Here is a 288,358-nt window from a genome sequence, read left to right on the forward strand (position 1 = left end):
TTTACATGCAAGCAAAAAAGTATGGAAAAACACAGAGCAAGATATTAACTACTTTTCTCTGGACGGTAGTTCAATGGATAACAATTCAATTTTGCCTCCTGATTTTTCTCTTTTTTCAACAGTAAGTACACATGTTCATTGTATAATTAAAGTTTTTTCTAAGTAAATAAAACGGACAAAATAGATTAATGATTACATTCTGTGAGTTCAAAAACTAGAAAACAAATATTTGCAAAAAAGTGTATGCACTTATTATTTAAGGAGTTGGGCGCTGTGGGTATTTTTGTGTCTCAAAGAACCATCAGATACACTTGAAACTAATGCAACATTGTAAATTAACTATTCACTTAGGTTTTTAAAAGGAGAGAAAAAGACTAAAGGATAATAAGTACCCAAAGAAAGATCATCAGACAAATTTTCAAGTCACTTAAAACTGATGACAATGTTTGATTCTATCAGTTACTGACTTTACCTTCCTTTTTTTTTTTTCCCTAAACCTAGCAGAATTGAATTTAATTTTTTCCTGACAAAAGAATGCAATTTCAACTGACCTTTCTTTTGCACCTTGGTGAGTAATGTCAAAATCCATTTCCTGTTTGAATTGAATTGTTCTAAAATATTTACTGGAAATAGGTTTTAAACATATCCACCCCTTTTTTCTATACTAACAGATATTCGCATGACTCTTCTGTTGTATAATTGTGTCAAGCAACCAGAAAGTTTCATTCAAACATGGCTAGTATCCACACATAGCTATTTCTGTCAGTCTTTAATGGAGTATTCACAGCAGCAGATAAATACAGACACTAAAAGAGCAAAATACTTTCAGATTCTTAATTTACAAATACAATGCATTTTAATTTTAAAAAATAGCTCTGCTTTGAATGTAGCACTTAACCCAGTGATGAAATCTCATAAAGAATTTATAGGCAAAATTCTCTCTTCTGAATAAGTAGCAGCTCTGAGCTAAAAGGCCAAATTCTCCATGACTGAGCAGTCTTTAATAAGCTGAAAATCATTACATTAGTCATAGAGAAGAGGTTTCCAACAATTACTCTCTTTGATCCCGAACTTTTTGTCTGTAACAGCCCTGCCTTGGGTGAGTAGCATCTAAATTGCTTAGAATCTTCAAAGATTCATGCTGAATTTCTTCATGGCAGCAGACTCGAAGAATCACTTTTAATTTTACAGTTCCCAAGTGAGTGAGTGATATTCGCTCAGTCTTGTCCGACTCTTTACAACCCCATGGACTGTAACCTGCCAGTCTCCTCTGTCCATGGAATTCTCCTGGCAAGAATACCCAAGTGGGTTGCCATTTCCTTCTGCATACAATTCCCATTCTCAGTTGGCTTGACTGGTCCTGATGGAAAGAACAGCTGTCGATGGTAAATGTTCATTTGTTCTCTGCAGAAAATTTTCTGCCTCAGAGATGAGCCACCAGCCAGTGGAAGAGGAGATTCACTGGTCTCAGAACTGGGAAGGTTAGGTCTGGCCTCAGAGAGGCCGAGAAGAGTTGGTTTCATCTACATCTTTTTTTATTGTTGTTCTGCTTTCTTTGTTGTTTGAAGGGGGTGGGGTTTTATTGGCCACTCCATGGGCATGCAAGATTCTTTTAGTCTCCTGACCAGGGATTGAACCCACACCTTGGTCAGGGGACAAGCACAGAGTCCCAGCCACTGGACCACCAGGGAAGTCCCCATCTCCACCTGCTTTGGTTGTTCTCTTAGGGATTAATCCATCATTCAAAACCAAAAGCAACCAATCATAGCATCTTCTCCCAGCCCCTCCACAGGGTAACTTACTCACATCTTGCCAAAGTTCTAAACCTCCCCATAGCATCTCAGAGAGGCCTCCTCAATCAGGAGACACTTCCTCTCCCCCAGCCTCTACTCAGCCTTCCTCCAGGGGATCTTCCCAACCCAGGGACTGAACTCTTGTCTCTTGCATCTCCTGCATTGGCAGGCAGATTCTTTACCACTGAGCCACCTGGGAAGCCCATAGTTCAACCACAGGCATTTATATAAATACCTATGCCTATTTAAACCCCTTGTCTTGCATTCTGGCACAGGAAGATAAAGAATCATAAAATTGGTCCCAGGTTTGGGGAACTGGTTACAAAGTACATATCTTAACCAATCTGCATCCTTTGCAGGTTTTCTCACTCATAGTAATGTATGTGAGTATGTAAATGAATGTGTATGTTTATAGCTTCTGAACTCTGAAGTGAATTCTAAAGTAGATGAAAACATTGCATGTGTTTAAGAAAATTGTAACAATGTGCAGTTACTGAGATCATGTAGTAATGGTTATATCTAAAAAAGGACCCTTGACTTTACAGAAAATTTACTATATATTTTCTTTAAATCACCAGCTTTCCAAAATTCATTTTTATTAAGATCCTGTACTCAAGTCGTATGTAATTTTTTAGCAATACATTGGTTTTCTGAAGACTGAAACACCATTATTCTCTGAATCATTTCCAACTTAATGCTCTTGTAATAACTTGGCAATTGAAAGCTTTAATCCAGGAAGGATATTTCTGAGTCTATCTATGTTCAGGCATGAAGCTTTAACTACTTAATGTTTCTAGCCTCTTTCTGCCAAGTATTTTGGATCAAAAGTTCATATTCGACTGTAGAATATTACACGAATAATAGTTCCCTTTCCCAAAGTCTTGGAATACTTTTTATTTCTGAAAAGTACATACCTGATTAAAACAAGTTTGGCCAAGTCAGGTTATAAAAACATGTTTAATCTCTAAGGTAACAATTCCAGTGAAATAATTCAGGAGGAAACTTGTCTAAAATAATAAATCCCTGGGAGGGAAATCTTAGCTAGTCCACACGTTGCACCAGCAGATATTTTATACCTGACCTTTTTGAAAAAGCCTCTGTCTGTTAAGTCCAAACTTCAAATTAGGTGTTTATCCTTGATGCCAATTCTAGGAAATAAAAGGAACTTTGGGTTTGGATTGTTGGGTGAATAAAAAGAAAAAATCCATGTTAACCAAGCTAGAATCATTTATTATACAATAAAATTTTAAAAGTATATGAGGGGAACTTATATCTCCAAGAGAAAGAAATGTCACGCTTTGTTGTAGTATAATAATCTTTACAAGGAGATGGAAGACGGAAAATTCCCAAAAGTGACGTTTGGTAACTGGTGGGGAAGGAGACATTATGGATCATATTCTTAGCTGTAGAACCATGATCTACATATGTTGAATGCCTGATAATAATCACAAAATCATCAGATGAACAGAATAGTTGTCGGAAATGTGTACACAAGAGAAAGAGTATTTTTCAATAGCCTGTATTTTTGGAGGGCAAGCTGAAGGAAAGTAATCCATTAAATGCAAAACAAGTCCATGAAGAAAACTCTTACTTTTACCATCAAAAAACCTGAGGAGAAAGCAAGCTTATTCCACAGTATGGTAATTATTTTTCCTTTTAGGTTCATCCCTCCCACCTCTGTCTGCTTAAAACAGGATTTGGCATAAATTCTCTTGTCTCAAAGGAATAATATATAGGAGCAGCTGGAACCCATCCTGTGTGTATTATTTTAGAGTGTGGGATTTACATGATTCACCATCCAGAGGCTGATGGGGATGATTTTTGAGGAGAGAATTGTTTGGTTTTTAAAAATTTTTTTGCATTGAGATAATTGCAGATTCTCATGCAGTTGTAAGAAATAATACAGAGAGATCCCATTTAACCCAGTTTCTACAAATGATAGCACTTTGAGTAACTACAGTACAATATATAGCCAAGAAATTGATCCTGAAATAGTCCATTAACCTTATTTAGAGTCCCCTAGTTTTACATGTTCCCTTTCGTGTGTGTGTGAGTGTGTGTCTGTATATTTAATTCTATGCAATTTTATCAAAAGCCTAGATTCATGAGCCTGTCACAACAGTTAAGATAGAGGATAGTTCTAGCACTTCAGGGATTCCCCCAGTTAGTTTAGTCATTCAGTCATGTCCGACTCTTTGCAATTCCATGGACTGCAGCATGCCTGGCTTCCCTGCCCATCACCAACTCCCGGAGCTCTCTCAAACTCAAGGATTCCCTAGTAATACCCTTTTATATCCTCATCCAGCTCCCTTCCTCCCTGCATCTATCACCCCTGGCCACCATGAATCTGTTACCCATCTCTATAATTTCATCATTAAAGAAATGGAAATATGCAGTACATACCTTTTGAGGTGGGCGTTATTTACTCATTGTAATTCCTTGGAGATTCATCCACAGTGTTGTATGTATCAGTGGTTCCTTCCTTTTTTACTGCCCAGTACTATCCCATGGTATGGACAGACTACACTTTACTTGGTGAGTGATAGTCTCTCAGTCATGTCCAGCTCTTTGCAACCCCATAGACTGTAGCCCACCAGGCTCCTCAGTCATGAAATTCTCCAGGCAAGAATACTGGAGTGGGTTACCATTTCCTTCTCCAGCAGATCTTCCTGACTCAGGAATTGAACATGGGTCTCCTGCATTGCAGGCAGATTCTTCACCATCTGAGCCACCAGGGAAGCCTTAACCATTTACCCATTGAAAGACATCTGGGTTCTTTCCAGTTTGGAGCTATTATAAAGATGCTGTACAGTTTTTTGTGTGAATATAAGTTTTAATTTTTCTGGGATGATTACCTAAGAGTGTAAGTGCTGGACTGTATGATAAGCACATGCTTAGCTTTATAAGAAACTACCATACTTTTCCCCAGAATGGCTGTTCCATTTTATATTCCTACCAGCAGTGTATAAGTATTCCAGTTTTTCCACACCCTCTCTAGCAGCTGGAGTTACCAGTTTTTTGTTTTTTGTTTTTAGCTATTCTGATGGGTATGTAATACTATTGTGATTTTGATTTGCATCTCCCTAGTGACTAATGATGGAGAAGGCAATGGCACCCCACTCCAGTACTCTTGCCTGGAAAATCCCCTGGACAGAGGAGCCTGGTAGGCTGCAGTCCATGGGGTCGCAAAGAATCAGACACGACTGAGCAACTTCACTTTCACTTTTCACTTTCATGCATTGGAGAAGGAAATGGCAACCCACTCCAGTGTTCTTGCCTGGAGAATCCCAGGGACAGCGGAGCCTGGTGGGCTGCCGTCTATGGGGTCACACAGAGTTGGACATGACTGAAGCAACTTAGCAGCAGCAGCAGCAGTGACTGATGATGCTGAACATCTTCTCAGGTGCTTAGTTCCCATCTATGTATTTCCTTCAGTGAAATGTCTATTCATGCTGCTTGCCATTTTCTAATTGGATTGGTTTTTTAATGTTGAGTTTTGAGAGCTCTTTATATATTCTCTGGAGAAGGAAATGGCAATCCACTCCAGTATTCTTGCTTGGAAAATCCCATGGACGGAGGAGCCTGACGGGCTTGGCGGGCTACAGTCCATGGGGTTGCAAAGAGTTGGATATGACTGAATGACTAACACTATATATTCTAGGTCAAGAGATTTGTCAGATATGTGATTGGTAATTATATTCTCCTTGCTTTTTTACCTCTTCATAAAGTTTTTAATTTTGATGAGGTTCCAGTTTACCAGTTTTCCTTTTATGAATCATGCTCTTATTGCCAATTCTAAAAATGCTTTGCCTTGCCCTAAATTGCTCAAATCTCCTATGTGTTTGCAGGAGTTTTATATTTTACTTTTTAAGTCCATGATCCATTTTTGTTAATATTTGTATACAGTGTGAGGTTTTTGTTATAGTTCATTTTTTTTGCCTCTGGATGTCCAACTGCTTCAACACTGCTTGTTGAAAGACTGTCCTTCATCCACCTTTGAACCTCAAAAATCAGTTGATCGTATTTGTGTAGATCTATTTCCAAGGTCTCTATTCGATTAATCTATGGGTCTGTCTCTCCACCAATATTACATTTTCTTGCTTACTGTGGATACATAGTAAACCTTAATATCAAGTAGAAATTTTTTTTAATTGTTTTAGCTCTTCTGGGTCCTGTGTCTTTCAATCCAGAGGCTGTTTTATTTCTGCAAAATTATCATGTCTTCAGTTTGAGTTGCAATCAAGAGAAAACTAGTTCTTAGATTTTAGTCTTAAGAAGCAAAAAACGAATTCTAACCATTCAATTGAATTTTTAAAAATACTGTCCTAAAAAAATAAATAAATAAAAATACTGTCCCGTTCAAATATGCTTTTAAAAGAAGTATGAAAGTGAAAGTTTCTCAGTCATGTCTGACTCTTTGCGACCCCTTGGACTCTACAGTTCATGGAATTCTCCAGGCCAGAATACTGGAGTAGGTAGCCTTTCCCTTCTCCAGGGGATCTTCCCAACCCAGGGATCGAACCCAGGTCTCCCACATTGCAGGTGGATTCTTTACCTGCTGAGCCACAAGGGAAGCCCAAAAAAGAAAATAAAAGAAGTGTAACTATTTCTATAAATAGTTATCAATAAAATAGAGGACTCACATTATAGCTTTAGTATAATGTATTTAGCTTTAGTGTGTGTTCAGTTTAGACCTTATTCCCAGTAAGATTTTTGCTTTCTTTTATTCAGTCCCAGCAGTAAACAAAATCGACTAATATGTTATGGGTTATAAGTGTGTAACTTTAACGTTAAAGAATAAAGCAGACCAGCTGTGCAGGCAGGAAATAGTGTGGGTTACCCACCCTGTATTCACATATAGAGATTTAAGTTATATTAACTCAGAATTTAACATTTTAAGACAAACAGAACTTTAAAAATCATCATCTTTAAACCAACATTTACAGATATTATCTCAGAGGTTTCTCATGAAAAGTAGAGAATTGTGACAGCTGAGATAGAGCTGCCCTTTAAGGCTCTTGTGACTGAACCCTTCATGATAGATCAGTTGCATGGCAGGTACCAAGGGCTAAGTGTACTATACAGTCTGGAATTCCATCTGTGCCATCTGTTATCCCAAAGAAACGTGATCTGCTCCATGGTGTGCCTGAATCCAGCACTCCAGGTTGTAAAGGGAGGTCAACTGAATTTACATATTTTAAGAGAAAGTTATTTCCCAAGGATTTCTTAATTTCTCCAGTTGATTTTCCTCCAGGTTGGAACAACAGATATAAGAGGCAGGATTAGGACTCTCCTCCCTCGTGTCTGTGTATTTGTCTTTGTTATTTGCCCTAAAATGACACACAGAGAATTTCCAGTGAATGGAGGTTGTTTAAGGTCAGGTTCCTAGAAGCAGAGCCTGAGACAAGGATCTATGTGCAAGTAATTTATTGAGGAAGTGCTCCGGAGAGGGAGAGAGTGAGAGCAGTGGAGCCAGAATGGGGTCCCAGCAGGAATCCAGCTTCAACCTTCCCTCCAGAAGAGACTTTGAGCATAAACTGCATCACAGAGTGGATCCCAGCCTGAGGCAATGGCTGAGAAACATGCATCCATAAGTCACTGGCTTCAGCTGATCCAGGTGGGGACATGAGCACAGATGGCATAACCTCCTCGGCTAAGAGATTTCCATCAGGCTGCAGGTGCCAACAGTATCCACCACCAGGGTCTTCATGATCACAGAACTAGTATTAAAAACAGGTGGACTGTTAACTCTCCCACTTAAGCAGTCACTTCTTTAAGCCTCTGCCACCCTTAGACTGCCTCATGTGTCCTGTTTCTATCATGTTTTCAAGGGTTGCTAAGTTATGTGGACGCTCAAGAAGAATGCAGCAGAGATGCCTGTCACCCCCCAACCGGCGATCTCCTGGTGGGTCACAGCGGGCAGCTCACAGCTTCTTCTACCTGTGGACTGGACAGAGCCCGGAAATACTGCATCCTCAGCTACCTCGAGGTGGGTTGGATCTTTGTTTACTTGTTGGGACATGATTTCCTCAGTGATGTAGATTTTTCCAAGTGCATCTAGGGCTGTCCAGACAACAGGAGAAAAAAGGAGACAGTCCACCTTCCCAAACATCAGAGACACAAGTGATTCAATTCACCATCTGGGAAACCTTCACTAATTGGGGAATAAGGAAGATGGGCTTCATCTATTTCTTGTTCCCTTTAGAATTAAACAAAAAAAGGGGGTTTTTTTGGTTCGGTCTTTGAAGGGACTGCTATATAATATATGTTCTAATTGACTCCAGTGGAGTGGACTTATTAGATAATTGATGAGCTGGATGAAGATGGAAGATCCCTCAGGGTTCAGGGCTATTATGCTGATCATGGGCTCTGACTGCCCTGCTTTCGGTGGAGATAGACAGAGTGTAGACTTGGAATTGATTGTCTGCCAGTGTCTCAATGCCACTTGGAAACTGTCTTGTTCAGAGACTATCAAGTCCCAGTGTGAACATCTTTTTGTACCTTTTATTCTTAAAGACCAGTTTTATAAAAGGATCAGTTGCTTTTTTTCTTCCCTGGGCTCTGAAACAAGCATCCAAAGTCATCTGAGTATCACACCTGCTCAAAAGCCTGAGGCAATTATGTCAACCCCTTAACTGAGAGGATGTGCAGGAAGGAAGCTGGATGTAAGCCTAATGTTAGTGACCAGGTTTTTCCATGTATTGTTTGTGTAAGGCAACTCCTGGAGGCCTCTGGGAAGGCTTTGTGTCCTCACTGGTTTTAGTAAAAGAGGATGATTATAATTAAGTGGAGATAATACCTGAGTGCTTAGCCCTGGTCTAAACTTAGGAAGTACTTGTATAAGAAAACAAATTCTCTACATGAGCAAGAAAGTGACACTGTAGAAGTTTTGCTCAATTTTAAGTCAGGTGGGATGGAAGGCCCTTCAGGTAGCTTTCCTAAGGCCAGGTCCCCTGGACAAAGCAGTGGTCCCCAACTCTAATATTAGAAACTTTGCAACACTGGCATCACCCATCTTGTCTTTCCACCATTGGCATCTGCTTACATTGTCATGAGCCTAATTATTTGAACTCGATGTTAAAATAATTAGAACTTGATATTCCTATATGGCAAAGTTACACCCAATAGAAGTAAAACAAACTCCAGAACTTCTTCAGTCTAGGGAATCAGAAATCTTAAAAATCTTAGAACTGGGGGAAAAAAATCCCAAAATATCTTCCAGCTGAAAAAGCATTACAGATGAAACTATAAGTATTAATTATATAAAATTCATGTGGCATGGGGGATAATTTTTTTTTTCATCCATCGACTAGCAAAGAGCTCTCAAGCAAAAGATTCTCTTCCAGAGTTGAAGTCAGCATTGACTCCGAGTGTTACCCAGGTTGGGTCTCTCATATCTATTTGTCACAACTAAGCATCCTCTGTAGCCAGTTCCATCAAAGACTGTACTTCTGAAATGTTTACAGAAAAAAATGAATGGCCTGAAGTTAAACATTTTCCCCAATATTTTCCATAGTATTGGAAATATTTTCAAGTCTTGGCAACTTTTGGTGGAATCACTGGACTCCTGTTGCTCTATTAGGACAGATCTGGGGCAAATCTCCCCATATGCAGAACTGATCTAACTTGTACTGGTCCTTAATTTCTAAAGGGCATTTTGGTTTTCTTCAAGTGTAAAGGCTTATGATGGCCAGTGATTATAAAAAGATTATAACACTCTCTTGAAAGTCTGGTTTACTTTGACAATCTGTAGCTGAAATAGTCATTAAAATCATCATGCATTTGTTTAATGAAAAAGGTGGAACTGGTCAGATTACCTAGGCCCTTGTAAGCCATGATCAAGCATAAAATCCAAAGTTTGCTGAATACCTACCAGCATATTTGCTGTTTTGGGCAATTTCCAATATGGAGAATTGTAAGAAATCACTCCTGCTTCCTGGAAGCTTTGTAAAAATGCTCCTCCAGAGTCCCACAAATATTAGCCAGAACAACTGCGCAGGCCATTGACAGGCCTTTGGAAATATTGGAGAGTTCCTCAGGAGTTATAAGTAAGTACATCTACAAGTGTATGCAAACTCAAAGGCCACTCTTGACTGTTAAAACCTTTGAAAATCCATCCCAAACAAAATTACAAAAACCAATTCACAAAAACCTTCTAGTCGGCAAGACAAGAGGTTGGGTCTCTCTGTAATGAGTTTAAAGAAATTCTTACAAAATCCACATGTGCATAGTAAAGGTTTTGGCTCTGGAAGCTTTTATGCCAAAAATAATATCTGAGAGAGAAAGGATGATGGTTGCAGATAAACTAATGGCCAACTGTTTCATTAATTTCTTACTAATTTTTTTTTAAACTAAAGGAAGTCATTCCAACTCAAGAGTATATCCTAGTTATTTTTCTTTTTTTTTCCCTAGTTATTTTTCTATAGTTTAAAACAAACTCTAAACACTCTGCTCCTAGTACAAGAAAAAAATTATTAGTTCTACAAATTTGCAATTTTGTCCCAAATGTTTACATTTATAAAATTTCTAAGTCAAGTCTTAATTTTGTTTGTTTTGGTAGTCAAGCACCTACTGATGGAAAAATTTATGTCTTGTAATTTCCTCTGCTTTTTATTTTTAGCTAGATTGAATGACAAATATAGCACATCCAGCTTGTTTTTAAATTCAGATCAACAATAAGTAATGACGACTATTTATTTTTAATTTTAATGATGTGTTTTCCAGGGGGAACAAAAATGCTTCATCTGTGATTCCAGATTTCCATATGATCCACACACCCAACCCAACAGCCACACCATCGAGAACGTAATCACAAGTTTTGAACCAGAGAGAGAAAAGAAGTGGTGGCAATCTGAAAATGGTATGACCACGTTTCTGTCCAATCTTTTATTTCTTCACATTTCTCTGTATGATTTCTGCACTGAGAATGTAAAACCCTGTATAAAAGCAAAATTCAGTTTTCATTTTAAGAAAGAATATCTTCCTCTTGAGAAACAGAAGTATTTTTTAAGCACATACCTGAGAATGTTTTAATTTTTTCATGTGGGGAACAGTTCTGTATGCCCTTGTTCTTTGAGAAAATGAAAAGGAGGATGGGAGTAGTTTATGAGGTATTGGTAAATTAAGCCTAATAAAAAACACACTGATGTAAACAGAAATAATAATGCTAGGGGGAGTCTGAAAGTTAATACCATGTGCCTTTTCCTTCTTCAACATATGAAGGCAGAAAGAGAAAGGATATTTCTTTCTGCAAATCAAAATTTTTAATGTAAAAATTTAATTGAAAGGGTAGTTGGCTGCTGCTGCTAAGTCACTTCAGTCCTGTCCAACTCTGTGCTACCCCATAGACGGCAGCCCACCAGGCTGCCCCATCCCTGGGATTCTCCAGGCAAGAACACTGGAGTGGGCTGCCATTTCCTTCTCCAATGCATGAAAGTGAAAAGTCAAAGTGAAGTCGCTCAGTATCCGACTCTCAGTGACCTCATGGGCTGCAGCCCACCAGGCTCCTCCGTCCATGGGATTTTCCGGGCAAGAGCACCGGAGTGGGGTGCTGACTTCAGTTCTTTCCTTTCTGGTTTTTGCCCTTCCCTGTCCATGACATTGTGATCCTGAACCTCACACTGGTCCTATTTCCTAGATGCCACTGTGAATTTGGACCTGAGCAAGGATTTCCTATTTCCCACCCCAGCTTTATGTGTTTAAGGGAGCTCATTCATTCATGATTGACCCTCTTCAACACTGGGCTGGAGCTCTTATCCCTCCAGAGAAGGATCCCATTTGCCACATCCCTGCATCTCTCACCTTGGACTACAATTCCTCCGTTCTGTTCGGACTCTAAACATATTTCCCTAAAGGGATCCCAGGCCATAAGAGGGGAGTGTGGGGAAAATCATAATAGGTAAGGTCATTCAGGGTGAGCATAGTATAAGGCTATTTTTCTATGTCATCCACTGGGCACAGATATGATTGGTATCTATTAAATGCTAGTTCAATTTGGATCCTAACGATTGGTCTCTTGTTGGACTCTCCTTAGTCAATGTTGGTGGTCTTTACCACACTGATGAATGGGACCACTTTTGCTTCACAGCTGCTTTGATCCACATGCCCAGCATTCATTCATGTCTCCTTGAGAGGAAATGCCCTGTCAAAGCTGACTGCACAGGAGATGCATTCTCAACTGAGTGAGTGGTTGAGAACAAGAGGGAACAGGTGATCTCCTTTCCAGAAAGAGCTGGGAGCCTTTGACACAGAGCCTGGAATGTGCCTGCCCTCTCAGCAACAAACCTTTCCCCAAGCCATTCACCCTAGCACACTAAGCTATATCCCAGTTCACCACAGTGAGGTCATTGTTCTCTGGAGCTAGACTTTCCAATATTGTGGCTCCACACATGGCTACTGAGCACATAAAACATGGCTAATCCACCTAACAGAAGCAGAAGATATTAAGAAGAGGTGGCAAGAATACACAGAACTATACAAAAAAGATTTTCATGATCCAGATAACCACGATGGTGTGATCACTCACCTAGAGTTAGACATCCTGGAATGTGAAGTCAAGTGGGCCTTAGAAAGCATCACTATGAACAGAGCTAGCAGAGGTAACGGAATTCCAGTTGAGCTACTTCAAATCCTAAAAGATGATGCTGTGAAAGTGCTGCATTCAATATGCCAGCAAAATTGGAAAATTCAGCAGTGGCCACAGGACTGGAAAAGGTCAGTTTTCATTCCAATCCCAAAGAAAGTCGGTGCCAAAGAATGCTCAAACTACTGCACGATTGCACTCATCTTACATGCTAGCAATGTAATGCTCAAAATTCTCCAAGCTTGGCTTCCACAGTACATGAACTTAGAACTTCCAGATGTTCAAGCTAGATTTAGGAAAGACAGAGGAACCAGAGATCAAATTGCCAACATGCGTTGGATCATCAAAAAAGCAAGAGAGTTCCAGAAAAACATCTGCTTTATTGACCATGCCAAAACCTTTGACTATGTGGATCAAAACAAACTGGAAAATTCTTCAAGAGATGAATACCAGACCACCTGACCTGCTTCCTGAGAAATCTATATGCAGGTCAAGAAGCAACAGCTAGAACCAGACATGGAACAACAGACTGGTTCCAAATAGGGAAAGGAGTACGTCAAGGCTGTATATTGTCACCCTGCTTATTTAACTTATATGCAGAGTGAAACTGAAAGTCACTCAGTCATGTCCAACTCTTTGCAACCCCGTGGACTATACAGTCCATGGAATTCTCCAGGCCAGAATACTGGAATGGGTAGCCTTTCCCTTCTCCAGCAGACCTTCCCAACACAGGTATTGAACTGGGGTCTCCGGCATTGCAGGAGGATTCTTTACCAACTGAGCTATGAGGGAAGCCCATATGCAGAGAACATCATGCTAAATGCCGGGCTGCATGAAGCACAGCTGGAATCAAGATTGCTGAGAGAAATAACAATAACCTCATATATGCAGATGACACCACCCTTATGGAAGAAAGCAAAGAAGAACTAAAGAGTCTCTTGATAAAGTGAAAGAGGAGAGAGAAAAGTTGGCTTAAAACTCAACATTCAGAATATTAAGATCATGGCATCTGGTCCCATCACTTCATGGAAAATAGATGGGGAAACAATGGAAACAGTGAGAGACTATTTTGGGGGGCTCCAAAATCACTGCAGATGGTGACTGCAGCCATGAAATTAAAAGATGCTTGCTTCTTGGAAGAAAAGCTATGTTTTTTTCAGTAGTCATGTATGGATGTGAGAGTTGGACTATAAAGAAAGCTAAACACCAAAGAACTGATGCTTTTGAACTGTAATGTTGGAGAAGACTCTTGAGAGTCCCTTGGACTGCAAGGAGATCCAACCAGTCCATCCTAAAGGAAATCAGCCCTGAATATTCATTGGAAGGACTGATGCTGAAGCTGAAGCTCCAACACTTTGGCCACCTGATGCAAAGAACTGACTCACTGGAAAAGACCCTGATGCTGGGAGGGATTGAAGGCAGGAGGAGAAGGGGACGACAGAGGATGAGATGGTTGGATGGCATCACCGACTCGATGGACATGAGTTTAAGTAAGCTCCGGGAGTTGGTGATGGACAGGGAAGGCTGGCATGCTGCAGTCCATGGGGTTGCAAAGAGTTGGACATGACTGAGCGACTAAACTGAACTGAATCCAAACCAAGATGTGCTATGTGTGTAAAAACATCCTAGGTTTCTAAGACTTAGTTTAGGGAAAGAAATATGTATAATAAAGCATTCCTAATTTTTAAAACATTGATTACATGTTGAAATGAGACTATTTTTGATATATTGGATTAGGCATAGTATATATTTATATATAATATAATATATTTAGGCAATGTATTATATCATACATATGACTTAAATACATAAATAAATTACAGATAATGTATTGTCTATCTAGGGTTTCCTAGGTGGTACAGTGTTAAAGAATCCACCTGTGAATGCAGGATATGCAAGAGATGTGGATTTGATCTTTGAGTTGAGAAGAGCCTCTGGAGGAGGAAATGGCAACCCAGTCCAGCATTTTTGCCTGGAGAATACCATGGGCAAGAGGAACCTAGCAGGCTATAGTCTGTGGGGTCGCAAAGAGTTTGGCATGACTGAGCACAGCACACAATCTATTATCTATCACTTCAGTTCAGTCGCTCAGTCGTGTCTGACTCTTTGTGACCCCATGAATCTCAGCACACCAGGCCTCCCTGTCCATCACCATCTCCCGGAGTTCACTCAGACTCACGTCCATTGAGTCGGTGATGCCATCCAGCCATCTCATTCTCTGTCGTCCCCTTCTTCTCCTGCCCCCAGTCCCTCCCAGCATCAGGGTCTTTTCCAATGAGTCAACTCTTTGCATGAGGTGGCCAAAGTATTGGAGTTTCAGCTTTAGCATCAGTCCTTCCAATGAACTCACCCAAGACTGATCTCATTTAGGATGGACTGGTTGGATCTCCTTGCAGTCCAAGGGACTCTCAAGAGTCTTCTCCAACACCACAGTTCAAAAGCATCAATTCTTCGGTGCTCAGCCTTCTTCACAGTCCAACTCTCACATCCATACATGACCACTGGAAAAACCATAGCCTTGACTAGATGGACCTTTGTCAGCAAAGTAATGTCTCTTCTTTTGAATTTGCTATCTAGGTTGGTCATAACTTTCCTTCCAAGGAGTAAGCATCTTTTAATTTCATGTCTGCAGTCACCATCTGCAATGATTTTGGAGCCCAAAAAGATAAAGTCTGACACTGTTTCCACTGTTTCCCCATCTATTTCCCATGAAGCGATGGGACCGGATGCCATGATCTTCGTTTTCTGAATGTTGAGCTTTAAGCCAACTTTTTCATTCTCCTCTTTCACTTTCATCAAGAGGCTCTTTAGTTCCTCTTCACATTCTGCCATAAGGGTGGTGTCATCTGCATATCTGAGGTTATTGATATTTCTCCCGGCAATCTTGATTCCAGCTTGTACTTCTTCCAGCCCAGAGTTTCTCATGATGTACTCTGCATATAAGTTAAATAAGCAGGGTGACAATATACAGCCTTGACATACTCCTTTTCCTATTTGGAACCAGTCTGTTGTTCCATGTCCAGTTCTAACTGTTGCTTCCTGACCTGCATATAGGTTTCTCAAGAGGCAGGTCAGGTGGTCTGGTATTCCCATCTCTTTCAGAATTTTCCAGTTTGTTGTGATCCACACAGTCAAAGGCTTTGGCATAGTCAATAAAGCAGAAATAGATGTTTTTCTGGAACTCTCTTTCTTTTTCGATGATCTAGCAGATGTTGGCAATTTGATCTCTGGTTCCTCTGCCTTTTCTAAAACCAGCTTGAACATCCAAAAGTCCACGGTTCACATATTATCTATAATATATATTTATTATCTGTATGTGTATTATTTATAATATGTCATATTATTTATAATATATAGATAAATATATTTTATAGATATATTGACTATACATATATAATAAATATAAATAATTTCTCTTTTTACTTTTTAAAATGTGCCTTCTAGAAAATTTTAAATGACCCATGGGACTCATACATCCATTGGACAGTTCCACTCTAGAGAGCAGCTTCCATCATGTCGGGATTGGAGGTGATAAGCACGGATGGCACCGAGCTGTCTCAGTGCAAAGTCCTGGCCAGGATGTTCGGGCTCTAGTCCCTCTGTTGCCTTTGGATACCTAAATGTATTTCCTGTAGGCATGAGAAGAGAGAAAGGAAATCATCATCATCAGTATATAAGATGATTTAGGGCAAGCATACTGTGAGGCTTTTTCAGTGTCGTCCATTGGACAGGAACATGATTGGTCACCACAGAGGCACCCACAGACCCTCAGTCCCAGGAGAAAAATCCAAGATGTGTTTTCTGCTGAGTGACAATACAACTAGGTCACGTGCTTCCTGGTAGCTGTTGGAAGGAGAGGGGGTGGGTGTTTGCCAGGTGCTGGCTACTAGCTTATATGAAGTCCAGATTTCAGGTGAACACAGCCCTTTCTTTTTACCTATAGGGACCATCCAGGAACTCCCCTGGTAGTATGCCATACTGCCACACTGTGGCTGTGCGTGTTGTCACTAAAATATAAATGTGGGCACAATCAGGGGAAAACTGATATTACCCTCACACAGACCTTATCCAAGAGTGTTAATCACCAGCCATAAGATTCCAAAGGGTTTCATTACAGACAAGTGAGGAATTAGCAAGGTAAATTGTTGTCTCTCAAAATCACTGATTTTCTTCTTTCTGGATTTTCCTTTAGGTCTTGTCATGTCAGCATTAGACTGGACCTAGAGGCCTTATTTCAGCTCAGTCACCTTATTCTGACCTTTAAGGTACAGATGTGTAGAGTGCTGCCCCCTTATCTACTTACCAAATGCTTGGCATACCTTAGATTTCACTTCCTTGCTCCCCTGCAGAGAACAAAAAGCTGTTCAAATCCAGACTGGAGCTTTGTTATCTGGGCTTTTTGCTCTTGAATGAAAAACAAAAAACACCAGTGCTCATTAAATAATAACTTACACGATTAACAAAAAAGAGAAGAGAGAGAATCTTGGAAGATACAGTAAAAAGAAAACCTCCAAGCTCTGAGGTGCTAGAGATGGTAAGAACTAGAAAGATAATTTGGAGGGTAAAAGGAGAAGCACTGGAAATTATTTAAGGAAAAAAAAATTGTGATCAAAAGAGGAAGAAAATTTGAAGGTTCCTTACTGAGTTAGATGCCAGAGAAAATCTGTGCTATCGTCATTCTTTAATGATTCATCAGAACTCTAATTTTGTCAGGCCTGGTGCTAGGTTTTAGTCATAAAAGATGAACATAAAAGTAGAAGTTTTAAAAATTTAAGAAGTAGTCTTTGATTTCAATGAACTCACAGTCTAGTCATAGGTACAAACAGATATATAGTTTTGAAATTACAATGCAGAGTGGCCAGTACAGAAATAGGTGTACAATTAGAATGCTGGGGGGTTATTTGACATGGCTAGGTCAGCTCTGGGGAAACAGGGGACGACACTTCATGGTGGACTTTGAAGGATGTATAAGAGTTTGCCAGAGGAAAAGTATTATTCTAAGCAAAGAAAACCACATGCAGATTGCTATAAAAATGTCGACTGCATTGGCTTTTTTTAAAAAAGTACATGCCATTTTTCTTCAATTAATTTATGCAGAAACAATTTAAAAATGAAATTTGATTCTGGGACAAAGCGTGTGCTCATAAATAGTTGCCCACTTAATAGAGATTTTGGTATGTTCATGATAGAATAGGTTTTATTTTTCTTTTCCTTTTCTTGGCCTTGCTGCATGGCATGTGAAGATCTTAGTGGCCTGACCAGGGATCCAACCCGTGCCCTCTGCAGTGGAACCACCAGAGAATTCCTTAGAACAGATTTGAAAAGATACAAATTCCATTAAAAATGGAATTCAAAAATATTGTCAATCTGGAATGGGTTATAAATTCTACTTTTGCGAAGCATGACAAGTTTAACTGATTTTTCTTCTAGACTTTTCGACCTGCTGCAATGTTAGTTGAACGCTCCACAGACTGGACACACCTGGAGAGTGTTCAAATATTTTGCCAAAGATTGTGCTACTTCCTTCCCTAACATCATATCTGGCTAGGCCCAGGGAGTGGGAGACCTTGTTTGTGACTCCGAATATTTGGATATTGAACCCGCCACTGGTGGTAAGGTAGAATTTCCTTTCTTCGATTTCTTTCCTGGAAATGAAATCTTTTTGTTGTTGTTACCGTGGTTAATCAAGATGAAAACAATTTAGGTAGTGACTGCAGCCATGAAATTAAAAGATGCTTACTCCTTGGAAGAAAAGTTATGACCAGCCTAGATAGCATATTCAAAAGCAGAGACATTACTTTGCCGACTAAGGTCCGTCTAGTCAAGGCTATGGTTTTTCTTGTGGTCATGTATGGATGTGAGAGTTGGACTATGAAGAAGGCTGAGCACCGAAGAATTGATGCTTTTGAACTGTGGTGTTAGAGAAGACTCTTGAGAGTCCCTTGGACTGCAAGGAGATCCAACCAGTCCATTCTGAAGATCAACCCTGGGATTTCTTTGGAGGGAATGATGCTGAAGCTGAAACTCCAGTACTTTGGCCACTTCATGCGAAGAGTTGACTCATTGGAAAAGACTCTGATGCTGGGAGGGATTGGGGGCAGTAGGAGAAAGGAACGACAGAGGACGAGATGGCTGGATGGCATCACTGACTCGATGGACATGAGTCTGAGTGAACTCCGGGAGATGGTGATGAACAGGGAGGCCTGGCGTGCTGCGATTCATGGGGTCGCAAAGAGTCGGACACGACTGAGCGACTGGACTGAACTGAACTGAACTGAAACAGAACATGAGCTGCTGCTTGTTTAGGAATGGCAGTGTCTAAATTGAAATGAGTCCTGAATTCAGCTCATATTCACATAAATTACAAATACCTTACAAGAAATGATCCTGTACAAGAGTGCCCCTGCTGAAGGTGAACAAGGGCTAAAATGCAAGGTGGACACTGTGGCCAGGATGCCAGAGGTAGGAATATCTTTTTCTAGTCCTTTCAAAGGAACCGTAAAGGCTAATGGCAGCCCTCCATGCTCTGCAAGCCCCCCACCTGGGTGGGATCTGCCCAGAACTTCCTGAGAGCAAAGCTGGTGATGGGCAGAAAGTCAGGGGATAGGAGTTGGCTTGGGAGGTATTACCTTATCAGGTAGAGTAGTAAGAATGGTGACAGAAGGCAGCTCCAGAATCCCCCAGGGCCAGATCCACTTTGATGAGGGCTTGCTGAATCATGAACCCATCACTCCACCCCAAGCAAGCGTGGGAGTCCTTTCCACCAGTAGTATCAGCACTTCTGTCTACATGGACCACTTGTGCATAAAGAGGCAGAATGACTGTTTAACAGCCTTCCTTCATTTTCATTCTTGGTGCTTTTATTCAAATGAGAACCCAAATGATAATCTACATTCTACACCAGGTGGGAAATAGTGGCTCAGCCTTCTTGTAAGGTCAGGATATCTTCTTTAAGAGTATATTGATTGGGAGAATGGCATTGAAACATGTATACTATCATGTAAGAAATGAATCGCCAGTCTATGTTCGATCCAGGATACAGGATGCTTGGGGCTGGTGCACGGGGATGATCCAGAGAGATGTTATGGGGAGGGAGGTGGGAGGGGGGTTCATGTTTGGGAACGCATGTAAGAATTAAAGATTTTAAAATTTAAAAAAAAAAAGAGTATATTGATTGGGAGAATGGCATTGAAACATGTATACTATCATGTAAGAAATGAATCGCCAGTCTATGTTCGATCCAGGATACAGGATGCTTGGGGCTGGTGCACGGGGATGATCCAGAGAGATGATATGGGGTGGGAGGTGGGAGGGGGGTTCATGTTTGGGAACTCGTGTACACCCGTGTCAGATTCATGTCAATGTATGGCAAAACCAATACAGTATTGTAAAGTAAAATAAAGTAAAAATAAAAATTTAAAACAACAACAACAAAATAAATAAATAAATAAAATTAAAATCATGCTTTAAAAAATAAAAAATAATGTAATCTTAATTTAAAAAAAAGAGTATATTGAACACTTACGTTTTGGGGGGTAAAGCACTCTAAATTTACCTACCTTTGTTTTACAGGTTGTTTTAAAGGTGTTGGATCCCAGCTTTGAAATAGAAAACCCTTACAGCCCTTATATCCAGGGTATGAATTGCTTTATATTTTTCACACCGACTTCTTTTGTAAAACTTCATGTGAGGGGGATTCCTTGTCATTGCATGTCTATAGGATGGTAAGGGAGTATCAGTCAAGGAGGGTGCTTTGAACCCATCCAACCTAATGCACTTTGATGTATTAATTTCATTATCTTCCTTTCTCTAGACCTTGTGACATTAACAAACCTGAGGATAAACTTTACCAGGCTCCATACTCTTGGGGATACTTTGCTTGGAAGAAGGCAAAATGATTCCCTTGATAAATACTACTATGCTCTGTATGAGATGGTGATTCGTGGAAGCTGTTTTTGCAATGGCCATGCTAGCGAATGTGTTTCAACACAGAAGACGCGCAGTGATGTTTTCAGCCCTCCAGGCATGGTGAGTTACAAACTCACCTGAGAGCAAGATCGACTTTCCTATCTTCCCTTCACTGTCTTAGTGCTAAATGTATGTCAGACTCTATGTGGGGATCAACAATCCAATGAAATCCAGATATCATTCAATCTGGCCCATCAGGCCATCTGGGGGCCTTTAGTCCTCTGGACAGAATTTCTTGTGAATTCTGCCACATGGGGCCATCATTGAGCTAATGGGCAGAATTTGTCATTTATGATTTCCAGATGGTCCATCTTATTCTCTCTTGTTTATTGGTTTTTTAGGGAATGGAGATTTGATGGGGAGGAACCATGTCACATACATTGTCTCATAAAAATGTATTGAAGGTCTGTTCATGTGAGAGCCTGGGCTCAGTGCCAAAGTGTTTGAGTGACATCTGATGCTGTCGAGAGCCGTCACCTCGAGTGACACTCTATGAATGACTCTGTCCTAAGCAGTGCAGATCTTCTCCACTCCTGGGTCTAATCTTAAAGGAATAATACAGTAGAAGCATCTAATTTTGTGCAGAGTCTTGGGAGTGTGTCTAACTAAAAATAGTTTTGAACGATTGGTTATAACGGACAAGGCCAGAGGCTATAGCTCTTTCCACTTAGACACCTCATATGTTTCACCAGAAATGGAACTTTTCCCTGGGAATGTGGGCACTGAGGGCATTTTGTGAAAAATCAAGGGAATCCCACACCTTTTTCCGGTTTTAGTTTTCTAATTCCCTGATGTTCCTAAATCATCCCCCACAGACACGCACTCACACACACACACACACATTCTCCATCCTGGCCCTCAGTTTGCCAAGGGCCTGTGTTCAGGCCATGTGTTCCCGGATACCAAAATTCAGAAAAACAATGAATTCCTTGTAAATGTTCACTTAAGCATCTTAAAATTTAAAAAGTTTTTAAAATTAAAAAGTTTAAAAGATAATTAAGCAAGTAATAGTAGACAGTCAGGGTTCATATTGTAACTAACACATGGAAAACTAAGACCCAGAGAGACCCCCTTGAGCTGGTATTTCATTTTCCATTTAAAGAACCCCAATGTCCTCACAGTTCAAAGGTGAGCCCCGTGTCCACACTGTTCATGTTCCTCACGCGTGCAGGTTCACGGTCGCTGCATCTGTCAGCACAACACAGATGGCCCACACCGTGAGAGGTGCAAGGACTTCTTCCAGGATGTTCCTCGGAGGCCAGCTATGGGCCTCCGGGACAGTGCTTGCTGAGGTGGGTGGACCTCAGTTCTTAGCATAGACTGAGTTTCCTTATATGAAACTCCTTACACAGTCTCTGCTTTCCCTTCTTTTGGAGAACATTTAGCTGGTTTCGGTTGGGCTTCTGGCACCGCAGGGGGTGAACTTGTGACTTCCAGCTCCAACTGTGTGATATTCCTCATGTCTCCTGCACAGAAGAATACCAGCTTCTCCAACCCTCACACCAAAACTTAACATTAATTTGAAGAACTAGATTATATGTTGTGTGGCCCTTTCCATAGGACAGGCACAGCCATGGGAGAGTATTATCAGTGGGGATGGTGTCACTCCAGCAATCTGGTGACCACTGGAATTTGTACAGAGAGCCCCACTGTTTTTCTGAATAAATATAGACTCAGTGAATGTGACCTTAAACCCATATGTCAGATAAGCTATGAGAAATGAGGCCCAGGATGGAGTTTGACAGGCTATTTTGTTTTTTAGTAAAATATTTAGACTTAAAAAGATAGGAGGAAGTTTACTCATGTGTTTTCTGCCTCTGAATTTTGATGCATTTCTAAAGCTGTTATTCAGTTTCTTTTCCCAAATGTGGGAAAAACAGGATTTGACAAAGAGATTATTAGATGAGCTTTTATGAAAAATCCCCATCCATGGGTGTCACAGTGCACACGACCCAGCAAAATGTGGCCCAAGCTTATGCTGTTTACAGGAAAAAACCCAACCAGGCAAGTAGCATAGATATTACCACAAAGATACACAGATCCCTTTAAACAGACTGCCTTTCCTTCTGATGATCTGGGCGAGTGCCTGTTGGGAGGAAAATGACATTTAGCCCGCTTCCAGCAGTTCTGCCCTAGAGAAGGAGAGGCTGGCTGGACCCAGCTCTAGCATCTAATCTGGAGAATCCAGTACTACCATACTACCAAACATGTGATGTAAAACCTTCAGATTTACCAGTCTGAGTCAGTAAACATATTCTTTGGGTCTAATATCTGATTCTTTGCCACCCCATGGACTGTAGCCCACCACTTTCCTCTGTGTTTGGGATTCTCCAGGCCAGAATACCAGAGGGGGTTGCCAATTCTTCCTCTAGGGGATCTTCCCGACCCAGACAAACCCACGTCTCGTGCGCTGGCAGGCAGATTCTTTACCTCTGTGCCACCTGGAAAGCCCTAGACATATTCTTTATTGAACAACAGCAACGGCAACAAAAAATATCGCATCCTATGGCTTTTAGATCACCCTAATGATTAGTATTTCTCTGCTTGATTAAAAATCTACATAGTGTACATTTTGAGAACACATTTTATAGAGAGTATATGAGCAGAACTGGAGTGCTAAGAAGATCCTTGAAAGCAACTATTTTAAGCTCCCTACTTGGTGTAGGGAGGAGGAAGAAAGTGCAGGAGGGGAAAATGGGTGATGGAGCAGGGAGCCACCATCCCTGGGATGCTCACCGTGGGGACCTTGGCAGTCTCTCATGACTTTGCTGGGTTTTCAGCTTGTCACTTTAACGGCCACTCTGACTGCTGTCACTTCGACATGACTGCATACCTGGCGCGCGGGGGCCGCAGTGGGGGCATGTGTGACGACTGCCAGCACAACACCCAGGGCCAGCACTGTGACCGCTGCAGACGTCTCTTCTACAGGGACCCCCGTAAGGCCATCTCAGATCCTGACACGTGCATTCGTGAGTCCCCAGCCTCTGACCCATCCTCGCCCCTCATCTGAGCAGGGGGCCTCAGCAGCGTCTCCAAACTGCTCTCAGTGGTGGGAATTGCAAAATCACTTCGGTTCTGAGCTTTTCTCTCTCTGAAAAGTTGGGCCAGATAATCTAGGTCCCTCCTTGTGGTCTCGCAGCCATGGCTGTGGTGGTTTAGCCGCTAAGTCGTGTCCTACTCTTGCAACCCCATGGACTGTAGTCTGCCAGGCTCCTCCGTCCATAGGATTTTCCAGGCAAGAATACTGAAGTGGGTTGCCATTTCCTTCCCGAGGGGATCTTCCTGACCCAGGGGTTGAACCTGGGTCTCCTACACTGCAGAGAGTTTCTTTACCCACTGAGCTACCAGGGCTGATACTGATGAATTAGGAAACTGGTCTGGATTCAACCAGAAGGGGGCAATAGTTTCAGAAGCTGCCACAGGCCCCTGCAGTGACAGCTCAGGGAAGTAATTAAGCACGGAGATTGGCGATATCATTTGGCTGTAGATGATTCAGTTTCGCTAAGCTAATTTACCTTGTTTCATTTTTCCTTTAAAAAAAAAAGTGTCTTTATGGCTACACCAGGTCTTTGTTGTGGTATGTGGGAACTTAAATCTTTGTTGTGGTGGCATGTGAGATCCTTAATTGCATCCTGTGAACTCTTAGCTGTGGCATGTGGGATCTAGTTCCTTGACCAGGGATTGAAACCCATCCCCATGAGTCTCGGCCCCTGGACCACCAGGGAAGTCTCTCATTTTTCTTTTTTTAATGTTTAAAAGTTTTTCGTTTTATTAATCTCAATTTTTTTAAAAGATAATATTTTAGGCATAGATAAAAATAATAGAAAATAACACTTTATATATATAATATAAATAATATACCCACCACTAGCTTTGTCAGAACATAGTATCTTGCCCTCTCACCTTCAGGACATTACTACAACACTGCAGCTCTGTGAATGGGATATTCTAGCTACCCACTTCTCCTCTTTGTCTACCCTCCTTCCTGTGGATAAACTCTCATATATTTAGCAGTTATCATTACCTTGCTTCTTTTCACACTTTCACACATTTTTTTATCAACAAATGATACCTGTTGACATGTTTTCAAACTGGAGATAAATGACATTAGGCTGTGTGCTTGCTCACTCATGTCTGACTCTGTGACCCTGTGGACTGCAGCCCGCCCTGCTCCCCTGTATGTGGGATTCTCTAGGGAAGATTACCGGAGTGGGTGGCCATTTCCTCCTCTAGGGGATCTTGTTGACCCAGGGATTGAACCCATGGCTCCTGCATTAGCAGGCAGATTCTTTACTGCGCCACCTGGGAAGTCTGAGGGATTTGCTATGAAACTCCAATTTCAGACTTAACATAATCATAATACATAAACTGAAGTCTTATGCAAAAGTAAATCAGCAGCCACCCCAATACATACAATGTCCTAGATTTTAAAGTTTAAATCATCATGATGTGGAATAAGCATAAATGAAATTTTTTTTGCTCAGATTACTCAGTAGGTAGCTGATTGTATTAAAGTTTACCTTGAAAAAAAGAAATTTACCTTACATGCCCTGTTTAATATAAAGAATTGGGTCCTCATAGAACATATTTCTTTAAATTGATGTGCTAAGTGCCCTACTTTTTTACCAGAATCCATAATCCACTTCTCTCTCCCTCCTTGTCCTTCTGCCCCCATCTTTCTCTCTCTCACACATACACACACACACATGCAAACACACACAACTTTTATTAATGTTTATAAAGCTCTATATTTGTAAATGAAGATGAAATTTCTTAGATGGAATCAGGAAAATACAGTGTTTAGAAACAGATAATCTGGGAATCTGAAAAGAGGTTGGAAATAACTAAACCAAATATTTCAAATAAAGTTCATCAACCAGAGTCTTGCTCTTTAAAGAGCACTTAGTATTAACTTAATGGTGCTTTTGGAGGAAAAGAAGGAAAGAAAATTAGTGCCCTTGATTTGAAATTTTAAAACCATTCTTTGTGAATAAGGAATTTCTCGAGGAAAGGCAAATGAGGAGCTTGTTAAAAAAAAGAAAACAATTTTGAGACTTCTTAGCTTCTCTAAGCACATGTTTATGTATTTGTAAGTGTGTGTACACAGATGATGTGTATTTGACCAGCATTCTCATATAAATTTTCTCTAAGCTGTCCTAGTTTGAGCCTAAATATTTACATGATCAGATTCCAGGCCTAAGAGTTGACCAGTTTTAAGTCTTCTATGATTTAAGACACAGTTGAATGTGATACAGAGGAAACAAATATTTGGTAGACTCCACCAATAATGTTTGCTGGAATTTAATTGTGTGACCTGAAAAGATTTTATTGGACTTCTACTCTAAAGGCCACAATGCAGGATTATTTCAAACTTACTGGCCATTTACCCATTTCCCTTTCCCAAAGGATATTTCTGTGTATAATTAAATTATACTCTGGAACTCGTTGCTGACCGTTTGGAGTGTCTCCCAAATAAAGATGAGTTTTTTTCCTTTTGGCTACTTCTAAAATGAACCTAGTTTGTCCCTTCCTTCCTTCCTAGAAGCAACTGGCTTTAATTAGAAGAAAATTGTGGGGTTTTTTTCCCCAAACTAAACAGAAGTCAATGCTAGTTTTCTATAGTAAGATTTTATCACCAGTCACAATCCAGTAATAAACAACTGAAAATCAAACAAAAGATTCTGTCAGACAACTGTTTGCTTCATTGATTCCAGACTGACTGAATTTTTTCCCCTCAATACACTAACCTAAATGGTGGTTAGGTAAACACTGCTTTAGACTTGAGGGTTTTGTTTTATTACTCCAAAGCAAACATGTATGAATCTTAACATAGTTGTTTCTTAGAATCCAGATATTCATTTTTTTAAATCTTTATTGCTTTCCATAAAAGTGGAATCCCTTGAAAACACAGGTCCACGAAGATTCAAGACGACCTTGTTGGTCATCTAATGTCTACTAATGAACGCACTTGTCCTGTATGCCAAAGTCACAACCAGACCTCCAGCAATAAGAAGGCTGCTGCTGTATTGGGCAGCCCTAACTCTTTGTTCTTATACTCGGTTAAGCGCTACATTTTCTAGCTTTTACCCACTGGAACTACTCATATTATCAGCATCCTTTTTCATATGCCATTTCTTCTTTTAATTGTTTGAATTTCTACTGGAAAAAAAAAGATGGAGGAGGTTGTTACTTTTGTTACATATGACTGTTTATCTCATTTTCCAGAATCTCTTCATGAAGCTTTTGCCCCACCAACAGATTTCCAAAATTGAAACAAAGATTTGAACATTTCTTATTCTCTTTTTTTTTTCCTTGAAGGTGCTCCTTTCCAAGAAGACCCAAAAAGAATGATAGCTCTTTCCTCTGTAACATATTTTTCTGTTATAGGAAGGACAGATTTACTTTCTTAACAACCGTATTTCAGAGATTTGGTAAACAATTGGTATATTTTGTATTGCAAAATTATCACTGCAATAAGTCTAGTTGTCATTCATTACCACACATAGTTACAATTTTTTCCTTGTGATGAGGACTTTTGAAATCTACTCTCTTAGCAACTATCAAATGCAGGCTACACTATTAACTATGTTCACCATGCTGTACATTACAGTAAAGATTTATTTATTCTATAACTGGAAATGTGTGCCTCTTGACTGCCTTCACCCATCTCTCACATCCCCACCTCTGGAAACCACCATTTTATTCTGTGTAACTATGAGTTTGCTTTGGGGATTTTTTTGAGATTCTATATGTAAGTGAGGTCATGTGGTATTTGTCTTTGTCTACCTTATTTCACTAAGCATAAAGCCCTCAAAATCCACCCATTTTGCCACAAATGGCAAGAATTCATTCTTTTGTGACTGTGTAATATTCCATTATGTAAACATACGCAACGTGGTATATTTCTTTATTCTATCTATTGATTGCTTAAGTTGCTTCCATGTCTTGCCTACTATAAAGAATGCTGCAGTGAACATAGAGTTCATGTATCTTTTTAAATTAGTGTTTTCATTTTCTTCAGATAAGTACCTAGCAATGGAATTTCTGGGTATTTCATATTTTTAATTTGGGGGGAACCTCGATATTGCTTTCCATAGTGGCTGCACCAATTTACATTTCCATCAACAGTACAAACTCATGCGAAGAGTTGACTCATTGGGAAAGACTCTGATGCTGGGAAGGATTGGGGGCAGGAGGAAAAGGGGACGACAGAGGATGACATGGCTGGATGGCGTCACTGACTTGATGGACCTGAGTCTGAGTGAACTCCGGGAGTTGGTGATGGACAGGGAGGCCTGGCGTGCTGAGATTCATGGGGTCACAAAGAGTCGGCCACAAGGAGCGACTGAACTGAACTGAACTGAACAACAGTACAAAAAAGTTCCCTTTTCTTCACATCCTTGAAAACACTTGGTATTTCTTGTGCTTGCCAGTAGATTGCCTCTTCATTTTGTGGGTGGTTTCCTTTGCTGTGCAGAAGGCTTTAAGTTTGATATGGTACCACTTGTTTATTTTTCCTTTTGTTTGCCTTTGATTTTGATTTCAAATGCAAACAATCATTGCCAGGACCGATATCAAAAAGGTTGCTGCCTGTGTTTTCTTCCAGGAGTTTTCTGGTTTAAGATCTTACATTCAAGTCTTCAGTCCATCTTGAATTAATTTTTGTGAATGGTGTAAGAGAGGGATCCAGTTTTTTCTCTTGCACATGGCTGTTCAATCTTCCCAATGTCTTTTATTGAAGAGACTGACATTTCCCTGGCATATAGTCTTGACTCCTTTGTCATAAATTAGTTGACCATATATGTGTGGGTCTGTCACTGGGTTCTCTGTTCTGTTCCACTGGGTTATGTGTTTATTTTTATGCCAATACCATGCTCTTTTGATTACTGTTGCTTTGTAATATAATTTGAAATCAGGAAACATGGTGGCTCCAGCTTCATTCTTTTCTTAAGATTGCTTTGGCTATTCAGGGTTATTTGTGATCCATATAAATTTTACAGTTTGTTGCTTTTTTTCATCAATCTAATCTTAACATCTGGCTTTCATAATAGACTTTCTCTGATCTTCTTCCTTTAGAATCACTTAAAATTCTTTTAAAAATATATTTATGTATTAGTCAATATTTTTCTAGTTCTGAGACATGGGAGACATATCCAAGCAGCCCTTGCTCATTGGTTTAATTATTTAAACATATTTATTGTATTTAAACAGCTAAAACAGTTATAGTGACGGTAAAGCAGTATGCTTCTATTTCAGGGTTCCCACAATTTGCAGCTAATTAAGATAATGCACATGTGTCCCCAGCTTGTGAGTGTGACCCTGATGGGACCATTTCAGGTGGGCTTTGTGTGAGCCACTCTGATCCTGACTTGGGGTCTATGACCGGCCGATGCCTGTGTAAGGAGAAAGTGGAAGGAGCAAAATGTGACAGATGCAAGCCAGACCACTATGGACTGGGCGCCCCGGACCCCCTCGGCCATCAGTGTGAGTCAGCAGCGGCTGGATCATCACCTTGAGTGCATTTTGAGGCTTGGAGCTGCCCCTGTCAATGCTAACATTTGGTCATTGTAAAGACTTAAATCCCCCCATTCTCTGAATTTTTTTTTTTTTTTTTTTTAGTGATACAAAACCTCTCACAAATTTTAGTGAATTAGTGAACTATTTTAGGTGGTTTGCTGAGTTTATCATCAAGAACCAGCACTGGGCGCTCACATTTTCACTGCTGGAGCAAACACAGGATAACTGCCAAGAAATTTAATGCCGTTATGAAACCTTTAAATTAAAAAAGAAAAATCCTCCACCAGGATTCCATTCTACAAGCTTGCTAAACTACATTATGCGTTTTTGCATAGATTGATGACTTCTTAGGCAATTTTCAATTGGGGGAAAAAAGAAGCAAGGAAGGAGTCGTGGGAAAATAGAAATAACTGCAGAGTTTTTGAGGGCCAAATGGGGAGCCCCTTGGCTCTAGGATCACAGAAATTTAAGGCTGCCTGGGGGTCTCAGAGAGCTGCTGATTCCTCAGAGAGTCTGGGTTAATTATTTCCCTTTGATCACAGTGTCATGCTCTGTGTTACACCCATATAAGGAACTGTGGGTTATTTGCATGTTTAGAAAGCTGCATGATGAATCATTCTATTTTTAAAATGCTCTTCTTTTTGGATTTGATGTAAAATTTAATTTCAGGGTAATTAATTATATAGCTAAGCCAGTTTCCCAGTATACCTCTCAGTACTCCAGGCACTTACCCTGGTTCACTGACTAACATTATGCCCTCCAAGAAATGGGCCAAACACTGGTTTTTGTTTTGATTTTTCTTTTGTCGAAGATTTAGTTACATTCACATCCCATACAATTCACTTTTTAAAGTATACAATTCAATGATTCGTAGTATATTCAGAGTGTGTAACCATCACTACAATCAATTTTAGAACATTTTCATTACCTTAAAGAAACTCCATATTCTTATTTCTGGTTATATTCCCTCAAAACTGAAAGCAGCATCTTAAAGATGATTTGCATGCCCATGTTAATAGAAGTACTATTCACAGCAATCAAAAGGTAGGAGCAACCCAGGCATCCATTGATGAATGAATGGATAAACAAAATGTGGTATGTATGCATGATGGAATATTATTCAGCCTTAAAAAGAAGGGAAATCCTGATCCATCCTACAATATGGATGAACCTTGAAAGCATTTTGTTAAGTGAAATCCATAGAAACAGAACATAGACTGGTGGTTGCCAAGGGCTTGGGGGAGGGAGGAGGAATAGGGAGATGGTATTTAATGATACAGAGTTTCGGTTTTGCAAGATGAAGAGTTCTGGAGACTGATTACACAACAGTGTTAGTGTAAGTAACAGTATTGAACTATATACTTTAAAATGGTGAAGATGGTAAAGTTTATGTTATACCTATTTTACTATAAAGGAGAAAAGAAGCACTCTAGCTACCACCTCCCATCCCACCAGCCCTAGTCAAGCACTAATCTACTTTATGTTTCTATGTTGTTTGGTCACTAAGCTGTGTCTGACTCTTTGTGACCCCATGGACTGTAGCATGTCAGTCTCCTCTGTCCTCCACTATTTCCCAGAGTTTGCTCAAATTTATATCCATTGAGTCAGTGATGCTTCTGTTTCTATAGATTTGCCTACTGTGGACATTTCATAAAGGGGAATCATATAATGTGTGGTGTTTTGTGTCTGGCTTTTCTTACCATGATGTTTTCCAGGTTTATCCATGTTGTAGCAACTTGATATCTTTTCATTGCTAAATAATATTCCATTGTTTGGATACACCACTATTTATCCACTCATCAGTTGAAGAACATTTGGGCTGTTTCCAAGCACATTAGCTTTTCCTGTAGTAGATTCAGCAGGGAAAACACCTATCTTTCTCTGGTTACACAATTTCTTAGCCTTCACAACATTAACAGATCTCAATAATATCTATGAGTGGAAGAAAAAAAGAGAATAAAAAAGAAAAAAAGTAAAGAGGCGCTAAAACAGAGGAGAGAAAGGATTGTAATAGATGGCATCTGCCAGAGAGGGAGCCATTTATAATAACCATGATGCTTAGAAACCCTTGCCCCTTGTCACTCGATCCAGCCAGCATCACTTAGAACTGTGCCCCACTCCCCAACATGCATGACCTCTTGTCTCCTCCTAATTGGCACCCAGTAGAACCACATGATGGAGAAGACAATGGCACCCACTCCAGTACTCTTGCCTGGAAAATCCCATGGACGGAGGAGCCTGGTAGGCTGCAGTCCATGGGGTCGCTAGGAGTAGGACACGACTGAGCGACTTCACTTTCACTTTTCACTTTCATGCATTGGAGAAGGAAATGGCAACCCACTCCAGTGTTCTTGCCTGGAGAATCCCAGGGACGGGGGAGCCTGGTGGGCTGCTGTCTATGGGGTCGCACAGAGTTGGACACGACTGAAGCCACTTACCAGCAGCAGCAGCAGCAGCAGAACCACACGAGGGCTCTGAGAATGTCTGGCATTGGCTTTCCTGGGGGAAGCTGAATGAAGTACAGTAGCGGTGTGGCCAGGCAGACAGTGGACTTGGTAGGGCAGGCTGCTCAGGGTTCTCGTGGCCATGTTTTGCTCAGTGTAAGCTAAGAAGGTTTACCAGTGTGAAGAAGTAAAGATGAGAATAACTATGTACGATGTGCTTTCAGCCTGCGACTGTCACCCCCTTGGGAGTCTGCTGCCCTTGACCTATGATGTGGATACAGGCCAATGCTTGTGTCAGCCATTTGCTACTGGACTACACTGTGAAGAATGCACTGTATGTATTTTACCTCTGATTCCCCTTTTCGGAGGGCTTCTCTGGTGGCTCAGACGGTAAAAGAATCTGCCTGCAATGTGGGAGGCCTGGGTTTGATCCCTGGGTTGGGAAGATCCCCTGGAGGAGTGCATGGCAATCCAGTCCAGTAATCTTTCCTGGAGAATCCCCAGAGACAGAGGAGCCTGTCGGGGTTACAAAGAGTCGGACACGACTGGGCACAAAATCCCCCGCTTTAGGGAGTGATGTGGTCTTCTACTGCCATTGCCTAGAAGAGACTTGGTCTTGCTGATCACTTTCCTTGCCCTGTTGTATTTCAGCACTCCTGTGGCCGAAGTATTTTTACACTGCAGAAGTCAGCACACACTGGAAATCAGCCCCTATCGTTCTTCAGAAAGCTAGTTGTTAAGCATTTACTAGCACAACATTTACCCAATGGATCTGAACCCACCCAGACAATAGTTTTATCTACTCTTCTCCTGAAAGTGCAAGCAATAGAGTGTAAGAGCATTTATTTGCTACCGCCCCACCCACCGACCCCATGTTAAGGCCACCAGATCATGGAGTCTTTTAATATACAGTCAGTTTCCCACCCCGACCACTCCTTGCCCCAAATTATTTTTGGATGAGCTCATAAAAAAAAAAATCAAGTTTAAATGTATTGTAGATTCCTGTGGGAAATAAACCCTTGGATTTTTCACAGACTCTACTACATACATGAGCATATATGTCTCAAATTAGCAAAATAAAACATGTTCCCGCCATAAGAAATGTGTCACGCATTTAGAGAGTTAAAAATCCAGCTGTTTCCTTTGTCCTCCAAACTTGGCAGCCCACTGTGACATTTTAGAAAGAAAAAACAAAAACTTAACCTAATAAAAGAACAGTGACCTTGATGTGTCTGAAGAAATGTAGCTGATAAATAAGAAACATATGTCTGTTACAACATAGTTTGTGCTAATATTGTAAGTCGCTTTACTGAAAACACATGGGGATGAGGCAGAGGAGGAGGGAAAAGGAAGCAAGGAGAAAATATGAAAAGGGAACTCTGCCACAGGACAGGTAATCTAGAAGTTTCTTGTTGGAAGGTGAGCTGTGCCGAGTTCCATGACCATGAATGGGCAACACAAAATAGGAGTGCAGAGCTAGTGAACAGGTCAACGGAGACACCACATCAGATCATTCCAGACAAACCTTAGACTCAGCTGACTTTTTTCTTAGCTAGTTAACTGCCATTGTTCTTACAAAAGGAAACTAACTGAGCGGGGGCCACTACTGGGGAATCTTCCCATCATGGCTGAGCCCAGGCCTCTGCTTGGTACCCCAGGCAGATCTATCGATGGTGCAGCAGGGGGCAAGCATTACAGGATAAGCTGCCTCGCGGGAGTTCTCACAACCCCAGCCTGAGTAAAGCAGCTCAGTTCACACTGCTTTTGCTGAAACTGAAGTTTGGTTTGGGGAAAAAAGATTTCAAAAGCCCTTAGCTGTGTTATGTAACAAATTATGTCAACTTTAAATGTCTAAAATAAATCTGTTTGAGTAAAACCGGGCATAAAATTGTACCAAGATAACAACAAAATATATGGATACTTAACAAACCCATTTCAAATGAGAATTCCATGCCAACCTAGGTCTTAATTTCACCTAAGCTTGTTAAATAGATATTTGAGCAGGGGAGTCTTTTTCTGAGTCTAAACGTCAGAACTGAGAGGTAGTTGTTTGTATCTCACCAGCTGTTTATATCGAATAAAGGTCAGGATGTTGCAATGATGAGAAAAATCTTGAAGAAAAGAGTTGGATCTCTCACATGGGGAGAGTTTGTTATGCCAAAATAATTATTTATAAGTAAGCGATTCTACTGAACGGTGATAATTCATACAAGATCTCACTATCAGCTGAATACTTTTTTTTTTTTTTTTTAACTCACAAACATTGCTCTAGTGTGGAAGTAAAAATCCCTAGGGGTTTTATAGTAAGGGACTCCATTGGTTTTATGCAAACAGTTGCAATTAGGCTAGTTGAAGAATTTCTCCTGACTGGCCTTAAACAACCTAGCTAGAAGCTAAAATTGGTGCTGTCAGAGGAACTGTGAGGTTTCTATTGCATTTCTTTTCTCTTTTTATTGGAGTATAGGTGATTTGCAATGTTGTATTTTAGGTATACAGCAAAGTGATTCAGTTATACCTGTATCTGTTCTTTTCCAGATTCTTTTCTCATTTAGGTTTTTACAGAATATTGAATAGACTTCCCTGTGCTATGTAGTAGGTCCTTGTTGATTATCCATTGCAATTCCATTTGAAGCAATACAGAGACAACCTACCTACTCTCTTCATTCGAGTCCTGGGAATAGGAGATGTTTACTTTTAGAAGATCATTATCAAGGATGTCGGAGAAGGCAATGGCACCTGACTCCAGTACTCTTGCCTGGAAAATCCCGTGGACGGAGGAGCCTGGTGGGCTGCAGTCCGTGGGGTCGCTAGGAGTCGGACACAACTGAGCGACTTCACTTTCACTTTTCACTTTCATGCATTGGAGAAGGAAATGGCAACCCACTCCAGTGTTCTTGCCTGGAGAATCCCAGGGATAGGGGAGCCTGGTGGGCTGCTGTCTATGGGGTCCCACAGAGTCGGACAGGGCTGAAGCAACTTAGCAGCAGCAGCAGCAGCATCAAGGATGTAGGCAAGCAAGCTGCTGTGTGATTGTTCAGGCCCTGTGGCTGTTTACTGTTGACAATTGACTTGTAGTGCTTTTAATATTAATGCCATACTTCAGAGAAGCAGGTATCTTCACAACTGGAATCAACTGAGCATTTTCTGTTTGTAGGCTGGATACTGGGGACTAGAAAATCACCTCCATGGATGTTCTCCCTGTGACTGTTATATTGGAGGCGCTTATTCCAACACGGAAGTCAGTAAAATGAGTGAGTCTTGTGGCAGTATTCCTCAATCCTATTTCCATAAAATGAGTAAAAGCGCTTATTAGGACATGCTGATAGTCAGAAGTGAAGTCATTCCATGGCAGGCAAAGGGCATTGAAAAGCAGCAATCTTGAGACATTAAAGAGAGCCCACTTGATTTCTTTCACTTCAGGTATTTCTGAGGCTGAGAAAACAGTTCTGTTACTTGGGAATCCCAAGGTAGTGGGAAATATCACTGCACATGTATGACTTGACCCACCTGAAACCCCAACTTTTTGCCAGCGTGTAAAGAGAGGTCCAGCATTCTCCTTTGTGCAGTTTTTAGAGGAGAGGCAGAGAGGCACTGAGGACAGAAGCGGTGGCCAGGGTTTCATGGATCTGGATTGGTTTGTCAAGATCAGACCTGTAGGGCTGAGAGAATGAGCTTATGGCTACCATAAGGGGAGAATGGCTAGGGGAGGGATAGATGGGAAGTTTGGGATTGACATGAACATACTGGTGTATTTAAAATGGATAACACGCAAGAATCTAGTGTATCGCACAGGGGGCTATATTCAATATTATGTAATAACCTAAATGGGAAAAGAATTTGAAATAGAACAGATGCATGTGTATGTATTGCTGAATCATTTTGCTGTACACTTGAAACTGGAACAACGTTGTTAATCAACTATACTCCAACATAAAACAAAAAGTTAATAAAAACACCAGACCTGTAGATCCCATTGCCTCGCCACATCTTCCCCAGGATGACTGATTGATGGATTCAAAGAATGGACTCAAATCCAGAGGGCCAGCACCCCAGGCCCTTATCTTATACTTGCCACCCCACCTCCACTCTTTTTTCCCACAGGTGCTCACCCAAGAATGGGCAGTGTGATTGTCACCCCCACATTATAGGTCGCAGCTGCACTGAGCCAGCGCCTGGCTATTTCTTTGCTTCTTTGAATTTCTACCTCTACGAGGCAGAGGAAGCCACACCACTTCAGAGACTGGCACCTTTGGTTCGTATTTCACTGACTCTCCTTACAGACTTCATCTGGTGGAGTGTAGGTAAATACATAAAGCACACCCTTGAGATTGTGGGTAAGGTACCCGGAAGAGAGTGGTTTTGCCCACAAACACGGAGCAGAGTTGATCCTATTACAGAATTGCAGATTCTATAAAGTCTTAAGGGCAGAGTTTGCATTCTATTTTATTTTTATATCCCCATTCCAACACAGAGGCTGGCACAGAAGTGTGAACTGGATTAAGTTGTGATGACACAGACTTGACTCTTGCTCTTTCGAGGTACCCGTCAGATAGGAAATGTTTATGGAGCGTTTCCTGGTCTGTCTCCCTGATGACACTATAAACCGTGAGAGGGAAGGGAGGGTGTGTGTTATCCCATCACCACTGTTGCTCTAGTGCAGAGCACTGTGCTTGATGCATAATAGAAAGCCATGAATCTCTGCTACTGAATGAATGAATCTGGTACCAAACCAAGTGTAAGGTGTGCTCACCAACCTCCTGAAGCTGATCTTGGATTGGCAGTCCTCAGTGCTGGTTGTAGGGGTGTGTGATTGAAAATGCCTCTTGGTCCCGTTCATTACAAGTCACAGTCCTGTGGGGCATGCTCCCTAAAAATATTTATCTCAAAGTCTTATGAGGGGGGCAAACACAAGCATCCAAACCCAAGAGAGAAAAGTTAAGTTAGACTCTGATAGCACTCGCATGCCTGTGACTGCAGCCACAGGAGGAGTCTGACACAGGAAAAGGCTATGTGAGGTGAATGACTTCAAGGGGAGAAGGCATTGAAAGTTGATTCTAGAGGCAGGATTTGGATGGAAAACTGGGAACTCATCCCAGGTTCCAGTGACTAAGTCGTTTCCTGAGATCTCTTCCTAATCTGGACATGACTGGTGGGAGGGATGAAGATACCCTGAAGAGGCTTGGAATTTGCTCTTTTACTGACTGAAATTGGGGCAGGAAGAGAAGGCTTGCACTGTCCTGACCTCTACTCAGCACTGCGGTGGGTAGAGTCAGGACAAAACAATCCTATGTCTGGATTCTTCTTCATGGTTTTTAGTGTTGCAGGTTTATGAGGATAACTTGGTGGGGGGGGGGGGGAACTTTGGGAAGGGGATATTGTTATTTAGGCTCCAACTTTCATGAAATAATAGAAAAAATATAGCTAATGATGTTGGTCCCTGGCTCCTGGCCCAGAGCTCCTAGAACCTTTGAGCTTTTCTAAGGGATAAGAGCTCTAGGAGCATCCTTTGTTCTAATGTTTGGTCTTTGACTCTGGCTGCTGACACAGAACTACTAAATCCTTTGGACTTTCCTGGGTGAGAGGAGTGTCGTTTGTCCTGATGAGGTAACTCTGGATGGCTTCAGGTCAGTGTTTGGTCACCAGAAAGTATTAGACACTTGAAACTTTTAGCCCCACACCCCATCCTCCAGGAAGGGAAGAAGTGAAGGAGATTGAGGTCATGATCCGTCGTGTCTGTGGGCTGAAGCCTCCATACAATTCCCACAAGTACTGGGTTCGGAGAACATCCAGGTTGGTGGCCACATCGGTGTGCTGGGGGTGGTGCAACCCAGCTCCAAGGGGACAGAAGCTCCTGTGTCTGAGTCTCTTCCAGTTCTCACCCTATGTACATGTTCATCTGACTATTCATCTATATCCTTTGGTCATAGCCTTTATTATACAAAAAAACCAGTAAGCATAAATAAGTGATTCTGTGAGCTCTGTGAGTAATTCTAGCAAATGGTCAAACCCAGGGAAAGTGTCATAAGAACCCCAGTTTATAGCCAGGCGCATAATGCTGAGACCGAGGCTGATTGGCATAGAACGGGATTAGTTAAGGTCTCCGCCCTCCAGAAGTTTTTAACCACAGCTAATACTTTTCATAAATAGCTCAAGATGGGGACAGTGTCGTAAAACAAGAAGAATCCGTAAGTGCTTCAGGATTTTAGAGCCATGACTGAACCTTTATGAATGGACTTAACACACAGGTAGAATCATCTGGACTGAGACTTGAAACTAATTAAGTGTTTCCATTGGTGGACTAGGGGAGAAGACGGTCCAGCCAGAAAAGTTCCAAGTAATAACTCAGAGGAGAAACAACGCAGGTGTGTTCACAGGTAGAACAGAAAGTTTACTCAGGGAAGTACTGGAAGATAGAACTAGATTTTCCTCCTGAAGAGGCGGGGCTTCCCTGCTGGCTCAGTAGTAAAGAGTCTGCCTTCAATGCAGAAGACTCGCGTTTGATCCCTGGGCCGGGATGATCCCCTGGAGAAGGAAGTGACCACCCTCTCCAGTATTCTTGACTGGAAAATCCCACCGACAGAGAAGCCTGGTGCACTACAGTCCATGGTGTTGCAAGAGTCGAGCACAGCTTAGCAGCTAAACCACCACCATTAAAGGGGCTACCCTTTGAATCTTTCTGAGCAAAGGAATGACGTGATGAAGACTGTCCCCATAGACACCAGCCAGCAGGAGTAGAGCCTGGTTTGGAGCAGCACCGTCTGCAGTAGTCCAGACAGGGATGGAGAAGGGGCCAGGTTCAGGGCAAAGAGAGAGGATGGAAAACGGAGACACACAGGGACATGAATCCAAAAGACATCTTACAAGTAATTGTTTTAATACTCAAATTGGAGAGCTAAGAAGAATGACGATTAACTTTCTTAATAGGCCTTCAAAAAGATATCTATATATCTACATCTATCCATCCATCCATATCTACCTACCTGTCTATCTAACCTTTCTTAGTCTGTGCAGGCTGCTAAAAATACCATAGACCGGATGGCTTATAAACAACATGAATTTATTTCTCACAGTTCTGAAGGCTGGGAAGTCCATGGTCAGAGCACCTACTGATTCAATGTCTGAGACCCTCTTCCTGGTTCTTAGATGGCTGTCTTTTCACTCAGACGTCTTTTGTAAGGGCACTAATCCCATTCACGTGGTCCACTGGAGAAGGGAATGGCAAGCCACTTCAGTATTCTTGCATGAGAATTCATACTGCATGAACAGTATGAAAAGGCAAAGTGATAGGATACCAAAAAAGGAACTCCCCAGGTCATTAGGTGACCAATATGCTACTGGAGATCAGTGGAGAAATAACTCCAGAAAGAATGAAGGGATGGAGCCAAAGCAAAAACAATGCCCAATTGTGGATGTGACTGGTGATAGAAGCAAGATCCGATGCTGTAAAGAGCAATATTGCATAGGAACCTGGAATGTCAGGTCCATGAATCAAGGCAAATTGGAAGTGGTCAAACAAGAGATGGCAAGAGTGAATGTCAACATTCTAGGAATCAGTGAACTAAAATGCACTGGAATGGGTGAATTTAACTCAGATGACCATTATATCTACTACTGTGGGCAGGAATCCCTCAGAAGAAATGGAGTAGCCATGATGGTCAACAAGAGAGTCCGAAATGCAGTACTTGGATGCAATCTCAAAAATGACAGAATGATCTCTGTTCGTCTCCAAGGCAAACCATTCAATATCACAGTTATCCAAGTCTATGCCCCAACCAATAACGCTGAGGAAGCTGAAGTTGAACGGTTTTATGAAGACCTACAAGACCTTTAAGAACTAACACCCAAAAAAGATGTCCTTTTCATTCTAGGGGACTGGAATGTAAAAGTAGGAAGTCAAGAAACACCTGGAGTAACAGGCAAATTTGGCCTTGGAATGAGGAATGAAGCAGGGCAAAGATTAACAGAGTTTTGCCAAGAAAATGCACTGGTCATAGCAAACACCCTCTTCCAACAACACAAGAGAAGACTCTACACATGGACATCACCAGATGGTCAACACCAAAATCAGATTGATTATATTCTGTGCAGCCAAAGATGGAGAAGCTCTATACAGTCAACAAAAACAAGACCAGGAGCCAACTGTGGCTCAGATCATGAACTCCTTATTGCCAAATTCAGACTCAAATTGAAGAAAGTAGGGAAAACCACTAGACCATTCAGGTATGACCTAAATCAAATCTCTTATGATTATACAATGGAAGTGAGAAATAGATTTAAGGGCCTAGATCTGATAGATAGAGTGCCTGATGAACTATGGACGGAGGTTTGTGACATTGTACAGGAGACAGGGATCAAGACCATCTGAATACAGAGTTCCAAAGAATAGCAAGAATAGATAAGAAAGGCTTCTTCAGCGATCAATGCAAAGAAATAGAGGAAAACAACAGAATGGGAAAGACTAGAAATCTCTTCAAGAAAATTAGAGATACCAAGGGAACATTTCATGCAAAGATGGGCTCGATAAAGGACAGAAATGGTATGGACCTAACAGAAGCAGAAGATATTAAGAAGAGGTGGCAAGAATACACGGAAGAACTGTACAAAAAAGATCTTCACGACCCAGATAGTCATGAGGATGTGATCACTCATCTCGAACCAGACAATTTGGAAAGTGAAGTCAAGTGGGCCTTAGAAAGCATCACTACGAACAAAGCTAGTGGAGGTGATGGAATTCCAACTGAGCTGTTTCAAATCCTGAAAGATGATGCTGTGAAAGTGCTGCACTCAATATGCCAGCCAATTTGGAAAACTCAGCAGTGGCCACAGGACTGGAAAAGGTCAGTTTTCATTCCAATTCCAAAGAAAGGCAATGCAAAAGAATGCTCAAACTACCACACAATTGCACTCATCTCACATGCTAGTAAAGTAGTGCTCAAAATTCTCCAAGCCAGGCTTCAGCAATACGTGAACCGTGAACTCCCTGATGTTCAAGCTGGTTTTAGAAAAGGCAGAGGAACCAGAGATCAAATTGCCAACATCCGCTGTATCATGGAAAAAGCAAGAGAGTTCCAGAAAAACATCTATTTCTGCTTTATTGACTATGCCAAAGCCTTTGACTGTGTGGATCACAATAAACTGTGGAAAATTCTGAGAGAGATGGGAATACCAGACCACCTAACCTGCCTCTTGAGAAATCTGTATGCAGGTCAGGAAGCAACAGTTAGAACTGGACATGGAACAACAGACTGGTTCCAAATAGGAAAAGGAGTTCGTCAAGGCTGTTTATTGTCACTCTGCATATTTAACTTCTATGCAGAGTACATCATGAGAAACGCTGGACTGGAAGAAACACAAGCTGGAATCAAGATTGCTGGGAGAAATATCAATAACTGCAGATATTCAGATGACACCACCCTTATGGCAGAAAGTGAAGAGGAGCTAAAAAGCCTCTTGATGAAAGTGAAAAAGGAGAGCGAAAAAGTTGGCTTAAAGCTCAACATTCAGAAAACAAAGATCATGGCATCCTGTCCCATCACTTCGTGGCAAATAGATGGGGAAACAGTGGAAACAGTGTCAGACTTTATTTTGGGGGGCTCCAAAATCACTGCAGATGGTGACTTCAGCCATGAAATTAAAAGATGCTTACTCCTTGGAAGAAAAGTTATGACCAACCTAGATAGTATATTCAAAAGCAGAGACATTGCTTTGCCGACTAAGGTCCGTCTAGTCAAGGCTCTGGTTTTTCCTGTGGTCATGTATGGATGTGAGAGTTGGACTGTGAAGAAGGCTGAGCGCCAAAGAATTGATGCTTTTGAACTGTGGTGTTGGAGAAGACTCTTGAGAGTCCCTTGGACTGCAAGGAGATCCAACCAATCCATTCTGAAGGAGATCAACCCTGGGATTTCTTTGGAAGGAACGATGCTAAAGCTGAAACTCCAGTACTTTGGCCACCTCATGCGAAGAGTTGACTCATTGGAAAAGACTCTGATGCTGGGAGGGATTGGGGGCAGGAGGAGAAGGGGACGACCAAGGATGAGATGGCTGGATGGTATCACGGATTCGATGGACGTGAGTCTGAACTCCGGGAGATGGTGATGAACAGGGAGGCCTGGCGTGCTGCGATTCATGGGGTCACAAAGAGTCGGACATGACTGAGCGACTGAAATGAACTGAACTGAACTGAACTGAATCCCATTCACGAGGACTCTGACTTAATGACCTAATCACCTCCCAGGACTCCACCTCCTGAGACCATCACGATGGGGATTCGATGTTAACATAGGAATTTAGCAGGGGGACCCAAGCATTCAATGTATGGCAACATCCTTGCTACTCAAAATATGATGGGCAGACCAACAATAGTGACATCATTTGTGGATTCATTAGACTTGCAGACTCTCAGCCCCCATCTAGACCTACTGAATCCAGTCTGCATGTTAGCAAGACCCCCAGGTGATTTGTACACAGTTTGGGAAGCACCTGACTTGTTTTCTTATAGAAATTAAACGTGGCCACAAAAGTTAATATTGATTGAATTTAACATAGTATAGCATTTAATATAGTATCCATGTTTTCTCTGTAAAATTAGTAAAATAGTTCATGATTTTATGTTGTAAGATGAACATAATTAGTGAAGGGAAAAAATGAAGAGGACAAATAAACATAATCCTGTGGGTCCTGTCCAAAGGAGCTGACTCAACAGCCTGGTCAAGAGTCTGCTTCCCACTCACAATCAACAACCAGAGCATCTGTGAAATTAAAAACTTTGTCGGTAAAACTAACAATGAAACATCAAGCAAACATATAGGGGCTTCCCTGGTGGCTCAGATAGTAAAGAATCTGCCTGCAATGCAGGAGACCCAGGTTCGATCCCTGTCTTGGGGAAAATCCCTTGGAGAAGTGAATGACTGCACACTCCAGTATTCTTGCCTGGAGAATTCCATGGACAGAGGAGCCTGGCAGGCTACAGTCCATGGAGTCAGAAAGAGTTGGACACAACTGAGTGATTAATACAGAGGGTACAGTGAAAAGGAGTACATCAAAGCTGTATATTGTCACCCTGCTTATTTAACTTATATGCAGAGTACATCATGAGAAATGCTGGGCTGAAAGAAGCACAAGCTGGAATCAAGATTGCCAGAAGAAATATCAATCACCTCAGATATGCAGATGACACCACCCTTATGACAGAAAGTGAAGAAGAACTAAAAAGTCTCTTGATGAAAGTGAAAGAGGAGAGTGAAAAAGTTGGTTTAAAGCTCAACATTCAGAAAACGAAGATCATGGCATCCAGTCCCATCACTTCATGGGAAATAGATGGGGAAACAGTGGAAACAGTGTCAGATTTTATTTTGGGGGCTCCAAAATCACTGCAGATGGTGACTGCAGACATGAAATGAAAAGACGCTTAGTCCTTGGAAGAAAAGTTATGACCAACCTAGATAGCATATTCAAAAGCAGAGACATTACTTTGCCGACTAAGGTCCGTCTAGTCAAGGCTCTGGTTTTTCCTGTGGTCATGTGTGGATGTGAGAGTTGGACTGTGAAGAAGCCTGAGCACCAAAGAATTGATGCTTTTGAACTGTGGTGTTGGAGAAGACTCTTGAGAGTCCCTTGGACTGCAAGGAGATCCAACCAGTCCATTCGGAAGGAGATCAGCCCTGGGTGTTCTTTGGAAGGAATGATGCTGAAGCTGAAACTCCAATACTTTGGCCACCTCATGCGAAGAGTTGACTCATTGGAAAAGACTCTGATGCTGGGAGGGATTGGGGGCAGGAGGAAAAGGGGACGACCCAGGATGAGATGGCTGGATGGCATCAATGACTCGATATACGTGAGTCTGAGTGAACTCCAGGAGTTGGTGATGGACAGGGAGGCCTGGCGTGCTGCAATCCATGGGGTCACAAAGAGTTGGACATGACTGAGTGACTGAACTGAACTGAACAGTGAAAACTTGAAAATGAACAATTGGAGATTCTAACTGTGTAGAGAACTGAATGACTAGGAGATAATATAAAAGTGAGTCCCACAAAACCCAGGATTTTAAGGAAACTGCAGTTGCATGGATACAATTCTGCTGTTTTAGTTTAGTTGGTGGAATTTTGCTGTCCTGATATAATCACTTATGGGAACATTTAAAGCCAAATTTTACAGACCATGAGAACTAAGAGAAATTGCTCTGGAGGTGCCAAAATTACAATATCTAATAAATCTTTGAATTGGTATATCATGCATATTGTTAATGTTCAAAACACCATAAAACCAATAGCAAAGAAGAAATGTTTTCCCAGTTTAGAATTACACAATTATTCAGTTACAATTATTACAGTATAATAGCCCTTGAAAAGAAAACTCAACACATAGCCTTCTAACCACCCAAAATTTCACATTTTCACAGAGAAACAAAAAATTTTAAGCTGCCTCCATGACCTCCTCCCGAGGCTATTAAGTGAGAATCATGATTCCCTTTTAGAATCTGAAACTCTTCAACTATGGTAAAATTGAAACTGTTGTTCATTACTTAAACTACCATTTCTTTTCTTTTTAAGGTATTAGCAACAGCTGCGATGTGTATTTCCAGCAACAAGGAGATGATTTCATAATTGACAAAGGAAATATAATACTGAGAAAAAATCAGCAAAGCATACGAGCAGATGAACAGAATGAGGTAAACCATTTCCTCAGGGTCATTGTCTATTCTGCTAGAAGCAAATAAGCTGGGTAAGGCACTCAGAACCATGGCTGCCTCGTGTCTGTGCTCAGTCACTCTAAGCTCTTATTATCCTCAGGAACAGAGAGAAGGAAAGAAAGAAGCAAACTCAAAGTAACTAGAGCCCCTGGGGCAAACTTCTTGAGCTTTATTTCTCTACAGAGGGAAAACTTTGGGAAAGTAAGATTCTGGAGATTTGAAGAGTCAGACCGTGCACTCATATTTTCTTGTCTTTTTAAAAAGGAGAGGTACAGTGCTGAGCAATGGCTGTCTTCCTAGTTGAAGACAAAGGACATGTTGGTGTCCCTGAGGATGCTGTGTGACTATGTTCTTGATTCTGAAATAGCTATAGTTGATTAGAGCTGGTATGAGCGACAGGGTAATGCTGCCTCCTCAGGGCCCTGCCTCCAATAGCTTCTGCAGGCTAGAAGAGACCAGAAAACCCTGTGGCCACTCAGCTGCTGTTTAATTGAGGGCAGGATAGCTTTAGGTCTGTCTGTTCATTCGTTATGCCGGGGTCTTTACCAAGCATTCCTGTATGTTTGCCTGAAGGGACAGATTGGAAGAGCAAAGGGAAGCAGATGTTGGCTGTCCTGTTCATACAACCAGCATTTGAAACGGTTCTTTATGCCTAAGAGACTTTCTTGATTGAAAGAATGAAAACAGAAATACCTAGACATAGAAAGCCTGCCCTTGAGATTGTTGTGGAAGAAATGAGGCATGTATACAGACAACGAATGCATTTCAGGGTGGGGTGCGTGAAGAGGTGCACAAAACATGTTTCGAATTCCCCTTAGGGAAAACCACCTCCAGCCGAGAGGGTCAGAGAAGGCTTCATGAGTGGTGGTCCTCCGTTCAGGCCCACGTGCACGGCAAAGCAGCTTTGCTCTTCTACATGTCTCTGTCCCCAGGCCACCTGTCCGTAAAGCCTTCTCTGACTCCAGGCATCTCAAGCTGAAGTCCACCTGAAAAAGAAGGGTTGGGAGTGCTCTTGTTCCCAGTGGCACAGCTCAGTGAAGTTCCCGATTTTACTGCACAGAAGTATCACCCAGGGAACTTGTTTAGAATGCAGATGCTAGGGCCTTCCACTTGAGATGCTGAATCGGGGAATCTGACTAGTGTCATGAAACCTGCATATTTTTTCAAGTAACTCCATAGCCACATTGGACTGCTATACTGGACAGTGCAGATAAGGAACATTTTCATTATTGCAGGAAGTTCAATTAGACAGTGTTGCTCTAGAGCGGTGAGGCTCAATTTGGAACCTGCAGAGAGTTTAGGAAAACATAGATACATTTTGTGATCTTCAATTGGATTTAGATATTTGAGATGTTTGGCATAATGATTTTTTTTAATAAATACTTTTTGGATCATTTGGGGGGAAAAAGAAATGTGCATGTTTGCCAAGCACCCTAATAATATGAGTGATCCCTGGAAGCACTTTGAGAAACACTGTTGTAAGCAGCCACAGACTCCTCTCCTGAATCTCATCCGAAACAACTACTTCTGTATTACTCACTTGGAAAACTTGTAGTCATCCCTTAAGACCTGATTCAGACTTATCTTTCCGTGACATTCGCTACCCTAACATCCGGACATAAGTAATTGTTTCCATCTCTAGGGTCCCATAGGTCAGTAATTTTCAAACTGCAGGTCATGCCTGTTGGTAAGTAGGTCATGCAATCAATTGACTGGATCAATTTAGTACAGTAAAAGACTATAAAGCAAGGGCATATTTTTTGGTGAAACTTTTACATGAGTGTGTGTGTGCATATATGTATACCCTAAATCACTGCCTTAGGTTGGGTTCCCTAGAAACAGAGACTGCAACAGAGATCTGAATGCATGTGCTTTACTGAAGGAGTGCTCATCAGGAGAAACCTGTCAGGAAGGAGGGCAGGAGGCTGGGGAGGGGGAAAGTGAGGCAAGGATGGCATCTAGAGTGGTCTAGCCTTGCCTGCTTCCCTGGGGAAACTCTGAAGCACACATGGCTCCACAGAGTTGTCCTCCACTGAGGCCTCGGGGCTGGCCTGTTGTATTCTCATGTCAGGCAGTCGTGGCTACAGACTGCCAGGGCAGACCCAGGGCACCTCCCAAGTGAGGCAGCTCCCTTCAGCCAAGGGCAGTTCTCGAAAGAAGGGAGCAGTGGTGAGACATAGCAGGGAACGGTCCCAGGAACCGCTGGCAAGATAGAGTGGTCCAATAAAGGGAACCAGGCAGCACACTAAGAGCATCAATTCCAGCTCACTCCTGGCAGGCTCAGACCCATGGGCAGGGAAAAATAGAAATTAAATGCAGAGCCCGCTAATTGAGAAATTAGGGGGACTCCCCTTGTGGGCCTGTAGCTAGGACTCCAGCCTTCTACTGCAGGGTGTATGGGTTTGATCCCCGACAGGGAAACTAAGATCCTGAATGATGCACAGCCAAACAGAAAATAGGGAAGGGGGGCCCCTTGAAGACAGTGAAATATAAATTTACTTTCTTCCATAGTCTCTCTCAACTTGTCAAAATACTTTATATGCTATTTAATGTTATTCTAAGTAAAGAAATAGTAAACATTTTAATTCTTAGCATGAATTGTACTGTTCATCTCCATAGCATGCAATGCCAATTTTAATTGCAAACATAAGAGCGCTTAATTCATACACATAATCATTGAAATTACATAATTTTTATTTTGGAGTCATATACATATATATGTATGTATGTGTATATATAGGAGAAGGAAATGGCAACCCACTCCAGTATTCTTGCCTGGAAAAATCCGATGGGCAGAGGAGCCTAGCAGGCTACAGTCCATGGAGTCGCAAAGAGTCAGACACACTTTAGTGACGATACCATCACCATGCATGTATATTTAATTCTTCCTAGAATAACGGGAATGCTGCACAAAACTAACTCGGCTGTTATTTCATGTCTTCGTATATGTTTGACCAACAGTACCTTCAGCTTATTGATGAGTAAGGAGGGACTGAAAGGAAAAGAAACTCTGAGTTGCCTATTGTCCTTTTTCCTTCTAGTTATCATTTTCAGTGTAAGTAGCTGGCTGACACAAGGAAGTAACATGAATAATGTGTTTCTTAGAATGTCATTCCCTTCTTTCTGCTTTCAAAGAAATTTCTGGTTGGAACAGAAAACGCAGCTTCTTGGAGCTGTTGGCACCCCTGCTTACTTAGTCATAGATGTAACACACTAACTTTGAGCTACCTCTGAGTCTCACTGAATGCTAAGCGTAGGAGATCCGTTTGAATCCCATGCTCATGGGCGTTGCGTGCCCTGCGTGCAAATGAGGCAGCAAGGAAGCAGACACACGCTGTGCATATACCTTCTGTCCTTGTGCATGCTCCATTGTCCCCAGGCATTTCACTTAAGAAACAACTTCGCAAATCTTAATTATTTCGAGATGATAAGATCAGAGCATTAAACCAAGCATGGGGTCCTTCTAAGCATGGGGTCCCATGCAGCTGCACAGGCTATATGCCCATGAAGCTGACTCTACCCGTTTGCTTCTTAAGCTCACTCTGTGCAGGAGTGTGACCATCCAGCAGCTTTAAAGTAGTGAAATTATTTGTCCCTACCCAAGAATTAAGACATCTAATCCCATAGAGCCTGAGGTTGCCAGCACAAGAAATTCATGGTCACTGAAAACGACAGCAAATTTGGATACTTCTAATTCATTCCCAAACCTGTGCTTTCTCCCTCCTGGGGCCATAGCATCACATAAAGACCATTGGTTTATGTACTCCTCAAACAGCCTCTAGAAGAACACTTCCCCATCTCATAGCATGTCATTTCCAAGCCAGTGGAGCTGATGGATCTTTTAGGGGTCCTGTCCCACTGCTATCTCAAGTTAGCATCTTCTGGATGCCATGGTTTGTGTAGGAACAGTGAATCCCAAAGTCGCATGACCGCTGATAGCTTTTACTGTAAAGTGGATCCTTTGGGCTGAGGAAGTTGTGTTTTCCCACACTGGTAAAATAGACATTCTGGGAGCCATCAGAGCGTAGGGGTGCTGACCGGGCCATAGGGTGATTCTCACCGATGTTATGGAAGACCACGTAACATTGCCATAGACCAAAGAACCCTCTTCACTGTCCTTCAAATAGGGGATCAGTATGATATTTTATGGAACATCTGGTTGGTCCAGATTCTTTTGGACTATGCTGTTACAGCAAGCAAGAGAATTAACAACTTTGGGGCAAGACTAAATATATACAATATACACTACTGCCCATCCCAAGCAAATACAAATTGTTTCTCTTCCTTTTCATTTCAGTAGCTGCATATCACATACCAGAGTGTACACTCTGGTGTTGATACACTCTGGTCATGATATTCCATCCATCATAATGTCTGCAAGTGGGGCTACAATTTGGTTATGCTTGTATTAAATTTGTAATGTGGATGTGATATGGGACCCACCAAGTCTTGAGAGTGGCGCTTTGAGGACACCTCTGATTTGCAATATTGGTTTTTATTTACTTTCTTGGCTTGGTGTGTGGGGTGGGCAATGGAGGAAGGGCATTTCTCAAGCTTTTACTCGACATTTCCTACCATAAGAGGACTAACCCTACAGATCAGAGAATCAGTGCCAACTGCTAAGCAGGTACATTCCAACAGTCCAGATTTCTGTCAATTCACACTTGATCACTTTTTTAAAAAGCTCTTCAATTGATTGTTTAACACTTCATTTATTTGTTTCTGGCTGCACCAGGCTTTCACTGCTGTGCACAGGCTTTCTCTAGTTGCAGCAAGCAGGGGCTACTTTCTGGTTGCAATGCACAAGATTCTCATTGCAGTGGCTTCTCTTGTTGCGGAGCACAGGCTTCTAGGTGCACGGGCTTCAGTTGCTGAGGCACATGAGCTTAGTTGCCCCATGGCATGTGGGATCTTCCCTGACCAGGGATTGAACCTGGGTCCCCTGCATTGGCAGGAAGATTTTTAACCACTGGACCACCAGGAAAGTCCCTTGATCACTGTCGATTATATATATTAAGCAATATTTTGTTGACTGCTCATCTGTCATGCTTCTAGGAACATCTACTAATCATCTTCATAGAAGGTTCCCATAGGTCAGGCCACCTTGTCTCCTATCCCAACTTTGCTACGCATTATATTTATACTCATCTTGCTTTTGAGAGTTAAATGTTCCCTGGCCTTTGATAATCTGTGATTGTGTCCTCTGCACTGCCACTAAGGAGCTCAGATTTGTGATGTTTTGTCTTACCACCCTACAGAAGGTGCACAGTCCTCAGCTTCTCAGTGATCCTGGTGGCCCCCTCACCAGTTCATTCCTCGCTCTCTTGACAAATGGAGCATAGTCAGTAGATGGGTTTTCCAGCCTTGGACTTTACATCCATTCTAGCACCCATAGTTCTTTGAGCCTTGTGGCCCATCCTCCCCAGGCTGCTACAGCAGTTCTGGCAGCTCTGCTTCATTACTCTGAACCACAGCTTTTGCCAAGCTTCTAAGAACTACTCCAGCAATATATTAGTTCATCTCGCAGGGCTCCAGGGCCCTTGCCAAGCGGCTAAATCCTGTATCACCAGTGACCCCAAACAAACAAGCTCTCCTTACCTGGTTTCATAGTCTGGCCCCTTGGTCTGACACCCGTCATGATCCATGCGCAGCCATCCTCTCCCAGTTGCTACTGGTTCATGTTAAGCAGGTCTCTCTAGGAGATCCAGCACACCATGATGAAATTTGACCCTGATTATTAGGCAAGTGCTCAGGGGGGCAGATGCTGAGGAATATACTTGTTTTCTTTTAAGGCACCTGCATCATTTGAGATTTGTGGATAGTCTTCAAATGAGGCAGGGATGGAGGCAGACTGGGGGAGGGCTCTTTCCTAATGAGGGTGAGCGGACTACATACATAGTCCAAAGTGCTCAGAAGAACCTCAGGGTTCATGGTTCTCATGTACATCACTCATGTCTTAAGACACCCCCTGATTCCCTGCGAAGGGAAGCTCTGACTTTGGCATAGGTGACTTACGCAGGCTGAGAAGTGAGCCCTCCCTGAAGTTCTAGAACTTTTCCAATAAAGTATCGTGCCTGGTCTTGGATTTTTCCTACCCTCTCACAAAAAGAGATGGGAGTCTCTTTATTTTATTTTTGGTTGTTCTGTGCAGCATGTGGTCCCTTAGTTCCTCAACCAGGGATCAAACCCACGCCTGCTGCATTGGAAGTGCAGGGTGTTAACCATGGTCCACCAGGGAAGTCCCAAGAGTCTCTTTAAATGCTGCCAAGAAGCCCTTCTGATTCTCACACTTGACTGTAAATTGCCCTGAGGCTTCCATCTTCATCAAATGCACCAATGACAACCAATAGTAGCCATCTGGGCCCACAGTCCTTATAACCCATATCTGTCGATGCCAGAAATATTGCTCATGTCAGAGCCTCCCCTTCCCTCTTTATCCTTTCCCAGTTTGCCCAAGATGACAGTTTTAGCAATGGCTCTGCTGCCCCACAAGGGTCATCAATACATGTTACCCACTGAGGTCCTCGTTGCCACCTGAAGAGTAAATTATTCTCCTCCAGGAATGCATCTTCGAGTCTACTTTTAGGTACACTGTCTGCTACCAACTATTTCAGGTCAGGGGCCCTAGAAACAGAGCCTGAAACTGGAGTCATGTGCAAGTGATTTACAAAGGCAATCTTCTTTGGGAAAACTCTTTAAGAGAATGAAGGAAATAAGATGGAGGAGGAGAAAGAGGCAGAGGTGGTCTCAGGCAAAGCAAACCTTGGATTGACCCATAGAAAAAGTCAGAAGCATAAACTGCAGATAAAGTTTTCCTACCTCTTGAGACCACAGGGCCAGCCTTTTATACCCTATCAGGCAGTCATTGGTGGCTTCCCCGGTGGCTCAGAGAGTAAAGAATCTGCCTGCAATGCAGGAGACCTGGGTTCGATTCCTTGGTTGGGAAGATCCCCTGGAGAAAGAAATGGCAACCCACTCCAGTATTGTTGCCTGGAAAATCCCATGGACAGAGGAGTCTGGCGGGCTACAGTCCATGGGATCACGAAGAATTGGACACAACTGAGCAACTAACACACAGGAAGTCATTGGCTGTGAGTTACCCTAGGCGTAGGGGTGGGAATGTGAGAGGGCAATTCTCCAGAGAAGGGGGCAAGGGTGAGCTGTTAGAATTCACACTTTTACAACAAATAGGGGATGGGTATACCAACTAAGTAAAGGGGATCCTATGGGGCACCTACACTGTCTGCTGCCATTTCTAAGATACTTTTAAATTTTTTATTATTTTACTATTTAAAAAATATTTTTATTTATTTGACTGCTCCAGGTCTTAGAACAGGTTCTTTAGTTGCAGCATGTAGGATCTAATTCCCCCACCCAGGGATCGAACCCAGGCCCCTCTACATTGGAAGCATGGAGTCTTAGCCAGTGAACCACCAGGGATGTCCCCAGAGTACTTTTTTAAAGTTTGAAAATGTTGCAGAATGAGTTTCCACACACCTCCATCTCATTTCTTATTTACCTTAAACTCCTCTGTGGCAGAGATTCTAGTCTATTCATCTTTGCATCTGATTCAGAGGCTGGGATTGAATTGTTCCTAAATAAACGTTTGTCAAGTGAGGAGCAGTTTGTGGTAGATCACAGAGCAACTTGAACTTCAGGCTAAGTAATTTGGGCGTGAGGTTGTTGGCAGTGAGAACGCGTTTGAAATGCTCATTGGCAGCAGTGTGTGGTATGTATTGGACTAGAGGGACCACAGAGAGAACAGCCAAGACACTGTTGCAGCAACACAGGCAAAAAGTAAGAAAGAGGCAGAATTCCAGTGGAGGCTGGAAGTGTTGAGAGGCAGATGCAGAAGTCATCAAGGAAGTATTATCTACAGGGTCCAGATGGTCCCAGGCTGACATCCAGCATCGAGACCAGCAGGGCTGCTAATCAGCCAAGCGTGTGAGCAGTTTTGTACTCAAGTGCCCCCAAGCAGATGGGAGAAGATCATTTCTCACATTTGCATGAAAGAAATATCTAGAAAAAACAAATCCATGTGGTTTTGTCATTGTCATGCACAATTAGGCAAAATCCATGAAGTAGGCATGGGAATATTTTCTTTCCCTTCATATTTTGGCCAGAACTCCATAGTCATATCTGAGAAAAGCCAAGGTCACCAGTGTGGAGTCACTCAGTTTATGACACCTGGGGTACTTCACGTGCTGGCCAGTGATCTTGCTTTCCAAGTGATCATTCTATACCGTAACATATGTGCCACAGCTGCAGAATCAGCACTTTATTCTCCGTGGTATTCTGGGATGTGTCCTGGTTGGAATAATTTATCCGGGACCCAGATGGATCATATACACATCAAGAAATACATGAGGTTTTTTTATTTTCTCTTCCAACCCTTCACTCTAGGCAAAGTTGTGTTCACTCCTCTCCTATTTTAGAGCTCGGTGACTTCTGACCAACTGCCTGCTGTTTCCATCTTTCTCCAAGAGCCAGTTCCTGGGATGCCCGTTACATGGACAGGACCTGGATTTGCCAGGGTTCTCCCTGGGGCTGGTTTGAGATTTGCTGTGGGGAACAGCCCTGTTCCCATGGATTTCACAGTTGCCATTCGCTATGAAACTCGGGCATTCTTCAACTCCCCTTCTGTGCTGGTGGTTCCAAGCTGAAAGAAATACATTCTCAAGCTAAGCGTTTCCATTCCAGTCTTGCCTAGGTTCATCATAACAGGATTTGCAGAAAGTTGAACATCTGGAGAGCACTGTAAACCAAAGTGTTTCCTGAAGATATTAAAGCAACACAGGGAGCCATATGTACACACACATTATTCCATGGAGAGAAAGTAAAGCCGGAGCTGCAGATTTAAGATACTAAGTCTAGGCAAGTGGTGGATGAAATGTTTGTATAAGAATAATAAATAACTCAAATAATGCAAATCCTGCCCTCCTAGGACATTTTTCCCCCAAAAGTGTAATAAGCAACATATGTGCAGAGATTTAGACTCATGGGGATGCAGAAGAGGCATTTATTTGCACTTGGATTTTACCAGGAGACAAAAGGAAAACTCAAACCAACCTGGTCCTCTTGCTTCCTCCCTTTCGAGCCCTTCCCCTGCCTTTTGAGAAATATCTGAGAAAGAAGAGAAACCAAATTAGAAAAACACTTGATCTGGAGTTTTCTTTGCATAATCTTTTCTTTGGTGGTCTGAAACTCCATAGACCATCTCCCCTGAAAAATATTTTATGTGGCTGGGGGTGGTCTCAGAGCCCCCAGGGTCCCTCTGGGGACCACATTCTGAAAGGGCTCATTGTCTGTTGTATGACCAGAGTGGATGATCTACTTGGAAACTCTTAATATGACATACTTCTTAATTTCTCACTTAACAAATTAAAAGCAAGGAACTTAAAGGCACTTTGACATGATGAGTATGACAAAAACGTCATTTTTTAAAAAGATACGTGTGTATAAACGTGTATGTATAAATATATATAAATTTTTGTATAGACGGAACATATCTCTGACAACTTTAAAAAACTTTTCCAGATTGTGATACTTCTAGAGTTTAGATAATTATCACATATGCACTCTCTCTATATATATATATATTTATACACATGTAAATATATCTGGTAATATGATATTAAAATTATTTAATAAGTAATTATATAAATAATAAATTTATAAAAGAATATTTATGCAATAGTATGAAAGAAATATATATATTTTAGTAAAAGATTCCTTTTTTTCCCTTAGTGCTATGATCCAAGAACATGATGAATTAATTGACTCTTTGGGAGACAGATGTTAAAGATTGGACCTTCAGGGGATGTTCAGGGAGTTTGAGATGGACATGTGCACACAGCTGTATTTAAAATGGAAGACCAACAGGGTCCTACTGTTGGGCATAAGGAACTCTGCTCAGTGTTATATGGCAGCCTGCATGGGAGGGGAGTTTGGGGGAGAATGGATACATGTATAGGTATGACTGAGTCCCTTCACTGCTCACCTGAAGCTATCACTACATTGTTTGTTAATTGGCTATATCCCAATACAAAATAAAAAGTTAAAAAAAAATTAAAAGATTAGACCTTCAAGAGTCCCAGGGGTTTTCTAGACCCAGGAATTACATCTATGGCCATAAACAATATTCTTTCTACCTAGATCATAATTCAAATACCAGAAAGTTAGGCCTGAGGGTGACTCTCTTCTCACAAATGCAAAACTCCATTTTCCAAGCAGACTTTGGGTTGCAAATTTATCCCGTGCACTATCCATTAGAAATATGTTGGTGCATGCATCCTCGCAGGAACATGTCCTTATGTGATGCCTGTCTAGTCTGCAGATGACTGGACCATCCAGATGGTGATTAACCCCATTGGAGCAAGCAAGCACTGCACACGCGAGACCCCGCAGCCAAAGCCTCAGGCTTTTCCAGCAGCTTCCAGGTATGCTCGGGGACCTGGCCTCAAATGCTGAAGATTTCTTAGAATGTTGTTTGTCTATCAGTATTTTGTAACCAGGAACTATGTGGGAGAAGAGGTGTATCAAAGGAGACTGTAATGTTTATTAAGTGTTTACTATATGCTACACTATGATTTACATTTAATATCATGTTGAATTTTCCTAACAACTCAGTGAGGTAGATATTGTTTTCACCAGATGAGGAGGAAACTGAGAACATTTCAATGACTTGCTCGAGTTTTATAGCTGATGTATAGCAGAACCAGGGCTCCAGCCCAGACAGCCTGACTCTGATCCTGAATGTTTGTTTTCTGTTCCCCCGGATGCCTGGAGATGTGAACAAACGAAATGCTACAAAAATAAGAGTACAACATTCAGTTTGAGTTAGCTCAGCAGCCAAAAGTCTAGTTTTCAGGCCAGTAATTTTGCATTGGAGATTTGTGGCTGAATAAAATAGAAATCTTATTAATATTAGCCTGATAGATGGGAGGAAGTACGCTTGCTCCATCCTTTCCCCAGAGCAGTCGTGACACCCCTTGGCCAGTTCCCAGGGTTTCTCTATGTGGCACAATCCTGTGGTAGAGCCAGAGAGTCTGAATGAACTGACCGCCCAACCCACCTGAGCTGGTCTAGATCTAAACCAAGCCTCCATCCGGCAGTGGAACCCGCTTCACAGCACACGTGGAACACACCAAATGCAATGGCTGCTTAGCTTATATAACTGTACTTTTGACACTGAATTTTTGCTTTATTTCTTTTAATACAGAATCATGCTATTTCCCACACCCATCTGTTTAGAACCAGATGTACAATATTCCCTTGATGTCTATTTTTCCCAGCCTTTGGAAGGGAGGTTCAAGGCTCATTCACACATCCTGGTTGATTCCGTAAGTACTACAAAGCCTTGTGGATGCTTCCTTCTGAACTGAGTTCCATTCTAATTGTACATGTAGGGTGGTACTTTGCAGTGTTTCATGAGAAATAGAAATCTATTTGTTTCATTATGAAAATCATCTCCTGTTTATGAAGGTCGTTGAATAACAATGGCAACTCTTCCAGAACGCACTTGTCAGCCCCAGTTTGAAGTATTTTCCATATTCTATTGTTGAGACTTCATGACAACTCTGTGAGGGAAGTCTGTGTTTATTCCCATTTTACAGACAGAATTGAAGGAAAGGGTCACAGAGTTACTGAGTGAGGAATGAGAATTCAGAGCCAAAAGGCCTGATTTCAGCATCTCTGCCTGGAGCCACAGCTGTGTACTTGCATTATGGAAAGTCTGGGGAGACAGTCCACCAATAATTAATTACTTATTGTCATCTTGTAACTTTCCAATTTCTACCTATTATGCTTTTCTATCATTGTAATCAGAGTGCTCAGACAAGATTTTTTTTTCATTTTTTTTTTTTGGTACTTTATATTACATCATAAGCATTTTCTTCTGGTGCTTTTGTAAGCTTACCATTTTTAGGAACCATGCATAGTGTTGCCTTGAGTAACTTCTTTCATTGTTTTCCCCTCCAAATTTGGGCCACAGGTATTCATTCCAAACCTTTCATTCGGTCCACGTCTTTAGGCTCAGTCCTGTCACTGGGCAGAGTTTAGACACTGAATAAATTTACTTGATCTACTTACCTATTCCCCTACTTGTGGTCTTTAAGTTGCTTCTTTTTTTTATAACTCTGCATAGTTGGTATATTTTTTTAATAGTTTAAAATGCAGTCCTACTTTACCAAAATTTCATGGCTCTTGAAATCTGTCAAATTAATTTTGTGGTAGGTGTTCATCAATTAATTTTCAGGATCATCAGTAATGCATGAAAGTGCCAGTCTCATCCCACCATTAGCAGAATTGTACAGAACTGTGTGAGATTTTTAAAAATTTTGTGGATAAAAATCAAATTGCTTTGTTAAATTTTGTTTTTAAATATCTGCGAGAATCTCCTAATATCGTGATTTAATTGGCATACTACAACCCTACCAATGTTTATTGGAACACAGACACACCTGTTTGTTTACGTATTATCTATGCTGTTTCAAGCTCCAAAGGTACCACTGAGTATTTGCAGCAGAGATCTTATGATCATAAAGCGAAAATATTAACTATCTGGCCTTCATGGATTAAAAAAAAAAATTTAATTGGCAGAAAATTGCTTTACAATGTTTTATTGGTTTCTGCTGTGCAACAACTCGAATCAGTCATTCATATATATACACATACATATGTATATATGAATATTAATATATATCCCCTCCATCTTGAGCCTTCCTTCTGTCCTCTACTATCTGATCTTTATAGGAAGTTTGCCAACCCCTGATTTAATTAGCTATATATAAGTATATACATATGTATATATCTCTCTCCATATTTTGTGTATTGTATCTCTAAACTTCAGTTTATAACTATTGAACACTTTTAATCTACAAGCTAGAACATCTTAATTTCATTATCTATTATAGAATTTAGTATGGGGCAGGTATATCTTGGATTTGTATTCAGCAAGTTCAGCTATTATAACATTTTTAAAAGGCCATTATTTAAGATTATTTCATCAAAGATGGGACTGCAAGATTTAGGAAAGAAAGGAAGGAAGGAAAGAGGGAGAGATGGAGGGAGGAAAGATACAGGGCACCCAGTTACATTTGCATATGACATAAATATGTGCCAAATATTGCCCTCAAATATTACTTGAGACATACTAAAAAATTATTCACTGTTTCTCTGAAATTCAGTATAATTGAAATGGAAAGTAGACACCAACTCCTGAATGGGAAATGTAAACTGTCATGATTTCTCTAACCCATATAATTCATATTCTGACGAGGAACTTTAAATAGAACTGGGCTCATGAACCAACATGTGAGTTACAAAGAAAGAGAATCAAATCCAACAGGTTTAATTAAGGGGAAAAAACCCTGACAGGTGGGAACCCAGGCAGAGAAAAGAAAGGGAAAGGAAGAAAATAAGGATTCCTAGTAACAAAGGGATGTTATTATTGTAATCGTAACAGTCATGAAACTTACATTTATGAGATCCAAGTTACTTCTCATTTTAAATCCATGTCCTAAATATCTCTAAAGTTTATAAATTCCAAAGTAATCACTGGATGCTGTGTTAAATGCATCCATCCAAATTGTCCATTAATCACCCGTTCTCTGAGGGTACAACCAGGCACTGTGCTGATTCCTGAGGGGGAAAAAATCTGGTTCTTGCCCTCAACACATCCTCAGCCTGATATAGAAGACAGCGTGTAAACAAAACCACCGCAATGATGTTTGATAGATGTAGAATATACATGGACAATTTGAAATTAACTAAAAATAGGTCCATTTGGTCAATTATCAAGTGATCATTCTCTTACATATAGTCATGAAAATCCTAAAACCAAAATAAAAATTAAGAGAGCCACCAGATCTTGGCAAACTGTCCAAAACCCCAGAAGAGGCCTTTAGTCCTCATTTTAGAGTGAGATTCCTTATAAGCAGAGATTCAGGTGCTCCTGATTTGAGGTGCTCATTGGGAAAGAGGAGTGAGGAGACAGCAGAAGGAACTCAGCCAGGATGGGCTCAGGGAGCTCTGGGGCATGAACTGCGCCATGGGTTGGTTCCACATGGAGGTGAGGGGTAGGGCTTTGTGTGCCCGGGTCATCATCAGCTACAGGCTCCCACCCCACCCCTTGCCCCCTGGGAGTACACCCACTCCTGGACACAGACTGAGTCCAATTCTCTGGAGAAGGGAACAGCTGTGAGCTTTCAGCATCCAGTGCCACAGCAGCTGGTGGGTGGGGAGATCTGAGCAGGGCACCTGCAGTGTCCCCGAGAGTCCCTGACCCAGGATGACAGTAGGAGAAAATCCTTGCGCATTATGATCACAGACTAAAGCAATTCTGCTGTTCTGGGAAATACTTGATTGCTTGGAACTTGACCCTCTCTAAGTTCATTCTCCTCTGTAGCCTGATTAACTGAGATGCATTACCAAGAAAACCAGAGGAAAGCTGTGTTCAACCCTTCCGCACAAATATCTTTTGTTTATGAGTCAGTTCATTTTTTTTTCAGTCGCCCTAATTACATGATAGGTGCGTCCATAAAAATGTGCTGAGACTCAAACGTAGATAACGCATTCTAGAATATAAAACTGGCATTCTTCTTTTAAACCCTGGGATGGACTGTAGTTGGTAATATAAAGTCCTTAGAAGTTTCTAGGAGAGGTGAGTCGGCATTATAAACCTCTGCAGCTAACAGGAACTCTTGTCATCTGTTCCATCGGCTTGGTGCCAAGAATGGCCAGCTCTTAAACCAACTCTGACCAAGAACTGTAAACTGCAGTCCTGGGTTGGCTGTCCTCAGTCCTAAGCCTAACCCATCTGGTTTCCTTCTGAGTGTCACCCTGCTTGGTTTGTGTTTGGAGAATGCAGAGTTGTCTTAGTATCAACTTAAAGATACAATAATACTAAGAATGCATGTATACTTCTTTACTGCAGAATTTTTAATAAGCATTTACTGAAAATTAGCCACTGGGGTAGGCATAGGTGTAAGTAAGACTAGAACCTTCCCTGCTGTCACCAGAGCTGACGCTCTAAGGAGGAGATGTAGGCAGTTATGCAGGAAGTGACAGCACAGTCATGCAGATACTGGGAGTTGTGACAGGTTCTTTGGTTTGGCTCAGGCAGTGGCTCTAAATGTCAGCTGACACAACCTTCCCTCCTTATTACAAATATTTTGTATCACTCTTTCCTATCCTGCAGTGAAATTCACAGGAACTATAGCCTACCTGAACACACAACTTCTAAATACTGTCAGTGTTACGTGCAAACACAAAGGAGAAATAAACGGGAAGTAACTTATGGAGCTATAGTTTGTCCTGCAATATGTACATGCATGGACATGAACACACTGGGAGACAGTGAAGTGTGGAGATGCTCATACGTGTAGAATCACTACATATGAGACAGCCATGCAAGCAGGTGTGTTGTAAAAAGGTTTAACATGTTTTAAAAACACAGGGTAAAGCTTTCAACTCATAACTATAAACAGAATCCTCCTTCATGGATCTTCGGTGAAACATTCAAAAGCTATCAGAGACATGAGATGATTTTCCTTTTTGTGAGACTGTCTAGCATTTGTGATCTCCACCCACTAAATGCCAGTCACACACCTCACCCAATTACCTTGACAACCAAAATTACCCCTTGGAATTTCTAAAATGCCCCATGTGGGTGGGTACCTCCCACATAGAGAACCAGTGAGCTGAGAGGTCAAGGAGCAGCAGAATGAAAAGAGATGTGACTTAGATATCCTAAGGCGATGGGAAGTCAACTGAAACTTTGAAGAAGGAGTTATCTGAATAGACTGCCTTTTAAAAGGTTGCTGTGGCAATAGGGTAGAAAATTGATGACGGAGGGGAGACAAAAATGGAAGACTTGAAAACCCCATGAACAGTATGAAAAGGCAATATGATAGGATACCAAAAGAGGAACCCCCCAGGTCATTAGGTGCGCAATATGCTACTGGAGATCAGAGGAGAAATAACTACAGAAAGAACGAAGGGATAGAGCCAAAGCAAAAACAATACCCAGTTGTGGATGTGACTGGTGATAGAAGCAAGGTCCGATGTTGTAAAGAGCAATATAGCATAGGAACCTGGAATGTCAGGTCCATGAATCAAGGCAAATTGGAAGTGGTCAAACAAGAGATGGCAAGAGTGAAGGTCGACATTCTAGGAATTAGCGAACTAAAATGGACTGGAATGGGTGAATTTAACTCAGATGACCATTATATCTACTACTGCAGGCAGGAATCCCTCAGAAGAAATGGAGTAGCCATCATGGTCAACAAAAGAGTCTGAAATGCAGTACTTGGATGCAATCTCAAAAACGACAGAATGATCTCTGTTCATCTCCAAGGCAAACCATTCAATATCACAGTTATCCAAGTCTATGCCCCAACCAGTAATGCTGAAGAAGCTGAAGTTGAACGGTTCTATGAAGACCTACAAGACCTTTTAGAACTAACACCCAAAAAAGATGTCCTTTTCATTATAGGGGACTGGAATGCAAAAGTAGGAAGTCAAGAAACACCTGGAGTAACAGGCAAATTTGGCCTTCGAATGTGGAATGAAGCAGGGCAAAGACTAATAGAGTTTTGCCAGGAAAATGCACTGGTCATAGCAAACACCCTTTTCCAACAACACAGGAGAAGACTCTACACATGGACATCACCAGATGGTCAACACCAAAATCAGACTGATTATATTCTATGCAGCCAAAGATGGAGAAGCTCTATACAGTCAACAAAATCAAGACCAGGAGCTGACTGTGGCTCAGACCATGAACTCCTTATTACCAAATTCAGACTTAAATTGAAGTAGGGAAAACCACTAGACCATTCATGTATGACCTAAATCAAATCCCTTATGATTATAAGTGGAAGTGAGAAATAGATTTAAGGGCCTAGATCTGATAGATAGAGTGCCTGATGAACTATGGAATGAGGTTCCTGACATTGTACAGGAGACAGGGATCAAGACCATCCCTATGGAAAAGAAATGCAAAAAAGCAAAATGGCTGTCTGGGGAGGCCTTACAAATAGCTGTGAAGAGAAGAGAGGCGAAAAGCAAAGGAGAAAAGGAAAGATATAAGCATCTGAACGCAGAGTTCCAAAGAATAGCAAGAAGAGATAAGAAAGCCTTCTTCAGCAATCAGTGCAAAGAAATAGAGGAAAACAACAGATTGGGAAAGACTAGAGATCTCTTCCAGAAAATTAGAGATACCAAGGGAACATTTCATGCAAAATGGGCTTGATAAAGGACAGAAATGGTATGGACCTAACAGAAGCAGAAGATATTAAGAAGAGGTGACAAGAATACACAGAAGAACTGTACAAAAAAGATCTTCACGAACCAGATAATCATGATGATGTGATCACTAATCTAGAACCAGACATCTTTGAATGTGAAGTCAAGTTGGCCTTAGAACGCATCACTACGAACAAAGCTAGTGGAGGTGATGGAATTCCAGTTGAGCTGTTTCAAATCCTGAAAGATGATGCTGTGAAAGTGCTGCACTCAATATGCCAGCCAATTTGGAAAACTCAGCAGTGGCCACAGGACTGGAAAAGGTCAGTTGTCATTCCAATTCCAAAGAAAGGCAATGCCAAAGAATGCTCAAACTACCGCACAATTGCACTCATCTCACATGCTAGTAAAGTAGTGCTCAAAATTCTCCAAGCCAGGCTTCAGCAATATGTGAACCGTGAATTCCCTGACGTTCAAGCTGGTTTTAGAAAAGGCAGAGGAACCAGAGATCAAATTGCCAACATCTGCTAGATCATCGAAAAAGAAAGAGAGTTCCAGAAAAACATCTATTTCTGCTTTCTTGACTATGCCAAAGCCTTTGACTGTGTGGATCACAATAAACTGTGGAAAATTCTGAAAGAGATGGGAATACCAGACTACCTGACCTGCCTCTTGAGAAATCTGTATGCAGGTCAGGAAGCAACAGTTAGAACTGGACATGGAACAACAGACTGGTTCCAAATAGGAAAAGGAGTACGTCAAGGCTGTATATTGTCACTCTGCTTATTTAACTTATATGCAGAGTACATCATGAGAAACGCTGGGCTGGAAGAAGTACAAGCTGGAATCTAGATTGCCGGGAGAAATATCAATAACCTCAGATATGCAGATGACACCACCCTTATGGCAGAAAGTGAAGAGGAACTGAAAAGCCTCTTGATGAAAGTGAAAGAGAAGAGTGAAAAATTTGGCCTAAAGCTCAACATTCAGAAAACGAAGATCATGGCATCCGGTCCCATCACTTCATGGGAAATAGATGGGGAAACAGTGGAAATGGTGTCAGACTTTATTTTTTTGGGCTCCAGAATCACTGCAGATGATGACTGCAGCCATGAAATTAAAAGACGCTTAGTCCTTGGAAGAAAATTTATGACCAATCTAGATAGTATATTCAAAAACAGAGACATTACTTTGCTGACTAAGGTCCATCTAGTCAAGGCTATGGTTTTTCCTGTGGTCATGTATGGATGTGAGAGTTGGACTGTGAAGAAGGCTGAGCGCTGAAGAATTGATGCTTTTGAACTGTGGTGTTGGAGAAGACTCTTGAGAGTCCCTTGGACTGCAAGGAGATCCAACCAGTCCATTCTGAAGGAGATCAGCCCTGGGATTTCTTTGGAAGGAATGATGCTAAAGCTGAAACTCCAGTAGTTTGGCCACCTCATGAGAAGAGTTGACTCATTGGAAAAAACTCTGATGCTGGAAGGGATTGGGGGCAGGAGGAGAAGGGGACGACCGAGGGTGAGATGGCTGGATGGCATCACGGACTTGATGGGCATGAGTCTGAGTGAATTCCGGGAGTTGGTGATGGACAGGGAGGCCTGGCGTGCTGTGATTCATGGGGTCGCAAAGAGTCAGACACGACTGAGCCACTGAACTGAACTGGGACATCTTTGGGGCTCTCACCATGGTCATCTGAGTGGCCTAGATTAGGGAAGTGATGGGAAATGAAGAGCGATAAACACATCTGAGACATGTCAGTTGGTCAGACTGACCAGGCTTGTGAAGAACTTGATGTTGGGGGTGGGAGCAAGTGGGATGGATTGGGCGTGTTGATTATGATGAGGCAGGTATCAAACATGGCCTTCAGTTTTCTGCACCAAGCAGCTTGGCAGATGGTGGCACTATTTCCTGGCAATAGGCGCTGAAAGGAAAGGAGACTGTGGGTGTGTTTGACTGGCAGTACCTGTGGGACAACCGTAGGCTTGTCTGTGCAGAGCTGGAACCAGGACTGAGATGTGACAGCAGACATAAATGCAGGTGAAAAGCAAAGACACAGCTTCATTACAGTCACTTAGGAAATGGATGTAGGGTAAGAAGAGAGCCTGTGAGAGAACCCCAAGGAGCCCCAACATTTAGGGGCGGGCTGTTGCGTTGGCATAAGGGTAAATGGGCGAGGAGGTAGTGAAGATGGCAAGGAAACAATTGTTAAAGAAATTTGACTTCCAAGGAATCAAGAGACAAGGCAGTAGCAGGAGACACATTTGAGATCAAGGAGGCGACTCTACAGATGGGAGAGATTTAAGCACATACAGATGTCGATTGAAAGGGAAAGACTGAAGAAGGAGGGCAGTGTTGTTCGGTCACTAAGTCGTGTCCAACTCTCTGAGACCCCATGGACTGGAGCACAGCAGGCTTCCCCGTCCGTATTCCACAGGAAAGTCCCCTCGGGCACAGAGCGTAGCTGCCGGGACATCTCTTCCCTGGGACACCTCTGCCTCACCAGCTTGCAGGGGTGAGCACGGGTGTCAGTCCCTGTGAGACAGGATCTGGGCAACAGGAAGTAGGGGACTGCAGTCCCTTTGCAGTTGCCTGTTTTCTCTACGAAATTTGAGGAGTGAGAGGCTGACCCGCTGGTAGGATGATGTTAGAAATCTGAGGAGTAGAAAAGCATGGATTACTGAAATCGTCATCCAGGTTTGAGATTGCACCCTGCGGTGCGGGTGTGTCAGAGGACAGGAAGGAAAACACTGAAGAGGCTTGAAGTAAAGCCCATGGAAACTAACGTCAGTGTAGACAAAGCAAAAAGATCAGGGGAGATTTATCTGCGCCATCGGGTTCACCTCCCAACTTGACCTGTTGAATTCAAACTTATTTCCAGTGCTGTTTTTTCCACCAATTGTTCAAAACGACAAACTTGGTGATCAGTTTGCTATACCATTCTTCACTATTTCAACCAAGTCATTAGGAAACGTTTTGAATAGTATTAGGTTATAATTTAGATAAAATCTCAAGAAACCTAAACAGTTATTCTTCATATAACTATTAAACTATAGATCATTTCTCCTTGAGAATAAGCTTGGAATGATGTCCTTGTCCCCATAATAGCTGTGTGGTTTTAGCCAGCAATTCCCAAAATGCATCTGTGGAACACTAAGCATACAGGATGTTAATAAATATTATTTGGATATAGGACCAAGCTGTAAAATAAGTGTGGAGATGCTGAGTTTTGAAAGTATTTTTCTATAAATGAACTTATTTACAAAACAGAAAACAAGCTTATAGTTATCAAAGGGGAAATATATGGGGAGGGATGAATTAGGAGATTGGGATTTGCAGGTATAAACTACATGAAATAGATAAACAACAAGGACCTGTTGTATAGCACAGGGAACTAAAGTCAATATTTTGTAATAACCTCTAAGGGAAATGAATCTGAAAAAGAATACATATGTATATGTATATTCTTCATATGTGTGTGTGCACTCAGTCATATCTGACTCTCTATGACCTCACGAACTGTTGCCTGCCAGGCTCCTCTGCCCATTGGATTTTCCAGGCAAGAATACTGGAGTGGGTTGCCATTTCCTACTCCAATATATATTCTTTTATATATATACAACTGAACTACTGTACTGTAACCTGAAACTAACAGAGCATTAAAAACCAACTATAATTCAATAAAAACAAAGGTAACTTTCTTGCAGTACTTCTCAGAGGTTTAATATGTTAATCTGTACTGCAAGTCACCTAAAAGGCAGATTGTTTGATGTAGAACAGCACTGTCCATGTGTAACTGAAAAAGACAAAAATTTCTTTTTTTTAATGTGTTTATTTTTAATTGAAAGATGATTGCTTTAGAGTATTGTGTTACTTTCTGCAAACATCAACATGAATCAGCCATAGAAAAAGACAAAACTTTCTGAAGGAGGGTTTTGTGGAATTAGAGTTCCACAGTAATACTACAGAGTGCACCATCTAAGTCCTAATTTTTTAATTATTTATTTTGCGGCATGCGGGCTCAGTACTCGCAGTTCTTATCTCCAGAGTGCAGGCTCAGTAGTTGTGGTACACTGGCTTAGTTGCTCTGTGACATGTGGGATTTTCCCGGAAAGAGGATCAAACCTGTGTCCCCTGCATTGGCAGGTGGATTCTTATCCGCGCTACCATCAGGAAACTCCCTAAGCTGTCATTTCTTAATCCATCACAAGTAGTCTAGTTAGCAGTCTTTCTAATCTAAGACAAATTGATTAGCAAGTAAAAAAATATAATAATAAAAAGATAAAGGCTTGTTTTCTTTGCCATAAGTCAACAAATGTAAATATTTAGTTGATTTCTTAAATAAACTGAAAATCTTAAAATCTTCAGTTGCATGCAATTAAAAGGATGAAATTGAGTCTCTTTTCAACCATGACTCTCATAGATCTAATTATTTTAATAACTGAAATCTTGAACAGGATCCTACTATGAACAGAAACCCTTTTTTTTCCCATTATTTTAAAAGCTTGGTTTTATTCCCCAAATCAACTCACTGAAGAATTTCTGCAGCAAGCAGGATTTAGATGAATATCAGCTACACAACTGTGTTGAAATTGCCTCAGCATTGGGACCTCAGGTGCTCCCTGGAGCATATGAAAGGCTTATAGCCAGTTTGTCTGCCAGGCTGCACAATGGGGCCGTGGGTATCTGTTCAATGGGCTCCGCTGAAGCACCGTTGTCTGTACAAAGGAACATGAGTGAAATGGTTTAATATGTTTTAGCTTAACAGCCAATGTAAATACCAATTGCTCAATGATTAGATACACAGTGCATTCTCTCCATGTGTTGAAATCATAACTTACAGTACAGAAAAAGTATGTAAAAGAAGGGCCTGGCAGTCACTTGGGGAATGCCAGATTTCTGGAACAACGGTCCTAAAATATTTCTTTGGAATCCTGGAATGTTAGGGCTAGAATGAACTATAAACAACCTCTTTCATCCCTCAACCTTCATTTAATAAATGAGACTGAGTCCAAAACATGAGGTGACTTGCCCATTTCACTAAACTGTAGAACAGGGTTTCAGCACTTTTGAAATCTAGGTCTGGGTAACACTTTTCTGGGAAGGGGGCACTATCCTGTGTGTTGTAAGATGTTTAGCAGCTACCCTACCCTCTGCCCACCTGATATCAGCAGCACCCTCCTGCTAGGTGTGACATCCAAAAATGCCCCCAGACTTTATCATATGTCCCCTGGGGAGCAAGATCTCCCCCTAGCTGAGAATCAGTGCTGTAGAGTGACAGCCACAAGGAGAGTCTGGGCTTCCTGAGTTCCAGTCAGATGCTTCTTCCATGCAGGACTCCGGCTTCAGGATGCCCACAATTTCATGAAAGATGGAATAAGGGAAATGAAAGGCATAATCCGGCATCAACATAGATCATCAGGAATTGAAGAAATAATAGCATCAATAAGAATAACATTGGAACAACTAATGATTGAAGTGATCTATTTCAAGCCTTTCAGTAACTTGTTAAGTAATGTTTACTGCTGAGTGATGTGTGTTAAGTAGTGTTTATTGAGTACTTACTTTGTGCCAAACACTGTGCTAAGTACTTCACAGGCATGATTGTCTTTAATCCTTATAATCTGAGGAGGTAGAGGTATCCAAAGAGAAAGACAGATCAAAACTAGAGCTACCAATGGGCCGAGGTGCTTTGCTGTCACTTCCTTTTCCTCTAACTTTCTTTGTTCCCTGCAGCTTGCAAGTGTCATCCACAGGGCTCGATGGGACCCAGCTGCAGCCGACTGGGAGGCCAGTGCCGATGTAAGCCTGGTGTGACTGGCCGCTGCTGTGACACGTGCTCAACAGGAAGCTATGGTTTGGGGCAACGTGGCTGTCACTGTACATAGCAAAACCCAGATGGGGAAAACACACGTGTTCTCAACCTTGGAGTTTTAAAGGCGGGAAAATCAATGTGGGGAGTTTAAAAGAGGTGGAATTGGGAATTTGTCTATATTTGTTCAGACTATCAATGTAGGTAAAACACTGAAAATTTTTCTGCTATACTTTATTCTTTCATGCAGTGGGCACTGACTGTGTGCAGAGCTCTCTTAGGTACCATGCGAGATGATAGGAACATAGTAGCCCAGGGAGGATGTGAGAACCCCACGGAGTTGTCTGTGTAACCCCAGCTTTATCACCTGGTGCATAAACCCAGTGGTTTGGAAAGGCTAAAACCATAAAATTGGGAAGTTGAAAACTGGGATGACCCTGTCACCGAAATTTTACCCTTTCTGCTGCTGGGGTCACAACTAACCTTGGAACTCATTTCATAAGCCACCCTTTAATAAAGGCTTAGGTGAGGCTTCATCTAGCATTGCTAATTCTTTACCAAGACTGTCATGTTCAGGGTAAATAGTTCTCTGTTCACAATGTAAACCATTAGTGAAAACACTGCTCCCCGCTGAGAAATCTTCCTTATGAACCATGAAAACACCCAGGTAGGTTAATTCTCCTTCCAAATCAGGGAACATATCTTTTCAGTTATGATTCAGAGAGATGGTACACCTTCCTGGTCATCACCTGGGCATGGTTGTCTACTCAGCAGACAGTGCTTTGGTCCATCATTTCTTTTTCTTTTCTTTAAAAAAATTATGAAACACTGACACACAAAGGAGAAAACATTTCTTCCATGTACCACCCTGTCAAACAAACAAGCATCACACTTTTGTGTAGGGAAGATTGGCTCAAAGAATTCTGCAATTTACCAGAAAAAGATTGAATTTCTATTATCTCACATAGGGAAAAGAAAAATCTAGCCATTTAAGTGTGATTCTTCTTATTTTTATAATTGGAAAGGTTGAATCCTAAGTTTCATGGAAGTTTGAATCACTAAAAACATTACTTACTCAGATGCTCTGTATAAAGGCATTTATGACACTTGATTGAAATGGACAGAGGATAGAATGTCTGAATAGGCATTTTTCTGAAGAAGATGCGCATATGGCCAATAGCTACATGAAAAGATGCTCAAGATCGCTGGTCATCAGAGAAATGCAAATCAAAACCACAATGAGATATCACCTCATGTCTATTAGAAATTCTATTGCCAAAAAAGACAAGAAATAATGAGTGTTGGCAAGGATGTGGAGAAAAGGGAACCCTGTACACTAGGAATGTGAATTGATGCAGCTACTATGAAAAACAGCATGGTGGTTCCTCAAAAACTTAAAAATAACTACTATATGATCCAGAAGTTCTGCTTCTGGGTACTTATGCAAAGAAAATGAAAATACTAACTTGGAAATATACTTGCACCCTCTTGTCCACTGCAGCATTATTTACAGTAGCCAAGGTATGGAAACAACCTGTTTCCACCAACAGACGAATAGATAAAATGTGATGTATATATAGATATGTATTTCCATGGTATAATATGATATATAAATCCGAAAAGATGATGCTGTGAAAGTGCTGCACTCTATATGCCAGAAAATTTGGAAAACTCAGCAGTGGCCACAGGACTGGAAAAGGTCAGTTTTCATTCCAATCCCAAAGGAAAGCAATGCCAAAGAATGCTCAAACTACCACACAATTGCACTCATCTCACATGCTAGTAAAGTAATGCTCAAAATTCTCCAACCCAGGCTTCAACAATACATGAACTGTGAACTTCCAGATACTCAAGGCAGAGGAACCAGAAATCAAATTGCCAACATCCACTGTATCATGGAAAAAGCAAGAGAGTTCCAGAAAAACATCTACTTCTGCTTTATTGACTATGCCAAAGCCTTTGACTGTGTGGATCACAACAAGCTGGAAAATTCTGAAAGAGATGGAAATACCAGACCACCTGACCTGCCTCTTAAGAAACCTATATGCAGGTCAGGAAGCAACAGTTAGAACTAGACATGGAACAACAGACTGGTTCCAAATAGGGAAAGGAGTACATCAAGGCTGTATATTGTCACCCTGCTTATTTAACTTATATGCAGAGTACATCATGAGAAACGCTGAACTGGATTAAGCATAAGCTGAATTCAAGATTGCCGGGAGAAATATCAATAACCTCAAATATGCAGATGACACCACCCTTATGGCAGAAAGTGAAGAAGAACTAAAGAGCCTCTTGACGAAAGTGAAAGAGGAGAGTGAAAAAGTTGGCTTAAGACTCAACATTCAGAAAACTAAGATCATGGCATCTAGTCCCATCACTTCATGGCAAATAGATGGGGAAACAGTGGAAACAGTGACAGACTTTATTTTGGGGGGCTCCAGAATCACTGCAGATGGTGACTGCAGCCATGAAATTAAAAGACGTTTGCTCCTTGGAAGAAAAACTATGACCAACCCAGACAGCATATTAAAAAGCAGAGGCATGGCTTTGCCAACAAAGGTCTGTTTAGTCAAAGCTGTGGTTTTCCTAGTAGTCATGTATGCATGTGAGAGTTGGACTATAAAGAAAGCTGAGTGCCAAAGATCTGATGCTTTTGAACTGTGGTGTTGGAGAAGATTCTTGAGAGTCCCTTGGACTGCAGGGAGATCCAACCAGTCCATCCTAAAGGAAATCAGTCCTGAATATTCATTGGAAGGACTGATGCTGAAGCTGAAACTCTAAAACTTTGGCCACCCTTTATGAAGAACTGACTCATTTGAAAAGATCCTGATGCTGGGAAAGATTGAAGGTAGGAGGAGAAGGGGACGACAGAGGATGAGATGGTTGGATGGCATCATTGGCTCAATAGATATGAGTTTGAGTAAGCTCCAGGAGCTGGTGATGGACACGGAGGACTTGTGTGCTACAGTCCATGGGGTTGCAAAGAGTCAGACATGACTGAGCGACTGAACTGAGCTGAACTGATACATATATCTATAATATAATAATGGAATATTATTCAGTCATTTTAAAAAAGGGAAGTCTTGACATTTGCAGCAGCTTGAATGGACCTAGAGGGTTCGTGCTGAGTGAAATAAGTCAGAAGACAACAAATTCTGTGTGATCACATTTTCTCTATTTTTATTTTTTTATTTTATATGAGAGGATAGTTGATTAACAATATTGTGTTAGGTTCAGGTGTACAACAAAGTGATTCAGTTATGTATGTACATGTATCATAGTAGTATGTACCTGTCAATTCCAAACTCCCAGTCTATCCCTCCTGTCTACCCTTTACCCTTGGTAACCATAAGTTCGCTCTCTAAGAGTATGATCTCATTTATATGTGAATCTAAAGCAAACAAACAAAAATCAAGTTCATGGGTATAGAGCACCAATAGATCAGTGGTTGCCAGAGGTGAGGTGGGCAAAATGAGTGAACAAAGTCAAAAGGTACAAACTCCCAGCTATATAATATGTAACCCGTGGGAATGTAATGTACTGCATGGTGACTTTAGTTAATAATACTGTATTCTATGTTTGAAAGTTATAAGAGAACAAGTTAAAATATCTCATCACAAGACAAATATTGTAACTGTGTGTCGTGACAGATATTAATTAGACTTAACGATGGTGATCATTTTGCAATATACAAATATGGAATCATCATGTAGTACACTTGAAACTAATATAATGTCATATGTCATTCCACAATTAAAAAAATAAAACACTGCAGTTGTCTACAACATACTGTTGATCAAATGAAATCAGTGAATTCTTATTAACAAATCATATGTAACTGGGTGCAGGAGACACAGAGACACAGGACTGATTCCTGTGTTGGGAAGATACCCTGGAGTAGGAAATGGCAACCCACTCCAGTATTCTTCCTGGAAAATTCCATGGACAGAGGAGCCTGGTGGGCTACGGTCCATGGGGTTGCACAGAGGCAGATATAACTTGCCAATTGAGCACATATACCTGGACCCAGTACATGCAAGGCTCTATTCTACGCACTGTATGGACTCAAATTTATTTACCTTGATCTGGTTGATACAGTAACTTAGAGATTATGATATCAGAACTGTGACTCTCACCAACCCACCACTAGCCCCTTGACCCTGACAGGTTTCTCTTTGTTTTGCTCAGCTTGTCACTGCCACCCTCAAAGGTCACAGAGCGCCATATGTGACCAAGTAGCGGGACAGTGACCCTGCCATGGAGAAGTGGCCGGCCGCCATTGTGACCGGTGCCTGGCAGGCTACTTCGGATTTCCCAACCGCTGCCCCGCCTTTGTAATGGGTTTGCTGAACTTTGTGATCCAGAAACTGGGTCATGTTTCAACTGTGGCGGATTTACAACTGGGAGAAACTGTGAAAGGTATGGCATTCATATGCACCTTTTTTTTCCCTTTTGTTCTGATTTCACAACATTCTCTAAAGGACCACTGAGTAGAGAATCAATTGTATTGAAGTGTAGAGTGATCGTGAAGGGCAGGAGAAGATAGAGCATCATTTCGTCATCCTTCAAAATCTTGTTATGAACTGGACTTTGTCTGATAAATCAGTAACTTGCATTTGCCTGGTACCTTGCTTTTTATATCCCTAAAATATGCATGTAAATTAGATGATATGACTAAGCTGTGGGACTTTCAATATGAAGCAGAAAACCTTTCTACAGAGCAAATGAGCATCTTCTAAAATGTTGCGTTTAAAGAGTTGCATTGTCCTCAGTTCAGTTCAGTTGTTCAGTTGTGTCCAACTCTTTGCAACCCCATGGACTGCAGGGCGCCAGACCTCCCTGTCCATCACCAACTCCTGGAGTTTACCCAAACTCATGTCCATTGACTCGGTGATGCCATCCAACCATCTCATCCTCTGTCGTCCCCTTCTCCTCCTGCCCTCAATCTTTCCCAGCATCAGGCTCTTTTCTAATGAGTCAGTTCTTCGCATCAGGTAGCCAAAGTATTGGAGTTTCAGCTTCAACATCAGTCCTTCCAATGAACACTCAGGACTGATCTCTTTTAGGATGGACTGGTTGGATCTCCTTGCAGTCCAAGGGACTCTCAAGAGTCTTCTCTAACACCACAGTTCAAAAGCATCAATTCTTCGGTGCCCAGCTTTTTTTATAGTCCAACTCTCACATCCATACATGACTACTGGAAAAACCGTAGCCTTGGCTAGATGGACCTTTGTTGGCAATGTAATGTTACTGTCCTCAGTTCAGTTCAGTCGCTCAGTCATGTCCAACTCTTTGCAACCCCATGATTTGCAGCACGCCAGGCCTCCCTGTCCATCACCAACTTCTGGAGTTCACTCAGACTCACGTCCATCGAGTTAGTGATGCCATCCAGCCATCTCATCCTCTATCGTCCCCTTCTCCTCCTGCCCCAAGTCCCTCCCAGCATCAGGGTCTTTTCCAATGAGTCAACTCCATGAGTGCTGCATGGAGAACATGGGCTGAGATTAGTTTTTTATCCAGAGGCATATTTGAGTGGTTTTGCTTATTTGAGGACCCAGGAATCCTGAACTCACAACTCTGTGGTTTTTTAAGGAAGACTAAAGTCTGTTCTTCACCAAGAACTTTCTATATCCAAATAACCTTTTTATTCTCTGAATAGATAGTAAATTAAAATGGTTTTAATTTAGAACACTTTCTCTTATTCATCCTAAATGTGTGACCTTTCATAATCCCCAGAGGAGCCCAATTATCCACATCACTCTCCACACACATGCGCGTGCGCGCGCGCGCACACACACACACACACACACACACACTTGTTATCTCATTCTCTTTTCTTCTCCCCTTCTTTCAGGTGTGCAGTGTGGAGAATGCTCTGCTGGTTTCTATGGAAATCCAAGAATTTCCAGAGCACCCTGCCGGCCATGTGCCTGTAACAACAATATTGATGTAACTGATCCAGGGTCCTGCAGCCCAGTCACAGGGGAGTGCCTTAAATGTCTGTACAACACTCAGGGCCCCAACTGCCAGCTCTGCAAACCAGGTTACTTTGGATCGGCCCTCAATCAGACCTGCACGAGTAAGTCTGCAAAGCTCTTGGCAGGAAACGTGGCAGCTTGAACTGTGGTAGCAACTCCTGTACTCATTTCAGTTAGGTCCGTAGTGCCAGCACCCACAGAGAATGGGCTGGTGTCCTGAACTCAGCAGCAGAAATGGGTGCAGTGCATGCACAGCTCAGTGTCATTACAGGAATACCTCACTGGTGTTGTAAGTTTGCCTTTTGTAACTGTACACTTCAGCACATGCCCCGCAGGATTTGAAGTCTTCTTTCTCAGAGTGTGTAACCCTGTGCCCTCTGCCAGAATCACCCAGGGATGGAGGTGGAGTATCATGCAGATTCCTGGGACTGTGCCTCAGACCTCAGAGAACTGGATCTCTGTGGGGTGGAGCCCAGGAATCTGCATTGTAACCAGCTCATCAACCAGACTTTAATGCATAAAGAGGAGAATCACTGAAGTAGAAGAGGACAAGGGTTTAATTCCATGAGAAAGAAAGACAGTTCAGTTCAGTTCAGTCGCTTAGTCGTGTCCGACTCTTTGCGACCCCATGAATCACAGCACGCCAGGCCTCCCTGTCCATCACCAGCTCCTGGAGTTCACTCATACTCACATCCATCGAGTCCGTGATGCCATCCAGCCATCTCATCCTCTGTCATCCCTTTCTCCTCCTGCCCTCAGTCCCTCCCAGCATCAGAGTCTTTTCCAATGAGTCAACTCTTTGCATGAGGTGGCCAAAGTACTGGAGCTTCAGCTTTAGCATCATTCCTTTCAAAGAAATCCCAGGGCTGATCTCCTTCAGAATGGACTGGTTGGATCTCCTGCAGTCCAAGGGACTCTCAAGAGTCTTCTCCAACACCACAGTTCAAAAGCATCAATTCTTCAGTGCTCAGCCTTCTTCACAGTCCAACTCTCACATCCATACATGACCACAGGAAAAACCATAGCCTTGACTAGACGGACATTTGTTGGCAAAGTAACGTCTCTTCTTTTGAATATGCTATCTAGGTTGGTCATAACTTTTCTTCCAAGGAGTAAGCGTCTTTTCATTTCATGGCTGCAGTCACCATCAGCAGTGATTTTGGAGCCCCCCAAAAAATAAAGTCTGACACTGTTCCTACTGTTTCCCCATCTATTTCCCATGAAGTGATGGGACCAGATGCCATGATCTTCCTTTTCTGAATGTTGAGCTTTAAGCCAACTTTTTCACTCTCAAGGAATATGCTATTCATTTTTAGGAAATATTTTAATTATATCAGTTCACCCAAGTCAATTTAGTAAACCATTTGTTTTCAGATCATTGATTTAAGTGGAACTTTGGTGACTGATGTGAGGAAACAGTGATACTTTCATTCATCCTAATTGTGAGCTCTTGGGACGTAGTTGGCTGAACCATAGGAAATTATTAGTTGGGGGAGATCAAAAACAGTTGAATTAATTCAGCCTACCTAGATTCTTTGATAAATTCTGTTCTTGTAAAATGTTTCTTCGTCGGGCCTTTTAAAGAAAGGATGCCTTCACTCTTAAAAGCTATCTGTGTGGGTTGTTGACTGCCAGTGTTATCGTGGATTCACCCCCAGTGATGGCTCTGTGCTTCTGGGGTGCTCTTGTCACCCCTCTGGCGTGGGTCCCACTGAGTGTCCCCCCAGTGGGGAACCTTGCCTCTGTGACCCTGACACTGGCATGTGCCCATGTCTGCCCAGCGTCACAGGCCGGACCTGTGACCACTGTGCTGATGGATACTGGAATCTGGTCCCTGGCAGAGGAGGTCAGCCATGCGATTGTGACCCCCGGACCTCGCTCAGCAGCCGCTGTGACCAGGCAAGAAACTTTCAACTTCCTATGGTGTCAGAATGAGACACAGTGGGGAGACATGCTTTCTAAACATGTAAAGAATGTTTTCTTTATGTATTGCTGTTAATCAGTGTTTTTAGATAGGATTGGCCTTTTATGGGCATAGAATCTGCATTTATCAAGGAATGAAAAGCACCAAAGAAGAGAGAATAAGGGTCTGAAAGTTAAGCTCTGACCCCTTCAGCTTTCTCCAGTCCTCAAAGGGACTGGGCAAGTCAAGATTCACACACAGCAGATCAGTCTTCTCTTTCATTGTTTCATAACATAGAAGCATAGGGAAGCCCCAAGAAATCCATCATTAATCAGAATTGATTACTAACTAGAATGAAAATTGAGTGCCTTCAGAATCCGTAATTCCATCTTTAAAAATCAAGCTGTCATTCCCATGGTTCACCAGTTACTTTACATATGGTTAAAAGAGATGTCCTCTTATTTTATTTATCTTCAAGCTACCAGACCAGCAGCAATTGTTTCTAGAGAATGCAGTCTAGGAGCAAACCTTTATTGTTTCATGTACAATTAACTCTACACTTAACTGCACATATGGTTTTCAGTCAGTGAAACAATGAGAATGAAAATTTTTTAAGAATATTAACATTTATGGAAAAAACAATCTCATGATAAGGTTTTTTGATTAGTAAATATATTCTTTGAAACACTTTTCACATTAATAGAGATGTGAAAAGAGGGGTAAAATAATGATGAGAAGTTTTAGAGTTGAATCCACAGTATAAGAATTAGGGCTTAATTAGAATCAAAATGCTCATTTCAGAAGCTGGAATCTTCCCAGTTAATAAGTATGTCTCACCTCCAATCTCAGCTCCACTGTTCAACTTATTAAAGGTCAAATTTTGTAGAAAGAAAGTTTTGAAGTAGTTCTTATATATAGAATGGGTTTTCCCTTCTCTTTTTCTTTATCTCCAACCTTCCGTCCTCCAACCCATATCCACACAAATGCACACCATGGCCTTTTTTTCCTTAATAACTTTTTATATTAAGATAGACTTGGGTTTACAGAAAAGTTATGAAGATAGAGAAGATGTACCCCATACCAAGTTTTCTCTATTATTAAACTTATTATATATTAGTATGGTGTATTTCTCATAATTAATGAATTAAGTGTTGTTACATTATCATTAACTAATGTTCATAATTTATTCATATGTGATTAGTTTTTTATCTGATGCCCTTTTTCTGTTCCAAGACTTCAGAACACCACATGACGTTCAGTCATCATATCCCCTTAGGTTGCTCTTGGTTGTGAGGGTTTCTTAGACTTTCCTTATTTTTGATACCGTAACAGTTTTGAGTATTTTGTGAAATGTCCTTCAGTTCACATTTATGCTGTATTTCTCTCCTGGTAAGACTTGGATTATGGATTTTGAGAAAAAGATGACTCGTGGAGGTAAAGTGCTGTTCTCATCACATCGCATCAAAGCCATACACTGTTTACATAATTTGCCACTGCTGCCCTGAACCTTGACCTCCTGGCTGAAGCAGTGTGCGTCACGTTTCTCTCCTGCAAAGTGATCCTTTTGCTCTTTTCCGTACTGTACTCCTTGGGAAGAAATCACTAAGCACAGTACCACACTTAAGGAGTAGGGAGTTATGCTCTGTCCCCTTGAAGGCAGAGTATCTCCATAAATTATTCTATTCTTCTGCACTGGAGTTTTGTCTGTTGTTTCCCATTTCTTCATTTGTTTAATCATTTTTTATATCAGTGATCTCAACAGTATTTGTACTATTCTTTGAGTTATAAATCAACACTACTTAATTTTGTTGTTCAAGTTGTTCCAGCTTTGGTCATGGGAAACTTTTTCAGTTGGTTTCTTTAGGCCTTTGACATACCTCAATATTGTTGGTGTGTTTTTGTTTTCAGTACCTCCCTACTTTTTGCACTGCAAGATGCTCTAAGCTCCTTTTGTATATTTCCTGCCTCTGCCCTAGAATCAGCCATTTCTTTAAGGAGCACTGGTTCCTTCTCTTGGAGAATGATGTTAGAAACCAAGATCTGGGCACGAGAGGACCATGACTATTTTATACGCTCCTCTCCACTCATCACACCTCCAGCCACCAACCACAGAACATGTTGACCAAATTAGCAGATTTCCACACACTGCTTGGCTCCTTAATTCATGAGGAAGTCCTCATGCTCATGACATCACTGTCTGGTATGCTGCTTACACTTTCTGGGAAGCATGTTTGTAGGAGCACTTGGAAGTGACCGCAGTTCTGCCATGGAGGCTGAGGGAAGCCTACAAAGCTGAAGATCAGATGGTGTCGGTTTAACTGAAGACCTGCTTATGACAGGGTATTTGGGGTAATCTGGTCCACAGGGGATTCCTAGGGGAAGTTTGCTCTTTACAATCAGGAAACACTTTCATTGGAGTATAGAAGAGCCACACGATCCTTGAGATTTCCAGCTGTTTAAACAACTACTGATAAATGTCTCTGTGTCAGCCCGTAGGTGGTCCCTAGTGCATTCTTAGAGAAGGAAATATGCTATGCAATATTTTCATCAACAGTTTTGATGGAGAAACACACATATCAAATTTGCAGATACTACAAAATTATGTTAACATGATCGAGACAGCACAAGAGACAAGATATTTTACAACTGTCTTGTTGACTGGAAACAATGATGACATGTCAGTGGAATAAAAATACAGTTTTGCAATTGAGTTTTTTAAATCCATTGCATAAATGCAGAGAGGGAGTAATAACTTGGCACCAGATTTTCATTGTGTGCTCCAAGTGAGCCAGTGGTGCGGCTTGGCTGCCAAAGAGGGGATGCCCATTCAGGCAGGAGTGGGAGTGCCGCGCCCAGCTCCAGGGCAGCCTCTCTGGCCCCATTTGTCTTCTGTACTGGTCAGATGGCTCCCAGGAACGTTGTTGCCATTTCTGAGTGCCACATTTTAAGCACTGAACTGACAAACTAGTGTCTGTAGATAGTGGAGAAGAACCATGCCATTTTGTGATGAAGCCTTAGGGGTGATTGATTTTAAATAATGAAGCATATACAAGTTGAGAATGGCCACCTCTAGTTGGGAGATGGACTGTACAAAAGAAGAGGAAAGCTACATGTTTTGTGCAATGTCCTTAAGACTGGGCTTAGAACAATGGGAATAAGTTGCAAGGAGCGGATTCTGCATCAACATACAGAAAGAATTGCCCAACAGTCAGAGACAACGTGGCACCATGACAACTCTTGGGACTACAGGCTCCTGCAGCTCCTTATATTTGAGCAAAAGCCAGTGGTTACTCCAGAGATGGGTAGAAGCTTCAGTAGTCCAGTCACTTTGAGAATTCAGCTGCTGCTAGAGTCCTCATTGGGTAAGCAGATTTGGTCAAGTATAATGCAGGACCACAACAATACGGATTTGCTTTGTGTTTTTTCTCATTAATTTTTAAATCTCCTCAGTGTTCAGAAAATCTGGTCAAGAATCCAGTTGGGAGGATACAGAGAAGTTCAGCCTTCTCTCCAAAATACAGTTAAATAATTGTCACTAAATGATTAAGCTTCATTTACTAAAAAAAAAAAAAGTCTGTGGAGGAAAAACACTAGCCTAATTGGGAAAGACTCCAACTTACATTTCATAATGGAAACATTTGCCAAACTTATTGATGGATGTTAAAACCAGGTCTTTGGTCTCTCTCTCTTAGGGGAGAACTCCCAGAACCCTAGAGGAGAAGAATGTGGCCCATTTCCTATTAAGTGTTTTGTTTTCATTTACATCTGTGGCTGTTTCCCAGTTTGAGGCCACCTGTCCCTGAACAGCTGGAAGCAGGCGGTATATTCAAGAGCCCTCAGCCAAAACACATTAACTCTTGATCTTTGGTGTTGTCGGGGGTTGTTGCTGGCCATGGGAATCCTCCTCCTGCCTCTGCACAGCTGTATGTCCTAAATCACTGGAGGGAAAAGTTGTTTTGTATTAATTTGCTTTTTTTTTTTTAGATCATAAAGCTTGTCAATTTCTTACCCATGACCATTCTCACAGCTTACAGGCCAGTGTGCGTGTAGATTAGCCTATGATGGGAAACGCTGCTCTGAGTGTGAGGAAAATCATTATGAGGATCCCTAGGCCGATGCATTCGTAAGTATTGGTTCTAAAAATGTGAGTACAGTCAACCTGGTCCTGCCACAGGCTTGCTGTGAACCAACTGAATTTTAAATTCCTTTATTTGGTAGAAAATTCACAAACTTTAAAAAACAAATTTTCTGTAAGATATTAATAAAATGAAAGCTGTATAAACCAGTTAGATTTCTCTTTTTTCTTTTCCATTATGGCTTTTCACAAGATATTAAATATAGCTCCCTGGGCTATATAGTGTGGGCTTCCCAGATGGCACTAGTGGTGAAGAACCCACCTGCCAATGCAGGAGACATCAAGAGATTCCGGTTCCATCCCTGGGTCAGGTCCCCTGGAGGAGGGCGTGGCAATCCACTCCAGTATTCTTGCCTGGAGAATCCCATGGACAGAGGAGCCTGGCAGCCCATAGGGTCACACACAGTCGGACACAAATGAAGTGACTTAGCACACACACACATGTGCTATATAGTAGGATCTTATTGTTTATCCATCCTATATATAATAGTTTGCATTTGCTAATCCCAAACTCCCAATCCATCCCCTCCCCCTTGGCAACCACAGTCTGTTCTTTGTGAGTCTATTTCTGTTTTGTAAAACAAATTCATTTGTGTCATGTTTTAGATTCCACATGTAAGCAACATCATATGGTATTTGTCTTCCTCTTTCTAACTTCCTTCACTTAGTAGGATAATCTCTAAGTCCATCCACATTGCTGCAAATAGCATTATTTCATTCTTTTTATGGCTATGCAGTGTTCCATTATATATACGTACCATGCCTTTTATCCATCCATTTAGGTACATTTAGGTTGTAGCCATGTCTTGGCTATTGTGACCAGTGCTGCTATGATTATAGGGGTGTACGTATCCAGCCATATGCCCAGGAGTGGAATTGCTAGACCATAGGACAACTCTATTTTTAATTTTTAGAGTAACCTCCATGTGGTTCTCTGTAGTGGCTGTAACCAATTTACATTCCCACCAACAGTGTAGGAGGGCTCCCTTTCCTCGACACTTCTCCAGCATTTGTTGTTTATAGATTTTTTTATATGTATTATTTTATTTATTATTTTTGGGTGTGCTGAGTCTTCCTTGCTGCTCACCCTTTCCCTAGTTGTGCAGAGTGGGAGTACTTTCTGGGTGCGGTGCTCAGCTTCCCATTGCAGTGCTTCTCTTGAGAAGCACAGGCTCTAGGCTGCGAGGGCTTCATTAGCTGCAGTGCTGGCTCAGTAGTTCCAGTTCCTGGGCTCTAGAGCACAGCTCGATAGTTGTGGCTTATTTGCTCTGTGGTGTGTGGGATCTTCCTGGACCAGGGATTGAATCCATGCCTCCTGCAGTGGCAGGCAGATTCCTTACCACTGAGGCACCAGGGAAGCCCTAGACATTTTTATGATGGTCATGTGACCAATATAAGGTGATTCCTCCTTGTAGTTTTGATTTGCATTTCTCTAATAATTAGCAGTGTTGAGCATCTTTTCACGTGCCTGTTGGCCATCTGTATGCTTCTTTAGAGAAATGTTTGTTTAGGTCTTCTGCCCTTTTCTCAATTGGGTTGTTTGGTTTTCTTGTTTTGTTTTGTTATTGAGTTGTATGAGCTGCTTGTATATTTTGGAAATTAAGCCCTTGTTGATCAGGTCATTTGCAAATATTCTCTCCCAGTCCAGAGACTGTCTTTTCATTTTGTTTATGGCTTCCTTTGCTGAGCAAAAGCTTATAAGTTTGATTAGGTCTCATTTGTTTATTTTCATTTTTATTTCCATTGCCTTGGGAGACTGACCTAAGAAAACATTAGTATGATTTATGTCAGAGAATGTTTTGCCTAAGTTCTCATCGAGGAATTTTATGGTATCATGCTTTATATTTGAAAATTCACAAACTTTAATCTTAGTTTTGAAAAAAAAAAAAGTATTTTTAGCCCTTAAAAGTTTTTTCTCTTATATTAAAACTTTGCACTATATTGAATGTTAGGTTATATGAAAATTCCTCAAAGTTGTTAATATGGAACAGATTTTTGAGATCATAACTTGTAGCCAATTTTCTGCTATCTGGAAGCATGCTGACAGAAACAGCTAATTTGGATCAAGGTAGAGGCTGGGAAGTGGATCATAAGAAGCCAGCAGAGCAGATGTTTCCTTAACATGGCTTTCATAACTTGGGGTTTATCACAGATTCACTTATTTATTTATTTAAAAATATTCATAGAGTGTCTACTGGGTACTCAGGGTAGTGAACAAAGAAGGCAAAGCCTCCAAACTTGAGGAGTTTGTGTTCCTAGTGCCTTTCATTCCATTAGCACTAGCTATAGGATTTAAAGCAGGGCTGTTTATTTCTATTTATTTATTCTTAATACTCAGCCAGTGCTCCTGGCATCTTTGAAAACTGAGATTGTCTTTTTATTTATTTTTTGGCTGCACCTCACAGTATGTGGGATCTCAGTTCCCAGACAAGGGATCGAACCCATGTCCCCACAGTGGAACAGTGGAGCCTTGACCTCTGGACTGCCAGAGAATTTCCAGGGCAAGGCTGTTTCCTACTACTTTCTGCAAACGTGGACCCATTTTACATCTGAACTATCCAGTGCAGGGACCACTAGTTGTATTGAGCACTTGCACTGTGGCTAGTGCAAGTGAGAAAAACAATTGTTTATTTCATTTAATCCATTTATATTTAAATAGCACATGTGGTTAGTAGCTACCATATTGGACAGTGCAAATGTAGAGTCTGGATTATTTCTAGGAGGAGGGATTTTTGAATCTCTCTTTGAAATCCACTTCCAAAAGAAGTCAAACTAAAGAAATATCAGATGTGATGGACTTGCCATTGCAGTCATTTCTATGCTGTGTAGCCACATATGGGAACTCGTTCTTCCTGTCCATTCCTTTATAAATGTGCTTTTGTGGTTTAAAAAAAAAAAAAAGCTTTGGTTTTTTGCCACATTCAAAGATGCAATTTTCCAAGTGGAATTGCTACTTTAAAAACCAGGAAGGAATGTTGGCTCTTAGAAAATCTTTCTTAGAGAGCCTATATTCCTGTGTCCCTCTAATATTTTAATAATCTTATTTTATAAAAATGCTTTCATAGAGGAAACTTTGCAAATAGTCAGCTCAGGCTACAGACCCCAGTAGTGCTCCTGGAGAAGAACAGATAATAAGGGGGAGCCTTGGCCTCCAGGTGGTGAAATGCACAGAGTCCCCCCAGGGGTTCCTGCAGAGACCTCTGGACCAAAACGAATGGGCCAGATAGATGATGTCTATTGGAGGAGCCTAGTGTGTTAATCAGTTTTTATTTGTAATTGGCATTATTCCCACTCAGGCTGCCAAATGGATTTTTAAATCACTTGTTCCTTACAGTTAAGCCTGTGGCATAGGCTAGTGATTCCCTGACCTTTCGGAAATTGCTTCAATAATAGTAATAATTGCTTCAAATAACTTCAGTAGCTCTCTTCATCCTCCATCCTTAGCTGTAATCAACAACCTACTCATCTGAAGTACATATAGTATCAGGTTTGGCGAGAGTATTTGTTTATTTTTTGGCTACACTGCATGGCTATGGATCTGCTCCTAGACCAGTGATTGAACCCAAGCCCTCGACAGTGAAAGCATGCAGCCCTAACCACTGGACCACCAGGGTGTCCTAACCATTGGACCACCACCTAAATCCGAGGTGTTTTTTTGTTTGTTTGTCCTTCTTTTAATTAAGATGGTAATTTTAATGTTCCCGTTTTTTTAAAAAGACTTTTTTTCAGAGCAGTTTTAAGTTCACAGGAAAATTGAGAGGAAGGCAGAGATTTCCCATATGTACTCCCAGACCCTACATACGCATACCTTCCCTCATTATCAACCTCCCACAAGAGTGGTACATTCGTTACAATTGATGAACCTATATTGATACATTGTAATCATCAAAGCTTATAGTTTATATTAGGGTTGACTTGGTATTGGGTTTAGATAGATGTCTAATGACATGTATCTATCAGCATAGTATCATACTGGGTATTTCCACTGCCTTAAAAATCCTCTGTGCTTTGCCTTCTATCCATCCTTACACACCCCTGGCAACAACTGATCAGTTTACTGTCTCTCTAGTTTTGCCTTTTCAGAATATCCTATAGCTGGAATCATATTACAGTATGTACCTTTTTCAAAGTGACTTCTTTCATTTAGTAGAAAACCCCTAAGATTCCTCCATGTTTTTTTTAATGGCTTAACACTCAATTCTTTATAATGCTGAATAACATTTAATTGTCTGGATGTATCACAGTTTCTTTATCCATTCACCTAGACATCTTGGTTACATCTAAGTTGGCAATTATGCATAACGTTGCTATAAACATCCATTTGTAGGTTTTTATGTGGACGTGTTTTGAATTCCTTTGGGTAAATACCAAAGGGAGATTCTACACACACATTTTTTTTGAGAACAGAACAGTCTTTCTTATGCAAGGAAGACACCACATCCAGGCTGGTTTCACTAAGAAAAAGTGTGATCATGGGCCTTCTTAGAGAGTCTGTGACATGCCTGAACCACCCTGTAGGAACAGTAGCAGCTGTCCACAAGTGTGTCATTAGATCGATATTCTTCACTCACATAGGTGAAGAACCCAGATGTGAACAACTCACACACTTGCAGTAGAAATGATATCTAATAATGCCCATGTAGGAACCAAGACCTGGGACTTCCCTGGCAGTGCAGTGGCTAGGACTGCACACTTGCACTGCAGAGGGCACAGTTTCGATCCCCGGTCAGAGAACTAATCCTGCAAGCCCAGTGGCCTGGCCAAAACAAACAAACAAAAAAAACAGAACAGAAACCCCAGGAGCTGACTTGTCTGGAGTGAAAAGAGGGACGCTGTGTTTTAATGGCCATTGCAAAGATCTCTCTAATTATCCTGCTTTAAATGTTCACCTTAGAAATGGGATTTAGGAAGTTTCTCAGGGAAGAGGAGGGGACTTTATTCTTGAGCTAGTAAGGAGCCAAAGGCCAGGTGACTGACATTCTCTGCTCCTTCTCCCATCTTTTTCAGCATGTGACTGCAACAAGGAAGGTTCCCAGAAGCCGGTCTGTGACCAGGACACAGGCACGTGTCGATGCCAGGAGGGCATTAGCGGCCCTCGATGTGATCGCTGTGCCCGGGGTCATGACCAGGAATTCCCCACTTGTCTTTGGTGTCACTTGTGCTTTGATCAATGGGACCACACTATTTCTTCCCTCTCCACAGTGGTGCAAGGGTTAATTAGGCTGGCTGCTAACATGGAAGATAAAAGAGAGACCCTGCCTGTCTGTGAGGCCGACTTCAAAGGCCTCAGAGAAAACATGTCTGAAATAGAAAGGATTTGGAGACATCCTGTTTTCTCATCTGAGGAATTCTCAAAAGTCAAGGATTATCATGACTCTGTTCGGTAAGGTTTGTGCACAAGTAATAGGTCGCCAAGTTCCTGATTTACCTTAACTCCCGAGAGCTTTAACAGCTTTCATCTTAGAAATGTACCTTTGTTAACATTAGGAGGATGATCATTGTTCAATTAGTAACCAGGCCGAGGATCATATCTGTCTGTCTCTTTCCTATCTAGTTAGGATTGCATATGATTTTTCAGGATATCATTGATTATAACAAAAAGGCAACCACAAGGTTAATTGGGAAGCCCAAACTCAGCAGAGCTGAAGGACACAAAATTGGAAGTAGCAAGGTTTCTAATACACATTTTTTGTTTCAACCATGTACTCAGGGAAATTATCTAAATGTCCCCAAATTCCTCAGTTGTTTACATGCCCATACATTACTGTGAAGTTGTATAATGAGTACAATAGTTCTTTCAAAATGCAGTATCATTTTTTTCATTCATCAAATAGTTCTAGAGATGATGTTGATTGGTGTGGGCCAGAAGTCAGCAAGACATAGTTCATGAGCAACATCCAACCCATCACATTTTTTGTAAATAAAGTTTTATTGGAACACAGCCATGACTACCATTTACATCCTCTGTGGCTGCTGTCCCTCTGCAATGACAGAGTTGAGCAGTTGTCACAGGGATGCTATGGCCCCCAAGGCCTGAAATATTTACTTTCTCACCCTTTACAGAAAAAGTTTGCTGACCTGATTTGGGCAAATGAGGATGAGTTGGGTATAGTTTCTACCCATCTAGGAGCACACAGGCTACAAAGAAACCAAGAAGATTATGGTTCTATAAAAAATATTCCTCCTCCCCAGAAAAGCTCATGGGTTAAAGAATAGTTGAAACTACAAAATTTCACGTTACATAAAACACAAGTGTGAATATAAGGCCATTCATTTTGTCAGTTTTGTCACCAGACAAAAATTCCTGAAGTACATAGTAATTGCTTAAAAGTTACACAGGGAGGATGATGCAACTCACTTGGTTAGTTCAGAGGAAGGGCCACTGGCATAGACACAGCTCTAGGGCCCAGGGTGGTAATATGTTCAGATTAAGCTGGCAGGTGAGAACAAGCACTTCTATACCCTTGTAAATACTGTGGGTTCCCAGAGCTCCCTGCTTTTTAAGTGATGTCATATATCCAGATTTCTATGGAAATGTCCCCACTTTAAAATATAGGCAGCTAATTCAATAGCACTTTTTAAAAGCACTGTATAGGCCAAAGAAATGTGTCTGAGAATGAGCTTGGCCCATGGACCACTAGTTTGTGGTTGTCAGGCCTAGCAGGTAAAATGGAACTGAGAAAGCAGAAGGAGCCAGTCCATAGTGGATGATCCAAACAAAGAGACTGCAAGAGCCCAGAGCAGAGCCAGAGAGAGGAAGCAAAAGGAGCAGGAGCCCCAGTGCCAGGCCTGAACTGGTAAGGGGCGCCTGCCCTTCCTTGTCCGCCTTTTGAACTCCTGTTCCTCTCTAACAACCACCCAAACACCGCCCCGTCTCTGAAGCCTTTCCTGACGACCTCAGAGAAAGGATGTGTTTCCTTCTCCATCTTTCCACGTCTTTGTAGTTCATTTGCCACTACCTCACTGAGGAGCTCCTGTGGGCAAAGCTGTTTTCTCTATGATTGTATTTGCCAGGCCTGGTTTAGTTAAATAATAAATGCTCACTGGGTAAATTACAAATCAAACTGGCAGTAGAGGAAGGACAGAGCACTCAGGATGTCCATAAGCATAGATTCAGAAGTCAGACTGCTGCAGGTGAAATCCATTCCAAGTATGACTGTGACTGCTACTGCTAAGTCACTTCAGTCGTGTCCGACTCTGTGTGACCCCATAGACAGCAGCCCACCAGGCTCCCCCATCCCTGGGATTCTCCAGGCAAGAACACTGGAGTGGGTTGCCATTTCCTTCTCCAATGCATGAAAGGGAAAAGTGAAAGTGAAGTCACTCAGTCGTGTCCGACTCTTGGAGACCCTATGGACTGCAGCCCACCAGGCTCCTCCGTCCATGGTATGAGGATACTTAATAATGAGAGCAATTTCTGTGTGTGTGTGTGTGTGTGTGTGTGTGTGTGTGTGTGTGTGTGTTTTCCACCAATCTGTCAAATGTAATACAAGCTTTGCTACATTTACTCTCATTTTCCCCTATAGTAAACAAATCATGCAACTAAGTGAGCAGCTGAAAACAGTGGATGAATTTGAAGACCTGAAAGAAACAATAGAATGAGGAGTGAAACAAACTTCTTACTTGAAGATCTTCAGGAAGGAAATGATTTGCACTCCAGTGCCTGGAATGCAAGCCTCATGGGTAAGAGAGAAAATGTACCTTAACTGTCTGTTTATGGATAGAAGTTGATAAAATCCATAGTGCATTCCATTAGTGAATCACCCTGTGCTTGTTGCCACAGCACCCAAGCACTTTAAAACATGAAAACATACCCATTAAAGGTATTATTTGTGCATGAATATTTCAACTTCTTAAAACATTGCAGAGACTGGATAGCATTTGCACAAAAAAATGCTAACAGTTATGCAATACTAAACATATACTAAAACCCAAAGTATTCAGATGCCAAGCCACACAAGGATCTTGTGTAACCATCAGCTTGGAAATTCTAATGTGGCCATAAGAAAATGAAAGAGATATGTTTTGATACCTTCCTGAATATAAGCCACTCCATTTCCAGCAATCAGAAACACAAAAGGATATGATCCAAAAAGAACTTACATATTTCTTGTAAGAACTTTGTAGGAATTTGGAGACATGTAATACACTAACAGGCTGTAGTACATATTGCATAGTTTTAAAAAATGAATGGGAGCCATGCCAAAGCCAAGACCAACTTGGAGGGGAAAGGGAACTCTGAAACAAAACTTGAATTAAGTCATATCCTCTTTTCCCATGAGATCCTTGTTATGTTTGGAAATGGACAGACATCTTGTTAACTACCAGGAGAGGCAGCACTGATCTTATTCACACAGAACCCATTTAGTTGAGAGATGAAACCTATCTCAAGACAAAAGCATCATCTACTTTTCCTTATCCTATGTCTATGCTCCTGTTTGTCATCTGATCTTGAGCTAAAAGAGAGAAAAAAAAAAAAAAAGATGGCCCTGGATTTAATGAAATCACTATTGATGATCCTTAATAAATACCATATAAAGAGTAAGGAATTTGCTCTGATTCCTAATCTAGAAGAAGGTACCCAGTGAAAGAATTGAAAATCCATCAGCAGTCACCCAAGGCAGGTAGAAGAAAGCAAAACTGACCCCTGCTGATCCTCTCAAACTTGCATTCCAACAGCAGTTACTGGGCTTTTTCTCAATGCCTGACACTGTACTGGGCATCAGAGACAGGCAGTAAACTCAGCCAGTCCTCACCCTGAAGTCATCCCAATCTCATGTGGGAAAGTCAGGCATATAAACAACCCCAAACAGTGAACAGACTCTGTTAGAGCATCTTCAAACTGTTTCAGGAACAAAGTAGAGAGAATGGTATTATTCCTGGGTATATTAGAAAAGGCTTCATAGAATAAAGATAAATTTGCCAGATAAATCAAGGCAGAAAATCATCACAAGCAATGGAAAGATGATTTTTGTTTGTTTAGGGAAGTGGTTCATGGTAAATAAAAATCATGATATATTAAGAGCAGTTCAGTCACTCAGCTGTGTCCAACTCTTTGCCACCCCATAGATTGCAGCAAACCAGGCCTCCCTGACCATCACCAACTCCCAGAGTTTCCTCATACTCCTGTCTATTGAGTCGGTGATGCCATCCGAGTATGTTAGTATAAAAACCAGGAATGTTTAGAAGATAAAGAATGGTTGTCACGCCTGGACTCTGGTTAGGTATGGAGTAAAGATCAGAATCATGGGCCTTTGGTTCCTAAAATAGTCTAAAACCCTAATATGCTATCATTTACATTAAAACATCACCTTATGCTTTGAGGAATTTGTATTTCTATCAAAATGTAGAGAAGTGTTTAAGAACACAGTCTCTAGAGTCAAACTACCTGGCTTCAAATCCTCGCTGCGTCTCTTACTATCAGCAAGAATTTACTGTCATCAGAGCCTCGTTTTTCCACTTGTAAAATGGTGGTTGGGCTAATTCTCACAGTGTTTTGTAAAATTAAGGATGAAAATTGATCAGAAGTACAGGTATATAGAAAGCACTTAGCACCGTTTGGTGGCTCAGGCAGTAAAGAATCTGTCTGCAATGCAGGAGACGTGGGTTCAATCCCTGGGTTGGGAAGATCCCCTGGAGAAGGCTACCCATTCTTGCCTGGAGAATTCCATGGACAGAGGAGCCCAGCAGGCTACAATCCATGGGGTGACCAAGCATCTGACACGACTGAGTGACTTTCACTTTAGCACAGTAGCTGTTGTCATCAGCTTCAACATCACAGGTCAGCAAACTACAGCCTGCCTGCAGATCCTACCCACAGCCTGTGATAGGTTGGTTTTTTTTTTTTTTTTTCCTTTTTTAAAAACAATTTATTTACTTTTAGTTGGAGGATAATTGCTTTACAATATCAGTATTGTAACTAGTTTCTGCCATACATCAATAGGAATCAACCATAGGTATACATATTTCCCCTCCCAGTCCATTTTTATAAATAAAGTTTCATTAGGAGACAATCTCACCTATTTATTTACATGGTAACTGTTACTCTACAGTGGCAGAGTTGAGTAGTTGTGACAGCAATGTAATGGTAGGTAAGCCTGAAACATTTATCCTCCAGCCTTTGTAGAATGAGTTTGTCAACTTCTGTGCTATATAGTGAGATAAACTTGGTTCATCATCTTAGAGTTCATATAGGTAGTTAAAATTGATACCTTACATATGTGGAACATTTCACAGAGTATTTTTATATTATTTCACTTAATCTTCACAAATTATTATCACTAATTTACAAGACACATAATCTAAGAGACTAATGGGTTTGCTCAAGGACATACCCCCACAGTAAAGGTTGAAGCCAGCATTCAAATCTATGTCTGCAGACTTACACCTCAGTGCTCTGTAGGCATTACATCTGTATCTATGACAGAACTTCTAACTTCTCCCCATGAAGTGCAAGCTCAAGGGAATGGATGTTGAATTTTTGTACTGATCATTGAGACCGAGACAGTCTAGTCAAGTTGGAGAATAATTACGTTGATAACCCATGTATAATTTCAGTTGTTTCCACAAAATTTATCTTACCTCAATTGGTGTTGATATAGATTTTTCAAAGAACATCAAGAAGTATTATCAGAGTTCTTTATCTACTGAAAAGAAAACTAATGAAACTACATCCATCATAAACAACTCCAAAAATACCAGGAATTACTTACTTAGCATCTTAGATACACTAACCTCAAAAGAAGACTTGTCATTGGAGAAATTAAAGCAGATCAAGATGCCAAATATTCAAATATTGCAAGAAAAGGTAAATATTCATGACAGCAGAGTAAAAGTATCTGTGGTTTTTACTTGATATGTGTGTGCTTGATCACTCAGTCGTGTCTGACTCTTAGGGACACCATGGACTATAGCCAGGCTTCTCTGTCCATGGAATTTTCCAGGCAAGAATACTGGAATGGGTTGCCATTTTCTTTTCCAGAGGATGTTCCCAACCCAGATATTGAGCCCACATCTCCTGCCTTGGCAGGTGGATTCTTTACCACTGTGCTACCTGGGAAGCCTGACTTGATGTACAAATCTTTTCTATTTCTCTGTCTAATGTTTTATTTCATTTTTAATTTTATATTCTATAAGTGTAGGAATAATATATAAATAATATAAATATATTTAATCTAAAAATAATATAATTTTTAAAAATTTCTTAAGTCCAAGTTTGAGAAAAATCAAAAAGTAAAGATTGTGGCTTGATTTTATTATTTTATACTATTTACTATTTCCCAAATGGTACAGACTGTGGACATTTACTCCTCCTGCTTCATAAATGAAAGGTAGTTTTTATTTTTAAAAAGATGAAATTGACATGGAAATGCTCGATATTTTTCAAAGAAACCATAAGTATGAGAGTGTTATTGATTGACACCGGTGCTAACAACAAATAAGTTAGATACGTACTCAGTTAACTAGGAAATATTTAATGGGTCATATCTACATATTAAGCTTGAACAGCTGTGAAGAAACACACATGAATAGAGTGGTGTCTTGCCTCAGTGAGCCCAGATGACATTAGGAAAATCCTCTGCCAACAAGTCACTTTTTCACACAGATCCTTTTTCCTCTCAGGTGTGTGGAGCAGGAGAGGACCCAGCCTGCGTGCTCTCGTCCTGCGGCGGCCCGAGCTGTTACGGCTCCCCAGCCCTCTCAACGAATGCCCTGCAGAAAGCTCAGGAAGCAGAGTCTGTGCTTCACAGTTTGAACAACCAAGTTCACAGGTGGAAGAAACAGGTAAATATCTTCTCATGCTTTATTTGCAAAGCTAAAGCAATTTTTAAAAAAGCAAAGTGCTTGAAATTTTTTAAATTTCCATTTATCTTCTAAGTGAAAGGATAGATACTTAATGTTAGGTGTTCTTTTGCCTGGAAATACAAAATAAAAATAAAGAAAAGTTATGAAAATGTTAGTTGCTCAGTCATGTCCGACTCTTTGTAAACCCGTGAACTGCAGCCCACCAGGCTCCTCTGTCCATGGAATTCTCCAGGCAAGTATACTGGAGTGGGTTGCCTTCTCCAGGGGACCTTCCAAACCCAGGGATCGAGCCTGGATCCTCCTGCATTACCCTCTGAGCTACCAAGGAAGCTCTAAAAATATAGACGTGACTATAAGTGGTGATTTAGAAGTAGATGAGAATATTAACAAATTTTTTCATATATATGATATATAAACATGTGTATGTATATGTGTATAACATTGTGTGTGTGTGTGTGTATGGAAAGAAAGAGAAGAGAAAAACAAAGTATATGTTCATAGGACATACATAGACATTTGATTATGATTCCTTTATAGCAAACACTGCATAGAAATGTGCAAATTCCTAGCCTTGAAGGTTTGAAAACTATAGAAATCTCCAAGTCAAGAATAATTTTTCATTAATTCAAGAAGGTGTTTGAAATTCTACTAAATAGACAAATTTTAATGTTAGAATTTAAGGTTAGAAAATGTTTTTAATAGGATTATACCCTTACTTCCTTAAACTCCTTCCTAGGTTGATAAGACAAAGTTGTTTCAATATTTAAGTACCTGATAACAGAATCTCAAATAATTTTAAACAATTTTAAAAATCATTTCTAAAAAATGAGTATAATTTTCAGTTACCTAGTTTTCTTCAGGCTTTTTGATGAATACGTTATATTCATCTTGAAAGGATAAATACAAATGTAAGAGTTTTGTGAGTACATTGTGTTCATCTTGAAAATAAGTTGGTATGCTCCCTAGTTTCCTGTTTTTGGGGCAATATACATAGAGCCTTTGAAGAAGAAAAGCTGCATTTTTTTAATCAATATAAGATAAATATTATATCAGTTAGCCCTCTTGTTTACAAGTGGCAGAAACCAACTCCTAAACAGAAAGGAAATGTACGTGCAGACATCTGGGCCTCAGAATTGAAAGAAGGATACAGAGCCAGACTTGAAAATGGGGTGAGAACCATAGCTAAGATACACACTCCTGCACATACACACTGCAGAGCAGCCATTTGTTCCATGAGCCTCGTCTCCATGGACCTGAGCCCCAGCTGGTCCAATATCCTTGCTCCACAGGCTTCAGAATCCAAGTTCTGGAGCAGGTCTCTGATTATAGTCAGGTTGAAGAACATCCTTACACATCCTAAATGTTGACATTTTTTGTTTACATAGTCATCCGTGGCGCTAGTGGTAAAGAACCTGCTTGCCACTGCAGGAGACATAAGAGGTTCAATCCCTGAGTCAGGAAGATCTCCTGGAGGAGGGCATGGCAACCACTCCAGTATTCTTACCTGGAGAGTCCTGTGGACAGAAGAGCCTGGCAGGCTAGAGTCCATAGTATCACAAAGAGTCAGACATGACTGAAGCGACTTAGCATTCAAATTTGTATTGCCACCTAGTTTTTTCACTTATATATTATCCTTCAATGCTTTAACAAATATTCTTTGAGTACCTATTGCATGCTGGGCATTTATCTACATGCTGGGAATTCAACAGTGAGCAAATACGAATCCTGGTCTTACATCCCTGTGCTTAAATCAACCCTTAATCATTCCATGTAATGTTAAACTACTATTGTGTCCCTCCTCAAAAACCAGAAATCTCACACCATTTAAATAAGTCCCATGTTAAGTGATTACTTTTAAAAGATAACCCGTGAAGTATATAATAGCAGAATCTTGCTTAATCAACATATAAATGGAGAACTAGAAAAGGATGAAGGTTGTCATGTTGATAAAATGGTGTGCTATTTTCCTCTTGATTAGAAGGGGGAAGCATGCCAGAAGAGATTACGAGAGAATTCTCAGGAGTCATGACAGAGGATGGATTGCAGAGAGATGTTTTAAGAGTGAAGTAATTTAGCAATCTTGTTCTTTCTGAATATGGCATCAACTAATCTACACTGAGATTTCATCTGTGTAACTTGGTGCTTCCTGACCAGAGTATTTATTTCTGAAATTCTCATCTTTCTTCTGTGTATTCTTACTCACAATATCTCCACTTTATTTTTTATTGAAATATAATTAACATAGGAAATTTGTATTAGTTTTAGGTGAACAACATAATGATTTGATATATGTATACATTGTGAAATGATTAGTACAATAAATTTAGTTAACATCCATCCATCACCACATGTAGTTACATTCTCTTTCCTGTGGTAAGAACTTTTAAAATCTCTCTTAGCAACTGGTATCCATTTTAAAGTGTAAAAAGTTCTAGAGAAATAAGGAAAAACTCCAAAAAATTACGGTACATATTTTTCATCATGTAAATGTTTCTGTTTTGTTTCATCATTTGCCAGTGACTACTGTTAAATCCTTTTCCACAGAATCTGTATGGCTTAAATTAAGCTGGCTTTTTTATGGGGAAATGAAGGGAGATTTTTTTCCCCTAACTATGTTTGATCCTAATTAGCCCTGCTTCTGTCACAATTAATTTATTCAGTGCAGCTCAACTTGTGGGTGATATTGTTCTATTGCTCTCCATTTTTTCTCTTTCTCTCATTTGTTGGAATCCTAAGAAAAAGTCCATGACCTTTTTCAAATCATACAGTTAAGAATTTGCACTTCTAAGTTGTAAGCGTTTTAGCCCTTATCGTTTCTCCACCAAGTATACACAGTATTTGTAATTTACTTTTGTAGCCTGCTCTGAGTTCAAACTCATTTATTAAAAGAAAGAATGCTTCCTTTATACGCTCAAAGAGCGTATATTATTTGAATTTGAAGAATGTTTAAGAGTAAAGATTTAAACTTATGTTAAACTTATTAAAGTTAGTATTTTAACTGATATTAAAGAAAATGTTCTCAGCTTCCTAAACATGATGATCACTGTAATTCTGTGAATTTTTTTGATACCCTAAAATACTAACATCTCCTAAAAAGAAAATTTGTATTTTCAATTTATATCAGGAAAAGTCACTGTTTTCAAATAGCACTTTTGATCACTAATAATGTTTTCAGAGAGAAGTTCACATTATTAAGAAAACAGGATGATGAAAACAACCAATATCACCTTTTAAAACAGTCCTTTTCATGAATTTATTGTTTAGTTGTCTAGACTTCTGTTTTAGTTTTAGTGAGTTCTATTTGGTCAGCTAAGTAACGGGATATCACAGAATACGCCTGATTGTTATGTTTGCCTCGTTTTTGTTTTTTCTATTCCAGAACAGAAATATAAGTAAACTGGCAGAAGTTTGCAAAAAGGGTGCATTACAGCTAAGAAAGAAACTGAGGAATATGAAAAACCAAAGTGAATCTGAAGAAGAAAAAATGAATCTTCTAGTAAAAAAACTGAAAATATTTTTGTTAGGTAATTTTTTTTAATATTAGGACTAATTTTTGTTCCTCCTTCTTACCTCCCCTCCCCCATCTCCTCTTCCTTTTTCTTCCTTTTCAATGTATACCGAAGCATCAACAAATTCCAAATTACATTAACTGGAAATCACATGCCTAAAACCAAAACAAGACGTACTCGTTGATCTTAAATTTCTTAATGAAAACAACTGCAAAATACTCACTCTGTATAAAAAAAATATGGTTCTCTATATAAGGTTAATTTAGTAATAAATCCTAGAATTTAGTTAAAATTCCAAACAAGTGAACTTAGCGTTTAAAATTATATTATTTTTTTAAAAAGAAAATCTAACATGAAGACTCTAGATCAAGGTATGCCAGTTGTTGGTTAGTATATCAGATACTGTAGTGAAGTGGCATCTAAAATGCTGATTATTTTGGATAACTGTAAGTGACTATTTTCCAAGACTCATGTTGGCTTTCTGTGACTGCCAGATGGAACTATTTGATTCATTATTATTATGATTATAAACTTGATATCCCTCATAGGGCCTTATTTTAGGAGAGGTTTGTTGTTTTCTTTGTTTTTGATCACCCCACGCATAGGGGATCTTAGCTTCCTGACCATGGGTTGAACCCATGCCCCCTGCGGTGAAAGTGCATAGCTTTAACCAATGGACTACCAGGGAAGTCCCTGGGAAAGCTTTGTTTTAAACTCCAGAGAATTAGCAGTTAAAGATAAAAATCAAATAGTACAGCTGGAAATTGACCTGAAACCTCACTTTCTGCAAATAATGTCATTTGAGTACCATATTGCATGGAATTGATCTGCGATAGCTTTCTCTCCCATAGCCATCATCCAAATTCAGTAATTTAATATCTCCACATGAATTAATCGACAGTCAGGGTGTCGGTTACAATCTTTGCAGTCACTTTATTAAATCTCTTTGCTATTGATTTTTATGAGACCCCTGTGGCCAAGTTCTATTTCATTGTTTCTAGAAATTGTATTAGCAGCTCTAATACTGATTTTCAAAATAAGAAAAAAATGAGTGAAAATAATTAATAAAAATGACCAAAATAATCAGTGAAAATGACTGAGTATGAAATCAGGGAGCTGGACATTTGTTTGTTCAAAAGCAAATTTTCAATGAGAAACCAGATGGATTGATATTTACTAGACACAGATCGTAGTAGATCTGTGATTTAATCTAGTAGATTTATACTCACAATCAATGCCAATTAATGTGAGGATCACATTAGCTATTTCTGCAGATACAAGTTAATTCAGACACCAAAACTAAATATCAGAACTACCACCACTGTTGTGTGAAAATCGTGAAATACAGTCCTGAGCTCAAGCAACAGATCGCAAAGCAGGTTCTACCTGTTTTCCTCCTAGTTCACTGGATCATAGAGCCTATTGCTATCCTGGTCCTGGTTCTCATTGCTACTAGAATGTCACTTGAAATAGAGTCACAATAAAAATGTCACTTTAAATAGCCTAAGGAATTGGAGAGGGGGGGGAACTGTGTTCAGATTATTACAACAAAAATTAGGCTGCTGCTGCTGCTGCTAAGCCGCTTCAGTTGTGTCCGACTCTGTGCGACCCCATAGACGGCAGCCCTCCAGGCTCCCCAGTCCCTGGGACTCTCCAGGCAAGAATACTGGAGTGGGTTGCCATTTCCTTCTCCAATGCACAAAAGTGAAAAGTCAAAGTGAAGTCACTCAGTTGTGTCCGACTCTTAGCGACCTAGGCATCGAGAAAAATCCTGTTCCATAAAAGGAACTTCCCTGGTCAGAGTCCCGAGATTCTTGGTCACCAGGAAGTGGTACCTTTCGCCCACCCAGTTTCTTCAATTTTCTTGGCTGTAAAGCCCAAATAAAAGTATTACATTTATGGTGGCCACACTATGCAGATCTTCTTTGACCATCTTATTATTTTCCTTGTGATCTGAATTCCTTATTAACAGAGTTTTGTGTCACTTTTCCTGAAAGTGAATTTACAATCATTTAAATTTAAATTTTAAATCTCGTAATCAATGGCAATAAATGTTTCATGACTGAATGTGGAATTACGTTCAATTCACGTTTTATTGGAACTTTTCTTTTTAACAAAACAGTTACCATTTCTATAAAGAGCCAGATCCACGGTTCTGTTTAAAATATGGCTTTAATTTATTCATGAAAAATTCTTGTTGCATTTTTTCAAAAGCATTATAGGAAGTGAAACATTAACTTTGGGAATTTGCTGGCAGTCCAGTGGTTAGGACTTGGCACATTCACTGCCAAGGGCCCAGATTCAATCCCTGGTTGGGGAACTAAAACCTCACAAGCCACGTGGCACAGCTAAAAAAAAAAAAAAAAACCTAAGTAAAATAGTTCTTTTATATTAAAACAAGCTGAGGCAAAATTACTGCAAAGAAGATATATATTTAGGTCATGTCACTCAAATACTGAAAGTTACCGATGGCTCCCATTGTCTCTTGAATGAAGTCCAGTTTCCTTAGCCCCACATTTAGGGGCTTGTGTGATCCACTCCCAGCCTTCTTGAACTTCACCTCTTTTTTTAAAACGTTTTAAGACACTTTTCAACTTTTTCACATACTTTTTACACACCCCCTCCACTGGCCAGCCAAACACACTATTTATCTGTTCCACCCTGAGCTTTTGCCTGAGCTGACAATGCCCTTACCCGTCCCTTCAACCCACATCTCCACAGATTTAATCTGTGTGGGCTTCTCAGGCCGGATTTGAATGTCTTCTTAAAGTTCTTCCTGAAATATTTTCTCTTCCCTCTGAACACCACATCATTTTGTCTTACATTTATCACTTCTCCTCTTATGAAATATCAGTAATCATCTGAAATGACTTATAATTTCCCGACTTGATGGTAAACCCCTTGGAGATCAGTTCAGTTCAGTTCAGTCGCTCAGTTGTGTCCAAGGCTTTGCGATCCCATGAATCGCAGCATGCCAGGCCTCCCTGTCCATCACCAACTTCCGGAGTTCACTCAGACTCACATCCATTGAGTCAGTGATGCCACCCAGCCATCTCATCCTCGGTCGTCCCCTTCTCCTCCTGCCCCCAATCCCTCCCAGCGTCAGAGTCTTTTCCAATGAGTCAACTCTTCGCATGAGGTGGCCAAAGTACTGGAGCTTCAGCTTTAGCATCATTCCTTCCAAAGAAATCCCAGGGCTGATAACCTTTAGGATGGACTGGTTGGATCTCCTTGTAGTCCAAGGGACTCTCAAGAGTCTTCTCCAACACCACAGTTCAAAAGCATCATTCTTTGACGCTCAGCCTTCTTCACAGTCCAACTCTCACATCCATACATGACCACAGGAAAAACCATAGCCTTGACTAGATGGACCTCAGTTGGCTAAGTAATGTCTCTGCTTTTGAATATGCTATCTAGGTTGGTCATAACTTTTCTTCCAAGGAGTGTCTTTTAATTTCATGGCTGCAGTCACCACCTGCAGTGATTTTGGAGCCCAAAAAAATAAAGTCTGACACTGTTTCCACTGTTTCCCCATCTATTTCCCATGAAGTGATGGGACCGGATGCCATGATCTTCGTTTTCTGAATATTGAGCTTTAGGCCAACTTTTTCACTCTCTTTCACTTTCATCAAGAGGCTTTTGAGTTCCTCTTCACTTTCTGCCATAACGGTGGTGTCATCTGCATATGTGAGGTGATTGATATTTCTCCCGGCAATCTTGATTCCTGTGCTTCTTCCAGCCCAGCATTTCTCATGATGTACTCTGCATGTAAGTTAAGTAAGCAGGGTGACAATATACAGCCTTGACGTACTCCTTTTCCTATTTGGAACCAGCCTGTTGTTCCATGTCCAGTTCTAACTGTTGCTTCCTGACCTGCATACAGATTTCTCAAGAGGCAGGTCAGGTAGTCTGGTATTCCCATCTCTTTCAGAATTTTCCACAGTTTATTGTGATCCACACAGTCAAAGGCTTTGGCATAGTCAATAAAGCAGAAATAGATGTTTTTCTGGAACTCTTTTTCTTTTTCCATGATCTAGCAGATGTTGGCAATTTGATCTCTGGTTCCTCTGCCTTTTCTAAAACCAGCTTGAACGTCAGAGAGTTCACGGTTCATGTATTGCTGAAGCCTGGCTTGGAGAATTTTGAGCATTACTTTACTAGCATGTGAAATGAGTGCAATTGTGTGGTAGTTTGAGCATTCTTTTGTATTTTCTTTCTTTGGAATTGGAATGAAAACTGACCTTTTCCAGTCCTGTGGCCACTGCTGAGTTTTCCAAATTGGCTGGCATATTGAGTGCAGCACTTACACAGCATCATCTTTCAGGATTTGAAATAGCTCAACTGGAATTCCATCACCTCCACTAGCTTTGTTCATAGTGATGCTTTCTAAGGCCCACTTGACTTCACATTCCAGGATGTCTGGCTCTAGATGAGTGATCACACCATTGTGATTATCTGGGTCATGAAGATCTTTTGTGTACAGTTCTTCTGTGTATTCTTGCCATCTCTCCTTAATATCTTCTGCTTCTGTTAGGTCCATACTATTTCTGTCCTTTATCGAGCCCATCTTTGCATGAAATGTTCCCTTGGTATCTCTGATTTTCTTGAAGAGTCTCTAGTCTTTCCCAATTTGTTGTTTTCCTCTATTTCTTTGCATTGATCGCTGAAGAAGGCTTTCTTATCTCTTCTTGCTATTCTTTGGAACTCTACATTCAGATGCTTATATCTTTCCTTTTCTCCTTTGCTTTTTGCTTCTCTTCTTTTCACAGCTATTTGTAAGGCCTCCCCAGGCAGCCATTTTGCTTTTTTGCATTTCTTTTCCATGGGGATGGTCTTGATCCCTGTCTCCTGTACAATGTCATGAACCTCATTCCATAGTTCATCAGGCACTCTATCTATCAGATCTAGGCCCTTATATCTATTTTTTACTTCCACTGTATAATCATAAGGGATTTGATCTAGGTCATACCTGAATGGTCTAGCGGTTTTCCCTACTTTCTTCAATTTAAGTCTGAATTTGATAATAAGGAGTTCATGATCTGAGTCACAGTCAGCTCCTGGTCTTGTTTTTGTTGACTCTATATCTTTGGCTGCAAAGAATATAATCAATCTGATTTCGGTGTTGACCATCTGGGGATGTCCATGTGTAGAGTCTTCTCTTGTGTTGTTGGAAAAGGGTGTTTGCTATGACCAGTGCATTTTCTTGGCAAAACTCTATTAGTCTTTGCCCTGCTTCATTCCTCATTCCAAGGCCAAATTTGCCTGTTACTCCAGGTGTTTCTTGACTTCCTACTTTTGCATTCCAGTCCCCTATAATGAAAAGGACATCTTTTTTGGGTGTTAGTTCTAAAAGGTCTTGTAGGTCTTCATAGAACCATTCAACTTCAGCTTCTTCAGTGTTACTGGTTGAGGCATAGACTTGGATTTCTGTGATATTGAATGGTTTGCCTTGGAGACGAACAGAGATCATTCTGTCGTTTTTGAGATTGCATCCAAGTACTGCATTTCGGACTCTTTTGTTGACCACGATGGCTACTCCATTTCTTCTGAGGGATTCCTGCCCGCAGTACTAGATATAATGGTCATCTGAGTTAAATTCACCCATTCCACTCCATTTTAGTTCGCTGATTCCTAGAATGTCGACGTTCACCCTTGCCATCTCTTGTTTGACCACTTCTGATTTGCCTTGATTCATGGACCTGACATTCCAGGTTCCTATGCAATATTGCTCTTTACAGCATCGGACCTTGCTTCTATCACCAGTCACATCCACAGCTGGGTACTGTTTTTGCTTTGGCTCCATCCCTTCATTCTTTCTGGAGTTATTTCTCCACTGATCTCCAGTAGCATATTGGGCACCTACTGACCTGGGGAGTTCATCTTTCAGTATCCTATCATTTTGCCTTCTCATACTGTTCATGGGGTTCTCAAGGCAAGAATACTGAAGTGGTTTGCCTTTCCCTTCTCCAGTGGACCACATTCTGTCAGATCTGTATCAGAGATCAGATCTGTATCTAATTCATCTCTAACTTCCCCCATGGGACTCGGGATCCGTGCCTCAGACAGGAGCCAGAAAGACACAAAGAGTTATTACCCCAAACACCAACAGTACATCTTCCACTTCAGTTCTCAAAAGAGGCCAATTCTGTTTTCTGAAAAGCAGGGCATAGTATTTAGAAGTTTCTTGATAATATGTTGCTCATACTGTATTTTGTCATATCCCTTTCTCAAAATAGGCCTTTAAGAAGCAGTATCACATATAAAATTACCATTATGCAGATAAGCAAAAATTGTTAGCCTTTTTATTATTGTAAATTAATTTATTTTAATTGGAGGATAACTACTTTACAGTATTGTGGTGGGTTTTGCCATACATCAGCATGAATCAGCCATGGGTGTACATGTGCCCCACCACCCAGAACCCTCCTTCTACCTCCCTTCCCACCCATCCCTCTGGGTTGTCCCAGAGCACCAGTTTTGAGTGCCCTGCTTCATGCATCAAACTTGTACTGGTCATCTGTTTTCCATATGGTAATATACATGTTTCAGTGCTATTCTCTCAAATCATCCCACCCTCGCCTTCTCCCACAGAGTCCAAAAGTCTGTTCTTTATGTCTGTCTCTTTTGCTGTCTCGCATATAGGGTCATCGTTACCATCTTTCTAAATTCCAATATATGTGTTAATATACAGTATTTGTGTTTCTCTTTCTGACTTAATTCACTTTGTATAATAGGCAGTTGGGAGCCTTTTTAACGTCATGGGAGATTAGAGTGGAGTTTTGTGGAGTCCAAACCCAGGGCTTCCCTGTTGTCTCATTCATGGTGTTTGAATCTTTTATTTTTTTTTAATTGAACTATAGCTGATGTATATTGTTATTAATATCTGCTACGTAGTAAAGTGACTCAGTTATACATATATTCACATTCTTCTTTACGTTCCTTTCCGTGATGGCTTATCACAGGATATTGAATATAGTTCCCTGTGCTCTACAGTAGGACCTTGTTGCTGATCCATTCTATGCTTGATAGTTGTCCATGGTTTTGAATCTTAATGACAGGCATCTGAACATTTTAATTGCTTTTGAATCTGTACTTACAATAAGCAATTATTGTGAAGACATTTTGTAGGTCACAAAATATCCCAAATCTGTTATTTTTCCAACAAACATTTGTTCAGTTGTGTTCATCATCACACAAACAGTGTTTCTTTCACAGAGAAGCGAAAATTGAGGATGCAGAAGAGTCTATGGAACACTTACAGTCTAGTTCCTATATTCTAGAGACACTAATCAAATACAAATAGATTTAGCTTAGAATTCCTTGTGATGCTATTGACAAGTTAGAATGATAAGGAGACACAGTTATCTAAAACGCATCTTCTTATTTAAGAGGAACGCGTGCCTCCAGAGGACGTAGAGAAGGTGGCAAATCGTGTACTTGACATCCACCTCCCAATAACATCGCAAAATCTAACCCATGAACTTGACAAAATACAGAAACTTATGCAACTCTGTGAGGACTACAGGACAGAAGAGGACAGGCTAAACAAAGCAGCAGATGGAGCCCAGGAGGTTTTGGTGAAGGCAAAAGCAGCTGAGTAAGTACAATTAATATTAATATTCTCCTCCTGCTCTAACAGGCAATCTGCTGAAAGGCCATCAGAAAAATATTTGCCCAAGGAGCTAGCATAAGGAGCTATAGCATTCAAATGAAATTACCCTCTGATAGTTCATTGCCCAAAATGAAGCTGTCTGTGGAGGTGCCCCGGGAAGCTGGGAAGCTGGGAGGCAGTGCATAAAGATGCTGGTTTCCCATTTTTCTTAGACTGAACGCCCTTCCTGTGGTCTGTTACCTCTTTATACCAATATACAACAGTAAATGCCGTATATTGCTGCTACTGCTGCTGCTGCTACGTCGCTTCAGTCGTGTCCGACTCTGTGCGACCCCATAGATAGACAGCAGCCCACCAGCCTCCCCTGTCCCTGGGATACTCCAGACAAGAACACTGGAGTGGGTTGCCATTTCCTTCTCCAACGCATGAAAGTGAAAAGTGACAGTGAAGTCGCTCAGTCGTGCCTGACTCATAGTGACCCCATGGACTGCAGCCTACCAGGCTCCTCATGTATTAATTATATGCCAATATCTTAACAAGTGGTGGGAATATCTGTATTTCCGCCTTCTTTTACACTGATTTTTGGTTCTTTCTATATTTATGGCAATAAGCAGTACTTTGAAAATCTAAACTTAAAATATATATATATCACGTTAAAAAGATATGATGGTAAGGAAGAGAAGAAAAGGACTCTAGTGCCCCAAGAGTAGTACCGGAGTAGAATGATATATACAGCACACAAAGCCAACCAATTCTTGGTTCCTTTTGCCCTTGTCGACTTCATTAACCAAAGATGAGAAGCCACCTTGATGTTTTTATGATCATGGGGTACTGTGAGTCAAGGTCATAGGGTCAGTGGATAATGGTACCATCCTCTACATCCACCATCATTTTTGGATGCCCTGAAGCAGAGCTGAGACCTGAACTATCTCACCATCCACTTATACAAATAAAGTCCCTCAGACTCCACTGAAAGCCCAGCCCCTCCCAGTTTTACTATTTACAACTAGGAATATTAAGTAACTACAGCACGATCATACTGCTATTAAAAATGATGCTGAAGTAACATGCAGAGATTTTTACAGTGTATAATGTTAATATGTTTAAAAAGAAGATAACACTTTATACACAGAAGAGGCTCTCAGTCATGAAAACAAAAATCTTATAAGGACAAAAATGTTAGAATATGCCAATATCATAAAAGGTGGTAGAATCATTGGTACATTTTTCTCTCTGATATTTTTTTTCTTCTTTCTTCTTTTTTGGGGAGTGCTCTCTAAATGTACTGTAGTGAGCAATACGTTGAAAATCTAAGGGAAAAAAGAATACAGTAAAAAGACACGGGGATGGGGGAGTTATGAGAAGGCAAGACTCCAGAACCCCCTTCTGTAACTGTAGAGAAAGAAGTGTAGAAAAGGAAAGCTACATACTGTATGATTCTTACTCTAAGACCTTCTGGAAATAGCACAACTATGGGGACAGTGGAAAAAAAAAAAAAAAGATCGGTGGTTGCAGGGATTGAGGAGAGGGATGAATAGGCAAACACAGAGGAATTTGGGGACAGTGAAAATACTCAGTTTGATACTATGGTGATAAATGCATGTCATTATACATTTGTCCAAACCCACAGAATGGACAACACCAAGAGCGAGCCCTAACGTAAACTGTGGACTTTGGGTGATTATGGTGTGTCAGTGCAGATTCATCAGTTGTAACAAATGGACCCTCTGGTGCGGGGTGTCAATAACTGGGGAGGTTATAAGTGTATGGGGACTCTCTGTACCTCCCTCTCAATTTTGCTGTGACCCTAAAACTGCTCTTAAAAAAATAGTATTTTTCTTTAAAAAGAAAAAAAAAATTACCACGGGGAGGAGAGAATGGGTTGATTGGAGAAGAGGATGTTTTGCCATTTAGCTATTTTTGCTCCTACACAAGCATTTCTACTATGCCTCTACTAAGGTCAGTCAGCTATCTCCCTGACTTCGTACATTCTTCCAAAGGTTCTTCTGAGCCCGTAGATCTAAGAATCTGGTGAATGTTGACTTGAGGTGAGCTCATTTCTGTAAAATAGACTATCACTTGGAATGCTTGTGATTTTAACCTCTGACTGGGCCCCTGGGCGGCTGGAATGTCAGTGAAGCTTAAATAAACCTGAATAAACACAGCCTGTAAATGCAAAGCCTTTCACTCTCTTTGCTCTCTGTGGAGCCTCTTGACTTGCCCACCCCCAGCCCCTCACCTCCAATAAGAATTTCAAGAGCATTGCTTAAGTTTGAGGAGTCAGGAAAGAACTGGCTGAAGATAGTTTTTTGTTGTTGTTCTTCCAAGCTTGGCATTTTTATTACCCAAACAGCTCTGCTTATGACAAGTTAAGAAATGATATCTATATCTTTGATTTCCATACCTGGCAAAATCTGTACCTATGTAGGCATATACAATATAAGTGTTTTATTGGCATTTAAATATACCTGTTTCTCAAAATGAAGACTTCAGTGCTTTGCCTTGCTTGAGAGTAATTTAAACAGACTTTATAAATAATTCAGGAAAGTTTTTGGTTGAGTTGAATGAACTCTCAAGGTGAAATAAATGAATAATTATATATTTATCTAATCTGATATGTTAATATCTTACCTCAGAAAAGCAGAAAATGTTCTATCAAATCTCAGCAAAATGTTGAATAAGTTGCAACAAGTTCAGATCACTCAAGGACGGGCAGATTCTACCATCACACAGCTGACTGCCGAGATAACAAAATTCAGAAAGGACGAACTTCAGGTATTTTTTTAATCTTCTTTGAAACTAACCTGAAATAAACTTCAACTGTGGAGACAGCACAGGTTTTATGTCTGCCAATGTCATGCTTGTCTTATCTGTTCAGTGGGATTATTATGATGATAAATTAGGCTATGATAGTATTGTATGTGTAATTAATGTACTACAGAGCTCTCCCAGCATTATCTCTTTTCACTGTTGGCCAAGCCTGGGGGACAAAGCAAGTGCTACCACCAACTTGTAAATGCAGAAACTAAGACCTGGGGAGACTAAGTCATGTGCCTAAGGTCACACAGCTAATTAGGGATAGATTTGAGGACACTTTGTCCCTTCTTTTTTTTTAATTTTTAAATTGGAGTATAGTTGATTTACAGTGTTATGCCAGTGTCTGCTGTTCAGCAAAGTAATTCAGTTTTACATATATATACATTCTTCTTAAAATATTCTTTTCCATTATGGTTTATCCCAGGAGATTGGATATAGCTCCCTGTCCTATAGAGTAGGACCTTGTTGTTTATCCATTCTAAATGTAATATTTAACATCCACCACCCCCAAATACCCAGTCCATCCCTCCCAGCCCTCCACCCCCACTCCCCATGCTGACAATCAGAAATCTGATCTCTGTGTCTGTGAGTCTGTTTCTGTTTGGTAGATAGGTTTATTTGTGTTGTATCTTAAATTCCACCTAGAAGTGATGTCATATTATCCCTTCTTATACCAGGGAAAGTCATAGAGCTTTGAAAGCTCACCAACCAAAGAAATTAAGTTAATTGTTGCCAGACTTTTATAATGAAGTTTACATAAAATCTCACCAGCATATCCTAAAACTGAAAGATAACCCAAAAGAAAGGGTTCCATCGAGAATTTGGCAGGAATAAAGCCATGCTTTAACCCACTTGATGGGTCTGGAAGAGGAAACCTGGCAGTTAAAGGACAAAACAGGTCCTAGTCTGAGAGTCCATGACATCTCTCCTCCAAGGCTCATCCCCTTCCCAGCAGACTGCAAGCTCCTCAGTCTCTGCTCTTCAGCTCAGTTTAGATATCTAAATACAGGCTTCCTGAAAAGAAAAGCAGAAAGCACCAGAACAGGATTAGGACACCAGGAAATTTAAAAAAGTTTAGATATGAAGATGTTGCACATATATAGGAGCAAAAAGTAAAGAAGGCCTCCAGGTTTTCTCCTTCTGTACATCTACTCTAGACTAGGGGTTGGCAAAATACAGCCCAGGGGCCACATGCACCCACCAACTGTTGTAGTGTCCAAAGTCACACAGTTCAATTGGAATTCAACCACGTATTGTCCATAGATCATTTGCGCAGCCACGGCACTGAGTTGAATAGTTACAATCAAGATTTTCTGGACCACAATGTATAAAATGTTTACTGTCAGGCCCTTTGCAGAAAAAGCTTGCAGATTCCTACCCTAGAAAAACTCCCACATATACCTGATGGCACAGGAAGGGGCTTCTCTGTTTCTAGCAGCGTGATGGACCAGTACACAAAGGAACCCGCCTGGCCAAAAAAAAAGAAAGAAACCTGAAAATGTTATTTTAAAACATTTTTAAATGCATTGCTGAATTGGTAAAAAAAAAAAAAAAAAAAATGGAGGACATCTTCAGAGGCCAAAAATGACGGGAAAGCATGATCCAAAGAGGTAATTGACCAGGAAGCCGGCAGAGGGCAGCTGCCAATCCCTGGGGTATCAGCACTGCTGGTTTTCATAGCTGCCATAAGTAATAGAAAAACCTATGCAAGGAGGTGATGAGGCCCCTGCAGAGAGTAGGGTCCTTAAAAGGCACAGCCTCAAGGAAATGTTAGACCATTACACAGAGAGAGGTAGTATAGACACTAGCCTCTGTGTAGAGGGAGATAATCTTCACTGAGAATTATTAACAAGCTGGCTCTCAGGTAAGATGGGGCTAGAATCCACACTACCTGTGTGACCCCCATAAACCAAGCTAAAAACGTCATTTAAAGTGACCCTGAGTTGCCAAGGCCCTCAGATGCCTGACAGAGGCCATGAGAAATCCTTTCCAAAGGACTGTACCTTAAAACCAAGTCTCAAAGGGTTCCCTTAAAACACATAATAAAGAAACAAATTGCCTTAAGGAAGAATCATCAGAAATAGCAAACAAGAGAATCAGAATGCAGAAGACTTTGAATATAACCATTACTGGATATCTGATACAAAATAAGAGTGTTCATTATGCTTAAGAAAAATCAAAGAAGGTATGAAACTTTGACCAAAGAACGAAAGAGATAACCAATGACAAACCAGACTTCTAGACATCATAAGCATAGTCACCAAAATAAGGAATAAGGGTAGTTCAGTTCAGTTCAGTCGCTCAGTCACGTCCGACTCTTTGCGACCCCATGAACTGCAGCACATCAGGCCTCCCTGTCCAAATAAGGGTAAAAGGTTTGTTATTATTTATAAGGGAGAAAAAAATTAGAAGCCACCCCTGCATCGCCAGAGAAGAGAAAAGTCAACTTTTGTACAGTCAAACTGTGAGACACTTTAAATTGGTAAAAGTGAATATACAAGAGCTATGCAAATTGTCTTAAATGACCTGTACAAGCAAAATTTTTAATTTAAAAATTCAAGCTACAGAAAAAAAACAGGATGCTATCTATATATAAAGTTTAAAAGTAGAAAATACTGTATTTTGTTGCTGCTGCTGCTAAGTCGCGTCAGTCGTGTCCGACTCTATGCTACCCAATGGACGGCAGCCAACCAGGCTCCCCCGTCCCTGGGATTCTCCAGGCAAGAACACTGGAGTGGGTTGCCATTTCCTTCTCCAATGCATGAAAGCGAAAAGTGAAAGTGAAGTCGCTCAGTCGTGTCCGACCCTCAGTGACCCCATGGACTGCAGCCCACCAGGCTCCTCCGTCCATGGGATTTTCCAGGCAAGAGTACTGGAGTGGAGTGCCATTGCCTTCTCCACTGTATTTTGTTAGAAATACCCAAAAAGACAGCTAATACACACACACACACACACACACACACACATATACACACAAACACACACACACACACAGAATGAAATGGAAGTATGTGGAATGAAAAGAGTTAGATTCGGGGTAGTGGTAACCTTTGAGGGGGTGGAGGGAGGTATGGAGAGGAGGGTGGTACACCCAAGGCCTTGGCTCATGGCATTACTTACTCTTAAGCCAGAGAGTGACTACATTGATATGTGCCGTGTTTTCTCTTATACCCTATTATCAGAAGCATCTTATTATAACACTGTTTTAATAGAACAGAAAAAGCAAAGGAACAGTTTTCTTTCCCTTTACACCTAGATTATTTGTGGAGGGATCATTACATCATTTATTTTCTTGTTTGTTTATTACCTAAGGAGACTTTTTCTTTTCTGGTGTTTCAATCAACAGCAGGCTGAAAATCAGGCCCAGGAGATGAAGAATAAGCTGGACGTAGCAAAGCACCAGTCAGCGTTGGAGGGTGGACTTGCCCAGCTGCAGACCACACTGCAGAGGAATCGAGGAGAGGCTGGCCATGCACGAGCTCAGGCTGAAGCAGCCCGGCACCAGGCTGGGGGTCTTGAGGAGGTCATTGATCCTACCTCTGCCACCAAGAGCAGACAAACAGTGCTTCTATGAAAGATAATCCCTTAACCCCAGATTTTTGTGTCATTTGTCAGCATTTCCTTTAGTGCTGGTCCATGTTCCATAGTGTGTGTGTAGGGAACCCGCTGGGCATGGAGATGCTTCTGTACATGGAGGGCTGTCTCCCAAGGAAGAGTTTTGTAACTAGATTATGTTAGACTGTTTACTCCCATCTAGTCAAATTTTTTCCTAAACTCCCAAATGTTCACAATTTATGTCATGGGTCTAACTGTACGTATTTGCCCTTTGCTCTAATTAAATCACATAGCAGATAAAGAATACAAGTCACCTGCCAAAGAGAATAGACTGAGTTACAAAAATCAGAATGAATTCATGAACCAGTTGTGGAAAATGGCCTATTCATTTCGGTTGCTGAAAGAGGCTGTCAACTCATTTTCTTGGCAGGAAATCTGGTTGGTCTCATTCATACAGCAGCTTAAGCAAAAGAAAGAGGTTGAAGTGTTTTTTATAACTGGTGTATTTTCTTGCTCTTAATTCCTAATGTGCTGGGTACATTTTTTGTTGACTTGGGAGGTGAGGGTGTTTTCTGTGAAACAGAGGCTGAGAAAGGTGCTTCCTGCCCACCTTCTCCCACTTCCGTAGTCCATTCCTGGGTCGGGCCTGTATTCATCTGTCTAACGTTCTAGGTTGTCAGCCACTCAGGCTGACCCTGAAGATTTCCCTTCTAATATTGAGGGAGCGCTTCATAACCTCCTGCCTCCCTTCCTACCACGTTCCTATCTCACCTTTGTACCAAGCAAATCCTGTGTCCTTGCTGCTTCTGAATGTTCACCACTCGCTCTGACCTTCACCTTGCACTTGTAAGTGCTCAACCCAACTGAACCAAGACCTTTGTCCAGGGCAGCCCTGAGTCAGTTCTGTCCTGTGTAGCTCTGACCTTATACTTCAGGACAAACTGGTACCTCATAAATAGTTGCCATCACATAAAACAATGTTTGTTATTTTACAACAGGAAATTTTCATTTTTAATTCACTAAAGCTGAGAATTTTTCCAGCCTGTAAACAAACAAGCAATACCAATGAAAGCCCTGCTGGACATCTCAGAGTGACTCAAGCATATTGAGTGGATGAGGGTTGCCTCTTAACTCCTTTTATGAACAGTATCAGGCAGACATCACATGTGCGCGTGCTTTACAAGTATCTTCTGATAATGAGAATGTTACTGTGTTGTAGGAGTTTGTTGAGCTACAGAATCAATATGCTGTTCTTCAGCATAAGATGAGCATATCAGGGCTGACGAAGGAAACATTAGGAAAAGTGAAACAGCCAGAAGGTGCGGCAGCAAAACCGGCTGGAGACACAGAGGACAAGATGGGAAGAAGAGAAGGTACCCATTCTTTATATGCTCCCAGCTTTTGCAGTGAAACTGGCTGGAGACACAGAGGACAAGAAGGGAAGAAGAGCAGGTACCCATTCTTTATATGCTCCCAGCTTTTTGGAGGTATAATCGACAAATAGAACTGTATGTATTTAAAGTGTACAATGTGATGGTTTGATGAATATGTGTGTTCTGAAATGACTACTACAATTAAGTTAACACATCCACCACCTCACATAACTACCTTTTTGTGCTGGTGGTTTAGTCACTAAGTTGTGTCCGATTCTTGTGACCGCATGAACTGTACCGGCCAGCCTTTCTGTCCATGGGATTTTCCAGGCAAGAACACTGGAGTGGGTTGCCATTTCCTTCTCCAGGGGACCTTCCCAACCCAGGGATTGAACCTGGGTCTCCTGCACTGCAGGCAGATTCTTTACTGACTGAGCTTCCAGGGATGCCTGTGAAGTTGCTCAGTCATGTCTGACTCTTTGTGATCCCATGGAATGAAGCCTACCAGGCACCTCCGTCCATGGAATTTTCCAGGCAGGAGTACTGGAGTGAGTTGTCATTTCCTTCTCCAGGGAATCTACCTGACCTGAGGATTGAACCTGGGTGGGCAGACTCTTTACCCTCTGAGCCACCAGGGAAGCCCAGCCTTTTTGTATATGTGGTAATAATGCTTCTGATCTACTGGTATGCACAATATAATCTGATTGATCCACAGAACCATTCATCTTTCAACTGGAAGTTTGTATTCTTTGACTAACATCTGCCCAATGTCCTCTACGCCCCTGCAACCCATGGCAGCACAATTCTCATTCTGTGTGTTTAGAGTCCACATATGAGTGAGATCATATAGTATTTGTCTTTCTCTGTCTGGTTTATTTTCACTTAGCATAATGTCCTCTAGGTTCGTCCATTGTTACATATGGGCAAGATTTCCTTGCTTTTTATAGTTGAACTATATTTATACGTATATATGTATATATCTGATACGTGAATATATGCCTCTCACAGTGTTTGTATCCAGTCGTCCATGGACAGACACAGATTGTTTCCATGTCTCGGCTGTTGTGAATAGTGTTGCAGTGAACACAGGGGAGCAGTATCTCTTTGAGATACAGATTTTGTTTCTTTCAGATGAATACACACGTTGAGGATTCCCGGATCATGTAATAATTCTATCTATCCTTCTATGCACTCCCCCAGTTTGACAATAACATCATATTAATAATATTCCACCTTCCTAGTAGGACAAATACTGGTTTCAATTTATGGTTGACACAGTTTAACCACTTATGAGTCCACTGAGTTGAGACAGAAGTAGGAGCTGGGTTTGTGACTGTAACAGAACATGCCTTGTGCCTGGTCTTACTTCAAAGAGTATTGATGAACTCTGACCTGTACTAATTGGAGCACACCGAAATCGCCTTTAGTCACCTTAAAATGCCCTTGTCCTAATTCGGTGCTTCTGTTATTTCTCTGGCTGTGCTGGGTCTTGTGCTGGGTCTTAGTTGTGGCATGCAGGATCTTCAGTTGTAGCCTGTGGACTCTAGTTCCCTGACAAGGATTGAACCCAGGCCCCCTGCATCGGGAGCACAGAGTCTTAGCCGCTAGACCACCAAGAAAGTTCCCTACTTTGGTGCTTCTTAATCAGGGGTGATTTTCTCCCCTCCCCTGGGGATAAAAATGTTTGAAGACATTCCTGTTTGTCACAACTAGTGGTTCAACTAACGTTCTAGTGGATGGAGGTTAGGGATGTTGCTAAACGTTCTATAATCCACAGAATGTCTTCCCGACAATGAACAGTTGTTCTGCCCAAAATATCACTAGTGCCAAGGTGGGGAACCCTGTCCTCACCTATGCTGCTCATTTTCTCTTCTCCTTCAAATTACTTTTTTGGAGTTAGTATGATCTGGACTCTAGAATGCTACGTCATTTCCCACGGGTCTGTAGGTAGCAACTCAGAAGGAAACACACTCTGAACAAAAAGGAAATTTTGATGCACAAGAAGTGTAGTAAATATTGGTACTATATGTAATACGGATAATTAATGAGACCCTACTGTATAGCTCAGGGAACTCTACTCAGAGCTCTGTGGTGAACTAAATGGGAGGGAAATCAAAACACACAGAAGGGATATATGTATATATATAGCTGATTCACTTTGGTGTACAGAAGAAACTAAGCCTACAGTGGAAACTAACCCAACATTGTAAAGCAACTATGTGCATGCACGCTCAGTCATGACTGATAGTTTGTGACCCTGTGGACTATAGCCTGCCAGGCTTCTCTGTCCATGGAATTTTCCAGGCAAGAACACTGGAGTGGGTTGCCATTTCCTATTCCAGAGGATCTTCCCAACCAGGGATCGAACTGGTGTCTCCTGCATTGCAGGCAGATTCTTTACCACTTGCACCACCTGGAAAACCCAAAGTAACTACATTCCAATAAAAATTAACTTAAATAGTAAAAGCCAAAGAACCATTAAAAACATAGACCAATTTGGCTAAAGAATTAGCTTCCATCAGACATCAGAGGTTAAGTAAATAAATAGTTATGTAACCACAGAACACATATAATTTAAAAGTTAATCGGTCTACTTTTCCCACAGCTGATACTTGTTATTGTTCTGGGCAGTCATGTCCTGAACCACCTCTAAATCATCAAGAAATATCAAATGATGAGTGGTCTAGTTTTACTTATTGTTGTGTTTATTGTTTCCCGAAGACCCTGATGCTGGGAAACATTGAGGGCAAGAAGAGAAGGGGATGACAGAGGAAGAGATGGTTGGATGGCATCAACTAATCAATGGACATGAGTTTAAGCAAGCTCCAGGAAATAGTGAAGGACAAGGAAGCCTGGAGTGCTGCAGTCCATGAGATCACAAAGAGTCAGACACCGCTTAGCAGCTGAACAACAAATGCTTTCAAGTTAACCAGATTCATTTGGAATATAAGTAACTCTCAAAATATTAAAATAACTGAAACTCCTCACTTATAAGGGCTTCTTTATTATAAAATGAATTGCAGGGAGAAATATCACTAACCTCAGATATGCAGATGCAAAGAAAGCAAAGAAGAACTAAAGAGCCTCTTGATGAAAGTGAAAGAAAAGAGTGAAAAAGTTGGCTTAAAACTCAACATTTAAAAAACTAAGATCATGGCAACTGGTCCCATCACTTTATGGCAAATAGATGGGGAAACAATAAAAACAGTGACAGACTTTATTTTGGGGGCTCCAAAATCACTGCAGATGGTGACTGCAGCCATGAAATTAAAAGACGTTTACTCCTTGGAAGAAAAGTTATGACCAACCTAGACAGCATATTAAAAAGCAGAGACATTACTTTGCTGACAAAGATCCATCCAGTCAAAGCTATGGTTTTTCCAGTGATCATGTATGGATGTGTGTGTGTGTGTGTATGTTAATCGATCAGTCGTGTCCAACTCTTTGTGACTCCGTGGATTGTAGCCCACCAGGTTCCTCTGTTTATTGGATTTTCTAGGCAAGGATACTGGAGTTGGACTGTAAAGAAAGCTGAGTGCTGAAGAACTGATGCTTTTGAACTGGGGTATTGGAGAAGACTTGAGAGTCCCTTGGACTGCAAGATCAAACCATTGAATTCTAAAGGAAATCAGTCCTGAATATTCACTGGAAGGACTGATGCTGAAACTGAAACTCCAGTACTTTGGCCACCTGATGCAAAGAACTGACTCATTGGAAAAGACCCTGATGCTGGGAAAGATTGAAGGCATGAGGAAAAAGGGATGACAGAGGATGAGATTGTTGGATGGAATCACTGACTCAATGTACATGAGATTGAGCAAGCTCCAGGAGTTGGTGAAGGACAGGGAAGCCTGGCATGCTGCAGTCCATGGGGTCACAGAGTCAGACACAACTGAGCGACTGAACTGAACTGATTATAAAATGAATCTTTGGCCCTATAACCATTTATATCACTGCTATGACATGAAAAAAAATGAAAATGCGACGTCACTGTGGGCCAAAGTCAGGGAAAATAACACCATACTCACTGTTGGATATCTCTGGGGAAGGGGTGCGTGAAGAGGAAAAATACTACTTTTTACATTTGTAGAATTGTTTTAAAAGTAGTGAGCTTCTTTTCATTTTCAGCATTTTCCTAATAATTTTAAAAATACTAAGATTCAAAAGGACAAATATTTTTTTACCTTGAATTCCAGGGGCAATACCATGAAGAATCAGTTTCTATTATTCCCAGACCTTGGTCCCTGTTATGGGAACAAAAACACAAGGAAAATCCTTTCTGTCTTATATTTTATGTCAGGGTCCACATTGTTTCCACTTTCCCACATAGACTAAAACTTTCACAGTTCTTGAAATTAAGTTGGAAGAGAAGTTTAAGTCAGGGGACATCTACTCAGAGAGACCGAAAATAATGCCTTCTACTTCTTTCTTTCTTCTCACTTTAAGGCTGTTTTCACAACTCAACAAGATAGGAAAATAAAACAGTGGTTTGGCCATCTTCCTAACTCTGCCACTTGGGAACAGGCTGAACCACAAGGGTTGTATTCTATCCCATCTGTTAGGAAGAGAGGCCCATGGGATTCCAGAAAGGAGCCCTGACTTAACTTGACCAGGTCAAAGTGAAGAGAGTAGAGAGTGGGCCCCAGTCTATAGCCAAGATCCCTCTGCAGAGCTTTGTGTCAGTCAGGATCCTAGCAAGAAATGAAAACACACTTGGATACAATTCTGGATCGTGTGTTTATAAGCAGAGTTGTCTCAGTTAGGTATTCAACACATCACAAACTGTTCCCCAAATTTAACGTCTTAGAACAACAAGCATGCACTGTTTTTCTGTGGGTCTCTCCTGGGGTGTTACTCAAGCAGCTGCGTTGGCTGATGGATCATCTGGTAGGTCTGCCAGGGCCCAGGACTGGCTGAGGTATTGCCTCTCTCCACCGGGTCTTTCAGCTCAGGTTGCTTGACAACCTGGTAGTTACAGGGTTCCATTAGAGTGAGTAGAAGGCCCAAGGTTCTTGAGGTCCAGCAACATCATTTCTTCTGCTTTCTGTTGGTCCAAACATCTGGCAAAGAAAGCTAGACCTGGTTTGAGGGGAGAAGGTAAATAGGCTGTATTTCTTGTCAGAAGGAATTAGAATAGAAGCACAGGAATTAAGAGCATCAGCCAAGGGCGTGGAGGTCCTGGGTGACCAGCAGAGAAGCCATTAGCATCCCTGAAGAAGCCACGAGAAGCAGGAGTGTGAGTGCTAGAAAGCAGCCCTGGGAACACCAGGGCAGAAGGGAGGAGGCCGCGTTGCAGGAGTTGGACTCAAAAGATGGCAGAACTGCCAGAACCCTGCTGCTCCCCAGGGATGCAATCTGCTCACTCCCCTCCCCCCGCCACCCATCACTTCTCAGAACCGCCTGGCTGCCAATTGTGAATGAAAGCCAGAGGTCAAGGGAGCCAGGTGATGTCATGCAGGGAGGCTGGCTTTCCAGGACAGGCAGGATGGGGAATGGATCTGGTGGGGCAAATGAAGAATATCCAGCATGCTCTTATTAAATTACTTGGTAGAAACACCAGGATCTATTAATATTTTTCTCTTCGTACAAATAGTCTTCTAATGCTAAAACCCCTCTTTAATCCCACATGGCCTGTATGCGAAAGTTTCTAGTGATTGATAGAATGCTCATCACCTACCATAGCAACTTCTTAGTCTTTGAACTGCTGTGACTACTAGAAAGTTGGTTTGTTTTTGTTTTTGTTTTTTGGTTGTGCCTTGCAACATGTTTGATCCTAACCAGGGATCAGACCCATGCTCCCTGTGTTGAGAGTATGGAGTCTTAACCACTGGACCACCAGGGAAAGTTCTTTATATTCAGACAGAATCTTCCTTCATGAAGCTTTCATGTGCTGGTTTTATACTATGTCCTCGGGATGACCAAATGTGTACATTCTGCTTTTCTGCCCACAAGTGCTTGAAAATAGCTATAGTACATATCCTGAATCTTCTTTCTCCATTTGAAGCATAACCAGTTAATTCAACTTTTGTTCACAAGACAGTTTCATATTTCTTCAGCAATCTAGCTTGTAATGCTACATGCTACATGCTAGTTTGACAGTAACCCCAAACCAACTGAGTATCCACATGTGATATAACCAAGTGAAGCGAAACACTTACTTCTTTCTTTTAGAAGTTCCACTAAAGAAGGTCAGTTTCTTTTCTAAAGGCCACCTCACACTGTTAACTGTAGCTCTCTCTACCTCTTTCATCCACTACACTATGAGCTCCTGGTTAGGCTTTACTATAATTCCCAAGCATTTGTTGGATAAAGAACAGATAAGTAAATGCTTGGATGGATGCATGCATGGATGAATTCATGGATGGGTGTGTGGATGGATTTATGCAATCATAGATAGGATGAAAGGATGGATAAGAGTGAAAGGCATTACTTTGCTTTTACTGTTCAGGGACTTCAGTATCCAAGAAGAATGAATAAATGTACATGTGTTTAAAAATGTCTTCAGGCTTTTTTACTGAAAAATTCAGAAGCCCTAAAGTGATGGAAACTTGTTTAAAAAGTGAAGTTAAAATAACAAGAATAAACCTTTGGAAATACAGTAAGTCACCATGTCCAACCAAAGCTCATCATCTCTCTTCATTTCTAATGAAATCTATTTCTCTTTAGACAAAAATACCAATTTATCTGCTGATTTGAGTGAAAACCTTGAGAAATCTGGTGAAAATAAGTGATTTATGCATTCAAACCACAAAATTAAATATGCCCTTAACTGACATATAAATCCCTGTATTTTGTATAATGGGGGTATCTAGGAGTAATCTATCAAATAGAAAGATATCATTTAATCCGTTTTCTTTTTTTTTATTTTCTTTTTTAATTAATTTTTATCGGAGTATAGTTGATTTACAATGTTGTGTCTCTGCAGTAGAGAAAAGTGAATCAGTTATGCATAAACATGTATCCGCTCTTTTGCAGATTCTTCCCCCAAATAGGTCATTACAGAGTATTATTGTAGTATTGTGCTATGTGGTAGGTTCTTATTAGCTTTCCATTTTATGTATGGTAGTGCATTTACATCAATCCCAGTCTTCCAGTTTTCCTTCCCCCGCTTTCATCCTTGGTAGCCATGTTTGTTTTCTACATCTGTGACTGTTTCTATTTTGTGATTCCACATATAAGTGATATCATGATATTTGTCTTTTTCTGACTTACTTCATTCATTATGACAATCTCTAGGTTCATCCATGTTGCTGCAAATGGCATTATTTCATTCTTTCTTATGGCTAAGTAACATTCCCTTGTGGGCTTCCCTGGTGGCTCAGTGATAAAGAATCTGCCTGCCAATGCAGGAGACAGAAGGGATGCAGGTCTGATCCCTGGTTTGGGAATAACTCCTGGAGGAGGGCATGGCAACCCACTCCCATATTCATGCCTGGAGAATCCCATGGACAGAGGAGCATGGCAGGCTACAGTCCATAGAGTTGCTCAGAGTCAGACACGCCTGAAGCGACTTAGCACACACATATGCCAGTGCAGGAGACGTGGTTTAGGTCCCTGGCTCAGGAACATCCCCTGGAGAAGGAAATGGCACCTACTCCAATATTCTTGCCTGGAACAAAATATGGAAAGAGGAGCTTGGGTGGGCTGAAGTCCATGGGGCCGCAAAAGTTGGACAACACTTAGTGACTAAACAACAACAACACCACTCCCTTGTATGTAGGTACCGCATCTTCTTTATCCATTCGTCCATTGATAGACTTTTAGGTTACTTTCATGTCCTGGCTATTGTAAATAGTGCTGCAATGAACACTGGGATGCATGCATTTTTTTCAAATTATGGTTTCTTCCAAATATATGCCCGAGTGGGATTGCTGAATCAAATGGTAGCTCTATATTTAATTTGAATGGAAGCACAAAAGACCCCAAATAGCCAAAGTAATCTTGAGAAAGAAAAATGGAGAAAATTGAGAAAGAAAAATGGAGGCATCCCGAGTTCAGACTATGCTACAAAGCTACAATAATCAAATAATCAAAGCAATGTGATACTGGCACAAAAACAGAATATAGACCAATGGAACTGGGTAGTAAGACCAGATAAATCCATGCACCTATGGCCACCTAATCTATGACAACAAGGAGGCAAGAACATACAGTGGAGAAAGAAACAATCTCTTCAATAAGTGGTGCTGGGAAAACTGGACAGCTACATGTGAAAGAATGAAATTAGAACATTCTCCAACACCATACACAAAAAGAAACTCAGAATGGGTTAAAGACCGAAACGTAAGACTGGATACTATAAAAATTCTTAGAAGAAAACATAGGTAGAACACTCTGTGACATAAATTGCAGCAAGATCTTTTATGATCCACCTTATAGAGTAATGGAAATAAAAGCAAAAATAAACAAATGGGACCTAATTAAACATTTCCTCCATTTTCTTCTTTAAGATTTGGAAAAGAAGATCTAAGCTTTGAAACTTAGTAAACAAGAAAAAGCTGATCAGCTGAAACAGTTGGAAGATCAAGTCATTGCCATTAAAAATGAAATTGTCGACCAAGAAAATAATTATGCTACCTGCTACAGTTAGGTGGAGTTAAAGTACAGAATCATGTGTGCCTTCATTTCTGGCTTCTGATGAGCAAACCTGAGGAGCTGTGCTGAAGCTGAGAAGCACAAATGACCAGCCTTTTCTGCCTCCTCCTCTGAGCCCTCTCCTTGCCCAGCATGGCTGGGGAGTGAAGTCTGACCAAGGAAATGCCACTTCATATGGAATAGAAATGGAGTAGTAAAAAGATCATCTCTAGTTTCAGAAAATTTTGCTTTTGCCTTCCTCTCCTTTCATAGCTTAAAAATAATGACTTGCATGTTACAAGTGTAAATCTATAAATAAGTATGTATTTATACTCATTTCAATCCAATGGCCTAAGTGTTAAATAAGTTGCTAGCACTTGGGGTTGGGGGAGTGGGGAGTTCTAATCAACAGGCAGGATGTTTCAGTTAAACAAGATGAGTACATTGTAAAGATCTACTGCATATTATACATATAGTCAGCGATAACATATTATACACTTAAAAAGCAATGAGTATAAATCTCATATTAAATGTTAACAATAAGATAAAAATGAATTTAAACAAATTAAACTAATATCTCTAATACTAGAATGGCATAAATATGGATGGCATATACTAGATTGGCCTATATTTTATTTGGATATGCTTTGTCTGTAAAACTCTTACTCTATTCTGAATAAAATGCATACAATTCAAAATATAACTCATTTTTACACCCACTTTCCTATGTATTCATTCTCTCAACCAAAGGATTCTGTTTTCCCCAAATGACACTAGAACAATATTCTAGTGTTGGAATATTGAGGAAGGAAGATAAATATTGAGCTACTTTTCATAAGTTGTCTGCAACCACATTTGCTGTAAAAATCTGCTTATTTTTAAAAGACTAGTCATCATGTTATTGTTTAGTATAAAAGATCAGATTGTTTCATTTCAAATCTGCTTATTTTTAAAAGACTAGTGATCATTTTATTGTTTAGTATAAAAGATAGGATTGTTTCATTTCAAAATGGATCTGTTATTTCATATTAACCTGTTTTGCATGTATGTTATAGAATAGAGCACATTGTGAAAGCTCTCCTTCAGAGGGATTATTTTAAGAGAATTTGGCTGCACATTTGTGAATAAGAAATAATATACATCAGTATGAAAGAGAAAAAGCAGCTGGAACCATTTCCATTAAGGGCTGACTCTTAACAGATGGATTTAAAAACTCAACAAAGGGGCTTTATGATTACATATAAATATGAAATTTCTCTAGATGTAGGTTACCAAGGAAAATCACAGTTTCCCTGGTGATTCTTAAGAATGGGATGAAACTTTTCTGCAGAAACAATCATCCCAGAAATCTCTCTTGAAATATATGATTATAATCCTTCACACATTTAGCGCTTGGACTTTTGGAAATTTCCACCAACAGCACACAGAGTGAGCCAGAGTCGAAGAACACAGCTATCACAAAATATCTCTATCCAATATAGACAGTGGAACATGCTCCAACTTTCCCACTGGGATACTGACTTTCAACTTGGTACAAACGATAGACTGAATTTTGCAAGCATGGTGATCTGTTTGCAATAACCATGTCAATTACCTTTTCACTGGGCAGACTGTACAAATAATAGGCAGCAGAGCAAAGAAAGGATTAAAGAGGGAAGAGTTTCTATCCTTGGACTGGGAAGGCTGTTGAGTTCTGGAGAGAGTGAAAATTCCCCAGTCATGACAAAAGCAGTATGATCTGGGGAGCCAAGTGTGAGTGCAAAGGCAAAGATAAATCCATGATCTCTGTGGGCCTCCAGGGATTACAGCCTGATGAGGTTAGGAATTATGTGATGGACTTTGGATAGATGGTGATTAAAAAGTGGTTATGCTTTCAAAACTTTGGTGTTGAAAATAATAAGCGTTGGTTATCTTTTTTAAAATGTACATTGGTGGAAAATCTCATTCCTCAGTAATGTCGGATAAATTATCTTCACTTCTATTACTTGCTGTTCAAGATGTGACCAAGGCAAAGATTCAGTGAGAACAGTATCTCTTATACATTGCAAAGTAATTTGACAATGCATAGCAAGATCTAACCTAAGACCAGTTAACCTTGTACATTAAGAAAAAAATCTTAAACGCAAGGGTGGGAGGGGGAGTTTTGTGGATAATCCACTGCTGCTGCTGCTAAGTCGCTTCAGTCGTGTCCGACTCCGTGTGACCCCTGGTGCAGCCTGCCAGGCTCCACCATCCCTGGGATTCTCCAGGCAAAAGTACTGGAGTGGGTTGCCATTGCCTTCTCCACTGCAGCACTACTTATGGTAAAATGAAAGAAATCCAATAATTAACAGCAAAAAAACCCAAATGCTATGATATTTTCCAGTCTGAGTTGCCTTGATTGCAAATGCTGAAAACCAACGATAGTTTATCAAGCAGGAAGGGAATTTCACAAAAAAGATATAGCACAGAAAATGAAGAAACAGTTGGAGAAAATGTACCCAAGGACAATTATGCATCTGGACTTATATTCAAGATCACACCTCAGGTGACACTCAAGTAAGGATGCTCAGGCTGGCCATGATAGACACTCACCATTATCCTGTTCATTTCCAACTGTCTCTGCACCCTGAGTCACTTTCTCATGACTCAGCATCCCTGATGGAAGTGTCCAATTGGCTGAGCCTTTTCCTGTGCCCTGGCTGCCAGGAAGTGAGAAGAGAAAAATGTCTGCCCCCTTGGGCTTTGGTAGTAGAAAAGGAGTTTGGCCTCCATCTATCTTTGAACTCTTCCAGAGTAAGGAGAGTTTTGCTGCCAGGCAACAAAGAATCACGTTTCCATTCTAGCTTACCTCTTTGGCTTTCTAATACCATAATACATTCTTCATCCCACCTTTCCTTCCAAAACACAAGCATTGCCACCAAACACAATGTCACATTCACTCAGCCATCTGCAAGTACATCCCATGTCTTCAGAGGAACCAACCCAAGGTCCCCCATCATGTATTCAGTGCCTCCAGCTTTCAAGTTGGGTCTTCAGCTGAACTCCATTTCTTTTCCACTTCTGTTATAAGTCTGTCTTGATGTACTGAACTCATAATCAAAATAACAAGTTTCACCACCAACATATGCTAAGTACAGAATAGCAGGGGTGGGGGAATAGATTAAAAAGTTAAATATATTTGTATTTTATAATACAAAATATAAGTATCTATAAAACATCACAGATTGAGAAACACAGATTGAGGTCACTGTCTTCATTTTTATAACTACTCAAGAAGTTGTAGTTGGGGGGTTCTGATTTTTCTTTATGTTCTGTCTTCAGCAAACATCTCTTTGCCAGGTAGAATCACCCAAACCTGCTTTCCTGAGGATTCTGAGTCTTGGAAGGTGGTGCATGAATAGGGGAGGATGCTCCTATGTTTTTCCCTGGGACAGGGCAGGACTAGACTGTCCAGATTCTAGCCACTGTGTCCCAACAGCTCTATTTCCCTTTAAAAATCAAGATCCAATTGAAATTATTATAGAATCCACCCCCACCCCTCTGCATTTTTTGCACCCTGTTTATCATTTAGCATGAGGAGCCTGAAAAACTGGAAATTGATATGCATTCCAATTCAGTAGAACAACTATTATGTCATTAAGTGAAAACATACTTCCTTAGAGACAAGAGCCTAATGTCATGGGTACAGAAAGTAAAATTTTGCCTTTGAGTCATTTAGGCATAATTGTGAGAAGCATCACATATATTTCCACTCTTGATTTTAGATCCATGGATTCTGCCTAAGCAATGCTTCATCAACTTTCCTGGTAAAAGGCATGGCTCAGCTTCCTGTCTAAGAAAGATAATTCGATGTAAGTAGCCAAAAAAGAATTAAGAATATGTAAAGCACCCATAGGTGATAGTCAACTGAAAATATGATTAGAAGAAGATACATTTTAATTCTTCCTATAAAATGCTTACAGGCATCAATATGTATCAATTTCCTTTGCCTCTATTATAATTTTTCTAATACTTTCCTAAATCATCCACCCAGCACTTGGAGGTCTGTTGATGTATGAGGGACCAACATAGAGAAAGCTAGGCTGAATTCTGACATCAAGAGGAAGGGTTGGGGGAAGGGCAGGAGCCAGGAGCCAAAGTTACTGGGAGTAGTGGCCAGATCAACAGAGACAGACTGGAAGATTCAACAGCAGGGGCGGGCAGATAGGATCTAAGATGCTGAATGTGGGAGGTAAGGCAAGGTGCTGAACCATGGGCTGGGTGGGTCACACAGGACTCGGGTGGGCCAGTAAGTGTGACGAAACCCTGTTACCAAAGACCAGCTAGAAACATTTACAGCTCATCTATGAGTTCATTATGAAGATCACGAAAGTCATTATGGCGATCAGGTGATAACTGGTGATGAGGTATCCGATATGGTCCGTTTAGGAAATAGTTCCGTGTCTTCTCCTAAATTAGAAACTACAACTCCAGGTAAAGCCTGGCTCGGGGCCTGTAGGTGAGTGCAACTAGCCAAACCACCAGGGGGCAAGATGAAGTGAAGGGAAACAGACAGTAGAGCCTGGCAAGAACAAAGGAGCCTGATACAGGGCACAGGCTAGAAAGTGCTGTTCATTACCCCACTTCTTTCTTTTGGTAATAGAACTCTCCATGGTTTAACCAGACCCAGGGCTGCCTACTTAGACTATATTTCTCAACCTCCCTTGGAGCTCAATGTGACCTTTGGACTAAATTCTGTCCAACAGGATGTTGGTCAGCTGAGTGTGATTTCAAGGATACAACCGTAAAAGGAAGCTGTTTAGAAATAAATTCACAGACATAGAAAAGAAATTTATGGTTACCAAAGGGGAAAGGGAGGGGAGGATAAGATAAATTGGGAGTTTGGATTAATAGATACAAACTACTATGTACAAAATTGATAAACAACAAGGACCTACTGTATCACACAGGGAACTATATTCAGTATCTAGTAATAACCTACAATGGAAAAGAATCTGAAAAAGAATAGATGTATACATACATGTATAACTGAATCACCCTGCTATATACCTGAAACTAACACAACATTGTAAATCAACTGTAATTCAATTTTTAAAAAAGGAAGCGCTTCGTCCATTGATAGGAAGAATAGGTTAGGTTAGTTAGTGAAGTCATTCAGTCGTGTCCGACTCTTTGGGACCCCATGGACTGTAGCCTACCAGGCTCCTCCATCCATGCGATTTTCTAGGCAAGAGTACTGGAGTGGGGTGCCATTTCTTTCTTCAGGGGATAGGCAGAATAATGACCCCCAAATGATGCCCACATCCTCATCTCTGTAACCTGTAATACATATATGGCAAAGAGAAATTAGGAGTACAGTTGGAATTGAAGTGCCAGTCTGCTAATCAGCTAATCTTGACACGGGGCAAGCAGCCTGGATTACTCAGGTGGACTCAATGAAATCATAAACACTCTTGAGCGAGACACCAGCCGGCGAAGGTCTTGGCTGACGCTTGGTGGTTTTGAAGCTGGAGGGAAGGTGCCCTAGAAGCTGGAAACCACCGGGAAGGGAGTTCTCCTCCACTGGTTGCAGAAAAGAACACAATCATGTGACACCTTGACTTTAGCCCAGGGAGACCTGTCTTGGACTTTGAACCCACAGAACTGCAAGGTAAAGCCATGTTGTTTTAAGCCCTATGTTTGTGGTGATTGGTTACTGCAACCATAGGAAATGAATACAGCTTCCGTTTACTTTTTCATCTGGGCCAGAACATGGTGAGTCAGAAGTAACCATGTAGATGAGGATAACACTGGTGAAACACGGTAGAAGCAGTGTGGGTTCCTGGAAGGTTGTGCTGGTCAAGGTCCCAGCAGGAGACAAGGGCATGAGCCAGACAGTTTAATAAGAAACTGCTGACAAAGATGTGGACAGGGAGGAGGAAAACCATAAAGGATAGCATCCCATGTCCAGCACCAGTCAGGGGGCTATTGCCAGCTTTGGACAGGGCTGAGGGACAGAGGGGGAAAACTATAGACTAGAATGGAGTGTGTAGAAGGGGCACTCAACATGACCTATAGGGACTTTCCCGGTGGTCCAGTGGTTAGGAATTAGCACTTTCACTGCCCTGGCCCAGGTTCAGACCCTGGCTGTGGAACTAAGATCCTGCGAGCTTGAAGGCATGCACCACCACCACCACCCCCCCCCCAAAAAAAGGACCTGTAATTTTTGATTAAAGGATGCAGCCAGCTGTGATGATCTGCAGAGGGTCTTGGGGCACAAACACACTGCAGTCATACTCCTCTCATCCCAAGTCTAATCTGTTGCTAGTGCTTCCCATTAGCTAAACGAAGGGACCAGGTTGATGTGTCCAGATGGCCCAGCCTCCTGGGGCACAGAGAGGGCCAATGACCTTGTGGATTACATCTGCCTGTACCTGACTCGCCTGGACTACCTGCCAGCTTGAACTTGTATGCAATAGAAAAGCAAACTCCTATTTATGGCACTGGGGTTTTGAACTCGGTTAAAGCAGCTGAACCAACATCCTTATTAGTATCTTAAGGGTCCTAAGTGAAAGTGAAAATCACTCAGTCGTGTCTGACTCTTGTGACCCCATGGACTGTATAGTCCATGAAATTCTCCAGGCCAGAGTACTGGAGTGGGTAGCCTTTCCCTTCTCCAGGGGATCTTCCCAACCCAGGGATCAAATCCAGGTCTCCCGCATTGCAGGCAGATTCTTTACCAGCTGAGCCACAGGGAAGCTGTAAATGTCCTAAGGGGGCTTTAAATTCTGTCCAAACTGCTACAACTGCCCCCTCTCTGCCCTGTATTATGGGGACAGGGGACCAAGGGTCAAATGATAGATGCAAATCCTGATATGTCCCCTACATGACCCTAGGCGATTCATAGTCTCTTGAATCTCAAGTCCTCATTTCTTTCATCTTTAAAAAGTCAATAAATAAACCTGGCCTACCCTCAGCCCCCCCCCCCACCCCGCCCCCAGGGTCACAGAGCCAGTTCACATGAAAGGGCTTTGAGAAGAGTGAAATGTGACTGAAATCCTCTAAGACTGCAGTCCCAAATCTTTTGGGCATCAGGGACAATTTTTCCATGGACCAGGGGTGGAGGATGGTTTCGGGATGACTCAAGTACATTACACTTATTGTGCACTTTGTTTCTATTATTATGACGTCAGCTCAGATCCTGAGGCATTAGATCCCAGAGGCTGGGGAGCCCTGCTCTAAGACAATCTCTGCCATGTTATATGTGTTACATTTCCTTTGCCCTTCCGTCATTGCTCCTGTAGTATTGCCCCCCTTGAAACCTCAATTGTTCTCTCTCCTCCAAACCTGACATTGCCTTAAGGGAAGCTCACTTTGCCCTGAAGTTCTCTTTGTCTCTAGTCTGGTTCAAAGCCTTTTTTCTGAAGCGTTCTCTTATTTTGCAGATTGGCTGATAAATTCTACCCGTCTAGCCAGATAGTAAATTCCATAAGAACACAGAGTATATCTTCAATCACTTCTATGTCCCTTTTAGAACTTGGCATAATGCACAACACACTAATTTGTCCATTTACATGGTGACTCCAAAGCATTGCAAGTCAGGCCTTCTGTAGACCACTGCTGAATTAGAAATTTTTCAACTGTAATATGAAACCAGCTCACCATATAGTTCAGCTCTCTAAACATATGTTGTGTTGGCCAAAACATTCGTTCAGTTTTTCCATGGTGTCTTACAGAGTATAATTCAAATCTTTGCTTCCATATTTGGAGGGGAAAATGTCACATGGGAATAGAATACATAAGACAAAAGAAACCTTTTCTGCATCTCTACCACTCATTAGGTAACCCAACTCCAGAGCAGCTATTGAAAACGCTCTCCGAGCTCCTCCCCCATGCCAAGCTCACACGCTCTCTTACGTCCCCTTCTCTTGCCTCTCAAAATTAGTCTCTTCACTTTGCAGTTGGTCACGCTTCTTTCCCTCCTACCATGTACGTGTGTTTACAAGACTGTTGCCATTTTCCAAGTCACAGGGCCTGAAATGAGGGTGAGCCACTCCCGAATGAAGGTCATGGCCTCGCAGACAGGCAGCAGCGCGCTTCCCAGGCAGAGCCCACTGAGCCAGGGAGAGGACAGCCTCCCCTTTTCACTTGTTCAGGCTTTGCCCAGAAAAATTGATTGCCTTAAGTGACTAAGCATAAAACACTAAAGGACACATTTGAAAACATAATTTTATAAATATCAAATACTTAAAGGTTGAAACATTTATATATGCTTAAGACATATGCAAAATCTATCTACTAATAAATACAACTAGAATTGGTAAGTTTCTGAGTAATCCAAGTCAAACGAGTTTAATCAAACTCTCCTGCATACAAACCCTTCCCCCTGCCCCCACTACTCTCTGACTCCTTATCCCCACTACTCCCTGACTCCCCACACCCCCCCACACACATACAAGCCCATGCATGCTGCTTTCACCCTTGCCACACTCCTCCCAAAACAGGCTCGAATAGAACTTTTTAAAAATTCACTGTGTTCCTAACAAAAAGTTCTTTCCCAGCCTTGATTCTGGTGCTTCAGAAAGTGAGCAGTTTTTAAACTTTGATCACATTTCTTGCAGGCGTTTTCCATTCTAAGCTTTAAGGTTTCTAGGAAGGAGCTGCCAGCTTACAGTTTATCAGAAAAAGGGCCCCTGTTTCTCCTTCCATGTTGCCTGCCCTCAGCCCTCTGCTGTCTTGTGAGAGACAAAGAAGGAGCTCTTTATTTTTTTCCTCTCCAACATAAAGCAGCCAAAGCAGAACTTCTCTTAATACCTGCTCATCTGCCAGCACCTAGCTTTTTCTTCTCCGGGGAATAACTTGAACCTATATATAATCTTTTTTAAAAAACTGAAGTATAGTTGATTTTACAGTATTTCAGGTATACAGCAAGTAAGTTACTATATATATATATATATATATTCTTTTTCAGATTCTTTTCCATTATAGATTATTACAAGATACTGAATATAGTTCCCTGTGCTATACAGTAGGTCCTTGTTGGTCATCTATCTTATTTATAATAGGAGTGTATATCTGTTAATCCCGCGTTCCAAATTTATCCCTCCTTCCTCCGCATTTCCCCTTTGGTAACCGTAAGTTTTTTTTCTCTATCTATCTGTGAGTCCATGTTTTGTAAGTTAGTTCATTCATGCCTACATATAATCTTTAACCTTACTCATCAAATCCTGTGAGGGCCATGCTAGAAGGTTTCTACCACTCTACCAACATGCTTCTGAGTCAGCCTGATAACTGAACAAACTGTTACATGAAGCCACTTTCCACAATCTCTATTAAACACATTAATCAGAAAGTATAGAAATGCAAAGTGTTTTCCTCATGGCCATCGAATTTGTGATTTTTTTTTTTTTTTTACAGCCAAGCTGATTTACAGTGATATCTCACTTAGTTCCATGCCCAGCCGTCATAGATGACAGCTGGTTGCATTCTATCTTATGTTTACTATGTAGTAATAGATTAAGGATAATGCATTTCAAAGCTCTCTCTATTCATCCCAACATGACACTAACAATTAATATCTACTCTCTTGGACTGGTACTTTCTTGCAATGAAGACTTTGAAATATTTAGCCCACAAAACATTCACAATAGTGTTAAAAAATGAACCAAACCAACAGTAGCAAAAAAAAAACAAACGCTCAAACAATAAGATCTACCAGTGGAAGAGATTACCTCTTATGGGGAAAGATGCAAAATGACTGTCAGGGGACTTCCCAGGTGGTCCAGTGGTTAAGGCTCCATGCTTCCTCTGCAGGGGGCATGGGTTCAATCTCTGGTCAGGGAATTAAGATCTTACGTGCAAAAAATGAAAAAAATTACTGTGATATATATTTTAAGAATTCATTTAATTATGTGGGAAAATAAAGTGAATCTAACTACTAAAATAATTACTTGTTTGGGAGCACTAGTTCTATGTGATATAAAATTTTCTAGAATCGTATAGTAACCAAACCATCCAGATTATTACCTCTGTCAAAGTGACTATCTAAATTAGTCCGTGTTTCTTTTTTTCTAAACTGATTAATAAGTGAAGTCGCTCAGTCGTGTCTGACTCTTTGCGACCCCATGGACTGTAGCCTACCATGCTCCTCCGTCCGTGGGATTCTCCAGGCAAGAATACTGGAGTGGGTTGCCATTTCCTTCTCCAGGAGATCTTCCCAACCTAGGGATTGAACCCGGCTCTCCCGCATTGCAGGCAGAAGCTTTACCATCTGAGCCACCAGGGAAGCTCATTTATAATGACGTGTTAATTATTGCTATACAGCAAAGTGATTCTGTTATATGTATATGTACATTTTTCTTTTTTATATTATTATCCATTATGATTTGTCATAGGATATTGGATATAGCTCTCTGTGCTAAACAGCAGGACCTTGTTTTGTCCGTTCTATATATAACAGCTTACATCTGCTAACCCCAACCTCTAACTCCATCCCTCCCCCAAACGCCCACCGCTTGCAACCACCAGTCGATTCTCCGTGTCTGCGATTCTGTTTCTGTCTCATAAATGGGTTCATCTGTGTCATAGTTTAGATTCCACATATAAGTGATGTCGTGGTATTTGTCTTTCTCTTTCTGACTTCACTTACTATGATCATCTCTAGTTGTATCCATGTTGCTGCAAATGGCATTATTTCATTCTTTTTGTGACTGAGTAGTATTCCACTGTATATATATGCCATATTTTTATCCACTCATCTGTCAGTGGACATTTAGGTCTTGGCTATTATGAATAGTGCTGCTGTGAATATAGGGGTGCATGTATCTTTGAGTTATAGTTTTGTCTGGATATATACGCAGGAGTGGGATTGCTGGATCATATGATAATTCTATTTTTAGTTTTCTGAGGAACTTCCATACTATTTTCCATAGTGGCTGTACCAACAGTGTAGGAGGGTACCTTTTTCTCCACATTGTCAGTATTTACATATAGACTTCTTAATGATGGCTATTATAACTGCTGTGAAATGGTACCTCATTGTAGTTTTGATTTGTATTTCTCTAACAATTAGAGATGTTGAGCAACTTTTCCTGTGCTTACTGGTTTTCTGTATGTCTTCTTTAGAGAAACATCTGTTTCGGTCTGCCAGTTTTTGGATCCAAAAGCATGGGATATCTTTCCATTTCTTCTTAGATTTTTATTTGTTCATCTTTGGCTGTGCGAGGTTTTTGTTGCTACATCTGGGCTTCGTCTTGTGGCAGAGAGTGAGGGCTCCTCTTTGTTGTGTGGCTTGGGTTTCTCATTGCAGTGGCTTCTCTTGATGCAGAGCGTGGGCTCTGGGCACACAGGCTTCAGTAGTCGCAGCACGTGGGTCCAGTAGTTGTGGGGCACAAGCTTAGTTGCCCCATGGCTTGTGTAATCTTCCCAGAGCAGAGATCAAACCTGTTTCCCCTGCATTGGCAGGCAGATTCTTAGCCACTGGACCACCAGGGTCCATATCTTTGAATCATCTTTAATTCTTTCACCTCCTTGGTCAAGTTTATTCCTAAGTATTTTATTGAGAGGGGTGTGATTTTTTTTTAATTTTTATTATTTTAGAATATTTATTTGGCTGCACCAGGTCTTAGTTGTGATATGAGAGATCTTCGCTGAGGCATGCAGGATCCAGTTCCCCAACCAGGGAGCAATCCCAAGGCCCTTGCATTGGAAGGTAGATTCTTAGCCACTGGCCCATCAAGGAAGTCCCAGGAGGGCAGGGTGCAATTTTTAAAACAGACTGTTTTTTGTATTCCCTTTCTGATACTTTATTGTTGGTATTAAAGATGCAACAGATTTCTATATATTAATCTTATATCCCGCTACCTTGCTAAATTCATTTATTAGTTTTAGTAGTTTTAGTGTGGTCTTTATGGTTTTCTATATATAATATATGTCATCTGCACATAATGACAATATTGCCTCTTTCCTTCCAATTTAGATACCTTTTCTGTCTTGTCTGATTGCTGTGGCTGACTTCCAGTGTTATGTTGAATATAAGAGATGAGAGTGGGCCTCCTGGTCTTGTTCCAGATTTTAGCAGGAAGGTTTTCAGCTTTTCTTTTTCTTCTTTTTAATATTTACTTATTTGGCTGAGTTGACTCTTAGTTGTGGCATGCAGGATCTTCATTGCATTACATGCGTGCTGAATTGCTTCAGCTGTGTCTGATTCTTTGTGTCCCTGTGGACTGTATCTCATCAGGCTCCTCTGTCCCTGGGATTCTCCCAGCAAGAATACTAGAGTGGGTTTCCATGCCCGCCTCCAGGGGATCTTCCTGACCCAGGGGTCGAACCCACATCTCTTATGTCCTTTGCATTGGCAGCAAGGTCCTTTACCACGAGTGCCACCTGGGAAGCCAGGCAGGATCTCTTGCGGGGGCACATGGACTCTCTAGCTGTGGCACACGGTCTCTGGAATTGTGGGCTCAGTAGTTGGCGGTGCATGGGCTTAGTTGCTCCGTGGCATATGGGACCTTAGTTCCCCAACCAGGGATTAGACCTGTGTCCCCTGCATTGCAAGGTGGATTCTTAACAGCTGGACCAACAGGGAAGTCCATTTTCAGCTTTCAACACTGAGTGTTATGTTGGCTGTGAAAGAAAGTGAAAGTTTAGTCGCTCAGTCATGTCCGACTCTTTGAGACCCCATGGACTGTAGCCTACCAGGCTCCTCCGTCCATGGAATTTTCCAGGCAAGAGTACTGGAGTGGGTTGCCATTTCCTTCTCCAGAGGATCTTCCTGACCCAGGGATCGAACCTAGGTCTCCCACATTGTAGGAAGACGCTTTACCGTCTGAGCCACCGGGGAAGTCTTATTAGCGGTGAGTTTGTCATAAATAGCTTTTATTATCTTGAGATATGTTCTCTTCTATACCTACTTTGAGAAGAGCTTTTATCATTAGTGAAGGTTGAATTTTATCCAATGCTTTTTCTGCATCTGCTGATGATCATATAGGTTTTGCCTTTTCTTTTGTTGATGTGGTATATACATTGATTTTGGCATATGTTGAACTGCCCTTGTGAACGTGGGGTGAATCTCGCTTTGTCGTTGTGTATAATCTTTTTTATGCATTGTTGGATTCAGTTTGTTAATATTTTGTTGAGAATTTTTGCATCTATTTTCATCAAAGATAATGGCCTATGATTTTCGTTTTTAGTTGTATCTTTGTCTGCTTTTGATATCAGCATGATAGTGGCTTCATCAGTCTTTGGGAGTGCTTCTTCCTCTTCAGGTTTTGGAAGAGTTTGAAAAGAACTGATATAAGTTCTTTGTATGTTTGGTAGTATTCACCTGTGAAGCTATCTGTTCCTGGACTTTTGTTCGTAGGCAGTTTTTTTAAAATTACAGATTCTATTTCGCTTTTAGTGATTGGTCTGTTCAAATTATCCATTTCTTCTTGATTCAGTTTTGGTGGGTATATGTTTCTAGAAACTTCTGTATTTCTTCTAGATTGTCAAATCTGTTGACATTTACTTGTTCCTAGTATTCCCTTATGAATTTTTTGTATTTCTGTGGTATCAATTATATCTTTTTTTGTGTCATTTCTTATTTTATTTATTTGGGTTCTCTCTCTTTCCTTCTCAGTGAGCCTAGACAGAGATTGTCCATTTTGTTTACCCTTGCAAAGAACCCACTGTTAATTCGATTTTTTTTTTTGAACCAGGGCTTTTGTGTATGCAGGTGCGTATGTGTTTATTTGCGGTTGCACTGGGCCTTCGTTGCTGTGCGCCGGCTCTCTCCGGTTGTGGCAAGCAAGGGCTGCTCTCCGTTGCAGTGCGCGGGCTTCTCGTTGGTGTGGCTTCTCCTGTTGCAGAGCATGGGCTCTTGGCACACAAGGCTGCAGTAGGTGCAGCACGCGGGCTCAGTACTTGTGGTGCATGGGCTTAGTTGCTCCGAAGCATGTGGGATCTTCCCAGATCAGGGATCAAACCTGTGTCTCCTGGGTTGGCAGGCAGATTCTTTACCACTAAGTCACTGGGGCCACCTCTATAGTGTCCTTCTTTATCTTTCTTTATGGCCTTTCTTTCGTCTATTTTGTCTGATACGAATATTATGACCCTTACTTTCTTATCTTTTCCATATTTGCATGAAATATCTTTTTCCATCCTTTCATTTTCAATCTATGTGTGTCCTTTGCGCTAAAGTGGATCTCTTGTGGGCAGCATATTGTAGGCTCTTGTTTTTCTATCCAATCTGCCACTCTGTGTCTTTTGATGGGAGCATTTAGTCCACTGACATTTAAGGTAATTACTGATAGATAGCTATTTATTGTCCATTTAAACCTCATTTTCCTATTGATTTTATATTCTTCTTTGTCCATTTCTTTTTCCTTCTGTGGTTTGATGATTTTCTTTTGTTTTATACTTATGTTCTCTGCTTTCAGGGTTTTTTCCCTCTGCCTTTTTATTTTTGTATCTCTATTGTAAGTTTCTGATTTGTGGTTACCCTGTCTTTCAAGTATGTTAACCCCTTCCTATCTCTAATTGCCTTCAACTGGTAGTTTTATAGGCTCCAATGGTAGTTTTATAATTTTTCACATTCTGGGGGAAAAAAGTCTGCATTTTCTTACTCTGTTCCCCCCCATTTTATGATTTTGATGTCCTCTTTTACATCGTCATATTCATCCGTTTACTGTTCAATGTTTTTTCTTGATCCTCAGTTCACTGAGTCTGTTAAAGTTATCACCATTCTGTGAAAATTCTAAAAAGAGTAGAATTGGAAGTTAAATGGAGCCTGAAAAATCTAGCAAGCAAACTTGTGTTTGAGAATTCCAGGGATTCGTACCATGGGAAGAAGCTCAGATCTTGGAGAAGCTGTATAAACATTGTATATCTAAAGATAAACACTTAGGATCTTATGACCTTCAGGTTTAGGTTTGTGTTGGCCATTACTACATTATGACTCATCTAGGGAAGGCAAAATATGAATGGGAAAAAGCAGATATTCAGGATTAAGGGAATAATTGCTTTCATTTGAAAAGATGACATATAACATTTTATATGAATAAATAAATGTAAAAAGCCAATCTATATTGATATGATTGATATGTTAAGTTACAAGTTTTTCTTTTTAAAAATCCCAGTTTGGGGAACTTCTCTGACAGTGCCAGTGGTTAAGACTCTGCACTCCCACTGCAGTGGGCCAGGTTCCATCTCTGGTGAGAAAATTAAGATCCTGTATGCTATACGGCGTGGCCAAAAAACATTAATTAAAAAATATGCCATGTTCTGTTCTTCAATCGGATAAAGAAAAATGTGTATCTAAATTTTCTCCTTATACTCATTTTCTTTAAACCTGCTTTGGGAGGCATATTTACTATACAGACAATTTTAAATATTTAAACTTTGATGTAAGCAAAGAAAAATCAGCTTATAACTGGGAACACAGTTTACCATACTTTGATTAGAACGGAGAAGCAAAGGAGTGGTTAAGAAAGTCATCCTGGCTGCTGTAACATTGCATTCAAACCCGGACAGACCATGAAACTTCCTATGGAACTCAAACTCAAGTTTCTATCAAGTACCTGCATATTTTAAGGGATATCCACAAGGTTGATTTGTTTTCCCTCATTCTAGGCTGGTCAGAAGACAGGCCCTTTTCTTCAATATGAGTCTTGTCCAGTATCTCCATCTAGGTTGGAAAGTCTTTTAACAAGAATTTATGTCTAAACATAGAGTCACTCTTTCTTCCAACCACAGGAATGCGACTACTGTAAACTATTTTAAAAACTTAATTTTTAGAATAAAGGCTATGCATATTAATAATGGAGAAGAAAGAGGAAGCTATCATCTAATATTTGAGGCTGTATACACAGATAATTCCTGAATGATAGCTCTTCTTAATCTCAAGAAATAAAGCATATGTATACTTTTTTCTTAATTGGAGCCTAGTTTTTCCTTCAGGTATAAAAATATGTCCCATCTTTTTAGGCAACTGAGTATTCCATTACAGGGGTCTATCATGATTATTTAACTAATCCCCTAGTGAGGACCATTAAAGATATTTCCAGTTTTTCTTTTGTTACAAATGGTATAAACATCTTTATATGCTTAATTTGAAATATTTTTCCAGAGTCAATTTGAAATATATATATAATTTTAATACACATTTCAAATATTTATTTTTTGGCCCCACTGGATCTTAGCTGCAGCATGCAAGAGCGATTTCCCTGACCAGGGATCAAACCCAGGGCCCCCTGCAGTGAAAGTTCAGAGTCTTAGCCCTCAGACTACCAGGGAAGTCCCTAATACATGTATACTAGCACTCCAGAAAGGCACAATTTTACCTTCGCAATAATCACTTATACTAGTGCCCTTATGAGCTTGACGATAGATAAGACTTGGGGACATTAACTCAACCATGTATATAATCACCAGCTTGCAGCTTCTTGTGAAAGTCACTCAGTCGTGTCCAGCTGTTTGCGACCCCATGGACTATACAGTACATGGAATTCTCCAGGCTAGAATACTGGAGTGGGTAGCCTTTCCCTTCTCCAGGGGATCTTCCAAACCCAGGGATCGAACCCAGGTCTATCCACATTGCAGGTGGATTCTTTACCAGTTAAGTCACGATGTAGCTTCTTACGTGCTTGTGAAAGCGCAGTCACTTCTTGGTCACCTTATGGAGATTTACACTCTCCACATAATGGTACAGAGCAAGTTAATATTGAGTTAATACTGTACATTGATTAATCCTTCATGTATCTAGATCACAAACCACTCACTTTTGTATATTTCCCATGGAAATGAAACATACTACATGCTCTTTTAAGTACACATGTGTATTGGATATGACTCATTTTGCTAAAGAACTACCTGTGAATGATTTGTTCCCCCTCCTCTCAAAACACCATGGACATAATGCCAGGTGTTTACTGAACAAATACATGCAGCAAACACCTGATGGGGTCTGTGCTCAGTGCTAGGAAAATTAAGATGCTCTGAGGGCACTTGGAATTCAGTCTACACAGAAACTATTCATGCACTAACCAGTTACTTCCTTAATACTCTTTATGCACCTACTGTGTGCTCTGCATGGTTCTGGTATTGGGGATACAGTAGTGAGTGGGAGAGAGGGTTGCATGACCTCAGGTGTGGCACACCTATTCTAAAAATCTGGAAAGACCTCCTCCATCCACTCAGCATATGTCTGAGTATCATACCTAGAGAATAGAATTGAGAAGCTTCCACAGGTGAGCTATCATCACGTAAACTTCGAGCATAAGTGAAGGCCGGCTTGGCAGAGAGGAGGGAGAGGCATTCCAGGCAAAAGGAATGGGATGAGTCATAAATTAGGGTCTGGGTTTGGGGAATGGTGTATCTATGGGGGCTTAGTGAGGGTGGGAGACTGATATGCTGAGAATGCAGAATTGAGATTGTATAGGAGCCAGATTACAAAGAGCCTGAATAGTGTGCTAAAGCATCTGGACTTTTTGTTTTTTTCAGTCTATTTGTTTGGCTGCACCAAGTCCTAGTTGCAGCATGGGGGACCTTTGATCTTCGTTGCAGGACACAAGATCTTTCCATTGTGACTTGTGGGATCTACTTCCCAGACCAGAGACTGAACCCAGGAGCATGGAGTCTTAGCTGCTGGACCACTAGGGAAGTCCTGGCACCCAGGCTGTTTCAAAGAATTTTTTAAACTGAAGTGTCTTTGATTTGCAATGTGTTAATTTCTGCTATGCAACAAAGTGATTCAATTATATATAGATTCTCCTTCATATTCTTTCCATTATGCCTTACTACAGGATATTGAATATAGTTCTTTTTCCCTGTGCTAAGCAGTCAGGCCTTGTTATTTACCTATTCTATATATACGAGTTTGCATCAGCTAACCCCAAACCCCATTAAGTACCTTAACTTTGTACTCCTTTTACAGATAAGGAAATTGAGGCACACAGAAATGTGGTTTATATGGGCCCAATTTAAGAGCCTTGTAATGTCTTTTGGTAAACCCATTTGTGAGACACAATTTTAATTCTATAGGTCTTTGATAAGAACTCTGACTTATTCAAAATTTATAGCATAATTTATTCAAAATAATAACACTTTGTATGTCAAAAAAGACTTTTGGTTAGGTCTGTTTTTTAATTATGCTATTAATAGTTGTAGACAAATAGTCTCCTTATTTTAAAAGAGTTAAAATATTACAGATAATGCAGAAATTCTCTTTAACTCCCAAACCAAGGACTTGCCATCAAATTACTCACTATTGTCTGTTTGCTCTGCCTCCATCAATAACTCCATCATTGTCTATTCATATGCATATATTTATAGAAATAGAGAACTATAATGTTCTTCCTTCATCTTAGACTTTATCCCTTGCTGATCTTTACCAATTAGTGTATGCAATTTAGACAACCCTGGCCTCAGAATGTAGAATATGTGCCATTAGTGCATAGCAGTGCTTGGCACATAGTAAATGCTCAAGAAATCTTAAAGAATAAGAGATATATGTTGCTGCCAAGGCTTAAGGTTCTAATTAGGCAGATGGGGGAGTTGCCAAAGTCAGAGGTCAGCCAATTAGTGGGGATTATCACCACCTGGATTAGAAAGTCCTATGAGTTGGTAACTCCATTGTCAGCTCCATATTCCACAGTTTCCAAATAGGATCACTGAGAAATCCATGCAGTCCTAGAGGTTAATAGCAGTATTTTATTAGCGCTCTTGAAAAGGGCAAATGCATGCTGCAACTTCTTTGTCTGGCAAAAAGCCCGATTTGTGAGACAGCACCTAATCCTAGAGTGAAACCTAGTGCTAACTTGTCTCTGATGTGATAAAAACGCAGCCACTGCTCTGGGTGGGCTGGCCTTCATAAATCTGATTAGCTGCTTTGACGGCAACAGCACAACAACCATGATGAGATAAATGCTTTCCAGAAGAGCAGGCTTATTCCATTAGAGGAACTACAGTCCCGTGTTAATGCTTCTAGAAAGCCAAGGGCACTGGGGTTAGAGAGATGAGGCAAGACTGCGTCTCTTGGAAAGTAGAGATGGCTTTTACTAGCATTTCCATCACTTCTGAAATGTGCTCAGATCAAAGACCCCATTTTCCCAGGGTGAAAATACTGAATTGAGAACTCAAAACCGTTCCTAGTACAAGCCATGAATATTAGTGGAACATTAAACTAGCTAATTAAATCTAGTTTCTTAGATCACCCTATGTAATAATTAACAACCCAGAACTATGAGATAGGTTTGCACCCAGGGAGTAGATCAGGCTATTGGTTCAAACCTCTGGGACAGATATTGCCTGAACCTGCTAGGTTCAAAATATAGGTTAAATAACAAGTACTTTTTCTCATATTGATGTTTGGCAGAAACCAACACAATTCTGTAAGGCAATTATCCTTCAATTAAAAAATAATTTAAAAAAAATTTTTTTAAAGCACGTTTTCATTCCATAAGCATTTCCGTAAGGACCCACAAAATGCCAAGTATAGGCACTCATGGGGGGCAGATGTAGCAAGGACTTAAGCCCACTAGCAGCTGAACTTGACCTTTCTTTCTTTTTTAAAAAAATTATTTCTTTATTTGGCTGCATTCAGGATCTTTCATTGCGGCACACAGACTCTTCAGTTCTGGAATACAGGCTCTGTGCAGGCACAGTAGTTGTGGTGCTCCAGCTTAGTTGCTCGGCAGTGTGTGGGATCTTGGTTCCCTAAATAGGGATTGAACTCCTGGCCCCTGCATAGCAAGGATGATTCTTAACCACTGGACCACCAGGGATGTCCCTGAACTTGACCTTTCAAATGGAGAAAGAATCGGAATTTTTTTTTTCTGGCTACTCTTGATTTAATGTTTATGTAAAATGGATGTGGTTTTGGATTGCTGAATTATCAGATACAATTGAAATATTGAAGCAATTCAGCCTCTCAAAGATCCAACCATGAAGTCTGAAATGCTTCTCAGGGCATCAGGATTAGCAGCCTCTACCTTCTTAATGAACTGATATGCTGTACTTTCTCTAGGATAAGTTCTTTTCTTAAGCTAATATGATTTTGTCTCTTTGAACCCCAAGGCTGTGGTTGTATTCGATTTCAGGATATGACACTGGAGCATGCTTAGTCGCTCAGTCATATCTGACTCTTTACGATCCCATGGACTGTAGCTGGTCAGGCTTCTCTGTCCTTGGGATTCTCCAGGCAAGAATACTGCAGTGGGTTGCCATTTCCTTCTCCAGGGAGAACCTGAATTTTTTTAAAAAGAGTAAAGGAGAATTTAAAAATCAAAATATTGTAATACAGAAAGTCCTTTTTTCCTCCTTTGGCTGCTGGTTAATTTCAGCATCTTTAAAAGGCTGAGGAAGTAATACCACCAGCTGAAATAAAAGTTTCAAAATAATCTTTAAATATGATTTTAGGTGGATTGCTAGAAGAGATGAACTTTCAGTTCAATTCAGTTGCTCAATTGTGTCCAACTCTTTGTGACCACATGGGCTGCAGCACACCAGGCCTCCTTGTCCATCACCAAATCCCAGAGTTCACTCAGACTCATGTCCATTGAGTCAGTGATGCCATCCAACCATTTCATCCTCTGTCATCCCCTTCTCCTCCCACCCTCAATCTTTCCCAGCATCAGGGTCTTTTCAAATGAGTCATCCTTCACATTAGGTGGCCAAAGTATTGGAGCTTCAGCTTCAACATCAGTCCTTCCAATGACTATTCAGGACTGCTTTCCTTTAGGATGGACTGATTGGATCTCCTTGCAGTCCAAGGGACTCTCAGGAGTCTTCTCCAACACCACAGTTCAAAAACATCAATTCTTCAGCACTTAGCTTTTTTTATAGTCCAACTCTCACATCCCTACATGACCACTGGAAAAACCATAGCTTTGACTAAACAAACCTTTGTTGGCAAAGTAATGTCTCTGCTTTTTAATATACTGTCTAGATTGGTCATAACTTAACTTTAAAGAACGTTTTTCTAAAACTTAGTAACCATCAACCACTGTGTTAGTTGCCTTCTTAACTTGACATTGATGACTTTCAATACGAATTTATTTTAAAGCACATTTTTATTGGTGCGCTGGGTCATTGTTGCTGTGTGTGGGCTTTCTCTAGTTGTGGCAGGAGGGGGCTGCTCTTCCTTGCGGTGCATGGACTTCCCATTGTGGCGGCAGCTCCTGTTGCAGAGCACAGGCTCGAGGGCTCCTGGGCTTCAGTAGTTGCAGCACACAGGCCCTGCAGTTGTCGTACGCAGGCTCTGGGGTGCGAGGGCTTTAGTAGTTGTGGTGCATATGCTCAGCTGCTCTGAGGCATGTGGACTCTTCCCAGACCAAGGATCGAACCCATGTCTCCTGCACTGGCAGCTGGATTGCTGTCCACCATACCACCCACTCCAGTGTTCTTGCCTGGAGAATCCCAGGGACAGAGGAGCCTGGTGGGCTTCCGTCTATAGGGTCGCACAGAGTCAGACACAACTGACGCGACTTAGCAGCAGCAGCAGCAGCAGCAGCATACCACTAGGGAAGTCCAAAAGCACATTTTGGATGGCAGTGTATTTTTGTCTAAGTATCTAATATAAGATATCTTAAGTATTTCTATAGTAAATTATTGTTGTTCAGTTGCTAAGTCGTGTCCAACTCTTTGTGACCCTATGAACTGCAACACACCAGGTTTCTCTGTCCATCACCAACTCCCGGAGTTCACGCAAACTCATGTCCATTGAGTCAGTGATGCCATCCAACCATCTCATCCTCTGTCGCCCTCTTCTCCTCTTGCCCTCAGTTTTCCCCAGCATTAGGATCTATTCCAATGAGTCAGCTCTTTGTGTCAGGTGGACAAAGTATTGGCACTTCAGCATCAGTCCTTCCAATGGATAGTCACGGTTAATTTCCTTTAGGATTGAGTGCTTTGATCTCCTTGCTGTCCATGGGACTGTCAAGAGTTTTCTACAGCATCACATTTCAAAAGCCTCAGTTCTTCTGTGTTCAACCTTCTTTGTGGTTCAACTCTTACATCCATACATAACTACTGGAAAAACCATAGCTTTGACTATATGGACCTTTGTTGGCAAAGTGATGTCTGCTTTTTAGAACACTGTCTAGGTTTGACATAGCTATTCTTCGAAGGAGCAAGCATCTTTTAATTTCGTGGCTACAGTCAAAGTTGTAGTCATTTCTTAAACTTCCAATTATACAAACAAAAATCTTTGAATGTAACTATTACAGGTGAAAAAAGCTAACCAAAAAACAAAAGCCTTTACTTTTGATAGCCTTAAATCGTATCTGTGAATTGGCAAATATTTGCATTTTTAAAATTCTTACCACCCTTCTTTTTTTTAATTAATTTTTTGGAGTATAATTGCATTATAATGTTGTGTTAGTTTTTGCTGTGCCACAAACTGAATCAGCTATATGTTTACATATATCCTCTCTTTTGGGGACTTCCTTCCCATTTAGGCCACCACAGAGCACTGAGTTTGCTCTGCTGAGTAGTTTTCTCATTAGTTATCCATTTTATACATAGTATCAATAGTGTATATATGTCAATCTCAATCTCCCAGTTCACCCTCTTGTTCCCCCTTGGTATCCATATGTTAGTTCTCTATGTCTGTGCCTCTATTTCTGATTTGCAAATAAAATCATCGATACCAATTTTTCTAGATTCCACATATTTTACTGCTCTTCTTTAGCTAGGGCACTCATGAATGAAGGCAAAGATAAGATACACCAGAAAAATGAAACTTGAACTCGTGACTAGTATTCAAGTCTTGAGGTGAACTACACTGAAGTTAATCCTGCTATAAATCTGATTAAAAAAAAAAATTAAGAGCTTTCTTGAGGCTCTTAGCTTTCCCTCAGACATTAATCTCTCCTACTCATTTTTAAATGAGGTTAGCATCCAAACATCAAAATCTACAAAAAACAGTGAACTGAATCATCTTGTTCCATATTAGGAGGTAAAATGCAATATGTGTGCAGCCTTGCAGAAAATCTGTGATGAGCATGGATGAGGCCTTCTTACACCTGTTTTAGTGACTATCTTAAAACACTCAAATATTGACTTGGGTCCTCTCTCACTTGTGACATTTCTTTTGCTATATTTGAGAATAGGTGACTATTTTAAAGACCATATTGATAAAGACCTGCCTGAACCAGTCAAGATAAACTAGGCTATGTTACAGTCAAAACAAAAAGACAAAGACCTCCCAACTCTCAGGGTAAAAACAACAAAGGTTTATACCTCCTCTTATACTACAGATCCAGAAAAAATTATTGACTAAGGTAATATCTGCTGGCTTCAGGTACAGCTGGATCAAGAAACTCCAAGGTGGCTTTTTTCTTTTGTTTGTTTTTATTTTCAACCACATCAGGTGTCAGTTGCAGCACTCAAGATCTTTGTTGCAGCATGCAGGATCTTTGGCTGTGGGGCGTGGGTTTCTCTCTAGCTCTGGTGCACAGGCTCCAGAGTGCAAGGGCTCTCTAGTTGTGGTACATGGATTTCAGAGCTCCAGGGCTCTATAGATTTTAGCATGCGGGCTTAGTTGTCCCCACAGTTTATGGGATCCTAGGTCCCTGAACCTGGGTTCCCCCGCATTGGAAGGCAGCTTTTCAACCACCAGGCCACCATGGCAGTCCCTCTAAGGCAGTCCTTAAGGATTTGCCCTACAACCTCCCTTAGTTTTGCTTTCCTCTGTGTTGGCCCCAGTTTCAAGCAGCCTCTACTAGTTCTGGGCAGATGTCTAGAACTCCAAGTCCAGAAGACGTATTCTTCTTTTCCATGAAAATCCCAGTAATTCCCACAGAAATCCCCAAAGTCACCCTAACCGGAAAACTGAAGTTCCATACCCATCCCTAAACCCATTAGTGGGAAAAGGGAAATGGGAACTGAAATCCATGCAGGGATGATCCCCATCCAGTGATGTGGGCTGAAAATATGGACAGACCAGACACCTCAGATCTAGGAGCTGTGTTCTCATAAAGGGATGTTAACGTAAGCCTAAGCAACAGTTTCTATTGTATGGGTCCCAGACTGAAAATACCTGACTCAGGCCCTGATGTTTTCCGTTTTACATTACTGGTGACAGTGATGACTCCTTTGTGCTCTCTTAATGGTTATTCAATTTTAGTTACTTATCCAAATTCCACTAAAATACAGTCTTTATCCTCTAGTAGCTGGTGGGGGATGGTGACGGAGAACACTTATAACTACTGATACAAATTACTGTCCTGTATCTTATAAAAGTATATAGAAAATACTATGACTTTTGTCCTAAAGTTTACTGGTCATTGAACTTGCTTTTCTAGATGAATTCTGAAGCTTATGTTTCAATACAGCAAAAACCTAGTAATTTTCATGAGAATAAGTGTTAAATAAATAACCAGGTTTAAGACTTAACGATGAAAGTCTAGAATGTGACATCCTTGTTATATCACTGTCAACTCAAGGATTTAAAATGATACACATAGGTGGCATTCTAAGATGATAAAGGTGATCTTGAAAGCATGTCTTGGATTTTTTTGAACAAAAATAATGCCTCAGGGAGACAACTGTCACACATTCTTTTGAGATGTAACAGCCAACAATTGGCAGCCCCATCTGTCATTCAGAATGCTGTAGAACTCTCCAGAGAAGCCTGCCTTAGGCTGAAGCAGGTAGTGCCAGGTACATACAGGTACAGGACAAGAGGCTTCTGTCAGCAGGAGTAAAGCATTGACGGGCTTCACTAGCAAAAGGGATTCATTTGCCCTAAACTTGTAAGATCTTCAGAAATCAGAGGAAGTTGTCTGAAATATAACAAAGAGGAAAATTTTGATCAGGAGTGAGACTGGGAAGCATTCAAGTCTGGTTGTGATTATTCTTTTTGTCTTGGACTGGAAATTTGTTAGGCAAAAGTAGACATTTAAGATTTAAGAAGGTTTTTAAAACATGGAAACAAGTCTTGATTTACTTTGATTCAAGAAACATTTATTGAGCACCAAAGACGTCACATAAGACAATGTTTATGCACAAAGGAATGTCACATAACACTGGTATTTGTCTTGATGTCTATTGGGGGAGATAAGGGGATAAATAAATAGTCACAGGATTATGTCATGTATGCTATAACAGGCTTTTACAAGGTGCCGGTAGACAGACTCGGGTTTGCAGAGGATGGAGGGGAGGAAGTCATGTTTAACTAGAGGCGTCAAAGATGTGTGACAGCTCTCCAAGTTGAGGTCGAGGAGGGCAGAGAAATGAAGGCATAAGTAGTATGTCATGTCTAGGGCTTCCCTTATAGCTCTGCTATAAAGAATCCACCTGCCAATGCAAGAGACGTGGGTTTGATCCCTGGATCACGAAGGTCCCCTGGAGAAGGAAATGGCAACCTGCTCCAATATTCTTGCCTGGGAAATCCCATGAACTGAGGAGCCTAGCAGCTTACAGTCCATGGGGTCACAAAGAGTTGGACATGACTTAGTGACTAAACAACAACATATCTATGGAACCTCAGGAGGCTAACATGGGCAGAGGGAAACCATTGAAAACTTTTGAACAAAGGAGTGATGTGGTCAAAGCTATGCTTCTGGAAAATCCTTCCAGCCATGTTATGGGGGTTAGGCTGGAGTAGGGTAGAGTTTGGCAGTTGGAACACCAGCCAAGTGGGTTTTCAGGTCATATTAGAAGAGAGACGACTGAGGCAGGACGATGAGGTTGGAGCCGTGGGGCCATGAGGGTTAGTCGCTAGTAAGTAGAAATAATGGCCCAAGTGATGGTAAGAGATGAAGACGGAAATGTCCACTGTGATTCCCAAGCTGAGCTGGCTGCAAGGGTATTTATGATCTGTGTAGCCTCAGAAGGCCTCCCCCTCAGAAGGATCCCATGATTGGTTCAATGCGCTATTGGCATCGTTGTGAAATCACTGAATGTGTAAACAAGGGGCCCAACATGCTCATTTTCATTTTGCATTGGGTCTGCGAATCATACAGTTTCTGTATGATTCTGTATGAGCTCTGTATGAGCTAAGGGGGGAAATCAAGGTACAAGTAACTGCATCTGGAAACAGAAGAGATGGGTGGAGCGATGAGTTCAGTTTTGTAGTCCATGTGTCTATGGTCATCAAAATAGTGATATTCAATAAGCTGTTAGAAACTGGGTGTAAATTCCAAGCAAGGTATATGTTAGAGTTATCGATGTGGCAAATAGCAAGTCCAAGGGATGTGGATTATAGTGCATAGAGAGGAAATCAGCTGGAAAAGAAGCTTAATGTGTAAGGGATCAGAGAAGGCAGAGAGAAATGGAAGAGTGGGTAACTGAAGTCCTGTGGGGCTTTTTAAGAGAGAATGGTGTCCTGGAAGCCAAGGAAAGGTCTCAAGAAGGGCGGAATCATGAGGATCACCTGCCACAGAGTAATCAAATACCGAGAACATCCATTGCATTTGGCAATTAGAGGGTGGAGACGGGAGCTGCCTTCCAGTGGGATAGAGAAGCCAGGAGGAAACAAAGCGAGTGCAGACTATCCTTTCAAGAACGTGGGCCATGAAGTCAAAGGGAGGAATGGAGTAGAGGGTGTGCAGAATAAAGCTTCTTGGTTTTGGTTTTGTTTGCCTTTAAAATGGGAGACTTGAGCAGGTTTGTGTGTGAAGGAGCATTGCTCTCAGGAAGTGAGAGCAGGACACACTTTCCAGGGCAGAAGCACAAAAGATAAAGGTGAGAATGAAGACAGGCACATTCATAGATCGAGTGGTCAGAATACATGCATGCAAAAACAAACAAAACCCAACAAATCTTTTTTTTTTTTTTTTTGAATAAAGGTAAGTTTCCTACTGAAAGTGAAGTAGTAAGGAGCACGGGGCTGGGGGTGGGTGGGGGTTGGGGGTGGGAGTGGCTTTAGAGGAGTGTTGAAGGTGTCTGCCCTCTAGCAGAGGACACTGACCAGCAACAGACAGAACCACCAAGTAACAAGGAGGGCTCCCAGAAGAGGCAGAACCAGAGATGCCTGCAGTTTCTATGGAGGAAAAGCTAAAAAGCAACTTTGGCCCAGGGTATCCAAAGTTCCACAAAGGGAGAAGGCATTTACCTGAATCTTTTTAAGTTCTGAAGACCCTCCATCACAATATTAGACCTTCACAAGAACGCTAGCTTTCTGGGTGCTCAGGGCTGCCCAGAAAGCACCAGGGATCCTGAGCATCAGGTAGAGGCAGAAATCTCCAGAGGCTACAAGCAGGGCAAAGTGCTGATTTGGTGAATAATTAATGTATCACCACAACCTAAGGCTCCCCCCATCCCCATCCCCACCCCACCCCCGCCCCTGGCCCTCAGTGGAAAAGGATGTAGATAAACTCACAAAGCAACTTACTCTATGGTCTAATGATTAAACTTCCCGGGGCCCTATTTCATTTCAACCAAGTTAAAAGCTGACCAACTGGGCACTTAAACCCTTCTGCCAGGGTGATTAATTAGAAAGTAAAATCTCCTGACTGGACTAACAACTAACATACTCCCCTCATATCAGGGGGCACTTTTGCCCAGAGGACTAAAGAAACCTCAAGCTTTGATTCCAGCCATTGCTAAGGCAGCAGAACTGGGATAGTTTACCAAAAGGGGGGTACAAAATGACACCACCGGCTTCTGTCCACTCCCCCCCCCCCCGCCCCTGCCCCAACTCCCAGGAGCTGGGTGAGCGTGTATTTACGCCTTATTTAACCAGACAGGTCACATTCAGGGCTGCTAGAGACCCGACATCAGAGGCCCTCTCTTCCACCCCACCATTTGTACGCCACGTTATTCCTCCCAAGAATCTGCGAAGTTGTGCTTTTGTGGAGATTGTTAAGTGCGTCTCTTGAGAGACTTCCTTTCACGGTGAGATGGAGAAAAGTTCAATAAACTAACCTATATCGTTGTTCGAGAAGTTACCTGAATTCGCACCTGACGTCTGGATTTGGATTTAAAAGTCGATTAAAAAAAAAAATTAGATGGGTAATTCAATGCTGTGGCCACCTGGGTGGCAGGCCCCCCCAGGCAGGTCCTGAGCTGGTGCGCAAAGGCAGCGGAGCGAAGAGCACTTTGCTTCCTTGGAATGAAGACATCCGAGGTCGCGCCGAGTCCGGATTCAGCAGTACAGGGGGCTTCCCCGCTTTCTCGGCAACAACCTGCCAGGTGACCCTCTTTCTAAAGGGTTAACCAGCCCACGCCTAGCGCTAGAGTTTACAGCCTTGGGCACCTCTTCGTGACTCACTCCTTATAAATGTAAATGCAGGAGCGAGCGGTAGGTCCTGACCAGCCCCCTCGCCCGCCAGGCGTTCTGAACACCTACCTCCCAGACCCGCCCGAACGCCTCGGGCACCCCAGCGCACGGCTCAGGACCCGCACCCGGTGGTCTCCTAGCAGCCCCGCACGGAACTGGAAGAGGTACTTCCCCATCGCATCCGCAGATGCAGCCTTAAAACAAAGGAGGCGCGGGGGTAGGGTGGGACCTGAACCTCACCCGCTCCCCGCCAAGCAGGGGCCGCCCGGCCCCCTCCGCCCTGACTGCCGCTGTGCGCATGAGCAGAGGCGCCTCCCTTGGTTCCTCCCAGGGCGAAACTTTCTAATTCCCTTCTTTGGGCTCGGGGGCTGCCAGGCGCCGGGAGAGCGCTCGTCCCGCCGGGTGAGCAGGACACAGTGGCGGCGCGAGGTTACCCTCCCACCCTTCGCTTCCGTGGGAGCGGCAGGAAATGCGAGGGCCCCCTCTTCTCTGAATATTTGCCTTTTTTCTCTCCACCTCTCTAGAAAAGAAGACTGGGAAAAACAGCCGGCGGCTCGGTGGCCGTGTCCCCTGGGCTGCAGGGACGGACATGGGGCGGCTCCAGGTGTTCGCGTTCAGTTTCTTAGGTAATTCGGAGGAAAGGGGGCACGGGGTGTGTGTGTGAAGGGGTGGGCTTGGACTTGCAGGAAGAATAAGCCAAACCGCTGGACTCAGCTTTGGGGGAAGCCTGTGGGGAGAGGGACTTGATAGAAATCTGCGTTGGGATTAATCGCCAGCGCCCTCGGTGGTGGCCGGGGACTGCATCCTGGGGTGTTTGTGCCCAGAGCTCCGGGTGCTCCCGCAGCTCCCGCTCTGGGCTTTGCGTCTCCGGCCCTTTTTCGGCGGGTCTCTCCATCTCTGGGGTCAGGCTTCATGGGGTAGTGGGTTAGCTGCGAGGGCTCCTCAGAAGCCCATCCGGGATAGTGCCTGAGCTGAGTGCAGGCTTCATTCTGGGAACAAATTGGGGCCATGTGGCTTTAATTAACCATCACTGTTTGCCCCCGGATGGCGCCAGAAACAGCTAGATCGGGATCTTCCCTGGAATGACGAATCGCTGAAGCCAGTCCAAAGCCTCAGGGATTGACCACTCGCCCCTTGTTCGGGACAGTGGTGTTCCCCGCGAACCCCATGATCCCCCGTCCCCGGCGAAGCGTAGGCGACCTCTGAGTGTGTGGACACACATTCACGCGTCCCCACGCTTACAAATTTCCACGCACACACTTGCACTGTCACCCAAGGATGCACCGGCTACCGTGTGCGTGCGAGTTCACATACAAGTGGGTGTGCGGCGTTTGGCCGCCTGCCTCCCTGCCCCCGAGTCCAGGAACCTCGAAGTGACCGGAGCTGCTTCCCAGGGCTGATCAGGGTGGGCGCGAGGGTAGGTGGGCTTCCTAGGAGTGATGCTCTCAGTTGCTGGACAAACCTGCTGTATCTGTTTCTTTCTGAATCCTCCTCTCCACGTTCTGCCTTCCCGGCCTCACTCCATTGTGTCTCTTATCTTGCTTTTTTCCCCCCAATCTACTCTGTCTCCGCCCCCTGCTTATTCTCTTTGCCTGGGCCCGCTCCCTGCTTGTGCCCTACGCTGTCCGCCGGCGCCTTCCACAGCCCTGTGCGGAGTTGGAGTGAGCGCTCAAGAACCCGATTTCAGCTACGGCTGCGCGGAGGGCAGCTGTTACCCGGCCACAGGCGACCTTCTCATCGGCAGGGCGCAGAAGCTCTCGGTGACCTCGACCTGCGGGTTGCACAAACCCGAGCCTTACTGTATCGTCAGCCACCTCCAGGTGAGGGCAGAGAGATGGCTCCCCGCACACCTCTTCCAGTCCCCACCGAAGGGGAAGGCCTGGGGGACCCCGTATCCTGCCAGCTATCCAGATAGGAAGCTCAGCAGTCAGGGAGTCCCGGGATCAGGCTGGTAGCTCACCCCTTTGCCTCATCTCAGTTTGCACAGTTGCATCCGCCAAACATTTCCTGCCACCACTGTATAGAAAGGCAGAGCTGCAGACAGATCTTGGGGCACGTGCGCAAGCCTTGACCCAGGGTCTCCAAAAGCCAGTTTTTTGTTTTTTTTTTTTTAATTTTGTTTTTCAATCTTTCCCTTTTGGAAAATGTGTGTAAAAGGTGGTTTGTCCTCTTCGTTTTTTATATACTGAGTGGTGATCTTGGGTTTTCCCCAAGTCTTTCACTTGGATAAAGGGTATTCCAGCCCTAACAAATACCTTGCAAGGTCACTCTAATCATGGAGAAAAGCACTCCAATGTTTTTCTCTCCTCATTTGGTGCTGCTCCTATCCACCTCCATTAGCCATCAGAATCAGATGCTTGCTTTTTCAAAATGCCCTGGTTGCCATGGTACCCTGATAGAGGAGGACCAAAATGAAATTTCAGAGTGTTTTCTGTTTCTAAAAGTGGATCTAGATCGTAGATTTCAAAGGTCACGTTTTTAATAAGACTAATTTTGAAAGAAGGTGCAAAGCATAAACTACCCAGAATCAGAATCCGTTTCCTTGATTTTTTTAAGAGACTGATATCTCTGGCCTCTAAAGCAAGCATAGGAGTTTAGTCTCCTGTACAGGGCAAGTTCCAAGTCAATTGCTCTAAATCTGGTCACTTTCCCTACATGTATCTGCCCTTCAGGAGTGGGACAGGACATTGTGTGGTTTGCATGCAGATACCTTCAAATGGAGACACTTTAAAAAAAGTAGAGAGCCCATTCTGAAAACCTGATAAATTAAACCGAAGGAATGTGGTGAAGTGGATTCCACTTATTTGCTTCCAGGTTTATACAGAGATGTCTAGACTGCTTCCTCCTGATTAGAAGGGAGGCTGTAATTACACTTTTTTAAAGTTCTGGTAATTGTTCTCTGGTATTAGTTTCCTTGACTACAAGTCACCAAAGGCAGTTGATGTTACCTTTTTTAACATTAGCATGTAAATTTCACCTAAAATATTATGCTAACATTTACCTCCAAGGCCAGGACATCCTGTAAATGAATCACCAGATCCTGAAAATGGCTTTGACCAGAATGAGAATTGGACTGTTTGTCTAAAAGCGAGTAGAGCCAGACTCTCTAGTTTATATGATTAGCCATGAAATTGTGGGGCACTCTTCAGATATCAGGGTTTCCCAGTGGCTCAGTGGTAAAGAATCCTTCTTAAGTGCAGGAGACACGGATTCGATCCCTGGGTTGGGAAGATCCCCGGGAGGAGGAAACGGCAACTCACTCCAGTATTCTTGCCTGGAAAATCCCATGGATAGAGAAACCTGGCAGGCTATATAGTCCATGGGGTTGCAAAGAGTCAGATATGACCGAGCACACACGGAGGCATGCTATGCTTCAGATACAGAGCCTAAAGAAAGGAACTGGGCGTGTAATTCTCCCAAACATTGAACAGGTGAAAAACTTGAGGCAGGAATCAGAAGTATTGTGTCCAGGGTTCCCCTGCATTCCTGACTTCTGGTTTCTGTTTTTTCGTTAGTATATCTTGCCAGTCTTAAAAATCCCTTTGGGAGGAAGGTGATAACTAATGGCTAGCTAAATACATACAAATGTAGTATCGTCGGGTGATACTGTCCTTACAAGGATATCACCTTTGCTTAACAACTTGCTGACCGGAGGACCAGAGACATATTGATTCATCCCTCATTACCAAAACATTGTTGACTGGAGTGTTTCAGTATTCACTTATTTAACAAATTGCCAACCACAGGTATTACTTTCTGCAAAAATCCATAGGTGGATAATGTGTTAATGTTGTTTGTAAGATGTGTGTGGGGTCTCAACAGATTTCTGCCTCGGCAGCATTTTCAGAATTAATTAATTTCAGAAAAACTGGGGTAGAGAGCCCAGCCTCATGTGGAAAAGGGAACCATTAATTAAGTGATGCTGCTGTTTACAATTCACCATGATGGAGTGCAAAGAAGGCTGTTTTGGCCGTGACTCACGTTTTAGGTGGAAGGAAAATGTTAAGCCAAAAGTTCAAAGCCACTCTAAAACTGAAACTAGTGGTAGATTTTTCAGTTCAGGTCCTTGGCATTCTTTGACTTGGTCCCAGTTTTCAGTGCTCCCAACTTGACAGGACAGCCTGGTGTCCCCTTCCTGGATATTCTGAGCAGTTTCTGAGCTAGCCTGCACGCTGCTACCACGAAATCACGGTCGGGGCAGGGGAGAAGCTAAGATGTCTTGATCTGTAGTTCCTAAAGCTTCTTAAATATATCTGACTAATATGGTTTCTGCCTTATATAGGTTTTGGAAAATCAGGCCAGTTGAATTGTTCTCTTTTTATTTTCAGTTTGCTTTATGTCAGCAAAAATTCTCTAAAACCTCCTCTGCATTTGCCTCAAGAGTAAGCTTTTCCAGCTATTCATTGAGATTAAGGCTTAAGCCTACAAATTTCATTTTGATTAAATTAATAGCTTGTGGAAACAATGGCTTCTTTTACTTTTGACCTTGAATTTGCAAGAGAAGAGGAAAATTTCAGGAGTCTATCATACTCCGTTAAGTTAAAAAGTGAAAGACATGTGCTAGGTCATTTAAATAATTTTGGCACATTTGTTTTTCTTGGAGAGAGTAGGTTTTATTTTTGTATTGTGGGCTTGATTTTTGATGTGCATGTGAGTGTGTGATTGCTTCCCAGACTCGTGAAACTATCTTTGCTTTCAGGAGGACAAAAAATGCTTCATATGCAATTCACAAGATCCTTATCATGAAACCCTCAACCCTGACAGTCATCTCATTGAAAATGTGGTCACGACATTTGCTCCAAACCGCCTTAAGATCTGGTGGCAATCCGAAAATGGTATGTGTGGTGTGGGAATAACTTCCATGGAGTGTGATTGGTTACCTGGAAAGTGTTTACAGGCGCCTGGGTGTTTGTAATTATGATTGGTTTCTCTATCCTGGAATTATGGCCTTCGACAGATTTACTGCCCAGAGCACTGACTTCTCTTGGTAAAATCTGATCCTTCTTCTTGAAGTATGCACTTCCTGTAAGAAAGAAGTCTTTTATGTGAGACCAAAGGAGGATTTCTTAGTCTTCATCCTGAGGGGCCCTTGGGGAGTGTGGCAATGTGCTGGGGCAGTCTGGGGAGGGCATGGGACGACCTTGCCCAACTCAGGCTGTTATCCTTCCCCAAAACAGCCATCTTTCATTTTGATCAATCCCAAAAGAAAGAGCAAAATCAGCGCCCACCACCTTCCTTCCATCTAGAGAACAGTTAGTACCATGAATACACACTAGACATAATTTCTCAGACACTCAACATGGATAACGACCCTAAGTCAACTTTTCTAATGAGTGTGTGAATCCAACCCTTTTTCCTTTCTTTGCCATTTGGGTTGGGATTTAATAAATTCATCCAATATGATGTTAACTATTGTGATGCAACTAAGCTCAACTTAGTTTTGCATTTGTTTCCAAGTCAAATGCTGAAATTTGGGGACTAACAGTAGAGTTAATGTGTTGTTAATAATGAGTTAACTTTATATCTTTTTTTAAAAAGCATTTATTAGAAAGGACTCTCAAAGAAGTGAATCTAAGCTTGGCCAGAGGAAGCCTGGGCACTACTAGATCCCTTTATTATGTGTTCTATGCCCAGGAAGCTTTGAGGTGCTTTGCAGTTATTTATCAGTCTGTAAAGAGGAAGCATTTTTTTGCGCCACAAGGCTTTTAAGAAAGATCCTAGTTCTCAACCAGGGATCAAACCTGGGCCCCCCTGCAGCAGAAGCATGGAGTCCTAACCACTGGACCGCCAGGGAATTCCCAGGAGGAAGTCTCTTCATAGACTTATTTCTAATTGATTATGAAATTATACATGCTTTCTACTGTTGATTTCTAGGGAAGGTTGATTATTCATTGGTAAGCTTTGGGACTCCATTGGTTATCAGCTTGATTGAGATAGACTAGATGTCAGAAAGCAATTTATCAGTTAAAGCCTTGTTAATTCTTATAGGAGGGTATCTGAGTTGAGAGTTCAGGGTAAAGGAGAAGTTTCTGTAAATCTGCACTTGAGTCACAGGGGACTTGTGAAATAGCATAGATCTGATTACAAATGTGGGACCTATCTCACTGTCCACATTTTTCCAGTGAGACCGAAAGACAATTAGGAGGATGCCTTGGGAATTCCCTGGCAGTCCAGTGGTTAGGATTCCATGGTTTCACTGCTGATGGCACAGGGTTCAGTCCCTAGTCAGGGAACTAACATCCCTGCTAACTAGGTGCAGTGTGGTGCGGCCAAAAAAAAAAAGACAAGAGGGTGCCTCAACATCAGTATCAAGTTGATAGACAGTAAAATAGTTCATCCAATTCTGGTTACGTCAGGTGTTAATCATTTCCACAACTCTGAGTTTGTGGGACAAGAGAGGACAAAGTCCTGAAGGAAGGGAATTTCAAACCAAGGGGCTTTAGAGCTCTTGTCACTGTTATAAGAGATTAAATAGGATTAGATGGATGGAACTTCCTCTTTCGAAAGTCAGACGGATTGTTACTGTCTCCTATCATCTCTCTGCTGTCTGATAGTTCGCAATTGAGGAGTTTCTTGATGAATGTGATTTTTATCTGTTTTCTGTGTGTTTTATCCAAGTTGAGCTTTACATGATGCATTAAGTTACCAGTGCTCAGGCCCAGAAACGGGCTTGGAATGTGCAGCTGCTTTTAACTTAGCCTTCATGCTTTATTCCCAGGTCTGACCATACACCATACACCATAAAAGAATGATCTTGGTTCTTTTCTCCATGGATTTTTCTTCCCATATTTAAAAAAAAAACCTGTAGCACTGTATCAGGTTAGGAATCTAAAATGGAATGTGCTTTTCGAACCCACATCAGCAGATACATTCTTATGTTACAGAACTGGTCCTAGTCTTGCTCTGACTTTACATTATTTCATTATCTCTTCATTTTAAACAAATAGTTCAGGTACTTAAAATCCTGGGAAGGGAGAGACGGACAGTTGCTTAGCTAACATGTTGCTCAGAAAGAAACCTCGAGAGTCGGTTTGTAATATGGCTCTTTTTCAGAAGTTAGATAAGGTTTGCAATATGGTTCTTTCTCAGAAGTTAGATAAAGGTTAGTTAGCATGACGATACTGTTTTTCTTTAACATTCCAACTAACTCATATCCGTTCCAGTGACTACTTTCCCTCCCTCCCCCACCCCCACCCCCAATTGACTTGGCTGTTTTCCAGTGGGAGAGTTTATTTCAAAAGTCTTACTGATTTCCTGAAAATACACCAGCCTGTGACATGATTCATTCTGACACATTCCTGTCTTTCTGCATTTAAGACTTCTCTTGCTCCGGAAGCTGAACCCCCAAAAGCTCTCTGGAGCACAGGAAACTGTGGAAAGGTCTCCTTCACCAAACAGGCAGGCCCGAGGGCCCAGGGGATTGTGGAGGAGGTGCTGTCCATCCCTGGAATTCCAGTGGCCTTTTTAGCCTTTTAACGTGGGATGACTTGACCCCCAGGGCATAGTGCAAAGGCTCATTTGTTTGTTCAGGCTTTCCCCTGAAAGGGAAGATGTTAGTATTTGTTCTGGGGCAGTTTATTTATTTGACCCATTCTTTGTCTCTTTGGCATTATTTCTCCATTGTGGCAATGCACCCAAAGACTTCTCCATCAGGGATAGGTTTTTCTAAATTGGAGCGTAACTCACATTCGTGGTGGACTCCTGTTTTCTTTGCTGCTGCATAGAAACAAAAAGGAATATTTGTGTTTAGACTGGATTGTGTCCCTGTGCTTTAGACTGCAGAGCTGAACCCCTACTGTGCACAGGAAATGCCCCCTCTCATTTCCCCTTTGAGAGTCCCTTGGCTTAGAGAGTTGGAAAGACTTTTCAGTTTTCGCTAAGCAAAGGATGTCTTTCTTGACAGCAACTAAAGGCATTCCGCCAGATGTCTTGTTCCAGGGAGCACATTCAATACGTTGAACTCCAGAATGATTTGTGACCAACTGAAGAGTCATTCTGAGATGTGCTTTATCACCTCAATCAAGCCAGGGGTTATTGTTATTATCTTAGCTTCAGATTAAGGTGGACTGCAGAGAGAATTTCTATGAGGAGCATAAAGATAGTTGAAGAGAATAGACTCAATTGTTCACAGATGTTCTTGTTTACCTTGCTATTTCCTTTTGTCTTTTCAAAAAATATCCTATAGGCGTGGAGAATGTCACTATCCAACTGGATTTGGAAGCAGAATTTCATTTCACTCATCTCATCATGACCTTCAAGGTAAGGAATCCCTCTCTTTTTCAGAAATGAGAGCATTGTGTAATTCCGCCTTTCAGAATGGATAGCTGTTGTGATTTGGCCTAAGTGGGAACCTAAACATTATTGTTGCTATAAATTAGGATAATTGAGCAGCTTTTAAACATGGGCATGGATAACTACACTTAACAGATACTCTGTCTTTGTGGCAATAAGTAGAGAGAGGCACTGTTCTATGATTCGACTGTAAACTTTTAATTAGATATCTGTTAATTTCCCCATGGAGAGAGACAGCTTTGACTCACTCCCAAACCACAGTAAAACATCTGGAGAGTAAATCCCTGCTCCCTTGGGTTGATATTTTAATGCTGACTTTGGTAACTGGAAAGGAAGTGTGTTATCTTTAGTTTTCAAGGTTTTGCAAAATTTGTGGGAACGGTTTTACAGTTCTTTAAGAAATGTGCCTGCTTTCTTCAGTGTGGATGTTTTTCCCATCCTTTTTCTTTGAGAAATGTAAAATGACTCCAGGACTAAGGAATGGCTCTGTACAAAGTCTCTTTGTTTCTTCTTAAGCAGCTGCCTGGAAATGACAGGCTTCATATGGCTTAAAGTACATGTTGGTGCACACAAAACCCATAATTTACTTATTGCTTCTCAGATTAAAATCACTTTTGAATCATTTTCTGTTGGGCATGGGGACCTTATCTCTACCCTTGGAGGTTTTGGAAAAGGTGCCCATGATAGATTTGATTTACCATGTGGGCAGGTAACCACTAAAGTCTTGCTTGTGTCCTCTGCGTGAACCTGGGAGGCCTAGGGTCAAATGTGTCTAGGAGCGATGCTGGGCTGTCCCCAGGCCTGGGTTCATCCCCTCGCTTCTCCCCAGGAACCCACTCTTGCTGCTTGGAGAAAGGATAGGGGGAAGGTTTACACTGTGACACCTGTTCCTGTGACGTGCAGGAGGACTTCCCCTAAATCACTTTGTTCCTTCATTGGCCATGAGCTCAACCTGGCAGTTAGAATTAAGACTCAGCCTCAGATGTTGTCTGCGTGTTGTTGTTCAGTTGCTCAGTTGTGTCCGACTGTTTGCATCCCCATGGACTGTAGCCCATCAGGCTGAGGATTGAACCCTCTGTCCATGAAATTTTCTAGGCAAGAATACTGGAGTGGGTTGCCCTGCCCGCCTTCAGGAGAATCTTCCCAATCCAGGGATTGAACCCGTTTTTCCTGAGTTGGCAGGTGGATTCTTTACCACTAGTGCCACCTGGGAAGCCCAAGGGAAGAAGGTGTACTTGCAAATAACTTGATACAAGGCAAGATGTGCTCACTGCTATAGCAGAAGTTCAGACAATGTACATCAGCATGGAGGATGGGGAGATTCATTTTAGCCTGGAATAAAGGAGAAAGCTTTACAAGGAAAGGACTGTGATTGCACTTGACCTGGGTCAGGAAGAGTGAGCAGGATTTTAGGAGGAAGAGGTAGAAGAAAAGGCCTTCTTCACAGAGGAAAAGGCCTTCTCTCTCTGTCTCAGTGGGACAGTTTGGACAGAGTTTGTTCAGCACGTACTATGTAGACATGGCTTGAATGTCTACACTTGGGCTAGTGAGGGGACCAACAGGAAGTAAGACTATAGCCAGAAGGACCTTGCTTCCTTCCTGAGGAGTGTGAACTTTACTGGAGATGGGGAGCCATGGACAGGAAATGAGACCTGTGTTTCAGGAAATGAGGGAGCCAAGAGGAAAAGCAAAGGAGAGCCTGGGGCATGGAGAAGAGAAGGCATAGAGGCAGGGGGCTCTCAAGGTCCGCGGTAAGAGGGAGCTGACTTAGGCAGGGCTGTGGTTCTCAACTAGGAGGGAGTCACCTCCTGCAACTGGCGTCCTGGCAGTCTGACATGGAGAGCTTTTTCTAATCATACATCACCCCTTGCTGCCATACTCTGCTACCCTCTGCAACTGCTAACTTTGAGAGTCATTACCCAGAGGAGCCTCTGTTTCCTAAGGGAGTCAAAGGTTGAAATATGAACTGGAGAAAGATTAGAAGCAGAACAGCAGAAGGCAGGGTTAGGAAAGGGATGAATCAAAGATTCCTGAGATGTCCGAGCTGGGGAACCTGGAGGCTGCTGATACCATTAAGAGTGGTGAGGACAGGAAGGGGATGAGGATGAAGAGTGTGTTTATTCTTTTTTAAAATTTATTTTATTCAGCTATAGTTGATTTACAGTGTTGTGCTATACAACAAATGACTCAGGTATATATATCCACATTCTTTTTCATATTCTTTTCCATTATGGTTTATTGCAGAATATTGAATATAGTTCCCAGTGCTATAGAGTAGAACCTTATTTATTTGGGTAGCATTTCCCTTTTCCACTGGCAGCTTCCTGACCCAGGGATTGAACCTGGGTCTTCTGCACTTTAGGCAGATTCTTTACCTTCTGAGCCACCAGGAAGTGTGACAGACTCAGTTGTGTCTGACTCTTTGTGACCTCATAGACTATGGACTGCCAGGCTTCACTGTCCATGGGATTCTCCGGGCAAGAATACTGGAGTGGGTTACCATTCCTTTCTCCAGGGGATCTTCCCAACCCAGCGATTGAACCTGAGTCTCCTACATTGCAGGCAGATTCTTTACTGTCTGAGCTACGAGGGAAGCCCACATAGGAGCTACATCTGCTAATCCCAAACTCCCAATTTATCCCTCCCGCCTTGGCATCCGAAAGTCTGTTCTCTGTCTCTGTGAGTCTGTTTCATAGATATGTTCATTTGTGTCATATTTTAAATTCCATACAGTAAGTCACATATGTACCAACAAGATCTGTTTTGAGAGTTCATAGGTCCAGTTTATTCGTAAGACCAACAAAGTTAGCCTAGGTACCTAACTAACACAATCAGCTGTGTAATACTGTGTTGTAATTGGTTTATCATACTTTTCACACAAATGATACATAAAAAACAAGCCAACACAAAAAATAAAGAAAACATTTTTAATTTTACAATACTTTGGAAAGTACAGTAGTTCAGTACAACAGTTGACCTCTAGGGGCTGGCATCAAGCGAACAGAGAGAAGAGTTACCAACTGGAGGAGGGAAAGGAGGTGGGAGATGGTAGAGCTAAAGGGTCGTCAACAAGGAGGACGGAGGGCAAGCTGGGATTTCACCCACGCCTGATGTTGATGGCACAGGTTCTGGCTCCTTGCTGGATCCGATTCTGTCTACTCTCTTGAAGAAAAAAGATCCAGTGATGTCTGGGTAGTAGCATGTTCACATCTTTGAAAATTCCGAACTTGAAGGTTCATATGTAGGGGACTTACTGTGTAGGTGATATGATACGGTATTTGTCTTTCTCTGTTTCACTTAGTATGATAACCTCTAGTCCATCCGTGTTGCTAAAATGGCATTCTTCCACTCTTTTTACGGCTGAGTAGCCTTCCATTGTGTATATGTACCACATCTATAGATGGACATTTAGGTTGTCTCCATGTCTTGGTTATTATAAATAGTGCTGATGTGAACATCTTTTCGAATTATAGTCGGATACAGGCCCAGGCTTGGGACTGCTGGATTATATGAGAATGTTTTCAGGGAGATAGATGCTTACTAACTGGATTGGATTTTCTTAGGCTTGCATAATCTAGTTAGCATATTGACAGTCTGTTTTTGTACATAGCCAGACGTTTCCAAGCTCACAGCTTTTTTATTTAGTATAAATTCAGAGACAGCTCTGCAGCAGTGTGAGGCCTGAGGTCAATGACTCAGCAAACAGCACAGAAAGACTTCCCTTCTGTAGGTAAAATGCGTTGTCCTGGTTTCCAGCAGCTTCCTAACCTCACAGGAAATTGGCCTTTTGGGACCTGGAAGGTTCCAGAAGGGAGGAATAAGGAAGCACAGCCAGGACGGCTGTAAGGCTCCCTTGCAACATACAGACATCAGGCTAGTCTGTCTCCAGGTGTCACCACCCAGGAGGTGTGTCCTTTGGGAGGGTTTGCTGTGGTTCAGTTAGTTATTGGGGTTTTCTCCCCCTTATATTAAAATTCTTAGCCTAATACTCTCTCAGGTTTAATATAAAGTATTATTTCCTTATATTTCTGAACAGGTAAAAAATAAATTAAGCCTGAACAACTAGTAAATGCATAAGTCAAAGAATCTATCAAAATATGGCTTTCCATTTCCTTATCCTTGTCTCCTTTAATCAGTGAGAAAGACCGTCAAGATTATTAGGAAGGTGCAAGGAGACCTGGGCATGTACTACTTTTCACTTTAGTTGTCACCCAGATTTTACTTTTATTTATTTTTTTTATGATCCTGTTCAAGTTCTTGGTCATCTTGGCCTGCAGCATTTGATCTCTCTGAAAAAAATTTTCATTTTAATATAATTTTTAAAGGTCACTCTCCAGTAACAGTTATTACAAAATATTGGCTATATTCCCTGTGTTGTATAATACATGCTCAAACCTATCTAACACCCAATAGTTTGTGCCTCCCAGCCCCCAGCCTCTACATTGCCCCTCCCCTGCTCCCCACTGGTAACCACTACTTTGTTCTCTATGAGTCAAGCCCTGGTTGGAATTCAGAAGTGCCTTTGTTCAGATTCTGTTTGCTGAGTCAGCTTACCTTTCATTCATCACTGTTGACGCATTTGCTTAGTTTTAGGGTTCATTTTGTTTCATTTCATATTTCCAGTTGTCCCTGTTTACCACAACCTCCTAAACCTCCGTCCTGCTTGTTTCCAGAATTCGTGTCCTTTTCCTCCTTCTGACATCCATTTTTCAGGCTGCTATTACACCAGTAACCAGAGAGGCAGAAAAGATCTTCATTCAGCCTGGATATGACAGGTCTTCACTCAGCCTCAGTCGAAGTCTCTCTGCCAATAGCTGGTGAGTTAGGTGATCACTCTGAGCCCTCATTTCCTCATCTGTCAGACAAATGTGTTGGGAAGGTGTGTTAGTGTGCTAGGACTGCCATAGTGAACCGCACAGACTGGGTGACTTAGACAACAGAAATGTATTTTCTCAGGGTTCTGGAGGCATGTAGTCTGAGATGAAGGTGTCAGTAGAGGTGGTTTCTCCTCTGGCCTCTTTCTCTCCTTGGCTTTGTACATAACTGTCTTCTCCCTATGTCCTAATATCTTCTTTAAAGACATCAGTCATATGGGATTAGGGCCCACTCTAATGACCTCATTTTACTTTCAGTTCAGTTCAGTCGCTCAGTCATGTCCGACTCTTCGTGACCCCATGGACTGCAGCACATCAGGCCTCCCTGTCCGTTGCCAACTCTCAGAGCTTACTCAAACTCACGTCCATTGAGTAGGTGATGCCATCCAACCCTCTCATCCTCTGTCCTCCTCTTCTCCTCATGCCTTCAATCTTTCCCAGCATCAGAGTCTTTTCAAATGAGTCAGTTCTTCACATCAGGTGGCCAAAGTATTGAAGTTTCAGCTTCAGCATCAGTCCTTCCAATGAATATTCAGGAATGATTTCCTTTAGGATGGACTGGTTGGATATCCTTGCAGTCCAAGGGACTCTGAAGAGTCTCCTCTAACACCACTGTTCAAAAGCATCAATTCTTTGGTGCTCAGCTTTCTTTATAGTCCAACTCTCACATCCATACATGACTACTGGAAAAACCATAGCTTTGATTAGATGAACCTTTGTGGGCAAAGTAATGTCTCTGCTTTTTAATATGCTGTCTAGTTTGGTCATAGTTTCTGTTCCAAGAAGCAAGTATCTTTTAATTTCATGGCTGCAGTCACCATCTGCAGTGATTTTGGAGCCCAAGAAAATAAAGTCTGTCACTGTTTCCACTATTTCCCCATCTATTTGCCATGATTACCCTTCTAGAGACCCTTGTTATTGTTCAGCAGCTACATCCAACTTTTTGTGACCCCATGGACTGCAGCACACCAGGCTTCCCTGTCCTCCACTATTTCCCAGAGTTTGCTCAAACTCATGTCCATTGAGTTGGTGATGCCATCCAACCATCTATTCTCTGTCGCCCCCTTCTCTTGCCATCAATCTTTCCCAACATTAGGGTCTTTTCCAATGAGTTGGCTGTTCATATCAGGTGGCCAAAGTACTCGTGCTTCAGCATCAGTGCTTCCAGTGAATATGGAAGGTTGATTTCCTTTAGGATTGACTGGTTTGATCTCCTGCTGTCCAAGGGACTCTCAAGTCTTCTCCAGTACGACAGTTTGAAAGCACCAATTCTTTGGCGCTTAGCCTTTTTTACAGTCCAACTCTCACATCCATACATGAATACTGGAAAACCCATAGCTTTGACTAGATGGACCTTTGTTGGCAAAGTGATATCTCTGCTTTTTAATATGCTGTCTAGGTTTATCATAGCTTTTCTTCCAAGGAGCAAACATCTTTTAATTTTGTGGCTGCACATACCATCTGCAGTGATTTTTGGAGCCAAAGCAAATAAAATCAGTCACGGTTTTCACTTTTTCCACATTTATTTGCCATGAAGTGATGGGACCAGATGCCATGATCTTAGTTTTTTGAATGTCGAGTTCTAAGCCAGCTTTTTACTCTCCTCTTTCATCCCCATCAGGAAGCTCTTTAGTTCCTCTTCACTTTCTGCCACTAGAGTGGAACAATCTGCATATCTGACGTTGTTGATATTTCTCCCCACAATTTTAATTCCAGCTTGTGAGTCATTCAGCCTGGCATTTAGCATCACAAACCTGCGTATAAGTTAAATAAGCAGGGTGACAATATACAGCCTTGATGTACTCCTTTTCTAATTTTGAACCAGTCCATTTTACCATGTCCAGTTCTAACTGTTGCTTCTTGATCTGCACACAGATTTCTCAGGAGACAGGTAAAGTGGTCTGGTATTCCCATCTTTTGAAGAATTTTCCACAGTTTGCTCTGATCTACAAAATCAAAGGCTTTAGCGTAGTTAATGAAGCAGAAGTAGATGTTTTTCTGGAATTCCCTTGCTTTTTCTATGATAAGATATTGACAGTTTGATCTCTGGTTCCTATACCTTTTCTAAATCTAGCTTGTACATCTGGAATTTCTCTGTTCACATACTGCTGAAGCCTAGCTTGAAGGATTTTGAGCATTATGTTGCTAACATGTGAAATGAATGCAGTTGTGCAGTAAATTGAACTTTCTTTGGCACTGCCTTTCTTTGGGATTGGAATGAAAACTGACCTTTTCCAGTCCCGTGGCCATTGCTGAGTTTTCCAAATTTGCTGGCATATTGCATGCAACACTTTAACGGCATCATCTTTTAAGATTTTAAATAGCTTAGCTGGGATTCCGTCACCTCCACTAGCTTTGATCGGAGTAATGTTTCCTAAGACCCACATGACTTCACAGTCCAGGATGTCTAGCTCTAGGTGAGTGACCACACCTAGTAATGTTTCCAAAGTTCATCCATGTCATAGGAAGTATCTGAATTTCAATTCTATTTATTGCTGAATAATAATAGTCCACTGCTTATTGTGTATCAGCTTTTGCATATCCATTATCCATTGATGGACCCTTGAGTGATTTCTACTTGTTGGTAATTATGAATAATGCTTCTCTGAATGTTTATGTGTGAGAGTCATCTGAGTCCCTGCTTTCAGTTACTCTGGGGTGTGTAGCTGGAATTTCGGGGTTCTCTAGCTTCTTGCGTTAGTAATTCCTTCCCCTTGTTTTTCCAAAGCACACTGCATGTGACTCTACTATAGAGTGTGATGGATATTTTTGCAAATGATTTCTACCCATTCCTGGACCTTATTGGACGAGTTACAGCGCTTAGACCACTGTCTGGTACTGAGTAGCTGTCATTACACATCTACTGAATGATTAAATGACGGCATGAAGGAACAAGCACTCAGCCTCAGCTGTCACGTCATGGGCATGGTGGCTCAATGCGCCGAAACTTATCTGCACTAAGGCCTGTTTATAATCAGCTTCTAAAGAGAAACAGCTTACTAGTCTCTAGTAGGGTGGGAGAAAGTGCAATATTTAGAGGCGAGACACTTTTCCTGCAAGAGGCTCCGTGGAACAGCTTGAAGTATTTGAAATCCAGCCACAGTGAAATACCAGCCACATGCAGTCAGGGTCTGTGGCACACTGTTGAGTGATATTTTCCTCTGGGATTTAAAAAAATAAAGATAACCAATAAAAGCATGCAGTGAGTCTCTTCCACCCTGCCTTTAGACATTCCGTCCAGCTGCTATGCTGATAGAACGGTCGTCCGACTTTGGAAAAACCTGGGGTGTATACAGATACTTTGCCTATGACTGTGAGAGCTCATTTCCCGGCATTTCCACCGGCCCCATGAAGAAAGTTGACGATATAATTTGTGATTCCCGATATTCTGATATTGAGCCCTCAACGGAAGGAGAGGTTTGTTTGTACTTTTTATTTTCCATGCTATTTACAAATCCAGTTTTTGATAGTAGCAAAAATATCAATTACTCTTATGTCTATTTTTAGGTGATATTTCGTGCTTTAGATCCTGCTTTCAGAATAGAAGATCCTTACAGTCCAAGGATACAGAGTAAGCCTGTTTTCAAATAAAAGCTTGGATGGAAAATAGCAATCATGGGAGAAAGTTTACCCAGACCACTGCTACCCAGAATCTAAATACTCAGTGCTAAATCCACCCTCTTCATTTCCTTCTTTCTCTGCAGTGCTCTACCAGAAGCTCTTGAAATTGGCAATAATCAAAATCCTCACTGACAGGAACATATTTTGATAAGAGTAAAAGGTTGATATCATAAGTCCTCAAACCATTATGCTGGTCATATAATACCTTATTTACTTTTTTGTTCTCTCTCTCTCTCTTTCTCTATATATATATATATATATGTATATGTATGTATATAAAAATAATGTATGTGTGCTAAGTTTCTTCAGTCATGTTCAACTCCTTGCGACCCTGTGGACTATAACCCACCAGGCTTCTCTGTCCATGGGATTCTCCAGACAAGAATACTGGAGTGGATTGCCATGCCCTCTTCTGGGGAACCTTCCCGACTCAGGGATCAAACCCAAAGCTCTTAAGTTCTCCTGAATTGGTAGGCGGGTTCTTTACCACTAGTACCAACTGGAAAGTCATGTATGATATGTGTGTGTGTGATACATGAATATATATCCTATATATTATGTGTATACATATATAATTATGTCTATGTATAATTAAGGCTTCCCTGGTGACTCACCTGGTAAACCATCTGCCTACTAATGCAGGGAGACAAGAGACATGAGTTCAATCCCTGGGTTGGAAAGAGACCCTGGAGAAGGAAATGGCAACCTGCTCCAGTATTCTTACCTAGAAAATTCCACGGATAGAGGAACCCATGGGTTTGCAAAGAGTTAGACATGACTGAGCTCACATGCATAATTAAGGTTCAGGCTAGCTTCCCTGGCAGTTCAGTCAGTAAACAGTCTGCCTTTAATGCAGGAGACCTGGGTTCAAACCCAGGGTTGGGAAAATCCTGTGGAGAAGGGCATGGCAACCCACTCCAGTATTCTTGCCTGGAGAATCCCATGGACAGAGGAGCGTGGTGGGCTATAGTCCATAGGGTTGCAAAGAGTCGAACACGACTGAGTGATTTTCACTTTCACTTTTAGGATGTTGCTAACAAAGTGTCCCCCAAAATGCAGTGTCTCAAACAAAAAAGTTTATTTCTCTCTCACAGAATCACCCAGAGGGATTTCCAGATAAAGTACTGTTCACCTGCCACAAGCAAGCAGTCTTACCAGATAAAATACAGGCTGAAACCCTGTTCAATATGAATTTTCAGACAAACGATAAATTATTTTTTAGCATAACTATATTCCCTGTAATATATGTGACTAGTGTGAGCATATTTCATGCAATATTTGTGGGTGAGGAAAACCATGTCTCATGTGATATTTGGTTCATATTTGTACCAAAATGATTAGTTGTTTATCTAATCATTCAAATGTAACTGAGCACCTTGTATTTTTATTGCTAAATCTGGCACTTCTAGCCATTAGATCACCCAGGTTCCCAAGTTCCCTCTGGCTTATAGTCTGTGTCCACATGGTCAGACTTGGATAAACCCCACCTTGTCCTTGTACCAACCTGCAAGAGGGGCGAGTGAAAGGCAAGTGGCTTAGAAGCCATACATCACATCCATTCACACGCCATTGGGCAAAGTAGTCCCCTGGCTACACTGCAGGAGATGCTGGGAAACCTCTCTAGCCGGTGGCTGTGTGGCCAGGGCTCTTATTGTCAGAGGAAGAAGAAAAGAAAGAATCCTGGGGGAAATCATAAGTCTCAACCTTGCTCAATATGCTCAATGAGGATTGTAGTTCCATTTTCCAGATGAGTCAACTGAGGCTCAGAGGGTTGGACTAATACGCGTAAAGTGACTTGGCTGTTTAATGTCGGATCCTGAACGTTCTTGTTATGACTCTCAGTTCAGAGGACTTTCCATTGTTCAGTAACCATGCTTATGTCTTCACAAAAATGCATTTTGATCTTCTTGGGAGGCAGAATGCACTAATTAAAAGAATGGGCTTTGGAGTCCAACAGAGCTGGGTTTAAGTTCTAGCTCCAGTGTATTCTGTGATCTTAGGTAAGGAATTTATGTAAAACTTTTCTTAGTCTTTATTTTTTCATCTGTAAATGGAGATAGTGATATTGACCTTATGGTTGTTGTGGAAGGAAAATGAGTTAGTAAATATAAATGACGCATAGAAAGTGCTGGATCCATGAAGCTGTTGCCACTCTTGATGCTGCCTTCAGCTGTCACTCAGACCTTTTCTAGACTGGGTCCCACACCTCAGAGCGAAGGGGAGGCTCCCTCTCTCCAGCTGCTCAGGTGCAGTCAGTTGAGCAGAGGTGGGGCAGGGTCTTGCTGGTCTTCCCCTAATTTGAACCAAGGCCCCATGACACACACACACACCCTTAACCCCCCAACTCACTGCATGAAAGAGTAGAATTGAAGGACTCCGGGGAAGATTGCCAAGAAAGTACTGTTTCCCCACTCAGATTAATTTTACAAGCGGCCCAGATCGTCTCTGGTCCAGAATTTATTCATCCTATCGTCAAACACATTTTTTACATTTTTAAATTTTATTTAAAAAAATTCTTTATTGGAGTACAGTTGGTTTACCATGTTGTATTAGTTTCAGGTGTACAGCAAAGGGTTTCAGTTATACATATATTCATTATTTTCCAGATTGTTTTCTCATATAGGTTATCCCAGAATATTGAGTAGAGTTCCTTCTGCTATATACAATAAGTCCTTGTTGATTATCTGCTTTATATACAGCAGTGTGTGCATGTTAATCCCAAGCTCCTGATTTAGCTCTCCTTCCCCCCGCCCCGCCATGTTTCCCTTTGATAACCATAAGTTTGTTTTCAAAATCTATACATCTTTCTGTTTTGTAAATAAGTTCATTTGGATCAGTTTTTAAAATTAGTTTCCACATATAAATGATATCCTGTCACTTAGTATAATATCAAATATTTAATGGCACATTCAGCCTTGTGTCATTTCTAAGTGCTCTGGGAGACCTGTGCTCCGTGTTATCAAAATCCAGTTGCGAGAAGTGTCTGAAGAAGTTCTTGACCAACACCTCCTGGGTCTTTCAAAGGACTCTAAGTTTGTTCCTTTTGGGCGGTACTTGTTTTACTCGGGGAATGTGCTGCCATTAGAATTCTATTGTGTTTGGCTGTTCAATGGCATCAGAAAACCTATTTCTATATTAAACAAGCATCCATTGTAACAGATCACGCTTTGGATTTACTTTGTGATCAAGGGAACAATATCTCTTTAGCTGTCCCTATTGTTTGAGTCCTCTAAGACTCACTTCAAAAGTGATTGTGCCTCTTAAAACAGCAGTCAATTTGAGGCTTAGATGTCGTTAAATATGGCAGGAGAGCTCGAAGGGAGCACAGTTGCTCTTCTGAGGACTTCCACAGAGATCAGCTCAAGGGTTTCTAAATACTCCAGCTGCTCTTCAAGTTTGTTTTTTGGCCTCTTGTCAATAGGCACTTGTGCTCATTCTGTGCAGGAGAAAATGCTGGCATTCAGAAATTCCATTCAGCGAAGTAGTACCACAATTTCTCTGTTTAGTTTTTGCTTTTACAAAGAGCCTAAGTTGAATGCATGGCCTCATAGACTTTCTCTTTCAACCCACAGCTATTTCTATAGTCTTCATTGTACACTGTGCATACGTTGTAAGTATTTAAAACTGTATCTAGGCTTTGAAAGTATCTGATGTATTGGGCTAATGCCCCATTGTCCTGTGTTGTAAATTGTAAGAATCCATCGACAGAAATGAAAGGAAAGCTTAGAAGCAGTTTCAGGCTATGGAGCTAAAAGGGGAAGGCAGGTAGACTGTTTTAGTAATTCATGTTTAGCAACTTAGTGATTAATGAAAATACTGATGGAGAAGGCTATATGACTGTTGGTTTATCAAGTTACTAGAGAATGTAATTGACGGCCCCGCTTCTGTAATAAGTATTGGTCTATAAATCCAGGAAAAGGAAGGAAAGTTCAAATAAGAGACATTTCTCTACAAGAACCTCTAGGAAAGCAGTCTGCCCCAACATCCCAACTAAACTCCTTTATCTTCATGCTGCTGCTGCTAAGTCACCTCAGTCATGTCAGGCTCGTAATTATATTGGTAAATTGTATTGTAAAACAAGAACCAAAAAAGTTGTGGATTGTATTGGTGCTTCAAAACTTGTTTGAGATAGTCAGTCCCTTGATTATGGTTATCTTATCATGTCAAATCGATTTTAGTAACTTGTGTTTCATCTGATTGGTGGGAAATTTCAGGTAGCATTTTTTTCCTCCAGAAATAAACACAAACATGTTTTCTAACTATCTTACAATAATAATGACAATTAGGGTGCTTTGATAAATTCTTTCCCACCTAAATGGAATTTTCTGATTTTGAGACTAACACTAATTGCTGTGGGAACCAGATGGTATTGCAGTAGTTTAGATTACTGTGTGCCAGTGGCTTCTGGCAAGCATGCAACTGCATTCTTAAATTTCTCTACTTTCACACTTCTTTCTACAACATCAGTCTGCCAACAAATCCATCACAGAATAGATGTTCTTGTTAAATGGTGATGAGAAGGGAGTAACCTTTCTTCCAGACACTGTCACTTTAGGCTAAACTTTATTATTACATGCATCTAGATCATGAAACGGAAGTAAACTTTACATAAGCTATTTTTATTTGTCATGTGTTTCTATAAAGAAGAAAAAGTGAAAGTGAAGTCGGTCAGTCATGTCCGACTCTTTGCAACCCCATGGACTAGTAGCCTACCAGGCTCCTCCCTCCATGGGATTCTCCAGGCAAGAGTACTGGAGTGGGCTGCCATTTCCTTCTCCAGGGGATCTTCCCGACTCAGGGATTGAACCCCGGTCTCCTGCATTCCAGGCAGACACTTTAACCTCTGAGCCACCAGGGAAGCCCCATAAAGTAGAAAGATGTTGTCTTAATTGCAAACAAAGTCTTGTTTCTTTGATCAAACTTTTCATCTTCTTGGTGACCTTCATAGATCTCTTAAAAATTACCAACTTGAGGATCAAGTTTGTGAAACTACATACTTTGGGAGATAACCTTTTGGATTCCAGAATGGAAATCAGAGAAAAGTATTATTACGCGGTTTATGATATGGTGGTTCGAGGAAACTGCTTCTGCTATGGCCACGCCAGCGAGTGTGCCCCGGTGGACGGAGTCAATGAAGAAGTGGAAGGAATGGTAAGTACGTGCTCCAGGCAGCCTTCTCCTTTGTACAGGTGATTCTTAAAAGCAAACTGAAGCTAGTCTTAGAGTAAGCCTTTTTGTTTTGAGTTTTGAGTTTGTCCAGACGTCCCTTTAAGTTTAATAGCCTTTTGTACCATCCCAGTGGTTGATTTTTTTCATTTTCTGTTTGCTGATTTTCTTGGACTGCAAGAATGTGAGGACTACTCGTTTCACAAACACTGAATTAATTTTTGAAAATTGTGGCTGCAGGCTGCCTCTATGGTAGACATTTTATACAACAAGGATTAAAAATTTTCTCAACTGACAGTCCCATCTTGAGGGAAGATTAAAAACCACAAGCATTCCAGCCTTCATGCCAGAAACCATAAATTGACACCAGCCCAGAGAAACTGGAAATTTGAACCTAGAACCACGGGATACCATTTAGGAGTCAGTGGACTTCGTATCTCGATCTTCAAGTTTCATTCTTTTCCCACTTTTATGTTGTGTTTTCAAATTTTTAAAATTAGTTTCAATCGGCATTTACTTGCTTTTCAATGTTCTACTGTGCAGCAAAGTGCATCAACTACATGTGTATATATATACACACGTGCGTGTGCGCTAAGGTGTTTCAGTTGTGTCAGATTCTTTGTGACCCCATGTGATCCTCTGTCTGTGGAATTCTCTAGGCAAGAATACTAGAGTGGGTTGGTATGCCCTCCGTGTGTGTGTGTGTGTGTGTGTGTGTATGTGTATATCTCCCCTCTTTTTTGGATTTCCTTCCCATTTTGGTCACCACAGAGCACTGAGTAGAGTTCCCTGTGCTATCCAGTAGGTTCTCCTTAGTTATCTGTTCTATACATAGGGTCAGTAGTGTGTATATATCAATCCCAACCTCCCAATTCATCCTACCACTCCTCCCTGGTTTCCATACCTTTGTCCTCTGCCTCTATTTCTGTTTTGCAAATAAGATTATCTATACTGTTTTTCTGGATTCCACATATATGCATTAATATATGATAATTGTTTTTCTCTGAGTTTTCAAATTATGTAATTTTAAAAGGGGGGACTTGGATACTTGCCAGATGGATAAAGTTAGGGTGTTTTTCCAGTTTCTAAATGAATTGATAATTCCTGTTAGAAGAGACCAGAGTTTCAGTCTTTTGCCAAAGGGCCTTGAGTAAGTACATGGCAAATGGAAATTCACATCTCGCTCTCCTGACTGTACCAGGGCCTCCACTGGACCATGGGCCTCACTTCTGGATGTAAGGTGTGCCTTGCTTAATTGCTGTTGACCTTTTCAAAGAGTGTTAGTCCTCACCTAAAAAGGTGAAGATGCAGGAATGAGTGGTTCAATTGTCTAAAACTTCTGCCTTCCCTTTCCTCCAGTTAGAACCTTTATTGCACAGAGAAAGTTAAATTTTTAACAGAGCCTAAAGGGAGAATAGGTCCTTCTAATCTTATTGTTCCATCTTACAGAGAGTGCCAGGTAGATGATAATTACTTCTCAGTGTAACAAATCCTGTGTGTAGCTAACCTCTTGTAGTCCTGTCACGGCTGCTGCTAAGTCATTTCAGTTGTGTTCGACTCTGTGCGACCCCATAGACGGCAGCCCACCAGGCTCCCCCGTCCCTGGGATTCTCTAGGCAAGAACACTAGAGTGGGTTGCCATTTCCTTCTCCAATGCATGAAAGTGAAAAGTGAAAGTGAAGTCACCCAGTCACATCTGACTCCTAGCGACCCCATGGGCTGCAGCCCACCAGGCTCCTCCGTCCATGGGATTTTCCAGGCAAGAGTACTGGAGTGGGTTGCCATTTCCTTCTCCAATGCATGAAAGTGAAAAGTGAAAGTGAAGTCGCTCAGTCGCATCTGACTCCTAGTGACCCCATGGACTGCAGCCCACCAGGCTCCCCCATCCCTGGGATTCTCCAGGCAAGAGTACTGGAGTGGGTGCCATTGCCTTCTCCAGTCCTGTCACTACCGTGCATCTAATGGTACATCTTGATTCAGATGCTCTGGAGTCCTGTGGTGTGGGCTTTGGGACTGTTTTTCAGTCTGTGTGAAACTACCTTGTAATTAGAGGATTTTAGTCTTCTAATCGCACTCCTGTCAAGGTGGGTTCAGGGTGGACCTGTCTGTCTTGTTTCTGAATTCCATTCTGTAAAAACTAGTGTTAGGTGAGGGATTTGTGTACATGCATATTTGCTGGGTGAGAAGTATTGATTTATCATTGATGTGCTTTAGGGGCTCGAGTGTGACAGGTGGTGTGTGCAAAAGAACACATTGTGGGCCCTTCCTCAAAAAAAAATACTCTGCTTCTTTTTCTGATGTTTTATATTTTTCTCCTTGAAAATGTAAATATGGCAACTGATTAATTCTTAAAATCTCATTTGGGGTTGAAAAAATGTTTTTTAAGTGCTGAGCCAGAAGTCAAAAACCAAGCAAAGCAAGCAGAGAAAACCTGTCTTTTGTATGGTGTGGGGTAACAGTTGCAGGAAATTAAATTGCTCCTGGTGATGTATACACATTTAGTTCTCCATTATAACTTTTGTTGATTTCTATTATACTAATTTTTTTAAAACTTAAAAAATTCTTAAATGGCTAATTTTGCTCTTCTGTGTTTTTTTAGATCAATACTTCAATAGAAATATTTATTGAGTACCTATTATACAGTAGAAACTGTTCCTAGAGATGGGAATTAAAGCCATCAAGACAGGACTCACAGTGGGAAGGGACAATAAAAACAAAGCAGGACTTTCCCTCATTGTTCAGTGGTTACGACTCCATTCTTTCGCTGCAGGGGACATGAGTTTGGTCCCTGGTCTGGAAACTAAGATTCCACATGCCTCATGCAGCCAAAAAATAAGGGGGGAAAAAATTAAAACTGAAACAGAAAATTAGAAAATAAAAACAAAGAAAGCCTCATTGTAGTGAGGTAGAGATGAATATGAAAAAGGTATGATATTTACGAGTATCATATTTTCCACTGCTTGTGGGGAAGGTCTGGCCATTAGTATATCTCTTACTTGGCTCTTTCCTATTTTTGTAACTTTCAAGGTTCACGGACACTGCATGTGCAGGCATAACACCAAGGGCTTAAACTGTGAACAGTGCATGGATTTCTACCATGATTTACCTTGGAGACCCGCTGAAGGTCGAAACAGCAATGCCTGTAAAAGTAAGTCTCAGGCGGGGAATTCACTGCCAAGGGTGGTGAAAGTCCCTGGTTGGGAAACTAAAGTCCTGTAAGATATGCAGCGGTACCAAAACAACAAGAGAAAAAGAAGTAAGTCTTAGGCAAAGGATGTTTAGAATCAATTCAGACCCCAGGATCCATTTTCTGAGTAGATGTGCTACAATAGTACACTATTTTGCAAAAGGAAGAAAAGTTACTACCCTTTTCCCAGCCTTACCCTAATACTCCTAGGAAGCCATTATCCACTCAGATTAATCAATTAGCGTTTATTAAGCAGCACCCATGTGTTTGGCAGACGTTGTGTGCCACCTGTAACATTGCATTTTTTTTAAGGCCAGATGACTGAGAGAAAAATGAATGAAAACGATGGTGTGGTGGATGCATAAGGTCTAAGAGAGATGGAGTACTTGTCAGCCTGTTCTGTGCCAACCCAGGTGCAGCCTGTGGCCTCCTTCCATCCATCCATCCACCATCCCTCCTGGTGATATTCTCTGGGCAGAGGGGAAGTTTGAAAACCACCACCCTCCCCACCTCACACAGTGATGCTGATAGATGATTATCCCTGCAAGCATGCCTGCCTCTGACCCCTCTGAGGACAGTTCTAGGAGCTCAGAAACCAGTGAGGGCTGGAGTGGTCAGTGTCCTTTTGTTAGTAAGGACAATCAGCTGGGCCCTAGCAAGTAGTTAGGATTGTTTAGGTAAAGAGAGGAAAGCAGGGGGAAGGTGGAAGGGAGTTCAGATAAGGAGAACAAAGCGCAAGGCTCCAAGGACATTCTCATGATATTGTGGTTTAATTCATGATGCTGTGATTCCAGGGTTTAACTAAACCAATGCATCCAAGGCAGGATGACACAGTCCCTCCCTGTAAGATAGATAAGACCAGTTGCAGAGCCCTTTGAGAATCCAATTGAGTTAAGCTTCCTTGTGAGAAGATAAGAGGAGTCGATGAGGATAGTTGAGCATGAGAGGGAGATGGTTAAAGCTGGGTTGGACCAAGAGGACTCTGCCAAACAGGCTAGAGGAGAAACAGACTAACCCAAGAAGACTGGCTTGATGGCTGTTAAGGGTCTGATTCATAGAGCCTGGCCTAGGGTGGTGGTAGGAATGGGGAAGAAGAGAACCCAGCCTTCATACCATGTTCCTCAAAGCCAAGAGCCCAGACAAGCTTCCCCAGGAACACAGTGCCTAGAAAACCCTCTGGAGTGATGTATTCCTGTCCCACTCTGCACATGACCCAAACGTGTCCTCTGTGCAGCGCAGCCTTCCTGTGGGTGAGCCTGCAAGGGGACTTCCCTCAGAGCTTTTACACTTTTTATAGCCCATTCTCTTCCCAAGAGGGCAAATGAAAAAAAAAAACAAAAACAAAGAGGGCAAATGAGGTTATTCCATAAAGGTCACACTTGGAAGGATTCCAGCATGATTTAGGATTTAAACTGATGTCATAAGCAGATGTGTTTTTTTCACCGCCAGTGCCTTCTTAGTTGCCGTTTTGCCTGAGCTTCATCCCCAGTTTCCAAAATGAGCTTCCTTCCCACCAATCCCAGCCTCCACTGGTTTTTCTTGTTCAGTCCCTTGGTTGTATCTGACTCTTGGCGACCCCGTGAACTACAGCGTGTGGGCTTCCCTGTCCTTCACTGTCTCCCGGAGTTTGCTCAAACTCATGTCCATTGAGTCGGTGATGCCATCCCACCGTCTCATCCTCTGTCGTCCCCTTCTCCTCCACTGGTACGTAGATTGAAAAGATTTTTCCTGACGTAGGTCTTGTTTTGCAGAGTGTAACTGCAACGAACACTCCAGCTCATGCCACTTCGACATGGCAGTCTACTTGGCCACTGGCAACGTCAGCGGAGGGGTGTGTGATGACTGTCAGCACAACACAATGGGGCGCAGTTGTGAGCAGTGCAAACCGTTTTACTACCAGCACCCGGAGAGAGACATCCGAGATCCTAGTCTCTGTGAACGTATGTGGGAGAAGGTCACGAGGGGGCGGGCAGAGAGGGGGGTCTGTGTGGGTCACCTTTCAGCTTGAATAGTCGAGTAGTAACCATCCTCCTCTCAGGACTCAGACCTAGCCTTATTTTAGCCGCTATATAGGATGCTGGGAGTGGAACTTAGTTGGTAATCAGCCTTTAGTCTATTTTTGTGAAATTTGGAGGGATGAAGGGAACATCGGTATCTCTGCAGACACATACATTGTGGTACCTGGTGCTTCTCATCCTTAGAATGCACATGTGACCCAGCTGGTTCTCAGAACGGGGGAATCTGTGACAGCTACACGGACTTTTCTGTCGGTCTCATTGCTGGTCAGTGTCGGTGTAAATTATACGTGGAAGGAGAACATTGTGACGTCTGCAAAGAAGGCTTCTATGGTTTAAGCGCTGAAGATCCATTTGGTTGTAAATGTAAGCAATTGTGTTAAAAAGTTTGGGAGTTCTCATGTGCACATAATTCCCATTTCACCTGGCAATTCTTTATCGTGTTGATGACTACAGACTCACTTGGCTTGTGTTTCTTTGCTTCATTTTATCTTTAATGAAGCTTGTGCTTGCAATCCTCTGGGAACGATTCCTGGCGGGAATCCTTGTGATTCTGAGACTGGTTACTGCTACTGTAAGCGTCTGGTGACAGGACAGCATTGTGACCAGTGTCTGGTAGGTAAATCCTAACTACATGGGATGGGTGGTTTGTGAATATAGTGTTCCAGTAGAGAATGATTTTCACAGTTGTTTTGTAGGTTCTGCCATCACCCTTTTATGTAAATCATAAAAGCTACTAGTAGACAATTCACAAAAAAGAAATTACTAATGAATAATTTTGTCAAGATATTCACCATTACTACTAGAACTGTAAAATAAAACCAGAGTGAAGTACTGTTTCTACAGACAAAACTAACAAGTTTTTTTTTAATGGTAATGCCAACTAATAAGTGAAGTCATAATGAGTGGCTGGTACTCAGGTGCTGGTGATGAAAATACAGATTGGCTCATACTTTGCAAAACGTATTTTGGAGATGTGTATCCATTGCCTGTAGAAATGTGCATACCCTTTGACCCAGTAATTCCACATCTGGGTATCTATCCTCATGAAATAATCAGAAAATTGGTCAAAGATGAATTCACTAGAAGACGCATAGCATCTTATATTAATAGCAAAAAACACTTGGAAGCAGTAGTAGGGAAAATATTTAAATAAATTTGGGGGTTTCTATACAGTGTGATGGTTCCCCTGCTGGCACAGCAGTAAAAAAAATCCACCTGCCAGTGCAGGAGACACCAGTTTGATCCCTGGGTTGGTAAGATCCCTTGGAGGAAGAAATGGCAGCCCACTCCAGTATTCTTGCCTGGGAAATCCCATGGACAGAGGAGCCTGGTGGACTACAGTCTATGTGGAAGCAAAGAGCTGGACAGGGCTTAACAACTACGCAACCACAAAGCAGTATGGTATTTTGTTGCTGTTGAAAATGATGGTGACGCAAGGAGGAAATGCTTATGCTGGTGTGAAGAAAAGCCACAGGATGTGAGTAGTATCTTGATTATGTAGGGAAAAAGTTCATCAAGAAAAACAAAATCTGGAAGGAAGTAGACCAAAAGTTCACTATGGTGATCTGGAGAATATTTATGAAGGTAATTTTGAAAATTATTTTATGTCTTTTAAAACATTCTTGTGATTGCTTTCATAATTACTGACTTACTGCCAGAGCAATTCTAAAGAAAATCGGCATATTTGCTGCCCACTCATGTTAATTTTTGGATGAAGGTTATTTGCAGGGCAAAAAGACTGCTCTGATCTGAGGTTACCATGTGGCTATGTGCAATCTTCTCTGACCCCAGTGACCTGCAGCTTGCGGTTCTTTATTCTAGAATACTCATGCCTTGTGTAGGCTTTCAGCTTTCACAGTGCAAATGAACGTTTGGTGGAACATCATCCAAACATGCCATAACTTGTCTCTGCTGGGTCTATTGTGTGATTACAGGAACCCCTCTTTAGATGTTTAATCTTTTGTTCTGCAGCCAGAGCACTGGGGCTTAAGCAACGACTTGGATGGATGTCGACCTTGTGACTGTGACTTTGGGGGAGCCTTGAACAACAGGTGAGTGGAGCTGCTCGGACCCCCTGCGCTCGGTCACCCCAGGGCCCTCGTGGCCTCTAGCACAGGGTGACGCTCAGTGTTTTCCTGAGAGGCAGCGCGCTTTCACCTTTGCTTTGAATGCCTGATCATCACTCTTGCCTGTGTTCTAAAGATTCATTCCAAGAGTTAGCTTTGAAGCCTTCTCCAGTCTGTTTATGCTTCCTGGTTTTTAATAGTGGTACTTGTTCTGTTTTTTACTTTTTTTTTTTTCTTTTTCATTTTTGGGCACACAGCTTATGGGATCTTAGTTCCCTGACCTGGGATTGAACCCAGGCCATAGCAGTGAAGATACTGAGTCCTAACCACTGGACCGCCAGGGAACTCCCTTATTATTTTTTAAATTATAAACACAGTACATGCCCATGGCTTAAAAAGATTCAGACAGCTCATACAGGTATCCTGCCTTTTTTCTCCACTGAGTTCCGTTGGCTTAAGGTGCCACTGTTAGCAATTCCTTGTGTGTTTCTAGAAAATAAAAATGGTGCTCAGAATACCTCTTAAAACTGACAATTTCTTTTCTCTCATTTCTTTTGAAATAACATGTTGGGTGTCATTTTTTAAATAGACAGTGCAAAGAAATAAAAATTGTCCAGGATTTCCTACTTAGTTGTACAAACTTTTTTTATAAATCAAATTAATATGTGTATGTACATTACTCTGCAACTTGCTTTTTTAATCTAGAGATCTGTTTTTCATATCAGCATCAATTCATCTCCCTTGTTTTGTATTCTGTCATGTGATAGTGCTATGACTTATTGATTTTATTATTATTATTATTTTAAATGTTGTAGAGACTTCCCTCGTGGTTCAGTGATTAAGGCTCTGCGCTTCCACAGCTGAGTGTGTGGGTTTGATCTCTGGTCAGGAACTAAGATTCCACATGCCACGTGGTGCATACCAAACAGAAATGTTGCGGTTAATATCCTTATGGATAATCTTGATGAATGTTTGTAGACAGGTCTATAGATTGGATTCCCAGTGATGGAACAGCTAAGTCAAAGTACATGTATATTTTCTATTTTACTGGATGTCAGGTTGTTCTCAGACAGATGGTGCTAATCTGTTTTCTTCTCAACCGGGTACAAAGTACTGTTTTCCCCATCTCCACCAGCAGCTGGTATCATCAAATCTTCTATTTTTCCCCAATCTAAAAGACAAAAAGTGGAGTCCCATTTGATTTGTGTAAGGACTCTTTACTTTCTTCTTCACTATTTCTTTTCTTTTTTACAATTTTCAAGTACATTAATGAAAATTACATACAATAATTTTAGGGACTTAAATATGTTGGCATTACTTGAATCAATGAGATATGATACTCTCCCTGAAATGATCGAAATACACATTTTGGCGAGATGTTAAATTTGTGGGAGTTGGATTTATTACCTTTGAGTCAGAGAGAATTCTGGTCTCTGTGTGTTGCTGGATCAGATTCAGAACATCTGGTAAAAATAGTGTAAGTGACTATTGGGAGGATAGACAGATGTTTCCTTGTGGCCTTGAATCTTGCCTGGGAGAATGTGCTGAGTTCACTGAGTAAGCCTCATGGATTCAAAAATTGACTCTCTAACAAGAAGTTTTCCCAACACTGTAGTAGTCTACTTGGGAAGGAAGGAGACTTTAGGCAGCAAGAACATGTTCAGTTTGGCCTCTGTAGTTGATCTGTTCTGTTCCAGATCATGTAGTAAACTCAGGACTGCACGTAGCCCTCAGAACTCAGGGTGAATGTCCGTTCTTAGAAAACCTCCAGAGGGGAGGAAGCAAGAATAATTCCATAAAAGCGGAAAGAGACCAACTGCTCCCTCTGTGAATGAACTCACTTCTGACTTTCCTTGGTGACTCCCAGAACACATGCTGATAAACCATTCCTTTAGTAACCAATTCCTCAATTCAAAGCTGTCATCACTGTGAAAATCCTTCTTAATTAGAGGAAAGCAGTGCAGTTACTTTTCCAAATTATGTCCTAAACTCAGGAATGTCCTGTGTTCCTTGATGTCCTGTTCCTAATGTCCTGTCTGTCTCTTCCACAGCATGCTTCCTGTCTCTAAATCCACCCACACACAGCCCCTGGCCTACCCTTCCAGTCTCCTGCAAAACTGTATAAAACCCAGAATGTGCTAGTTTGTGAAGCAACACATTTCAGTCAAGTTTTGTTTTTGTCTTTTTTTATTGGAGTATAGTTGATTCACAGTGTCTTGTTAGTGTCTGCTGTAAAGTGAATCAGTTATACATATATCCTTTAGTGAAGCTTTTAAAGCGGGTAATTTGATCTTTCTAGGGTGATGGACGAGATAGCTGCCTTATCTTTTGGCATCATTGGTGGGGAAAAAAGAAACCGTAAGAAAGCCTCTAGTTTTGTGATTCTTCAGTATTTTGTAGTGAACCTGTTCATTTTAAAAATGTATTTATTTGGCTGCGCCAAGTCATATCTGTGGCATGTGGGATCTACTTCCCTGACTCAGGGATTGAACCCAGGCCCCCTGCATTGAGGGTGAGGAGTCTTAGCCACTGGACCACCAGGAAAGTCCATGTAGTGATCCTTTTCAAGGCTGTTTTTCCCCACAAGGACTTTAAGAATCTCACAGGGGTGATAGAGGCCCTGCCTTCTAAAGCGCTTATTCTACTAGAATACTCAGTGCATAGCGGATACTCAGAGTTACACTTTCTGAATTATTTTGTTACAAGCACTCAAATATCTTCCACCTGACAATATTACTTTGCTCTGCCTCAGACCCATGTTGAATAAACATTGATCGAGTCAAAGAATTTGAGAAACAAAAGATTTTTATGATATGAAAATTAAACTGCCTGGGAGAGGCAGTCTCTAAATCAATCCCAAACATTCCTTAGTTACTTTGGCCAGGGCCAGAGTAAGTGTAAAGTCATGAAGTGGAAAAATGTTTTTTAATGTTTTTGTTTAATGAGCCGAATGACTTTTGGTAGAACAATATAAGTGTAGTAATCCATGTCTATTATGTTGACAGCTAGTCTCAACTTTTGAATGTTTTAAAGTAAGATATGATTCGTTTAAATAATGTGACTCAAGCCAGGTTAATGACGTTTTGCCTAGTAGATAAGCCGCTTTAATGAATAAATAAGAGTGCATGCTGAGTAAATGCTACTTGCAGATGTTTAAAAACACTGAAAAATATAAATATCCTGGCAGCATCCTTTGTAATTATTTCATCAGTGTAGTTTAGGACTTTGGTATCTGGCTTGAAGCCCACCACTTTTTTGAAGACCTCTCCTTCCTAGGTTTAAGTCCCCCAGCCTTCCTCTGGTGTGAGAACATGTTACTTCTGCATCTGTATTAGCACTGATTCTGCTTTGTTATAGCTGCTTGTATTTAGAAGATCTCTTTGAACAGGGATTGTGTCTTACTTGTTTTTGCCGTCTCCTTTTGTCCCCAGCATAGTGATACGTGCTCAGTAAATAAGAACTGGAATTTATTGTACTCTGAAACCAGAGCATAAGTCAGTAGATATTTTCATCAGTGTATTGAATGATCCCGATGTATTAATTAACCCTTTGTTAATTGCTCTGGCAGTCATAGAGAGGTTATAGAACACAGCTCCTACTCTTTAAGAAAGTATTCTATTGGGGGTGGGGATTGGTTGAGGGGGTGGAAAAGCTACTCTGGATAAAATGTAGATGCTGACTGCTCTTCACTGTGAAACCAATTCTTATTTGTAGTCTGAGTTTTGGAGGAGATTTCAGTGTTGAACAGAGGAGTGGTTTTTGCCCTTTAATGTTTTTCTTTTGCTTAACTTCTTGGTAGTAAGGTTGAGATTGCACAGTATTTTCCTTGCTCATCACTGTTTAAATGAGTTTTTCTTCTACTAGTCCTTCATTTCTACATTTATAAGAAATCTGTGTTTTTGAAAAATGATGTTTAAACAGCTTTTTATTTTATTAAGGTATAGTTGATTTACAATGTTGCATTAATTTCTGCTGTACAATATTTTCTTTTATGGGATATTATGGTGTATCCCAGGATACTGAATATAGTTCCCTGGGATACAGTACGACCTTGTTGTTTATCCATTTTATATGTAATAGTTTGCATCTGCTAATCCCAGAGTCCCAAGGCATCCCTCCCCTGCTACCTTCTCCCTTGACAACCACAAATCTGCTCTCTATATCTGAGAACCTGTTTCTGTTTCATAGATAGGTTCATTTGTGTCGTATTTTAGATTCCATGGGTGACGTCATATGATACTTGTCTTTCTGTCTGACCTACTTCACTTAGTATGGGAATCTCTAGGTCCATCCATGTTGCTGCAAATGGGGTTATTTCACACCCTTTATGGCTGAGTAGTGTTCCGCTGTGTGTATATGTGTGTGTGTATACACACCACATCTTTACCCATTCGTCTGTCAGTAGATACTTAGGTTATTTCCATGTCTTGGCTATTAAGAATAGTGCTGCTCTGAACATAGAGGTGCATGTATCTTTTTGAATTACATTTTGTCCAAGTATATTCCTAAGAATAGAATTGCTGGATCATGTGGCAGTTCTATTATAATTTGCTGAGGAATCTCCACACTGTTGTCCATACTGGCTGCACCAATTTCCATTCCTACCAACAGTGTAGGAGGGTTGCCTTTTGAGAAATAATCTTGGCCTTTATCTTTTGAGGAAAAAATAGGGCTTTATTAGGTTTCTGTTGGTGCCATAACAAATTAGCACCACCACTTAGTGGGCTAAAGCAACATACATTTATGCCCTTACAGTCTGTGTTTCCACCTGAAGGCTCTGGGGAGGCTCTCCCCTGCTCACTTGCACTGTTGGCAGAATTCAGCTCCTCTTGGTTGCAGGATGCAGTTCCCGTTTTCCTGCTGGCTGTCAGCTGAGGGCCATTCCCACCTTCTTGAGGCTGCCCACATTCCTTGACTCATGACCCCTTTCTTTCACCTTCACAACCACTGACGATGGGTCAGATCCTCCTCGTGGGACAGCTCTGACCTTCTCTGCTTTTACGGATTCATTTGATTCCCTTGGGCCCACCTGGGTAACCCAGGGTAATCTCCCATCTCAAGGTCCTTAAGCTTGGTCCCATCAGGAAAGTCTTTTGCACCGCATGAGGTAACATAGCCATAGAATCCAGGGGTGAGGACATGGACATCTTTGCGAGCCATGATTCTGCCTGCCACAGGCCCTGATTTATTCTGTTTTATGTCATTATTCTACCTAACTGGCCCAATGAATTGCATCTGTATCTAGTTGCAGATAAATTGGTGAAGGGAACTTGTATAATTATCAAGGGTATATTTCTATCGGAAATGATTTTTGCTTGAACACAAGAAAGAACAAGACACATAATAAATCTTTGTCTCCACTCTGGAGGAGGTGATATTTGAGCTTCCAGTGAAGGCACAGATGGGATGAGTGTGGCGTGGTCGAGGCCCGGTCTGCCCTTGACCGTGTCTGCTCCCGTTCCCCCACTACCCCTCTTGGCTCCCCTTCTGTCTTCTCTGGGCCGGCTCTGTCCTGGTGTCCCCTCAGCTCCTCACTCAGATGAGCACTGTCTTTGCTCTTAGCTCTGGGTGGGCACTTCCTGCATTTTATTTTGCTATATTGGTCAATTGCTCTTTTTTGTTTATATCACCAATTAGAATGGAAGTTCTTTAGGACAGGGACAATTTTTTTCTCCCCTTTTTCTTTCTCCATTGCATTTTGAGGGAAATAATGGACTTAACAAGGAAGGAAGGATTGGTTCAGAAGAGAATTGACAGGCTTTCCCGGTGGTCCAGTGGTTAAGACTCCATGCTTCCATAGCAGGGAGCTCCAGTTTGATCCCTGTTCGGGGAACTAAATCCCACATGCTGCGCAGCGAGCCAAAAAGAGAGAGAGCTGACAATGAACTGAAAGGGGAGAGTATCAACACCAGGAAGCGCAGCTGCCAGGGCTAATATTTACTCAGTAAATATTTATTAAAGAGTATGAGGAGTGTGACTCGGCTAAAGCCAAGGACGGGCACCGGGAGGAAAAGCAGTTGTTTTCAGAGAAGAGGTTATAGAGGCTGCTGGAAGCCAGGTAGAGACACCATGACTTGATAGAAGAAGAAACAGTGGTAGCGTTTTGTGTTGTGGGCTTTTGTGAAGTGATGAAGGTGGGGCTCTGGGAAGACTGGTTTGGTTGTGTAAAATGATGGACTGGGCAGGGGAGAGAGAGGAGCTGGAGAGGTCAACTTGGGAGGTGAACAGAGTGACAGGTGTGGAACAAGGACATAGGGTACTAGGGTAGCCACAGTGATGAGAGGAAATGGCTGAGGCGAAAACCATCTTGAAATAATATGTGTTGTAGTAAGGATAAAGGAAAAGGAAGATTATGTCTCACCTACATCAGAATTTTTTTTTAATTGAAATATAGTTGATTTACAGTATTGTGTTAATTTGTGCTGTATAGCAAAGTGATTGTTATACACACCTACAGTCTTTTACGTTATGGTTTATCATGGGATATTGAATCTAGTTCCCTTTTCTATACAGTAAGACCTTGTTAGTCCATTCATGTAACAGTTTGCATCGACTACTGCAAATCCCCAATCCATCCTACCCCACCCAACCTCCCCTTGGTAACCATACGTCTATTCAACAACAGAGAGGAACTTTAAATCTGCTGATAGAAATAGCAGAGCTGAAGTTGGATGAGTGTGTGAGGTGACAAATAGTTTGGGACAATATGAATTAGAGGTGACAACTGGACGAGTGGAAATGCCCCATGCATGACTGAAGGTGTGCAACCAGGGCAAAGCTCTGAGGAGGTGAGGGCCATCTGCGTGGGGGCAGGTAAGGCCTTTGGTGAAGGAGGTCACCAAAGGAGTAAGTAAGTGTTGGATGGGAGCCACACCTACTGGCAACAAGAGTTCAAGTGTACAGACACGGGCGTGTGGCTGCGGGGCTGGCATGAGGGGAATTCCCTTCACAAGATCAGGTTCTCAGGAGCTGCTGCTTCTTTAGAATTGTGCTGCAGATAAAAGTACTTCGAGAGGGTGCCCACCTCTCTTTCCTTACCTTCATTAGCTTGTTCTCTAGTGGTGGATAGCATAGGAAGGATTTGTGTGTTTTCTTCTTGGGTGGTTCATGTTTGAGACATTTGTTCCCTCAGTAAACATCTGCTGGAAGGGAGGGATTTTCTTTTGTCCGTATGATGTCATGTCTGATGCCTGAATTTTGGAAAATGGGTGTTGTTGGTTGGATTATGTTGAAAGAGGGTTAGATCCTAACTGGAGCAAGCTTTCTTCCTCTCTGGGAATAGATTTAAAGTAACAATTCCAAATCGCATCTTGATTTTAATGAAGTAAAGATGGAGACATGTAATTCAGGTTTTTTTTTTCTTTTGTTTTTTTAATTGAAGTATATTTGAGTTACAGTGTTTTAAGTGTACTGCAAAATGATCCATATATATATATATATATTCTGTTTCAGATTCTTTTCCATTATAGGCTATTACAAGATAGTGAATATAGTTCCCTGTGATATAGGTTCTTGTTGTTTACCTATTTTATATATAGTAGAGAGTCGGATACGACTGAGCGACTCCACTTTCACGCATTGGAGAAGGAAATGGCAACCCACTCCAGTGTTCTTGCCTGGAGAATCCCAGGGACGGGGGAGCCTGGTGGGCTGCTGCCTATGGGGTCACACAGAGTCGGACATGACTGAAGTGACTTAGCAGCAGCAGCAGTGTCAATCCCAGACTCCTAATTTATCCGTTCCCCTCCTCTTTCCCCTTTGGTGACCATAAGTTTGCTTTCTGTGTAATTCAGTTTTATCTTGTACACAAAATCCTGTTATCAGGGAAAAGGCAGACAAACATAGGCTGAAGACCAAATGAGTATGTTACAGTTGAGGCCTTTATTACCTAAATAATGACCAATAACACAAAAGCACTGTTTCCATTAAATAGTATTTTTCTTTTTTAAATTCAGAACACCTATCTTTCATGCATTTATTTCTTGAACCAGTGTTTGGCTGGGTCTGTGTGCTGAGCACTGGGTCAGCTGGGGGATCGGGCAGCATAACTGAGGTGAGTCAGGCACAGTCCAGGCCTTCAAGGAATTTCCTGTCAATTCAGGGGTTAGGTAGGTCTATCAATAATTGTACAACAAGAAAGAAAGTAATAAATGTCTTAGTACAGAGCACAAACAGTTGAGGCCTCAGAATGCACCATTTGAGAACAGTAGAGGGAGGGAACCAAAAAGCCTTGAGGAAAGGACGATGGTTGAAAAATTAGGAGAATTTGAAGACACGGTGCCTCAAATGTGATGAGCCCTTACTTCACCACCAGCTTAGTTGTTGAAGTGGCAAATATATGGTTTCTCCTGTAAGGAGGCGATGGCATGAAGGAGAAGGTGGTTCCTTCTATGGGATGGGGAGTGATAGTCAGGAAACATGATGCGTGAGCTCAATCTTGGGAGAAGAACAGGTGGGTCTTTGCTGGGTAAATGAGGGAGCGGGACACTCCAGACTGCAGGAACAGGAGAAACAAAGGGACAGGGTCATGCGTCCCCCAGCGCCCTGGAGAAACTCAGTCGCTCAGTGTGGTGGGAGAGGTGAGGAGAAGCCAGAAAGGGCGAGAAGGGCAGGGGGACAGTGGGGCCTGGTGCACTGCCCCAAGGCCATCGTGCCTGGCAGTGTTATGGTTAATGCATCTCAGTAAGGTCATTTGGGCAGCTCTGGGGAAGGTGGAAGTTCTGCTTGAAAGTTGGAAGACTGGCAATAAGGATACCAGTTAGAAGACTTTAACTGCTTTTACCATGAATGAGAGAGGGACGAAAGGCATAGCCTAGTCAGTGGGAAGTGGGGAGAGACACCCAAGATGCTAGGAGGAGCTGTCATAGAATTTGGCCCTTGATTGGCTACAAAGAGGGAGTCTAGAGGATACCTTCTGCTTTCTGGCATGGCTGACGCAGTGGTGGGTGGTGTCTTCTCCCAAGGCAGGGATTGGGTGCTGCCCTCTTGGATCCGTGATTAGCCTCTGGGACCACTGAGTTGGAGCTGTCCTTCTGAGAACTGGGTATTTAGATGTCAGGCCCAGGAAAGGGGTTGTATTTGCCAAAGACATATGTTCTTGCCAATGTAAGAACAAATGTGATAGCTACAGAAACAGCGCCAAGGCACTATGGAGCAGGGTAGAGCACAGCGGAGAGAAACTGACAGGCCAGGTTGCTGAGACCTTTCAACCTCAGGTGCTGTGCTTGGCTACTCAATTGTGTCCGACTCTTTGTGACCCTATGGACTGTGGCCTGCTAGGCAGCTCTGTCCATGGGGACTCTCCAGGCAAGAATTCTGGAGTGGGTTGCCATGCCCTCCTCCAGGGGATCTTCCTAACCCAGGGATCAAACCCAGGTCTCCCGCATTGTAGGCAGATTCTTTACCATCTGAGCCACCAGGAAAGCTCAGGAGTTTGGGATTAATTGATAGGCAATGTTTTTTTCATGTACTTACTTTCAGAATGGAGTAAGAATACCCTTCTGAGTATTTCACCCCATTTCCCGTTTAATGGCAAACATGGATCTGCTTCCAATGGATTCACTGATGGATGTGGTGAGCACTGCTGACCCTCTCTGCTTCCTTGCCAGTTGCTCTGCAGAGTCGGGCCAGTGCCTGTGCCGACCCCACATGATCGGACGTCAGTGCAGCGAAGTGGAATCTGGCTACTACTTCACCACCTTGGATCACTACATCTATGAAGCAGAAGAAGCCAACCTCGGGCCTGTAAGTAGGGGTGTGTTTGCCAGGTGGGTAAAGCAGAGTGAGGGGCGGGGCAGTAATGTGATTTACACGTTTTGTAAAGAGACTAGGTAAGGAGCATCTTATCAGTGAGCATGAAGGAAGGATCAGGACCAGGCCTTCTTGAGAATAGTCCTATTTAAAACTAGGTAAATCCATCACTCAGAAAGACTTCAAAACATGCAGTAATAAGGCTATTGGTATTTTTAAGGGAGTTGGTTTTTTGGTTTTTTTTCTATTCTTTACTGACACTCCAAAGTTATTGAGCTAGTATAGTTAACATTCAGAGTATATTGTTTCAGTTTTCTATTGCTGTATAGCAGCTATCCCGAAAGTTAGTGGCTTAAAATACATGTCTGGCACTTCAGCTGGGGTGGCAGAAAGAGCTGAAGCTTGGCTGAGCACCGTTCTCCAAACAGCTGTCTTGAGCTTTTTCACGGCATGAAGAGTAGTGAGACTTCTTCCATGACATCTGGCTTCCAAGAAGGAGGAAACAGAAACTGCCAGGTCTCTTAAGGTCAGGGCTAAGAAGACCCAAAAGGTCATTTTTTCACATTTTGCTGGTCACAAGTCACAAGGCCAGACCAGATTCGATGGCAGGGGAACATGGTTTTCACCTCTAGATGGTGAAGCCGCACACACATTCATTATAGGTGAGGACAGACTTCATCTTTGGAGGTGACTAATCACAGGTATTATATGTAATCCTGTAAACACACTCAAAGTCACCCTTGAGTTAAGCAACTCACATTGATCCATTCTCAATCTCATTGACCATCAGAATTCACTCATCAGTAGTGAACGTTCACGACTGTATCACATTTCCTCATTTGTACCTGGAGCTTGAAAGAAATGCCAATGAGGATGACAGAAATACACCCATAGATACTGGGCTAGCCTTGCAGAAATGCAGAACATACCTGGTCACTCCTAGGCTTGCTCATAACAGCATTTGGGATGTTCTCTTTCCTTCCTTCATGCTCATTCCCCTGGTTGTATCATAGAAGGTATATCCTAAGCCTTAATCCCATCTCCAATGTCTCAAGACTACCTCAATCTAAAAACTAAACAGAAACCAATTACCTGTTTATATTCCAAAAAATTATAGAATCTACTGGGAAAATGTGGCTGCAAAAAAAATAGGTTTCATATCTACAGGTTTGGACCTTTGGGTGCCTTCAGATTTCTTTGACTGTTAGCATCAAATTCCATTTCAAGTAAAGCATCACTCCTGTCCCCTTGTCCTTAGGGGGTCAGCATAGTGGAACGGCAGTATATCCAGGACCGGATTCCTTCCTGGACTGGAGCGGGCTTCGTCCGAGTGCCTGAAGGGGCATACTTGGAGTTCTTCATCGACAACATACCATATTCTATGGAGTATGACATCCTAATTCGCTATGAGCCACAGGTAACCCCTCATTGGACTAATGGGGATTGGGAGATACGGTAAAAGTTTTTCTTCTAATGGACACTGTGTCTTTGTGAAATGTGCAGGCTGCCCTGGAATAGAGGAAACTCCCTGACTTTCTATCTTCCTCAAAAGTAAAAATATACATTTTTCTTAAATTCAGTTTCACAAACATTTAGTGATCTCTTTGTTAAGCACTTAGTCTTGCTGAGAACGGAGGTGGTGATGAGAATGTGCAGGGTCCTCTTCTTGCCCTCGTGGCCCGCCCTGCCGGGGGATGGACACGTGTCCCTAACTGGCCTCAAAGGTGGAAAGTGTAAGAGCAGAGGGACAAGCAGTGCTGCAAGATGTGAGGTTCATACCAGCCAGACTGCCCAGGGGCTGCCAGAACGTTTCCTAAAGAGTCAGTTGTAGGTCTTAAGATGGAGACAGAGTTTTGACACATGAGCAGCAGGCAGAGGGGTGGTTGGAGTGTCCTTCCACATAGTAAGGGTGGTTGGAGAGGCTGTTAGGAGAAATGCTGGGATGAGTAAATGAACCTGGAGTCTATATGAACAGGAAGCTTTTGAAGGGTTTTGGGCAGGGGATTGTCATTATCTAAGCTGTGGGTTTGGGTTTTTTTTTTTTTTTTAATTTTAATCTTCTTAATTTTTGCTTTGAAGTCAGAGAAAGACAGATAATCGTATGATACCATTTATATGTGGAATCTAAAATATGGCACAAATGAACTTATTTACACAACAGAAATAGACTCACAGAGAAAACAAATTTATGATTACCAAAGGGGAAAGGGAGGAGGGATAAATTAGGAGTTTTGGATTAACAGAGGCACACTGCTATGTATGGAACACTGAAACTATAAGGACCTACCATATAGCACAGGGAACTATATTCAATATCTTGTAATAACCTGTAACAGAAAAGAATCTGAAAAAATAGATATGTGTGTATGTATAACTGAATCTCTCTGTTGTATCCCTGAAACTAACACAACATTGTGAATCAACTATACCTTAATAAAAGATCATAATAATAAGGTGTGTTTTAAGGTGGATGGAAAGGGATGTTGGGAGAGGCAAGGAGAGCTGTGGGAGGCTGTTTCAGTGTCCAGGTGAGAAGAGATTTGGGCTGAAACTGGGGTAACAGCCAAGAGCATGGTAAGAGGGAAGGGAAATGCAAGCGAGTGTTTCCGATTTAAACTTGGCAAAAGACAGGTGGCTGGAGACTTCCAGACAGGCAGCAGCAGGCCAGCGAGTCGTCCTTCTGATCCTCTGCTTCTTACTCTAGCTCCCCGACCACTGGGAGAAAGCTGTCATCATGGTGCAGCGGCCCGGCAAGATTCCAGCCAGCAGCCGGTGTGGAAACACTGTTCCCGATGATGACAACCAGGTGGTGTCCCTGTCACCTGGCTCTAGGTCAGTGTGGCAGCGGTTTGCAGCTCAGTAGAACCAACATGCAAATTAATTATTTTGCTGGTGTCTCACCTTGTGAGTTGTACAGTAACCATTTCAGAGCCAAAACCAGACACAGACTATTCCTTCCTTTGGGATCTACGGGGAGCTTTAATAGATTGGATGCTTAAAGGTTGACCTTTGGTTGTTATTTTTCTTTTCTGTTTTGGGGCAGGTACGTGGTCCTCCCCCGCCCCGTGTGCTTCGAGAAAGGTGTGAACTACACAGTGCGGTTAGAACTGCCACAGTACACCTCCTCGGACAGCGGTGTGGACAGCCCCTACACCCTGATTGATTCCGTAAGTGGAGGTCATTTCCGATGCGAGCAGGGAGAACTGGGCAGACACTGTGCATCTGCTTCCTAGGGGGCTTTGTGGAGGATCGTGCTGAGAGGTGAGGCAGAGTCTTTCCTGCCTCCAAGGTTACTTTGCTTGTAACTCCACCCTCTGGAAGACTCTACTCAAGCTGATCCTTCCTGAAAATAGGAAGTGTCTGAACAATGACATTTCAAAACCCATCAAACTATGTAAGGGGTATCTATACTTTTTCTGGCAAGAATGTTTTAAGAATGAGAAGATTTCCGCTTGACGCCATGAGTCTGGGTTTTTTATTTTTTTCTTTTCAAGAGTCAAAGAAGCACTTGGGGTTTTTTTTGTGTGTTGATTTGTGTTAATTGGTGACCCCAGACAGCCACCTAAGAACAGTGTGTTCTGGTTTCTTCCTAGCTTGTTCTCATGCCATTCTGTAAGTCACTGGACATCTTCACTGTGGGAGGCTCAGGAGATGGGGTGATCACTAACAGCGCCTGGGAAACCTTTCAGAGATACCGATGTCTAGAGAACAGCAGGAGCGTTGTGAAGACGCCGATGACTGATGTTTGCAGAAACATCATCTTTAGCATTTCTGCCCTGTTGCACCAGACAGGCCTGGGTAAGTATCACTGCTGCTGCTTCTGCCCCTTCTTTCTCAAAAGTTCCAAGCACACTTGGCATCATGAGATACATTGGCAGGCGTGTCCGATAGTTCTGTGTTAGGCATACAGCACAAAGGAAATAGTGTCTCAACTGCAGTTTATGTTTGTTTTTTTAAGAGTGTGTTAGTGATAAAGCACCTCTTGACAGTGGACTCAGTCATCAAGAAATACACAAAAAATAGGAGACGAGGGAAAGGTCCCTGAGACTTGCCATATGCAGGGCAGGAAGTTGGAATGAAATCAGAGGAGCATCCCATAACTGAAATTGATGTTTTGCTCTCGAAAGGTCACTGGCCTGTTGTTGAAGATCCTATTATATTTGAGCTTTGAGGGCAAAGAGGGAAAACATTAGTGACCTCCTTCCTAGAAAAACTTCTTTTATCTGTCAGCTTGCTCCTGCTGCTTCCCTCACACCCCTCTGAGGGAAGGTAAATGCTTTAAATGGGAATTCTGAATGAGCCGAGATACCCACGAGGGGTCAGGGAAGAATCCGAGCAAAAGGACAGGCCAGTGCAGAACTGGGTGGGATGTGCTGGGCTTATCGCCGTGGCAGGCGTGGCTGCCCTGGGTCACGGGCTCTTGCCTGTCTTCTCTGCAGCTTGTGAGTGCGACCCTCAGGGCTCCTTAAGTTCCGTCTGCGACCCCAACGGAGGCCAGTGTCAGTGCCGGCCGAACGTGGTGGGAAGAAGGTGTGACAGATGTGCTCCTGGCACCTTTGGCTTTGGGCCCAGCGGATGCAAACGTAAGTTGATCAGAAGAACTGTAACATACTCATTCACATCATAAGTCATGCAGCTTCAGAAGGCGTGCTGCACTCTGGAAATTGATCACAGAGGCCCATGAGCGTTCTACACCGAAAGGAGGGGGCCAGCCTGTGTAAGAGATGTATTTGCATTTAACCAGTTTCTCAGCGTGGTCCCTTGGTTGCCTATTTCTTCAGCTTGTGAGTGCCATCTGCAAGGATCTGTCAATGCTTTCTGCGACCCCATCACTGGCCAGTGCCACTGCTTCCAGGGGGTGTACACGAGGCAATGTGACCGGTGCTTACCCGGGTTCTGGGGCTTTCCAAGTTGCCAGCCCTGCCAGTGCAACGGCCACGCCGATGACTGCGACTCAGTGACAGGGGAGTGCTTGAGCTGCCAGGACTACACCACAGGGCATAACTGTGAGAGGTATGTGCCGCCTCTTGAAAGGAAAGAACAAGGTTGTTTTTGATTGAGCAACAGCATCTTAGAACGAACCTCAGAACGAATCTCTACCAGGCTCCAGGTTGCTCATTCATTCCTAATCCCCTTGGTATTTTCTAGGAACTCATTCATTTATCTAGCACAGATTCAGTTTACAGTTTCTGTGTGCCAGGCATTGTTTGAGGGCAGGGGGAGATACAACAGAGAACAAAACTGGCAGGAATCTGCCCTCTTGAAGAGTCCTTCCAGGCTGTACAGCAATCATCTCTCTGGCTCGGCCAATTCTGGCCTAGGGTGAGAGTTGTGAAACGTTAATTCCTAATTTGGGTCAAAGGAGAAACCAAATCCAAACGGGGATTAGCCACTTTAACGGCTTTGTTGATCGCAACGTTTTATGCAGCTAGCGTTTCCAGGAGCCCATGTGAAATGTGCACAAATAGATGTGTTCCCCAGTTAGCAGATATTAATTGAACAATTATTATGGATGTAGTGCGGTGCACCAGGGACAGGAAGAATGGGACATAGAATATGCCTCTAATCACATTACAGCCCAGCTCAGTAGGTAAGAAACAGTCTATGAAAAAATTACATCCTGACTTACATCATTCATTACTAATTTAAAAAGGCAGACATGCTCTTAGAATCTGCTGTTTTGGGAATACTAGTCTCCACCTTTCAAGTCAATAAACCTCTGCTGATATCCACACTCTATGGGACTTTTGTTTTTAGAAAAATATTCAGCAAATGCTTCAGTGAGTGCAAAAGTTGCTCATCAGATGAAAGAAGTTTTTAGTGAAAATTGAATATGTGATTACAGCATGAGGATGTGCAAGGCAGCAAATACATGGCTCTTGGTTGTATGCTGGATGCTATTCAAGAATTTGGAGAGTTCCGTGACTACTGCTTAGAGTAAAAGTCAAGTGTTTCCAACCACAAGATTGTGCTGTAGAAAGATAGGAGGCAGTTAGACAAGATTGAAAGGAACAGATTAATATAATGGTGTCATTTTTTGTTCTCTGCATTTGATTTTTCATTACCATTGTTTCAGTGGACATGGAGAATAAATTCAAGACAGACAGATGAGAAAATCAGATGAAAAGGGTGAAGAAGGTGGGGAACACTGGTCAGCAGAGGTGGCTGTCCACAAGGCCGATGTGAAATCGTATTTCTAAAGCGTTCTGAATGCTTGCAGGAGAACTCAAAAGGGTGTAGGAGGAGGAAGGGTTTTCAGCCCTAGTTTGATGACAGAATTTCACTGAAGTATTTCAGATGCCTCTATTTAGTTTGAGCTGGTTTCCCATTCTCTTCCTCTTCTCGAGGTGATCAACTCCAGTCCTGTGATTTTAAGAAGCTCTGGACTCAGATTACTGCCAAGGGGGTTAGAGAAGGAGGAGGCAGGAAGTGAACACTCAGTTTCTATCATGATGTGTTTGGACATATTGCACCTAGAAAAGCCTTACAGGAAATTTTCTCAAACTGTTGCGCAGAATTGCTTCATTCCTGTTGATTTTCTAGCATGTAATTGGGACATATGTTCTTGTATTGTGTCTGTGTCTAATTAAATAGAAGGTTAATGCCCTCTGAACAACTTTCCCCTTCTATTTCTTCATCCTTCCCCACTCCCCATTTAAAATAATCCTCTGCCTCAAAAGGAGAAAAAAGAAAAACAAACTGAATTAGAAGTTCCAGGCCCAATTCTGCTCCTGACCTGCTCTATCTTGGGTGATTTAGCTCACCTCTCTGAGTATCCAACTTTAAGATAGTAGGATAACTAAGTTGGATTAGTTGATATCCAAACTTCCTTCAAGGTCTTATGCTATAGGAATTTTAAAACGTAACTTAATTATCAGTCATGTTGAAAAGCACCTTGGCATACTAAAAGAATTCCTTGCTGAAAGTTGGGAGGCTGAATCCAAATTGTGGCTTATTACTATTCGTTTGAGCTTTGCAGATCATTTCAGCTCCATGGCTGCCTTATCCGTAAGGCAGGGAGGTGGGACCTGTTGGGTCTGGGAACGATGAGAGATGGGATAAACACCATCTCTCATCCCTGAGAGACAGACGCAAGGGGCATGCGTCTGGAGAGCATCCTTCTCTACTTTTCACTGGTAAAGGCTGGATTGTAGATCAGCCACCATGGGCTTACTGACACATCACCCCGCCCAGGCATGGGCAGAGACCAACAACCACAAGCTCTCTTTCTCCCAGACACCTTAATGCACAGAAGGAACTGACCAGAATGCCCAGGACAGGCAGCTGTTAGGACGATAGCATGCACTTGGGGAGAGGTACCTCTTTAGGGAGGAGTGAATGAGAGTCCAGGTGAGGCCAGGGGTGTAACTCTAATGCAGTGGTCCTGCTGTGGGATCCCCAGACCAGTGGCAGCAGCGTCACCTCCTAAATCAGGAGAGGGAACCCAGCAATCTCTGTTTAAAAGCCCTCCAGGGAATTCTGATTGAAAGTAGTGTTTAAGCCACTGCTCTACTGAAAAGTCCTTCATGTGGAAACATGAGGAATCAGGAATGATGTTCCTAAACAGAGAACATGGTTTCTTAGACTTTTTCTTGTAACCTATGTCTTATCACTGCACTTCATGAGCTTCTCTCTCCTGGAACTGATACAGGTGCTTGGCTGGTTACTATGGAGACCCCATCATTGGGTCAGGAGACCACTGCCGACCTTGTCCTTGCCCAGATGGTCCCGAGAGTGGACGCCAGTTTGCCAGTAGCTGCTATCAAGACCCTGTTTCTTTACAGCTTGCCTGTGTCTGTAATCCCGGATACATTGGTAAGTGAGGTGCAGACTTTCAGAGGAAAAGATGTGTCTTCATGAGGTTAGTGGTTAAGAAAGAAGAAAAGCTGAAGAGTGAGCCAGTTTAATTGCTTGTTTTTTAAAAAATCTTTATTTAAAAGTGAAGGGAATCTGAAATATAAAAGATGTGCTTTTCCTGTTTGGTATGTGGGATAGTCTTGATTCTCATGTCTCTGATAAAAATGTTATAATACAGAGCACAATAACAAGTTCATTTAAAGTCCCTGTAAAGCCTAATGTTCTTAACCAGTTCTGTTCCTAACCAGTGGAAAGATTAATTTATATTTCACTTCTTCCTTTCCTTATCCAACACCTAGTAGGAGAGTCTCAAAAAGTAAAGTAGCCAAATAGTGGGCAGAATGAAGAAAAGAATACCAAGTACAAGTCCCAGACAACAGAATTGATCAAACCTAGTATTATTATTTGCTGTACTCACATTATCGGCCAGCATTCATGGAGTGTAGCAAGTTGTACATACAGACTCCCTTTATTTCATCCTTGATGCCACTGTTTCAGATACTCCTTATGCTTATACACAGCTCAGCCAATTTGCACTTTTTAGGATTTCTTAAAATTTACTGAAGTATAGTTGATCTACAATGTTCTTTATTTCCACTGTGCAACAAAGTGACTCAGTTATACATATATTTATCCGTTTTCCTGTTCTTTTCCATGTGGTTTATCCCAGGCTATTGAATATAGTTCCCTGTGCTATACAGTAGGAACTTGTTTACTCTTCGAAATCTCTTAAGAAGGAAAATTGGTCATCACAAAGGGCCCCATTTTTCAGGTTGCTCAGAGAGGAGCCAGAGTTTTTCAATGAATATAATCCTTGGATTAAGATTTAACATCAAGCTAAGCTTTTTGCTGTGAAACCATTATTTCGCTCCTGATCTGTCCATCCCTGTGTAATGAGGAGCTGAGTCCATGGGTCGGAACTCTCCTAACTGTCCCTCCCCGACCATGACCGCAGAGCCAAGGCTGAAGCACCACCACTGCAAAGAGCCTGCTGCCTTTCACGACTGACAGCCCGTTCCCTGAAAGCGTGGCCAGCCTTGGCCCAGTAACTAGCGCCCTGGGGATCCAGGCACCACCTGGGTGGGCTCTCTGGTTGGCAGGAATGTCGGGGGACCAGATCTTGCAGTCAGCAAGCCAAAGGCCCCGTGCTGGTTTTATTGGACCACAGGCTCCAGATGTGACGAGTGTGCCTCAGGCTTCTTTGGCAATCCCTCAGATGTGGGGGGGACATGTCAGCCTTGCCAGTGTCACCGCAACATCGACACAGCGGACCCGGAAGCCTGCGACAAGGAGACCGGGAGGTGCCTCAAGTGCCTGTACCACACGGAGGGGGAGCGCTGCCAGCTCTGCCGCTTTGGATACTATGGCGACGCGCTCCGCCAGGACTGCCGCAGTAAGATGCACGCGCCCTCTGCCCCATCCTTAGGATGACTTCCACCCTCCTGCTCCTCCTCCCCTACCTCCTTCTTGGGGGATTTTATTCTTAGGGGATTTGTCTCATCTGTGTCAGTCGTTCAATTCATGTCTGACTCTTTGTGACCCCTTGGACTGTAGCCCACCAGGCTCCTCTGTCTATGGAATTCTCCAGGCAAGAATACTGGAATGGGTTTGCCATTCCCTTCTCCAGGGGATCTTCCCGACCTAGGGATCGAACCCATTGTCTCCTGCATTGCAGGCAGATTCTTTACTGACTGAGCTACCAGGGAAGCCCATTATCTCATCAGGTAAAACACTTCTTCAGAAAGAGAAAATTTCACTAGGCACAAGAGAAAGTTAAGGATGATTTTTTTTTTTTAACAGCCACGTTCCTGGCCCTGAAGTGTTGAGCTGTGGCTCAGCACCTGAGAAGGAACCATAAGCTGTGCCACTGTCCCCATGATAAATGCCATCGATAGAGTGAACTGATTTTTTAAAAATTGAAAACAGTTTTGTTAAAATAAGCACAGTGCATCCTTGCATTGCATAAACGTCTGACATATGCAGGTCGATTTTCTTAGGTAACTAAGCAGCTCAGCTATCTGAGGCTGGATATGCCTTTGTGCTCACCAGCAGCCAGCGCCACATGCCTCCGACCAGGGTGGCCGGGCAGCCTCTGGACTGGCCCAACAGCAGGCGCAGAGCTCCTCACTGCCCCAGACCTGCACTGCCCTCCACACCAGGCCCGAGGGAGGAAGCCGCAGACACACTCTGCATAGGTCTAGAGTGGATTGAGCTTATGTTCTGCCATGGACTTGTTGATGACTGCATCCTAAATACACACTTTGGTCTACCCTTTTGTCAGTGATGGAAAGAGCCTTCCAGCTTAAGGAAAGAAGGAAGTAACATCTCTGAAGTATCTCTTTCAGAACTCGTTATTTCTCTCTTATCGCGAGATCAGTCAGCATTTCCTGCTGTGGCTGCATGGCCCCCAGGCCCCGTCTTTGTTGATACAAACATGTTCGGAATGTTGAGGAGCAGCAGGACTGGTTTCCTTCAAGCCTTCCTAGTTTAAAGGGCTCTACCTGCCATGGCTCACACAGCCGTGACTGCTGTTTCCTGCCAAGAGTTTGAAATCATTAGGTATCTCTGCTCCCACAGCCTGGTTTTTATTTCCAGTAAAATCCTCAATCTTACAATGATTCACCAGCCACTTATTAAATCAAGTATTTTTGAAAATACATGCCAGCCATTTTGCATGTCTGCCTGGGAAATGTCAGAGCTGTGTGGAACATCATAAGATGAAGAACCACAGGTTTAGAATTTTTTTTTAATCCCCTCCATTCCTTTCTCTTCTTGTTTGCATTCCCAGGTTGAAATCTAGAGAGAGAAATGGTCGTTGTTTGATGTAGCTGACTTCCGCACTATCTGTGTATTTTCTGAGTGGGCCTCTGTAAGTGCATCTGACCAGGTTGTTCTTTTCCAGAGTGTGTCTGCAATTACCTGGGCACGGTGCAAGAGCACTGTAATGGTTCTGATTGCCAGTGCGACAAAACCACCGGGCAGTGCCTCTGCCTCCCTAACGTGATCGGCCAGAACTGTGACCGCTGTGCGCCCAACACCTGGCAACTGGCCAGTGGGACGGGGTGCGACCCCTGCAGCTGCGATGCTGCTCATTCCTTCGGGCCTTCCTGTAATGAGGTGAGGCACTGTCGCCCAGGGCAGCCATCATAGCATAAGGAAAGAAGACTTTGGGTCCACATGACAGCTCTTCAGTGGCTGGGCCCCAGTTAGAGAAAGGCACCCTTCCTTGTGGTTACAGCCTTGCACCAGAACACACAGCTTGGCCCACACAGCACAGACTGGATATCTGCCCTCACTTGCCCCCGTGGGCTGGGACAATGTAAAGTAAAGTGCATAGAGTCCCCACTGGATACCACTGGGGCACAGCAGCCTAGGACCCCAGCAGCGGGAGCAGGGGGCGGGCAGCTCGCTTTCAAATGGACCGGGGGGCCGGGAGGGGGGTGCATTTTTTCCAATACCTAGCTGCTGAATCAGACTTTTTTTTCTTAGCCACACAGCCTGAAATGGGCCACATCACAATAGCCAACATTGTAGAAAGTTCTCCTGTTCCCTGACACACACAGAACGGTGTGTCACACACAGTCACAAGTGGTCCAGGCTTGTGAGTGACGTATGAGGATACGAGTGAGGAAACATGTTGACAAAAGGGAACATGCTCTTGGCCTTCCCAGCCCCACTTGCAGAGGAGCGGTTAGGAGATGCCAGCCTGGGGCCCTTAGCACCCGCAATCGGGGTGAGGTTCCCTGTTCTCGGTCAGGTCGGGTGCAAGGTCTTCTCGGGCAGGCCGTTAGGTCTCCCGGCCTTGCAGCTGATCTGACAGCTGATCTGTCTTTGGCCTCAGTTCACAGGGCAGTGCCACTGCATGCCTGGCTTCGGAGGCCGCACCTGCAGCGAGTGCCAGGAGCTCTTCTGGGGGGACCCCAGCGTGGAGTGCCGAGGTGAGCGTGGGCGCCAGACTTGCGCGCAGATGGGCCAGGTGTCTGTGGGAGCTTTCTGTCCGGTACTGCACAAATGAACTTGTCTATAAGAACTAGGCTGGATTACAAAAGAAGTGCGTGCTCATTGTCTGACAACCACAAAAGCCGGAGCCTGTCTAGCCCTGGAGACATGGAGGTGGTAAAAGCGGACCTGCTGACGGCTGGCTTCGCTCCCCAGGGCAGAGGTTTGTCTGCCTCAGCACAGACAAGCATACATGCACACCCCAGACACACAGAATGGCTTTAGTTTTTACTATTTTTTAAATTGAAGCATAGTTGATTTCCTTGGTGACTCAGTCGGTAAAGCGTCTGCCTGCAATGCAGGAGACCCAGGTTCCATCCCTGGGTCGGGAGCATCCCCTGGAGCAGGGCATGGCAACCTACTCCAGTATACTTGCCTAGAGAATCCCTTGGATAGAGGAGCCTGGTAGTTGTTTGATGTAGCTGACTTTCACAACCATGGGGTTGCAAAGAGTCGGACACAGAGCCATGAACACATAGTTGATTGACAATATTTCAGATGTACATCAGATGTTATTACAAGATACTGAATATAGTTCTGCGCTGTACATAAGTCTTTGTCATTTTTCTGTTTCACATGTAGTGGTGTGTATGTGTTAATCCCAACCTCATAATTTATCCCTTCCCCAACCACTTTTCCCTTTCATAACCATAAGCTTCTTTTCTGTGTCTGCAGGTCGTTTTCTGTTCAGTAAATACATTCATTTGTACTGTTTCTTAGATTCCACTCGTAAGTGATCCGTAGAGGCTTTGCCTTTCTCTGGCTTGGTATGATCATCTCTAGGTCTGTCCATGTTGCTGCATATGGCATTATTTCATTCTGTTTTATGACTGAGTAATCAGAATGGCTTTTTTAAATGCTTTTAAGCAAAATGAGCTCATACTCAGCATCAAGTCCTGCACACTGATTCCCCCCAGACAGTATTTTGGGGTAACCTTCCTTGTCGGCACAAGCAGAGCTAAATGTTCTGGTAAATGTTCACCCCAGTGAAACAAGCAGATGGTGCTGACAGTTACAGCCCTCGACTGTCACTCCCCACCCGCGGGAACTCGGAGGGCAACGTCCTAGAACCCTTGTGTGCAACAAAGGAGCAGGTGACAGGACCACCACATGTGTTAAATGTGACGAAAACCCACATTCTCCCTTAGGCTTGTGACTAGGACTTTGAGGGAAAGCTTAATGTTTTCTTAAGAACCAGATATTGCTACAGTCATGTGAATCAGAAGGACTGCTTAATTTTTATGCTGTTGCAATGTTTTACCTGCCAGGTTATTTTTCAGATCTTAAACTAAAAGCATTCTTGGTGAAGATTTTAGTAGACTGTTCCTATACTGTTTTCCTTGTCTTACTTTCCTACTTGGGTTTTCTTCCTTATGTTTTAAGTTTATAACTATGGATAAATATCTTCTGTACTTTCTTATTTGCTCTTTGATATATTCATTATACATATGAAATTCTGGGTCCCTGTTGGACACTACATTTTTTTAAAAATCTCTTTTTTAGACTGAACTGTAGTGAGAAATAATATAGATTTTCAGGTTAGCAGTTCATTCAGAATCTTCTGTTGAAAGTCACAAATCTAGAAACTGCATGTTGTTTCAGAGTCGGCTCATATGCTCCTTAACAGTCCAAAGACTCAAGCAGTAGACATGGCCGGAACCAATGGCCTGTGATTTGTTTCTTTCATTCGCTATGTGGCCAGAAGGGTCTGTGCCAACATCTTAGATGAGATGACTGTTTGCTCCACAGAGGAGATGATGAGGGCTATGTAGAAGAGTTGACTCATTGGAAAAGACTGATGCTGGGAGGGATTGGAGGCAGGAGGAGAAGGGGACAACAGTGGATGAAATGGCTGGATGGCATCACTGACTTGATGGACATGAATCTGAGTGAACTCCAGGAGTTGGTGATGGACAGGGAGGCCTGGCGTGCTGTGATTCATGGGGTCGCAAAGAGTCAGACACGCCTGAGCGACTGAACTGAACTGAACTGATGCAGATATACATCATTCTTCAGTCCCCGACGTTGGTTCTTAATGGGACCTGATTTTCTCACTTCCTTTAGAAGGTCCATGGCGTTCAGTGGACCACTTGCTCTAGGAGGTCCCTTGCAAGTAAAATCCTACTTAAAATCTGGTTTCTTCAGGACTCTCACCACTATTTTATTAAATTTCTCAATCTTATACTGCCCCAGGGGCTTGATTTTCTCCAGATAATGGTTCTATCATGCTTATAGCCTGATTCTGTCAGCATGTGTCATTGGCAAAATAGCTTTTGACTGCCAAAGCTTTCTGACCTTTTGCTCCATCTAAGCTTTGTTAGCATGAAAAGCCTGTTTCCCAGAGTCAGAGTCAATCAGAGAATTGTTCACTTAACACTCAGAACTTTACCCCTTACCCTTTTATCTTAAACCTTCACCCCTAAATCTGCCAGAGAAATTGTGGCTTATAAGCACAGTATCAGCTTGTTTAGGTCAAAAGTGAGATCATGTTTTAGAAATTTTGCAAGGAGAGAAATCCATGGCACTGATGTTCGCCAACTTCTTTTGTTTGTTTTACGCAGAGGAAAGGTCAGCCTGTTACATAAGAAACTGTGGAGACCCAAATGCTTTTGACACCCCATGAAGAAAGTTCATAACTGACAAGGCACCTAGAAAGGGCAAGAATTGACTGCAGCCAGCAGTGGGGGCACCTAGAAAGGGCAAGAATTGACTGCAGCCAGCAGTGGGGGAGTCCTGGCCAGCCACAGGCCCTGTGCACACAGGATAGCCATTGGAGCAAGACCAGAATAATCTGATGAGGGCAGGGACAAGAATGCAGGAACAGATCGAGTTCAGGAACACAGTCACCAGTAGAAATGGGAGGGCAAGAAATTGAAGGGACAGGGTCCAGCAACCAGTAGGAATTGTTATCTGAAATTAGATTGAACTGTGGGGAATGAAAATGTGAACAGTCTTCTCAAATTAAGTCACTCACTGCCCAGGAGTGAATTTCAAATCTTTTGGTTGAACAAGGCACGAGTTCAGACTTTCTGGAGCCACCTCGCTAACAATATGCTTATAGAAAGACTTAAAGTCATAGCTAAGTATTCTCCTTATGGAAAAAAATGGAGTTATGTCAAAGACAAACGAGCTGAGCCTCCAGCTCATGAATTGTTGAATGTTCCCATTGTCCAGGCGGGTTGGGGCTCTTGGCCGACAGTGCTGAGTCTGAACAAGCCCATCACTGTGCTGGATGGAGAGGAGCTCGCCCACCCAGTCCTGAACGTGCCCGAGAAAAACCTCTGCCCAGAGCTCTGCCCCATGCCCTGAGGAGTCAAAGGGTCACAGGAGGAATCTTCTGTTGACTGGCAGACCGCAGAGGCAAGGCCTCTGGCTCTTGGGAACGGCCAGGCTGATTGGAAATAGGGGCCATAGGTGAGAGGCTCTGGCTGTTTTTTCATCCTGCTTGTTTCTCATTTCCAGTGGTTTTGGTAGAAAATCGAAGTACATTTTTGTTCAGACATAATTTGTTTTTTTTAATGCTTGTCATCTTTTCTCAGGCTGGGATTCCTTTTTAATCACCCACCTTTTTGCTTTATTTCCAGGGTGGCTCAGGAAGTCAGATTTAATTTGACTAGAGAATTGCAGATATTTTTGTTAGTAGAGGGAAGGCTTGTCCATAGCCATGTACCAGATCCAGCTCACAGCCCCCTTCAGTGAAGTTTGACTGGAGCACAGTCATGCCCCAGTGTGTCCATATTGTCTGGGCTCCCTTTATGCTGCAGTGCCAGTGTTGAGAAGTTGTGATGGAGCCTTTTATAGAAAACGTTTACCAATTCCTGGGCCAGCCAGCCAGCCAGCTTATTTCTGCAGGTGAATCCTATTCATTCTCCAACTTCCGTTTCAAAACTTTTGAAACTTATGTTTAAAATCATACTACTGAGGCAAAAAAAAAAAAAAAAAAAAAAAAAGTGGGACTGGAGGAGGTTAGAGAATTTACAGAAAAAGAAAATCACATTTCAGAGATTAGAAAGGACTGAAGTTTCCCTTCGAGTAAAATAGAAATGCCGAAGTAAAGTAAGAATTAACCTTTGGCGTGAGAGCACATCCCTGGGGATCTATTGAGGCAGGTTCATGACAAAAATGAGTAAGCCCTGTCCTCTGATGTGAGGAGAGCACTCTCTTGGTCCCCAGGCAGCTTCAAGTTTCAAAAGGAAAGGTGTGGGGACCAACACAAGCCTGAGTGAGTGCCCAGTGGGGAGTGGACACTGCGGAGGAGAGCCGCTCTCTGATCAGGGCCCCTTGCAGGCTCTGGGGGGAAACAGCAGTGAAACGGCAGGACAGCAGGAAACGAGAGGTGCTGAACTCTCAGGCGTCAGCGGGGGAAGCCGGGTAGGGACTGCAGTCCCTCGGCACGTGTCATGGGAACTGTCTTCATGGAGAGACAGAGGAGATTGAGTGTCGTCAGATGGTGGAAAGCCCTTGAGGATGGACTTTCTTCAGTGGGCAGAGGAGGTCTGCAGACAAGAAGGATATGAAGGAAGCAGAAAAGGACACTTGCTAAGAAGGAGGCATGTAGGCTATTTTCCATTCTGCTGTTTCCTTGCTGACATTTTCCTCCAGATCTCAGTCTGTAAAATGGGTACACTATTTTTCATCTACCTACCTCTTAGACATCATCTTTTATTAATTTTTTAGTTGAGGTATCATTGCTGTACAATAGTATATAAGTTACAGGTGTCCAGTATAGTGATGAACAATTTTTAAAGGTTATACTCCATTTATAGCTTTTGTTTTAATAGTGGCTATATTCCCTCTGTTGTACAATATATCCTTGTAGCTTGTTTCATGTACTTATTTATTTGGCTGCGTCGGGTCTCAGTGGTGGCAGGCTTTGTCCCTGTGGCATGTGGGCCCTCCAGCTGTGTCATGGCCTCTGGTTGCTCAGGCTCTGTAGTTGTGGCGCGTGGGTTCCAGAGTGCTCCAGCTCAGTAGGTGTAATACACAGGCTCTGTTGCCCTGCAGCATATGGAAACTTAGTTCCCCAACCAGGGATTGAACCCGTGTCCCCTGCATTGCAAGGTGGATTCTTAACCACTGGACCACCAGGGAATCCCTCCTTGTAGCATATTTTATACTTAATAGTTTGTACTTCTTGTTTTAAATGAGGAGAAAACTTGGTAAAAATAGAGATGACCCACTGCCCACGTAACCAAGAATATATTTTTATAGGAAGGTGGAATTCTCATGGCTCATTAAACTGATGACAGTCTCATTTTTAGAATGCTGTTCTTCATCTTCATGATTTGTTCATCTTAAGAATTAGGCAACAGCTTTCACTATATATATCCCTTTCCAAGAGAAAGTTTTTGGTCGTTTACCTAATGAGGCCATTCTTTAAAGCCACATGAAGGTCTCCTGGACTCCTGTCCCTTCCTCTAAAGAGAGGAGAAAACACATTGGCCCTGTCGGAGACAACCAGTACAATTACTTGATAGATTTTCCCAGTCCCAGTGAATGTGAGGTTGGAGAGTCTCCTTCACAGCTTTACTGTCTGTAAAGTTTTAAACTGCCAGGTGAGAACCAACCTTTCTGCTTCAGCAGAAAGGAAAATACTCTTAGGGGGTATTTTTTACAAGGTCATAAGTTTGGGCCCTTTAGTACTTGCCTCCAAGGTGACCCCATCAGAGAAGCAGTTCTGGAAGCTTAATAAAAGAAGGAAGCACATGCCCACTGGTGCTTTAACAGTTTACCAGCTTCAGTTTGAAATGAAAACCTGATGCGTTTTTAGGTAGTCAGACTTTTTCAGTGATGAAACTGCAATCCAGCCATCTATGAAATTTGACTCTGCTTTTCAAATGGAGGAAAGGAATATGGTCGGCAAACGGGTCCTGGTCTCTGGAGGTGCCAGAGCTCTGCCCACCCTCTGGAACACTGGTCTTGAGGGGCAGGGTCCAGAGATCAGCTGGGATGAGAATTAGGTAGATTTTGGGAAAAGAACGTGACCGCTTTTTTCACATTATGTAATCATTTGCCAAATATGCCTTCCATTGCTAACCTTTCTGTTGGAGTGACTTGTTGGAGGGCACAGTTCTAGGCTTTCTGCTGTTGTCTCACTAGCAATATGCTTCTGGAAAGACTTAGCTTTTGGAAAGTCATAGCTAGGTATTCTCCTTATGAGAAAACAGTAGCTGTGTGAAAGACAAGGAAAGTCTTAATGAGAGGCCACTTGCCTTTTAAATCCCACAGTTTGGGACCAATATTTCCCCCCTCAAAGAGGCTATGACAGAATGAGAGCAAGACATGCCTATTCCAATGACATAGATGAACAATTGTTAGAGAAATTAAAAATAAGCTCAATATATGCACACATCCCTTGCCCCCAGCATGAATTCGGTGAAAACCTCTTTTGGACTATACCTTTGCATTATCTTCGGGAAAGAAAGATTTTCTAAGCAAACCGAAAGCATTTGTGCCATCTGGCTCTGTTTCCCCAGCCTAAGCGCAACAGTAAAGCAGGGCAGATCTGGGGCTTCCCTCGTGGTCCAGTGGTTAAGATTCTCTGCTTCCAGTGCAGGAGGCATGGGTTCAATCCCTGGCCAGGGAACTAAGATCCTATATCCAATAGTGCAGCCAAAAAAAAAAAAAGTAGGACAAATCTGCTGGGCCATGTGAGGCCCAACACAGGGCTCCCCGATGGGGCCTGCAGGGCAGTAGCAACTGACAGCCTCATTCATTTCAAATGGCATCACAAAGGCCCTCTACTTACACAAGTGCTTAGGTGCATTCATCAGCTTACATTGGTGAACTTGAAGGTCATGATTGCTCCACTCCCCCCACCACAACACACACACATACACGTAAAATGCAAAAGGAAGGTGAACAGCTGGGAAGATAACATGGTCAGTACTTCTCAAAATGGGGTGTAGTGACCCTCAATATCAGCATCTCCTGGCAACTACTAGAAATATAAATTCTCAGGCCCCACTGATTCCAGATCTGTGGGGAGAAATAGGGGGAATGTGTTAAATGAGCCCTGTACATGATTCTGATGCCTGCTGGAGTTTGAGAGGCTAGGACTTAGATGACCTAGGTAACTTACAGCTTTCTGGAAAATGACTAAATTCTATGAGATGATATGGAAATCTGTTCCTGAAGGCTAAACAACATAGAGCTTCAGGTCCAAGCATTAGCCGAGTTCTTCCCAGTCTCTTTGATTGCAGAAACTGATGGAGGCAGTGGTTTTCCCAAGTCTTTCCCGTTTTTTTTTTTTGGGGGGGGGGGGTCATTAGGTATTCCACTAGAAAAAGATCCCACAGTATAAAGAGTTTGGGATATGACTGGGTTAAAAAAAAAATGTGGAACAAGGTTTTTAATGCAGAACTCTTCTGAGTTTTTAACATGCTATTTGTTTTGAATTTTCAAAAGGAGAACGTAGAATTTCCCAAACCTACTTGATCACAGAACTCTCATTTCATCCTGAAAGCAATCCTAAGAGTGGCTAGGTATAGTCATTATCCCTTGCTGCTGCTGCTGCTAAGTTGCTTCAGTCGTGTCCGACTCTGTGCGACCCCATAGACGGCAGCCCACCAGGCTCCCCCAACTCTGGGATTCTCCAGGCAAGAACGCTGGAGAGGGTTGCCATTTCCTTCTCCAGTGCAGGAAAGTGAAAAGTGAAAACGAAGTCGCTCAGTCGTGTCTGACTTCTAAGCGACCCCATGGACTGCAGCCTACCAGGCTTCTCTGTCCATGGGATTTTCCAGGCAAGAGTACTGGAGTGGGCATTATCCCTTATAGACATGGAAAGCTTGACTCAGTTTTTGTCCCACCTAGGATTGAGTAGCTGGGTGTGGCGAAGGCAGGATTCACCAGCAGGCAGCCTGAGTTTTTATTACAACACTGTTCTACTAAAACTTGGTGCTTGAGATCATGGATTGTAGTTGGCAAACAGAGGCCAGGGAAAGCTAAAGCAACAATACAAAGCAGGGTGTGAGGAGAGTCAGGTGAATGGTCCAGCCCACAAACACACAGCTTTCTGGCTTTGGAAGGTGGAGTATTTTGTTTCCAGGACCATCCATGAAACTGGTTCTGGAAAATGTTTCATTAGAAAGTCTTGTGGAGACAATACTATTGACTCAGGAAGGATTTTTTTGTTTTTAATTGAAATATAGTTGATTTTCCAATGTTGTATTAGTTTCAGGTGTACAGCACAGTGATTCAGTTACATGTATATTTTCAGTTATATGTATATTTCCTACTATGCATTATCACAAAATATTGTCTAGTTCCCCATGCTATATAGTAGGCCCTTGTTGGTTATTTATTTTATATATAGTAGTGCTGCAGTGAACACCGTTGTGCTTTGCCACAATTAACATTGAGTCCTAGGAAGATTATTTTGTTTTATAGGGGATGTGTTGATGTCTCTTGTGTGCCTGTATCAAAAGTGAGGGTAGAGCCTCGTTTGGCAAAGACAGTTGAATTCCAGTTTGAGAGTTAACCCTGTGCACAGAGCTGAGAATGGGAAGATGGTTAAAGGTATACCTCTGCCCTCGGAGTCCACAGTCTACTTAGGGAAATAGGATCTTTGTTTTTCTTTTTATCCCCACTTTTTCCCAGAAGGGGTTTAAGGCCAGGGATAAGGGGTGTGTGTGTGTGTGTGCATCTCAGTTGTGTCCAGCTCTTTGCAATTCATAGACTGAGGTCCACCAGGCTCCTCTGTCCATGGTATTTTCCAGGCAAGAATACTGGAGCAGGTTGCCATTTTCTTCTCCAGGGGATCTTCACGACCCATGGATCAAACCCGAGTCTCTTACGTTTCCTGCATTAGCAGACAGTTTCTTTACCCCTAGTGCCACCTGCAGGCTTTTTGTTATTCAAGCACTGAACAAATAAAAATGTCAAGTATTGATAGAAAACCAAGTTAGTCAACCAAGCTTTGGGACTCTGAGCCGGGGTTCAGTGGCACAGGCATCGTGGTAAGTAATCTCAGCCACAGTCCACTGACCAAGAACACAGATTTCCCCCTTGTACCATTTGGTTCTGCCTCAGATGCCAACCCTGCTGGGCCAGTGAGAGGCTGGGACTGAATGGCTCCCGAGGCCTTTGCACTTCAGATGTTTTATCAGCCTGTGCTCTCAGTGCTGGGGGTGGTTATCACAATGGCAGGCACCCGCAAGCTGGATGATTCTTAACTGAAAGCCTTTTCACCAGACAGAATTCCTGAGACTTCTTTCTCGTTTAGTTTTCTCTTTATCAACCTTATTGCATTTCATCAACCATTCACTGTTCTGTGACCAGGTGGAGGGATGGTTGCTTGCTCCTCACTGCTCTGTCTTAGGCCGCAGGCCTCACATCTTCAGGGTGTCACCTGACAGACCCTGTCCTGTCCTGACAGGATCTACAGACAGGTCAAAGAAAGGGGAGCAGAGGCAAGACAGAGCTTAAAGGCACAGACCTGGAGCTGCAAAGTGCTGAGTTAGACTCCTGGCTTGGCTGCTTCCTTGCTGCAAGACTTGGCAGTCACGTAATCTCTCTAGACCTCAGTTTTCACATCTATAAAACTGATGATTGTAATACTTGGATCCCATAGGGTTATTGTGAGGATTAAGTGAGACAGTGCATATAAACCAGTTGTACAGAGGCAGGTACAATGACGCACAATGGTGTTCACTTAAAGAAACATTTATTATCACTATAATTGTTAAGCAGCAGTTAGCCAGGGTTGAGGTACCGCATGTTGTGGGGGGAGCGGCTATCGTCTCTGTGAGGGTCATTGGTGAACTGTCGTAGGCCATTTACAGACCTTCCTGTTGTAACAGTGGCTGAGGGTTCTAACTGCCTAGTGGCTCAGCCAGCATTGCTGTCTCCCTTCTAGCCTGTGACTGCGACCCCAGGGGCATCGAGACACCGCAGTGTGACCAGTCCACTGGCCAGTGTGTGTGTGTGGAGGGTGTGGAGGGTCCACGCTGTGACAAGTGCACCCGGGGCTACTCGGGCGTCTTCCCCGACTGCACACCCTGCCACCAGTGCTTTGCTCTTTGGGACGTGATCATCGCTGAGTTGACCAACAGGACCCAGAAGTTCCTGGAGAAAGCCAAGGCCTTGAAGATCAGTGGTGTGATTGGGCCTTACCGGGAGACTGTGGACTCGGTGGAGAAGAAAGTCAACGAGATCAGAGACATCCTGGCCCAGAGCCCAGCTGCCGAGCCACTGAAGAACATCGGGAATCTCTTTGAGGAAGCAGAGTAAGTAGCTGATAAACCAGAGTAACAGCTCACAGTGTGGTTTCAGCTTGGTGAATCAACAGCGCGGTGCTTCCATCAGGAGGGGTGTCAGTGCTGTGAGGGAAAATAGATGCTGGGCATTCATTTTCTGGCAGTCACTGCTCTGGGCTTGGGGGCGAGTGGACCCAGAGTGGCGGGGACTGCCCTGCAGAATGTGTGCACGTTATATTCAGCACTTTTCTCTGCAAACAATAATTCTTGGGCACCAGAAGGTCTGGATCCAGAGACAAAGGATCTATAACAGTCACAACTGGGTTACTTGGCTAGGCTTGTGAACTAAAATGACTCACATGCTTCCAGGCTTCCCTTCTCGCCTGCCGTGGTGGGGAGGATACTCTTTTACTTTTCCCTTACAGAGTAACAAAAGGATTGATCTATGAAATGGTAATGTAATTGCAGAAAACATTATAAATATAAGTTGTTGTCATATGTTTTGCTACTTCCAGGGAAATTCCATTGCCACAAGTAAGACTCCTATTTCTAGGTTATTTCTACTGCTCAGCTATTGGTCCACTAGAGCCACGCTTCATTCGTCCAATTTTAACAGATTCCCTATGATGAAAATTCCTCTTCTTAGTCTTTCTCTGGGTAATCATATCTCTGATTGGAGAGTGTGTATTTTGCCAGTGAAAGCAGAGAGAATTGAGCTGAGTGATGCTGAACTTTTATGAGATTATTTTTCTCCCATTTCTCCCAGTTATCTTTCCTGTTCTCAAACATTCCAACTCCCTTTGCCAGAAAGGACCCTCAAAACAGCAAAATAAGATCTAGGCTAAACGACAAAACAGGAAAGGATATGGAGCATTGTGCTTCTCCAAACGCTACTGAGTTTTTATTATAGACTCCCCATTTGCCAGGAGCCGGGGAGGGGGGGTGGTTCATGGCTAAATCCTATACATTCAGGCAGTAGTACATCATGCCAGAACTACAGGAGCAATTTTGTGTGGTGAGACTTTAATCAGCATCTCTAAGAAGTCAGATGGACTTTTCATTCATCTCCAAACTGTGTATGAGAAGCAGGAAGCTAACAGCTGACATTAGCTCAAGTACCTTGTAGGAGGTCCTTCCTACAACTTCTACATTTAAAGTAACTGGTCCCTTGACTTCATGCCTCAGATCTTGTGCCTAAGATCATGTGGTTGATCAGGGTGTTAGGAGATGTCTGATGTGAGGCGATAATGCATTTAATGAGGAATTTTACCTCATTAAAAAAAGACCACAGTACAGCTCAGCCTTCTTACATGTAGCGATAACAAGCCTTAAAAGGCCCTGGTCTGAATGCAACCCCACTTAAGAAATGATTTCTTGGACTTGGTGTCATGCACCTTAAGGGAGAACAAAAAACTCTGGTATCCTTCGGGAGCCTGCCAGAAGAGCAGTTACATTCCACCAATAACTCTGAGTCTACCTTCACTCTGCATCTAATCACACAGATTGTAATCATCTCAGGAAAACTAATTTCATTTATCTATTTTCAACACAGTATCCAAGGATGCATGTTTTAGGATCCCGAGTGGCATTATTTAAAAATCTACAATGTAAGGTTTGATTTTTTTTTTTAATTAATTACAACATTGTATGAGACCTGAGGAGAAATGAAAGCCTTCTGGGAATGAACAGATTAATAAAAGCAAAGCACTGGAAAAAAAGAAACTAGCTTCAGGTCAGGAAAAAAAGCCATCAGGTTCACAAAATGTAATTTAACCCACAAATCCTTTTAAGCACTTTTCCTTTGAGTTGGGTCATGGTATTATCTCAGCCTTAACTATCATTTTTCGAATGGCCCCCAACCTTTCAGCATCTCTACATTTTCCCAGTTTTTTTTATAGGATTATATCCCTGAGAAGACAATTACACTCCATTAGGTGATACCCAGAGCTGAGGTCTTCGTGATTTGTACTTTCTTTGTGATATGTACACACATGCACACTGTATATGCGAGTAATTTACAAATAGATGCCTAAAGTACAGCTTTGGAGACAGGAAGATACAGAACAAAGGCAGTTGGGTTTGCATTCCAAATGAAATATTGTGCAAACTAAATGGTTATCATATTCCATCCTCAGTGATGCTGCTTGCTTTCTCAGGAAGAATGAAAGGGTTGCTTTGTTGGTGGAAGGTGGCTCCTTTGATGGGACTTTGTCTGAAGGGGGGTGTGCATGAAAAGCTTCTTTGCCTTGTTTCCACTGTCTTCCTGATGGCCATGGGGCTTTCTTTCTGCATGTCTCATCTTGAAGGAGATCCCTGAGGTTCAGATAGGAGTGTTTTTGGCAGGTGGCTGGGAGCCATAATTCTACACGGGAGTCACTTATGTCTTTTGAGTTTGTGGAATTGTATGGGCTTGCAGCTGCTTATGTTACAGAGTAGGACGCATGCTCTGGATCTGTGCCCATGTTACATCAGATATTCAGAATCCCTCAAATAGCCCATCTGTCACAACACAGCTGAGTGGAACTGCTGTGTTTTCCTTCAAAGCGTTGAAGAAAGAAAAATCATTCGATTTAATGTAATCTCTTAATGATAAGATTAAAACCAGTACTTGAAGATGAACTGTTACAAACTACTGAACTGGTTTGAAATTACAGAGTAATGGATACAGTATTAGTGGAAAATGTAAAAATGAGACTTCACATTTTCCCTTGAGTTTCTTGCCCTTAAGTTCATTTACCCTTCTCTTTACAGGAAATTAACTAAAGATGTCACAGAAAAGATGGCACAAGTAGAAGTGGATTTGTCTGACACAGCTATGCAAAATAACAGCACAGCCAGACAACTAGACACTCTACAGGCAGAAGCAGAAAGTCTAGATAACACAGTGAAAGAGCTTGCTGAACAGTTGGAATTTATCAAAAATTCAGATATTCGGGGTGAGCATTTTTTTTAATGCAAATACTTAATCCTGGACAATGGATTTTATTCTGTGTAACCTTTTAATGGAGCACTTTCAGAAGAAAAGTAAGTGCTTTGTAATAAATTTTAAAGCTTTTCCTCATTGAGTCTCTGGCACAAAGGAGGATTAAAGTCTTCATTCTGTCAGTGCGGGATGTGGGGCACAGAGGGATTGCATGGAGTGGGCAGTGGTCTTTGTGTTAGAATGGCATCCCATTTAGTGGGTTACCTCCTTCATATGACTTGAAAAGGGGCTCTTATAAAAAGTTAAGAAATCAAGTTGGTACTTCTGCAAATCGTTTTATATTCAAGAATGTTACTTGACCAGGAAATCACATTTGCAAATCATTTATTGATATTGTAGGCCATATTATATAGGACCCTCTCCCCCCAAAGCAAAAGAACGTAAAACACGTCAGATCACTCTCTGCATCCTGTTTTATGCATGATTGCTTGTTTTTTTTTAGCTAGTTCCTTTAAAGCCAAAACATGTCAGGCTGTTTTATGTATATAACATTAGCCATTTGAGTGGATATAAACAGTTAAATGAGAAAAGGGAAAACTCATCTGGGCATGTAATCTACAAGTTGTCTCCCACCAGCTATTTAGAAAGAACTGGATGCTTGCCTGTGTAGGAACAAAATCTTGATGACTGACTTAATTTTTTAATCCAGATGTTTGGCATCCTCCAGAGCCACAGTTAGGTGCCAGTGGAACAAAGCATATTCATTGTTCATGAGAAGAAAGTTGTATTTCTTTAAGCTTTTTATTCTTTGAATTTAAAAACAAAACCATATGGTCAGTTTAGGGAGATTGGGTACAAGGGGATTAACTGTGGGCAATTTCATCTCATGCTCTAGGAGCCTTGGACAGCATTACCAAGTATTTCCAGATGTCTCTAGAGGCCGAGGAGCGTGTGAATGCCTCCACCACAAATTCCAACAGCACGGTGGAGCAGTCTACCCTCAATAGAGACAGGGTGGAAGATTTGATGTTGGAGCAAGAGTCACAGTTCAGAGAGAAACAAGAGGAGCAGGCCCGCCTTCTGGATGAACTGGCAGGCAAACTACAAAGTCTTGACCTTTCAGCTGCTGCTGAAATGGTAAGGTTTGAGAGTTTGGCCCCAGGCTGCCATGTTACAAGAGAAAAAATGCCCTGCTTTGTCTTTAACGCTGTCCACTTTGCAGATGAGTCAGCAGGAGGGAAACCAGTCTCTGGCCCAGTCTGGGGTATCTGTGACCAAGCCAGATTAAAAACAGCAGCATGTGAGTTTCTGCCTTCCTCTCTCACAGCAATTTCTCTGTGGTACAACCAAAGAATCAGGACTACTCTCCCATGCTGCTGAACTGACTCACTTCTTATCTAAATGGGATTCTTTTTATACTGTGGACATTTTTTTTTAAACTTTGTTCTGACTTGAAGTGCAAATTGCATCCCAGTGAAGCAATTCAGAATCATTCTGAGAGACTTCCTTAAAAAAAAATAAAGGAAGCTAAAGAATTTTTTTTGATGGATAGGTTATTAAAATGTTCCTTTGTCCTAGTAACTTTACCTTGTTAAGAGTAACCTGAGACCAGCCTAGAAAGTAAATTTATTTCCCAGAAGCTTTTAAAAAATAACTCTGGAGTGAAATGAAATTGAGTGGTGAGTTTAATGGAAATCAGGCAGAAAGCCAAAAAAAAAAAATCCAAACTAAGTTTTTCTTTCTCTTGCTCCCTATTTTTCACAGAACACTTTATCTGAGAGAAGTTGCAGGGTGTTGTTTATATACCTTTATAAGGCTTCTGCTCTCTTGGCTTTAGAAAAAAGAGGATCAGTACAAGAAGGGGTAAAGTGAATTCATGGGAGGCTGGGAGTTCAGGCTTCATTACAATTTTGTCTTGGTGACAGTCCTCCCTTCCTGAAACAGACACCACCACTGTGCTGTATTATGACAAAGTTAATTGATGCCTACAAGACTGTTTTCATTACCTTAGGAAACTTGATAGCATCTAATGGAAAGTTAGGAGACCTCTTACCATTTGTTTAATATAGAAACAGAGGCCTAGAGCAATATGTACTTGCACCTAACATGAGACAAAGCTGCCATACACAGGCATGAAACGCCAGTTCTCAGTCTTTCTTCAATATTGACTCCTTCCTTATAAATTCTAATTAAAACTAATCATCACAAGTTTCTCCAAACTAAAATGAAAAGCAGCTAAGTATGCTAGAGTATGTCTGCTTTGCAGCAGGGGCACCTTGGGAATAGGTGGCCTGCGGGCAGGTTCCTCCGGCTGTTAAGCACGGGAGCCCTGCCTATGCCTGCTTTCCATCAGGTGAGTGGCCCAGAAACTTGCCACCTTCTTCCCATCTCTCATTGTATGTGCCTGTTAATAATCTTGTGAGAACTCCCTTTTTAGGTTGCACACCACCACTTTTTGTGTAGAAAGATTTTTGCTCCTTTGTTTTTCCAGGACCTTCTGTTCTGTCTTTGTGCGTATTTAGTTAGACTGATGATGTTTTCTTCCAGGCCTGCCAGGCTGATGAAATAAAACAGATCTTCTAGGGTGTTAGAATGTTTTTAGAAAGTATCCCTGAGGTCTTAAGCCTTCTTGATTAAGGCTTGTGTTCTTGTATAGCATGCAGAATACACTTTATTTTCTGAAGATTTTTATGTGCTATAAACGATACATGAAAGAGTATTATTTTGAGAGATAATAGGATAATTATCACAGAACTATTAAGTTACAATGTAGACTGTATTTTGAAAAACCACTCTTCTTAAAAGAAGTACTAGCATGCTTTGTTTGGGAGTGTTTTATTTTTTCAATATAGTATAGTTTTTCGCTCTTTTCAACATGAGCATTTTCCACAAAAAAGCTCTTAACAGTTTGTCTTCCTGCTCAGCCTTTTCTGTCATATAGCAAACCTGTAATTTATCAATTTGCCATACATATTCTACAACCAAGCCTTTGGAAGTTTCTGGCAGGTGAGAAAGCAGGAGTCTGGCAGGGGCTTTGGGGGTTATTTGGAAAAGTTATACCCACCTTTATTTTCTCTCTTCCTCTCTAATGTGGAATGTTCCCCACTTCTACTAAAAGTCCAACCAACCTACTCTCCCCCAGCTACAATCCTCAGTAATCTCCATCTGCTTTCCTTCTTACTTGATCTGACCTATTTTTGGCTGTTTTCCCTAGAGTTATCTTGTCTAAAGGCCTGATTATGGGTCTTTTATATCACCCTTTTTACCAGGACAGTTAACAGGCTACTAGGTCTGAAGAAGGTTCTCAATACCATTTTTTCTTTCAGTAAATTCAACCAGTTAGGAGAAAGGAGATGCATTCTTTGGCTTTCTTATCAGCAGACTTCAACTGGATGGAGCAGAGCCCCTATGTATGGTATTAGGGCAGAAGGTACTGAAAGCACTGATGCAGGGTTAAATCACTCTTTCCTTGGAAGGAAGCAAGCTGGCTTATCCCTAAGCTCTTTGCTCCTCTCTATCCTAAACACTTTTCCAAGCTCCCTTGCTGAGGACCACCTACACACTCTCTCGGGCCACCCAGGCCCTGCACAGCTGTTGGCTACCTTGGACTCACTCTGCACCCCGTGCTTGTTGGTTGGCTTTGTTGCAGACGTGTGGAACGCCTCCAGGGGCCTCCTGTTCCGAGACTGAATGTGGCGGCCCAAACTGCAGAACTGACGAAGGGGAAAAGAAGTGTGGTGGGCCTGGCTGTGGTGGGCTGGTCACTGTTGCACACAGCGCCTGGCAGAAAGCAATGGACTTTGACCGAGATGTCCTGAGTGCCCTGGCTGAGGTGGAACAGCTCTCCAAGATGGTAATTCAGAGGATGGCCTATTTTTAGTTATGGAGGGCCTAAAAGGGAGAAATCAATCTCCAATGCTGACTAAGAAAAGGCAAAAGTTTTTGTGAGATCAGGGAGATGAGGTTTTATTCATAGGTGGGCTAAGAATTTGCTTATTTCTCATTATGATAATTTGAAATATCTATGTTAATAACCATGGGTCCAGGGTTATGCATACATCCAGCTTTTATTTCAATTAAGCTTTTATTCTTCTGAAGTGACATTATTAACACCATGTTAACTGAAGTATGTATGTTGGAACCTGAGAAAAAGACTAAAGAACATCTTACAGGTCAAAAAACGGGGGGAAAAATTGTATATGCTAGCCCTAGCTATGTTAAGACCACTGTATAGGAACTGATATACTGATTACTCTGTCTACACAGTAGTATGGTTGAATGCGAGACATTTCTAAAACCCATGATTCCAAATACTTAAGTTTTTCATCATTTTCTGGACCATTTATAGTATTCTCGTCGGTTTGAGTGACATTGTTCCATGGGTATTTTATTCCCCATATATAGGTCTCTGAAGCAAAACTGAGGGCTGATGAGGCAAAACAGAATGCTCAAGATGTTCTGCTGAAAACCAATGCTACCAAAGAAAAAGTGGACAGGAGCAATGAGGATCTGAGAAATCTGATCAAGCAAATCAGGAACTTTTTGACCCGTAAGGAATTTTTTCATTTTACTTTTAGACATTTCTTCCTATCTTGGAATATAAAACAAATTTTTAAGAGTGTTGGAGAGGCCATAATTCAAATCTGCAGTTTTGATAAAATCAACTTCTTGATGGGGATAAAATACTTGCAAATTTTAAAGTATTTCCATATTAAGAAATATTTAATGTTTATGTTTAGTTCAGTTCAGTCGCTCAGTCGTGTCCATCTGTTTGCGACCCCATGAATTGCAGCACGCCAGGCCTCCCTGTCCATCACCAACTCCCGGAGTTTCCTCAAACTCATGTCCATCGAGTCGGTGATGCCATCCAGCCATTTCCTCCTCTGTCGTCCCCTTCTCGCCCTGCCCCCAATCCCTCCCAGCATCAGAGTCTTTTCCAATGAGTCAATTCTTCACATGAGGTGGCCAAGGTATTGGAGTTTCAGCTTTAGCATCAGTCCTTCCAATGAACACCCAGGACTGATCTTTAGGATGGACTGGTTGGACCTCCTTGCAGTCCAAGGGACTCTCAAGAGTATTCTCCAACACCACAGTTGAAAAGCATCAATTCTTCGGTGCTCAGCTGTCTTCACAGTCCAACTTTCACATCCATATATGACCACTGGAAAAATCATAGCCTTAACTAGATGCACCTTTGTTGGCAAAGTAATGTCTCTGCTTTTTAATATGCTATCTAGGTTGGTCATAACTTTCCTTCTAAGGAGTAAGCGTCTTTTAATTTCATGGCTGTAGTCATCATCTGCAGTGATTTTGGAGCCCCCCAAAATAAAGTCTGACACTGTTTCCCCATCTATTTCCCATGAAGTGATGGGACTGGATGCCATGATCTTCGTTTTCTGAATGTTGAGCTTTAAGCCAACTGTTTCACTTTCATCAAGAGGCTTTTTAGTTCCTCTTCACTTTCTGCCAATAAGGGTGGTGTCACCTGCATATCTGAGGTTATTGATATTTCTCCCGGCAATCGTGATTCCAGCTTGTGCTTCTTCCAGCCCAGCGTTTCTCATGATGTACTCTGCATATAAGTTAAATAAGCAGGGTGACAATATACAGCCTTGACAGACTCCTTTTCCTATTTGGAACCAGTCTGTTGTTCCATGTCCAGTTCTAACTGTTGCTTCCTGACCTGCATACAGATTTCTCAGTTGCATATAAATAATCTCTAATTATGTAGATATAAGACATACTTGATGTGATACCCAAGTAGTAAGTCAAGAAGTCAAATATGTACTATGAGAACTGAATTTGGAACTTGTGTTAGAGAATACATGTAATATCATTAGAACCTTAATTATAAGGATTTTTTTTGGCATTGTCCCCAAAGCTTTGTAATCCTATTGTTTTTAGGATATTTTATTTATGGTTAGATAGCTCTACACCTTAAGTATTCTGTACAGAAATAGAAAATCTCCAGGATTTGTGGTCCAGCTCATAAATGTTGCTGGTCACAGTTTGAGTTCCATGAGTGAGGATGGTTGTGGTCACAAGTTAAAACTCTCAACTGAAATGGACGTAATCAAAACAGAGATGTCTAATACATAAAGTTCAGTAGTAGCTCCATGATTCTGGAATCCATGCATTTCTCATCTTTCTGCTCTGTCATTTTAATTAAGAATATCAACTCTTCTCAGGCTTGCTCCTCCTCATTACAAGGTGGCTGCCAAAGCTCCACTTTATTGTATCATTTTTAAATAGAGGAAATCTTTCCCAGAAGTCTTTGAAAAGTCATTTCCATAAATCTTATTGGCCAGAAATGAGTACCACATGTATAGATGTCACTGATACAGTAATTCCATACAGTAATGGGACTACTGTAATTGGTAGGCTAATCAGTATTTAACTCTTGAGCTGATAACCTTACATTAACTTACAGGTTGGTACCTGAACAAAATCAGTACTCTGTTAGTAAGGAAAAAGGGAGAATAACTTAGTAAGTTAAGGAGCCAACAGTATTTGCTAAGAATATCTTATGGAATATTCTGTGATGGTCATAATTCAATTGTGTATTTCCCTGGGCTTTATAATTTTAATATTCAGTTAAAAAAAAAAGCTTAAAAATCAATGACATACTTAGAATTTAAAATCTGGTATTTTTTCATGTCTTTTCACACTTGACATTTGAAACTCCTTGAAGACAACTATATTGACTCTCTTGCTTCTCTGACTGGATTCTCTAATTTCCTGAATCCAGATAATTTATTAGGGATTTCAACACTTACATCTGCGCTTATAGCAGTAGTAGTCTTTCAACTGAAAAAGTTTTCATTGCCTTTTAGGATCAAGTTCCAGCTTTTTACCTTTGCCTGTAGAGTTTTCTACAATCTGAACCGTTCATTTCACTCAACTTCCACATAACATGCTCTGCCCATCCTCTCTCTCCATCCAGAGATGTTTTTTCTTCTCTCAAACCCTCTCATCCTTCAACACCCTCCAGGGTCTTCCCTGACAATCCCAGCTTGTCACCAACTCCAGTAGTACGCATTGTCTGCATTACTTTTCCTGTGTGTAGGTCTCATCTCTCCAACTCAAATTCAAAACCCTTAAATAGGAAGTACCTTTGCTTGGTATAACCCCACCAGGCTGAACACACAGTAGTAGATGACCGATATGGTTGAAAGAGTGAACCATCTTTGCTTTTTACTTTTAACAGAAGATAGTGCTGATCTGGACAGCATTGAAGCAGTTGCTAACGAAGTCTTGAAAATGGAAATGCCTAGCACTCCACAGCAGTTACAGAACTTGACAGAAGATATTCGTGAACGAGTTGAAAGCCTTTCTCAAGTAGAGGTTATTCTACAGCAAAGTGCGGCTGACATTGCCAGAGCTGAGATGTTGTTAGAAGAAGCTCAAAAAGCCAGGTATCTGAACACAATATTATATGCCATTTAGCGGAGCTCATTTTGTGTATCTAGCATCTTTTCTTTCATCAGTGAAATTTCTCACTGAGTGACCAGTGGGAGTCTCTCTGCATCACTTCAGGAAAGCTGGTCTTTAAAAGAAGACCAAGTACTTTTTTCTTGTTCACATGTTATCACCCTGTTCTTTTTACTCAGCAAAAGTGCAACAGATGTTAAAGTTACTGCAGACATGGTAAGGGAAGCTCTGGAAGAAGCAGAAAAGGCCCAGATTGCAGCAGAGAAGGCAATTAAACAAGCAGACGAAGACATCCAGGGAACCCAGAACCTGCTCACTTCGGTAAGAGACTGTATGGGAGAAAACATTCACACACACATTTGTCAGAAAAGCAGCACATCTGACAGTTACCTATAAAAATTCTTACAGCTGAACATCAAAGGAGTCCTTTAATAAATCTGAACTACTCCCTTAGCACAGATGCTAAAAGTCTTGTTTTCTAGGGAAAAAAGGAGCCTGAAAACAAACATTAAACCCCCTTTCATTTGCATCCCCACAAAAAGCCTTATTTCTATTTGGTATGAAACATACTATTAATTAATACTCAGTTTTAGAGCATCTCCATATGGAGAGACAGGATGGGCAGAGCAAGCTTTTACAGCCCAAAAGCAACTACATACTTAAGACTAGATTTATGAGGTGATCATTCACAAAAACTTTACTAATTTTGAAAACCACTGGAAAGCAATGAATTAAACTGTCTGCTTCTAACACCTAATTTTAGATGAAACTGATAGAGCTCTTACTTCCCAGATGGCTCAGTGGTAAAGAATCCACCTACCAATGCAGGAAACGGGTTCAATTCCTGGGTCAGGAATATCCTCTGGAGAATGAAATGGCAACTCCCTCCAGTATTCTTACCTAGAAAATCCCATGGACAGAAGAGCCTGGCGGGCTACAGTTTATGGGGTTGCAAATGAGTCAGACATGATTTAGCAACTGAACAGCAACAATAGAGCTCTTACAGCTAGACAATCTGTTTTATGCAGAATGCATGGGAAACTTACACACAGAATACCCTTAGAGCCTACCAAATATTAAAGACATTCATTAAAAAAATAATTACTCACATGGTATTTAGTGCTCTATTCTAAAAACTTAAAACTCTGAAATAGGATGCTTCTCTTACTTGCTGCCAATCCCTTTGTTTGGGCTACCTGATCAAGTTTAGAAAAATTTTATTTTCCCACCAGTCTATGTTCTAACCCTTTGCTTTATCTCTAGGTTTTTCAATCTTGTCAGTGTGCTGTTAACATGTAAATGAACTTTAAGAGACTTTTAAAAAATAACTATTTTGGAAAGCAAAATGGAAACTATTAAGCAAATTGTAGATGAGAAATTTGGCTTGATGATGCAATTTATTTAAACATGAAACCTTGGAGGGTAGGAAATGTTTCAGGTAAACAGTTAAGAAAGAAGCTCTAAACCATACTAATGAAAGCTTGACACAAAACTATTCACTTACTTACTCTTAGTGTTGTTTTCTAAGAATAACTACTCCCTAAGAATTGTTTTCTAACTAATGGGTGAACTCTCAGATCAAGAATCATTTGGTTTGAAATAGTTACAACTTTGAGCATATGTGTATACTGATCCATTAGTTATGACATTATTCTGTTATTCTACAGAATAGAACCATCCTTGAAGATAATTTTTTTAAAAAATTAGGTGCTCAGAGAAACTGATTCTTCTGTCATGGGTCAGGCTTACTTTGGCTAGCTTTAAAAAGAAAAATCAGTATTTATTGATTATACTTTGAAAAGAGATCAAACATGGACCCTCCCCAGTTGCCCAGATACTTTTTCCCTAAATAATTCTTCAGTACTTACAGCTTCCAGTTGTAACTTTCCCAGATCTATGCCACAAGACAATCCTATAGTAACTTTTCATAGTTTTGACATTCCTGGTTTCCAGTTTTTCATTAATTAGCTCAAAACACTCAAGTTAACTTTGCAGGTAGCTCCTAAAGTGCTTTAATCTCCACTACTAGAGCTTAACATTTACAGCTGACAGAAAAAAAACTAAAATTGACTCAAGTCACAGGTTTCCCACCCACATTAATTTAGAAAGTTATGTGGCTATCCCTTTGCTCTCATCAGCTTCCTTGTGAACACTCTTTAGCCAGAGTTTGCAGGTGTCCTTAAAATGCTTTCTTGGCATATCAAACTGCCTGGGGGTGGTTCAGTGAGAAAAAATTTACATACATTTCAGCCTAGACTGTCAGAAGTACTGAAAGGATAAAATATATGAGATGTAGCAGAGACTATTTTGAAGTTGGGCACTTTAATCAGCTTTCTTGAAATTTTTAGTAATTACTTGTTGTTCTAGAGCAATGGCCCAGCACCTTTTAAATCTTCCTCTACACTTGAATTCACAGCACTTGCTACCACTTCTTGAATTAATGGCTTGCTGAATATAATCCATTATATACTTTCAGATAGAGTCTGAAACAGCAGCTTCTGAGGAAACTTTGTTCAATGCTTCCCAGCGCATCAGCGAGCTAGAGAGGAATGTGGAAGAACTTAAGCGGAAAGCTGCCCAGAATTCTGGGGAGGCAGAATATATTGAAAAAGTAGTATACACTGTGAAACAAAGTGCTGAAGATGTTAAGAAGGTAAGTACAGCTTTGTTATTGCACAGCTGTGTGGGCAAGGGAGCAACTGCTCTTCTCTAGGCCTTCCTTGGGATGGACTTAACACGGTTATTCATCAGAAACATCTTGGGTGACCTGTTTTGAAACAGCAGTCTTTAGAGACAAAGATGGAAAAGAGTGGGAGTGGATATGAAAATATCCGTACATGAGATGTAGGCCCTCAAATCCAAACTTGGTTAAGGGTTTAGAAAAATGAAATTAATTTAACAAGCATATTGAACTTGTATTTCAATTAGGAAGCGCTTTATGGCAAACAGTAAATTACCTGGCCATTTGAGAAATCTTTAAAACCAGGGTAGAAAATGCTTAAAGAATCCCTAACAGACAACAGCTAGTAGGGAACCATCTCTCACCTCTTCTGTGCTCATTTGGAATTAACCACCTCTTCCTTCTCACTGGAAGGTGCTATATTTTTTTGCAGAGAAAAGTCTCAAGCCCCAATTTTTCACTAGAAGCCAAGTAATCACTCAAACACATTTAATTGTTAAATTTGTATCACTAAATATTTATCACTAAAGAAACCTTTTTAAACTTTTCAGGGGAGTGTTGAAACTCTTAAATGAATAGTAGGAAGCTATAAACTGAACGAAATCAAGACTTTTCCTAGCAGCTACTGTAGTTTTTAGGCATTAGTACAGGTAACTTCCCTATAACTTGAGTTTGGGAAAGAGAACAGCAAGTTCACTGCCCCATCTTTTTCACTGTGGGCTAGTTTCCTGCAGGTCTAAGAACATAAATCAACCAAGTAGTCATCTTACAGGACAATCTGCATAAATATTAAACTTGATTACAAATAAACAGTAAAACCTTGACAATGAAATTCTTCTATAAATAGCTATTGTTTGAACAGCGTTCCTAAAAAGAATGACTAAAATCTTGCCTCTGGTTTACTGGTTTCAAGTCACTGTCAACCCTAAATTAGTCAACGGTCCTCCCACTTTTTTCTGATGTCTAAATATTTGGATCTCGGCACACCTACCTTTGAGGAAATCTATTTCTCTAACTCTTCTTCCATGAATTTTCCTACAACACCTGCAAAGAAAAAGCCAGTCCCCCAGGGACCTACAGCAACTCCACCATGTCTTTGACATCTTTCCATTTAAAAAAATCATGTCAGGAACAAAACTCAGTCATTTGTGGAAACATGGACGGACCCAGAGACTAATACAGAGTGAAGTCAGTCAGAAACAGAGAAAAAAACCCGCTATACATTAACACATAGATATGGAACCTGAAAAAATTGATATAGACAATCTTATTTACAAAGCAGAGAGATAGAGATGTAGAGAACAAACCTATGGATACCAAAGGGGAATAGGGAGTTGGGGGGTGAGATGAATTGGGAGATTGGGATCGACATGACTTATCTATACTATTGATACTGTCTATAAAATAGGTAAGTAATGAGAACCTGCTGTATAGCAAAGGGAACTCTCTACTCAGTGCTCTGTGATGACCTAAATGGAAAAGAAATCCAAAAAGCAGGGGACACACACATACATACAGGTGACTCACTTTGTTGTGGTAGAAACTAACACAATACTGTAAAGCAACTACACTCCGGTAATAACTGAAGAATATAGACAATAAAAGCAAACAATTATGTCAATGTTGTATCTAATTATACCATTTCAAGTTAATGTCTTCAGTTACTTACTCTTCTGTAGCTTGAAACCTGAGTACCTGTGGTGATGGCCTTTAATTCAGAATGCTAGCTGTGCAAGTTAGCACCTACGTGATCTAATACTGCCACAATTGTATTACTGACACTAACATTATTACCTTTTTCTCCCAAAATGTGGAACTGCAGACTCTGGACAATGAACTTGATGAAAAGTACAAGAAAGTAGAAAACTTAATTGCCAAGAAAACTGAAGAGTCAGCAGATGCCCGAAGGAAAGCAGAAATGCTACAAAATGAAGCAAAAACACTTTTGGCTCAAGCAAACAGCAAACTGCAACTCCTGAAAGGTACATTTTTTTTTTTTAACTTGTTATTTTCTTAGAGTTTATTTAAAAGGTAAAGTACCATTCACTCTGTTTCAAGCACTTAGAGCCTTATAATAACTGCTCAGACCTTTTATTTTTATCTCCCACAGATTTAGAAAGAAAATATGAGGACAATCAAAAATATTTAGAAGATAAAGCTCAAGAATTAGTAAGACTGGAAGGAGAAGTTCGTTCACTCCTAAAGGATATAAGCCAGAAAGTTGCTGTTTATAGCACCTGCTTGTAACAAAGGAGGGGGAGCCGTAAGTAAAAGATGGCTGAGGTGACCAAAGCAAAATCATTACCTTTTAAAAACTGACTGAATGATCTTCAAAATAAAACTCAACCTATTTAATATTTTTAATCGCCACATTTTGTATGGAGTTAAATAAAGTACAAAGCTTTTATATAAATATATATTGAGTATATTTTTCCTGATTTAGCATTCATGAATTCCTTTAACAAAGAAGGCTATTTTTGTGGTATGCATTTATAAGCTCACTCATTGTCTCCATGGAGATGCTAATTTCTGTTATGTCTATAGGCCAGTATCACTCATCTGTTCGGGTCGATATCCTCCACAAATCCACCCCCAAAATCACCTCCCAGTTGGATTCCCAGATAGAAATTAGAAAGGAAGGAAGTACCCTAAGCTACCCTCACCATTTCAGTGGCTGCTCAGCTGATCCAAATCTACTGTAAATATTCCTTACTGTAGAAGAGAGAACAAAAAAGCAGCAACTTTTAGGGATGGGTTGAAACTAGAAATCAAGCACAGAGAAAGCATCAAGAAAAAAACAACTGCATGCAGACTAAACAATCTGCATATCCTAATAAAAAACCAATAGGTCAAAGAGGAAATCCAACAGGAAATTTAAAAATACCCTGAGACAAATGACAATTAAAAAAACACACATACAAATCTATGGGATGCAATAAAGCAGTGACAGCAGTTCTGAGTGATGCAGGCCTTCTTTAAGAAACAAGAACATCTCAAAAAACCTTAACCCACAACCGAGGAGAATTAGAAAAAGAACAAACAAAACACAGTCAACAGAAGGAAGGAGATAATATAAAGAAATCACTGCTAATACCACAGATTTATATGCTGGGAACTATGAAATATTAATAAAGGAAATTAATGACTCAAGGAAATGGAAAAATATCCCAAGCTCTTGGATTGGGAGAATTAATATTAAAATGGCAATACTATCCAAAGCAATTACAGATTTAATGTGATCTTTATCAAGATTCCCAAAGAATAGCAAGGAGAGATAAGAAAGCCTTCTTCATTAATGCAAAGAAACAGGAAAACAATAGAATGGGAAAGACTAGAGATCTCTTTAAGAAAATTAGAGATACCAAGGGAACATTTCATGCAAAGATGGGCACAATAAAGGAAAGAAATGGTATGGACCTAACAGAAGCAGAAGATATTAAGAAAAGGTGGCAACAATACACAGAAGAACTATATAAAAAAAAAATTCTTCATGACCCATATAACCATGATGGTGTGAGCACTCATCTATAGTCAGACATCCTGGAATGCGAAGTCAAGCAGGCCTTAGGAAGCATCACTACGAACAAAGCTAGTGAAGGTGATGGAATTCCAGCTAAGCTATTTCAGATCTTAAAAGATGATGCTGTGAAAGTGCTGCACCCAATATGCCAGCAAATCTGGAAAACTCAACAGTGGCCACAAGACTGGAAAAGGTCAGTTTTCATTCCAATCCCAAAGAAAGGCAATGCCAAAGAATGCTCAAAACTACCGCACAATTGAGCTCATCTCACACGCTAGTAAAGTAATGCTCAAAATTCTCCACACCAGGCTTCAGCAATACGTGAACCGTGAACTTCCAGATGTTCAAGCTGATTTAGAAAAGGCAGAGGAACCAGAAATCAAATTGCCAATATCCACTAGATCACAGAAAAAGCAAGAGAGTTCCAGAAAAACATCTACTTCTGCTTCGCTGACTATGCCTTTGAGTGTGTGGATCACAATAAACTGTGGAAAATTCTGAGATGGGAATCCCAGACCACCTGACCTGCCTCTTGAGAAATCTGTATGCAGGTCAAGAAGCAACAGTTAGTACTGAACATGGAACAACAGACTGGTTCCAAATTGGGAAAGGAGTACATCAAGGCTGCATATTGTCACCATGCTTATTTAACTTACATGCAGAGTACATCATGTGAAACGCTGGGATGGACGAAGCACAAGCTGGAATCAAGGTTGCTAGGAGAAATATCAATAACCTCAGATATGCAGATGACACCACCCTTATTGGCAGAAAGTGAGGAGGAACTAAAGAGCCTCTTGATGAAAGCGAAAGAAAAGAGTGAAGAAGTTGACTTAGTTAAAACTCAATATGCAGAAGACTAAGATCATGGCATCTGGTCAGATATCCCATCACATGGCAAACAGATGGGGAAACAGTGACAAACTTTATTTAGCAGGGGAGGGGGGGGCTCCAAATCACTGCAGATGGTGACCGCAACCATGAAATTAAAAGATGCTTGCTCCTTGGAAGAAAAGTTATGACCAACCTAGACAGCATATTAAAAAGCAGAGACATTACTTTGCCAAAGTCAAAGCTATGGTTTTTCCAGTAGTCATGAATGGATGTGAGAGCTGGAATATATAAGCCAAAGAATTGATGCTTTTGAACTGTGGTGTTGGAGAAGACTCTTGAGAGTTCCTTGGACTGCAAGGAGATCCAACCATCCTAAAGGAGATCCTAAGGGCCATCCTAAAGGAGATCAGTCCTGAATATTCATCAGAAGGACTGATGCTGAAACTCCAATACTTTGGCTACCTGATGCGAAAAAGTGACTTATTTGAAAAGACCCTGATGCTGGGAAAGATCAAAGGCGGGAGGAGAAGGGGACAACAGGATGAGATGGCTGGATGGCATCACCGACTCAATGGACATGAGTGTGAGTAAAATCTGGGAGCTGGTGATGAACAGGGAGGCCTGGCGTGCTGCAGTCCATGGGGTCACAAAGCGTTGGACACAACTGAGCGACTGAACTGAACTATCAAGTTACCCATGACATTTTTCACAGAATTAGAACAAACTGTAAAATTTGTATGGAACCATTAAAGACCCAGAATTGCTAAAGCAATCCTGAGGGGAAAAAAAAATCTGGAGCTGTAACGCTCCCAGAGTTCAAACAATGCTACAAAGACACTACTATAGCAGTCAAAAAGATATGGCATTGGTACAAGACATACGGATCAATGGAACAGAACAGAGTCCAGAAATACACCCACACACCCACCATCAACTTTCGACAAAGGAGGCAAGGATATACAATGAGAAAAAGACAGTCTCTTCAGCAAGTGGTGTTGGGACAGCCACATATAAATCAATGAAGTTAGAACACAGCCTCACACCATACACAGAAATAAAATGGCTAAAATGAAATAATACCATTTGCAGTAATACGGATGGATCTAGAGATTATCATACTAAGTGAAGTTAGAAACAAATACCATATGATTATACCATATGATTATCATTTACATAGGATGAGATAGTCAGATAGCATCACGGATCCACTGGACATGAATCTGAGCAAACTCCAAGAGACTTGAAGACAGAGGAGCCTGGGCTGCTGCAATGTATGGTATAGCAAAAAGACATGTCTTAGCAGCTCAACAACCACCACCACTTATATGTGGAATCTAAAATAGGATACAAATCAGCATATATATGAAACAGACTCAGATAAAGAAGAGACTTATGGCTGCCACAGCAGAGAGGGCATAGGGAGGAAAGGAATGGGAATTTGAGATTAGCAAAGGCAAACTGTTATATACAGCATGGATAAACAAGGTCCGACTGTAGAGCACAGGGAAGCATACTCACGATCCTCTGACAAGTCATAACAGAAAATATATATAGGTATAACTGAGTCACGCTGCTGTACAGAAGAAATTGATACAAGTTATAAATCAACTAGACTCCAATAAAATTTTTAAAAACCAGAGGGCTGTTACCTACAACAGGGCTAGGGTTGCTGAAGGGAATGTTTAAATTGAGCCAACGTTTAGGGACACTGCTTATGCCAAGTGGGCAGGTCTACTTAAAAGTACAGAAGGATGCTGTCGCTTCTCAGATCTTACACTGTATTTTATTTAATTTCACAATCCGGTAACAATCACTTATTCCACAGGACAAAGGAGATAACATGGACCACAACTGTCAAGCCTTTGTCAACTTCATAGCTGAGTTAGCTGGAAACAGGCCAGGCCCTACGTGACTTTTTCACACCTTCTCCTTAGAGCAAGGTTATTCTGTGTTTTCCACTTAACAACCACCCACACATCTAACACAGCTGCATTTGAAGCTGGGCCCAAACAAAAGTTACGGTTATATAAACAGCTGTAAATTCAACAATAAGGCAACTTTCTTCTGGTTCCACACATTTATTTGTCACTCTTATTTAGGTAGAAATCACAATAACTAACAAAGTGGTTGTGCTTCCTCATCTACTAGAGCATCTAAATCTTTCCCCCCTTGATTGATCTACTAGAGCATTTAAATTTTTCCCCCTTGATTGTAAATATTTTACTTACAATTAAGTAGAAGTAGAAACCTTCACTACTCCTCATTCCTTTTCAGCCGAACAACTAAAAATCTCACTTTGAAATTACTAATTTTAATCAGCTCAATAAATTGGACAACTAACAGCCCCATTCTTCACAAGTCAAGAGAATACTTAGAACTTAGTACATAACAGTAAGTGAACACTTAAAATTTGTTTTATACAGGACTTCATTCCCAGATATATTTTCACTCTCATATTGAATGAGAACCTTTAAAGTTGCATTTAACTATTATTTTGTGTCTCTACTGCTAGTAGTCCATACTAAATTATATTTCACTATTCCTTAATCAGATCTTTCTACCTAGAGTAGAGGACACATTTGAAGTTTAAATAAATTAGCACTTCACAGGATATTGGGATTTCAGATTTTAAAAAGATTCAGTTTATTACCAATACTAGGGAATAGCACATTCAGACCAACATTCTTACAGATTAACTGAAAACTCTGAATAAAATATATTTTAAAAAAGTAAAGTTACTGGACAACAATCAGAAGTAGGTGTGGGTGGGGGTGGGTAAGCTTTTCACTTGAGGGCAAATCCCAGGAAGTGGCAACTTGAGCAGAAGCCAAGTTTTACTGGTTAAGGACAGAGTTTGGGGAAAACAACAGCAATTGAAATGAGGGGAAGAACCCCAAAAAAGACAGGTCTAAAAAATTCTGCACATTCCTCGTCCAGCTGCTGACTCACCTGTGCACTACACGTGCATGGCACAAACTTCAGGCAGCCTCAGTGAAGCTGAAACAATTGAGTAGAGATTTCAGCTGCGTTCCCCTCCATCCCACACACATAAAGACAAGAGTCTGGTGTTCAATCAAGTTAACTGCTCACTGAAAAATTCAATATTTTCCAGAGGTAACAGAATCCAGTCTTTGAATGTACTGATTTATAACGACTGTAATATAATTCAAGACCACTGGACATGTGAAAAAAAAGGAAAATGTGACCTATATGTAAATAAATTAAAACCTGAAGGTTACTAAACATTTTCCTTTAATCTCCGATCAACTGATACCTTATTCTGCACAGCCTTCTGCTTATAAACTATATTCTCCAAACTTTCCTTAATATACGTATCCTTTAAATTGCCATCAAGTGCACTCAATTTGACGAATAAATGTGAATGACACAATATGCAGAAGTCTCTTTAGTATTTAACACTTATTTAAGTGTTTTAAGAAACAGTAATTTTAAATATTTAATAAATATTACTCTTTGAAGAAAAAGTCAATTTTACCCAGCCAGGATAAACTTAGGAAAAGAAAGACTATTAAAGATTCCCTTACGTTGCTTCTCCAAAAATAAATGCTAAACATTTAGTAGGTATTGCTAAAACAGATGAAAGGATAATGACCTTTTAAATACCTTAGTATTGTCCTACAATGTGGAAAGAAAAGATATATCCTGGTCTATAAAAGCAATAATAAAGAGTAACAAAGAAAAATATACACTAGAGGTAGTCAAAAAAACATCGGACCATCTTGACATCCACTCAGAATAACCAGTAAATGAATATTTAAGACATATTTATTTCCGTGTCTTCATTTTCCACTGTAATACATTGCTTCTCCATCTGATACTTGATTTTTGTATATACACTGCCTTACTTTGGTTAACTGTATAACTATACTTTAGACCTCAACAGAATCTTAAAAATCTAAACAAAAATTTTACCTCTAACCACCAAGACATTGGGGATTAAAATAACTGAGATCATCATTTTTTATTTACATCAGTTTATACATGTTTCCAACTTCTTCTAATGACTGTTTCCAATGTGAAAACCAAGTTTCAAATAACCTGATCACCTTGGTTCAAACAGAGCTGTTCACATACCATACTCCAGCTGCATCCATGTAAGTAAATCCTGTATCAGAGATAAAAGCTACTTAACATAAATTCAGTGACATTAAACCCTTCATAAACAGCATGAAAATATGGGCTGAAGAAAATTTTCTAGGAAGCTACTATAAGCAGCTTTTTTCTGCAGATATTAATGCAGTGAAACAATATTAAATTTATTTAAAATATAGATAAGAGACTTCAATTCTGTCCAAACCTATTAAATACCTTCCAAAAGTTTCATAATTCAGTCCTAGAAATTTTTGCAGCTGTGAGCATTTCCTGTTCAGAAATGTGACCTCTACAAAAGTCCCCAGGAAATTTCAGAAAAATATAATCTTCTAATTTAAAAGTTGATTGATTTGCCAAATGATGCAGCCAAGTTTGCTTCTCTAAAAGCTTCTGATAAGGTCTGAAAGGGAAGAAATTTAGAATTAAAAACCAAGTATTTGTGGGTCAGAAGAAAATTTAGGTAGCCATTAATTGTGTGTGCTGTTACCGGATGTGCATGGCAGACTCTAGCTATATCTTCACAGGATGCTCCATATTCCAGTGCAAGGGCAGCTTCATTTACCATTTCACCAGCACCCTTTAAAACAATAAATCAAGAAGTAATTCTGTTTCTATGGCAAAACAACTACCATCTAACAGGACAGATTAGAATAGTTAACTGCCTCCAGTTGGAAAAATCCCAACAGAAAAAAGTAGCACAGAAGAGCTTGGGCTCTGAAGAAAAATGGCCTGGACTCAAATCTTACCACTTAACTACCTCAATTACTCACTGACTCTGTCCTTCATTCCATTTACTCACCTTAAAAATGGGATGAACAATACCTACTGCACAGAGCCCTGAAAACCCAAGTTAATGCATGTATTTAGGAAAAACTGTTACAGAGTAAGCACTCAAATGTTCTATTATCATCACTGATACATCAGATACCTAGGGGAGGGCATACTTCAAATGCAGTGGTAGGAAAGGCTTCTCTTGCTGCTGCTGCTAAGTCACTTCAGTCATGTCCGACTCTGTGCGACCCCAGAGAAGATGGCAGCCTACCAGGCTCCTCTGTCCTTGGGATTCTCCAGACAAGAACACTGGAGTGGGTTGCCATTTCCTTCTCCAATGCAGCAGAGTGAAAAGTGAAAGTAAAGTTAACATTTGAACCAAGCTAAATAAGCCAGTCTTACAAAGATCTGGAGACACAGGATTCTAAACAAACGGTCTATAAGCACGAAGGCTTTAAAACAGGAACAAGTTTTTGCCTATTAAGAAATTGTGAGAAGGTGCTCTCACTTTCTGAGATGGCCCACACTCTGTGGAGTATGTTTCTCTCTAAATAAACCAACTTCTTATCTATCAAAAAAATACAAAGAAAGAAAAAACTGAGAGAAGGCCCATGAGACAGGGAATTAATGAGCAAAGAGAATGACTGGAAAGAGATGATGTCAGAAAGATAGTCAAGACCAAAATTCAGTGGAGCCTTGGGTGTAAGTCTGAAGTGGAAAGGACCACCAGAGAGTTTTAAGCAGGCAAACGGCCTGGTGTGTGTTTTAAAGGGATGGCTTAGTTGCGGCATGGAATACACATGATATGATAGGCAAGACTGTCAGTGCTAGAAACAGTGCACAAAGAGGCTATGTTCAAACTTCTGCTAGTACAGAACAACCTCAGAATGTAACCACTAGGTGGTTTTAAATTAATGTACTAAACAGCAATGCTTTCCAGAAATCCTAATGGGATTTCTGGCTTTACAATACTCACGGGTCCTAGAATATGTGCTCCCAATACTCTGTCTGTCGATTTCTGCCCAAGAATCTTCACCATGCCATCTGTGTCAGCGTTTGTCTTAGCTCTGCTGTTAGCAGCAAATGGGAATTTCCCAACTTTATATTCAATACCCTGTGAGAGACAGAAATTAAGAGCTTACATAAAATTCTCAAAAAATTCATTTCCATTTGCTGAAATCATCTACCACCTATCAGAACTAAATCCCAAGAAGGCAGTTCTTCACAAAGCATATAGAAGACCAAAAGGTTTATCACAGAAAAATATTTTGGAAACAAACATAAGTAAATTCAAGTGTCAGGCCACCTGGATATACTTCAAAGTCAAATATAAGACCTCTAGAATTACTAATTTTTACTTAAAAATAAAATTTAAAAAATAATAATAAAAAAATAAATACAGGCAAGCAAATACTCTCTCCTTTATGATACTAATAAAGTAAAAAATAATTCAAACTTACCTATAATGTTCTACATAGTTATTAAAATGTATTAATGCAATAATGAAAGGGTTCTTAACCACCACTGTCATTAAGTCAAATCACACATGAAGAGTAAATCCACCCTCATTCAGAATTACCTCTTCTTTCAACTGCTCTTCTGATTTGCCAACCCAAGCAACTTCAGGGTGTGTGTAAATCACCGATGGTACACAGTTGTAGTCAATGTGTACAGCGCCACCAGCCATCCCTTCAACACAGATAATGCCTTCATCCTCTGCTTTGTGAGCCAGCATTGGACCAGCAACCACATCACCAATTGCATAGATACTGCCACAGAGATCAAAAGAAACAGTGAACTTCTGAAATCACAGACACTCTTCTTCTGTTATGCCAGAGTCAAAAACTATGAGTTTCCAGTTAGTAAATCACTGAAAAATAAATACAGCTCTTCCAAGTCCAAGTTCTACACTTTGCGTAATGAAAAATTCAATTAATTATTTTTCTTTTACAGGTTATAATTTTACTATTCTTCCCCAAAGCCATTGCATTTTTAAAGCATGACAAGTGTTTATTTAAAATTACTGAAAATGCAGGTAGGTATGTAACTTACTTTGGAATTTTAGTTTGGAATCTGGTATTCACTGGAATTCTACCTCTAGGATCCAGCTCAATTCCAAGCTCTTCCAATCCCAAATTCTGAGTAAAGGGTCGTCGGCCGATGCAAACCAGCAGTACATCACAAGTGATGACTTCAGCTTTACCACCAGAAGCAGCCTCAATACTAGGTAGTAAGCAGCATATAATTATAAAACACATCTACATGAACAGCTGACAGATACTGGAAACTCAAGACCAGACATTACTCAAGTATTAATGACCCTTTTGACAGTCTATTTTAATCATAAATAAAACATAAACAGGGTCAGGCAATGAAAAATGCACATATCCTCTAGAGGTTTATCATTTGAACCTCACAACGAAAGGCTATACTAACATGGTTTAAGAACACAGATCCAAGCTCAAGTAGTGCTTCTGCCCCCACCAGCTACGAGACATTAAGCAAGTTACTTCAGTGTTAAATAAGTAGAATACCAGGCACACAGTATGCAATCTAATCAATAATCTTACTGATTTCCCCATGCATCTGTCTAAAAATAATGATTTTATTGAATGTTGAGAGTTTAAATTGTTCTGAATGTATACTATGAAAAAGTACATAACAAATGAGAACACTGGGCTAATTTTTCTCTCATCAATGCAAGCATGAATTTCAGAGGGCTGACTGGATAAGCAATACAGAGCTACACTACAAAATAAAGTGGTACTAAGTTATAAAAGATCTGATTCTTAAAGCTAAATGTTTTTCTTAAACACACAGAAGGATACCACAGCAAAAACAAATGTGGCATACTTACGAAACATCAATTTTTCCATCTGATTTCTTAGTAGCACCAGTAACTTTCGTGTTTAATTTAAATTTAAATCCTTGTTTTTGAAGGATACGTTGAAAGTTTTTAGATATTTCCATATCAATTCCAACACCACCAACATGACCCAAAAACTCAACTGCTGTCACGTCTGCACCAAGCCTTTGCCAAACTGAGCCCTGCAGACAATAATCATGAAAATAAAGGCTCTGATAGCAAATGTTTAAAAAATCATCTTAAACAGTTTATTGTAAGGTATTTTCCTAGGTTACTATGTTCCTATTAGAAACTCTGAGGTTTAAAATTAACACTGTGACAAACGTGTGTAACTTCATACATTTATTCATTCAACATTTACTGAACACCTACTAACTGCTAGGCACCATTTTAAATGGTAGGTATACATCAGTGAACAAAACCCTGCCTTCAGAGACCTTAAATTCTGATAGAGAAAACAAACAAGTTGAATTTATGCAGAGGATAGTAAAGTGTAATGAGGAAAACAAAGCTGAAGTAGAACCAGGACTACTGCAATGAGAAGGACTGCAATTCTCAATGATGTGGTCAAGGGGAGACCCTCAGGGGGAGCGACAATCGCACAGACTTGGGGAAGGAATGAAATATGCTGGTAACTGCGTCAGAGACAGGAAAGACTGTGAGACGGAAGGCTCTGAGGGGGAAGAAGTAACCGCGTTTTGCTCATTACTGATGCTTGCAAAGTATTAGCTTCATATTTTATCTTCTCAAGATAAATACTTACTTTTTTCATTCAAATTATAATTTAAACTAAATGCTAACATTTTGTTTTAACAACATTTTAACAATTATAACTTGTGAATACTTGTATGTCAAATATGAAATGAAACCTTCAAACTGGCAATATGAAGATAATTTTACAGCATTAAATAAACTATGAAAAGCTATGAATATACCCTTTGCAACAACTTACATTAAAATCACCTAATAATTTAAAATTTATTTTAAGACTTTGGCAACTAAATTAAGTTCATGTATTTATTTTTTATATTTCATGAATTTTGGGGGTGAGAGCTGAGTTAACTAGCGGCAATACAGTGACACTAAAAATTCAATAACGAACATACACAAAAAATAACTCAAAATTATAGACCTAAATGTAAAATCCAAGACTGTAAAACTTGTAGAAGAAAACAGGAGAGAATCACTGTGACACTGAGGCAGGCAAAGACTCCTCAGCTATAACACCAAAGCACAGTCCATGAAAGAGAAAAAGTGAATTAGACTTCATCAAGATTAAGAACTTCAGCTATAACACCAAAGCACAGTCCATGAAAGAGAAAAAGTGAATTAGACTTCATCAAGATTAAAACCTTCTCTTCACAAGACAGTATTATGAACACAAAAGAGAAACCACAGGCTAGGAAGAAATGTTTGCAAAACAACTATTTGATAAAAATAAAAAATATTTGCAAAACTATTTGATAAAGAAATGTTTATTAAAAAACTATTTGATAAAGATTCTATGCAGAACTCTCAAAACTCAGTAACAAAACAAACGGACCCAAGGAAAAAACATACGAAACATTTAAACAGGAACTTCAAGGACATAGACACATAGAGATGGCAAGAAGCACATAAAAATATGCTCAGCACTGCAACACTAGAGAAATGCAAATTAAAACCACAATGAGATACTACTGCACACCCACCAGAAAAGCTCAAATCAAAAAAATCAACAATTCTGGTGAGCAAATGGAACAACTGCAACTTACAGTGCTTGGGGAGGGAGCTATAAAATGATGCAGCCCTTTTGGAGAACAGAGTTCTTGAAAGGTTAAACACAGAATTACTCCTAGGTATATACTCAAGAGAAATGAAAACAGATGTCCAAACAAAAACTTGTACAAAAATGTTCACAGCAGCATTATTCATGTTAGTCCTGAAGTGGAAACAAGCCAAATGTTCATCAACTAAAGAATGGCTACAATACATTTTTAAAATTCACTGAATGGAAAATTATTTGGCCATAAAGTGAAATAAAGTATACCTGAATGTTGAAAACATTATGCTAACTGAAATAAGCCAGACACAAAATGCCACATATTGCATGAATTCCATTTATATGAAATGTTCAGAACAGGCAAATCCACAGACATAAGAAGCAGATTAGTGTTTTCCAAGGACTGGGAAAACAGAGAAATATAGAATGACTGGTGGCTCAGATGGTAAAGAATCTGTCTGCAGTGCGGGAGACCCAGGTTCAATCCCTGTGTCGGGAAGATCCCCTGGAGAAGGGAATGGCAACCCCCTCCAGTATTCTTGCCTGCAGAATTTCATGAACAGAGAAGCCTAGCAGACTACAGTCCATGGGATCATGATAAGTCAGAAACAACTAAGCAGCTTTCACTTCTGGGGTGATGAAAATGTTCTGGAACTGAGATACTGACGACAGATGCATAGCTTTGTAAACACACTAAAAAAATCACTGAATTGTACACTACAGTGATTACATGATATATAAGTTACAGCTCACTACAAAAAAAGGAATCACTCCTCTCAATCTAAATCGGAATAGTAAGAAACAGTTAAGAGCAGAAATGATAAGCAGCAGCACCATCTTGAGAGAACAGTAAGCATAGCTAGACAAGTACTCTATTCTTTAGAAAAGCTGATTTCAAAATCCTTAGATAGGAAAACTCCAGTAATATCTACCATTTATTTAGAGCTTATTAAATGCAAGGCACTATGGTGCCTTAAATGTATTAACTGTTAAACCTCAACAAAATCTTATAAGGCAATTATTCTTATCCTCCTTTTTACAATGGATCAATTAGTTCAGAGAGGGTAATGAATTTAACAAGGACATAAAGTCATTAAGAGACAAAGCTAAAATTCAATTTTAAATCTGATTCGAAAGCACTACATTAAACTGTAATGGAAGAAAGAAAATGAACTCTAAAAAATAAGTCATGTGAATAATCTTTATGAGAAAGTAGAGATATATGTATGTCGACACACTAAGTTCTCCATAAACCTAAATTTCTAAAATGACATGTAAAAATTATTTTAATATAGTAACAGACACCTAAAACATTGTGTCAAGATGTTTAAATGACTTGAAGCTTGCAAAAAATCTAATGCAAAAGTGCAGAGATGGAGGAAACAGAATCATTGCCTTGAGCTATTATTATGCTGATTAAAAGGAAGTAAAGCTATATGATTCCTTTATGTTTGTTTGTTTTATCCATCAGTGACAATTTTCAATTCAGCCTGAAGAGAAGAAATATCATTAAAAAAGAAGTGAAGCCCCAAATAAGAACTAATTGTTTTGGATGAATTAATTCCCTAATTGAATAAATTAGACCACAGAGTTTGGGTCAGAGTTTGGGTAACAGTGAACTTTGGGAACTTAATTAGCCTAAGAGCACTGTCAGAGGTGGGAAAGAAAAGATTCTAAAAAAGAACATTCCTGGAGATTAGCTCAAGATGGTAGAGTAGGGTATGAGTTCACTCCCTACAAAAACACATCTAACTCCTAACCACCACTGACAGGAAAAAAAAAACCTCTGGAACCTTCCAAAATTATACCCTACATCCAAAGATAAAGAAGCAGCCACAGGAACAGCAGGAGAGGCTCAACTGGGATAAAATCAAATCACAAACCAGCTGGGCGGGCAACTCACAAATCTGAGAACAACTATACCATGGAAGTTATTCTACAGGAGAAAGTTGTGAGCCCCATGTAGGCCTTTCCAGCCTGGGGGATGGGAATGGGGAGGAGTTCCCGAAGAATCTGGCTTTGAAGGCCAGTGGGGTTTGATTACGTTACCAGAGTGGAAGGGTGGGCAAGAGGGATAGTTATGAAGTCTGGGACTTATATATATACACTGCTGTATTTATAATGGATAGCCAATGAAAAAGTCAGAAAGACAAATACTGTATATGAATGCATACATATGGAATTTAGAAAGACAGTATCGATGATCCTACATGCAGGGCAGCATAGGAGACACAGATATAAAGAACAGACTTTTTGAACTCAGTGAGAGGTGTCAGTCAGTCAGTTCAGTCACTCAGTCGTGTCTGACTCTTTGTGACCCCGTGAACTGCAGTACGCCAGGCCTTCTTGTCCACCACCAACTCCTGGAGTCCACCCAAACCCATGTCCATTGTGTCGGTGATGCCATCCAACCATCTCATCCTGTCGTCCCCTTCTCCTCCTGCCCTCAATCTTTCCCAGCATCAGGGTGTTTTCAAATGAGTCAGCTCTTCGCATCAGGTGGCCAAAGTATTGGAGTTTCAGCTACAAAATCAGTCCCTCCAATGAACACCCAAGGCTGATGTCCTTTAGGATGGATCTCCTTGCAGTCCAAGGGACTCTCAAGAGTCTTCTCCAACACCACAGTTCAAAAGCATTAATTCTTCGGCACTCAGCTTTCTTTATAGTCCAACTCTCACATCCATACATGACTACTGGAAAAACCACAGCCTTGACTAGACGGACCTTTGTTGGCAAAGTAATGTCTCTGCTTTTTAACATGCTGTCCAGGTTGGTTATAACTTTCCTTCCAAGGAGTAAGAGTCTTTTCATTTCATGGTTGCAGTCAACATCTGCAGTGATTTGGAGCCCCCCAAAATAAAATCTGTCACTGTTTCCACAGTGAAACTGTTGTCACTGTTTCCATCTGCCATGAAGTGATGAGACTGGATGCCATGATCTTAGTTTTCTGAATGTGGAGCTTTAAGCCAACTGTTTCACTCTCCTCTTTCATTTTCATCAAGAGGCTTTTCAGTTCCTCTTCACTTTCTGCCAATAAGGGTGGTGTCATCTGCATATCTGAGGTTACTGATATTTCTCCCAGCAATCTTGATTCCAGCTTGTGCTTCTTCCAGCTCAGCGTTTCTCATGATGTACTCTGCATATAAGTCAAATAAGCAGGGTGACAATACACAGCCTTGACGTACTCCTTTTCCTACTTGGAAGCAGTCTGTTGTTCCATGTCCAGTTCTAACTGCTGCTTCCTGACTTGCATACAGGTTTCTCAAGAGGCAGGTGAGGGTGGGATAATTTGAGAGAATATATTGAAATATGTACATCACCATATGTGAAATAGATGACCAGTGCAACTCTGATGCATGAAGCAGGGCACCAAAAGCCAGTGCTCTGGGACAACCCAGAGGGACAGGGCACAGTGGGGCGGGGCGGACCAGGGTGCCGGACCAGCACACATACATACCTGTGGCCTATCATGTTGATGTATGGCAAAAACCATCACAATACTGTAAAGTAATTATCCTCCAGTGAAAATAAATTAACTAATTTAAAAAAATGTTTTTAAAGAAAACAAAATAGATAGCCAACAAGGATGGTCTATATAGCACAGGGAACTCTGCTCAATATTATGTAACAACCTAAATGGGAAAAGAACTTGAAAAAGAAAAGATACATGTATATGTGATAACTGAATCACTTTGTTGTACACCTGAAAATAACACAACACTGTTATCAACTATGAAGTGAAGTGAAGTGAAGTGAAGTCGCTCAGTCGTGTCTGACTCTTTGCGACCCCATGGAGTGTAGCCCATCAGGCTCCTCCGTCCATGGGATTTTCCAGGCAAGAGTGCTGGAGTGGATTGCCATTTCCTTCTCCAGGGGATCTTCCCGACCCAGGAATCGAACCCAGGTCTCCAGCATTGCAGGCAGACACTTTACCATATGAGCCACCAGGGAAGTTAATCAACTATACCCCAATATAAAAAAATTTTTTTTTTAAATAAAAACTGAAAAAGCATAGATTCTGAAGTGTGGAACAGAGGTCAATCCCTGTTAAATACTAGAAAGTAGAGATTTTTAAATAGCCAGTTTGACAACCATTAGACACTACCATAAGTGTTTCAAACAGGTCATGTAAGCTACCCAAATTGTATTTCTGAAAGTTCTTCTGGGCTGGTTAATGCAGTGTATTTTGGTATCGGAAAGGTAACCAGTTATCTTCATAACTGGTAAAAGACTATAGTATCAGGGACCTCCCTGGCAGTTGTCCAAGATTCTTGCTCTTCCATGGAAGGGAGCGCAAGTCTGATCCCTGATCAGGTATCTTAAGATTCACATGCTGCGTGGTGTGGCCAAAAAAAAAAAATTTTTAATTTAAAAGCTTTTTAAAACTAAAAAAAAAAAAAACTGCAGTATCAGATGGCTTTTAATACTTTGCATTGACAACCTGAATAACACTAGAGAATGCTTGATTAACCAATTTTAGGTAAGATCAGATGATGGACCACATGCCTTAGTTAACATACTTCCCCAACTTATGAACAAGACAAAGCAAGAAATAGCAATTAAGTGTAAAAATGACAGAATCAAGACAAAGAACTAGGCTGGAAATACTGGGTGCAAGTGAACAATATTAAATTAAAAGCAAGGATAAGGTACAAAGTCCTTTATTTAGGTTTTTTTTAAAAAATCAGAATTGCTCAAGCAAAAGATGTGAGGTTTTCATCTGACCACAAGCTCAATATGCGCTAAAAACAAATGAACAAATAACAAAAAACTGATCTTCAAGGGTTACACAAAGAAGTATATTATGCATATCAGAAGACTAAAAAACATTCTCTACAAAACCCAGACTATTTTGCTTAGTTTGGCACATCATTTAAAAATGACAGACACAAAGAAATATGCATGCTGCTAAGTCACTTCAGTCATGTCCGACTCTGTGCAACCCCATAGACGGCAGCCCACCAGGCTCCCCCGTCCCTGGGATTCTCCAGGCAAGAACATTGGAGTGGGTTGCCATTTCCTTCTCCAATGCATGAAAGTGAAAAGTGAAAGTGAAGTCGCTCAGTCGTGTCCGACTCTTTGCGACCCCATGGACTGCAGCCTACCAGGCTCCTCCGTCCATGGGATTTTCCAGGCAAGAGTGGTGGAGTGGGGTGCCATTGCCTTCTCCAATATTATGCATATCACAAGACTAAAAGATATTCCCTCCAAAACCTAGACTATTTTGCTTAGTTTGGAACATTACTTAAAAATGACAGACTGGATTGGATCAAAAGGATGACAATGAAATAATGGATCTGTTATCTAAAAAACCTAAGTAAGAGTCATTAAGAAAAGCAATGAGATTTAAATATGACTAAAACTCAGTCTCTGCCTTTCAGGAGCTTATGATCCTATAAAAAAGAAAGATATAAACAAATAAATGCAATATATACTATTATCAGTAGATGATGAAAACATGTAGAGACATTATACTAGACTCAAAGAAGGACCAGAGTTTTCTTAAACAGAAAGTGAAAGTGAAATCGCTCAGTCGTGTCTGACTCTGACCCCATGGACAGGGGAGCCTACCAGGCTCCCCTGTCCATGGGATTTTCCAGGCAAGAATACTGGAGTGGGCTGCCATTTCCTTCTTTAGGGAATCTTCCCAACCCAGGGATCGAACCCGGGTCTCCTGCATTGCACACAGATGCTATACCATCTGAGCCACCAGGGAAGCCCCCAGAAGTCTTCACTAAAAAGGTAACTTCCAAGCTGACATTTGAAAGATATTTATTATACCAACAAACGTTTATTAAGCAATAATAACAAAAGCTAATATATGAGTATTTATTATTTATCAGCCACTATGCTAGATGCTAAAGAGACACAGTAAATGGAACAGCGGCACCTCTAGCCTCATGGAACTTACAATTTAATGAAATACAGGTGAACAAGTAGTATCAAGAAAGTAAGATAAATGCTAGAACAAGGACAGGGTGCAATGGAACACTCAGCAAGAGTACCTAAGGACATCCACGGAAGGCAGGGAAGGGCTCATAAAGCACAGAAACTCACAGAGGGATGAAACATTCCAAACAGGTGGAAGGTCTGACTAGAGATAGGACAGGGCGGGGTAAATGCAATTTGTATTTACATTTAAATACAAAATGCAGCTTGTTCAGGAACTGCTATTTCAATAAATCCTGAACATAGTTTGAGAAGGAGAGGGCTTAGAAATGAAGCTGGAGACTTGAGCCAGCACCAAACAATATTTAAGAGTTTGTACTTATCCTAACAGAGGATATATTCATGAGTTACCTAACAGGTAGTATCACATTAGAACCCACAAGAGAGGTCACTTCCAGTTCCCAAACGTCTTGTTTAGGCCTCTAGGTAGATGTCAGTACCACTCACTGAGGTGGGAAATGTTAGAAAATAAACAGGTTTTGTTTTGTATTTTGGTAAGTGAAGGAGGGAAAGACAGGTTAAGTCACGCATTCACTAAGTGCCCGTGAGACTTACAAATAAAGATACTGTAAGCATTCACATACAAAAGTTCAGAGCTAAGGAGAAAGGATTAACTGCACATATTTATCAGTCTTCAGGTAACTGGTTAAGAGTGAACAGAATATTCTCTGAAAAGACAAAAAGAATCGGGGACAGAACCTTGAGACACAATCTAGAGTAATAGTAACAATTAAAGTGAAGGCTCAGAACAGGAAGAAAGAAAAGTCAGCCCAAAGGGTAGATGGAAAATCCAGAGTGCTATTTGCAGAGAGGGTAAGGGAAAAGTTTCAAAGGCAAGAAAATAAAAAATGCTGTTTGCTACCAAAAAAGCAATGAAGAAAACAGTCTACTGGATTGAGCAATAAAGCCATACATGCCCCATCAAGAGCACTCTGACCGCACAAGAAGCCATGGGTGAAGAGGTAAGTGAGAGCTGATGAAACAGAGTGTGGGCATCTCTTCCAAGAAGTCTGGCTGTGGAGAGAAGGTGAGAGGGAAATCAGGAACTTCAGGAGGACACAGGATCGAGAAAAGGCTTATGTTTGTGTACTAAGTCTGTGTATTTAGGTCCAAAGGCATCTTAGCTTGTGTGAATGCTCATGGGTGCCCTCAGAGAAGCAGGTTTAAATGTAAATGAGAAGGAAGCAAAAATAGGAGACAGGCTAAAGGCTAAAAAAAATACAAAAATAAAAATCACAAAACAAAGTCGCCAAGAAAGCAGGAGACAGTGCACTGTCAAGCACGGGTGAAAGGCTGAGTCTCAGGGAAGAAAGCAGGCACACAGACACAGCAAACAGGCTAAGAGAACAGTGTAGCAATGGGCAAAGATACCCAAATCCAGGCCATCGGGTTGAGGCTGCATGTCTTTCTCCTGGTGTAGTCAATATCCTGGGTGTAACATAAAAAAAGGAAGTTGAATTCAACCAGGACCACAGTTTTGCCAAGCAGATATGACAGAACAGCGAGGCAAGGGACTCAAGAACACTTGTAAGGAAGTCGTTAGTGACACATTATGGAATCTAAGCTGCTTGGAAAGCAGTCAAGACGGGATAAGGGCACAGAGCAAAAACACAGAGGAACCTAGGGACTAGAAAGCATGATAAACTCAGCTATTCTTTAGCTAGGCTCTCTGAGGAAGAGGAAAGGAGTTTATGGTCAGAGAATAAAATGTCTGGATTTGTGATTTTAGAAGGAGAGGTAAAATGGCCCTGGGAAAAGACTCCTAAAACAGGGAAGAGGTCACTGGACAAAAATAAAAGTTGCCAGATGGACAAGAATGGAGAACAAGATAAGCAAAAGGTATGAGACAGCACAGTATTCAGAGAACGTCAAGCAATTTCCCATTTCTAAAGCTTGAGTTAGAGGGATCAAAATGAGGATGGAGATCCAAGAAAGAACCACATCATGTAAGTCATGTCTTTATCTGAAATGCATTTCACTCAGAATGAGAGCTGTCTGCTGAAGGGCTGGAAGATTTAAATATCTGAAGGGCTAGTAGATCTTTAAAAATCAGTCCAATTCTAGGGAATTGGGGAAGCTGGAAGATATACGGAAGCAGATTTCAAAACAAAACAAAACAGAACGTTCTAATGAGTAATGATTACTTAAACAGATTATCTTGAAACCTATTACTAGATAGTATTTAAACAAAACTCAACACGAATCTGCCTGTGATGTTATACAAACAATCAGAGGAACGCTAAGTCTTTTCCAACTCCACAAGTCCTTTCCAACTCCACGGAAGTAATGAGGGACAGAAAAAACATCACTCACCAATTCTACACCTATTACTCCTGCACCAATGACAACCAATTTTTCTGGAACTTTTTTTAAAGACAAAGCACCAGTAGATGACACTACTGTATCTTCATCAATCTGTAATTTAAAAAGAGAGACAATTAAAATTACTTGAAAAAACCTACTATTTATAAACTGTGATCTTATTCAGTATAATCACTAAAAATACTAAGTCATTATTTGCTTTGAGCTATTTATGACTTTTATCCATAGACTTAATTTCATCAAAACCCATTAAAAATGGCTCACTTAAAAGTTTATCATGTAGCATCTCAAAATAGAATGGTCAGTGTTAACCTCATATTGAATTCAAATATATCATAATATAAAATGTTCCATTTCTGGTCAAGATTACTGCAGAATAAAGACAGGCAAATCCCCAAAGCTGAATGACTGTCGACATACAGTACTTCAGTCAGGTATCTCTCATTCAAAGTTCATATAGAACATAAAATATATTTAAGCAGAAAAGTTGTGCAGTTGTAAAACATGTAAATACCGTAATTCCAGGAAAAGGAGTGACTTCTGAACCTGTGGCTATAAGAATATTCTTTGTATCGATAACTTGAGTGCTGCCATCGGCTTTCGTGGCGGTGACCTGATTTTTCCCAGTTATCTTTCCATATCCATTTACGTGAACAACCTTTATAAAATAATGTTTAAAAATTCACAGAGTTTAAAAATAATTTTTTGGGTAAACAAATATGATTTGTAAGAAAAAACTATTAAGTAATTTATGCAATACAAAACACTTCCTTCCTTGGTAACGCTACATATGGTACATATGTAGGAGATGGGGAAGGCTGTGGCATAGTGGAAACGGAGATTTCATGTTTTAGTTTGGTAGGTCCTATCTCCTGTCATTCTTTTGGGACTGTTTTCATTTTGTCCTTTTTCTCCAATTGTTGTTGTTTACAGATACCTCCAGGAGCATAGTCCTAGGAAAGGTCAAAACACTTCTTGTGCTGGGGGGAGGTACATATGTACATATGGTACATAACACTACATATGGTTACATTTGGTAACGCTACATATAAAATTTTATGCAGCAAAAATTATATTATATGCATTGGGGAAATCTATTTTAGGCTACCATATTGTTTTAAATTAAATAGCCTCCAGCAGCCAATTTCTAACAGCATCACTGTCAGCATAAAGCAATTTTTATCATGTATATAAAATAATGGAAAAATCTGAACATAAAATGTACTAACCTTATTCTGTTTGAATAAGTGGGCAATTCCACCTGTTAAAGCTTTTACTGCATTACTCTTCTGTTCCATCATCTTCTCTAAATTCAAACGAACTTCGGACACTGTAATTTGTTAAATAAATCTTTAGTCCACAGCCATATTCCTAAAGCAACGTGTGATATTTTTCACTAATCAAGATCTGAAAAATTGCACCCTAATGCATACAAAACTGTATATAAAAGGCTGTATTAAAATTTTTTTAATCTAATAACTGATATAATAATCATAGCTAGCAAAAAGCCAACAGCATCCTATCACAACAACAGAACATCACACAATGTAAAAAGTCCACCTTCAGGAAAAAATAAGTCCAAAATAAACCATTACACCCCACTATGACAATATATTCTTTAGACATCTTATGACAGTTATAAGTCTGGAAGAGATTTAAGTAAAAATGACAAAGTAAAACATCACTGGAAATTTTAAACTGAAGAAAATGCTAAATTTCATGAAATAAAAGCTACTAAAAAATCACATTTTAAAACTTCAAATATAATTTAATATAAAAGAGTTTAATCAACTAGATTTTACTCACTCATTTAATTCACAAGATAACTCTGAAGCAACAATATAAGAAAAGAAAGAAACTCAAATTTCAAAAGAACTTCAGAAGCAAGAAGAGTATGTCAGAAATCAGCTCAGGCAACCAATACATATATTAGAGATGAGGAAACAAAGGCCCTAAGAAATGTGATCTACTTAAGGTTACAGTGCTAGAACATGAAGCTTTGCCTACAATGCACACCTCTAACCCCGTCTCTTCTTTCCTTAGTAGGTACAGAAAGTAAACTTTGATTCATCTAGTTTAAAATATTTGCTTTAATGTATATACATCACTCCTATACCTGTCTGCCTACACTACAGCCCAAGCTTTCAGAAACCTACTACTACAAAGAAATAAAAATCAAATTAGCCACCCCCCAGCACAAGGTGTGTTTTGACCTTTCCTAGGACTATGCTCCTGGAGGTATCTGTAAACAACAACAATTGGAGAAAAAGGACAAAATGAAAACAGTCCCAAAAGAATGACAGGAGATAGGACATTCCGAACTAAAACATTATGAAATCTCCGTTTCCACTATGCCACATCCTTCCCCATCTCCTTGCATTTATTTTCACTACCAACAACTTAAGCAGACCTTCCTTCCTTCACCACGATTTGCCCACTGAGCTAAGGAATCCAGCGCCCCCTAGTGATCCCTTAGTGACCTCCAAGTGACCTCTAAGTTTTAACGAAACAAAAACTGAGTCTTCATACACACATACACTCTGTCTCACACGTTAGCAAAGGAACAGAAGATGTCATAGTAGAAACATGGATTTAAGCCTTCTTTCTTAAATAAATCTCACATTGTTAAGATCTGTCTTACTCTTCCCTCACTAACCATATATTACACTGTCATTAGACACAAGTCCTTAGCTAGAAGAGCCAAGTGATGATATTGCTCAATATGAAAGGTATACATACTTTCAATTCCCCTAGATGCAAAATCTTTTCCATGGGCCAAATGGTAAAAGTGAGAGTTATTCAATAAAGCCTAAAGGGAAAAAAGGAGACTAAATTATCATATTTCACAAACTATATACATGCAAAAACCACTTACAAACTGACACTCTCTACATGAAATAGCATATAGGACTACACCAATTCAGTTTTTGTTCTTACATATTTAATGTTATGAAAAATAGTAACAAAATGTTCAGCAAACAAGAATGAAAAAACTACTTTACTTTCTTTAAAAGCAAAGGATTAAGTATACAACTTCAGAATGGCAGGTTAAAAAAGAGGGCATTTTTCATACATAAAGGGCTTAAAAGAAGAATTTACTGCCTATTAATTGTTTCACTGTAGAGGAAAGCCAAAAAAATGGAATCAGATTCTGTCATCAGAGCCTGGCTCACAGGCTAGGCATTCTGAGACAAGGAAGTTATTTCAGGAATGTAAGGCAGACTGACAACAGTAACCTAAATTTTAACAAAGGAAAAAATGTGTTTTTTTAATAACTGTATTAGTTTAACCTTCTAATCTCAATATATCCTTCCAGTTGGTGGCTAATGAAAAAAATGTCTGCACTGTACAAAACATATGCTCACCTTAGAAGGAATACAACCAACATTCAAGCATGTCCCACCGAGTGTTTCATTTTTCTCAACACAGACTGTCTATAAGCAAAGAAAATATTATTTACTGCACATAACCTGCAATGTTTCAGTTCACCAAAATTCCAAATGTGTGCCTTAATTCTTCTACAAAATATGCTACTGAAAGTGTTTGTGAGAATGAAATATATAGACTCTTTTAAAATTTATTATCTGCATAATACTAACTCAAAAGTGAATCATTCTGAAAGATTTTGTTTAAAAACCAGATCATGTTTTTATTTAGCTCCATTACTCTATCTTCTAAAGTGTGTACATGTGCATGCTAAGTCACTTCGGTAATATCCACCTCTGTGGGACCCTACAGACTGTAGCCTCTCAGGTTCCTCTGTCCATGGGATTCTCCAGGCAAGAATACTGGAGCGGTTGCCATGCATTCCTCCAGGGGATCCTCCCAACCCAGGGATCGAACCTGCATCTCTTAAGTCTTCTGCACTGGCACACAGGTTCTTTACCACTAGCACCACTTGGGATTCCCAAAGTGTGACTAGAAGCCAAAACGAAACAAAAAATACGGGGTGGCGGGTGGTGTGCGGCAGGGAGGGGATAGTGACTTCACTTTCCATTTCACGAAAATACTACAACTGAATGAATCCTCTCTCTTCATTAGTCTCAGACCAAAATATAATTTATAGAATTGGGAAATTATTTATCATTACTAATTACCTGCAAAGTATTTTGTGAATGTGCTCAACCCTTCCCAAATGAAAAGGAAATCAATGCCTAATCTGAGCTTAAACCTTACCTTGAAGCCTAACTGGGCAGCTTTAATAGCAGCAACATATCCTCCAGGACCAGAGCCAATTACTGTCACATCAGCATCGACTACAATCAAAGCAAATGGATACAAAACAATAAATTGCTTATTACTGATCAAAAGCACTACAGTTAAAAAAAAAATCTTACATTTTATACTCCAAAAAAGTGCAAATAACCAGCATTTTCTACATAGTACTATTCATTCCGAGGTACCCGACATTCTCTGACATAACTGAAAATGACAGAGTTTAAAATTTTGTTTTCTATTTATTCATTATGGCATATCAAAATATAACTGAGTTCTGTACCCACTGTATCTACTGACTTTGCTAAATTCCACAGTTTTATTGAATGATAATGGACAGACATTTAGTGACATAGCTGTATGAAGGAAAGAGCCTGAGCTGTGCAATCTGTCATACCTGGCTTCAAATCTCAACTCTTATCATTTATTACCTGTGTGACTAAGAGACTTCATTTTTCTGTAATATAGGAACAATAACACTACCATGAATGACTGATGTTTGGATTAAATAAAATAATTTCGTATAATACCTTAGTTCTTTCAATAAACTCAAAACCGATTATATCCTTTTCAGGTATTTAACTTCTGAAGTAACAGGGGAAAAATTCTGCTTCCCTGTAATACTTGGCAAATACATTCTGAACTATTTGAATAATGATAAATTTTGTATAGCTTAATAGGCTAAACAGAACACTCAATGAACTATTCTGGACATTTATCATATAAAGATAAGAAACTGAAAATTAACTTTGATCAGTAGTCTTAGGAGTATAATAATTACGAAACAAATGTAAAGATAAATTGCAATTGTTTCCAGTCTTCTCAATACAACATCAAATCAAGCAACAATAACCATTAAGAGTTAGACACAGTCTCCCTTCTCCCCCATCCACTGTCCTTACAATCTCAGTGACTCGAAAACTTAGTAGTTTTAACACACTTTCACATGTTTTTCTCAGAACTTCCTAGGAGAAAGGTAAGGATGCTATATATATATATATATATATATATCTCACAGGTAAAAAACACTAGGTTAAAAAAGAAAAAACCCACCAGTTTCAGATAGGTCAATTAAACTTGCCCAGGTTTAGCAGCCATGTGACAGAGACAAAATTAGGCTTTTTGTCTCTCCTTCCAGCAGTCTATTATTTAGTATCACTCCGTTCCTTAATTTCAACTACCTCCAAGAGCAATAATCAAGCTGTATAATTACTAGCTATCTAACCTTAGGTGAGTAATTTAATCTGCTTCACCTTCAGTTTTCTCATCTGCAAAATAAGGAGTACACAAAAAAATATCTACCTCACAAGGCTGTAATATAAAACAAATAAATATGCAAATAGCTTAACACAGTACCCAAATGTATATAGTATTTGCTATATAATAGCTATATTCTGATCTACAAAGACAACAATTTTAATTTCTTATCATCCCCTTCCCCACAAAACACATACCCCTAGGGGATGGGAGTAGAGTATCCTTTAAAAGACTTTTGCTGGCCTCAACAGAATCACAGAAGCTATGTTGGAGGACAAGTAATAGGTTATCCAACCCAGTTATCCACAAAATCTAAGAATCACCCTACTGAATAAAGTAAAGTACTGATTATCCTTGGTAATAATCTGGGTTACTCATACATGAAAAAAATATACCTAGACTAACACAGGGTTAAAAGTATCATATCAATTCTCCGGATCCATTTGTGCTTTTTGGCCATACTGCTTAGTTCACTCATTCATGTTCAGCATTAAGTATATAATAAAATATATTTTGATTTTCAAATAGAAATTTCTATAAAATACATTTCTATTTTCAAATCTTGAACCAAATGAGGACCTACCCAACATCCCTTAGTTTGGGTCTAATTTTTAATTTCACAGTAATCTAAATACAAGCTAAAAAACTTATTTCTTGCCTAAATTTTTAACATATTTTAAATTATAATATACAGGTTTATTGAATAAACTTAAATACAAAAAAAGTCAAAAACGTGTGTTTTATTTCCCAATTTACTATGTGATCTTAGGTCTTTTTCAAAGCTACAGAAAATACCAAGAAACAGTTCAGCTTGCACTGAAGATACTAGATGTTCCATTCCATGAGAATCCCACTAACATGCTAGGAAGCACAAAGATGAAGGGAAAGAAGAAAAGTCTTCATTTAAAGATCTGTCAGCTGAAGTATAGGAGGGCATTCAGTTCAGTTGCTCAGTTGTGTCCCACTCTTTGTGACCCCATGGACTGCATCATGTCATCATATGGGTATGATTCAGGGCAAAGTTTTAAAAATAAGCCATTATTTAGGGAAAGTATACCAATGTCTGCAATTTACTTTGAAATGCATCAGAGAAGTAAGATGAATGAATGGGTATGTATATGAATGAACAGATATGTGATAATGTAAGTACAGAAAAATGTGAAGAATCCATGGGTATTCACTGTAAAATGTTTCCAATTCTTCTAAATATTTGCAATTTATCAAAATAAAACACTGGAAAAACAAGCCAGCTAGCATTCACCTTTTTTTACCAAAGGCTGCTTGCAAGTGAAGGGTTACAACACATGATTCTGACTCACCATCTCCTTGTCAAAAAGTATTTCTCAATTTGGTTCCTATACATAGTTTTAAAAATTAGGATATGGCAAAGCAGTTAAACAAAATACATTAATTTAGAGAGCATTTGACAGAAAATTTTAAAACTAGCACCAGCCTTTAAAAGTGAAAAAGAAAAACAGGAAAGGAAATGCAAATTGATAGCCTAAGAGAAAGATGACTAAGCCAAAACAGCAAAAGGCCCCTGGACAGTAACCTGCATTCAGGTGACAGTGAAGCACCAAGAGTAAGCTATCAGGCTGATACCTAAAAAAAAAACACTGGGTACAATAAGAGGTGACCAACTTAGTCAATACATGAAATGAATGGAAAGAAAAATCAGGAAAAAGTGCTCTAAAAGTTACAAAATACTGCTTATTACACCATTAGGAAGAAACTAAGGATACCATGTAATCAAGGCTACCACTAAAATAAAGGTGTCGGGCTATAAACCAATTACAATCATCAACAAATAACTGATACAACATGTGTATTAAAAAGTCAGTCTGCAATATTATTTACCACTTGGTAATTTACTGCATGCCAGGCAGTGAGCTAAATGCTTCTGGTTGTCTTCTTTAAGACTAAGGACATCTGTTACATAACTATCACTGCCATTTAACAGGGAGAAAATAAGGCTGAGGGGAATTAAGTAACCTGCATAAGGTTACACAACTAGAAAGTGATCCAGCCAGCATTCACGCCAAGTTGTTTAGATTCTGAAGACTATGCTCTTGTACCATTATGCCTTCCAAACCACTCAGATGGTCCCATCATCTCCAGGGCAATCAGGAATTCAACCAAAATGACAAAAAATTCTTCATTATCAGAATGAAATAAAATTTCATGAATGTGTACCCTATGAGGAAATCATCACTATCTTCAGAAATCTCACAGTATAGTTAGGGAAAACAGGTACATATCAAAACGTAGAGAAATCAATTGTAGAAAACAGTAATTGTTTTTTAAGGAACAAGAACAAATATTATAAGGCAGTAACCATTAATTGTCAAATTTACTGAATGAATATAAGAGCTACATGATAAGGTTTATCATGTTTTGATGTGTACTGGGGGGAGAGAGACTTTTTTTTAATGTATTTAACTTCTGGCCACACCCCACAGCATGTGGGGCCTCACCTCCCGGACCAGGGACTGGACCCGTGTCACCGGCGTTGGACGATGGAGTCTTACCCCCTGGACCTCTGGGGAAGTCCCATGTTCTAAAATTATCAATAGCCTTAATCTTCAGCCCATTTCCATAGTCACATTCTATACCTTCATCACCCAAAACTGCTCGGATTCGAAGAAACTCTTGAATTTTAATACTTTATTTTCTGATCATAATCCTACCACCTCCTAGTTCATGAGGAAAGAGAAACACAGTAAAAGAAGAATGGTGAAGTAAAACAAATCTGAGTTCAAATATAAGCTCCACCACCTCTTAAATTCTTGGGCAAATTATTTAATCTCCCTGGGCTTTGATGCAATATAGGCATAATAGTGACAGTAACGCCTACTTCCTGGGGTTGAAAGGCCAGAGGTAAGATATGTCAAGACCCTGGGAGGATGCCAGGTACCACTGGGCACTCAACCAATGTTTCTTCTCTTCTTAGATCCATCTCCCATCTTTGGTCTTGCAGCCTCCAGTCACATCCCCACCCTCCACAATACCCTACACAACTACCTCGGTATTACATCCTGACAAAACCCAACTCAGACTTACTCTCTTGCTTCTCATTGGTTTCCCTATTTCTTGCTAGATAAAGTCCAAGTTCCTAAGTACACATCCAAATCTCTTCAATAACTTTCTCCAGCCTCATCTCCCATCACATCCTGCTCATCCACCAGTATCATGTGGTTTAAGCTTCAGCAATAATGAATTACTGGTAGCTTGCACCCAGACTTGTGCTGGTCTACCCACATACATTCTGCTCCACCTACCTAGAAGATAAATGCTGAGAGCATACCTTTCACATTACAGACACTATTCTAAGCTATTGGGCTACCAATAAATGACAGAGCCCTGGTTCTTACAGTCTAATGAGAGGGAAAGAAAAAGTATAAAAACTCCAAATGTGCAATTAGAATGAGCTTTAAAAACAAATCTGATTAAATCATGCCCCTGCTTAGAACACTTCAGTGACCTCCCAACTGCCCTTAAAACAGTGTCTTTTGTAACCTGGAAACATCTACTCTCAAGTATCAACATATTCAGCCACACTGGCCCTTTAAATCTCCTCAAATGCACTATACTCCTTCTCACATCAAAATATCCCCACATGCCATTTCCTCTACCTGGAACACCTCCTTCCACACATGCTCCCACAACGCTTTTCAGATATCAACGTTAATTTCTTTAGGAAAATAACTGTGACCAGTCTCAATCCATATATAGCTATATGCTCCATCAATGGAGTCTTCATCACAACTATAATAATTTGTTGAATGTTTATCTTCCCCCTGCAAACTATAAAGCTGCATCTTGTCTGTCTTATCCACTAGTGTATCCCAGCAACTACTACAATAACCAGGACATAGTAGAGACTTCATATCTGTTGAAATAATGAATAAATGAACAGATGAATGTAACAAATATGACTAAGTGCTATAAGTGTCTGTCATGAAATGGGTCATATCAATAATAACACAACCTGATGAACTTGGCCCATATTCAGAAATCAGCCAGATGCTGTAACAGGGACTGTATCATAATAAGCTCAAACTTCTCAAGCTGGTCAACCAATACTCATCTAAGGAGACAGGTCAAACAGATCAGTGATTAACAGTGTGTAAGTTCTAGAGTCAGAATTTTCCCAGCTACACAGCTGGGAAATAACAGATTTCCTAGCTCAGCTCTCTAAACTCAGCTCCTCAATTTCATAAATGGAGCAATCAGCAGTACATAACTGGTGGGGCAGACACAAGGATTAAAGACTATGCTTGAGGCAGAGTAAGCATTCAATGCATCAGTTAGAACCAATGTTGTTTCTGGACACTTGCTGTGTACCAGGCACCATACTGGATGCTTGTGATGGAGCATAACTAAAACAGACATGATCGCAGGGTTTATTCAGTAAATAAGAACTGAGTATCAACTGGTCTATTTTCAGTGATAAGCAGTCACATTCAGTCCTTGCCCTAAAGTGTACACTCTTGAAGAAAGGTCAACCATTAAATAAATAACTCAGACAAATATAAATACATATATAAAATGCTTGTTACTACATTCAACCAAAGACTTTATACACAGTATCTACACAAGTACTAAAGGATTTACAATCTACTCAACATGAATGCTCAGTTATGCCTGTAACATTACAATCTAAGTTCCTGCTCAGGGATTGCCTAGCAGATAGAAGATAAATGAACCTTTGTTGAATATGTAACACCAAAGGTGCAGAATGAGCCATAAAAAGTCTTTACTTGCATGCTTTGGAAACAAAAATCTGCTGAATTAAGAATTTCCATTTAACAAAAGAAACAAAGAGTGTATACCAACTATTTATCAGTAAAACTGAAAGGGAAAGGGGATATAAAGGGTTGAACTTTCTCCTCCACCAAATTTGTACTTTTTAAAGGATTTTTTTGACCTGTTCAAAGCAAGGGTAAATTACCCACTGTTGGTCATTACTGACCAGAATCCTCCTCCTACCCTCTCTCCTAAGAATAAAACATACAAAATGATAGTAGTCTGACAACAGTTTGATACAGGAAAAAATTATTTCACAGAATGCAGGAAGACCAATGGTCACAGTCCCCCCCAGGTAATGGCTTCTATAATGAAGCTTTAAGACGTCAACATGCAACTTTACTTGTGATTATATAAGAAATTTCAAAAAATGTCAAAACTTGATTTCAAATAATCAATAGTCTTGGTACTGGGAAGCCAAAGTATCTTTTTATAAATCCAAGAACTTCCTGTTTTAAATACTTGTTTTAAAAAAAAGTACATATCCTTTATAGAAACTTCAAAAATACATAAAAGTATCAAAGAAGAAAGTATTTATAATCCACAGCTTCCGTTCAGGGTACAATTTTCTAATCTTTAAAATGTGCTTTTGATAAGCCCATTAAGATTTCCATTCAGCACAGAAAGAGATGTCTCATCATTCTAAACACTGTTAAGCAACTAACACACTCAGTTTTACCAGAGGACAGAATTAACTTTTTATTTTTTTGGCGCAATATGTGGGCTCTTAGCTCCTAGCCCAGAGGCTGAACCCATGCACCCTGCAGGAGTACATAACTTTAAAATGGAAACCCCCTCGCCACACTAACCTTGCAATTCCTTAAACCACACAACTGAATTCCTACCTCAGACCCTTCTCATTGCTGGTTCCCTCTGCCTGAAATAACCTTCTCACACCCTCACTTTACTCAGGCCCTTGCACAGAAAAGGCCTGATACACTATCTAAAATAGTCTCCTTATCCCCAATTACCAGACTTCATTTTCAATCACTTCCCAAATTATTTCCCTGTTTCTTGTATACTGTTTGTATTTTACCATCAGACTACAAGTTCTGTAAGAGCAAGGCTTTTTCTTGTCCACCACTGGAACACACTAGGTGTTCAACAGAGCATTTAAGTGAACAAACATTTGAACAAACGAATTCTATAGCTAATTACTATTAGTTACTCTTAACATTCACTTGCTTTTACATTTAAATATAAAGGAAATAGGAGCAAAACCTGTTTTACTAAGTACTTACTTGGTTGATCTGCATAAGTTCTTAGTGGCACTACAGAAACTCCTTGGACACCATGAGATATTCGACTGAAATGGCCTCTCTGAAAAAATAGAAAGAAAATGATCTTATTATGTAAAATATGAATTCAAAACATAGAACTACTAAAGATCCATGAAGTCAATGATGAGGCAAACGTATCGAGCAATGGTTGCTAATGTATCTTTCGCTGACACACGGAGGTTACACAATAATTTCTGCTCTTTTGTAAAAACAATCAGCTTGCCACACGTTTTATTATAAATGTTCAACGTATCCTTTCATTTTTTTACCTAACTAAAACACGTTATTAAATGGTACTTAACATTTTATTAAATTTTCAAAAGGCATGGCTTTTGGCGCTAGAGATCATTTTAATGGCATTAACTAAAGCATTTAAAGTTTCAGCTTAAGTACTTGAATAATCTACATTATGACAATCCTTTTACATGTAATTATAGTTTCCTAAAATCAAAACTACCATGTACAATCTATGAGGATGTACCTGAACCATACAAAAGGAACAGAAAATTAGACAAGATACCTTAGGAAAATGCACCAAGTAATGTACTCAGATCCAAGAGCTACTAGTGTTACAAACTGCATCATAATCTACACAACAATCTCTAAACATGGATGGCTACTATTTTCCTAAGAACAGTGAGGCACAAAGGAACAATTGAAAATAGCTCCTATCAAAGTAGGCAGTGAAAAATCCTACACATTCATCTAGGAACGCTGTTACTTCAAGGCAAGGCTTGCACCTGAGGTGAGGACAGCGGACCAAAGAACAGCAGAGCTGAGTTTTAGTCCCAGCTCTCATTAAACGTACTTCTAGCTTGTTACATTAACTTCGCGAAACATAGGCTACTCATCCTGAAACAAAGGAGTCTTACTTCTGTATTATTTTTAAGGTCTCGTTCAATACTGTATTCAGTCACAAACCCAAATATATACAATTTGGCTGTATTCGGTACATTGATGAGAAAGGAAGGCTATCTTGATAACCTGCTACAATTAAAAATACAAGCTCTAAGAAGGAGGTCAATGCACGCTCGCTTAAAGTTGCAAACACTAAAGGGACCTTTGAGGAATTCCTGGGGCCAAGAGTTAGGGCTCAGTCTGAGTCTTTCAAGCGGTGGCCCAAGCCTGTCTACTGCAAAAGGCCGCTAGGGCCGGAATTAGAACTACGAAGAAGTCAACCATAACGGGCAAGGGTGACTCCTACTTTCTCCGCTAGGGTGGAAGGGCCTATGCGGGACCCCCAGGCTCCAGGCCAGTCTTGGGAGGGGACTGTGTGTGATTGCTGGCCATCACACAACCGGCGGAGCTCTCCACGGCCCAGGCTTCTGCCTCCAAGCCGCCGCCCCTGCTGGGCGGGTTTAAGGGTGGAGTCGCAGGTGGTCCCGGCCTGGCCGCCGGTCTCTCCCACACCCACACTTAGGCCGCGTCCAGGATCCCGTCAGTGGGCCTCTCTGGGCCTGATTCAGCACGATCCCACCCAGTGGGCCCTCACCTTGACCAAGGAACAGTACACACGACTCCAGCTCTGCATCTTGCCGCTACACTTTCCTTTCTGCCAAGGATTTCACCTCCGCTAAGCGTCTCCGCCGCCTCCCCAAGGTCTCCCCGCCCTGCGCATGCACGAGCGCGGCCTACGTCATTGGTCGGACGCCGCACGATTGGCCCGCGTGGTGCGCTCCTGTCAGGCCCGGCGTCGTACACTGTCGTAAAGAGCGTAGTGCTTTGTGGCACCGGGGAATGCGGGACGTTTTACAGGTATGGAAGTGTGCGGATTTGCGGTCTGATCTAGTACTTGAAGGGCAGGACAAATAAACAAAACTGTTGTTTCCTTAAAGCACGCTACGGAAAGTATTACTTCATGGAAAATAGATATGGAAAGTGTCAGACTTTATTTTGGGGGGCTCCAAAATCACTACAGATGGTGATTGCAGCCATGAAATTAAAAGACGCTTACTCCTTGGAAGGAAAGTTATGACCAACCTAGATAGTATATTAAAAAGCAGAGACAGCACTTTGCCAACAAAGGTCCGTCTAGTCAAGGCTATGGTTTTTCCAGTGGTCATGTATGGATGTGAGAGCTGGACTGTGAAGAAGGCTGAGCGCTGAAGAATTGATGCTTTTGAATTGCAGTGTTGGAGAAGTCTCTTGAGAGTCCCTTGGACTGCAAGGAGATCAGTCCTGGGTGTTCATTAGAAGGACTGATGCTGAAGCTGAAACTCCAATACTTTGGCCACCTCATGCGAAGAGTTGACTCATTGGAAAAGACCCTGATGCTGGGAGGGATTGGGGGCAGGAGAAGAAGGGGATGACAGAGGATGAGATGGCTGGATGGCATCACCGACTCGATGGACATGAGTTTGGGTGAAGTCCGGGAGTTGGTGATGGACAGGGAGGCCTGGCGTGCCGCGATTCATGGGGTCGCAGAGAGTTAAACACGACTGAGCTACTGAACTGAACCAGTTCTTGACAGTGCTAGGCTGAGGAATCTCAGCACTTTCTGGGCATTATCTCACTTTATCCTTAAACTATATGAACGATTCCAAGTATTTACACTTCTTGGATGAGATCCTAAGATGTCAAATACCACCTCCAAAGTCTTACCAATGACAGATAACTGGAGCCCTGAGGTTAAATCCTTTAGGCTTATTTACTGCTTTATAATCTCTCCATCAGCTCAAAAACCATATTAGTGACGGAGTCACAGACTTTGGTATCACCAGCATCCTGCTCTAAGTAACTAAGCTAACTGGCAATATGTAGAAAACACAGTATCTTCTGTCTCCTCAGCTAGTTAACACACCTCCCTGTTAGAGTAAATTAGAATGTGTGGGGTGGTGGGTGAAATTATAGGTTTTTATAAGAGATACTGAAAAACAATGTCTTCAAAATTGATCACAGAGACTTCCCCCACAGTCTGTGTGCTTGTGCTTATCACTCAGTCATGTCTGACTTTGCAACCTGGTGGACTATAGCCCTCCAGGCTTCTCTGTCCATGGGGATTCTCCAGGCAAGAGTACTAGTGTGGGTTGCTATGCCCTCCTCCAGGGGATCTTCCCAACCCAGGGATCCAACTCAGGTCTCCTGCACTGCAGCCTGTTTGTTTACCATCGGAGCCGTCAGAGAGGCCCTCCCCCGCATCCTAGTGGTTAATAATCTGCCTTCTGATGCCAGGGATGTAGGTCTGATCCCTGATGGGGGACTAGGCTAGCACATGCCAGAGCTGTGGGGCCAAAAAATAAACAAAAATTGAGCACAGAGGTACAAAGTCTGATCTTTGCTTTGTAATAACTTTTTAGCATGGATATAACTTAATTCTACATTTCTTGAGTTTACTACCCAGGCACTGTGGATTTATATACTACTTAGAAATTACTGAGAATTCCCTGGCAGTCCAGTGGTTAAGACTCCACACTCTAACTGCCAAGGGTCAGGGTTTGATCCTTGGGCAGGGAACATTATCCCATAAGCCTTGTGGCACAGCCAGAAAAAGAAAAAGAAATTACTCCTTGCCTAGCTAAGCTGTTTTGGGAGAGAAGATACGAATGATATTTAGTGTTTGTTTTTAGGGACTGCCACTTCGCAGTCAATGTCCATTTTCCCTGTTCTTTCCTCTGTGCATGAGCATTTTGGCCATCTTAACCATTTTCATGCATTTAGCACCCACCTACATACACTGAAGGAACCAACTTAGCAACTAAACAACAATGTACACTGATAACTCCTAGATCCTTAGCTCTTGTCTCTACATCTCTCCTGGTCTCCAATTCCATATTTTCAATTCTCTACTGAACATGTCCAAGTGGGTGATTCTATATTTAATATCTAAAATATTAAATACATATTAGCTTCCTTATCAGAGAAGGCAATGGCACCCCACTCCACCACTCTTGCCTGGAAAATCCCATGGACGGAGGAGCCTGGTGGGCTGCAGTCCATGCGGTCGCAAAGAGTGGGACATGACTGAGTGACCCCCCTTTCACTTTTCACTTTCATGCATTGGAGAAGGAAATGGCAACCCACTCCAGTGTTCTTTCCTGGAGAATCCCAGGGACAGGGGAGCCTGGTGGGCTGCCGTCTCTGGAGTCGCACAGAGTCGGACATGACTGAAGTGACTTAGCAGCAGCAGCAGCTTCCTTATGATTCATAATACCTCCAGTCATCCATAATGAAAAATATTATAGCCATTCTCAACTCTCCCCTTTATCCCAATATCTAATTAGTCACTGTTGTAGTTGACTACAGCTAGAAGCAGACCTGGAGATAAGCATTTGAGTACAGCAAGTGTGTTGAAGAGATTATCCAAGAAAATATCAGTAGGGGATGGAAAAGAGATGGAAGTGATTTCAGTTATTAGTGAGATTGTTGGATGGCATCACCCACTCAATGGACATGAATTTGAGCAAACTCCAGGAGATAGGAAAGGACAGGGAAGCTTGGCATGCTGCAGTCCGTGGGGTGGCAAACAGTATGACACGACTGAGTGACTGAACAACAACAATGAGCAGATTACACACGTGGGCAATTGGGTCTCAGACATGTTGGAGACCTCTGGAGAGCAGCATAGAACACGCTTCAGAGTTGTTCTACCCAAAATATATCCATCAACTTCCATCAGGCTTTGGTTGAGGACTGCTCCCAGGGATTTTTAACTACATGGCACATCTGGCCTGCCCTGTAAGTGGGCTGTGTGAGCACTAACAGAGAAATCTGTCAGGCAAAACCCCTGGTGCTTCCAAAAAGGCAGCTTTGGGTGAGCATGAAAAGAAAAAGTGAATACTAAAAGTATCCAGGTGAGACACTAATGAGGTTGGCTATAATCACCAAGTTCAATCAATTCTGAATGTGGGAAGAAGAGTGAAGGGAATACCAATACAGACTCCAGACTTTTACCTTAGATAGTAGGGTGTTTAGTGAAACCAGTACAGAAATAAAAGGAAGTACAGCTCTGGGGAGAAACTGGAGACAGATGGCTCCCCTAAGAAAAACAAATATCGTATATCAATGCATAAATGTGGAATCTAGAAGGATAGTACAAATGAACCTATTTGTAGAGCAGGAATAGAGACACAGATGTAGAGAACAGACACAGGAACACAGCACTGGAAGGGGAGGGTGGGACAAATTGGGAGGTTAGGACTGATGTATATACAGGCTTCCCTGGTGGCTTAGGCAGCAAAGAATCTGCCTACAAAGTGGGAGACCTGGGTTCAATCCCTGGGTCAGGAAGATCCCCTGAAGAAGGGAATGGCTACCCACTCCAGTATTCTTGCCTGGAGAATTTCATGGACAGAGGAGCCTGGCAGGCTGAAGTCCATGGGGTTGCAATGATTTGGACATGAAAAGTCGGAAAGTCTGAAGTGAAGTCACTCAGTCGTGTCTGACTCTTTGCGACCCCGTGGACTGTAGCCTATCAGGCTTCTCCGTCCATGGGATTCTCCAGTAAAGAATGCTGGAGTGGGTTACCATTTCCTTTTCCAGGGGATCTTCCCGACCCAGAATCGAACCTGGGTCTCCTGCATTGGAGGCAGACGCTTTAACATCTGAGCCACCAGGGAAGCCGACTAACCCTAACATACTACATGTGTAAAACAGATAACAAGTGGGAACCTGTTGTTTAGCACAGGAAGCTCAGCTCAGTACTCTGTGATGACCTAGATGAGTGGGGCAGGGGGTGGGATGGGAGGGAGGTTTTAAAGGAAGGGAATATATGTATACATATAGCTAATTCACTTCACTGTACAGCAGAAAGTAAAGCACAGTTGTAAAGCAACTATACTCCAGTTTTTTAAAAAAGTGATGCTTGACCTAAAATCCAAACCATTCGAAGGAGTGCTCCAGGCAGTAAGTATTATCACCATACCCATTTTACACATGGGGAAGAATGTGGTGAGGAGAACCGGAATAACAATCAGGGGACCAAAGTTCTAAACCTGAATGCTCTTCTCTTTCTGTGTAACATAGCATAAGTCATGTCTTGGGAACTTGGTTGTCTAGATTTTCAAATGAGAGGCTACAAGCTCCTTTCCAGATGTAAAGCTATTCCACTGAGTTGCAAAGAGTTTGCTTCCAGAGAACCACAGAACAGTCACATCTGTAACAGAAGTTTGTTACTTTGGGGACTGTTGTCTAGCAGAACACTCATTCCATGTTTGAGGGATCTAGCACAGTGTGAGATCACGTGGCACCAGGAGGCCCACGTGGCCAGCCCTGGCTCTTCTGAGCCCCACGGGTAGAATGGGCACAGAACCTAAGCCAAGCAGACGCTCCCGCCAGGACCACCATCAAAAGGGGTGGCACAAAGAAACTGCGAGCTTAGAATCCGTCCCACTGGCAGCTGCTGCGCCTCCTATGTCAGTGGCCAGTGGGGATAGTGGTGTGCTCCATTCAGACCCTTCCTGTGGAAAGTCTCAGCTGGGGCCACCTAGCTTCTTGCTGGCTTCTCAAAACCACATTGGTTATTTCACTATCATATAACCTGCCAATGATTTATTTTTCCCAAAAGTGAACCAGAGATTATTTCACAGAGGTTACTTCCAATCCAGAAAGTTGGGTGCACCACACACCTTAAATGAACCTAGGAATCTTATAATATTACAAGAAAGGTATCATAAACCCAATTTTTTTCTTAAGGAAAGGAAACTAGCTCAGAGAGCTTAAATACTGTACCTAAGATCAAGCAATCAATCAGCAGTAAACCACAGTGAGTCCCTACCCTTCGCACAATTCTGTACTACATCTGTTCATGGTGGACACAACACTAACCAGGAAGGAAGGGAGTTCCTTGGCTCTTTCTTTTTACCACCTCATTCTCTTGCATGGAACACCTCACCTCTGATGTTGGCTGGCCTCAATTGTTTGCTGAGGTTGAATGTCCCCATCTGTTAGAACACAATGCTTCCCTCATAGCTCAGTTGGTAAATCATCTGCCTGCAATGCAGGAGACCTGGGTTCGATTCCTGGGTCTGGAAGATCCCCTGGAGAAAGAAATGGCAATCCACTCCAGTATTCTTGCCTGGAGAATCCCATGGACAGAGGAGTCTGACAGGCTACGTCCACAGGATCGCAAGAGCTGGACATGACTTAGTGACTAAACCACCAAACTGCCCATAGAGCCCTTTCGCCTGGGTATTTTGTGGATTTACTGTAGCCAAAATTCAGCCTCTGTGCACAGTATCAAATTGAATCACAGAGACAGAGTTTGGGGGAACCCATTCCAGTGTTCTTGCCTGGAGAATCCCAGGGACGGGGGAGCCTGGTGGACTGCTGTCTATGGGGTCGCACAGAGTTGGACACGACTGAAGTGACTTAGCAGCAGCAGCAAAGAATAGCTTAATTGCTTTGCCAGGCAAGGGGGCCACAGCAGGACAATGCCCTCAAAAGTGTGTGTCCCATCTGAAGAGGGTAGTGAAGAGTTTCATGGTAATGGTTCACAGAGCTCTTGGACATTCTTCTGACTGGTTAGTGGTGAGATACTTGGAGGCAGCGTTATCAACATGTAGATCTTTGGTCTGGGGTTGACGTACTGCTGGGCAGCATACAGTTACCTTCTTTTATCCAGTAGGGGTTGAGTATCTACAGAAGAGCTTAAAAATAATGTTTTGTGTATTGCTTGAGGTGGGGGTGGGGGGTTTCCTGGTGGCTCAGTGGTTAAAAATGTGCCTGCAATGAAGGAAATGCAGGTTCAAGCCCTGGGTCAGGAAGATTCTCTGGAGAAGGAAATAGCAACCCACATCAGTATTCATGCCTGGGAAATTTCCAGGACAAAGGAGCTTGGAGGACTACAGACCAAGAGTCTGACATGACTTAATGACTAAAGACTAAAGACCAACAGCCCCTTGAGGGGGAACCAGGACCCTGTCCCTAGGCTCACTATTGTTTCCTGACTGCTCCTCCCTTGTCTCCACCGTTATCATTCACTCTGAGATACCCTTTGAAAAAGAAGGAAACTCCAGAAAAGAAATGTATGTTTTGGGGTAGAGATGACAGGATATACCATCCTCTGCTTCAAAATGACCCTAAATACAAAGGTATTATAGATCACTGATGTGCAGAGTCAATAAATCAACAGTTACAAAATGGTCTTTGTTGAAATATTGTGCAGGATATTGAAAGGAATGCAAAAATGTTGTAAGCAAATCTCTGATCTCCGAAGCTATTTAATTGAGGAAATAAGGCATTTCCTACAAGCAGTGAAGACTATGTGGCAACAGGCCAGCTCAGGCTGGGCCCTCTGTTCATACTTTTCCACCCCAACCGCAATTAGTCAGACTCACACCCTTGCCTCCTCTGAGTCTTCCATCAAAAGTCACTTTCTCAACTAAAACTAAAATTACCATATGATCCAGCAATTCCACTTCAGGATTTACATCCAGACGAAAGTATAGTTCTAAAAGATACATGTACCCCAAAGTTCATAGCAGCACTACTTACAATAGCCAAAACATAATGTCCATTGACAGATAAGAGGATAAAGAAGATGTCAGTTCAGTCGCTCAGCCGTGTCCAACTCTTTGTGACCCCATGGACTGCAGCATGCCAGGCCTCCCTGTCTATCACCAACTCCCGGACTTTACTCAGACTCATGCCCATTGAGTTGGTGATCCCATCCAACAATCTCACCCTCTGTCATCCCCTTCTCTCACCTTCAATCTTTCCCAGCATCAGGGTCTTTTCAAATGAGTCAGCTTTTCACAACAGCTGGCCAAAGTATCGGAGTTTCAGCTTCAACATCAGTCCTTCCAATGAATATTCAGGAACGATTTCCTTTAGGATGGACTGGTTGGATATCCTTGCAGTTCAAGGGACTCTCAAGAGTCTTCTCCAACACCACAGTTCAAAAGCATCAATTCTTCGGCATTCAGCTTTCTTTATAGTCCAACTCTCACATCCATACAAGACTACTGGAAAAACCATAGCCTTGACTAGATGGACCTTTGCTGGCAAAGTAATGTCTCTGCTTTTTAATATGCTGTCTAGGTTGGTCGTAACTTTTTCTTCCAAGGAGTATGTGTCTTTTAATTTCATGGCTGCAGTCACCATCTGTAGTGATTTTGGAGCCCAAAACATAAGGTCTGACACTGTTTCCACTGTTTCTTGGTCTGCCACAGGGGCAGGGGCTCTGGGTGCAGCAGCCTTGGGTTGGCATAAGCCCTCTTGGAGGGGGTTGCCATTAATCCCACCATAGACCTGCCAGAACTTAGAAGGACTGGGGAAATAGACTCTTGGAGGGCACAACAGAACCTTGTGCACCAGGACCCAGGAGAAAGGAGCAGTGACCCCACAGGAGACTGACCCAGACTTGCCTGTGGGTGTCCAGGCGTCTCCAGCAGAGGCGTGGGTCGGCGGTGGCCTGCTGCAGGGCTGGGGCACTGAGCGCAGCAGTGCAGGCATGGGACCTTTTGAAGGAGGTCGCCATTATCTTCATTACCTCCACCATAGTTCCGCCCCCGGGTAAATAGCAGGGAGGGAACACAGCTCCACCCATCAACAGAAAATTGAATTAAAAATTTACTGAGCATGGCCCCACCATCAGAACAAGATCTGCTTTCCCCCTTTGTCAGTCTCTCCCATCAGGAAGCTTCCATAAGCCTCTTATCCTTCACCATCAGAGGGCAGACAGACTGAAAACCACAGTCACAGAAAACTAACCAATCTAACCACATGGACCTTGTCTAACTCAATGAAACTATGAGTCATGCTGTGTAGGGCCACCCAAGATGGACAGATCATTGTGGAGAGTTCTGACAAAATGTGGTCCACTGGAGAAGGGAATGGCAAACCACTTCAGTATTCTTGCCTTGAGAATGTTATTCCCAAGTTACGAAATCTCCCAATGACCACCAGGGAGCCGATATCCGATGCAAAAGCAAGAGAGTCTTTATTACCAAACTCGAGCTGTGGCTCCCACCATTACCAACGCAGCGGCTATAGGGAGGAGCCCCGGGTTTTGGATTACATTGCTTATATAGGGAGTATTCATGAAAAAAAGAATTTCTAGGTAAGGGGATATCTGATTGGTCACTTTCTTTCGAAGGGCTGTGTGTTGGTTTTTGATTGGTCCCTATTACCTAGGTAGACCACACGTTCCTGAACGTTAAGTCAGGAGATTCTGGTCTGGGGTCCAGTTGGCTCCTGGGTGGTGGGGTGAGGTCAGGGGATTTCCAAAGGCTCTTTTTCCAGAACCTTACAAAATGGAGTTTTTCTGTTAACAAAAACTTAGCTTAGGTTCTTCAGAGAACCCCATCAACAGCATGAAAAGTAGATACAAAGAAATATTCAGTTTAGTTCAGTTCAGTTGCTCAGCCATGTCCGACTCTCTGCAACCCCATGAATCGCAGCACGCCAGGCCTCCCTGTCCATCACCAACTCCCGGAGTTCACTCAGACTCATGTCCATCGAGTCAGTGATGCCATCCAGCCATCTCATCCTCTGTCGTCCCCTTCTCCTCCTGCCCCCAATCCCTCCCAGCATCAGAGTCTTTTCCAATGAGTTAACTCTTCGCATGAGGTGGCCAAAGTACTGCAGTTTCAGCTTTAGCATCATTCCTTTCAAAGAAATCCCAGGGCCGATCTCCTTCAGAATGGACTGGTTGGATCTCCTTGCAGTCCAAGCGACTCTCAAGAGTCTTCTCCAACACCACAGTTCAAACGCATCAATTCTTCAGTGCTCAGCCTTCTTCACAGTCCAACTCTCACATCCATACATGACCACTGGAAAAACCATAGCCTTGACTAGATGGACCTTAGTCGGCAAAGTAATGTCTCTGCTTTTGAATATGCTATCTAGGTTGGTCATATTACTCATCCATAAAAAAGAATGAGATGATGCCATTTGCAGCGATGTCAACTACAAATTGGGCTTCCCTGATAGCCCAGTTGGTAAAGAAACCACCTGTGTTGCGGGAGACCTGGGTTTGATCCCTCGGTTGGGAAGATCCCTTGGAGAAGGGAAAGGCTGCCCACTCCAGTATTCTGGCCTGGAAAATTCCATGGGCTGTATAGTCTGTAGGGAAGCAAAGAGTCAGACATGACTGAGTGACTTGCACTTCACTTCACTTCAACTACAAATTGGCATTTGCCAAGAGCATTGCCAATAACTGAACAACAAGGGCATTTGCCAGCTCCCTTTGCAGGGACTGGGCTTCCCTGGTAGCTCAGCTGGTAAAGAATCTGCCTGCAATGTGGGATACCTGGGTTCTGTCCCTGGGTTGGGGAGATCCCCTGGAGAAGGGAACAGCTACCCACTCCAGTATTCTGGCCTAGGGAATTCCATGGACTGTATAGAGAATTCCAGGGAGCTGAAGCTCCAACACTTTGACCATCTGAGGCAAAGAACTGACTCATTGGAAAAGACCCTGATGCTGGGAAAGATTGAAGGCAGGAAGAGAAGGGGACAACAGAGAATGAGATGGTTGGATGGCATCACCGACTCAATGGAGATGAGTTTAAGCAAACTCCAGGAGTTGGTGATAGACAGGGAAGCCTCGTGTGCTGCTGTCCATGGGGTCACAAAGAGTCAGACAGGACTGAGTGACTGGACTGAACTGATCTTCCGTGGGGTCGCAGAGTCAGACACTGACTAAGTGACTTTTACTTCACTTCACTTCTACAGAGATTGAACCCTGTGCTGCTGCAGCTGTTGACTTTCAACACCCGCTAAGGGAGTTCAGGGTGGAGTGAGTCACGCTGTGCTCCAAGGAATCTAGTAAAGCATGTCTTTAGATAGTTAGGTATTTTCAGGAACTGAGTTCATGATCCCAATCCCTGTATCTCTTCATATCTAAAAAAGCAATAAATACCTTCATGATGACATCAGTTCATGGACAGGGAAGCCTGGAGTGCTATAGTCTGTGGGGTCACAAAGAGTTGGACACAAGTAAGTGGCTCAACAACAACGAGCTTTAATATATAGAATGGATACACAACAAGGTACTGCTACACAGCATGTGCGTGCATGCTAAATTGCTTCAGTTGTGTCCAACTCTTTGCAACCCAGTGAACTGTAGCCCCCCAGGCTCCTCTTTCCATGGGGATTTCCCAGGCAAGAATACTGGAGTGCGTTGCCAGGCCTTCCTCTAGGGGATCTTCCTGACCCAGGGACTGAACCCGCATCTCCTGCATTGCAGGCAGATTCTTTACCACTAAGCCAGTGAGGAAGGACAGGGAGCTTTTTTCAATATCCTAGGATGAACCAAAATGGAAAAGAATATTCTAAAAAAGAATGCACATATATATGTATGTGTGTGAATAATCTTGCTGTACAGCAGAAATTAACAACATTGTAAATTAACTAAATTTCAATTAAAAAAAAAAAGTCATGTTCTCAATGAGGCTTGTCCTGACCCTAATAAACACCATCCAGGCCCTTCATTCTCACTCTCCCTGATTCCATGTTATTTTTGTCCACAGCACTTACTGTCTTCTAACATGTGCTGTAATTCCTGTGTTATGTTTATTTTATGAAGTTTTCTGCTGCCAGGATCTAAGCTCCATGAGGGATGATTTCTGCTTTGTTCACTGATGGTTCCCAAAAGCCTAAAAGAGTGCCTTGCACATAACAGACACTCCAAAAAGGAAAAACAAAAAACTGTTGAATCTGAGAAATGGAATATTTCCTGCCCTATCAATAAACAAGGAAGTCACAGTCATCCGTGATTACAGCCCTTCGGTGTGAACCATGAGTCCTGAGGGTTCACAGGAAGGCAAAGAATATCTGACATTTAGCAACCATCAGACTACAGCCACTCCCTACAGTGAGCCCCGAGGAAGCTCAGGATTTGAGAAACACAGACACAGCCCCCAGATGGCAGAGGTGCATATCCAAGGAATGATTTCAGTGAGCCCAGACTCTTGCATCTTCCCACATGTAGAAAAGGGCTAGCTAAATTCCTTACCTTGGGTCATCTGGTTTTCTTTAATTAACAACAATCTTTCAATGTTTAGACTGCCTGCCTTTTGGTGCAAAATTTCTATATAACCTGGCTCCTCCTCTTGCCTCCTCCAGAGCAGTTCTCTCAAGGTTACTTGAGATGCTATCTCCCAGGCTTGAAGTCTCAAAAATAATAAAATGTATTATAAAATGTAACCTAATAAATGTAACCTAATAAAATGTAACCCTAAACTTTTAGGTTGCTTGCACTTTTTTCAGTGGACAAATCTATGAAAGTAGACAGAAAAGATAGCAAATGCTGCAGGAATATTAATGGAGAGAGGTTATAATGAACTGGGGACCTGAGGGAAATCTTTAGGCAAAAAAACCCACAACTATTTACATTAGTGTTTTCCCTGTGCTTCCCATCAGAGGGTTCGATTTTGGGGAGCTAAGATCCCACAAATCACACGACACAGTCAAAACAAAAATAATAAATTGATCTTTGAAAAGTGGATAGGATTTTAACAGAGAAGAGTAAAAAAAAAAAAAGGGAATGTAATTTCTGGGTCATGAAGACTTCTAGGCAAAGAGGATTAAAGGACAAAAAAGCATAATTGTTTACAGTGTGCTAGAGGGAAAAAGGTATAGACTTTGTAGTCACCAACTCTCCTTTGGCAATTCATTTGCTTAAGTCCTTGGAGAAACTGGCTAATCTCTCTAAATCGTTTCCTCATTTGTAAAGTGAAGAGAATGATACTATCACTGAACACTGTGTAAAGGATTTTTAAAATCTTAAATAATGCACCTGGCACATAGTCATTCCTTAGAAAAACAAATTATTACACTGCTCTAACACACTGACAGTTATCAAACATACAGTTGAATTCACTTTCACAATAATACAATTTGAGTCACTTGACCTGAGTCTCTACAGGTATGCCATTGAATCTTCCATAAAATGGGTTAGGGTGGTGCTCAAGCGGTGTGGTGGAGAAGGGAATGGCACCCACTCCAGTACTCTTGCCTGGAGAATCCCATGGGTAGAGGAACCTAGTGGGCTACAGTCCATGGGGTTGCAAAGTCAGACATGATTGACCACCTGCGCACAATAGTGTGGAAAATTCCCTCTCTCAGGCACGCAGTAGCCATGGTCTGCAGAGCGACCCTGTGTTAGAATCATCAATTTGGATGACAAAAAAGAAATTCCTGCTCAGTGAAATGCAATCATTTGTCTAAGTGAGCAAATCTATGAATCGAAAATGGCACCATGCATACATAGGACTTCTAAGTCCAGGCCTATTACTCTTTTCAATAAATTCTCTATTTCTAACCATTTTTATGGATTTGAGCCACACAATTATATTGCTGATCCATTCAATCAATGACAAACCCCCGATGTTTCTGAAATCTGTCGTTGCAGAGACTTCATTTGATATTTCTGTCTCTCATCAAGAGACTAAGGTAAGAAAAACAGCTGCTGGAGTGTTCCTCTCCAGGCCATTTTCTGCAGCTTATTGAAGATGTCCTCTACATGGTTTTTTCTTGAAGAAGTTGAACCTCTGCCGGTGGAAACAGTACTTAAGGGGAACTGAGCTGGAAATACCCTTCACTTGATTTCACTCCACACGTTTATGTAATGATGTTTCCAGTTTTAAAAAAAATGTATACTAGCCATTGAGAAATTGATAGAAAAAGAAGATAAATAACCAAAAGCACTTAAAGATATGTGAATAAATACACAGTGAGGGGAAAGGGTTGTTGCCATATGCAGGGATTAACAGAGCAAGAAATACTGTGGGAGAAAATAGTGGGAGAGCACCAGGAAATCACTTCAGCAGAGAACACCTGGATCCACTTCTGAGAGTGACAGGGTATGAAGAGGGACACAGGACAGCTCAGTACACAAACTTGATAAAATGGGCTTAGATGAAGAGTTGAGAGAGGGGTGATTACTGGAGAAATACAGTGATACCTAGGTTAAGCATTTACTCTGAGTTACTGTGCCAAAGAATATAATCGTTGTCTGTGCAAAATGGGCATTTCTTTGTTACTGTCTACAGGCTAAGAAAGATAAGGTTTAAAAAAATTTTTTTAACAGAATCAACAAAAAAAGATATTCAAAAGATACTCCAGAATTCACATTTCTGCATCTCTTAAAGAACTGCCAATTTCTATCGGCTGAAGGTATTATACTTTATTTTTTTTTCTGCAAAATGAATCTTAGTTGTTAGACTGAAACATGTTTGTATCTAAGATATTTTAAACAAAAATATTTATCTTTTAATATTTTTATTCAAATGAAGAGTATGTGTTTTCTGGAGGTATGCACTGTTGATCCTTTAAGAATCTTTCCCCTTTTTTTTTTTTCAGATTCATCTTTTTAAATAGAATTTAAAAACCAACAAGAATAAACCAATAACAAATCTCTCCTAAATAAGCCTAACTTCTATGCCCTCATACTAACTAATGATGAATGCAAAAAGTATGTTTAATCCACATGCTAACCAAAATTCACTACCCTGTAGGGAGAACCTTCTCAGAAGCAATTTATCCAAAGTATGAAGAGTTAAGGGGAAAAAAAGATACTTGCCCTTAGGTGTTTCTTCCGGCACAACCAACTCTCATTGACAAGCCACAAACAGGACTTTCAATAGGCTTTCACCAGGTCTGAGTTTCACAAACCAGGACTTTTACTAGGCTCTGGTGCCACAATACCCAGAGGATGATGGGAAGGAAGAAATCCTGCCACCCTGTGACCATTTATTTTTCATAACAAGAACTGTTAAACCTATCGATGTGGGAGCTTATAACTTACAAGGCCTGCAAGGCTGTAAATGACTCCTGCCCTGAAAAACTTGCCCGAAGTCCCTTATCAAAGAAGAGTGCAAAACAGGGCAGGGTTTCAAGAAGCAAATTTTAATATGTATATTTAATTCAATGTCACCCCACTCCAGTACTCTTGTCTGGAAAATCCCACGGACGGAGGAGCCTCGTAGGCTGCAGTTCATGGGGTCGCTAAGAGTCGGACACGACTGAGCGACTTCACTTTCACTTTTCACTTTCATGCACTGGAGAAGGAAATGGCAACCCACTCCAGTGTTCTTGCCTGGAGAATCCCAGGGATGGGGAGCTTGGTGGGCTGCCGTCTATGGGGTCGCACAGAGTCGGACACGACTGAAGTGACTTAGCAGCAGCATATTTAATGCACACTGTAATTTTAAAAGGAGGACAAAAACAGACAAAAGCTCATAAATAGATCCTCTTTGGATATAACATGAGAGTACCTGAAGAACAATGGACAGAGGCCCATAATATTGTACAGAAGGCAGCGAACAAAGCCATCATAAAGAAAAAGAAATGCAAGAAGGCCAGGTGGTTGTCTGAGGAGCCCTTACAAATAGTGGAGGAAAGAAAATAAGTGAGAAGCAAGGCAGAAAGGGAAAGGTATACGTCATTAAAGGCAGAGTTTCAGAGAATCGCAAGGAGAGAAAAGAGGCTTTGTTAATGAAAAATGCAACCAAATAGAGAAAAAACAACAGAAAGGGTAAGACTAGAGATTTCTTCAAGAAAATTGGAAATATCAAAGGAATGTTTCATCTAGAAATGGGCACAATAAAGACAGAAATGGTAAAGACCTAATAGAAGCAGAGGAGATCAAGAAGAGCTGGAAAGAATACACAGAAGAAGGATACAAAAAAGCTATTAATGACCCAGATAACCACAATGGTGCAGTCTCTCACTCAGAGCCAGACATTCTGGAGTGTGAGGTTAAGTGGACCTTAGGAAGCATTGCTGTCAATAAAGCTAGTGGAGGTGACGGGAATCCCAGCAGAACTATTTAAAATCCTAAAAGATGATGCCATTAAACTGCTGCACTTAATACGTCAGCAAATCTGAAAGACCCAGCAGTAGCCATAGGACTGGAAAAGGTCAATCTTCATCCCGATTCCCAAGAAGGGCAGTACTAGAGAATGTTCAAGCCACCAGGCAATTACACTCATCTCCCGTGCTAGTAAAGAAAGAAAGAAAGAAAGTGAAGTCACTCAGTTGTGTCTGACTCTGTGTGACCCCATTGACTGTAGCCTGCCAGGCTCCCCTGACCATGGGATTTTTCCAGGCAAGAATACTGGAGTGGGTTGCCATTTCCTTCTCCAGGGGATCTTCCCAACCCAGGGGTCGAACCCGGGTCTCTTGCACTGCAGGCAGGCTCTTTACCATCTGAGCCACCAGGGAAGCCCATGCTAGTATGGTTATGCTCAAAACCCTGCAGGTGGGCTTCAGTATTATGTGAACTGAGAACTTCCAGATGTTCAAGCTGGGTTTAGAAAAGACAGAGGAACCAGAGATCAAATTGCCAACATTCACTGGATCAACAGAAAGCAAGGGAATTCCAGAAAAACATCTACCTCTGTTTCGTTGACTATGCCAAAGCCTTTGACCTTGTGGATCACAACAAACTGTGGAAAACTCTAAAAGAGATGGGAATACCAAACCATCTTACCTGTCTCCTGAGAAACTTGTATGCGGGTCAAGAAGCAACAGTTAGAACCCTATATGGAACAATTGACTGATTCAAGATCAAGAAAGAAGTACAACAAGGCTATTTACTGTCTCCCTGTTTATTTAACTTATATTAAGAGCACATTATGTGAAATGCCAGGCTGGATGAGTTATAAGCTGGAACAAGATTGCCAGGAGAAATATCACCAACCTCATAAATGCAGATGATACCGCTCTAATGGCAGAATGGGAGGAGGGACTAAAGAGCCTCCTGAAGAGGGTGAAGGAGGAGAGAGAAAAAGCCAGGCAAAATCTCAATATTAGAAAACCAAGATCGTGGCATCTGGTGCCATCACTTCATGGCAAATAGAAGGGGAAAGGTGAAAGCAGTGACAGATTTCCTCTGTCACTCTAAAAGACTCTGTGGGCTCTAAAATCACTGCGGGTGGGCGGAAGGAGACTGCGGACACGAAATTGGAAGATGATTGCTTCTTGGAGGAAACTTACGGCAAACCTAGACAGTATGTTAAAAGGCAAGGACACCACTTTGCCAATAAAGGTCCCTTCAGTCAAGGCTGTGGTCCTTCCGGCAGTCATATACAAATGTGAGAGCTGGACAATAAAGAAGGCAGAGCATCAGAGAATTGATGCTTTCAAACTGTGGCGCCGGAGAAGACTCCTGAGTGTCCCTTGGACAGTCAGGAGATCAAACCAGTCAATCCTAAAGGAAACCAACGCTGAATAATCATTGGAATTAAATTGAAGAAAGTAGGGGAAACCACTAGACCACTCAGATACGACCTAAATCAAACCCCTTATGACTATACAGTGGAAGTAACAAACAGATTCAAGGGATTAGATCGAGTGCCTGAAGAACTATGTATGGAGGCTCATGACATTGTCTTTCTGGAACTCTCATAGACACATTCAAATATAGATATAAAAGTAGATGCTCAACAGGACTTACAGAATAGCACAGGGAACCCTCTGAACACTCTTGTAATGACCTAGACGTGACAATCATCTGCCAAAGACTAGACACACTTTCATATTTCCCTGAATCAAGTTGCTGTTTCCTTACGACACAAACAATATGGGAAATCAACTATATTCTAACACAAAACACACACTATACTGCAAGTCAAATGAAAGGCCTTCTGTATTGACCTCAGGCCTCAGGGACCCGGGCTGCAGTCCCACCCCTGGAGCCCGAGCAGCCTTTTGTCCCAGGGCTGCACCATCCTGGCAGTGAGGGATTTGAGAACGATGTGGCAGCCAGTGAGCCCCAGCTGGACCTGTTGTGTGTGTCCCTTCCGGATAAAACCACAGTTTCCAGATGGGGCCGGCCCTGCAGAGCTAAACCATCTCTAGCTCATTCAAAGTATGGTGGTCCCTGGGAACTGGAAGAGCCTTCCAGAGTCAGAGGGTCTCCATGTCTCCCCGTGGTGGGTTTCCTTCTGCCAGCTTCCTCCTAAATAGTCACCTCACTTACACAATACAGCAGCCAGAGCAGGGAAAAATCCAGGGCTTGGGATTTCTGCGGAGTGGGAGCAGGGGAGGGTGAAGGGTGCCGGGGAGCATGACTTTCACTAAGGCCCTGGTGTCCCAGCGGTCACAACCGGGAATGATAAAGTGCTGCCGCCCTGTGGACATTGTTGGTAACTACAACTTAAAAGCCCCTGTTGAGCGCAACTTCAAACTCAAAAGGCCTGTCGGGTTGGAAATGACTCCCGCGCTCAAGAAATGGCCTGTGTTCGGTAACCGAGTAACATTTCCAAATAGGGCAGGGTTTTGAGAAGCCAATCTCAAAGTTAAATTTTACACAGACTCTAATACCACTGTCCGGGAAAAAAAAAAGGCACATAAAACAATTCCCTATGTGTCTCTTCATTTGAGGAACTGAAATCAAACCTGTTAGGAATTAACACCTTGCAGCCGACCTGCTGGTCATTGTCCAATAGTCTGCATACAGTAAAAGACAGACAGAGCCTGCAGAACACGGAAAGCTCCTTTGTCTCTGTTCGGAATATATATTGGTCACAGACACCATGGAGAACAGCACGCTGCTGCTGCTGCTAAGTCGCCTCAATCGTGTCTGACTCCTAGCGACCCCATGGACTGCAGCCTACTAGGCTCCTCCGTCCATGGGATTTTCCAGGCAAGAGTACTGGAGTGGGTTGCCATTGCCTTCTCCAATGCATGAAAGTGAAAAGTCAAAGTGAAGTTGCTCAGTTGTGTCCGACTCTTCAAGACCCCATGGACTGCAGCCTACCAGGCTCCTCCGCCCATGGGATTCTCCGTGCAAGAACACTGGAGTGGGTTGCCATTTCCTTCTCCAATGCATGAAAGTGAAAAGTGAAAGTGAAGTCACTCAGTCATGTCCAACTCCTAGTGACCCCATGGACTGCAGCCTACCAGGCTCCTCCATCCATGGGATTTGCCAGGCAAGAGTACTGGAGTGGGGTGCCATTGCCTTCTCTGCATAGGGGTTCCTTAAAATCCTACAGATAGAGGGAGCTGCTGATCGGCAGTCCTGCCGTTTAAGCTTCAACTGGAGAAAACAATAGCTGAGACAGACACAGGTACCTGACAGTTCACCGCTTACAGTAGCCATGACCTGCAAGCAGCCGTGATGTCCGCTGACCTAGAATGGACGGAGAAGATGGGGTACCTGCATACAAGGGAACATTCCTCAGCCCTCACAAACTAAGAATAAGTGCCACTCGCAGCACGCGGATTGACGTGGATAGACATTGTCACAATGAGAGAAGCCAGACAGAGAAAGGTAAGTATCCTGTGACATCACTTTCAAGTGCAGTCTAGAAAAGAATCCTAGAAATGAGCACATTGAGCAAACACTAACAGACTCACCGAATTACACACTCAAGAACATTATGGAAGTCTGTCAATAACCTAAAGAAAGAGATTGCCTATGATTAGACACTCCCACCCTTGGGCCTATTTCCTGAGAAAACTCCACTTCAAAAAGACATGTGCACCTGACATTAATTTCAGCACTACTTATAAGACCCAAGACATAGAAGGAACCATAATGTCCATTGACAGAAAAATGGACAAAGATGATGCTGTATTCATATACGAGGGAATTTTGCTCAGCCATAAAAAAGAAGGAAAGAATGCCATCTGCAGCAACACAGATGACTTAGCCAGGATCATAAGAAGCGAGCAGTCACAGGAAAGCAAATATCCTATGCCGTCACTTATCAAACAATGCTACAACTCATTTAGGAAACAGAACAGAGTGTTAGAGAACCCACTGTGTGTTTCCCCATAAAACATGGGGAAAAGGAATAAATCAGAAGGTTGGGATTAATATATCCACACTGATTTTACAAAATCAGATCATCAGTAAGGACCTACTCTATAGCCCAGGGAACCCCTCTAGACACTGTACTATCTAGAGGGGTATAGCTCCCAAAAAAAGACAAGATAAACATCTATGCCTACCCAAATCACTGACTGCAGCAAACGCATCCTTTGAAGTCAGCTATGGTGGAGAGTTCTGATGAAATGTGGCCCACTGGAGAAGGGAATGGCAAACCACTTCAGTATTCTTGCCTAGAGAACCCCATGAACACTATGAAAAGGCAAAAAGATAGGACACTGAAAGATGAACTCCCCATGTCGGTAGATGCCCAACATGCTACTGGAGAAGAGTGGAGAAACAACTCCAGAAACAATCAAGAGATGGAACCAAAGCAAAGACAACACCCAGTTGTGGGTGTGACTGGTGATGGAAATAAAGTCTGATGCTGTAAAGAACAATATTGCATGGGAACCTAGAATGCTAGGTCCATGAATCAAGGTAAATTGGAAGTGGTCAAACAGGAGATGGCAAGAGTGAAATTTACATTTTAGGAATCAATGAACTAAAATGGACTGGAATGGGCAAATTTACTTCAGATGACTGAAGTCTATCTACTACTGTGGGTGAGAATCCCTTAGGAGAAACGGAGTAGCCCTCGTAGTCAACAAAAGAGTCTAAAATGCAGTACTTGGGTACAGTCTCAAAAGTGAAGACTTGTCATCATGAACAATAATGTTTATAAACTACTTCCTGTGTGTTAGTCACTGTGCCAAACATTTTACAAAGAGTATGCAATTTCATCTTCATCATGATACACTTTAGGAGCTAGTATTATCCTACATTTTACAGCTGAAGGAACTAAGGCTTGGAGATGGCAAGAAATGTGTTCTGGCCATTGGCTTTAGAAGATGTACAAGAAAGAACAGCAAGAGAAAAAAACATACAGAAACAGAAAGCAGGACCAATTACAATTGATAAAGATAGATAAGGATATAAAGGAGGAGAAAATATGTGTGCTTTAGCAAATGAAAGACCATCTTAGTAAACACAGGTCTGAGAATCCATCATACAAACTATTAAGACTTTCCAAGCTCTGGTACGAATGGATGTTCCAAAGTCATTTCAAGATGCATAATTTGTATGGAAATACAAAAAACCTCAAATAGCCAAAGCAATCTTGAGAAAGAAGAATGGAACTGGAGGAATCAACCTGCCTGACTTCAGGCTCTACTACAAAGCTGGAGTCATCAAGACAGTATGGTACTGGCACAAAGACAGAAATATAGATCAATGGAACAAAATAGAAAGCCCAGAGAAAAATCCACACTCCTATGGACACCTTATCTTTGACAAAGGAGGCAAGAATATACAGTGGAGAAAGGACAATCTCTTTAACAAGTGGTGCTGGGAAAACTGGTCAACCACCTGTAAAAGAATGAAACCAGAACACTTTCTAACACCAAACACAAAAATAAACTCAAAATGGATTAAAGATCTAAATATAAGACCAGACACTATAAAACTCCTAGAGGAAAACAGAGGCAAAACAGTCTCTGACATAAATCACAACAGGATCCTTTATGACCCACCTCCCAGAGTAATGGAAATAAAAGCGAAAATAAATAAACGGGACCTAATTAAACTTTAAAAGCTTTTGCACAATGAAGGAAACTGTAAGCAAGGTGAAAAGACATCCTTCAGAATGGGAAAAAACAACAGCAAATGAAGCAACTGACAAAGAATTAACCTCAAAACTATACAAGCAGCTCATGCAGCTCAATACCAGAAAAATTAATGACCCAATCAAAAAATGGGCCAAAGGACTAAACAGACATTTCTCCAAAGAAGACATACAGATGGCTAACAAACACATGAAAAGATACTCAACATCACTTATTATCAAAGAAATGCAAATCAAAACCACAATGAGGTACCATCTCATGCTGGTCAGAATGGCTGCGATCCAAAAGTCTACAAACGATAAATGTTGGAGAGGGTGTGGAGAAAAGGCAACCCTCTTACACTGTCAGTGGGAATGCAGGCTAGGACAGCCACTATGGAGAACAGTGTGTAGATTCCTTAAAAAACTGGAAATAGAACTGCCATACAACCCAGCAATCCCACTGCTGGGCATACACACAGAGGAAACCAGAAAGAGACGCATGTACCCTAATGTTCATCGCAGCACTGTTTATAATAGCCAGGACATGGAAGCAACCTAGATGTCCATCAGCAGACGAATGGATAAGAAAGCTGTGGTACATATACACAATGTAATATTACTCAGCTATTTTTAAAAAAATGCTTTTAAATCAGTTCTAATGAGGTGGATGAAACTGGAACCTATTATACAGACTGAAGTAAGTCAGAAAGAAAAACACCAATGCAGTATCAGTTCAGTTCAGTCTTTCGGTCATGTCCGACTCTTTGTGACCCCATGGATTGCAGCACACCAGGCCTCCCTGTCCATCACCAACTCCCGGAGTTTACTCAACTCACGTCCATTGAGTCAGTGATGCCATCCAACCATCTCATCCTCTGTCGTCCCCTTCTCCTACTGCCCTCACTTTTTCCCAGCATCAGGGTCTTTTCAAATGAGTCAGCTCTTCACAACAGCTGGCCAAAGTATTGGAGTTTCAGCTTCAACACCAGTCCTTCCAATGAACACTCAGGATTGATCTCCTTTAGGATGGACTGGTTGGATCTCCTCGCAGTTTAAGGGACTCTCAAGAGTCTTCTCCAACACCACAGTTCAAAAGCATCAATTCTTCAGTGCTCAGCTTTCCTTATAGTCCAACTCTTTCTTTATAGTCCAACATCCATACATGACCACTAGAAAAACCATAGCCTTGACTAGACGGACCTTTGTTGGCAAAGTAATGTCTCTGCTTTTAAATAGGCTGTCTAGATTGGTCATAACCTTCCTTCCAAGGAGTAAGCATCTTTTAATTTCATGGCTGTAGTCACTATCTGCAGTGATTTTGGAGCCCCCCAAAATAAAGTCAGCCACTGTTTCCACTGTTTCCCCATCTATTTGCCATGAAGTGATGGGACCGGATGCCATGATCTTAGTTTTTTTAATATTGAGCTCTAAGCCAACTTTTTCACTCTCCTCTTTCGCTTTCATCAAAAGCCTCTTTAGTTCTTCACTTTCTGCCAGAAAGGTGGTGTCATCTGCATATCTGAGGTTATTGATATTTCTCCCAGCAGTCTTGATTCCAGCTTGTGCTTCATCCAGCCCAGTGTTTCTCATGATGTACTCTGCCTATAAGTTAATTAAGCAGGGTGACAATATACAGCTTTTATGTACTCCTTTAATTAATGCATATATATAAGAATTTAGAAAGATGGTAACGATGACCCTATGTGAGAGACAGTAAAAGAGACACAGATATAAAGAACAGATTTTTTAACTCTGTGGGAGAAGGCAAGTGTGGGATGATTTGAGAGAAGAGCATTAAAACATGTATATTACCATATGTGAAGTAGATCACCAGTCCAAGTTTGATGCATGAAATAGGGCGCTCAGGGCTGGTGCACTGGGACCACCCTGAAGGATGGGATGAGGAGGGAGGTGGGAGGGGGGTTCAGGATGGGAAACACATGTACACTCATGGCTGATTCATGTCAGTGTATGGCAAAAACCACTACAATATTGTAAAGTAATTAGCCTCCGATTAAAATTAATAAATAAAATTTTTAAAGAGATGCCACTGTTTATTTGTTCAGGTGTGTGGGTGTCTGCAATGTGTCTTAATACCAACAGATGGCAGCAACATGCAAGCAATAGTAAGTCACTCGTCCTCTCTGTGAGGTAACCACTTGAGCTAACTCTGCCTTCAGTTCTCAGCTGCTTAAATTTCAACAGATCTCTCAGTATTCCCACCATTACAAGTATGATTGAGGAGCACAAATGATGTTTCATAGACATCCCTCCCCAAACATTACCACCATATGGAAGCCTTGTAAGAATGCTGATTTTGAAGACAAGAACAGAGTACAGCAGCCGCTCTCCTTTGGAGAAAGAGAATTCGCCTCGTGGACCAGACTGCGGTTACGGCTCCTTTCACCAGCAGTTCTGGCTTGATGGGAAGATCCTTGCTGTGGGGGTGATTGACATCCTTCCATTGTCTGTATATTTGTACTGGATTATTCATTTCTGTCTCTGAGAGTTTACTCTGCAATCCGAGAAATTGCTTTTACTAGGCAACTTCATGATAAAACACCTCCACTCAGCTATTAGGTAGAATAGGAAAAAGGAGTCCAGAATGATGGTGGCTAAAAGACAAAGAAGGGTAAAGCCCACAAAAATAGAGCAAAGGAAGGTCTGAGGACTGGAGTGAGGACCTCAGGTGAAACAAACAGCCCTCCTGGTTAGCCCAATTTACATAGGGCAGGCTCAGGGGGAGGAGAAAAAACAGATAAAAAGAGGAGCCAAAATTGAGCAGGGAGCCTCTCTTCTCTCCATCTTTTGGGTTGGCCTGCCCTCACTCCTCCAGGGTGTATTATCCTTTGCTTTTCGTAATGAAACTGAGCTGTAACGTGGAGCCGTGACACTGGTCTGTCCGAGGAAATTTCATAGGGCTGTAACGCTGGTCCATCCATCGGTTCAAATTTTTGTTGTGATGAGACAGAACCAAGGAAATTACAAATTCCCCTGACATCTACAGTGTCGTTTCTCAGATTTAACTTGGCTGAAACAACCTCGGCTTGGCCCCCGCGAGCACAGCAGAAGTACAACTTGGAAAAAGCTCCCACAGTGGAAGCTGAATGTGAAGAAAACCCAGAGCAGGGGAAGTGACAAGCAGCCCAGCATGCTGGAAACCGGAACAGCAAAAACCAACTTGGTAGAAAGCTAACGTGGCTCAGTCTCAGATTCTAGAAGCCAGTTGCTGTAGGAAGTCCTTGCGCCTATGGCTGGAAGGATATATGACTAACAAAATTTTAAATCCTTTACAACCTCTCATTTCTTGTTTCCTTGAACCCCCTACAAACAGGCGAGCGGCAGTGGGTGCCCCAGAACATCCTGAAGGCTCTACTATCTGCTGTGCCTTAGTAGCTGTTGCCCAAGCAGGTGGGGGTTCTTTTGTTCTTAATCTTCTTTGTGCCAAGGATCAGGCCAATGAAAACTGTGAGCACAGGTCAGGCATTTAGCAGATTTTCTGGCAGGTTATGAAGGGGATTCCTCAGCACGTTTTTCCCATTGTTTTTTCTTCCTGTCCTCAGCTCCTCTCTCCATCTGTGCTGTTGCTTACAAAGTATTGGGCAGGTCATCATCTTTCCATTTCTGAAAGTTGTGCTTCAAATCATTTACCTAAGATTGGGACCCAAACCCACGTGGTAGGGACTCTGTACTTTGCTTAGTCACTCAGTCATATTCAACTGGGACTTGAGCCTGGCCAAAACACATGGTGCCTGGTTTTAGGACCTAATGAAGCTCAGGCTCTTGATGTCTCATTGCAAAAAATTCAGTGAGAGACACAGCAATAGGTAAGAGGTGAATTTGTTTGGATTTAGAGAGAAGCACAGTCAACAGGGTGTGGGCCATTGCAGAGGGCAAGTGCAGCAGCCACAGAATGCGGTGTGGTTATTTCCCCCCCACCCCCATCTGGGTGATTTCATATGCTAATGAGTGGGAGGATCCTTCCAACAACTGGGGAACCACCCACTCCTTGGTCTTTTAATAGTGCCTTGGAACTGCCTTGGAACTGTCAGAAAAATATCTATTTCTGTTTTATTGACTATGCCAAAGCCTTTGACTGTGTGGATCACAATAAACTGTGGAAAATTCTGAAACAAATGGGAATACCAGACCACCTGACCTGCCTCTTGAGAAACGTATATGCAGGTCAGGAAGCAACAGTTAGAACTGGACATGGAACAACAGATTGGTTCAAATAGGAAAAGGAGTACGTCAAGGCTGCATATTGTCACCCTGCTTATTTAACTTATATGCAGAGTACATCATGAGAAACGCTGGACTGGAAGAAACACAAGCTGGAATCAAGATTGCTGGGAGAAATATCAATAACCTCAGATATGCAGATGATACCACCCTTATGGCAGAAAGTGAAGAGGAACTAAAAAGCCTCGTGATGAAAGTGAAAGAGGAGAGCGAAACAGTTGGCTTAAAGCTCAACATTCAGAAAATGAAGATCATGGCATCTAGTCCCATCACTTCATGGCAAATAGATGGGGAAACAGTGGAAACAGTGTCAGACTTTATTTTTCTGGGCTCCAAAGTCGCTGCAGATGGTGACTGCAGCCATGAAATTAAAAGACGCTTATACCTTGGAAGGAAAGATATGACCAACCTAGATAGCATATTCAAAAGCAGAGACATTACTTTGCCAACAAAGGTCCATCTAGTCAAAGCTATGGTTTTTCCAGTGGTCGGAGAAGGTAATGGCACCCCACTCCAGTACTCTTGCCTGGAAAATCCCATGGATGGAGAAGCCTGGAAGGCTGCAGTCCATGTGGTCGCTGAGGGTCGGACATGACTGAGTGACTTCACTTTCACTTTTCAGTTTCATGCATTGGAGAAGGACATGGCAACCCACTCCAGCGTTCTTGCCTGGAGAATCCCAGGGATGGCAGAGCCTGTTGGGCTGCCATCTATGGGGTTGCACAGAGTCGGACATGACTGAAGTGACTTAGCAGCATGTATGGATGTAAGAGTTGGACTGTGAAGAAAGCTGAGTGCCAAAGAATTGATGCTTTTGAACTGTGGTGTTGGAGAAGACTCTTGAGAGTCCCTTGAACTACAAGGAGATCCAACCAGTCCATTCTAAAGGAGATCAGTCCTGGGTGTTCTTTGAAAGGACTGATGCTGAAGCTGAAACTCCAATACTTTGGCCACCTGATGCAAAGAGTTGACTCATTTGAAAAGACCCTGATGCTGGGAGGGATTGGGGGCAGGAGGAGAAGGGGATGACAGAGGATGAGATGGCTGGATGGCATCACCGACTCAATGGACATGAGTTTGGGTAAACTCTGGGAGTTGGTGATGGACAGGGAGGCCTGGCGTGCTGCGATTCATGGGGTTGCAAAGAGTTGGACATGACTGAATGATTAAACTGAACTGAACTGAAACTGTCATGGGGCCTCTGGGTGTGTCCTTTAGCTTGCAGATTGAGGATCAAGATTTAGCTGAATTTGACTTGTCATCTTGGATCCATTTAATTTTAATCAGTTTATGTTATGCCCTTGGGCCATGTCATTTTTCAAAAGTTGTGCCTTGCCCCCCTCCCTCCTGTTTCATGCTCTTTTCCTGAGCCCCATTCAGGCCCTCAATATTGCCTCTACAACCTTCTGGAGGGACAACCAGAAAACAGTTGGCCTTTGGGAGAGAGATGCCGTATAATACCCAATCCCTCTAGATAGTCACGCTTCCATCTTCCACATTTCCTACATGTGCAACAAGAGCATCTCTCAATGAACCCGCTAGAGTGGGTGACAGGCACACAATGCCTGCTAGAGGTCCATCTGTTGGTGGCATTCCTTCAAGGGCAGTTGGGCTTCTGGGGATAATGTTGGCCACTTTAGGAGTTCCACAGGCCGTTTGGGCCCAAACCGTGGACACCCTTCTCCTAAAGTTACAAACATACCCCCAGATCAAAACTCCACTCCACTTTTATGGAACATTTGGTCTGTTGCCTTTTATCAGTTTGTTCTTAAGCCACTTACTAACTCCTATGACTAGGACCCTGCCCCCTTATAGTCAACATCGCTCCACCCCACTTATTATTAAAATACTCTTAATGTGCCTAATCAGCAACGCTGAAGAAGCTGAGGTTGAATGGTTCTATGAAGACCTACAAGACCTTATAGAACAAACATCCAAAAAAGATGTCCTTTTCATTATAGGGGACTGGAATGCAAAAGTAGGAAGTCAGGAAATACCTGGAGCAACAGGCAAATTTGGCCTTGGAGTACAGAAGGAAGCAGGGCAAAGGCTAACAGAGTTTTGTCAAGGGAACACACTGGTCATAGCAAACACCTGCTTCCAAAAATTCAAGAGAAGACTCTATACATGGACATCACCAGATGGTCAATACTGAAATCAGATTGATCATATTCTTTGCAGCCAAAGATGGAGAAGCTCTATACAGTCAGCAAAAACAAGACTGGGAGCTGACTGTGGCTCAGATCATGAATTCCTTATTGCCAGTCGCAGACTGAAATCAAAAAAAGTAGGGAAAACCGCCAGATCATTCAGGTATGACCTAAATCAAATCCGTTATGATTATACAGTGGAAGTGACAAATAGGTTCAAGGGATTAGATCTGATAGACAGAGTGCCTGAAGAACTATAGATGGAGGTTCATGACATTGTACAGGAGGCAGGGATCAAGACCATCCGCAAGAAAAACAAATGCAAAAAAGTGAAATGGTTGTCTGAGGAGACCTTACAAATAGCTAAGAAAAGAAGAGAAGCAAAAGGCAAAGGAGAAAAGGAAAGATATACCCATCTGAATGCAGAGTTCCAAAGAATAGCAAGGAGAGATAAGAAAGCCTTCCTCAGTGATCAATGCAAAGAAATAGAGGAAAACAATAGAATGGGAAAGACTAGAGATCTCTTTAAGAAAATTAGAGATACCAAGGGAACATTTCATGCAAAGATGGACTTGATAAAGGACAAAAATAGTATGGACCTAAAAGAAGCAGAAGATATTAAGGAGAGGTGGCAACAATACACAGAAGAGCTATTCAAAAAAGATCTTCACAACCCAGAAAATCACAATGGTGTGATCACTCACGTAGAGCCAGACATCCTGGAATGTGAAGTCAAGTGGGCCTTAGGAAACATCACTACTAACAAAGCTAGTGAAGGTGATGGAATTCCAGTTGAGCTATTTCAAATCCTAAAAGATGATGCTGTGAAAGTGCTGCACTCAATATGCCAGCAAATTTGGAAAACTCAGTAGTGGCCACAGGACTGGAAAATGTCAGTTTTCATTTCAATCCCAAAGAAAAGCAATGCCAGAGAATGCTCAAACTACCACACAATCGCACTCATCTCACATGCTAGGAAAATAATGCTCAAAAATCTCCAAGTCAGTCTTCAAATGAACTGTGAACTTCTAGATGTTCAAGCTGGATTTAGAAAAGGCAGAGGAACCAGAGATCAAATTGCCAACATCTGATGGATCATTGAAAAAGCAAGAGAGTTCCAGAAAAAAATCTACTTCTGCTTTATTGACTATGCCAAAGCTTTGACTGTGTGGATCACAACAAAGTGTGGAAAATTCTTTAAGAGATGGGAATACCAGACCACCTGACCTGCCTCCTGAGAAATCATATGCAGGTCAAGAAGCAACAGTTAGAATGGGACATGGAACAACAGACTGGTCCAAACTGGGAAGGGAGTACATCAAGGCTGTATATTGTCACCCTGCTTATTTAACTTCTATGCAGAGTACATCATGAGAAATGCTGGGCTGGATGAAGCACAAGCTGGAATCAAGATTGCCAGGAGAAATATCGATAACCCAGATATGCAGATGACACCACCCTTATGGCAGAAAGTGAAGATGAACTAAAGAGCCTCTTGATGAAAGTGAAAGAGGAGAGTGAAAAAGTTGGCTTAAAACTCAGCATTCAGAAAAGTAAGATCATGGCATCTGTTCCCATCACTTCATGACAAATAGATGGTGAAACAATGGAAACAGTGATAGATTTTATTTTTTTGGACTCCAGAATCACTGCAGATGGTGACTGCAGCCATGAAATTAAGGACGCACACCCATGGAAATAGAAGGAAACCTATCAGCTGTGGGACTACGCCTGGTCTCAGCAATAACTCAGGAGCCCAGTGAGAACCCCTTTGCCTTTCTGGAAAGTTTATAAAAGGCCCTCCAAAAATTTACCAATCTGGACTTAGACTCTTACAAGGGACAAGTGATTTTAAAGGACAAATTTCTATCCCAATGTGCATCAGACATTGGGACGAAGTTACCAACAGTTATAGCAGCAGGACCCTGCTGCCTCTTTAGATGAGATGGTCTAGACCACCACCAGTACTTTTTATAACAGAGAACAGGAGAGGGAGGCCAAGGTCCAGGAAAGGGAGAAAAGAAGAGAGACAAGGCATGCCCAGATGCTGGCCACCCTCCAGGGAAGCCGTATGGCAAACCCCAAGACCTTGAAGGACAAGGCATGAGGCAAATGCCTAATCTGTAGGCAGGAGAGACATTGGGCCAAAGAGTGTCCAAACTGTGACAAGTCTACTAAAATGGTTTGCTATAAAAGCCATCAATTGGGACATTGGGCGGCACTCTGCCCTTGGGACCCAAGAGCCTCAAGGTCAAGGGCCAAGCCTTCCGTCACGATGGTTCAACAGAACTGAAGTGGCGCACTCCGGCCAGCCCACCTGTCACAGAAAACCATCACAGAGCTAGAGCCAAAGGTGCAACTGGAAGTGGCAGGTAGGTCCGAGAAATTTCTTGGTTGACGCAGGGGCTACCTACTCTGTCCTGACCTCCTATTCCAGAGCCTTCTCCTTCCAAACCTATACACTTTTTGGTCTACAGGAAGAACAATTACAAAAATATTCACCTGAGCACTTCATTGTTGCTATATGGACAAATATTTTCCCACCAGTTTCTGGTGGTCCCTGGGTTTCCTACTCCCATATTGGAAAGAGATCTTTCCCTGTCTTTGAAATCTTGCAGCTATTGTAGTCCTGATAGAAGATGCCTTAGAACTCTCTCTTGGGGGCAAACTATTTTTACCAGCCACCAAGTAAAACAACTCCTGAATGGGAGAGGCCATTTATGGATGTCTGATCAAAGGATCTTGAGATATCAAGTAGCGCTGATGGAAAATCCAGGCCTGACTGTATCCCCTTGTGAGGTTCTTAACCCAGCTACCCTCTTGCCTACCCCCAAAGTCTCTCTCCCTTTTCACTCTTGCCTAGAAACTCTGGACCATTGGACAAAACCCTGAGAGGAATTGTCAGAAGATCCTCTGACCAATCCTGAGGAAATCTGGTACAATGATGGAAGCAGCTTTGTCTTGATGGAGAAAGAAGAGCTGGAGAAGCAGTAGTCTCCAATTTTGAGACCATAGAGGCTAAACCTTTGCCACCAGGTACTTCGGCCCAATTAGCTGAGCTCATAGCCCTGATTCAAGCTTTAGAGCTGGGAAAAGGAAAAAGAGCAGCCATTTACACCAACTCCAAGTATGCCTTTCTGGTGCTACAGGCACATGCTGCTATTTGGAAAGGAAGAGGCCTCTTGACCACCCGAGGGTTCCCAATCAAATATGGTGATCAGATGCTTAGGCTCTTGGAGGCAGTCCATCTGCTCGCTGAGGTTTCAGTCTCTCATTGTAAAGGACACCAAAAAGGGAGCACGGAAGTGACACGAGGGAGCCAAGCAGTGGATCAGGCAGCTAAGAGAGCGGCATTAGAGAACAAAGACCTGAGAAGGGTTCCCACCTTAGTTCCATAGACTAACTTGCCAGAAACTCCTTCATATATTGAAGGTGAGACTCTTAAAGTTAAGAGTGAGAGTTTTCAAGAAGGCCATATGGGGTGGTTTCAAAGGAGGGACTCCTGTTTCTGCCTGGGAACCTCCAATGGAAGTTAATTAACCCCTTACATGCCACCACTCATTTAGGGGAAAGGCCCTCCAAAGATTACTAGAAAGATTCTTCAGAGGAACAGGCCTCCAAATGACTATAAGGCAAGTGGTCTCTTCTTGTCCCACTAGCCAATTAAACAACCCCCAAGGAGCTTGAAGACCCCAGCTGGCCCAGCCTATCCAACAACATGGGACCTACCCAGGAGAGGAATGGCAGATGGATTTCACCCAGATGCCAGTTTCTCAAGGGTATAAATACCTATTAGTCATGACAGATACATTCACAGGATGGATTGAAGGCTTTCCCACCCGGACTGAGAAGGCTGAGGAGGTGGTAAAAAAAAAACTGCTCCATGAAATTATTCTGAGATTTGGTCTTCCCAAGTCATTACAAAGTGACAGTGGGACATCATTTACTTCTAAGTTCAACCAAGGGGTCTCTAAAGCATTGGGCATTACTTATTATCTCCATTGTGCCTGGAGGCCTCATTCTTCAGGAAAAGTAGAAAGGGCCAACCAATTCTTAAAATCAGTGATAAAAATGATAATCCAGGAAACTTCTCAGGGACGGAAGGAGGCTTCACCAATAGCTCTCCTCCACACCCGTATTGCCCCTAAGGAACAGGCTGGTCTTAGTCTTTATGAGATACTATAGGGGAGACCTTTTGTTTATATCAGTGACCCCTTCCTAGATCCAGAGGCTCAGACCCTCCGGTCTTATACCATGGTCATTGTACAACTCCAACAAGATATACGCTTTCTGAGCATCAACCAGGACCCAAAAGATTCTAAAGAGCCACCACTATATGCTCCAGGGACTCAAGTCCTAATTAAAGTCTGGAAAGATGGGTCCCCAAATGTTCAATTCCAGCCCACATGGAAGGGCCCCTACCCTATAATACTTTCTACCCCTACAGCAGTCAAGGTACCAGACATGACTCCTGGATTTACTACTCATGAGTCAAGTCATGGAAGAAAACAGAAGAAGACACTCAATACACTTGTGAGCCCCTGAGAGATCTCAGGTATCTATTCAAAACCACAAATGGGTGCCATTCTAATGAACACTCCCAAAATTAAGTTTCTGGGGAAAAGATTTCTCGGAATAGCTCTAAGAAGCCAATACAGTTTGGCAGGGGTTGTACTCCAAAATAGACAGTAGATAGATCTTCTGATACCTGAACAAGGAGAGACTTGAGCCATCTTGAATGAGACATGTTGTTTCTGGGTAAATACCTCCAGCTAAGTTTTAAAAAGTCTCACAGTCTACAAGAACAACATTCAGATCCTACTGGATCTCAGAGAATGAGCTGGAGAGTTCTCAAGGTGGCTACAATCTCTCTTTGGGGGATCCTTCTCTTGATGAGGGGAAATTTGGAGTTTGCCGACTAAGGTCCATCTAGTCAAGGCTATGGTTTTTCCTGTGGTCATGTATGGATGTGAGAGGTGGACTATGAAGAAGGCTGAGTGCCAAAGAATTGATGCTTTTGAACTGTGATGTTGGAGAAGACTCTTGAGAGTCCCTTGGACTACAAGGAGATCCAACCAGTCCATTCTGAAGGAGATCAGCCCTGGGATTTCTTTGGAAGGAATGATGATAAAGCTGAAACTCCAGTACTTTGGCCACCTCATGTGAAGAGTTGACTCATTGGAAAAGACCCTGATGCTGGGAGGGATTGGGGGCAGGAGGAGAAGGGGACGACAGAGGATGAGATGGATGGACGGCATCACTGACTTGATGGACATGAGTCTGAGTGAACTCCGGGAGTTGGTGATGGACAGGGAGGCCTGGCGTGCTGCGATTCATGGGGTCGCAAAGAGTCAGAGACGACTGAGCGACTAAACT

General features: G+C 41.6%; 3 protein-coding genes across 4 annotated transcripts; 2 read left to right on the top strand and 1 right to left on the bottom strand.

Annotated features, from left to right (window-relative positions):
- Positions 535-118,932, top strand: LAMB4 (laminin subunit beta 4). Its single transcript, XM_018047504.1, is given in 36 exon segments — positions 535-568; positions 7,625-7,782; positions 10,518-10,663; positions 16,568-16,640; positions 17,806-17,846; positions 17,848-17,992; positions 19,948-20,011; positions 20,189-20,403; positions 21,515-21,635; positions 23,124-23,312; positions 28,648-28,827; positions 31,529-31,638; positions 34,459-34,559; positions 35,406-35,556; positions 52,428-52,613; positions 54,322-54,431; positions 55,214-55,334; positions 65,741-65,918; positions 66,973-67,116; positions 71,240-71,380; positions 71,383-71,463; positions 72,906-73,130; positions 74,708-74,928; positions 78,960-79,038; positions 79,041-79,055; positions 84,075-84,450; positions 86,594-86,664; positions 86,667-86,750; positions 89,669-89,874; positions 90,690-90,851; positions 94,252-94,396; positions 101,771-101,978; positions 104,630-104,768; positions 108,160-108,333; positions 109,585-109,738; positions 118,189-118,932. Coding segments are annotated over 36 exon segments (5,088 nt in total). The 3' UTR covers positions 118,329-118,932.
- On the top strand, positions 146,559-222,951 carry LAMB1 (laminin subunit beta 1). 2 transcript variants are annotated; one of them, XM_018047223.1, is made up of 34 exons: positions 146,559-146,638; positions 146,999-147,100; positions 148,119-148,294; positions 151,174-151,309; positions 154,660-154,733; positions 162,869-163,057; positions 163,148-163,211; positions 168,210-168,412; positions 171,455-171,575; positions 173,366-173,554; positions 173,816-173,995; positions 174,132-174,244; positions 175,604-175,683; positions 185,307-185,442; positions 186,707-186,865; positions 188,153-188,280; positions 188,492-188,615; positions 189,042-189,246; positions 189,888-190,031; positions 190,230-190,461; positions 193,100-193,263; positions 194,474-194,698; positions 196,208-196,422; positions 197,147-197,243; positions 207,161-207,530; positions 210,252-210,436; positions 211,319-211,560; positions 214,073-214,276; positions 214,828-214,972; positions 217,631-217,838; positions 218,034-218,175; positions 220,331-220,507; positions 222,357-222,516; positions 222,645-222,951. In XM_018047223.1, exons 2-34 carry the CDS (start codon positions 147,064-147,066, stop codon positions 222,779-222,781), a joined length of 5,361 nt encoding a protein of 1,786 aa, XP_017902712.1. In that variant the 5' UTR covers positions 146,559-146,638; positions 146,999-147,063; the 3' UTR covers positions 222,782-222,951. The 2 variants fall into 2 exon arrangements, with proteins under 2 accessions (XP_017902712.1, XP_005679198.3); XM_005679141.3 differs by lacking the exon at positions 146,559-146,638 and adding an exon at positions 146,797-146,876.
- DLD (dihydrolipoamide dehydrogenase) lies at positions 227,508-255,896 on the bottom strand. Its single transcript, XM_005679140.3, has 14 exons — positions 255,722-255,896; positions 254,191-254,269; positions 246,848-246,927; positions 246,037-246,105; positions 245,411-245,480; positions 243,901-244,001; positions 243,186-243,329; positions 242,663-242,764; positions 232,630-232,820; positions 231,825-231,995; positions 231,352-231,541; positions 230,749-230,886; positions 229,489-229,578; positions 227,508-229,401 (listed from the first exon to the last, which is right to left on the bottom strand). Exons 1-14 carry the CDS (start codon positions 255,758-255,760, stop codon positions 229,336-229,338), a joined length of 1,530 nt encoding a protein of 509 aa, XP_005679197.2. The 5' UTR covers positions 255,761-255,896; the 3' UTR covers positions 227,508-229,335.

Source organism: Capra hircus, chromosome 4 (assembly GCF_001704415.2).
Source record: "Capra hircus breed San Clemente chromosome 4, ASM170441v1, whole genome shotgun sequence".
Classification (NCBI taxonomy): Eukaryota; Metazoa; Chordata; class Mammalia; order Artiodactyla; family Bovidae; genus Capra; species Capra hircus.

Bases quoted from the DNA above. Each gene is read 5' to 3' on its own strand.
- DLD (XM_005679140.3), bottom strand. From the start codon at position 255,760: ATGCAGAGCTGGAGTCGTGTGTACTGTTCCTTGGTCAAG. The intron at 244,002-245,410 runs GTATGTATACCT...AACAAATTACAG, and splicing joins TGCATCTAGGGGAATTGAAA to TGTCCGAAGTTCGTTTGAAT. The intron at 231,542-231,824 runs GTAAGTTACATA...TCTCTGTGGCAG, and splicing joins TTCCAAACTAAAATTCCAAA to TATCTATGCAATTGGTGATG.
- LAMB1 (XM_018047223.1), top strand. From the start codon at position 147,064: ATGGGGCGGCTCCAGGTGTTCGCGTTCAGTTTCTTAG. The intron at 193,264-194,473 runs GTAAGTGAGGTG...ATTGGACCACAG, and splicing joins CTGTAATCCCGGATACATTG to GCTCCAGATGTGACGAGTGT. The intron at 210,437-211,318 runs GTGAGCATTTTT...CTCATGCTCTAG, and splicing joins CAAAAATTCAGATATTCGGG to GAGCCTTGGACAGCATTACC.